The sequence below is a fragment of the Genypterus blacodes genome, unplaced genomic scaffold (assembly GCF_046128005.1).
Source record: "Genypterus blacodes isolate CSIRO-AG114 ecotype Tasmania unplaced genomic scaffold, CSIRO-AGI_Gbla_v1 ptg000022l_1, whole genome shotgun sequence".
Lineage (NCBI taxonomy): Eukaryota > Metazoa > Chordata > Actinopteri > Ophidiiformes > Ophidiidae > Genypterus > Genypterus blacodes.
The window spans coordinates 6635925-6848323 of record NW_027466835.1 but is presented as its reverse complement, the minus strand read 5'-3'; the positions used below and the strand labels follow the sequence as shown (position 1 = coordinate 6848323).

The 212399-nt window shown below is 46.1% G+C and overlaps 26 protein-coding genes and 7 non-coding genes across 46 annotated transcripts; 9 read left to right on the top strand and 24 right to left on the bottom strand.

Annotated features, from left to right (window-relative positions):
- Positions 1–12907: 12907 nt before the first annotated feature.
- kmt5c (lysine methyltransferase 5C) lies at positions 12908–26476 on the bottom strand. 4 transcript variants are annotated; one of them, XM_076142912.1, is made up of 9 exons: positions 26130–26476; positions 25571–25703; positions 24778–24943; positions 24463–24572; positions 24167–24330; positions 22617–22636; positions 22297–22433; positions 22039–22199; positions 12908–19533 (listed from the first exon to the last, which is right to left on the bottom strand). In XM_076142912.1, exons 2-9 carry the CDS (start codon positions 25681–25683, stop codon positions 13958–13960), a joined length of 6447 nt encoding a protein of 2148 aa, XP_075999027.1. In that variant the 5' UTR covers positions 25684–25703; positions 26130–26476; the 3' UTR covers positions 12908–13957. The 4 variants fall into 4 exon arrangements, with proteins under 4 accessions (XP_075999027.1, XP_075999028.1, XP_075999029.1 ...); XM_076142913.1 differs by having other exon boundaries at positions 24511–24572; XM_076142915.1 differs by lacking the exons at positions 12908–19533; positions 22039–22199 and adding an exon at positions 23832–23943 and having other exon boundaries at positions 22375–22433.
- Positions 26477–30862: 4386 nt separating this feature from the next.
- ppp1caa (protein phosphatase 1, catalytic subunit, alpha isozyme a) lies at positions 30863–38046 on the bottom strand. The gene is made up of 8 exons (XM_076142778.1): positions 37891–38046; positions 37520–37630; positions 33394–33525; positions 32956–33186; positions 32766–32870; positions 32443–32666; positions 32103–32237; positions 30863–31826 (listed from the first exon to the last, which is right to left on the bottom strand). Exons 2-8 carry the CDS (start codon positions 37572–37574, stop codon positions 31710–31712), a joined length of 999 nt encoding a protein of 332 aa, XP_075998893.1. The 5' UTR covers positions 37575–37630; positions 37891–38046; the 3' UTR covers positions 30863–31709.
- A 1409-nt stretch (positions 38047–39455) lies between these two features.
- On the top strand, positions 39456–42055 carry cldni (claudin i). The gene is made up of 3 exons (XM_076142782.1): positions 39456–39607; positions 40747–40879; positions 41004–42055. Exons 2-3 carry the CDS (start codon positions 40748–40750, stop codon positions 41502–41504), a joined length of 633 nt encoding a protein of 210 aa, XP_075998897.1. The 5' UTR covers positions 39456–39607; position 40747; the 3' UTR covers positions 41505–42055.
- On the bottom strand, positions 42036–46648 carry coro1a (coronin, actin binding protein, 1A). Its single transcript, XM_076142779.1, has 11 exons — positions 46505–46648; positions 45228–45431; positions 44360–44482; positions 44133–44262; positions 43627–43808; positions 43393–43512; positions 43184–43288; positions 42888–43033; positions 42743–42800; positions 42446–42661; positions 42036–42321 (listed from the first exon to the last, which is right to left on the bottom strand). The coding sequence occupies exons 2-11, from the start codon at positions 45423–45425 to the stop codon at positions 42229–42231; spliced, it is 1371 nt and encodes a 456-aa protein (XP_075998894.1). The 5' UTR covers positions 45426–45431; positions 46505–46648; the 3' UTR covers positions 42036–42228.
- Positions 46649–48775: 2127 nt separating this feature from the next.
- On the bottom strand, positions 48776–55371 carry paqr4a (progestin and adipoQ receptor family member IVa). The gene is made up of 3 exons (XM_076142781.1): positions 54285–55371; positions 51726–51944; positions 48776–51515 (listed from the first exon to the last, which is right to left on the bottom strand). Exons 1-3 carry the CDS (start codon positions 54556–54558, stop codon positions 51082–51084), a joined length of 927 nt encoding a protein of 308 aa, XP_075998896.1. The 5' UTR covers positions 54559–55371; the 3' UTR covers positions 48776–51081.
- Positions 55372–57438: 2067 nt separating this feature from the next.
- On the top strand, positions 57439–60567 carry LOC142992652 (perforin-1-like). The gene is made up of 5 exons (XM_076143154.1): positions 57439–57512; positions 57962–58535; positions 58629–58767; positions 58870–59084; positions 59352–60567. The coding sequence occupies exons 2-5, from the start codon at positions 58003–58005 to the stop codon at positions 60229–60231; spliced, it is 1767 nt and encodes a 588-aa protein (XP_075999269.1). The 5' UTR covers positions 57439–57512; positions 57962–58002; the 3' UTR covers positions 60232–60567.
- A 157-nt stretch (positions 60568–60724) lies between these two features.
- Positions 60725–82319, bottom strand: LOC142992585 (uncharacterized). 3 transcript variants are annotated; one of them, XM_076143069.1, is made up of 32 exons: positions 82235–82319; positions 76101–76383; positions 74533–74580; positions 74297–74326; positions 74152–74208; positions 74034–74066; positions 73679–73753; positions 73412–73543; positions 72952–72981; positions 72497–72541; positions 71931–71972; positions 68625–68678; positions 68420–68461; positions 68041–68073; positions 67895–67927; positions 67696–67740; positions 67335–67367; positions 66372–66434; positions 66206–66253; positions 66058–66078; positions 65392–65445; positions 65248–65286; positions 64349–64384; positions 64213–64272; positions 63862–63906; positions 63286–63327; positions 63061–63120; positions 62553–62627; positions 62312–62344; positions 62078–62116; positions 61635–61691; positions 60725–61075 (listed from the first exon to the last, which is right to left on the bottom strand). In XM_076143069.1, exons 2-32 carry the CDS (start codon positions 76165–76167, stop codon positions 61071–61073), a joined length of 1476 nt encoding a protein of 491 aa, XP_075999184.1. In that variant the 5' UTR covers positions 76168–76383; positions 82235–82319; the 3' UTR covers positions 60725–61070. The 3 variants fall into 3 exon arrangements, with proteins under 3 accessions (XP_075999184.1, XP_075999185.1, XP_075999186.1); XM_076143070.1 differs by having other exon boundaries at positions 66043–66078; positions 73727–73753; XM_076143071.1 differs by lacking the exons at positions 67335–67367; positions 67696–67740; positions 67895–67927; ... (1 more) ...; positions 68420–68461; positions 68625–68678 and having other exon boundaries at positions 66043–66078.
- On the top strand, positions 81674–83407 carry cox6a2 (cytochrome c oxidase subunit 6A2). The gene is made up of 4 exons (XM_076143075.1): positions 81674–81871; positions 82287–82356; positions 82956–83098; positions 83215–83407. The coding sequence occupies exons 2-4, from the start codon at positions 82287–82289 to the stop codon at positions 83302–83304; spliced, it is 303 nt and encodes a 100-aa protein (XP_075999190.1). The 5' UTR covers positions 81674–81871; the 3' UTR covers positions 83305–83407.
- On the bottom strand, positions 83232–90584 carry armc5 (armadillo repeat containing 5). Of its 2 annotated transcripts, none has more exons than XM_076143068.1 (8): positions 90166–90584; positions 89565–89974; positions 89451–89481; positions 89221–89331; positions 87056–87944; positions 86116–86966; positions 85897–86029; positions 83232–85755 (listed from the first exon to the last, which is right to left on the bottom strand). In XM_076143068.1, the coding sequence occupies exons 2-8, from the start codon at positions 89934–89936 to the stop codon at positions 84327–84329; spliced, it is 3816 nt and encodes a 1271-aa protein (XP_075999183.1). In that variant the 5' UTR covers positions 89937–89974; positions 90166–90584; the 3' UTR covers positions 83232–84326. The 2 variants fall into 2 exon arrangements, with proteins under 2 accessions (XP_075999183.1, XP_075999182.1); XM_076143067.1 differs by having other exon boundaries at positions 89565–89971.
- Positions 90585–90703: 119 nt separating this feature from the next.
- On the top strand, positions 90704–92577 carry LOC142992587 (uncharacterized). Its single transcript, XM_076143073.1, has 2 exons — positions 90704–90926; positions 91383–92577. The coding sequence occupies exons 1-2, from the start codon at positions 90833–90835 to the stop codon at positions 91982–91984; spliced, it is 696 nt and encodes a 231-aa protein (XP_075999188.1). The 5' UTR covers positions 90704–90832; the 3' UTR covers positions 91985–92577.
- LOC142992586 (putative nuclease HARBI1) lies at positions 92566–94787 on the bottom strand. The gene is made up of 4 exons (XM_076143072.1): positions 94535–94787; positions 93887–94287; positions 93422–93653; positions 92566–93341 (listed from the first exon to the last, which is right to left on the bottom strand). Exons 2-4 carry the CDS (start codon positions 94199–94201, stop codon positions 92617–92619), a joined length of 1272 nt encoding a protein of 423 aa, XP_075999187.1. The 5' UTR covers positions 94202–94287; positions 94535–94787; the 3' UTR covers positions 92566–92616.
- Positions 94788–94878: 91 nt separating this feature from the next.
- On the bottom strand, positions 94879–99450 carry elob (elongin B). The gene is made up of 4 exons (XM_076143074.1): positions 99361–99450; positions 97771–97905; positions 97140–97248; positions 94879–96418 (listed from the first exon to the last, which is right to left on the bottom strand). Exons 1-4 carry the CDS (start codon positions 99361–99363, stop codon positions 96306–96308), a joined length of 360 nt encoding a protein of 119 aa, XP_075999189.1. The 5' UTR covers positions 99364–99450; the 3' UTR covers positions 94879–96305.
- A 553-nt stretch (positions 99451–100003) lies between these two features.
- On the bottom strand, positions 100004–104012 carry LOC142992296 (uncharacterized). The gene is made up of 12 exons (XM_076142661.1): positions 103860–104012; positions 103056–103260; positions 102912–102944; positions 102658–102785; positions 102286–102388; positions 101998–102030; positions 101873–101905; positions 101444–101677; positions 101228–101331; positions 100922–101087; positions 100783–100845; positions 100004–100689 (listed from the first exon to the last, which is right to left on the bottom strand). Exons 1-11 carry the CDS (start codon positions 103922–103924, stop codon positions 100801–100803), a joined length of 1149 nt encoding a protein of 382 aa, XP_075998776.1. The 5' UTR covers positions 103925–104012; the 3' UTR covers positions 100004–100689; positions 100783–100800.
- A 564-nt stretch (positions 104013–104576) lies between these two features.
- rusf1 (RUS family member 1) lies at positions 104577–109024 on the bottom strand. 2 transcript variants are annotated; one of them, XM_076142847.1, is made up of 15 exons: positions 108940–109024; positions 107733–107879; positions 107237–107314; positions 107042–107156; positions 106896–106941; positions 106453–106485; positions 106246–106351; positions 106050–106151; positions 105856–105926; positions 105510–105694; positions 105363–105420; positions 105226–105290; positions 105001–105141; positions 104853–104918; positions 104577–104759 (listed from the first exon to the last, which is right to left on the bottom strand). In XM_076142847.1, exons 2-15 carry the CDS (start codon positions 107877–107879, stop codon positions 104674–104676), a joined length of 1299 nt encoding a protein of 432 aa, XP_075998962.1. In that variant the 5' UTR covers positions 108940–109024; the 3' UTR covers positions 104577–104673. The 2 variants fall into 2 exon arrangements, with proteins under 2 accessions (XP_075998962.1, XP_075998961.1); XM_076142846.1 differs by lacking the exon at positions 108940–109024 and having other exon boundaries at positions 107733–108018.
- Positions 108923–112249, top strand: LOC142992420 (transmembrane protein 265-like). Its single transcript, XM_076142848.1, has 3 exons — positions 108923–109549; positions 111128–111336; positions 111481–112249. Exons 2-3 carry the CDS (start codon positions 111130–111132, stop codon positions 111631–111633), a joined length of 360 nt encoding a protein of 119 aa, XP_075998963.1. The 5' UTR covers positions 108923–109549; positions 111128–111129; the 3' UTR covers positions 111634–112249.
- prr14 (proline rich 14) lies at positions 111836–119497 on the bottom strand. The gene is made up of 9 exons (XM_076142845.1): positions 119406–119497; positions 118115–118287; positions 117655–117787; positions 117103–117143; positions 114225–116873; positions 114005–114134; positions 113757–113866; positions 113576–113644; positions 111836–113085 (listed from the first exon to the last, which is right to left on the bottom strand). Exons 2-9 carry the CDS (start codon positions 118258–118260, stop codon positions 112752–112754), a joined length of 3612 nt encoding a protein of 1203 aa, XP_075998960.1. The 5' UTR covers positions 118261–118287; positions 119406–119497; the 3' UTR covers positions 111836–112751.
- Positions 119498–120162: 665 nt separating this feature from the next.
- Positions 120163–123705, bottom strand: cd2bp2 (CD2 (cytoplasmic tail) binding protein 2). 2 transcript variants are annotated; one of them, XM_076143223.1, is made up of 7 exons: positions 123625–123705; positions 123192–123270; positions 122657–122786; positions 122387–122544; positions 121724–122306; positions 121543–121628; positions 120163–121114 (listed from the first exon to the last, which is right to left on the bottom strand). In XM_076143223.1, the coding sequence occupies exons 2-7, from the start codon at positions 123264–123266 to the stop codon at positions 121004–121006; spliced, it is 1143 nt and encodes a 380-aa protein (XP_075999338.1). In that variant the 5' UTR covers positions 123267–123270; positions 123625–123705; the 3' UTR covers positions 120163–121003. The 2 variants fall into 2 exon arrangements, with proteins under 2 accessions (XP_075999338.1, XP_075999339.1); XM_076143224.1 differs by having other exon boundaries at positions 123192–123294; positions 123625–123689.
- Positions 123706–124277: 572 nt separating this feature from the next.
- Positions 124278–127608, top strand: pheta2 (PH domain containing endocytic trafficking adaptor 2). 2 transcript variants are annotated; one of them, XM_076142677.1, is made up of 5 exons: positions 124278–124346; positions 124562–124704; positions 125232–125320; positions 125406–125709; positions 126469–127608. In XM_076142677.1, the coding sequence occupies exons 3-5, from the start codon at positions 125240–125242 to the stop codon at positions 126903–126905; spliced, it is 822 nt and encodes a 273-aa protein (XP_075998792.1). In that variant the 5' UTR covers positions 124278–124346; positions 124562–124704; positions 125232–125239; the 3' UTR covers positions 126906–127608. The 2 variants fall into 2 exon arrangements, with proteins under 2 accessions (XP_075998792.1, XP_075998791.1); XM_076142676.1 differs by having other exon boundaries at positions 124284–124459.
- A 2939-nt stretch (positions 127609–130547) lies between these two features.
- mylpfa (myosin light chain, phosphorylatable, fast skeletal muscle a) lies at positions 130548–134529 on the top strand. Its single transcript, XM_076142935.1, has 7 exons — positions 130548–130604; positions 131268–131366; positions 132822–132897; positions 133076–133180; positions 133283–133361; positions 133454–133502; positions 133685–134529. The coding sequence occupies exons 1-7, from the start codon at positions 130602–130604 to the stop codon at positions 133784–133786; spliced, it is 513 nt and encodes a 170-aa protein (XP_075999050.1). The 5' UTR covers positions 130548–130601; the 3' UTR covers positions 133787–134529.
- An 849-nt stretch (positions 134530–135378) lies between these two features.
- On the bottom strand, positions 135379–144817 carry tbc1d10b (TBC1 domain family, member 10b). 3 transcript variants are annotated; one of them, XM_076142910.1, is made up of 10 exons: positions 144329–144817; positions 142272–143327; positions 141354–141453; positions 140805–140912; positions 140394–140500; positions 139875–139989; positions 139705–139770; positions 139302–139491; positions 139059–139213; positions 135379–138934 (listed from the first exon to the last, which is right to left on the bottom strand). In XM_076142910.1, exons 2-10 carry the CDS (start codon positions 143306–143308, stop codon positions 138014–138016), a joined length of 2799 nt encoding a protein of 932 aa, XP_075999025.1. In that variant the 5' UTR covers positions 143309–143327; positions 144329–144817; the 3' UTR covers positions 135379–138013. The 3 variants fall into 3 exon arrangements, with proteins under 3 accessions (XP_075999025.1, XP_075999026.1, XP_075999024.1); XM_076142911.1 differs by having other exon boundaries at positions 144641–144817; XM_076142909.1 differs by lacking the exon at positions 144329–144817 and adding an exon at positions 143968–144297.
- A 929-nt stretch (positions 144818–145746) lies between these two features.
- Positions 145747–153085, bottom strand: hsd3b7 (hydroxy-delta-5-steroid dehydrogenase, 3 beta- and steroid delta-isomerase). The gene is made up of 6 exons (XM_076142923.1): positions 152803–153085; positions 151209–151364; positions 149877–149985; positions 148083–148182; positions 147612–147774; positions 145747–147061 (listed from the first exon to the last, which is right to left on the bottom strand). Exons 1-6 carry the CDS (start codon positions 152960–152962, stop codon positions 146649–146651), a joined length of 1101 nt encoding a protein of 366 aa, XP_075999038.1. The 5' UTR covers positions 152963–153085; the 3' UTR covers positions 145747–146648.
- Positions 153086–154559: 1474 nt separating this feature from the next.
- On the bottom strand, positions 154560–169206 carry setd1a (SET domain containing 1A, histone lysine methyltransferase). 2 transcript variants are annotated; one of them, XM_076142797.1, is made up of 21 exons: positions 169174–169206; positions 168029–168173; positions 167841–167939; positions 167485–167755; positions 166831–166955; positions 166451–166707; positions 164556–166275; positions 163321–164301; positions 162848–163015; positions 162558–162642; positions 162338–162477; positions 162088–162121; positions 161831–161997; positions 161712–161745; positions 160295–161568; positions 159331–159679; positions 158961–159142; positions 157783–157893; positions 157369–157488; positions 156682–156819; positions 154560–156584 (listed from the first exon to the last, which is right to left on the bottom strand). In XM_076142797.1, exons 2-21 carry the CDS (start codon positions 168164–168166, stop codon positions 156411–156413), a joined length of 6567 nt encoding a protein of 2188 aa, XP_075998912.1. In that variant the 5' UTR covers positions 168167–168173; positions 169174–169206; the 3' UTR covers positions 154560–156410. The 2 variants fall into 2 exon arrangements, with proteins under 2 accessions (XP_075998912.1, XP_075998913.1); XM_076142798.1 differs by lacking the exon at positions 169174–169206 and adding an exon at positions 168765–169165.
- Positions 169207–170648: 1442 nt separating this feature from the next.
- On the bottom strand, positions 170649–175157 carry ccdc47 (coiled-coil domain containing 47). The gene is made up of 13 exons (XM_076143204.1): positions 175027–175157; positions 173708–174003; positions 173506–173595; positions 173193–173367; positions 172940–173061; positions 172781–172846; positions 172551–172652; positions 172312–172422; positions 172102–172187; positions 171926–171984; positions 171691–171800; positions 171399–171566; positions 170649–171277 (listed from the first exon to the last, which is right to left on the bottom strand). Exons 2-13 carry the CDS (start codon positions 173993–173995, stop codon positions 171197–171199), a joined length of 1458 nt encoding a protein of 485 aa, XP_075999319.1. The 5' UTR covers positions 173996–174003; positions 175027–175157; the 3' UTR covers positions 170649–171196.
- Positions 175158–176933: 1776 nt separating this feature from the next.
- On the top strand, positions 176934–180085 carry dcaf7 (ddb1 and cul4 associated factor 7). The gene is made up of 7 exons (XM_076142908.1): positions 176934–177307; positions 177752–177910; positions 178007–178118; positions 178215–178333; positions 178419–178628; positions 178721–178838; positions 178930–180085. The coding sequence occupies exons 1-7, from the start codon at positions 177170–177172 to the stop codon at positions 179100–179102; spliced, it is 1029 nt and encodes a 342-aa protein (XP_075999023.1). The 5' UTR covers positions 176934–177169; the 3' UTR covers positions 179103–180085.
- Positions 180086–180351: 266 nt separating this feature from the next.
- kcnh6a (potassium voltage-gated channel, subfamily H (eag-related), member 6a) lies at positions 180352–199008 on the bottom strand. 2 transcript variants are annotated; one of them, XM_076142906.1, is made up of 16 exons: positions 198446–199008; positions 195317–195547; positions 194043–194192; positions 193843–193946; positions 192960–193269; positions 192391–192593; positions 186466–186891; positions 185889–186306; positions 185598–185797; positions 184006–184258; positions 183602–183795; positions 183311–183407; positions 182915–183214; positions 182650–182830; positions 182022–182232; positions 180352–181900 (listed from the first exon to the last, which is right to left on the bottom strand). In XM_076142906.1, the coding sequence occupies exons 1-16, from the start codon at positions 198519–198521 to the stop codon at positions 181643–181645; spliced, it is 3612 nt and encodes a 1203-aa protein (XP_075999021.1). In that variant the 5' UTR covers positions 198522–199008; the 3' UTR covers positions 180352–181642. The 2 variants fall into 2 exon arrangements, with proteins under 2 accessions (XP_075999021.1, XP_075999022.1); XM_076142907.1 differs by lacking the exons at positions 180352–181900; positions 182022–182232; positions 182650–182830; positions 182915–183214 and having other exon boundaries at positions 183317–183403.
- Positions 182558–182629, top strand: trnac-gca (transfer RNA cysteine (anticodon GCA)). Its single transcript has one exon. It is a non-coding gene; the product is annotated as a tRNA-Cys (tRNA).
- Positions 184481–184552, bottom strand: trnac-gca (transfer RNA cysteine (anticodon GCA)). The gene has a single exon. It is a non-coding gene; the product is annotated as a tRNA-Cys (tRNA).
- On the bottom strand, positions 184934–185005 carry trnac-gca (transfer RNA cysteine (anticodon GCA)). Its single transcript has one exon. It is a non-coding gene; the product is annotated as a tRNA-Cys (tRNA).
- On the bottom strand, positions 185249–185320 carry trnac-gca (transfer RNA cysteine (anticodon GCA)). The gene has a single exon. It is a non-coding gene; the product is annotated as a tRNA-Cys (tRNA).
- Positions 185474–185545, bottom strand: trnac-gca (transfer RNA cysteine (anticodon GCA)). The gene has a single exon. It is a non-coding gene; the product is annotated as a tRNA-Cys (tRNA).
- trnac-gca (transfer RNA cysteine (anticodon GCA)) lies at positions 191994–192065 on the bottom strand. Its single transcript has one exon. It is a non-coding gene; the product is annotated as a tRNA-Cys (tRNA).
- Positions 194399–194470, bottom strand: trnac-gca (transfer RNA cysteine (anticodon GCA)). The gene has a single exon. It is a non-coding gene; the product is annotated as a tRNA-Cys (tRNA).
- A 5537-nt stretch (positions 199009–204545) lies between the features above and the next one.
- On the bottom strand, positions 204546–208578 carry gfap (glial fibrillary acidic protein). The gene is made up of 9 exons (XM_076143152.1): positions 208064–208578; positions 206628–206688; positions 206155–206250; positions 205899–206060; positions 205590–205715; positions 205223–205443; positions 205090–205133; positions 204745–204827; positions 204546–204587 (listed from the first exon to the last, which is right to left on the bottom strand). Exons 1-9 carry the CDS (start codon positions 208576–208578, stop codon positions 204546–204548), a joined length of 1350 nt encoding a protein of 449 aa, XP_075999267.1.
- Between the last annotated feature and the right edge of the window lie 3821 nt (positions 208579–212399).

The following is a 212399-nucleotide window of genomic DNA, read 5'->3' as shown; positions in this document are numbered from 1 at the left end:
TCTCTCTCTCTCTCTCTCTCTCTCTCTCTCTCTCTCTCTCTCTCTCTCTCTCTCTCTCTCTCTCTCTCTCTCTCTCTCTCTCTCTCTCTCTCTCTCTCTCTCTCTCTCTCTCTCTCTCTCCCTCTCTCTCATGTAGGACATAGTGTGTATATAGACGGATATTTTCAGTGTCTCGGTCCCCAGGAACTTTCACTGGGAAACTTCCAAAGAACAGATCGCCCCACTTTCCTCACGCTAAACTGGAGCGGACAATTTTTCCCTCCCTCCCTCCCCGTTTGACATCGACATCCAAGCGAGTCTCTGACGCTCTCAAACCCAAACCGTCTCCTACATTTGAGACCAGTTGGAGGGCGGCCAACAACGTGTGACCCTCTGGGTGCCACAGCAGTGAGGGTAATTGGGCACACATGTAACCATGCCCCCGGCACCCACGCCTCCATGTGGGATACGCAAGTACGTCACAGGCATACGTCACCCAGGGGAGACAGACACACTAACACACGCACACACACTCTGATGTAACTGTCCCTCATGCCATAAACGAGGGTGAGAGCGGGAATTAGAGTTTTAGATTGGGGGGGGGGGAACAACGTCACTGATGGTGTGGTGTCCCAGAATCCTCCATTCTCACTGTGTGCTCCACATCCACATGCAGCACAACTGTCACATCCCATAGCATGACGTACTTTACACACACACACACACACACACACACACAGAAATTGTCACGTAAAGACCAGGTAGTGGGTTGACAGCTGAACTACATCAAAGCCACAATCATGATCAGCAGCCAGCGAGCACATCGTCATCGTCATCGTCAGCGTCATCATCATCATCATCATCATCATCATCATCATCAGCATCATTGTCCGTCACGGCACTGTTTTTCTGTCTCATATTACAGTGTAGCAATAAAGCCTGAGGGGCCTTATCCCTGTGTGAGTGTGTGTGTGAGTGTGTGTCCCGGCCAACTCAAAATCACCCTCCGAGTGAAATCATTTGTAAATTTCCTTTTTGGATATCCCTGCCGAAAGCTGAGCCGTGTTTTTGCTGTTTAATAAATCTAATCTTTGGTCGTGCTTGGTTGGGGTGACGCTTGTGGGACAGCGTTTGATTTATGACCTTGGCGTCGGAAGTCGGAATCTGAATCTTGGACGCATATTTTTCAATGGATGGACTCGGAGGAACTGAGGGAGGAGCCAAAGCGCAACAACGATTACTCAGACAAACCGTCTCTCATACAACAGAGAAGAAGAAGGAAAATGACTTCACACTCATTATCATGTGAAACCAGAGCAAATACAAAACATTAGAGCCTCCCAGATATCAAATACATTTCACACCTACAACAAACAGGCTGGGGGAAGTCTACCCGAGTCTGCCACTCTGATTTGTGAGCATCAAAAGCACTGTAGTACAGGAAGAGGATTTGGAAACATGTTGGGGGGGGGGAAGCAATCAAAGAAGCCCCCCAGGGACTCTGACAAAGAGTCAAGAGCGCTTTATAGTGGAGATTTGAGTGGGTGGAAGGAAAAGAAGAGAGGAATCGAGCGTGTGAGTTCCACCTGAGGCGTAAGCGTGACCTCATAGCCTATTTCCCTGTGGTTCAAATGCTTTCTACCTCAGGCTACCAAAGCTCAGTGACTCAGTGGTGCTTTCCAGTCAAACTCCAGTCCTCCAGACGAGTGAGCGCCACGAGACGAAGGCCTGTGGACTGCATAGGTCAGCAGCTACGCTCCCATAGACACTAAAGTTCTCCTCCTATCAGCCTAGCGCTCGTTTGCTCTCTTATTGATCAAGGTTCGGTTTGTTTACAAGCGTCTGTCAAATCTTGACAGGTGATGAATGCCAGAACCCCCACCGCCCCCCACACACACACACACACCAACATTTCACAGAGAAGAAGGAAACCTGTGATGTTTCGCTCCAGCGTTCCCACAGCGCTCATCTATCATCTGCTGGATCAGGTGTGATGGATCCTGTCACAGTTAAACATGCGTCGCATCTATACACTCCTACAGACAAGAGTCTGCACCCAAAACCAAAGAGGAAGAAGAGGGAAAAGAGGTCATGACGGAGGAAGGACCATGTTGCGGTTGGTGACATTGGTTCCCGTCTGCTTGTGCACGTTGGACTCGCTCTTCCTCTGAAGGGATCGTACTGTAAATATTGAATCAAACTTAAATCTGTAGGTGGGGTTTTTTGCAGACGTTGTGAGCTTTGTTTATTAATGCTTCTCTATTCTCTGCAGAGGAGAGGAAGGCGGTCAATCAATTGGGAGGTCATAGAGCTGAGATCATAATCAAACAGAACGCCAATTAATTAGCTGCACTCATCAGCATGAATCTCTTCGGGACTGTTCAGAATCTGTAGGTGTTCTCTGCTCACGGCTTCACACTATCAATAACATTCTAAAGCACAGAAACAAAGGCCTCTGTTCTCTGTTCTGGAGCCGAGTGATGCTACCGCCCATATGCTGCTATCTGGGGCCACGCTGAGGGCCAAGTCCCGGCCTTTAGCTGGCACTGGCTGATGAATACATGAGCAACTACGGGAGTTGCCGCAGGGGAGGAAACCACCCGAACATACGACAGGCTGTGAAATATTAAAGATGGATGCTGCTCCATGGCCACGGGCGCAGACGCTGAGCAGATCCATGTGGCAACTTCCAGTCTGGCCCTTTTTTTAAATGAGAAAAGTCTCTGCCGGTCATATTTGAAGACCGTCCTGGATTTCGTCTTGGCACGTCTACTTCAGAACAATGTCTTTTGAAGTCACGTCACAAACCGGCAACCATCAGCAGAGTCGCCGTGGCGAGAGAAGTTTGATCTGGACCCGCTGGGAGTCGGCTGCGGCTCTGACAGGACTAACAAGCCGGCCTTTATTATGCTCCTTCATCCAGGAGCCGCGATGAGATTCATGCTCGGCGACACATTCAGTAAAGTAAGCAAGAAGGCGAGAGCTGGACGAGCTGTCACGGTCTGACAAAGCCTGGTTTGACCGCGTACAGACACTTTCTCAGCTCCCTGCTGTGCAGCGGCGGCTGAATCAGCGCTTCTTCTAGAAGGGTCGCTGGTTTCATATTAGAGGCTTTTGAGCGCCAAACCTTTTCCCTCGTAGCAGCTGACACTTATAGCATCTGAAATTGATGCATTATTCATACACATTCTTCACCTTTTTCCCGTTCTTAGCAGTTCTTGGTTTCTTTAAAAAGCTCCTTTCCAAAATCCAGCTCCCTCAGTCAGCAGTGAATAGAAAGTAAAGATTAACATAGAAAATGAGGCAGTATTGATTCTGTTGCAATGGAAAAAGCAAAATTAATGCAGGATATAATTGTACTTCTGTGTATCTGTGCTAATATTTGTTCGATTTAATGTTTATCAGAAGCCAAAGTAACCTCATCGGATAAACATCGGCCGGCAGCTTAGATCACTTGACAGACGCTGATCATTACGCCGTTACATATCTCACTGTCACTCAGGTGTCATGTGACCGCGCTGCATCTGTCCCAGTGCCTTGCGTAATACACGGCATCGCCTGGAAAGACGCCGCTTATCCACTTGGCCACGACAGCGTTTGACATGCGACCGTCATCTGCTGTTTCCCGCCTCGCCTCCACAGCCAGAGTGACACTGATGAGTAACCAGATACGCCGAGACGCCGCCGGATGACTGGCAGCCACGCGACCAACATCGCATCATAAACCCGTCATGGGATAAAGCAAGCGTGAGCTCGCAGCTTTAATCTGCGCAATGTAGGCCAATCAATACAGCTTCACATCAAAGGTCTCCTATAGGCTCCATCTCCTCCCCTCATCCCTCTGTTCCTCCTCCTATAGCACCAGAACCACAATCTCTACAACTTTCTAATCATCACTCTTCTCTCTTCCTCTTTTCTGCGCTCTTCCTCTGATGAAACACCTCAACTTCACACAGATCGCAGAGGGAAAAGTGTTGGGTTGTGTGCAAATCTAGTGTACAAGTGAGGGTGTGTGAGTGCGTAACTGACAATCTGTGTGTGTGTGTGTGTGTGTGTGTGTGTGTGTGTGTGTGTGTGTGTGTGTGTTTGTGTCTCCTCTGACTCCTCTCTGGACCCGTTTGATATCCTTCCTCTGATGTGAGGGCCGACGCCGTCCTGCCGCTTGGCCCGCGCCTCATCCATCACCTCCCTCTCACTCTTCCTCCCTCCACTGTTACTATAAATACAACCAGCTGTGCCTCCATTATTAATGCATCACAGCCTCAATATGACAAATTCATCTTCTGCCATAAACTTTAAAACACCCACTGCTGCCTACTGCCGGAGCAAACTGACACATAAACAAACGTGCGCACACGCACATGCGCGCGCACACACACACACACACACACACACACACACACACACACACACACACACACAGGCACGCACGCACGCACGCACACACACACACACGCGAGTTGTTGTTGGTGGAGGAGGAAGAGGAAGAGGAGGCGGGAAAACAAGAGAGAAAATAACATAATCAGTGATGAAGCTGGGTTTATACTTCTGTGAGGGTGAATGTAGACGACTGAGTGGATCTGTAGGGTGGATACCAACGCTTCGAAAGTGTGGAAGGAGAGGAAGCAGTTTAGCGTTTAGATTCAGTATGTGGCGGAATAGAGAACAATATGTTAAACGATATGTTAAATGTTAAACGATATCTTCAACTTCTGGCCCGACGCCATCCCAGCTTCCACAGAGCGTTTTTGTTGGATGACTGAATAAGTGAAGTCTCTCACAGATTCTTTCCCTCTGAATGCTGGGAGGTTCTCTAGAAGCTTGACCCACATACTGCTCCATCATGTTTCCTGCTCATGTGATGATATTCAACCGTTCATTGTTGTATTTACTTTGTGTGTATCGGTGGAGTTTATCGCCTGGAAGTGACGGAGGATGTGATCGGTGCTTTTAAGTAATAAGCTCATATCTCCTGTTCCCACAGGACATGAAAGCAGCATTAGATGATGCTGCTTGGGACCTTCAGCTATCGATTGCGCGCACACACACACACACACACACACACACACACACACACACACACACACACACACACACACACACACACACACACACACACACACACACACACACACACACACACACACACACACACACACACCGGGCCAGCAGCGCTTACGTTGCCGCGCATCTGCTGCTGCTAAATATAGCGGCACGCTTTGATGATGCAGCTGTGGCTGTTGGGAGGACTCACAACCCGACTCTTCCCCTCTCTACCGCCTCTCAATGGCTCAATTAACTGAGAGCACCGACGAGAGCAAATCCATGAAGCAGGGAGAAGTCTGGCCAATGCCCTCCCACCCAGTACTCCCTCCTCCTCCCCCCCACCCAGCCCTCTCACTGCCATGAATGGAGGCGATGGGCAACAGAAGTACGAGGAAACGAGGGAGAGATGGCAACATGGAATTAGGAAAAGAGAGAGTGGTAGTGGGGGGAGGATAGGAAACGGTTCCTCCCTGGGCATCTTTTCCAGCAGACACACACTCTCACACACACACACACGTACAGTATAGTGCATCTCTCGACCATTTTACAGCAATAACATGATTATCAAAAACCCTGCAGCAGTGAACGTGTCGCCTGCCAATAAATCCCTCTTCCAGCTTTTTGCACAGAACTGCAGCTGGTTTCTATTTTATCTCGGGATTTCCTCCAGGTATAAACCTATATGCATGGCGAATATTAAACATAAACGCTGAAGGACGATGCAAACAGAGACACACAAGTGCTGGACACACACATTCATCGCACCGCCAACACACAAACCCTCCTCACTCTAAACAAAAGCATCAATTTTCTACATCAAGCCAGATAAGAGACAATCTCCTCTCTGTATTCACGCCTCACCAACACCCCCTCACAGCCTATTAAGGTGAGAAAAGAGCCGTCGCCCAGGTATGATGGAACGGTCACGGGGATGATGAACAGAGGCAGACACCGATTGACTCCTAAAGCGAAAGATAGACGGAGGTGAGTGACGGTGGAAGAAAAGAAATGAGGAGAAAGGAGTGAGAGGACAACGCTTCAAGTAGGACAGAGCGCAGGGGAGGCCCGCCTGTCCCAGATCAGTAGTTTACCACCGCCGAAAGTGCCAAGGAGCGAGAGAGATTGGAGGAAGAACAAGAGAAAAGGAGTGGAGGAGTAATTGAGACAGCTAAATCTGGAGTCGGGAGCCACATTTACCCAGAGAGCAACAGCAAATATTAAAAAAAGGAATGACGGCTTCACACCCAGAGGAGGAGAGGAAGAAACAAATACAGATGCACGAGGTGAGACGGCTCTGACAGTCCAAACAACAGCATGAACACACTCACACACCCCTGAGGGAAAGGATTCAGAATGAACACGTCTAAAAATAATCCAGCTCAGTGACTAACAAAAATTTGGACAAATGGTGTTGGAGAGGAACAAGCGACCAAAAGAGTTCTGAAACCCTCTGAACCCTGGGGAGGCGTGTGGACAGGTAGGAAGTGAAAGTGTGGCGCTCACAATCACACGCTAATGGTGTTTCCCTGCGAGTGTGGGCTGGATATTAATTCGGTGACTCAGGCGTCAAATCCTAAAGCCCAAACTACACAGCGGCCCATTAATCAGCACTCAGCTGCAGCAGAGGCGCTGTGCTGCCGCTTCTCTGCTCAAGTGGCTCCACTCAACTTTCATGGGGCAAATTAAGAACAAGGGTGATCTGGATTCCACCTCAAACTGGGCTGAACCATCCTGAGCCATTTTTAAATGACACAAATAGGGGTGAAGGAGAGGATGTGAGTTCGCGAAAGATTAGATTAGATTAGAACAAGTTAGATTCTACAAGTTAGCTAAATTAGTCATAGCAAACAAAGCAGAGTGACAACATGGAGTTGCAGTCACCAGGAGCACAGAAACACTTACTGTAGTGGGTTGCTCATGTTGATCAGTGTCTGCCGATTGAATGAAAGTATCCAACTGTTTGTTAGCCAAACAGCCAGGCACCAGTGTGTTTGTAATCTTGCTTTGGAGGTCCTCTGCCTCCCTGTGGCCAATTAGGAATTAGCACGTCTAAAGTCAATCTGTCATGACCTCTGAACCCTGACAACTGAAAAAAATAAAAACAAATCCAGATGAATCCCAGAATCACCCGGTGTGTTTGGTTGAACCTGTAAACGTAAACGCTGATGCTGTGTATTAAGCATATTCGATTGTAAAGCATCACTCACACACACGCTGCTACTCACACACTGTCACACACTTGTCTAACTGCTTACCACCAGTTAGACATGCAGAGCAGTGGCTTTATGTTGACTAAAGCCCCGTCATGGCCTGTCAGCTTCTCTAAACACATCAATAATCCATCAATAATGCAACATGAAGCGTTTGACACAGACAAAGGGGAGATTTTGACGTTTTCAATGTTACAAATGTCTGGTCTGATGATCTGCTCTGCCAAACTCTTACCTCAATGTCCCCAAGGCGACACAACACACACAGAGCATGAATACCATGTGTGTGAGTGTGTGTGTGTGTTACTATGACCCAGTGTGTGTGATTTCCAAGTCCCAAACTGAACACGAAAACCATTTGTCACGCTTACACCACAGTATTAACTTCCATCTCTGCTTGGAATCGGTCAGGCAAGCGAAAGGACAGCAGTTGTGCCTACGTTTCTCAACTATTACACGCATGGAGGAACACCTAGCACGCCTGTGTCTGAGTGTGCTAATGGTCACCCCATGCACGCTCTACATCTGTGCATTGAAAGTCGGCCAATGTGCGATTTGCCGGGTGATTTAATGCGTTAGTTCTCCCTTTACCCTGAGCGCTGTGCAGACCCCTGAGCTCATACAGTACAGTATGTGCAAGTATAGGAAGAAGGGGGAGTCGGTCTGATCCTCTGCCACGTCTGCATACAGAATCTATACGATACTGTGGAAATCCTCTTATTTCTTTTCTCGTCTCCTTCAGTTTGCAGCATCTACAGATCTGCTCCTGCACTCCTCTCCTGCCACTTTCTCTCCTTGTCCTGTCTTCGTCGATTTACAATGCCGTGTTCCCCCCCGCTGGCGCCAAGGAGTAATCCGCCGCTAAAAGAGCTTCACATGCACGGCCGGCCCTCCCTCCTCTCTTATGCACCTTCAGCAGATCAGGTTGTTCCCTCGCCTCTCTCCTTTCATCTCCGTCTCTCTGCGCTCAGCTGTGCAACTGTATATGTATATATGTGCATTAAAAGTCATGATGTTGTTTGCACAGACAGTCGCATGAGGCACATCAATGCAGTAAACTTGAACATGCAACCCCTCCCACAGCACACACACACACACACACCCTGATGGACTCCACCACCACCACAGCCCGTCCACAGCCATGAAATCATACTATCCTCTGCTTCACTGAGAACCCACACACACACACACACACACACACACACATACACCCCCATGCACGCCCCCATCCCACACGCTCGACTCCCTCAGGTGTGTGAAGAAATAAAAAAGAGAAACATTCTTACTGTCTTCTTTAATCCCTGATGAAAGACAGAAATCCCTCCTCAGGAAAAGGGGGGTAGAGAGTGACAGAAGTGAAGAGAGAGAGAGAGAGAGAGAGAGAGAAGAGGGGGGTGGGGGGGTGGAGGAGACAGGGAGCCCAGCTGTGGTTGCCAGTTGCAGAGGAGCGAGGAGCGAAGAGGCAGATAACAAAGACGAAGAAGAAGAATAAGGAGGAATAGAAGAAGACTGTGGCGGAAAACAGAGAAGCGAGGAAAAATCAATTCAAAGCCGCCCCCCCTCCGCTGCTGACGGGAGGAATGGCGCGGCGTCCGGCGTGCTGCTGCACACTGAGGGATGGAGCGTGATCCTCGCCACTCAGCCCGTCCTCCTCCTCCTCCTCCAGCAGCAGCAGCAGCAGCAGCAGCAGCAGCTCTGTAGTAACACTTCTCTCCTCTCCGTCCAGCAATCTCCCCATCCCTCCTTCCCTCCTCCTTCTCCCTCCCCTCTGCATGTCCGCCTCTCTCTCTCTCTCTCTCTTTCTCTCTCTCTCTACTGGTTGGTTAGTTTCTCTCCCTCACCTTCTCTCCCTCTCCTCGCTTTTGTCCCTCCTCCTCCTCCGCACGCCCAACCATCCCCTCTCCTCCATCAGTACCCGGATACAGGACATCAGGTCTCTCTCTCTCTCTCTCTCTCTCTCTCTCTCTCTCTCTCTCGCTCTCGATTTGGAGTTAGACTCTAAGCTGTGAAAGGAATGTTGTTCTTTCCCATATCACAGAACTGAAAGCGCGGCAGCACACAGTGGGATCCACCCATCAATGCAGATGCAGAAACCCTTCCCCCTATGAACACACAGACACACACAGACACACACACACGATTATCCAGTTATTACCATGCAAAACACGCAAGTCAATTAGGGAAAGGGGGTTCCTCACTTTAGGAGAAATTCCTGCCATAATATCACAAATATATCTCAATCAAAAATGTGGAGCGGCTCGGTTTTGTGGCACTGCAGCCAAACTGTGTATTCAAACACACACGCAGAAATATGAATTGAGAATGAAAGCGGTGTGTGTGTGTGTGTATAAGATGAGGGAAGCCACTGCAGCAGTGCTTATTACCATACATAGAGGGAGTGAGGGAGGAGGAGTGTGGGTGGAGAGGAGAGGAGCTTTCTCCTCACTAGCTGAATTGAATAGCAAGTAGTAATCAAATCCATTATGCCAATCAGGAAGAGAAGCCTGTCAAACCTCTCTCAGTGGCTTTGATGAGATAATAGTTCCATACATTAGTGGCAGGGGAGCATGTACAGTATATGATCGCCACGGTGACAGAAATGTGATGTCACGTTCAGATATCAGATCTCCATTTTTGCCGTCGGTAATTGACGTCAGATCCAAGCTGGCTGCCGGCTCCACACTTGGATGATCAGACCTTCTAGAGAAGATCCCAGCGCCCCCCAGCACAACACAGAAGCCGACAGCCTGAGCGGTTCCCAAGCCCAGAAACCCACTGATGGTTCCATGAGTGAGGCACAGAATGACAAAATAGTGACAAATGTATCTCTGCCTCAAGAATCCCAGAGTGAAGAGCAGTGATACAAGCAAATCCCACGAGCCCACGTCATGGCTTCACATCCAAAATACTATAATGGTGGTTTGTGCGTCAACTCACAGGTCACTTCCATGGGCGAGTTTGACCTTTCTGACATGGACTCTTGAAAGCAACATAAATATCTGAAAAGATGACATCACCGTGCTTCTGAATGAAATTCTGTCCAAGCTGCTCATTTTTCCAAACTAATGTTAATCAAATTCAACCTGAGCCAGCGGGGGGGCTGTCCACCTCTTCATTCACAGTGAGTCATGCGGAGGTGATTTTCCCACACGATTATAAAAGCGTTGCAAAGTAAAGCACATTACTCTGTTTCATCTGTCAGATCCTCCAATTAGATTTGCATTGATGGGTCAGTCTGCACTTGCCAGTAAAACAATTTTGACAGAGCGGCTGTGTGTGTGTGTCTGGTTTTCTTCATCAAGCTCAAGCAGAACTGATATTATTATATAAGCGGCCAGATGCGGCGAGCTACGGGGAGCTCGTTGTGTCCTTTACAATAGCAAGACAGTCAGACGTAATTAAGACAGATGGTCACAATAATGACAAGAGCAATATCCCCGCTTGAGCTGCTCACCTTCAGCTCCCTCTATCAGACACTCTGGGTTGTTACAGTCATAATTTACACTAATGCATTGACGTCTCAGCCAGTGGCCGGTCATTTGGAGCCTCTGCCACCTGGGAAATATAGTGCAGTGTTAGTGCATCTTTCAAAAGCTCTCTCCTTTCCCTGCTGTGCATTTTTCCTCTCTGCTTGCCTCCCTCCCTCTTGCGGCTTTGCCCCCCCCCACCACCCCCTCGTCTCTCCCTCTCCTTGCAGCCTGAGCTCGTTTCAGATGGTTTGTGTTCACTCGCTGCTTCACTACCAACGACGAGGCGTCGACCACTGTAGTCTGGCACAAAAATCCAACAGCAAGTCAAAGGAGTCAGTCGGCCATTTCACAGGGCGACTGCTGCCATACACTCCTTATATCCTCACACTGATTCTAATTCTATAAATGACGAGGAACACGGTGGCTACATAACATGGAGTAAATATTTAGTAGACTAGTGATGTACACAAAAATAGGAGCACGGGAGATGCATCAATAAATAATGCAAAAGCGGGAAACTGCTGTGTTGAAATGGATGAATTCTCTGCACAGCACAAAGTGGAAGTATTCTACATTCCATGAAGTTAGGATATGGTTGTGATAACTAGTAATTTGCAGCAACCAGTTATACGAGTGATGTCATTTAGCGAATGAGAGGGTTTGCAGTGTCTCTTTCCAGGCAAACACCTGATGGAGTAACACATTTGACTGTACCACCAAGGCAGCTAATCTCTCACTGCAAACATCATTCTCCCTTTTCCATCCTCAAAACTGTTACACTTGGCATCAACATTAACCGCTCAGCTGCCACTGAGAGAATGGAGAAGGAAACAAAACCCACACAGAACTGGGTCATGTGCTGAAAGAGAGGCGGGGTGTGTGTGAGTGAACGGGGGGTAGATAAACACATAACAGGAGTGAGGAAGGGAAGACAGCAGACAGACAGGATGTTAAGCCTCTGCGCTGAATGAAGGATGAAGGTTTAGCCCAAATCCTTCATATTAATCAGAGGAAAACGTTACAGCCACAGGAGACCGAAAGTGAGGCTGAGCAGAACCTCAAAGGGGAATCATAACTTGATTTTGGCAGATTTTGACACTGATTTAAGGATCTAAACTTGTTGTAAACCCAACCAGGTCATTTCTGCAGGCCGCCACACTACACACAGGTACACATATATGTACATTTTAGGCCAATCTAGATTAAAATGACTTCCCTGGTGTTACCCGGATTGAAACCAATGCTTCCGCTTTTCTCTGTGGACCGTCATCATCAATGTACAAAATAACTGTCAGGATATTAAATAACATTTACAGCAAGTCGTAACTTCCACACAAATAACTTAACGATGAAGAGTCAGCGGAGCCGGTGAGATGAGGCGGTGATGTTTACGACGTGATGGTGGATTTCATCGCATGAATGTGTCTCCGCTGTAAGCTCTGGATTTACATCTGGCTACTCGTGACAGAGATCCCATCACAATGCGAGCCTGAGAGAAGTGGCACCACCATCCTCATCTTCGTGTGCCTTTAGGTGAGAAACAGAGAATATGTGGTGAAGAGGTACACGAAGACCAGGATTGAGAACTTTCGCTTTTAGAGTACTACAAGGAAACAACGCAAGGAGAGAAATTACAAAAGGAATTATGTCTTTAATGATATAGCCTACATTTTTACATTTCTACAGCAGACTTTCAGTAAGATTAACTGCCAATTAGAAGGAAAAAAAGGACTATGAAAGCATCACCTGTAACAACTAAAACGTGAACTGGATAAAATGCCCATGGATTTGAAATTAAATACTTATTGGATGTTGAGACCAATATTTTGTCCCATTAAATAATAAAAAAACATCTAATAGTCTGAACAATCAGTGTGAAATATAAATTACATTAAAGCACCATTTCAAGAATGAGGATATTAAAATAAATAATTGGCCTTTCCATATCAGGACACTATTAATTTCATGGTAGTGATGAAAGGCGATGAAGTAACACGTGACACTCCTGCTGCGTGATGTTAGATGGGGCAACTAACATCCTGACATGGGTGGAATGCTCGTGTGGCTTCCATGATTAACAGCAAGTAACTCTGGAGACGCTATGAAGGCCTGTGTGGGCCTCCACCAGGAACAACAACAGGACAGACAGCAACAATGTGGGCGATACACAAATGTATCTTACTGTCGTTTTTTCCAGGAAAATTCTCATAAACCCCTTGAAAAATACTAACTTAACCAAAACGAGTCACTTGATGATAGATTGTCACTTTTTTTGATGCAAAATAGTCATCATCAGTGGTACAATATTGAAATGTTGTTAACTTCCAACTGGGAACACTACCATAAGGGAGACCTGCTGTTTTTAGGGGAATAAGAACCACTGTCCTGCAAGAACACTTAGCAGGATTCATCCACCCACTCACCCTTATCGTTACCCAGGATTGTAGCTGTGAAAAGCTGCTGCGTGCATCACGCATGCCATCGCCCAGTGGCGCCGTCCAGGAATCGTTTTGCAGGTCTCGATATCATTTTACAGTACACTCCTCATGCACAAACCTTTCATTTATGGACTATTAACTACTCGTCTCATTTAATTTGGCATGGCAACAGTCTCCCGATCAGGTACGACAACACACAGTACCTAATGTTCCTGCCTACTAAATGCATGCACGCACGCACACACGCACACAAAATTACACAAAGTGAGAAGAGCATACTGTGGATAGAAAATGAGGGTAGACTTTTTCCAACCGGTGCTTCAAAAAGTCACGAGAAGATATCAAAGACCGAGGCACAAAACTGCCTTTTTTAACGAACCAATACAAGTACCAGCAACCAGTACAGGTTCTACTGTTTCTACTGCCATACATTGTATAGAAAAATTCATACAGCTATGTTACAGTACATTAAGAGGGCGTTATAGGGGCTGCAAGTTAAAACTACTGATCATAAATATATGAAATGTTTGTCTTATTTATGCATTTGTCATTTGGTACTGTCAGAAAATTGTAGTGGATATTTTCTATATAAAAAACAACGTACAGTAGCTAAAACATATAACCACTTTTCAAAAAACCCTGTACAATTCATGTAGGTTCCTTATCCATCAAAATCATTAATTTAGAAAAAGATCAATCAGTTAGTTGGCTTGAATAACTGGTAGACTATGAATTTCAATGTTTACAAAACCCTTTTGTGGCTTATATAACCCTCCCCCTTGAGCAACATAATGTAGATCCTGGTGCGTATTATTCAGTCCGAGTACTGGAGATCCAAGTCTACTGTGCCATCGGTCACCACCAACCTCACTCTCTTGGGTTTTGTGGCACCCATGGAGTGTGAGGACGTGTGCGAGGACGTGTGTGAGGACGTGTGTGGTCCGTGTGGTCCGTGATGCGGTGCTGCCGGGTGGTTGCCAGGCTGGCACTGTTGCTGCATGTCCTTCCTGCAGTGTTCATCCGGACCTTTGAGCCCTGAAAATCCCCCCAAAGAGAAAGCTGTTGGGTTTGAGATTTGGGGTCCACAGGGCTCAAGAACCAGCCTCCCCTGGGTCCCTGAAGGTTCCATCAGGCAATGGTAGGTATAGTTTGTTGGGCCTAAGCCCGGGTAAGACAGACCCTCAGCACCATCCCTGAGTCCCAGGGTCACTGAATGATCTCCGCTGAAGTTTAGTACATAAGGAGGACCTTGATAGCCATACGGGAAAGAGGCAGAAGAGGATGAGGACTGAGTCTTGTTTGTTGGTGCTGGTGTTACGGGTGGCGTATTGTGGGCCACTTGAGGACTGCTATGCTGAGACACAGGCGAAAGAGACGGGCCAAAGCTGAAGTCAAACGGGTCCTGCTGACCATAGCATGGGTGCTGTTTGTCTGAGGTCGCGGAGGTGGATTTATCCAGTTTCACATTTTTGTCTTGTAGTGATGAGTAACCCTCAGACGCTTTGCTAGGAAAGAAGAATGGCCTTGGCAGGGCGGAAAAGTTTTTGAATGTTAAATTAGTTTCATTGCTTTCAAGCTTGTCTGATGAAATTGTTTTACTGAAAGACGGCAAGAAAGAAGAGTTGACCTTGTTGTAATGAATGTTGGGCCGACTGTTGTTACTGGAGGAACTAAGATGGCCAACGTCCTTCCCAGAGGTAAACCCATAAATTAAATTGTTACTTTTTTCGTAGTCTGAACTCATACCTAATTTCTGGCTCTGCTGTGTCTTGTCAATGACACTTGATTTTAAACTGTGTGTTTTGGACATGACAGTAGGACTGCCAGCAGCCATGCTGTCCTTGCACGGTGCACTATACAAGTTCTGACTCTGGTTGCCACCTTGAAACTTGAGCACTCTGTGAATAACTGTGGAGGGCTTCTCGTGGAAGTTGAATGGATTGTCAGGAGGGTTGGGATTTTTTACAGTGAACAGTGGAGAAGAGGGGAATTTGTTGAGCATTTGAGATGAATGGACGGACTTAGCCTGGGAACTCTGGGGCATCGACCTGATTGCATTTGACTGAATCGTGGGAAAAGACTGAGATCTGTTGGGAAAGGACATGCGATGAAAGGGGCCATGGGTTTTAAGGCTCGACTGGGCTTTTGGTTGGCTGGTGCAAGCTCTGACGGACTGACTGGAGGGTTGGGCTGGAGAAATGTAAGACTGAGATGTAACAGCAGAAGAAGCTGCGCTGAACAGTCGCGGCTTATTTACTACAGAGATGGGCTGAGCTCTGTGGTCTTCTTTGGATGTCCTTATTCCTGAATATCTACTCATGAATCGATCCTTTGCGGTAACATCTGTGTTGTGTAGCACTGAAAAACTGAAGTTGCTGGAGTTTGTTGGGTTTCTTTCTTTGGAAGTGTCCTTCATTTCACATTCCAGAGGAACCGAATCGTTTTTGGAAGAAATGAGACTTGGGAAAAATGGCAGCTCCTCACCGGTGAAGTTATTTCCTGGACTGGGAGGGCCAAGGTATGGTGTTTCAGTGTTCCATGTATCAGAGGGACTGTGAGAGAGCGGACTGCTGAACGGGTCTGTGGGTGGGTCTAACGAACACAGATCTGAAGGTGAAGATGGAAGTATGTTCTGTGGTTGATAATACCCCTCAAAATTGAGACACTGAAAGTCCAGAATATCGTCGCAGCAATTTGCAAAGCTGGGCTCTGTTGAAAGCATGCTGTCTGCCGTGGTGAATGGAGGAGACTGGGACGGGGGCTGGATGACGGAGGTAGAAGCACCGGAAAAGGCTGCTGACTTTTCCAATGTCTGAGATGCACAAAGGCCCTCTGAGAGCCTGGAGAGACTGTTGTCGATCTGCTGAAGAGTGTGACTAAGACAAGTGGTGGGTATTTCTACTGTCCCACTTTTGCGTGCCCTCTCCATTTTGTGCCTCTGTTTCCTCCCTCCACAACTCATCATCTCCAAAGCTGTTTTCGCTGCTGTTCGATCTACAACAGATCCAACCACTTCAGTTTTGCTGTCACTAAGGGGGGAAGACAGAGACAACGGAGACAAAGACAAGGAAAAAGGCAAGGGCTCTCCTTTCAAAGGGGCCGAGTTGCTGTTGGGTTTCTGAAAAGACAGGCGCTCCTCTTTGAAAGTCTTAATATCCAAAAGTTCTTTCTGTTGTTTCACGAAAATCGGACACTTGATTTCAGTCTTAACCACGGTTTCTACCTTGGTCTCTGTCTCCATGAAGTCCCCATCTTTGCTGTCTACTTCCCAAATATCCTCTGCCTTTCTCTTAAGTTTAATTACCGGCAAAGGAAACCCATTAAAATCCAATTTGGGTTCCTCTTTGTGCTGTAACCCACCTCCAAAGAGGCAGCAGCTCTTTAAAAATCGATCTTCTGTTTTCGTCTCGTGCTCTAGAGTTGGCAGCACATCGCTGTCATTTTTATGATCCGTCTCTTCTGCCAGCTGCTGAACTCCTCCTCCCAGCAGCAGCAGCTTCCTATCACACTTCTCCTTGATTTCCAGTTTGTCGTTTGGAGATTTATCAGGTCCAACCTCTTGATCCTTGTCTAAATAAATGGCTGGGGGGGGATTCATCCCTTGCTTCTCCCTCAGCCTCAGCCCTCTCCTCTTCAAACGATGTAATCTGTTTTTTGACTTCATGCTAGCCTGCACATGAGCTTGAGCTGCCTCCATCTCCATATTCAAAACCGACACAGAATCCATGATGGCTTTAAAAGGATCACATGTCAGTAACTCCTCTTTTGTCTCCGTTTTCAATGATACATCCTCAGGGCTTCCGGGTTCCATCTCCCATTGCTTCCCTCTCCTCCTCTTGAAGCGAATCTTAAAATTGAGATTTGGGTTTGTCTCCTCCTTCAAACAAGTTTGTTGGAGAGGTAACATTTCCTCTTTGTCCTCCTTGACAGGCTGATTTATACTATGTTTTCCATTAGCCAGATCCTTAACTTGTATGGTCGGTGAAGGCGCCTCATTGGCTAGCGTCTGACCATTGCCAAGCTCTTCTCCATCTTGTTTTTCCAATTTACACTTTCGAGCTTTTCTTAAGAAATGGCTTCTCTGGGCTGCATTAGCTCTGGAACGAAGCACTCGGGTAAGAGAGCTTGATTTTGTGATCCTTTTGGGGATTAACCTCTGTATTTCTGATCTTCTAAATCTACATTTACTTTCCTTCTTGACCTTGCTACCCTCGCCTTGGCACGGAGTAAGGTCCTGCCTCGGCCCTTTGCATGAATCTAATTGAGTGGCTTGTTTAGAAGCTTGGTCGGTGACAGAAGTGTAACCCTGTTCAACATCTATGTCCACTGAATTTCGAAACATACGTTTCTTCAGAGGAATGTTGGACTGTATGTGTGTCTGTGCATTGCTCTCTGGATGTGGATTTGATATAGCTTTTGTTGTAATGACTGACTCTTGAGGTAGTGGGTTGAGGCAGGTGGTGGGTGGGATATCAAGCCTCTGTGGTGACTGAAGCTTTAAACTTTCCTGACTTAGCTCAGTTGTAAGTGTCGCTGTTATGTCTTTGCCTAAGTGCCCCTTAGTATCCTGCTTACATTCAGTATTACTTTTTGCTCCTCTGGACCTCCTCTTTCGTCTTATTTTCCTTTTCTGCACTGCATGGTGGCATTGGCCTCCGTTTATTTCAGTTGTCTTCTCTCCCTCCATGGTGCAGCTTTCAATCGTGCTGCCACTCTCCTTTTCTTTTTCAGCGGCGGTACAAAGCCTTCTTCTTGACACATATTCCTCTAAAGTTGTAGCTCTGCCGAGTTTATCTTTTCTTAAAATATCAGAGAGCAAAACTTTTGCCTGTTTTATGACAATGTCTTCCTTCTGCTTGCCTGCTGACTGTTCAATTACATTTCTAACCATTTCATTGCTTAATTGTTCTGATAGTTTACCAATTTCCTCCTGCTTACATACGTCCTTAACTGTATTTTTCACACCCTGCAGGTTATTTTGTGTTTCACTGGACACTACTTCAGACTCTGACCCTTTACTTTTTTTAAGGGTCTCTTTACTTTTTTTAAGGTTGTCTTTACCTTTACATTGTATGACTGGAGTTGTTAAAGCATTTATTTTTTCGGTTTGTTCTTCAATTTTTCCATTAATTATGTCTTTCTGCTCTTTTTGTATGTACACTTTCTTTTGTACACAATCTTTTTCTTCCCCTGACAGCTTTTGAATTTCAATGACCTTGTCATTTGCACATTTCTCGCTCTGAGATAAATCACCTACAGTTTCACTTGCATGTCGCTTCCTTAAATTTACTTTATCATTGGCTTTGAAATACATTTCCCTGACCCCTCTGTTACCTTCACTTGTGGCGCTCTCAAGGCTTCCTGCCTGCTTCTGCTGAGATCTGGACACCCTTCTCTCTGCCTGTGCTGGAAGAGTCTCTGGTCGAGTCCTTCGGCTCTGTCTGCACTTTCCTCTTACCACCACCTTTCCTTTCCTGCCTTCAGGGGCCTTTTCTGCTTCTACAATTTGTGGCACTGACAACCTTGTTAGGTTCACGGTAAGGTATTGCTTCAGCAATATTAGTGGATTGTCCCCAGCTTTCTTTGATCCGTCTGAGACACTGTGGCAAACTTCAGACAGGGATGGTGGTGCTTTCACAGTCTTGGATTCCGTTTGCTCAATAGCTGAATTTTGAGCTTTGCTAATGATGCAGGGGTCACTGCTGCTGCACTTGATGTCATCACTCACAGTTATGGACTCCTTGCTTTCCTTGTCTGTCATTGTTTCCACCTTGTCTTGTTTGAGGGAATTTGCAATAAAGGCCTTGTCTCGTTCAACAGCCTGAGCAACAGTTGTAGTATCAGCAGTGTTGCTGGACCTTGTGTGATTTCTACGCACAGGGTGAGCCATGCTCGTCGTTCTTGGCGTTTTCCTTAAGTTTAACGTCTGCCTTTCCACCACTTTGACAGACTTGCCTCCAAGGTCTGAGCCGCTAACTGCAAGTGTACTTTTCTCCTGCAATGACATGGAGGAGTTTAGAGTGAAAGGCTTCAGGTTTACTTCACCAGTTTCTTTACTGCTGTCGTTACCAGTTAAGTGCTGTTCTTTTGGCTTAACTCCTTCCAGTACTTGGAGCAAGGCCCTTTCTTTGCTTTTTGGATTTTTACAATTGAGTAGGAAATCCACTGTGTGGCGCCGTACTCTGACTGTAAGGTCCTTTAATATCAGTTGGGACAAGAGTGGAGCTGTCCAACACTGTTGGCCTGTGGTGGGTGTTTTCTTGATCTTGAATGGGTGCTTTCGTGATCTTTTGTGCTTCTCTTGCCTCCACTTCTTTGTCTGACTCAATTTCCTGTTCTTCAAGGCATTTCTCCTCATCTGCTGGGTGAAGGAATTCCTTGAGGGGATGGCTATGAATGAAAGACAAACAATACACACTTAGGAAATTTTGTAAAAAAAGCATGTTTGCTGATGTGGAGGCTTTTTCGATATAAGAAATGCATAAAATCGTTTTCATCTAAACTGTGACAACACTAAGTATTTCACTTCATTAGTGCAACACTATTATTACTTTGAACTAGATTCCTGCCGCATCCTGAATGACCCAAATCACACCCAAACCAGAATACTGTTATGCAAAACCAAAACAAACATACAGCAAATCGTTTTCTTATTGCTATGAGCCTGAGCAACTGGAACCAATTTAGAATATATGTGGTAGTTTGAACTATTATGATTTATTGTCACATTCAACGCACTGTTTACTGTTGTGTTTTGTACCGTTGCCATTGCTCTCGTTTTATTGCCTATGTTTGTTTTTGCACCACTGATCAAATTAATGTGCATGAACACTAACATTAGAAATGAAGTTAACAGCAGTAATAATAATCACTCTGGGCTTTTTGTGCTGATGAGTAAGTCAGAAATGATATCGGTGTGAAATAGGACTGTCATTTCTAATTCAATGCATTGATATTGCCGATTAGTGGGTGAGGAATACTGCACCAACTTCAACCTCGCTGTAAAAACAAAAAAGGTCAATAAAAATGTTTTGTCAAGTGACAGATTTACATAGTGAGTAATTAGTTATACAGTATATAGAAGACAGTTAATACGCTTGAAATGTTAACCATCCATTTTCACAATCACAGCTTTGGGAAAAATCATAGCAGGATTGACTGACATGGATAAATTGCATTTATCCATGTATTTTGGTGAAATTTTGTGAGGCAATCTGTTTTTGTACTTCAAGAAAATTAGGAAGTGAAAATTCTGAACAGGGGAGAGGCGTTACAGAATCAACCGTATCATAGACGTGCAAAGACCTCCAGATGTTCCTGTGCTGCGTATACAAGCGGCTCGTCTAATCACATCAGATCCTGCAATATACATATGTACCGTCTAAGCTTGAATACGTCAGACCTGCTACTGGGATTGTGACACATCTCAGGCAAATGAAGGAGTGTTTCAATATTGATTTATGTGCTTTGTAGCACTGATTGAGTTTAGGTTTTCATTGTCACTGACGTTTATGATTTATCTCTCACGTTATGACTCATACAGACCTTTCTTCGGCTTTACTTGAGATTAGACTTGAAAGCTCTCTGTGAAAACAGGCTAAATGATTCCATTCTCAGAGATTCATTCTAAACACCTTATCGGCTGCACTGGATGATCTGCTTTCACTTCCAATACCACAAAGCACAGACAAGTTAAATTGTCCTTTCAGCAGCAGATGCTATTCTGTCCTGGTTCACTTCACCGCGACCTTACTGCTGGCTTTAACACTGTGGATTACAACATAATGTTTTGATGAGGGTCCTGCATATCAGGCACTGCATTTCATTTATTTACATTGATAATCTTTTTCATTTTTGGATGAATACTTCCATCCTCAGCACAATTTAATTCTAAACCCTGATATTTGCTGTTTTACTTCATCTGTTTGGAGAAGCATCTGCTACTTAATATATAAGAAATGCTGTCTAACCAACAATAAACTAGAATTTTCTTACTATTATCTTACTTAAACTTAATTTTAAACCTAGTTATGTTTATACTTAGGTAGTTATGAGCTCTGGGTGTGCCTGTATGAATATAATATTTGTGCTGTTTGGGTAATACCCATCTTTCTAGCCTGCACACATGATTTATATTGATCTCCATGTTGCGAATGAAATCAAATTGCCGTATAATGAGCATTAAGAGCAATAAACCCACTTTAAGTACTTCACTCAGACTTACATTTCAAGATACTTTTTCACCATTTATTTTATAGTATTTAACATTTGGAAGATTTTCAGACTGAATCCTGTCATTGTAATGTGCGGAGAGCATCCTCCTCCTCCTCACTGTATTCTGTGTCTCAAGAGCCCACCTCCCACCCCGTCTCTCTGCTGTCCCCAGTTGATGTGATCATCACCTGGCACACAGCAGAGGTTTGGCTTCAACTACAGTTAGTAATTCCTCAGAGAAGGCTGCGGGCTCCCCCAAAAAATAAAAATGGAGGCAACTGAGACATCTGTCTGCCATCCTGTTGACTCGCTGCTACAGACCCTGATGCACATTAGCATTGCCTGCCACCGTTCAAATGTGAAGGAAAATGAACCAATAATGTATCCGACAGGGAGAACAGGCACTCCAGGACAACTCAGCAAACACAGCTGACATCCTGCCCTAGTTCACGGTTTGTCTCTGTCAGACATAGAATTAACAATAAAACATTTTGAAAAGGCCCACTTTGCTAACTGGATCTAAATGTAGTGGCACTATTCATTATCCTTTGAGCTTCCAACTTGATTTTGTGTTCAAACAAACATCATTTTAACTGAATTGTGTAATTCTGGCAGGTTTGTAATTACTTTTATGATTCAAACTAAAGCCTAAAATCCTACACCTGTAACATTTGAAAGTACCTGAGTGTATTCCTGGTATGGTAGGTCGTGCAGGACAGTGGCTCTTGTCTCTGTTCTGACGCAGATATCGCTCTCTCAGGCGGTACACCTGGCCCACAGGCTCCTTTGTCTCGTCACATTCGGGCTTCTTCCCTCTGTGTTTGAAGTGGCCCTCTCCTCTCCTAAAGCAAACGGACAAAAAACTGATTTACAAACACATTCCCTGTGTCGGGTGAACAAAAGTCTCACAAGAGGATTGTGACCTGATGTCATACACACCTCTCGCAGGTGCAGCATTCACACATTTCATTGCCTTCACCAAAAAAACTGGCACCATAGTAACACGTGATCTCCTCCCCAGGTGAGATGGGTCGGATCACTTCTACACAGGCGACATTCTTCTCACCAGGGACGAACTGGGCGGGTGAAAAGGGAAAAAAACAGCAAAAGACAAAGACAAAGGTTTGTAAAGCCTGTGGGACGTAGCAACTACAACACAGCATTGAGGAAGCAGACTGGAAAATGGAAATGATGGGGAGTTTAATTCTGGACGTCCCTTTAGAACAACAAGTGCATGTGAGAAGTGAAGATGTCTTTACCTTGCAGTTGGGTTTGCAGTCTTCAACCCAAAACAAGAAACAAAAGAGACAGTGTAAGACACACAAAGAAAAAAGGCATGAATTAAAGTCAGAGGAATTAATAAGGATACAACACTATTCATCTGGTTTAGGTTCCATTCATTCCACAAACACTCTGATGTTAACTGATTAAAACAGTTTTCAACGTTGCAGTCTGGCCTCTGTACACAAGCTGACAGATGAATGACCTCACATTTCACTGGACCACCCTTTGTACCTATTACAATTCAGCGCACACAGAGCAGTGACACACAGTTTGAGACAAGCAGGTGGCAAGGCATCAAATCTCTGTGTAACATTATGGGCCGCTTTTGATTATGTTTAAATCCCCCAGACAAATACTGCAGCTATAAAATATACGTGTCCATCCATTCGAATTACAATTCATATTCAACCTTAAAAGAGCCTTTGAACTTCATTGTTCTGTGGGCAGAAAAGTAAAAACACCTTCACAATCTAATCCACTCCAATCAATCAACCCTGTAATCTGCAATAAAAGCCTCCCTTTGTGAATTTCACAGTGCCAGAGCGGCGCCTCAATGCCACTGTAGCTCTGTGTAGTCCTGTACTGGATTGCATTCAATTGAGCTGAAAGATGTTTCTAATATTCTGCATGCGTGGACTAAAATTCAGAAATGACTTCTTATCCAATACATCACTGCCACAAACAACAGCCTACACACCCAAAAGCTGAATCGAAACCTCTCTGACACAGTGGCAACTAAATCGGACCATTTCAGTTTCACAAATGCAGGATTTAGTGGAGGCCTGTAGTATAAGATTACATTAGACTGCACATTTGTTTCAAATTTTCTGCCAGCAAAGTGTGAGGAGGAAATGATTTATGTCTCAAACTGTGTATCAAGTGACATATAGGTGATCCTAAAACCATCAGTGTGGAGTAGCAGCCAAACGTACAAACTAATATCAATCCAGCCCCCGAGTACTTATACAACAAACCACAAATAAAGCTTTGTGATACAGATTCTTGGAAACATGAGATCATGTAATGAGATGGTATTTACTCCAGATACACTGATATGTGTAATTAAGAGTGAACGGGAGATATTTGGCATTCAGTTGTCAGGTGTGTAGATCTGTGCTCAAAACATTGAAAGGTCTCTAAAAGCAGCTCTACGTCATATTATAAGTTTTGTTAAACACAAATATGTTCACCTTTGCTCCAGGAAAAGATTACTGAAGACAACAAACTATTTCAGTGACCGAGTTCAGATGTAAATGAGGTGTTTTTCCAAGTGAAAATGATATCACATAATCACAAATTTCTCTGGAAAGCAAAGACAGAACAGAAAGGTTGTGGTTGTCAGGTCGTAAGACTGTATCTAAAACCAAATCAGTTATAAAGTGGCAGCAGATTTTGTTTTGAGTTATCATTAAGATCACAGATAATAACTTTGTTGTGGGAATGAAATCTGTGCCAAAGAAGCTAAAAAATAATTATAATATTTAAAGTCTAATTAAGATTGAGAGGTGGAAGCAAACAAACTCACCGTGGTTAATGAACGCTGCCGGGCCAAGCCAGAGTTGAGCGCAGCGTTTGCGCGTGGAGTACATCACGCTGAAGTCGTTCACGCCGGCTCTCAGCACAGCGCTGTCAGCAGGGTTCAGCTCTGCAATGCAACCCAGCAGGACCTCCACTCGCTCGCCAGCAAACCTGCCGCACAACAATTGAAAAGTCACATGCAGCCCAGGATGCGTCACTGTCTTCATACTTCCCAAACACAGCAGCTCTTACACAACTGCACGCCGTGTTGCCAAAGGCAATGTTGAAAGTGTGAGCGATTACCAGTGTCTGGTTGAGGTTATTTTTGCTCCGTTGGTCTCTGAGGTGTACCTGTCACACGACTCTATCTTGACACCACTATCCAACAGGAAGGCACTGAGGTAGCGATACACCTACAGACATACAGTCGATGGTTCAGATTGTTTTCACACTCAAATTCAAATACAACAATGTTAATGTTAAACCAACACAGATATCACAAGAGGGACATGTCAGAACCTAAATGTGCTAAAGCATCAGCGTTAAATTACACTTTTTATCTGGTAATTATAAATTCATGCCATTGTCAAGTTTTTAAGAATGTAAACACAAGCTCACATGTTGCCTCAGCAGCTCCTGTCGGTGGTTTCCCAAAGCACTGAAGTAGTCGCCGGCCAGTTCGCCCACTGTCAGCGCTTCAAACGTCGCCTGGAAGTCATGCGTACGCTGGAAGCGCAGGAGAGTCTCTTTGAGGTTACCCCAACGCCGGACCTCTGGTGGGGGACTAAAGAACAGATAACACAAAAATAAGGGCGGAGAGTCAATCAAGAAACAAATTAAAAACAATGTGCAACAACCTTTTCCCACTTTATGACACTCATGTAATCACAGTTTTAATATTTCAGACTTCTCTGTTGTATGTAAAAAAGAGGACATCTAAATGGCAGTTTTTCCTCAATGATTAAAAAGTGTAACAAACAATAATCGTCAGTAATGATTGACTGATTTTTCTGACAGATCAAATACCAGAAACTGGTGGGAAAAGCAAACACACCTGAAGGTACAGAATATTGTTTTTAATTCCAGTTGGACAGATGTGTCACTGAGGACACTTTACGTCTTCAAATGGTTGTCAAACAAACAACAAGTCAAACAATGTCTTTTCCAAAGTTTGCTTTTGAGTGTCATACTATACAGTCACGTGTCACAAAGTCCAAGTTGTGCTTGTTTAAAGGCTAACTACATTACAGATATTGTTACCATGAGATTGACTTGCTGTGTTTCTGCCTTGCACACTCTTAGTTCCTGTTCCTGCTCTCAACACTCATAAGAAACTGTTGTGATTCACTAGAAAAGGCTGCCGGGTCGCATCATCATGTGACCCCCACACTTCCTGAGGCAGACACATTACCTGATGTCCATTTTATGGGTGCTGAAGCCCATAAGAGGGTCCAGCACCAGACTGGTGGCCAGGTCATCGGTCTCACACAGCTCCTTCACACTCATTCTAGTGCATCCGTCCATCGCCTCCCACCATCAGCATGCTGTAAACAGAAGCTTAACTTTAGTGACCTCATCACGACAACAAACCGTAATGAGGAGAGACGTTATCAGCTATTGACAGGACCTGCGTCTGAGAGCTGAGCGTTCCAGCAGGAGGGCCCGCAAAGGAAAGACAAACACTTGCTAGACCCGGCACGCATCCCCGTTATCCGCAGTGTTTATCTCTTTCTGCGTTATACACCGGCTAAATCCCCAGGCTATGATTAGGAGGGAATTTGAGCAGGCTAACGTTAGCCAGGATAGTGTATTAGCTTTGGGGGGAAACGTTAGCCTGCTTATCAGCTGAGGAGTGAAGAAGCTCAGGGTAATGTTACTTCACTCCAAGAGTGTGCTGCTATAACGCACGCACAGGCGGCTGAGCAGTGAAACAAGCCGCCGTCACAGTGTGGCATGCGAGCGAAGCGTACCTGGGAGTCTTTGTAGTCAGTCAGTGTATCCTCGGGTGGACAGTTAGACGGAAGCGGCTCGCTCGCGCTGGTCTCCGTCTGCCTGCCTGGACGGGGAGCGTTAGCTTAGCCACATACCCAGCTAGCTCCCCCCCCCTGTCTTGTTGTGTAGCCTCTCCTGCCGCGTAAAAATGCGGACTCCTCGTCAGCTTTGTTGGTTCTATACTGACCGCAAACGCCAGTGTGAATGTCACCGGGAAGTTACGCACCGGGAAGGGCGCGCACACTACAGGAATTATATGAAACGTCGCTCCCAAGCTAGCGTTACCCCAAAGGCTCGACTGGTAGCAAAAGTTGATGGGAGACGTCCCCGTGCAACCGAACTATCACTGGCCGCGCCTACGAGCTCAGCTATTCGCTCAGCTCAAGGGCAATTTTACAAACAAAGTCCTGTGTATCACGGGAACCGCTGTGATTGGCTGGTGTTTTTTGTGGGCGGGGTCACGGTGTGTATTATGCTTTACGTTGTTGATAGAGCGGAGGTGAGCATTGATCCTCCAGCGCCGCAGCCTCCCCTCGCCTGCGGGGACGCACGGCTATGATCCAGCGCTTAACACGTTACAAGAGAGGTAATAACACCAGGAGCGAAGTATGAAAGGGAAGATAAAAACTCAACTCTGTATTCTTGAGATCTATAGAGACGGCTTTTGAAGCGGTTATCTGAGTGGAGTTAATAGTTGGAGTCCTTACCGCTGTCCGAGTTGTGTTTCTTTAATTTCTCTATGTATGTAATGTAAAGTGCAGTGAGATAACCCTGTTGTGATTTGATAGTATAAAAATACAAAATAAATATGTAATGAGGTTGAATTGAATTGAATAACTGTACTTGTCAAAAGTTCAATTTAGGGTGAATTAAGCATGATGATATAAGAGGCAAAACTCAAGATACATAGCTGAAACTATTAAACAATTAAAGGAGCATCCAGTCATTTTAACCTGTTCATTTGATTCATTGATCTGGTTTATTCAAATATGCAAGAATTTGACACAAATATAGAAAACGCATTTAGCACAGCTCTCAGGGGATTATGATCTGTCCCGTGTTCACAAACACCACTGAGGTGAACCAACCTACAGGAGAACGCCAGAGAACATGGATAACCCAGATACAGCTGTGTGGGGACAGAAACCTATTGGAATTCTTTGATCATGATCACCAGTGTTTATCGCCGATTAACGTCGTACCCTTGGGATTATGACGTAATGTGCTCTGAAGTTCCATCCTTGAGCAAACTTTGTGGAAGTCAACAATCTGTCAACGAAGAGTTATTTGTTGCGAGATTATACAGTTAAAAGTCATGTTCAAATCTTATTTAAAATCAGCATTACCTGTCATTATCGTCACCTGATATTGTGACGTAATGCTCGCGCGTGTATGATACGTTTCAACTGCCAACCACAATAAGAGCAAAAAATTCAAGCTCCAAAGACTATGACCGGCAGAAGGGGAGGATGTTTTCATTGCCTATTGATTTATTGATTTTCCCCACTGTGTTTATCAAACTCCAGCAGACTATGCGGGGTAAGAATGTTATCACTTTGTCATGACTTAACAAACACTGACAGCTGGATTTGGATTTGGATTTCATTTCATTAGAGCTAACAGCATAGTTTGGCTTTGAATTTAGGTTGCCCTTATTTCAGCTTGCAGCAACGCCAGGCGGTAGACCAAAAGGCCCAAAATAGCGTCACCAGATGACAAGGTTATTCTACACATTAGTCAAGTTGTTTTGGCTCATTGCCCAGTGCAGCTCTCTCCCTGCATTCCTCACATTTTGGATCCCAGCCTGTGATAGAGCCCCATTAAACACAACCAAAGGGGGTGAAGGCGGTGGGACAGAGAGCATACACAGGAAGGAGGAGATGATGGAGTCTGTGCTGCCTGATCCAAGCATCTTCTCCTTTTCAAACAGAAGAGGGAAGGAAACAAGAGCAGGGGAAAAGACCATGATGCTTTTTTCCATTCTGGTTTTGCATTTGACACGTTTTGTTTTGGCAAAGTGGCTTTCTGTGCAGTCTGAGCCAGTTGACATCTGATAAATAAATGAGGGAATATACACACACACGCAGACACACACACACGTATGTAGAGAGAGGCCACCCACGCCACTGACTCATGCTGAAAGCTTTGACAGACAGTGGCAGCCTCCGCAAATGAAGAGGAGCACAAACGTATCAGCCTTGAGGCAAGAGAGTTGTGTACATGTTACACTCCCACTGCCATTGTACTCGTCTTTCTCCTGAACTGTGGGTGCCTCCTTCAACTGGGGATGCTGGCGTTTCGTTTGATTCACTGCGTGTCACGATGACGAAGTGAACGCCGGAGAAAAGGACAAAAGACACAGATATATAAATTCTGTTTTATTTTTAACCTTATAACAGACAGTTTGTAATGGATGTGAAATGAGAGACAAATAAAAAATACTGTTAAATTTCAATTGCTTCTCGTGATTTTTTAATCATCATGTCTACAGCGTGACAGTGAATGGTGCAGAACATCCCTGATTGATTAAAAAAATCCTACACTAATAAGCTTGCAATATCTAGCAAAATGTTTTGTCAATAAAAACAAGAACAGAAAGTGAAACGAGAGCAGATGGAACAAATGGAACTATGACAGGAATGAAAAAGTAAAGAGTAAGCTGAGGTTTATACAGCTATGGAAGTGGCCTTTATTATTAGGCCTATTTGCACCATATGACAGATTACAAATTCTATAATGTTCAGCAATATATTAACTCTAACAGGAGCCATTTGATTGTTTTGCACGGTTGACATAAAGACAAAATGTCAAAGCTCTCAAGCCTTGTATTCACATCTTTAAAAATCCTATTAGACTTTGACTGCTCGTTTCTCTAAGAGTACATTCTCAAAAAGTTAGGTTTTTTTCCCCCCGTCGTGACAAAGGTGAGCCAAAGGAAATCACCTTCACAGAATTTCATGAATAACATTGTTCGCAGTTCAGCTGGCGTACCACCACAGGGCTAGGCTCCATTACCACTCCAGTCACATTCAAATCATTCCTTAAATGTTCTGCATATTACAGAACAAAAACATTACATTTTTCCGAGCTGGTCTGATTTGAGAGAGGATTGAAGTCAGCCCTGCAGCACGAGCACAGGAGACTTTGATGTTTTCACCCGCTCACCCCTCCACAACATCCATTAGCATTTGATAAGCTCACCCTTTGCTGCAAAACATATCAGACACCCAAGTGAGATACTGACAGAACTCTAAAGTCCTTATGTACCATGCTTTAGTTAGAAACAAAACATATTTATCTGCTGAGGTACTGAGGTTAAAGACTTGGTGGAAAACAGGTGGGTCAAAGGTCAGGTAGGCTGGATGAATTCCAGCGTCTCCACCCTGTGCTGACAGATCTGCCAACGTACCGCAGTCAACTCCCTTTGGTCAGTATGTATTTGCTTTGCGATGTCTGGAAAGCTCCGGTGTTTCATACGTGGACAATCGGGAGATGAAAGAACAAAAGCAGACACAGTTTAGCGACGGAGAAAGTGTGTCTGAGTTACTAGAAAAGGGGCAGTAAAACACCCTAATACACTGTAGAAAGACATCTTCTAGCAGCTTGTATTGAACTATGGACTGTTGTCAATTGGATCACCGCACATGTCAGCTCAACTGAATGCATGGTTAGAAGATGGAACACAGCCAGAGAGCAGAACTGTGACATTACCAAACAGAAAGGAAACTAACTAACATGGAGTGCAGGTTCAATCTGGCCTTGGTCTTTGGTCCAGTCTGCAGTCAGCTAAGACACACACTGATCATCTCCAGCGTGTTTGTGTGTGTGTATTTGTGTGAACCTTTTCCTCTATGGCTCCATGTGCATGTTCAACAACAAGCTCCAACAGCTGAGCATCACTATCCTAATAAGCAAATGTCAATATTTCTATATTCCTAATAATCTTATATTAGCTTATTAATCTAAGAAGCATAAAAATATTTACTGAATTGCGATACACTGGTAGCTATACACTCGGGAATTATCTCATGTAATCTAAAACTATACTTAATGGGGAAATTGCTGTACATATGATCAAACCCTTGTATATGTGTAATGTTACTGTATAAAAGCAAACATAGCAAACCACACACACACTCAATGCTCAGTAGGATTGTCCACTACAGCATGTCATAACCTTATTACAAAATATTTCCAGGTGAAATATCAGTATGCGAGTATTTGGAAGGGTTTCATTTTCTCAAGCATTTTGCAGAAAAGCTTCACTTAAAAGTTCTATTCAGTAGAAACGACTAAATCCAATAGAGCGCCACATACGTTGATTATGCATGTGGATGGTGTTCAATGTTTTGTTCCTACTGAGCAGAGCTTTTGCCATCAGCCACATACTGGGATGCTCATCAGACAAGCTGCAGTGAGAGAGACGGAGAGCCGAGCTGCAGACTCCCCCCTGATAGACACGGACGCATCAGCTTCAACTTTAGTATCACCCATCGACCGAATCGAGACCTCCAATCAAAGATCGATGGTGTGATTCTAACATGCGGCATCTGGATTTCACTGTGTGAACGCGTGAGACGTCACAGGAGTTCAGAATCGCCTTTTTTTTTTTCCTTAAACGTCTCTTCACAACCAGCTGAGCATGAGCGATGGCCGCTGACAAACATGACAAAGCAATGGCAAACACAAAGTGATCAGCGTGGTGAGATCATTCAAATAGATGGTTATTTTTTATTCTTCATTAACTTCCAGGTAAGACTAAAAACAGAAAAGTTAAAACAATTTCTCGTTTTTTATGCGACTATCCCCCCGCCCCCAAAAGAAAAAAAGTAAAACTATTTCACATCCATGATTGCGTTTTCAAATCATTGGTTTTCAAAAAGGGAAGAGAAAAATAAAATATATATTTCACTGTGAATCCGTTGTACTCGTGGATTCACCTGCACATGTCCGCTGGTGCACCCGGTGCCTGGTATGTGCCGTCACTGTTACTGTTACCGTGCAACATGATCCCCCCACCGCCCCACCCACCCACCCCTCCCTCCACACACATAGACAGACCTCTCAAACAGGATGTACAAAAGCTTGTGTTTAGCATTAAACAGCGCCAGACCTTAACATAAACAGCCATGGCTCCTCCTCCCCTGCCACCCCCCTCTTCCCCCCCAGCCCCTCATTCCCTGTACTCAGCGTTTGAAATTTACATTACTGATGGCGAAGAGACCATCCTGCGACTGACAGAATAATAGAGCAGACAGTACTTGAAGAAAAACAGCATACACACACAGCGTACAGCGGCCCCCTCTGTCTCATTCTCACGTTCCCCAAACACACACACACACGCACATACACGCAATCGCACGCAAACGTCCAAACCAACAGTTAAAAATTGTTGAATAGGGGGAAAAAAAAACAAAAAAACAGAATTGAACCCTGGACACTGTTTGCTTTGTTTGCCATTTGGTGAAGAAGGAGAAACAAGTTTGGGGGAGGTAGAGGAGAGGAGAGTGAGCCGACAGGGAGTGGCAGGTCGAGGGAGGACGAGGACCCGCTGGGGGTTATTTCTTGGCCTTGGGGGCCTTGGCTGAATTTCGCGGCGGGGTGACTGGCCTCCCTGATCCCATCCCAGCCACTCCACCGTAAGGATACAATTTCTTATCTGCTGGCTTCAGAATCTGTGTGTGAGAGAACAGAAGCTCTTGTTTAGAACAGCAGGCGTGCGGGAATTTAAAAAAAAAACAATGAGAGGGATTGGAATCAATATTCTATACAAGGCCAATAAGGCTACAAGGCACAAAGCTATATTAGCACTACATTTTCCCTTGTAGAGTCATTTCTGCGCCAATGTAGCTTTGAGGGGTTTGGGACAATAATTAGCAATGCAAACTATACACCAGCTGTTCACCTTCAAACGTTAGATATCTAACAACTCTCTTGACAAGGTCACGCACCTGGAAGGAGCACATGAGCGTCTCGTCCACACTCATCATGGCACCAGCATTGTCAAACTCTCCGCAGTAGTTGGGAGCTGAGAAAAGAGTCACAAGTTGCCTCTTTGCGAAAAACTCGTAGCCGTCTTCGACCACCTGAGGACAGAGAGGAGGCAGCGGTCAGGAGACAGCCATGAGGATAACACAGTTGTTTCTTTATGCGGTGAAAGACACTTTGGTACAGTTGGATTTGAGGAGGAACGAGGCCTACTGCACACGTACAACGTCTAATTTATCACTACTGAATACACAAAGAGTGAAGTCCTCCTTTAATCCAGACACAGCGGCGTGTCAGTAGTACCTGATGTGCCCTGCATATTAGGTCCATGTCGTGCTTGTGCAAAAACTTGGCCACCACGTCTGCCCCGAATGTGAAGGAGACGCCGCGGTCGTTCTCTCCCCAGCCGAGGACGTCTTTGTCCGGGTCGGCCCACAGCAGGTCGCACAGCAGACCCTGGTCAGGCACGTCTGTGGGTCGCATCACTCTTCGTATCTGCTCCATAGACTGCAGATCGGGAGACAGGCCTGGGAGGAGGACAGGCAGACGTCAACGTGTATGAATGTCACTTGGAGGTTCTTACACCTTATGTGGGAATAATAACACCTAAAATGAACGGGCCCCACCTCCGTGACAGCAGAAGATCTTCTCGTCTACGATGGCGGCCACAGGTAAACAGTTGAAGCAGTCTGTGAAGGTCTTCCACAGCTTAATGTTATACCGCCGCTTACCTGCCAATAAAGGCGGAGTCATGAGGACCGGATGCACCACTTTCAGAGTATGGATTGTATTTATGTTTGTAACTAAACCACTTACATTCGTCATAAAAGCCATAGATGCGGTTTATAGAGGCGCATTCATGGTTCCCGCGCAGGAGAAAGAAGTTCTCTGGATATTTGATCTTGTAAGCTAACAGCAGGCAGATGGTCTCCAGTGACTGCTTCCCTCTGTCGACATAATCGCCCAGGAACAAGTAGTTGCTTTCAGGGGGGAAGCCTCCATATTCAAACAGTCTCAGCAAGTCATAGTATTGACCATGGACATCACCTGCAGGGGGCAGCAAAGGGATGCAGTTTGAAAAACCACGGTATGACTCCAACAGAGTGTAAGCTGGTCCTGTGTGATAGAGCTGACAAACATACAGATGAACCAGTAATGACCACCTTCTCAGCCCCCCGCCCCCTCCATCTTGCTCCTGATGAGATTTCTAGGGCATCTCTGAAACAGGCTGATCCCACGTGCATTAGAACTCACCGCAGATCTTGAGGGGAGCCTCCAGCTCCAGCAGGATCGGTTGACTCAGGAAGATTTCACGAGACTTGAGGCAAAGGCCACGGATCTCGTTCTCCGTCAGCTGCACATTCTTCCCTGGCCGAGAGCCTTTCACTGGGAAACGGGAGAATACGGAATGAGGTTACGCGGGAGATGTACAGCCTGAGACCATACAGGCAAACTAACAACAACAACAAAAACTAGTCAAATGCTGGCTGAAGCTGGCAAAATGGAACTTCAGGTGGAGGCATTACTGCGTACTTCTTAAAACCTTGCTGGCCGGTTACATATACAGTACAGTGTGCGAACTAGAAAATATGTTATCAGCTTCTGACAGGAGACACACACACAAACCACACAAGGAGCAAGAAGTTCTTTGCACACGCGAGATGTAACCACGATAAGGGCGCTGTGAACACGACAGCCCTTCTTAATATGCACCGCTAACATCAAAACAAGAGCGGCACGTCATTGGCTGTAGTGCTGCCACATCCAACAGAGCAAACAGGGCTGTGAAAGACTCCGTTACATAAGACACAGCAGTGTAAAAAGGAAGGTAACACATTGTTCCTGTCATCCCGTTAGCTCCAGTGTGGCTATCTGAAGAATTCAGCGGGTTTGTCGAGTCTCCTCCGCGTGCTTTTCACACGTTTTCCCACACACACATCAAAGCGGCGCAATCATGACTGCAGTTGGAAAGAAAAGAACCGACGAGAGTGTTTGTCCAAAAGTTTAGACTCACATCTGTGTGTTGTGACGGCTGCAGCGCAGAACAAGTGCATGAGAATGAACACACTCACAACACTATCTAACTATCTATCGTCTGTCACAAACACACGGGTGGGTAAGACTGAACACTTGTCAGATACGCAACTGTTAATGTACAGATGGTTGCCACCTTTAAAATGCCACGGTGAATATTGGATAACTGAAGAGCTGTGAAAGCAAAACCACAGCGATAATCACATTTAAATGTCCAATCACATGAGAGTGACAGGATTGAGAAAAAGACATTTTGCTTTGCTGCGCTTGGACTGCAAACTGTGAGAAACTTTCATTTAAGGAGCAAACATAGAATCAATCCATGTCATGCGTACTAACCGTTACACTCTTAAGCAGTAACACAAGACACAACTAAATACAGTGCACACAGAGTCCCTTACACAATAATCATTGGTTGGTTTTAGCATCACAACATTAGCAGGTCAAACACCCAGACGCGGAACAAGTGAGGTTTCATCTCAACCACGTCAGTATCTTCACACGTCCCGTCTCCCCACTGACACACTGATTGTTTCCATCACCTAGTACCAGCTTAAAATAAATGATTGGAATCATCGTTTAAGGAGCTGACTCAGATCTCAGTCATTAAGTGTTTCGTCCTACATCACGGTTCACAGAAAAACTAATCCGTCTTATAAACGGCACACAGGGGCAGGCGGCCCTGACCAGAGAGAGAGAGATTAGAGGGAGAGCGGGACAAACCGGTCAATAAGGACAGAGCGAGGGGGCCGGTCCATCATTGTGCACTGGAGTAGAGCTGCCACCATCGCTTAGTTTGAAAATCGATTATAAGTTGAGTAGTGGTAGTGGATATTTTTATGTGTCTATACATCCTGAGGATCTATGTGTGCATCCATGTTTCTTACTGTAAGAAAGAGGAGGAGAAATTAAAAAAAAAACCTCAATCTCAGGTAATGCATTGACTAATAAATTAATAATGTATTCGATTATAAGCAATTAGCTGTGATCGCCCTGCTCTGGGATGGAGGGTGGAGGGAAATACATTCAAAGAGCAAAAGGATGTACGAGTAACAAAAAGCAGGAGCTTCTACAGCAGCCCATAAAAAGCCAACAGGCCCGGCCAAACTAATCCAGTTTCATAAGAGCGTATTGTTGGCGGGCTGAGAGTTTACTGTACATCAAAATAGAGCCATCAGGCTGATGTGACAAACTAAAAGCGTGACCCTAAACAGTGAAAGCAGGTATAAATACTGCAGTTCCGCTTGTCACACTAAACCTGGATTACAGCCGGCTAAGCCGTGACAACGCTCGCTCCAAAGTTAGCCGCGCAGCCGGCAGGCAACCGTGAGCTTAGTGAGCTCCAGACAAAAAAAGGACTCTCGCTGCACTGATCAGGGGGCAGAAAACAGTGGTGCCATCGCGACAGGAAAGCCATCAGGGTCCCAGGGGTGCTGGGATTAAAAGCACCGCCGACCCCGTGATGTGACGCTCCACAGACATGCTATTAGCAAAACACACTCCCACAGCTCACTTAGACTGAGAGACATGCAAGTAATCCAATTGAAACAGATCATTATCCAAATACATTTAATTGGTTTGGTCTGAAGACGCATTCAGCACCGGGGGGGTGAGGGGGGGTTAGTGTGTGTTCTCCCCGGAGCACGCTGAACTGGTGCAGGATCATTTATCATCTATCTTTTGACGTTACGCCCTGCAGCGGGCCAGATACTTGATGAGTCAAACCAATCTAGTTTTGGACGGATGAGATGAACACAACAGCAATATTTAGTGCTGATTAGTTATTCTCAGCAAATAAAACCACAAAAGCAGACAAAAAGGTCAGGGGGTGTGACGTCAGAGGATATAAATACTGCCATTATCAGGCTTGTTTGTTTTCTCCTGCACTTGGCACACAACCTCACCGTGGCCAAAGTAAAACAATCCACATACAAAACACACCAGCTGCCATCAGGGCGCACAGTCAAAGTCAAACTGGAAGGAGGCAGTCGGCTACACACAACAACGGTGAGAGCAAACAAATACAACTCGGAGACCAAATTGACAACCTGAGGCTCAGGAAACCACTGTGTGCTTAGCCCAGATTTGCAGGCAAAAGCAATTCAAACATGTCAGGGGAAACACACAGCTGTAAGTGTGGTACTGCACTCAAAAACATTAGAAACCTCATGTGCCACTATGTAACCTTGTGCTTTGTGCACCTCGGTGAACTCTTGGGCAAGCAGAGATTTGTTTGATGTCCTCAAGGCTCCTGTTACACAATCATCATGCGGACGTGAAGATAAAACAGCCCTGTTTCCCCCTCACACACACACTCACACACACACACAACGCCAGCCATAACAAATCCGTCTCCACACACTGTACGCAACGGGCATTCAGACATTTAAAGCCTACTACTCTGGAATGCTGTGCGTCGGCTTTGCAGAGCCGATACAGATTACAGATCATTCCATATCTGCCTGAAGAATGCCAAACAAGCTGCTTTCTCACAGGGTCTCATTATTTATGCACATGATGTTTCAAAGCCAAAACATGACATAGATTGCGTTCTTTTCTGTAGTAGTAGATTGCACACACACACCATAACACTCTGTGGCCACGAATAAAGAAAGAAACACACACACACAGGTACCTAATAACACAGTGAACGTGCTCATTCAGGCCTTTTTTGTTTGTCCATCTTGTTCCCAGTTCCCCCTCAGGGCAGCTTGCAAATTGTAATCGGATCCTACGGAGTGCAACTAACAAAACAGAGCGCACATAATAACACAGGACGCTCTCTCCATATTTGTAACTAAGAAGCTCCAGGGCCGAGGCTACACGGCACTGTGTGTGAATAAAGACACAACAGGCCTGTGAAAATGAATACGAAAGCATTTTTTTGGTCAAAACAGCAGAATCAAACCCTCAACTCCTTTACTGCAGTGATAGTTTGAAGTAGAAACCGCTGTGCCGGAAACAAACACTGTCCCGAGGCAACAACTGTGTACTTTACACAAAATGTCTGTGTTGGAGTGACGACTTCCCTGTTTAACATCACCGATTTACTTTCGATTCACATCCAGCACATAGGGGAAAATGCTATAAAAGGGTTTTTCAACAGCTTAGTAAGTCCAGACAGCGAACCCAAAGAGAGGAACGATGGATCGAAGCGCATTCTTTGGTCTAAATCCAACAACTGTGTGTTTGAGTGAAGCTATTTTAATGAGGCTACACTTGAACTTGGCTAACGTCAACTTCAGCCGTCCAGTCTCGTCCAGAAATAGAAATATAACCATCGTGAAGATAAATTCCATAATGCATTTGGCTACATAGTCCACAAAGCGGGTTTGTTCCTCCTCACCTTCCAACAGACGCTGAATTATAGAGTCGATGTTTAATTTGTCCGGCTCCGCCATTTTCTTTATTTTCTGACGTTCTCGGGCAGTCGAGTCCTCGGCTCTCCGTGCTGCACCTTCGGGTTTCAAGAGCAGAAATCGAAATGAAACTGACACAATCGGTCACCTCTACCTACAAATAATAACATACATATATTGTCTAAAGCGCATATCGTAGCAATCGAGCGATATTAGCGAGCAGGAACAATCAATGGGGTTTACGCGTTAGCCGAGCTAGCGAGCTAGTTGCTAGCCAAAGACCGTACACATTCACAGAAGCAGCCACTTCGCTAATGTCGACTATCGAATCGAATACAGCGATGAAAGGTCACCGAACCTTGTCTTCAGTTTAATAATTCCCTTCAAAGGCCGGGTAATGTAGAAATATGTGTCCCCTGCGCTCAGTGTGGCCCCCTCTCCCTCGGTGCGTCCAGCTCCCCTCACTCTTCCCCCAAGAACTTTAAAACAGGGCCGTCTAACACCAGCGTCTACGGTAACGTAAGGAGCTGGGTCAAAGCGAGTCCGTCACGTTAGCGCAGATATAATTGGTCCACCGTGGATTTGGCGACATAAACTCCCGCATCTGATTGGATAGACGTCGAGTCTGTCATGCGGCTGACCTCCTCCCCCCGCCCTCCCCTCGCCCCCCCCCTGCCCTCCCCCCGCCCTCCCCCCGCCGCGTTCACAACGACGGTGAAAACACGCAAAGGCATCAATGGAGATTTTGGTGATACTTCAAAACGCGCTACCCAGTGTTGGAATGTGGTATTGCATTGTAATCTAACCTACTATTAGGAGAGACAGACATGCAGACCGGCAGACCGGCAGACATAGAGACAGTCATTTCAAGTGAACTGGAAGATATTCTTCGTCTCACACACTGTTGTAGACCTTTTGGCCCCTTGAGTTCTGCTTATGAGGCTTTCTAAGACAAATTAGTTGAAACATTCCAATCCAGATAACCATATTGGACAGGCTGCTTGAATGGAAATACGAATGAAACTGAAATATTAAAGAAGTACTCCAGAAGTATGATCTAGTTCTCTTATGTATGTGACATTACAGCTGCTAAATAGCTCAATGTATGTGATGTATAATGTAAAAGAATGTGAAATGTGTGTGTGTAAATATATCCAACCGTGTAATATAGTAAATATATAGAAACAGCTACAAAATATTGTGTTTATCTCAGTATAAGAAGTGGTGTTGTTGTGTTATGCATGCCTCCTAAACATTTAATCATGTCCATTCAGGCCCAAACAAGTCATATCCAAAATTATCCACATTAGTATGTTACATTCCAACAATGTGTGTGTGTGTGTGTGTGTTTGTGTGTGTGTGTGTGTGTGTGTGTGTGTATGTATGTGTTTCACTGCATCTAATCTCACAAATAAGTCGCACAACACTCCTTTGTTGCCTAATTTTCTTTCCATTCCGTGACCCATCAAACCATCAAACCCCACTCATTACGCAAAACCTTGAACCAACCATGTCTGTGTTTTCGCGTACGTCACAATTTCGACAGAGGTAAGCGCGTGGGTGTGTGTGTGAGGTGGGGAGGTGTCTGCAATGCTCAGGTATTGGGAGCTGGGTGGTACTCATTTGTTAAGACTGAAAAAAATGGGAAATCTTCCAGATGACTCACGATTCTGCTTCTTTACAAGATTATTCACATAGTGTTATTATCACTATCTCCATCATCGCCCCTGCAAAGAAAACCATGATCCTGTGTTTGAGTTTTGATGAAAAACCTTTTGCTCTACGTCAAGAAAGTGTACATTTTGGACGCTGAAGAGGATTTTGTGAAAGCTTCTCCTGAACTCCAAGATACAAAAAGAGAGGGAAGCAAACGTCCAGGACAAGTCCAGTCAGGACCAGGTTCTTCCCTCCCTTTTCCATAACCCTCAACCCCACCCTATACCTCACATTCCTCTACAAAACCCCCCTCCTCCAGACACTGCACAACACTACTATATCAGCAACCAGCAGTGTTGATTTAATTTCTTTAAAAAGAGGAAGCAACTCGCTGAAGGACACAGGGAAACAACATTCAGGTAAATGAATCCACTTTTTACCCATTTCATTGGTAATTATTCATAAGAATGGTAGTTTCTGGATCTGATTCTGACAGAGGGTGATCAAGTTGGTTGGGGATTATCTGAATATTGTATAATTCCTCTTGTGAGCATCAGATAAACGTCATATAAAGTGGAGAGAAAAGCACCTGGAAGGTAAAAAAAGGGCACAGACGGCTTCAGCATCGCCTTTCATACATTTTAATTATGTGCATTTGTGCAGATACCTCCTTTTGGGCAGGTAAGACACTGCATACATTTTCATAAAAAATTTGATTGTGGTATTATTTAAGAATAATCTAACTTTAATACCAGCTGATGAGTTTGCGATGGGTTTTTGTTACATTTAAAAGCTGGATCTGAAGTGTACAACATGAGGCTGAATGGTGATTCCCTGCTGCATTCACAATATAGAATACAGTAACACATAAGGATCAAAGAGCAGGCGACATAAAAAGAAATCTACTTTACTTTTGAGCACAAACATCTGAGGAATAGAAAACATGAGGAGTAACTAAAAAATAACCAATAGATGTTTCCTAAAGTGACATAAAAACGTTTCATCATTGTGGATGGCGATCGAAGGTACTTTATGACTTCCCCTTCCTTTGTTCTTCATAGTTGCGTTGCCAAGTTTGGTTCTGTTTATTTCCATCATTTGTATGAAGCAAAGCAGGGGTCTCACATTGATAAGTGAGGCGGCAAATCCTAGTGAGGAGATGTGAAGGTTTACGCCCAGGAGTGGCTGATCCACAGGAGGAGGAGGAGGAAGAGGAGGAGGAGGAAGAGGAGAAGGCGGCAGGCCTGTCGGGACATGAGCTTCTTTTAAAACATAGCCCTGAGACCTGAAAAGGGGAATGGGTGTTTGTCTTAGTGTGTGTTTAGCTATGTGCTCATTAAAAAGACCCCATAGTGAAACAGTGTTACCCCGTCAACAACACCTACACAGATCTCCCACTTTGTACTGTTGTAAGATATAATAAGAATAAGAATATCCTCCTCTGTCATCAGGGCGAGTGAGTCGAGCTGAACGATGAAAGATGAAAGATGGAAACCAAAAAACTCAAATGTAACCACTTTCCTTACCCCGATGCTTGTTTGTCTGCGTTTCTTTCCAGAATGGCATCCTCTGGTATTCAGATCGTGTGTGTGGCCCTGGGCGTCCTGGGCCTGGTCGGAGCCATCGTGTGCCTCGCAGTCCCCAAGTGGAAAGTGTCTGCCTTCACTGGCAGCAGTATTGTGACTGCACAGGTACTTAAACCCTGAGATGCTTTGTGTGTTTGGTTGAAATTTGAAGTAGATTCGCATATTATTGTTGGAAATTGATGATGATTCATTGAATGACTCTTTCTCTCTCTCTTGTGTGTGGGTGTAGACTCAACAAGAGGGCCTGTGGATGAACTGTGTGGTGCAGAGTACAGGCCAGCAGCAGTGCAAAACCTACGACTCCCTGCTGGTGCTGCCCTCTGACATCCAGGCCGCCCGCGCCATGTTGATCATCAGCTGTCTGGTCACCTCGCTCAGCCTCCTCATGCTCTTCGCCGGGGCCGAATTCACCACCTGCGTAGAGAACGAAGACGCCAAACCCAAGATCAGCCTGGTGGCCGGGATCGGCCTGTTGCTGGCCGGCCTGCTGATGATCGTCCCCGTCAGCTGGTCTGCTCACAACGTCGTGAGAGACTTCAACAATCCCCTGGTGGCCGCGACCCTGAAGAAGGAGCTGGGAGCTTGCATCTTTGTGGGTTGGGCGGGTGGCGTTCTGCTGCTTCTGGCCGGAGGTCTGCTCTGCTGCTTCAGCAGGCCTAAATCAGGCGGATCAGGGGGAACCGCCAAGTACTACAGCAACAGTGCTTCAACTGGCAAAAATTACGTGTAATGTTTCAGTGAAGGGGACTGGAGAAACACGGGGAGCAGCAACACGGGTGATAGAGGGTCAGTTTGGATGAAATAGTCAGAAGTTACTGTAAATACTGAATGCTGGTGATAACCGGCTCATTTTTGTTATGGATGTCATAGTTAAAGTGCTGTCTTATCAGGTAAAGCTGTTTTATTATCAGGTGTCAGGTGGGTTGTGCATAAGCTACTAATGTATAAGAGTGAGAGAGTTTAGTGTGGCCAAGGCTGTACATCAACAACCATTACAGCTGAATTAAGTGTATGGGCTTCCAATTATAAACATGAAGCGTCAAACTCTGACATATTGAAGATGTATTCATATCGCAGCTGCAAATCAGTGTTTTAGGTTCAGATTCCCACACGGCCCCTTCAGGTGCTTCATGCTGTACATTATTGTCTGTATTTGTTTCCGTTACCGACGGTGAGACAAAGTAATCAAAGGAACCAAACTCACCTTTTTTTGGGGTGTAAATGATTAAAAGTTTGTGTGAAAGAAATTAAGTTTGTTGCATTTTTTAAACAGACAGTCAACTTTATTCCAAAAAGCATATATTAAAACATGACTTATAAAAATGTGATCAGACAAACCAAATAAACAAAATTCAAGCTTCCGGCAGAAACTTTTGATGTCTCCCTTTTTTCATTCACAATCACAATTCTTCTCTTCTGCTCTTGTCCTGTTTGGATGGTGGAGCTGCTCTAACTTAATGGTGGCTCTCCAGCTCGCTCACACGCTTGGTCAACGCCTCCACGGCTTGTTTGAGATCCCGCACCTCCTTGCTCAAGGACTGAACCTCCTAAGGGACGGACAGAGAACCACACGCGTCAGACAAACAGCCTTCAGCTTAAAATGAGGCAATTCTAATCGCTACAACCAATGAGCTGTCTTCTGACACATTCATGAGCTGAAGATGATCTCACCCCGCTGCTGGCCTCTGGATTCCCTGCAGAGGTAGTCGTGGTCTTCAGGAGACTTTTGTGCACTTTGAACACTTTGGCTTTGGTGGTTGTTGCAAAGCCGTCTTTCAAGGAGATCAGAGTCGGCGGAGCGTCTTTCCCGTCAAACCACTCGTCGGATTCCACCGAGGGTTCCGGCCCAATGGTCTCTGGGTACAGATCCTCCTGAAACAGATCAGACTGTGCAGGGCGGAGAGGGATTAGAGTTAGACCCACAAATTACACCTTAGCCTTGAGACTTAGCTTATGTTTGTTTTGTACCTTGCGGGGCACCGTCATGACAATAGGCTCACATTTCCTCTCATGCAGTTTGTAGAACCTAGAGGTGGAAAGATATTTTGTTCAGATTTTTACGTCGAGTTTGGTCGCGGCGAACCTTCTTCTACAAAACTATATATGTCACTACCTGGCAATTTCACATTTGTTGACCTCCAGGCCTCTCTTGGGCATGTAACCCATCCCCTTCTGACTCTCCTTGCTGCTGTACATGGAGAGGTAGTGGACATAAGGAGCTTCATCTGTCACCTCAAAGTAACGGATGCTGCTGTCCCCCTGTGACGAAGAAGCCAATAAAGACATCAGCTCAGTGAGTGAGTGAGTGACTGAGTGACTGAGTGAGTGAGTGAGTGAGAGAGAGAGAGAGTGTGTGTGTGTGAGAGAGAGAGAGAGGGACAGAGAGAGTTTTATTTATGAAGCTCTGACCTTGCCACAGAGGTAGACGACGCCGGTGTCTGGGTCATAAAATGGCAGCAGGACGCCGCTGCTGGTGTCCAGTTCCTGCAGGTTGAGCGGCTCGTCAAAGTTCTTCTGTAAAAGACAAAGATTGAAGAAGAATTGGTCAGGGACAGTCAGTCAAACAGCAGTGATTGTAAGTGTTTACAAGCTTGCACATACAGGACATTGACACTCACCATGTCCCACAGCGCCACCTGCCTCTCACTCATGCGACTGAAGCCGGTAGTGAGGATCTTCCCCTCGGACACAAACACGGCTCTGACCGGCCGGGAGCCCTCATGAGGCTTGTCCTTCTCCTGAGTCATGACATATGTGTGTTTGAGTGAAGGGGCGTTCAAGTCATCCATTTCAAATGAGCAAACAGGGTGATCGATCATTTTATTCTGATTAGGAAAAGATAGGGGGCCTACTTGGATGACGGTTCCCTTCCGCGGGTCCAGCACTCTCATTTTTTTGTCCTTGCAGGACGTGACGATCTTGGAGCCGTCCCTGTTCCAGCAGACGCTGTAGATCATGTCAGTGTGTACGCTGTCCATCCTCAGCATCGCCTCGCCGCGCGCCACATTCCACAGGATCACCACGTTATCGCAGCCTGTCAGGGTGCGGCAGAGAGAGAAAAGTGGTGAGAAATATCTTAGCAGAGATCATTTGAAGGAACTCCGACCTCAGAATGAATCCAAATCAAGACATTTCCCTAAAGATTTCCATCTGCAAATTCTTGCTCATCTTTATGATAGATGTGATTTATTTTAACAACACAATTAACAGTTGTAATTTTAATAATTCTCTGTATTTCTGCATTTCCTGTTGTCCTCTTATCTTTACCTTTTCACACGTTTTACCTTTGTTTTGTAAATGTGTCGTGTCATATTTTAATGTGACTTTCACCTTTTCTACGCTGGGTGGAGTGTGTTACCTGCACTCAACAGCACGTTATGGGCGGTGGGGTGCCAGCTCAGGATGCCCACACGTTTGGAGTGACCGTCCAGCTTGACCACGGGATCTGTGAGCGGCGTGATCAACCCACCGTCCGGGATCTCCCAGATCTGTCACACACCACAGATGATGTTTGGACACTGAATTTCATATCACAAAGAAGTCAGAAAGATTCATATTTTTGATTGTAATGTCGTCACGCGTTACCATGACGCTGCAGTCCTCAGAACTGCTGGCGATGATGTTGTCATTGTGAGGACAAAACTCGATGTCCAGGACGGGGCCTGTGTGGCCGCACACGGTGGGGTAGGACATGTCGATGCGTCCCGTCTGCACAGAGAGACCAGGTGAGTACAGTTATCAGCGTCAGAAACTCCAAGATGGAGGAAGGCAAGAAAGCATGAAGGTTAAGAAGCTGAGAGGCAGAAATGAATCGTCAGCTGATACCAATCCATACGTTGACTGAAGTCAACATTAAACAAATGACCTCCTGCACCATTTGTTTCCACAGCAGTTCTATGCTGAATGAGTTAATTCCCTCCACGATTTACAAGAAACAATCAACAATCCTGCATCCACTTTCCAACATCCAGATGATCTCAGTGATTCACATCTATCACATTCAAGTTCAGGTGTTAAATTCACATTCTGCTGGACCAACAGGACAGCAAATCACCACTTTTCACACCTTATGAAATCTATCTGTATATATTATGTATCTTAAAAAGATTATGTAAGCAACCTGATGTTCTGTGCACAGGCGAGTGCAAAGTAACAGGCAGAGGCCACATCCTGCTGCTGACAGCGTTGACACTCAAGCACTCCTAATATGGTGAAAAGCTCTGAACAGCAGAGTGAGTGACGTGCGGCAAGACTCAAAGTCGGCGGCGAACTTCCTATTTCAGCTGTATGTGCGATCAGACTTGGCTGTATTCAAATTCTGAAGTGTAAGCGCAGGGTTAAAAAAAGTGTCACTATGATCCACATACCCAAACATGGTATGACAGTAAGAGGCGGAAAGGCAAAGAGGAATGGTTTAAGTGTGAAACGGTGCAGTGCAGGTTTCTGGACTCACTTTGTTGAGGGGCAACACGAGGAAGGCTCCCCCGCCGCTGGCCTCCACAATCATGGCCACGAACTTGGGGTTCACGGTGCAGAAGTTGCTGTCCCATGTCATCTGCGAGATGCGGATGTCCTCGTAACACTGGTCGGCTTTCAAGGCCTGGCCGAAGACGTGACGGAACTTACTGGACCTTACAACCTTCCTGGACATTGTGATCTAGTTGTTGGGATGAAGAGGCGGGCGATTAATGAAGGAAACCTGGAGTGAATTAAGACTGAAATAATCTGGACGTGTCTCGTTTCTTTGTGCGAGATGGGACACAAACACAAAAACCTGACTGAATATACAGTATATGGCCTGTATAAATGTACACATGCACTCATGTAAATCACACCCATGTGCCTTTATGATTAGGAGTTTGAGATGGGTTTTTCATGTGGAAATACACCGAGAGACACAAAGCTGACGAAACAGCTGAAAGAGACGGCAGGAAAGCCAAGAAAAGAGGAAGCAAAGCCTTTCACAACTACTTCCTCTAGTCTAAGTCTGGTGCTTTGGCCTCTCTTTCTCTATCTCTATCTCTGGTTTGGGATTCTAGGTGCTGCTTTCTTCTCGTACATGCACGAGGCTCAACAGTGTAAAGTTCATCACCAATTACGGAGTCAAGCTTAAAAATGGAGGTGAGGTGCCGCGAGTAGCAGTTACACCACATCCTTTGGAGTGAGCAACTAAAAACCACAAAGCCTATTTTTCTCACATTCACAACCTATCCTGCACAGCTGCGTGTCCTCCCTGCACATCATACCCTCCCTAAGCCAGAGCAGGAGGCAAAGTACTGACTGATAAGAAAGCCTCAAAACCTTTACAAGTTCAGTCAAGTATCATCTGAGAGAAGTCCAAATGTGACCAAATACACAAAGTCTGGAACAAACATTTTGGTGTTTTCCTCCATTTCTGCATCTGACTTCCTGAAATCCAGCCGCGCCTCAGACTCCATCACTGTTTAGTTGCATCTGCATCACAAGACCACTGTGGCCGTTCTGCGCCTAATGTAATAATCCTTTATAGAGGCGGCCCTAAGTTTACCAAGCACCTCAATGCACAACAATAATCTCTCTCTCACTTCTCTTTCTAGTCATTGCAAACAAACCTATTACAATATGTAACAGAGGGAACTTTGCATCCGGTTACTTATCCTAGTTAACTTGCTGCTGCTTATTTGTGCTGCATATGTGTGCGAATGGACTGTGTGGAGTGCAGGAGTGTGATGGTGATGCTTGCAGGCCTACCTGGGGGTCGTGGGGTTCAGCTCGAGGAGTTTTCCGGTAGTGCACCTAAACACCCTGCGTGCAGAATGAGGACTCGGGGAACGGCGGCGCGTTAATGTACATCACTACACGACATGGAGGAAGTGAGAGTTTCAAATGAAGGTGGAAGTGGGAGGGGTCTCCTCTGACTGTGACATGTAACGGGCAGAGAGACTGCAGAGGGCAACGAGATGTAGGGAAGGAGAAATGCAGAACTTTCTAAAGGCGACGACCGGATAGAAATAGCACGGAAATGGACGCTGACTTTGTTGCTTTACACAGCGAATACAGTCCCAACGTTTATCTGAACATGTGCCGAGATGAAGCCAAATATCGACCTGCTGACCCCAAATTAACCTCTTTGAGAATCGAGATCAACCCTCACACGCATCACACACACACACACGCATCTCACACACACACGCAACACACACACACACGCAACACACACACACACACATACATACGCAACACACACACACACACACACACACGCAACACACACACACAAATCAAAAAACAAGACAAGAGATGAGGCCTGTGGGTGGTTTCAAAAAAATAGACTTCAGTTTATTGCACAATCGTTGCTGGAGACTGAGGAGCAGGAGAGTCTGTCTGTCTGTTACATGGGTCGCAAATGTTGGACAGATGTGGGACAAAACCGTGTCTGTCCGTGGGCACTTCAGCGAGGAGAACGAGGCTCGCCGGGGACGCAATGGCCCTGTTAGTGCAATGGGGCGGAGGGGACGGATTGGAGGGTAGTTGGTACCCGTGTGGGGAAACGTGTGTTTGACGGTTTGCCAATCGATGTGTTCAGGACTTCTCACCAGCGCTGACGGCGTTCCATCCCGTCAAGTCAGTCACGGCTGCAGTCGGCCCGCCGCCAGTGCCACGAACGGCCACTAGATGGAGCCATATTCACATTGTGTGTGTGTGTGTGTGTGTGTGTCATTGCAGTAGTGACGGAGAGGGGGGGACGATGACAGACAGACTCTCCAGGACGCTCCCTTCATTATCGTCATCTGTACACATAAACCAGTGTCACTATGAGGAGCAGTTTCCCACAGGATAACAGTAGTCTTAATAATCAGTAAATAACAGCTTGGACAGGTAAATCCATTATAAATAAGTCATTAACAGGCTATCCGGCACCTGTGTTATTAAAAAAACAGCGTTTGTTAGTAATGTTTCCATACATCAGGTCATTGTTATATTCAATGAACATACAGACAAAAGGACAAAGACCGATTAGAGGCCTAGTTCCACTCCTGTAACATGGTTCTCAGAGACATACTCCCTTCTCTGCCGAGCCTCTAACTTGCCTCTCTCCCTCCTCTCTCTCCCCCCCTCTCTCTCTCTCTCCTTTACGGCCGTTACTCCCATTCACGAGCGAGACAGAGAGGCCAAAGAGGGCAGGAGGAGGTTTAGGCTGGGAGTCTCGTCGACCGGCCGCCATGTTTCAGGCAGCGAAAGTCAGGCCTGGGATGTTACAGCTACTGTTATAGCACCCTGAGACTTGGTAAACCCAGGATGTTGGAGTGAAATCCCTCTGTTACAGTGGAGCAGAGACACCTGTTTGGAGAACACTAACCCACGTCGCTCTTTACGCCCTTCTCTCCGTCCGTTAATGCATAGATAGACCAGTGGTAGTCACGAGGTATTCACATGCCCACAGTATTTTCCCCCCACGATGGTCACAAATGTCTTTCCCGCATATTTAAAAACAAAACAAAACCAAACCGCTTACATCTCTAAATGATCAAAAGCATTCTTAATCAGGGTCTGAAAATAACAAACCATTCTACACTAGAGCTCAAACCACCGACGCAACCATTTCCTCCCCGTGTTTGCTCATATCCATATGGAAACAAATGGAGGCTTTGTGATATTAATCAGAGGCCTCCGCCCGCTTTCATGTTTCACTTTGGCTCTGAAAGAGAGCAGCATGTTCACACAGCTTAGCATTAAGCCCAAATCTGCTCAGAGTTCTTCCCTTTACTTACCATTTTGCGTATCAAAAATTAATTGGGTACATTGTTTGCTCTGTATGTTGATATAATCTACATACACGTATTTACATTATTTATATGGACTTCATTATTGTCATCTCCTTTGATCCAAAGCCCTTTTGAAAATCATTCAACAGTGCAGTTTTATCTGATAGTGTTGTATTGCCTCTGATCTCCTCCATCGTTTTCATGTAGTGTTATCACCCCCCCCCCCGCCCACGCTACCCCACCCCCACCCCCCCTCTCTACCCCCCATAGCCTGTAAGAACTCCTCCAGGAGTGGCATGCCGTGTGGTTGGTTACAGTGAACAAGCGTCTAGCGAGCACTAGGCTATGAGACATCAGTTTGTGATTTACAGCTACGATCATGCATACGTCAGCTCCACTCAGTGGCCAGCAATACATTATAATTCAGCTTGTACTCTGTACTCTGGTCATACAAGGGAAATGTTGCGGTGTCAGACTGAGGCGTGTCTGACTCTTCACCGAGGGAGGGGGGGCAGGGGAGAGTGGGGTCAGGGGGTCGGGGGGGCTGCAGTCTGAGGCTGGTGAACGCGAGAAAGACCGTCTTCCTCCGTGTGTGAGTCAGTGTCAGCACGGGAAGCAGAGGTGCTACGCCTCAGACGGGGCTAATTTGGCAAGATGAAGTGGAGGTGAGAGGATTGGCAACGAGTCGGCGGCTGTGACTGTCGGCGAGGGAAACAAGTGCAAAACATCGTCAGGAAACCAAACCTCCACAAAATAAAGAACACACACGAGCTCGACCTCGTTCGCCTCTCAGACGACTCTCCAGTCAAAATCACGGCACCTTAACTAATTCCTCAAGGGTAGCAACCCAAAATGCCACAGCAGGGCCCGGTGCCGACACGTTCAGGAGCACCGGAGCCCAGAAATCCCCAACATGCAACCCAACGCTGTGATTCCTACGTGACGAAAAGGTCTCGGGGGTTCATTCCTGTTTGATTCCGGAGAGCGTCTGACCTTCTCAGCGCGGGCTAGAAAAGTGCGAGTGAAGCTGAGAGGAGTGAGAGAACACGAGTCCTCTCTCTCACAAAGGGAGCCAAACAAACCGCTGATTATGTGTGTGTGCGAGTCGATGAGGGAGGAATCTGCTTCATTCAAGCTTCAGGTTATTGTAGTGAACGTCGGCGTGTATAAATATTAGGCTTTAAATGCAAAGTGCTCGTTTTAACGCCGCGCCGTCAGAGTGAAGCTTCTTCCTCTCTTAGTTCAAGTAAAACGTTAAAAATGGACGTAATGCTTTTTAAAAACCTCCAAAGAACTCCATTGATAATAGTTTAAAATGCTGAGCCTCCATCATATCACATTGATTTTCAGTTATATATGTGTATGAGTGAATCATAGAAACGGAGCAGAAGTACAATAAATAGAAGATCCTCATCGGAAAATGTTGTTTCCGAGTTGCCGAGTCAGCTTTCTGTGAGGTCGGTCTGTTCTAACGTGACAGTGGAGCTGCTGAACAGAACGTATTGGCATTGAACGCGACTTTAGTCCCTCCCACCTGGATGTGCGCGTGACATTTCAGTGTAAAAACAGAAACTTTATATCGGAACTGAAGCACCGTGTGGACGTTTGAAGCGAAGACTATAAATACATGATTACATTAACGAGCTAGAAAACCCTGTGTGATGAACGCACCGTGATAGTTTCATAAATACGCATGAATAAATAATTAGTACATAGCGACTAAAACATAAAATTGTAAACGAGTATGTGTACATTATTGTGTTTCCGATTCAAACTGCCTGCTTGTTATCGGCGTCGTGTTTCGAGTGCAAACGTGGCCGATGGCGCCGCGGCGTCACCGCTCCTGTGCGGGCCCGATCCACGCGATGGCGGCAGGCGCGCGCTCAGGAGTGAACCCCCTCGACCGCTTGGCTTCCTGCACTGACACGCGTGTAAAGCAAGAGAGGCGGCGGCGGCACGGAAACGCCTCAAAACAAGGAACAACAGAGGAACCCGTTCTTTGTCGTACACTGTGAAAACGCTGTACAGCACTAAGGGTACATGTAGTATAAAAATATAAGTGTTAGGGAGGATGTGTGTGTGTGTGTTGTGTCCATGAGGTGAGTTATGGATATGCTGCATAGGTAGCAACAATGACATCTGAGAGACCTTGAGCATTGCGATCGTTTTGTTTCTCAATCAGCCGCATCGTCAACTAAAGCACAACTCCTCTGTGAGGCCTTTAGTTGAGGTTGTACAGTGTTTGATACTTTATCAAGTTAATTTGAGTGTGTGAGAGTGTGAGTGTGTGTGTGTGTGTGTGTGTGTGTGTGTGTGTGTGTGTGTGTGTGTGGCCAGTGAGTCCTAATCTAATGCTTGTGCGTGTCGTCAGGATGGACAGAGATATGAACATTCAAGGTCTGAGCGCGCAGGTTGAATATGCACAACGACATACCTCACAACACATCAGGCCCCGCCCCTCCCCATGCCCCGCCCCCTGCCAGGTCCTTTACCCCTCCCCTCCCCACGGAGCTCCTTTGCGAGGAGCCGGGAGGGGGGGGAGGGGAGGCAGAGGGGGCGGGGTCAGTCCGTGGGACAGTTGTGGTTGTTGATCCACAGCAGATCGTCCAACACGCCCCAGTGCAGGTAGAGGATGGAGCCCACCACCAGCACGTGCATGATCTGGTGGCTGTTGCACCAGTAGTCAAAGAGTCCCGGGCGGAAGCGCTCTGGGATGCGGGTGATGTTGATGACCCCGCCCAGCACGGCCAGCGCGTCCATGGTGAGGAAGTGGCGTAGCGAGGTGGGGCTGCCGCCGCCCACGCCCGCCCAGCGGAGCAGGAAGAAGGAGAAGCGGAACAGCGCCTGCCAGGCGAAGGAGCGCAGCCGGCGAACGCTGCTCCGGGCCGTCACGGCGCAGTAGATGGCGTGGCTGGACAGCAGGATGTAGACTGACAGGGCCACGGTGCGGGTGAAGGGGTAGCACAGGAGGGTGCTGTAGACGATGGGCAGGGCCCCTGAGGCAAGGAAACACACACACACACGTTAACAGGAAACACTGGCATACAGGCGGGCACTGGTCTTATTTTCGGGGTACAGCTCGCTCGCTCGCTCGCGCTCTCTCTCTCTCTCTCTCTCTCTCTCTCTCTCTCTCTCTCTCTCTCTCTCTCTCTCTCTCTCATGAATGACATCACACAGGTCTAACTCCCGTGGCCCCCGGTGCTCACCCAGTGTGTTGATCATACAGATGCCGCACACGTCCAGCTTGAGGAGCGTGTGGTAGACGGGCTCCCCCCCCTCGTGGTTCATGAAGAGGTGATAGAGCACCGAGCCCAGCTGAGGCGACAGGCAGGCCAGGAAGTGAACCACGCCCAGCCACGTCACGCTGATCTGAGACCAGGGGATGTTCAGAGGCAGGAGGACCAGGAAGCACACCAGAGGGATACCTGGGGCAGAGGGGAGAGCGGAGGTTAATACAGAAGGTTTATCTCCTTAAAACACACAGGAGTTCAGCTCCTCCACTGGGCTGCTGCTCCTGTGACGACTCTGCGGTGCGTCATTAGTTCTCTTGACACTCAAGTGTGTGAAAGCCACATCTTCGTGGTCTTCTTCTTCCTGTGGCTGCTGGTTGACTGACGGGAAAGAAAACGTGAAGTCATGCGCAGGGCAACGCAAAAACTCTCAACACAAGCACAACGCAAGCGCACAGACGCGTCAACAAAACTGAATTAAGGTTTCATGTTAGCGTGATGGACGATCTACAGCCAGAACATTTCAAGCCTTTGAACACCTTTCAACTTTGCTGTGTATAAGTGTGTGTGTGTGTAGACACCGGCAGGAATAATGCAAAGTGGAGGCGAACTGTTAGTGTTATCCTTCAAGAGGAAGACAACGCCGGCGCTGAGCTCTTAGTTCAGGCAGCGGGGAGCCAAATAGCTGAGAGAGAGAGAGAGAGAGAGAGAGAGAGAGAGAGAGAGAGAGAGAGAGAGAGAGAGAGAGAGAGAGAGAGAGAGACACAGAGAGAGAGAGAGAGAGAGAGAGAGAGAGAGAGAGAGAGAGAGAGAGAGAGAGAGAGAGAGAGAGAGAGAGAGAGAGAGAGAGAGAGAGAGAGAGAGAGAGAGAGGGAGAGAGAGGCTCGCTGTGCGCTCTGTGCCAAACGTACCAGCAACCAGAAACCTGATTCCCACATCGTCATCGATCATGACACACACACACATCACCTGCCGTTCCCTCCCTTTGGTCCCTTCTGTCCTTCCCAATGTCCAGGCATTTGTCCCGGTCTAACACGTCTATTTTTAAGTGCGTTATCTCTACAAACACGCACACACACACACACTCAGGGGTGGACGGTGCGGAGGACCTCCCCCGACCCGAGCGTGACCCTCATCGGGGACTCGCACCGCTCGCTTCAGAGAGGCCGGGGTTGTGGTCAGGATGTTTGGGGTTAATATGCAAAAAAAAGAAAGAGCAGCTCAGGAAACAGCTGAAGTGTAAAGAAACACACAGACCAGCTTCACACACACCAGCTTCACACAGACCAGGTTCACACACACCAGCTTCACACAGACCAGGTTCACACAGACCAGGATCACACACACCAGCTTCACACAGACCAGCTTCACACAGACCAGCTTCACACGGCAGAGCGCCGCACAGAAAACTGCCACCACTGGGATAAACATGACATCATTACTGTAGGAAGGAAACCCAGGTGCGCTGCTCTGTGTGTGTGCCGGCAGTTGGGAGCGTCACAAACTGACGACCTTTAGACTGAGGAAGTTAAGAACCCGTTGTACCGGTCTCTCTGCCATGTGTTCTGATGCAAGAAGAAGAAGGATATCATCATCGATTAATCTGTACACTGCTTGTTTTTTTTCATAAATGGTATTAAATCAATGCCCATTAAAAGTTCTCAGAGCCCAGAGCGACATTTAATAATGCCTCACTGCGGCTGAGCAGCGGTCCAAACCTCAGTGAGCTTCGAATGAAACAAATCATAAAAATCACTCCTCACTTTGAAGAAGCTCCATCAGCAAGTTTAGCAGCCGCAGCGTCAGAGTCACAACAACGCACACTAACATCACAATGCAGGCAACTTAGGGTTCCAACACATTTATATGTGTTGTTGTTGTTGTTGTTGTTTACAGTTTTTGTGCAGGCAGTGGCTCAGTGGGTAGTGCTTCCGCTTGGGAACCGGAGGGTAGCCGGGTAGCCGGAGGGTAGCCGGGTAGCCGGTTCGAGCCCCTGCCGAGGTGCCCCTGAGCAAGGCTCCGAACCCTCAATTGCTCCCCCCTCTGCGAAGGGTGGTAATGTAATGTAAGTCGCTTTGGATAAAAGCGTCTGCCAAATGATCGTAATGTAATGTAATGTAATTTAAACGGTGACATATTGTATTACTAAAGACTCGGGGTCAGAGCAAAAGCTTCTTCCTGCCATCTTCTGTTCAGAGACACCTTCAGGAGGAAATCTGACCTTTGAAACGTTGACGCACGTGAGGCAAAACGTGATTGACGGCTGTTGATCAATAATTATGATTGACTCTTTAAGTTGACATAGATACGAGACAAGAACAACGCATCGACTGTGGAGGCGCTCTGGATGGTCTACGGCATGTGAGGTGAGGCTTGGCAGAGGAAGAGGCAGCACCAAAGTGACTTAATGTATTGGACGTGTTCCAAATGGAAGACGGAAACCCTATTGATTCCTAAGAGCATCCAGGTTTAAGTTCTGTGTCTTCATCATTGGCAGAGATAACAGCTCCATCATCATCATCATCATTGACTCACCGTGAGTGTAGATGTTGCCCAGCTCGTTGTGCAGGTAGAACAGGCTCCTGATGCAGTCCTGCACGGAGGAGATGGGTCGGTACCCGGTCAGGACGTATTTGTTGAACTGTAGATGAGGAGGTGAACTGGCCCAGTCCAGCAGCCTGGGTCCATTTAAGAATGCCATGGCAACCACGAGGGTTAACACCACGCCACCGAACAAGTAAAAAAGAGACTGTACACCTATATACACGTTTAGGAGGATTATTGCCACTAAAACCTTATGGGATACCATTGGTGTCTCTGTGAGGTGTTGTTCTTGTGCTGTAAGCCGCCTAGCTCGCCGTTAGCTAGCTCACCTCAGGTCTCCGTTAGCTATCCGGCCACGGGGCGTCCGGTACTCCCCGGTACCTGTGTGCGTGTCATCCGCAGGGCTGGAGACAGACGCGGCCAGCCACATACATGGTGCGAACCGGGGACGGTCATTCCATTCGGCATCGAAACGGCGTCTCCGCGGCGAGTGAACTCCGTGAGAGGCTGAGAGATGAAACGCTCCCGGTCATGTTCGAGCCACTTCCTCCTTAGTTAGCATTCCAGCGGACCAGCCGGGACTTGAACGCAGTGATGCTGTGCGTGTGCTCCCGTCTGCGCCGAGCATCCATCCGAGTCCGAGTGATGGAAGAAGCGGGCTCGGTGTTATCAGCAAACAATAACACTAGCGGGACACAATTCCAGTGAGACGAAAGCAAAGTGACATCACGTCAACAGATTCTCCATTTATATTCAAACGCTGGCGGAGATCCGTGACTGAGCGGCTGAGATTTGGTGACCGACTGCAGGCTAGCTAGCTGAGCCGAGCCAGTCGGCTACCGGTGCTGTCCCGTAAAGGTGGACGCTGATATCTGAGCCGTTTGACTCCGAAGACAAACGGTCCGCCCCGTCGAGCTTATTTTAATATTCCTCCATTTACATATTATCAAATCCTTTCCCACCATCATTCCTGGGTATATTCCCTGAAATGCGGAGTAGCGGAATGTCCCCGGCGGCCTCAAATCCTCCAAACACTAGCGTCAAAACATATAGGATAACGACAAGTTCTCTGGTCAGGTTTCAAAATAAAACTTTAGCGAGCGTTTTATGGTGCAGCCTCAGATGACATAAAGAAATCTGGTCAAGGGTTGAATCAGTAATAAACCCTAATCAGGCAAAAGTGTAATAAAACAGATAACAGAAATCAGGAAGCAAATAAACTGCAATTAACATAATTGGATAAATACGTCATACAAATAAAACGTACATCAACTTAAAGATAAACGGCACTGAGTTGAAAGCAGACATTCTAATATGGAAAATATTTATCTCACCTTTTATGGAAAAAGTATGCAAGGTGTTAATGAAAATAAATGTAAGAATCGGCTTCTTGACAATAATTCTGTGCAATGTCACAATTTAAGACAGTCAAAGAGTAGTCTATTCGCCTGGATTAAAAAATCAAATATCTGTAATGTCCACGTTTTTGTTCATGACATACTATGCAGTACTTTGAGTGCATTTTCTTGTTTATGTTACTGTATTATTTAGTTTTAAATATGGCCCAAATATTATATTTTGAAAGCCAACTCGCCGGATTTCCTGTAAGTGTCTGACTGATTGTTGGTGGTTTGATGCCGGTCGTTTATTCTAGGCACCGACTGTACATGCCGACAGTATACTGTAGCTGCATTCAGTGCGCTCAGAAATATTGTATTTATCAATTGTGCGCATACAGAAAGTGTAAACACTGACAAGTTACTGGTTAACACAAATGCAACACATTGAAACTCTCATAATTCATTAATATTACTCTGCGATTTTTATTGCAGAGAACATAACAATGCCAGCAGCAATACTGAAATGGTATAACACACCGGGTTGACATAAAATTGTCCAATACATTTGTAACATATTTGTGATCTATTGTGACCTGTTATGAGGGAGTTAAAAGAAGGTCTAAAACTGAAAGCTCCATGACTTAAAACCCTACATGGACGCAATAAGAAAGATTCCAATTCCTTGTGAAGGGTCATATCTAGTGGTGCTCAATACACTCGTGTTTAAATGACATTTGTTTTGAGTGGCATGTCGTCACAGGGCCCACCATTTAGTTGCACCCCTGCTGGAAATGATCGATTATTCACACTGAATAACACATGTGAGGAACTGGACAAGAGCCAGGACAGATAACCACATAGTCACTTTAAATTATTTACTATGAGAGTCTGCTCCCTGAGAGCTGCTTGGACATGCACAGATTGGTTGATAAAATTTCAGTGCTTTGCTCTAATCTTTGCTCTGTGCTGCAACACAAGATGACACCCATTGATTAAAGGGTCAATTTTGTAAATTATTGATGTCTGAAAGTGCTTGGATGCACTGGCAACACTTATTTAAGGCTGCCTGTGCTTGAGAGGGGAAGTTTACAAGGAGCACTTGAAAGCAGCAAGTGACGTGCTGTGCTCCTCTAATGGGAGAGGACTGATGGAGGAGGAGGAGGATGAATCACGCCAGCCCCACCTCTGCTCCTCCATGAGGCTCTGACCTCAGCCAAACCTGCGTGGGATGGTGCAATTAGATAGATAGATAGATAGATAGATAGATAGATAGATAGATAGATAGATAGATAGATAGATAGATGGATGGATGGATGGATGGATGGATGGATGGATGGATGGATGGATGGATGGATGGATGGATGGATGGATGGATGGATGATAGATAGATAGATAGATAGATAGATAGATAGATAGATAGATAGATAGATAGATAGATAGATAGATAGATAGATGTGAACCTATTCTGTAATTATTGATTTATCAACCACACCTGTATTTATTTGAAAGACATTCTGTAAACTTAGTAACATATCAATCTGCATATCTCTGTGCTGCAGCGTGGCCACATTTAACACCACCACTTCAGATAAATTGGTCTTGTGGTGTCTGGTTAGTATTTGACTGGAAATCCTCCCTCACAGAAACTTCGCTTTAACCTGTGAGTTACTCATGCAACACCCCCCCCCCCCCCCCCTCGCCACCAGTTCCTGAGTTTGAAACTGCCAAACCACTTTTTCCCCTGTTCTTGTGAAGACCACTGTCACCTCACCCACCCCCCACCCCCGCCCCCCCCACCACCACCTCCTCTCATCCACTGCTAAAAGCACCAACATATAAGCTCACACTCACACATGCTGCACGAACAGGCACGGTGAAGGTATGTAAGAATGATTTGCTTGTATTCAAATCGCCCTTTTGCTGCGTTTGAATGCGACTGCTTCCTTGTCACGCAACCTCCTGTGGGACATTTTCCATGGGGTTCACCTTTAATTATTCAGCATTTGGAAATAAAGGTTTGATTTATGTTACCTCGGGGAAGTGCACAGCTTATTACAGCCAAGTACTGGGCTATTGTATGGACTGTAATTTTGTGCCACAGGACATTATAAAGAGTCTGTGTGGCCCCCTCACCCTGTTCATATGTAAGTCAGGAACCACACGACTATATGCAGTGGATATTAGGGTTAATTACTAATCAAATGTTTTATAGAGTGTTTCAATTGAAATGCTTAATGTTTCATTTCACCTTTCACAACATTCTGTGAAGACCAGTTCTGTATTTGACCAGAGATTATGGTTGTTAAAGCTAAAATGTCTCTGTTTTAGGGATAAAGCATCAGTTTGGATCCATCCCGTCACACACCAACATGTTTCTACTGAACGCTTGCGTGTGTGTCGGCTTCGTGCTCTCCCTCCCTCCGCCTACGCATCAGTCGTGCACGGTCGGGACGCCAGGCCAGTGCAAAAGTGCTGAATTTGCTCCGGGCACCAACCTGGCAGGGGAGGGATTCGACATCACCCAGATGAAACGCAAAGGAGCCTATGTGATCGACATGAACCTGTGGAAAAACAAGGACAACACATGCAGGATGTGTGCCAACCCCTTTGCAGAGGGCAAAATGCAGAAGATCCCCCTGTCCGTGGTGGACTGGAGACCAAACCAGGCCTGCACCATGAAAGTGTCCAGTACACTCCACAGATCCAGCGAGTCTCTCGTCAGCTCCAGCAGCTCCTCGGTGGAAAACAACTGGAAGGTCGATCTGAATGTTGATTTGGTAAAAAGAGGCGGATCATTGATGCTTGCTGGCACTCATTCTAACCTGGCCGAATACTCAATGGAGAAAACAAAGAATGACAAGTTCAGCTTCACCAGCCAGAGCATGATCTGCCAGTTCTACAGGTAAGCAGATCATACTCGTGAAAATAAATGTAATAAAACTCTTGTTTCATCTTCCTCTCATCTTCTTCTCTGCCCCGTTCCTCACTGGAACAGCTACAGATTGTCCAGCAGTCCCAAGATACACAGGGAATTCAAGAAGGCATTGAGCAAACTTCCCAAAACCTACAGTCCTGAAAACAAACAACGATTTTACAAACTGATTGACAACTTTGGCACCCATTACATCACCAAGGTGAACAAAAAGTGCAGTGACGTGTGTGTGTGTGTGTGTGTGTGTGTGTAATGCTGTAGCAGCCATATGTGAGGTGTTACAACATGTCTTCTGTGTTTCCAGGTGAATTTAGGAGGAAGTGTTAAGTCTGTGACCAGCATCAAGCAGTGCCAGGCCAGTCTGCAGGGCCTCAGTGTAGAGGATGTGCAGATGTGCCTGGAGGTGGAGGCATCTGCCACCATCGGTGCCAGCAGCTTGAAGGCTGAAGTGAAACACTGCAACAAAGACATGAGCAAGACAGAGAGCAAGTTGTCCTTCTCCAGCCTCTTCAATGACAGGTAGAGGAGCCATCCTCCCTACACAGAGATCTGTAACATTTAGGTCCAAACAATGAGACTGACATTGTCTGTGCCATTCACGTATCAGCTCCATAAGCTTTTCAAGGGATTACTGTGGATCCATGTTGCTATTTATGCAACAACGAAATGCCAATTATCTCCAGAAAATTCATGAAATTGCCAGAGTCTCACTGTAACTTCCATTTGTTGGCTTGTTGTCTTACTGATTAACCCTCAAAACCACACTGCACCTTCTCTCCACTGCAGATTCACAGAAATAAAGGGAGGCCACACCACAGAGCCCGAGCTTCTCTTCTCAGCTGACAAAGACCCATCCGCCTACAAAGACTGGCTGAACTCTCTCTCACAGAGTCCAGACGTCGTCTCAAACTCCCTGATCGCCCTGCACGAGTTACTCCCCACCAACACGCCTGCGCGCAAAAACCTGCGCTCAGCCATCAGCCATTACATTCTGGAGAAAGCTTTGTGGAGGAACTGCAGCAACGCCTGCCAGGTAGGCGTCAAGAGCAAAGAAGGGGAATCCTGCGTTTGCCAGTGTCACAATGAACCCGGCGTTAATGCAGACTGCTGCCCCACCCAAAAGGGCATGGCCCGGGTCGTCATTATCGTGCAATGGGCAAAGGGCCTGTGGGGCGACCATACCACCGGCACGGACGGCTACGTGAAGGTCTTCTTCAACGGGCAGGTGCAGAGACGCACCCAGGTCATTTACAACAACAACGACCCGCACTGGGGCATGACTTTCGACCTGGGCCCCCAAAATCTGTCAGCGGGGAAAACAGTGAGATTTGAGGTATGGGATGAGGACAACAAGTGGGACGACGACCTGCTGGGGGAATGTAAGAGAGACCTGACAGCCGGGGTGAGAGAAGATATCTGCGCTCTCCAGCATGGCCAGCTTTACTTCAAATGGGAGGTGACGTGTGCACCCAGTCTGCGCGGAGTGGCGTGTATGGACTACAAACCGTCACCCATGAGTCAGAGCCTGAAGCAGGCGTTCACGTCCCGCCATTCACACCCGGTTCCAAAGGCCATCCTGGTGTCTATGGGCGTGTTTGTGGAGGAACCGAACTCGCCGAGCAACCAGAGTCTTACTGCTGAGAATCAGAAGTATGATGGGATGTGATGAAATCAGGCAACCAATCAGGAATCAGGCAACTGTAGGGAGGCTTAGTGATGGTTTATGCTGTACATGTTTGTTTGGTAATCAGGATTTCAGCAGCTTCTCAAGTGACAAATGCTTCTGTTAAACTGTCACATACGTATTAACGCTCGTTTACGACTGTGTTCATTAGGTACATGAGTGCTTTTTATAGTATTTTAAGTATTATTATTTACAAAGGCTTTATTTTAGTAGACTTTATTAACCACATGTATTAAACAGGTCATTCTCTCTGTGCTTCATAAATTATTTCCATGTGAATTTCAGATGTTGATGTTAATAAAACGTAGCATATTGTGACTCTTTTCACGCTTCGCCTCATTTTAGTTTTGCTTGTGGAGCGTGAAAGGAAGTGGTGCAACTTCCTGTGCACGGATGAGGTTGCTGATGATGTCATTAAAAAGAACAATGTGTCCAGGTAAACAGAAAGAGTTCTGAGTCGGAGGCTTTCGTTCAGCGTTATTTGACACTTCATTTATTGTCTTATTGTGACAAAACAGTAAGTTCAACCTTTTTAATAATATTTATTTCTCTACATAGAGCGTCGGCAGGATGAGACTGGCAGGTTTGTTGGAGGGGGTCAACACACACAGACAAACAGACAGGGGGAGGGGAACACATCTCCAGTAACAGACAGTAAAAGACAATGAGGTTAATAAAACACAAAGAGACAAACTGTGACACAACTGTGACAAAATGTGAGTGAAACACGACGACAAAACAAAGAAGAAGCTTCGAAGACACACTGAACACATTACGGAGAGACACAAGGGTCCTCTTGAGGTCGTCCGGGTTCTTCTGATTTAGCCTGGAGACACAGAGAGAGAGAGAGAGTGAGACAGAATGAGAGTGAGACAGAATGAGAGAGAGAGAGAGAGAGAGAGAGAGAGAGAGAGAGAGAGAGAAAGAGAGAGAGAGTGAGACAGAATGAGAGTGAGACAGAATGAGAGTGAGTGAGAGAGAGAGAGAGAGAGAGAGAGAGAGAGAATGACGTCAATTTTAACACATTTAGTCTGAAATTCAGCCTTGAGCTCTTGTTAAAGTCTTTAATTCAGATTTTCAGGTTAGTAATTTTCAAAGCCTTTGCCAAAATCCACTTTTGCACTCCCTTGGTGAGACTTTGCAGTGCAGCATGAGTGAAAACAGGCCATTTCTAAGCACAGTTTCTCAATAACAGACCAGAGCCTTGCAACTACAACCCACAGAGATGAAGAGATGAAAATGAACACACCAAACCTTCCCTCACTGGATCAGAGAAACACATTTGGCTTTATCATCAATCCTGACAGCGTGAAATTCCAATTCAAAGGTCCAAATATTAGGTTATCCAGTCCATTAACAAGCCATAAACCTTCCTCTGCTCTCACCTTTCAATCCGTTTCCAAGGGCACCGTTCACTCCGGTGTATTTACCCCCCTGCTCTCCTGTGAGAAAACATCAAACCACGTCCAGATTACAATCTGCTCGGGGCCGATGATGCTTTTTATCTGAAGATCTAGCTGCCCTACAGATGGTAAGGTTCTAATCTTCACCCATAACGTCTGCAGAGTTGCTACATTCTCAGTTAAAAAACACCACGACAATAAAAAACACTGCAGTCAGACTTTACTGAGGATACAATCTGCATGATGTGTGACAGCAGATAAAACGTTATTTTTAGACGCTGACATTGCGGCACAGCAGAATGTGCAGTACACTTTGTACAACAATGGTGATATTAGGCAAGCAGATGTGACAAATAGGCCAATAGAAAGAGCACAGTCAGTGGAAGTGGCTTGTGAAGGGGGAAGTCGGGCTGTTTGCTGCTTACCAAAGGCATCCTGAGCCGCGGCGAGCTGTGCATTATAACCTGAACAAACAAGGAGAGAGAGCTTCAGTTTCATCCTCCTTATGTTATTTACACTGCAGGAATGTCGTGTTCGGATCCCAAATGTGTGTTCACTCTTAAACAAAAAGAATTTAGGGGTGTATGGGCCTTCTGGATGACACAGGAGTCAAGAGTCTTGTGCATGGTGTGCAAAGGATTCCAATGTATGCAAATCACCTGTTTGCTGAGCTCCATATCCTGCTCCACCTGCTGAAACGAGACAAAACACACAGACGCTTAGACTGCAACAGAAGCTGTGATATGGGAGACGCACACTCAACACACCAAAACAGCCCTGTTGTTTTAAGCAGAACAGCCCAACGTGACCAAAGAGACAGGCGGCAGAGTGTGAAGTTTCCATCACACACACACACAGCTTTTCTCACATCTACACTCACACGCAGAGACTTATTCTCACCATATTTATCAGCGGTTTTGGCGCTATCAGCTGTGAGGCTGAGCTGCTGAGCGCCGTAGGGGAGGCCACCATCACCTGGGGGGACAAGAGGAGCACATCTGTATGAGTTTAACTGGTGTGATACCAGTGATGTGACACACACACACACACACACACACACACACACACACACACACACACACACACACACACACGCGCGCACACACACACAAACACAAAGCAAAGGATCATCTTTGTTTTCACTTCACAAATTATACAATCTGAACAAAGTGACTACTCTTCCATTAGGATGCAAATAAGTAATTTCGATGAATTACCCCACGATTGTAAACCACATTCATTCTAAACACAAAATCTTGTATTCATAGGTGCGCCACACACACACACACAGACACACGGACACACGGACACACACACATACACACACACACACACACACAGACACACACACACACACACACACACACACACACACACGGGGATGCAAAAACACAGGTGCATCTCTGACCTTCCAGTCCAGTCGGAATCACAGGGGCACCTGCGTAAGGAAGCTGTGCGGCTCCTCCAGCTGCAGGAGAAACATCACAGGTGTTCACTGAATCATCGCTCCTCTGGGCTCGTTTGTGCCTGATCAGCGACTGTTCGGCTGTGACTCATGCACGAGGAGCCGTGTCAACAGAGGCCCTGACTAACACTGTGACAGAGACTATGGGTTCGTATCAGAGACACTTACCAAATTTACCGCCAGCTGCGTCTAGCCCTGCGCCAAGTGGTCCTGAAACAAGACTGGTAGCTTTAATTAAAGAACTTGAAGGTACAATAGCAACCAGACTCCCTTCACCCTTGATTCTTGTTTCCCTTCCTGTCACAAAATCAAAACTATGAGATAATCTAAGAACAATTTAAACCATTATGGAGCCTGACGCCTTGCATGCTGGGAAATATTTCAGTCCAGCCATGTTTGATCTCTACTTTAACTCACTTGTGTGCTCTGTCTACCGGTTTGTGTTCTGTCTCTATAGTTTGACTTCATTTGGTCAAATTAGAGACAAGAACAGACTCATCATTGAAATAACACCGACCTATGTCAGATATGTTACTTTCTTTAAATGTAGCCATGGTAACAATGGTATTGATGGACCACAAAACGCAGCAGATTGTTGGTGTTGCTCGGGTGTCATCAGAAGCAGCTGAGAATAGCTCTGTCTATGGTTGAACTTGAGAACATTCGATCATTTTGCATAACAAAGCTTCCCCCGTGTTGGGTTCTGGTGTTGGGCAGAGAAAGGTGACTGTGCTCCGCTCTTACCATACGCTCCCTGGATCTGTCCCGCGTAGCCTCCTGCGCCGAGAGCTGTGCCGAGATCACATAAACACAAACCTGCAGGTCAGAACTGAACCACGGCAAACACATTTCAAGCTGAAATGGTGGGGAAAGAAGCTAGAGGAGGATGAAGCCATAAACCACCAGATGGTTTCTATGAACAAGAGACAATAGCTACACCCAGTGGATGAAGCGGCACACTGGACATGTTTGGCAGCGAGTGGACGTCCCTGTTTGCTCAGCTGTCAGAGATCGCAGGTTAAGCGTCTATGGGTTAGTGCTGTCACCTGTTACGGGGTTTTAGCAGGTTAAGCTGGAACTCCCCAAAATTGTTACCTTGACTCTTCCCTGCTTTGTTCGCAGCACCATCAGCTAACTCTGCAGGGTAACCAAGCCCTGAAACATAACTCTAATTAGCTTTATAATGATGTGTGTGTGTGAGGCGTGAACTCTAAGTGTGCTGAACACTCACCCGCTCCGTAGCCATCACTGTAACCGTTCCCATAACCTGTGGAGAGGAGGGTCTATGTGTTAAAATGGCAGAAGTACACCAAGTAACATGAGAGTGGGTTGCATGAGCTCAGTCAGTAGAAGAAGTCAGTAGATGGTTATGTTTATACCTTTTTCAAATGCCCACACTTTCCCTGTTTACATGAGCAACTCGCTGTTAATCGTATAAAAACGGGAAACCGGCACAGGAATTCTGTGCCTTCTGTGTGTTTTTAACTGGAAAACTTGCTTCTCACTCATCTCCATGGAGAGAAACCAAAGAGCTTGAGAGGGAAAATCTGCCCAAACTAACTTTGACACCTGAACGCGGTGGATGAGGCGGCCATGCCTGCTGAGGATGAGGTTTATAAATCATGCTGGAAGCAAGACTCCACCAAATGAATAGGCAGAGAGGGAATACTGCTGCCTTTAGAGTCTCACATTCCCCCAATAAACATGATATGTTGCATAATCAGAGGATGCAGCGAGATCGGCAGGTGAGGAAATGCACACAGAGGTAGAATCTCTCTGACCTCATCGATTCATAATTACATAATCTGTATCTGTTACTCAGTCAGCTCACATTGAGTCCAGTCTCATCCTGAAGTCTCAACATGACGTCTGGGGAAACAAACTATCAGATGTAATCAGAATAAATTATCAAACACTGATGCAGCGGAGCTAGAGATGTTAGGACAGTGTTGTAAGTGGGGGATAAGCGAGTCGCAGCCCTTTTTGAAACCGTATGAGTTCTCTGTCTCTTCAAACCGTCAGTCGCAAGTGTACGGAGTGTCTATGACACTAAACAGACATTTCAGCTGCCTTGAACTGCGGTTTGTGATGTGTGTGGTTGACAGGACAGGATGGACAGATGTCTCTTACCAGCAGCCAGTGCCTTTGCAGCAGCAGCAGCATCTCCACCTACAGTAACACGACAACAAAGACAGATACAAAGCATCGGCCCGTCACAACCGGATATTATTGCGGGCATTGAGTGTGTGTTCTTGCGAAAGTCCTCAACCTTACCATAGCCATTGCCTCCAATAGCACCCAGGTATCCAGTGACTCCATCACCATAACCTGGCAAAACCACAATTGAAACAAATAATTCAATGTTTTGCATTTGTTGACTAAGAGAGACAGAGGGAGACAAATATGAGTCACGACTGTAGAATAACAACAAGGATTTGATTTCCATGCAGAGTGAAGAAGGAGAAAGAGGAAGGAGGCAATGACTCACGTGTTTGTGACTGCTTTTTAGTTTACAATCTCTGAAGAATATAATCTATTATTTAGTTCAGAAAGGGAGATTTTGTTGCAGCTGTTTCTGTGACCTCAAAAGCAAAGAGAAGGTGAACTTCAATCTGCAACAGGCACAAGCAAATCATTGGTTTACAAGGCAAAGCAGGAGTAAAAGCTGAACCGGATGAGATTTGAATCCTTGCCTTAATTAACCTTCTGCACACAGTGTAAATTAACATGTCCTTTTTTTTTTTTTTGTCTGTGCTTCCATTTAAGTTTATATGTCTGCAGGGGGGGAACAGCAGGGAGCCATTGGGGAGCCATTAAGAAGCCAAAGCAGAAGCAGAAAGTGTTTTAGAAAAGGTCAAAGAAAGGCCACAATTAGCCTCAGGACAGATTATTCCAGAGCTTCACCAGCGGACTTGCCTATCGCACCTTGGGGATACCCACCCTGTCCAAGAGCGGCAGCAGCTGGAATTTATTTGGAGGAGAGAGTCAGAGAGTCAGAGAGTTGGGACATTGCTCAAAAGGAAAATTAAGTCATGAAACACTCAATAAAACAAAGTAATAATAATGGGAGGAAAATGTGCACGGTTACCACTGAGTTTGCCAGCAGCACCACCCAGGTACGCGCCATGTCCCAAAGCTGTGGGCGATGGAGGGGAGAAGGTTACCACAGACGGGTTAAAGCAACATCAACACCCTCCATCTTTGATGACAGCCTGCTTGTTTTCCTTTTGCAATCTGTCAGAGTGCTGTTTTACCTGCTCCGTAGCCCCCAGCGCCCAGGCCGGCTCCCAGATAGTTCCCTGCTCCGCCGAGGTAGCCTGGGAAGGAAAAGCAGCTGTGACTGGCTGCTGCCCACACACACGAGTCCTAAACTCAGTGTAATGTGATGTGCTGCTAACGTTTATGGAGGAAAGTAGTGCATTAAACAGAGAATCAGTATGATGAAAACGAGGAGTCGCTTATCAAATCAAACTCCTCCACCTTTAGAGGGTCAGTATTTAACACTTGTTAGCTGTCTGTCTGGAGTTAGAGAGTTAAAACAGGTTGGCAGATGTTGTGTTAAAGTTCTGATACATGGTGTGATCAGACAGTGTTGGTTTGTGATTGTGTTTGGCTGCTTTCATTCAAACAAAACAATGAGCTCATGGGTCATCACGAAGACCCAAGCTTTCAAACCAGACCATTATGCAAAGAAAACCACACCTGCTGAGGTTAACCAGCCAGCATTCATGTCTGCTCAGGTCAAGGTGTGTTCTTTCAAAAAGAAGCTATAAGCTCCCACAGATCAAGATCCATCATGTTAGCACACGTTACCACACAGCATAAACTACAGCGTGTACAACAACAGCAGCATAGGAGGGACCGCCTTTTGCTCCCATGTGTTCAGCAAAGGCATTAAACTAATGATTCTGTCAACATTAGGAGCACGATCAATTTGCTTGTAATTGATAATTAAGCTCCTGTGAGTCAACATAGACTACTTTCAGCTGCACCAGTCCGCTAAAAACAGACACTGATTCACCCGGTCATTCCTGCAGAATACAGAGAAGATCATACGTATGTGCAGATTTGAACATGCAGTACCGGTCAGTCTGACCCTCCAGGTGCTGGACAAGAACTCAAAGATCAGACTTGCTGATAATTCAACAAGTGAAGACCAGAATATGCAACCCTTGCTTGAGTATTAGAGGCTTGGTGGAAGACTAGCAGGTGCTTACCATTGCTGTTAGCAGCTGAGGGCCCTGTGACACCTGGACCATAACACAGAGACCAAGATTATTCAATGATAATAATGTCCTACATATTTAATAGTCAGGGAGACTCGTGAATGTGATTTTTTGTATCATGCTCAGTGATATTTGCAGCATGCCAAAATGCTTTGATCATTTGTATCATTTCTCATGCAAGAAGCAGTTTACAACTGATTCCTGGTGAATCCTACCACACACACCTGAACTCTGACTGTTACCCTCTTCAAGGATCTGTCAGATGCTTTATTCTCACAATAATAAAGCCTGACTGACTGCGGTGATACTCGATCCATGCAAAGATGAAGTCACACAAGGCAGGAGAATTTACCATTTCTACTTCCTCCACTGATCACTCCAGCTGCTGGAACATGACCTGGAGATCACAACTATCAAGAATCACCACAAAGCCTTAACTTCAACAGTTTCTCCCCAAATGATTACAAAATGTTAAGATTTACAGGGTAAGAATAATTTTGTGCTGACATAATCCCAAGAGACGAGCGATAGTTTACCGCTACCATCCTCACCATTGTTCTGAAGTTCAGCTCCATAACTATATCCTGGAGACAACAGTGATGGACTTTCTCAGATGACAATGCATCATTGATAATACAATAAAAGACATGCAGCCTGTTTGATTGGCTAGATAAGGAATAGAGCATAATTGATTTACCATTGATTCTAGGAGCCACGTACCCTGCTGCACCTGGACACGTACATAAGAACCAGAGTTAAGTACTGCAGACTATGAAGTAGATCAGAAGATGATGGGTAGCCATGTTCTCTCTTCCATACCTGAACTTTGTAGTGCTAAACTGATCCATAACATACATGCAGGACGCTGTTTACTACGACACACCTAGAATGTCCTGATCTGTCACAAAGGCTTCATCCTCACAGTGACTGAGGCCCAGTGATCACTTTAATTAAATGAGTAATACATTGTTAAATAATGATAATAATAATAATTATAATGAAACAGTCCAACAAGCATGCATGCAAAGGACACGACACAACATGCTGACAAACACACATCTAGGGAGATGATTTACCATTTCTAGTACCACTGGTCACTCCAGCTCCATTAGCAAATCCTGAAGACAACAGTAAACAGTCAGTAGATCGGTTCATATAATGTGTCTAAAGTCATTGCAAACATCTCCATCTGCACCGTAATGTGTGTTCTCCACTCACACATATTGTTACATTCTCTGTCGCATAGATTAAAGATGTAGATATAGTGAAATAGAGGTTTACCGTTGCCATTAACACCCTGTGCACCGAGAACATGACCAGCTCCCAGGACAAGTCCTGCAGACCACAACAGTGATTATTCACAAACAAGCTCAGACACGACTCACAGTGGTAAATGTCTCCCCATGCTCAACATATCAGCTATGTATCAGGAAGAGAGGCATTGAAACACCGAGAAACCATCAAAACTGCTGTCCAAGGTTGGTTAGAAACATGGAAAATACCACAATATTACAGAGGTGAACCAAACAACACGTTGCTAATTTAGCACATTATCACTTGATACAAATGTAAATACCATCAAACATTAACAAAGGATATAAATTAGGAAGCTAACTCACTTAACCCTTGCAGGATTAGCAAGAAATATCAGAGCGTTTTTGGGTTTTATAACTAAGATGGCTGCCATCTGCTAACCAGGCTAACTTTGCAGAAGAGAGCTGTTCCTCTTACGATGAACATTGGTGAGGGTGTCTTACTCAAAAACAGCAATTCTTAGAGCGTAATAATAAAGACTTAAACGAGATCACCTCCGGCATTAAAGAATTGGCCAAATAATCAGGGAATTCATAGTTTAACATTTGTATTTGTAGTTATCAACAGTTTGATTGAAAGGGAAGCCAATGAGACAAATACACACTCTGCCTGCAGAATTAGACACCATGTATGTGCAAAGAGATCACATACATCCAGAAAGACATTTAGATGGAGATAAAAGTCACATTTACCCGTATGTGCTGGCTGGGTTTTCCTCCCAGTCTGCAATGGAATATCGAGAGCTTTTGGCATTTTGACTTCAGGACTAATACCTGAAAGGTGTTTTGCGTCCTGGTGATTGGCAGCGTAACGCTGGGATTCCAGCCCAAGAGCTGACACAGAGTCTACATCTGGGCTCATTGGTCCATAGTTCACTATTCCTTTGACATAAAGAGTTGCAGGGCGGCTGGCACCTTGGCTTTGTGATAGAGACAGCTGATAGGCTTTCTCTGTCTGGGTTTGTGCTTTCACAGGCCCAAAATGTCTGTGTTCTTGAACAATGTGAAAATAAGGGCCTAGACTTTGGGTTCTATGTGCTCCAGAAGCCAATGCCTCATGGTGCCTCACTTCCAATCCATCCGTCATGTCACTGCCATGTCCATAGATCTGGGCTTGTTGCCTCTGATGAACAGATGCTAAGGCAGCACCCAGGGTTTTGCTCATGTCTTTCTCAACACCTTTCTGGTTTCTTAAACTTTCAGTTGCCAGCGCGGCTCCATAGGTACTTTGATGGACGGCAGGGCCATAGTGTTCAACTCCCTGTGGTTGTGAAACTGTGAAACTGTGTGTCTTACTCTGTTTATCAACAAGCATTGTAGGTCCAAGACTTGCTGCTCCCTGAGATGATGCAAGTACTGGGTTGAGGCTTTTGATTTGTACTGCAGGTGAGGTTTCAGCAGGTCTTAAACTTGTTTCTGCATGTCCCTGAGGAGCAACGGGACCCAGTATTCTGATTGGCATTACAGATCCAAGAGTTTGGATTCCATCTCCAACAGAGGGACCAAGTGGTCTTGTTTTCGGTCCCTTAAGATCCCGAACAGCTTGGGCAAGAGTGGCCCTGGCTGCAGCGGACAGACAGAGAAATATCATCATGCATTTAGGACTTCCAGGTGGCTCAGAGACGCAACTGCTCATCTGTATGCCAAAAACACACTTTGATGGCCAGTATAGCAGTAAATGCAATAGAACATCATCATCCACAGAAACAGTACTTACAAGTAAGTACTTTAAGACACAAAAGTGATGAGACAAACTCCATTATGGCCTGATATTATCCCTTTTACAAAGGACAGAATCATTGCCATAATTAGGGACTGAGACAACAAAAAGACACCAGATAAAGCCATGACAGCAAGACCAGTCACAATGGAAGAGCACGAGCATGAGAAATACTCCTCGTTGTGTAAGAGCACTGGCAATTACACAACAGCAAATGATGCCATAACGAATAGTTTGAATGGCATTGGTAAATCAGGAGACAAAGATGTCACCTGACAACATCAGTGGGTTTGTGAAGCCAACTGATGGAGAAATGACAGCCGTAAAAAAAAAACGACATAGACATCACAAACAAACACATAAACAAGAGATTGTCGGTGAAAAATTGACGCCACACATCAATAGTTCTTGCCAAATGTCATGGCAGCATGAAATTATCCACAAACGAGATCAATTCCATGAATCTCTACAGAGGACATAAAACTGAAGACCACAACGGTGACAACAGTTGTCCTTGACTCTAGCTTCATCAATAGATCAGAGGGAATAACATGTCACCTACTCGCCTGAAACAACGACAACAGTTGTTAGGCCAAGATGCTCACCTGAACATCCTCAGCACATCGTCCAATCTATGTCCAATATGCCCACCAGTCAAAATATTCCAATATAAACACAACAAATTCACATAATGTCATTCACAGTGGTTGTGTTATATGATTCATGCTTTGGAAGCTGTACATTGAAACAGACAGACGGCTCAGCGGGGAGGGATGCAGTCGCCTACAATGCAAAAAATATCCGTCCCAACAAAACACACAGCTGTTCATGATTTAGTACTGAAAGTGACTTCAGGAACTGCCTGAGGTCAGTGTGTATCGACTCTAAAAGCTGATTAATGTTAATGAGAAGACTGAATAGCTGTACTAATTAACACAAATAACCTCAATTTGTATTCACCTCATACGGTTTGTGGTATATAAAGCGAGAGATACATTTAGAAAAAAGACAAATTACCATTAAAAAAATACCAATTTGCTTTGAATCCTTTCAGTAGAATGGAGCAGAAAAGCAATTTAGGTGCCCAAATTATAAGAATAAGTGAGCAAATTCAAGACATGATTATGCAAAAGTTTGATGCAATTTGTGACATTTAGATTAGTTTTAACACTCAGCCGATTGATTTCAAGCTACAACACTTGTTCAGACAGATATTTTTTGCGCCCCTTATTTATGAGCCCATCACCTGCGGCACGACAACATCAATTACTCAATAGACATTAACACTCATTAACTCGGTCACCATGGTGATAAGGGCTAAGGTGCTCATGCCACATGCAACACAGACGAAACATTGACAGACACACAGACAGACAAAAGCACGTGGATCCCTCCTGTGCACACGAACACCTATGCAAAATATTAGAATGATGTGAATTCATGCAAGAACTCAACATCAGTGTATCAGAACACACACGTAGGACATGGACGAAGACACACACTGACAAACATGAACGCCACAAGATGCTGAGGTGGGGTTTTGTTTTTTTTTACCAGGCTTTGGTCCCTTTACTGCAGGATAGCGAAGTCCAAGTCCTAATGATGGCAGATAAGTGCACTGTCAGTGATATCATTCAACATGCTAATTGACAGAGAGACCCAAGCCAAGGTCACGGCCCAAACCAGGGTCACTGTGACCTTAAGAGACACGATAGAATTACAGGTCCGTGGTTAAATGCAGCTGAACAAATGATGAAATGAGAACAACTAAATTCTAAATGATCTCGGCAAATAGAAAGAAATAAGATGGATTTAAAGACTATATGAACAGATTTTCCACTGGGCAAATGTAAGGGATAGGAAGTGGGGGGGTTTACAGTCCTTACTCAGAGACTCTGCCTCAGACATGTGAAAGCCAGGACAGCCGTTTTACTGGGAATATGTTGAAAGTTTTGGTTTTTCACTATCACATTCTCTTCTGTGGAAACCATCCAGGTGAGATATTTGGACCTATTTGTTGTGAGAGCGATCGATTGAACATAAAGGAATTTCTCCTCCAGCATGTAAGATGAATGGAAGGAGTAATGGTTCCTGAAGGTAAGAGGTGATTGCTGACTTACCAGGTCGGACTGCAGGATAACCAAGTCCGGCCAAAGCTCCATATCCTGGTAACAAAACACAAAAGCCGTTTCAGAGGACATGAAGTGGATCTTAAATCAGACCAACACATTACAGCATTTCATGTGTTGAGCAGCAGTCTGCCTCATATATCACAGTCAGACACAGAGCACATTTATTACACACATACTGCACTGCCTCTTGTCTCCTATACCAGGTTGTGCGACTGTAACTCAGCTTCTTGGCATTTACTCTTGTTGTTCTCTCCAGACCAGATCTCTGCTTGTATTGTATGCAAATCTCATAGGTAAGTCGATTTGGATAAAAGCATCTGCCAAATGACTAAATGTGATGTAAATTGAAATGTAAATAAGCTGAGTGCTCTCAGAGGAGAGTCAATCATTGTCTGTATTCTCATTTGGGTAAACAGTGAGCAACAAACCAGGCAATCGCTTACCTGGCACGGTGCCAATGCCAGCTCCATACACTGGAACAACAACAAAAACATTTAAATTAAGATCAGATTGCTTTATTTCCGTTTATCTGTCAATATCTTTTGACATTGACCAAAATGTTTACAGTAAAGACTAAAACTAATCTAACATTCTTCCAGCAGCTCCTAGTGGTCACACCAAACAATACACAGCAATGGAATAATGGAACAACAGACTAACTGACTGTTTATCTCCTTTATAGCATTAAGACACTCTGAAAATTTCATGGAAATGTGGGGATTAGGTTTCAAATTCATTAATTGTCAAAGAAGAAGTGTTGGCCTTTGGTGCAGAACAAAGGTCAGAGGTCACAAAAACGCCCCCAGGACCAAAGTCAGGCATAAACAATCTGACCGGCCTACTGATGTCATCCTCCATCTGACACTTTCACTTCTCCAGTTCATCATGATGTTGCTGTCTTACCTCGCTTTCCTCCGTTACCCAGGCCCAGGCCCAGTCCATTGTTGAGTCCAGTTCCCATTGGCATTCCTGTTCCCATTCCTGTTCCCAGACCAGTGCCCAGACCAGTGCCCAGACCAGTGCCCAGACCAGTGCCTGAAATCACATTGCATATACAGTATTTAATCAAAAAGGTTTAATATTTTCCTTTCCTCCTCTTCATGTTGTCAACACATTTCAGTTGAGGCGATAAGAGGTCAAAGGAAGTCTTAGGAAGAGTGGGTTTGATACCATAGCCTGCCTGGGGTCCATATGCGCCTTGTTTCAGAACTGCTTTACCTCCTAATCCTAGAGATCTGTAGCCCCCTGTGGAAAGAAGTCATATAGTTATTACTGTGCACATACATTCAGTCAGAATTTAACAATGAGCCATATCATTATAAACATCTGAATGAATGTATAAAGTACTAGACGTTTCTATATTTGTATTCAGGCCAAAGCTCCTTATTTAGCTTTTCGGTTTTCCACGTTTGAGCCTTGATCATGCAGCGTAACCTGATCTTTATCTCTGAGACCTGCTTGTGTTACACAGGCTAAATAAAGCTGCAACATACTTTATATAAAGATTTGTCCTTAGGCGACTTACCAACACCAAGCTGAGCCCCTGGATAGCGTCCAACTGAGGGAGAGAAGAAGGAAACAAACAATCATGATTCATGTCCACTGAGGCTGACGTTCACTCTGTTCTCTCGAGGCTAACATACTTCCTGTCTTCATGGCTTTGCTGTACCGGTTCCCCAAAGCTCCAAGGGCGCCAACACCTGCAGACCATATTTCTAATTACACATACAGTACACAGCATTTCGATATTAGATTTAAGGGTTCATTCATGAAAATTGTGTCTCTGACCTGCAGGCTTCAACCCTCCGATCCCAACACCTGAGGAGGAGCCGACACATGAACACACACAGTATAAGGACATTTGCTGGTTGTTTCAAGGCCATAATATCACTAAAGCTTTATATGTAGTCTGATAAAATACTAGACTAGAATAAGTTAGTGTTCTTTGCCCGTAAGCTTTTATCCAGGCTCACATATGCATGCAGGAGGATGTTTAACGTGCTGAAACAAATGTTGGCTCATACCTCTGGCAGGCAGCACTCTGCCCCAGGAAACCCTCTGTGGTCTCACACCTGGAAAATCACCATGGAGAATGATGGTTATGAATGGATTGTACTGAGCTCTAACACTTGTAGTGAGTCAGTAGCTGGTAACAGAAGTCTGTTGAGGCTTTTTCAGTCGCCGCCTTTATTCGCTTCCATGTGAGCCTCACCGCACGTGTGCCACCCACCCTGCAGGCGGCGGCGGCACAGGCGAGGGGCTGCGGTTGCTGCTCTTGTGAATGTAAACTCAAATGTGACCGCGTCAAGCGGTTGGCGCTGGCTGCTGCACACAGAGTGGACCGCTGTGTTTGCCCCTGTGGGACTGGTGCAGGATCACTCTGGAGCCCGTCAGACTTCACTCTGGAGGGCGGGGAGAGAGTCTGGAGGCCTCATTCATTCTACTCCAAAGCCCCATCAGAATATAAACACTCGTTTGATGTATGTGGTATACATTTGTTGTTTAGGTTTAGGTTGAAATTGCTTTTTCTAAAACCCAACCTGAACTCTGTAATTGCTTCCTAAACAGCTTTATGAATTATACACATCGATGCTAAACTTTGCTTTCAAGCCTTAGCTACATATTTGTAATCCCTGCAAAGCAAATCCTGTGAGAAGCTGACAGGCGATAATCTGAGATGAATTCAATCTGGAAGTCCCGTTAGTGTTTGATGTGGTATTCAATCCTGAGTGGGCAGTGGGAGGAGAGACAAACAGATAACCATTGATGGAAATGAGACAAGGTGGAGCGACTGAGTGGAGCCTGATAGTTCTTCTCACGTCACCTCGTCAAATCTGGCCTCTATCTGCCACCTCCTTCATCCAGCGCTTTGATTCCTCCGTATTAGATCATATAAACGGCAGAGACTTGGCAGGGGCGGTGGCGCGGCGGCGAGCACCCACACCGTCCTCCCACTAAATCTCATACACACGGAATTTAACAAGTAGGCGAGAGCGAGTCAGTGAAGCTCATCCATCACTAGTTTGTCATGCGAGCACTTTGATCGCTGTGAAGTCGTCATCCAAAGTGACATAACATGAAGTCATGAGCGACAAGGATCATTTGGTTTAATACTATTAAGTCAAACATGTTACATAGTTTTATACTGGAATAAGATCATTAATTACAAAATAGAAACAATAAAGCAAAATGACCTGTTTAAGCTTAATGAACAAGACTGTACTTAACAATTGGATGAAAAGTAAAACAAATATTATTATAATTCATATTTTGTTGAATTTCACTTGATTTATTTATATTTATTATTTATCATTTTTCATCCTTATTGTTTCTTTTTCCCATCTCCTCTGTGGTAAACTGAAATTCTGATAATTTGCTAAAACAGATCATGTGATAAAAATAGATATAACAGAATACAATTTCATCAATCAATATCAATCAATAAATATTACAAAATAGCAACCTTGATTAAGTCATGAACTGAAGTAAATAAAGACTTTATACGACATCACTACAATGCTTTTTCTCGTTACTATCGGCCTTCGTCTCATTTTTCCTTCCTCATCATCTGTGTTGAACATGTTTCTCTTACCGCCTTGCAGAGTTTGCTCAGCCAACCACAGGACCAGCGAAGTCTGGAGAAGAACCCGAACCAGCATGTTGGAGCAGGCCGGACTCACGCAGCACAGCAGCACTGACAGGAAGCACAGAGACTGGATGGACGACTGGACAGACGGACAAATGGATGAACAGACTAGACACACACAGAAGAACAGCTGGACAGCCCTGTTGTGTGTGAGGATGTCTTATATATGGTTTTCTGTCTGATACACTCCCACCCCAACAGTCCTGCCCTCCGCACAGCAACTGGGCATCTGTACAAAACACACAAACGCACACACACACACAGACAGACACAAAATCAAATGTTTGTCCAGGAGGGGAATTAGAGATACAGTGACATAATGGGAGTCAGCAGGTTTTAGCAAGAATGAAGCACAGGACATAGAATGTGGGACTTCTGGCACATTGAACGGTGATGTCGTCCCACTGACACAGTATAGTCACCTAAAGTTAAAGGGTCCATCCATCCATACATACATACATAGTAATGCAATGTGATGCAATCTGATTTTAGTAGTAAAATCCATTACTATCTCACCAACATTTTCTCCTCAGTGACATCAATTCAAAAACTTAAAACACAGTACAAAGAAGATTTACCCTTATGTGCTGAAATCCAGACAAAAACAAGAGAGAAACAACATTCAGGTATTGTTTTTTAAATGAGGATACACACACACATACATGTTTAGTCTGCCAGGCTCACGCACACACGTACAACAGTGGAATTGACTTCTTGTTAGAGGAAAAAACTATTTAAGCAACTGGCACACACGCACACGCACACGCACACACACACACACACACACACACACACACACACACACACACACACAACTCAACACACTGCGTCCGTGTTAAACACAGACGCAGCCTCCTGAGGACAAACATTACAATTCCTAAAAAACAAGAGGAGGAAACTAATCAAGCAAAACACATAAACGTGTGTGAGGAATAACAGCTTTTAGTCAATTAGAACGCCATTTATGAGGCGTTCCAGTGGTTTCCTTATTAAACGGGCTGCTTGTCATTGTGTTCACACAGTGTTGAGACTGTGAACAAGAAGCATGAGGCTGTGGCACGAGCAGCACCGGAGTCTTCTTCACTTCTATAGTGTGGGAGGTCGGATAACAGACGTTTGCATTGAGCAACATTACGTTGGATTGTCTGACTGCAGGAGCACCAGTTAACATCCTGTTTTCAAAAATTCAAGTTGTTTTCGCCACCTTAGGAAAACTCAAGTCAGCGAGCAGACCACCACATCGTCTTCCATGGTGGTACTGAGCAGAAGACAATAACATAACCCACGTCTGACTCATGAACGGTGAGAGTCCGCTCCATCACCCACGATTCATCTGTAAACATTTACCTCTCTGCATGTTTAAGAAAGCAGGAATCTAACCTACATGGAGTGTGTCGCATTTTCACGACAAGATGTGAGTCAAATCTTGGAGAGCGGAGGGGTTGTGAGAGGTAAAGGGAAGGAGACAAAGGTGTTACGGACAGCGCTGTCTCATTTCCTCAAGAGAGCAGTGAGGAGAACAGGGCCTGTAGTGTCTGTGCCGACACATCTGGACACATGTTTCACTGCGGTCTGTCCTACTCGGGACACCGTGGGCCTCAACGTACACATGCAAACTGGTGTGCTTCTGTGTGCGACTGCACAGCACTGATGAAGACCCTGTGTCCTCCGCAGGGTGTTTGGGGGTTGGGTCATGTGGAGGTCAGGCTGAACATGTTTTTAGCCTGATGGATTAAGGATTAAGGTCACCACATCACCTCATCCCAGCCATCCTGACCCTCTGCTGAGAAGACGTAACGACAGAATTTGGATCAAGTGGAAAATTCATTCATCAAATTCATTCATCATTTAGCTTTAGAATAAAAAAAAATGGCTCTGGCAGTTCTTGTCACTGCATAGCCGCCACCTCTGCGATATCGCCACCTGCCTTTTTCTCCTCCAGGTTTCCCTGCAGGTGCCCCGACTGACCAGTAGAAGTCACTGGTGCGGGGAAAAAATCCATTCCGTCAGCTTCCCTCCCATGGACAAACACGGTCAGTTGTGCAGGAACACAAAGCGGGAGCGGGCCACCAAGTGTCCTCATGGAGGACTGGGGCCAGTGTGTGTGTGTGGACCCATCAACACTTCATCACAGCAGGTCAGAAGTTCAACACCCTATTCTTCAGGAATTGGTGGAGAGCACACCAGGCAACACAATGTGACGTGAATGCATCCGGCTCAAACATGCAGCTTCATTTAGGTCAAAAAGAACAAAACTACAGACTTTTCTAGAATTCCACAAGGTGATGAGTGGACTTGTGGTGTTTATTAATGGTTCTATGCACCACACTGCTTCCAGCTTGTAAGGTGCTGTGGGGCCACCTCTAAGGGGGGAGGGGGGCTCAGCGTTAGTATCAAGCTCTGTGTAGCGTATTTAAAATGGGGAGAGAACACAAAGAGCTACAGAGAGACCTGGCTGGCACACATCCTCATGCAGGTGTTTCTGCAGTGTGAGTCTGGCTGAGCAGCCACAATGGTCGCAGTCTGACGTGAAATATGCTTATAATAAATCAGCCCACCGGTCTGAAGTGTACATTGTGTTTGCTACGGCACCTCTGACACCAAATGAATCAAACTTCAAATCCAATCAGACTTCACCGTAACTCAACTTCACCTCTGGGCAGGAAGTGTAGAGAGGCTTTGTGGATTCAACTGGAGCAGTGAGGAGCAGAGATGATAGATGGCAGGAAGTGTGTGAGGAGACAAAAGATTGAAGTCAAATACTCAAGAGAAATGAGCAAACATTTGGATAACTCTGTCACACCTGGCACGGCTTAATTATCACCCGTTTCCAGGGAAGCAGGATGGTAAGCAGAGCGTGGCTTGGGGCTGGGGACTGACCCGAGCAATCCAGGCTCTCTGGACTGCGATTACAAACCGGTCACACACAGATGAAGAGCCTGCAAACTCCCAACAGAAGGTGGACAGGTCCTGTAAGGTTACAGCTCTAACTGCTGTGCATTTCCACCTGCATGTCGAGTTGAACACGTCACATCCAGCAGGCTGCTTCTGGAAGTTTCCACTGCAAACTGAGATCCACTTCTGCATCGCTGCGCCGATCCTCCTCCTTCAATTCCCCGCCTGTCTCTTGTCACTCAATATTGACAGCGGATTCTGAATCTTTAAAGGTTTGCTCGAGTGTCTGCAAGCCAGAGTTTCACCCCAAATGTACCCAGACACTCTCCCTGTTTCATTCACTCTCACTCTCTGTTGTTCCGCTGCAGCTTGAGTGGATAATTCACTCCAGAAGCATCTCAGGCTGCTATAATTGCCCTCATTCAGTGGTTAATTATAATTGTTTAACACATTCAAGAAACTCCTTGTACTAATTAAATCAATTTGCATTTAAATGACGCGATTAAAAAACATAATAAAGTGATAGAAATATGAATCGTGTATTAATCAAGAAGCCTATTTCATATTTCTGTATTTAATCAATCGGCTTTTTTGTAACGTGACCTTGCGTCTCCGTTCGCAGTGTTTATGAGAACGCACAAGTCAAGGACGCACAGGTACGGGCGGCTCATGTTGGTGTTAGAAGCACCATAAAAATAGTCTATTCTTGATCTCACATGAATATACACGTCTATAGTGAGCCACGGGTCAAGATGGTGCAGGTTAGAGACCGGAGTCAGAATGGAATGTAAATTGAAATTGTGTCCGTCTATAAACACAGCTGCAACACTCAAACACTGCTTCAGAGGCCACCTGGCAGAGAGGGAATGGAAACGGAATGAAGCTGGGATACAGGTGTGGGGGGAGGGGGGGGTGGTGAAGGTGATGAAGGTCGGAGCAGCTGGAGGTCAGGAGAGAAAGATGTTAAAGATATTTATACATAATGAATAGTAATCATAACAAGTGACATTGTGACCGATTGAGAGGATCTTAGGCGTCGGCTGACCACAGGTATCACCTCAAGTCTGTGCTCGGCAGGAATGCGTCCAGCGGCCAGAAACGTTGTAAAAGTGTTCAGAAGGAGCGAAGCAGACAGATTTACAGGGGAAGACGGGACAGTCTGCTACACCTGGCACGGGACGCCACATAACACACACTTTCTGCAACTGCCACACAGGCCGCACTTCGCTCTCTGCTGGCATTAGATGAACACGCCGGTGTGTGTGTGTGTGTGTGTGTGTGTGTGTGTGTGTGTGTGTGTGTGTGTGTGTGTGTGTGTTCCCACCTGAACCCAGTTTACACTAGTTAAGAGTTTTAATGAATGTACTTTATGCTGACGTTCGTCTCCAATTATGTAAATTCCCGATGTTTATTTGCGTCACACTGACACAAATTAAAGGAAGATGAGGTCATTTAAGGTGAGAAACATAAAATATTCCTTTTTTGTTGATTTTTATTTCCCTCATTACAGTGAGGCTGGATCTCTCCTCAGCATCCTTCATCATCATCATCATCAAACTGTAGATTAGAAGAGAAGTGCTGTGTTCAGTGCCGGACAGATGCTGTGGACAACGCACACTGTTTAGCTTTATATTATGTTGTTACTAGTTGAGTTGAGGCGTGTCTGTCTATACCTGTGTGTACCTGTGTGTACATGTCAGTGAGTGTGTAGCTTCTCCCCTCATAACTCCAGCCCCAGACGTTCAGACTGGCTGCTTGCATGACTGAACACCGACCTGACTGACTGACTGACATCACTCCTGGCTCTGAGCGCTGTTCACACTGCAGCCTAAATCCACCAAGACGGAGACGACGACAACGGCACAACTAACAAGTACAATGTAGAGCAAGAGACAGAAGTTAAAGCTATTTAGGGGTTAAGTGCCAAACATTGCATTGCATTGTTCTCTTGTTTATACAGTATCACTCAGGAAAAGGGATGAAAACTGTATCAAATCCACATTCCTGCACTCTTAACAACCATAAAAGTCAAAATGGTGCCCTGAACTCACCAGTGACTCTATTTAAGAAAGAAGAACAAAATAAATGAATGAATAAATCAGAATCCTCCTGCTGAAGTGACCCTGTGTAACCCACACACCAGCACCGCACCGGGATCATCCTGAGCTCCACGGCTCCACCTAGTGGCCGATGGACAAACTGCGTAAAGTGAGAAAGACCTCCCGATATGTCAACAAGTGTAAAGTATGTCTGCTCAAGATGTTTCCACACAGTTTCCATATCACTCTCCAACATCATAAAGAGCAAACAGACGTATTTATTTACCTTTAAGATATCAGTGCTGAGTGTGTGTGTATTGTAGGTGAGGAATGAACTCGTATTAGCAAATAAAGTTGAGGTTAAAATGGGTCCCAGGTGTTTAAAGTGAAGTGAAGTGCTTATGGTTCCTTTATTACTCTCAGACTGATAAGTGAATATGTGACCACGCCTTCAACTCATCTTCCTGGTTATGTCGACACCTGCCAACATCCGCACAACAGCCCCCACACCTCACTTCCTGTCCCCTCTCCCTCCCCCTCCTCCTCCTCCTCCCTGATCCCTCTTTAACTCTTCGTCACGTACCGCCCTGCCTTTGCACTACCTCCAAATATAAACGAGTTTCTTGGCCCAGGGACAGATCTGATGGGGGAGGAGTCTGATCACAAGGGTTCAGTCCAGGACAGACTGAAGGGCGAACAAGCAGGAAGGAGGTGAAAACTAAGAATTCAACAGGAGATCAACAGGAAAATATTGCCTTTGGAATATTGCTCAGCTATAAAAAGGTACGTTATTATCCAATTTGTTGTCTTTTTACTCAGAGACGTGTTGCAGGGAGCTTTGAGAGTCATATTGTATCAAAACATGAGGAGGCCCTGTCTAAAGCCTTCAGTTGTTTATGTTATATTAGAAACTCTTTAGATTAGGCAAAACTGATTCTGACTGCAAATGAGGTTATCAATATATAAATATAGTGTTTATATGCCTGATTTAAAGATTGTGTACATTCAAACAGTGGTGTGGTTGTGTTGACTGAAGGTTATAGAAGGTAACCTGACAGGAGAGGCAGGAGCATAAACGTTTAGCATTCTCATTTGAAAGAATATGTTCTGGGGTATGACATTAAAAATGCTTTGTCGTTGTCTTACCAACATGTTTACATGCGTGTGAAGTGATCCACTACTCTCTTCCTCTCTACAGATGTCTGTTGCTGCCTTGGCTGCCCGTCGAGTGCTGGCTGCTGCGTCACACTCCAGTCATGAGGCAGGAGGTAATAAAGACGAGCCGTCTTTCTTATTCCCTTCAATATGAGGCAAAGTGAAACAAAGCAAAGAGAGGATTCAGAGCTGCTGTTTGCAAACGTACCTCAGAGTCACACACACACACACACAGCTGCAGTCTGTTGTTGTTGAACATTAACAAAATGTCTGCAGAGCTGGCAGGATGCCTCCACATGCCATGTTGATGCCCTGATGCATTGCTGCAGTCTGCTGTGGTAACGCAAGAAGGTCTTAATCTGTAGGAAACAGTAACTTGTAATGCTGCTATTATTACTGGGACCTTAAAGGGGCATCAGGGAGTCATTGTTGATTGTTATTGTCTTGTGGCTCTATTCTGTGAGCCACTAGGAACACATTAGGTTTAAATGAATGAACTAATAAAGGCTGCATGGTCATGGTCAGTGGAGGAGGAAGTGCCAAACAGTCCAATACAAGCAAAATACAACATTAAAGAAAACAATAACAGTAAGCAAAGCTGCAGGAGATCATCAAAGGTCATCAGGTGCTTCAGTAAAGACAGGATGTAAAGGTTTCTTTCTCACCTCTGCTTCCTGTGTACTTCTTTGTGTTTGTGGCTGCGTTTCTGCAGTGAGGACCTGGAAGATTCTGTCCTTTACGGTGGCTCTTCCCGGCGTGGGCATCTGCATGGCCAACACCTACATGAAGGGTCAGAAACACTCGCACGACCAGCCAGACTTTGTGGCTTACGATCACCTGCGCATCCGCACCAAGGTAGAGCTCAAGAACCTGCCTGGGCTCTAAACCCCAAAGTGTTTCTGTTTCTTCCTTCTCTTTGATGAGCTCTAAAGTTAACATGAAGTCTGAAAAGTTCTCATTTCCACTTTCAGAAATTCCCCTGGGGTGATGGGAACCACTCGCTGTTCCACAACTCTCACACCAACCCTCTGCCCGACGGCTACGAGAGCTCCCATCACTGAGCCCGTCCAGTCTGCTGGGCCATGACGCCCCCCCCCCCCCTCTACAGGAAGGCAACCGTGCACAGCAATCAGACAATAAAGCTACGCAATGTGCTGACTTACACTGAGTGGTGTGTGTTCCTTATTCAGAGGAGCAGCGTTCCAGTTATCCAGCTTTAAACCACTAAATGTTCTCAATGATAGTTAAACATGTAGTGTACGGGAGCTAGGGGTGATTGATTGATTTCATTAAGTATAAAGGTGACATCATTAAATGTACATTAAATGCAAATGTATTAATTGGATGTCATCACATTCTTAGTTTCATGGCATCATTATCGCTCATATTAGGTTTCTTAGTAGGCGACCACAGGAAGGAAGGCGTGCCTCTTGGGATTGCTTCTGCTTACAAGCAACCTGGTGATGGCACTCAGGGTTTGCATGAGCACATACACTCATTATACTTGTGTTGGTCACGTGTTGCTGGATTGCTTCATGGTATCAAAAGAGGAAGGACTGTTCTTTAAAATGCCTGACAGGAAGTCTGAAGTGGAAAGATGCAGCTGCACGCAAACAAGAGAATGAAAATGAAAGCGATGTTTCTAGTTTATTCGTGAACATGGAACATCCACGTGTGTCTTTGTCGTAAATCTGCTACTCCATAATTTCTATGTACAAAATAAACAACTGGCTGTGAGACCATCCTGATCCTCTGAGCTACAGATCTAAATCATTGCAGACGTTTGAACTTAATTCACTGAAATGTCTCGCCACACAAATGTCATCATTAGAAGTTTAACGACAGGAAATGATAATACAATGAATTCATGCTGGGACGGGCCACAATATATCCATTTACATTAAAGCTCTATAGAAATGTACGCAGCAAAATGAAACAATAACCAAGGATCAGTCTGATGGTGCTGAAAAACAAAAGACTCATCTGAAACTAAACAGGCCCTGCATGTCCTCCGGGTGATCGTGCCGTCATCCCGCACTCCTCTTCCTCCCCTCGTCTAGCGGCCTTCGTCCCGCTTCCTCCCTCAGCTCAGAGCGGCTGTGGCCAGGTTGAGCAGATCCTGTTTCAGAGTGTCCGCGCAGTCGGCCTCTCTGGCCATCCGGCGGAGGCAGTCCCCCGCCGAGGACGAGGACAGGGCGGGCCGGGGACGCTCCTGACAGCCCAGCAGCGCGGACAGACAGGCCCGACCCAGAGACGGGTAGCTGTACCGCTGGGAAAACCAGTAGACCTGCAGGAGGAGAGCGGCCAGAGCGTCGCCTCGGTCTCTGGGAGCTCCTGATGAGGCGAGCGAGACCTGAAGCTGTGCCGAGGTTTTTATCAAGTCCTTTGGTCTTAACCTCGACTCCTCTGAAGTGTCCGTGACCGAATCACAGCTGGATTTGGAACCCGGGGTGATATCTCTGATTGTCTTCTGGTCCACAGTAGTCCCGGGTCCTCTGCAGACCTTCTTACCCGCTCCTGTTCCAGCTGCTGCTTTACCGTGTGAGGAGCTGCTCTGCTTCTTCTTCAGCGCCTGACATTGTTCCGTTTGCGGCTCACAGCCTGTCAACTCTAACTCCGATGTACGGTTTGCCAGATTCTCCTCGGCGGACTCGTCCACGTTGTCCTCCGTCCAAGCCCACGCTGCTCCACTTGCAACCTTGGCAGAGACGGACAGGAGGAGAGACACGCAGAGGTCCTCTAACTGTCTCTGCAGCTCAGGCACCAAGAACCTGCTGGCTCCAATCATCATCTCTCCTAGAGGGGTTCTCTGGAAAGCTTGCTCCTCTACCCCCTGTTGGCAGAGGCCCAGTCCTTTAAGGAACAACGATTCCAAAACCTGACACTGTCCTCTTATCTGTCCTTCGTCCCTCTGGTTTGTCTCCGTGTCCGCAGGGAGACGGCAGCCATGCAGGTGATGCAGCACTGGCAGCAGCATTCCTGTGCTGACGTCTTTGATCTGGATGTGTTTCCCTGCTTGGTCCTGAGCTTCTCCAAATCCGCCCGTCAACAAGGCTCTGAAGTATTCAGAACCGGGCCCGTCCGTCCCCTCCGCCCCGGCCACGGACGCTCTGTTGGCCGGGACCTGAGTCCCGTCGTCCAACAGCAGGATGAGGTCAAAGTCGAAGGCGCAGTAAGGACAGCTGTCAGTCAGACGAGGCTTCTTGGACGGAGGTGGTGAACATCTGCCGGTCCGGTTGAGCGTCTGCGTTCTGAAGAGACTGAGGTGCTTCCTGTCCGGCTCCGTCTTCCTGCTGCCCGTCAGGGTGGACAGACAAGCAGCCAGGAGAGCAAAGTAGAGCGAGTGAAGCTGGGAGGTCTGAAGAAGATGCTGTGAATTAAACCAATCAGAAAGCAGCTTCCCGCTTTCTACGGGCTGATCTTCATCCAAGTCTTCCTCGCAACCCAGCGGTTGAAGAGCTAAGAGAAGCCCACCGCTGTCCAGAAGAAGCTTCTTCAACAGAGCCTTGTTGCTGTAGGAGAACACAAAGCCTTTATGTCATTTTGTTTCTTGATGACATTTAGAAATACAAACAGAAAAACAACAACAGACAGAAACAACCAGAACCTGTTTACTGCTTCACTCCAGATGAGACTGAAGCTGAGCGCCTCACCTGTTGATGAGGGGCAGTGACAGCGCACAGTTCAGCTTGTCTGCGTCCGATCCAGAGAGTATCACATGAGCCAGAACTCCAAAGCCAAAGCCAGACTCACACTGGACACGCAGGTTATTCAGCAGAGCGACACCTAGAGGCAAACACGGTCACTGCATGTACACAATCTGACTGATGATGAAACCTGAAGCGTCTTTAAACAACCAACAACAATCTTACCAAGCTGTTTGACTTTGGCTTTCACTCGCTCCGTCTGCCGCTCTTCTCCCTCCAGCTCGCCTCCTCTGTGGCAGAGCCGATGGCGAATCAACGCCACGGCGCCGGTTCGCACCAGCGCCTGCAGGCAGTTGGGGTTGCAGCTCAGTCGGCACAGCAGGCGGAAGCACCTGCTGCTGGGGTCCCGGTGCTGGGTGAGGTAGAGGAGCAGGCCGGAGATGACGTCGCCGTTGACCAGGGCGGCGCTGGGGTCGGAGGCGTGCGAGAAGCGGGAGAGCAGCAGCAGGATGGGAGACTCGGCCGTCCAGGGCTCGGGGTGGTAGGGGTGGTGGTACGCCGCCGGGCGGGGAGCGGAGGGAGGAGCGTCCAGAGTCACTTTAGTCAAGCTCACTGCTGAGTGAAGGCGCTGCCGCTTCCTGTGAGGGGAGGAGAACTTGGTGGGAGAGACTTGAGTCTGGGGCGTCTTGGTGGGAGAGGAGACGGTGGAGGAACTGTGTGGGAGCTGAGGGGGGAGCGGCGGATCGAGGCCTTTCACCGGCGATGCACGTTGGGGCTCGGCTGAAGAGAGAGCAGGGGGGGGTTGAGCAACTGTTTTAGAAGAAGAAGAAGAAGAAGAACTAGAAGAACTAGAAGAAGAGGAGGAAGAAGAGGAAGAAGAGGTGGAGGAAGAAGAGGTGGAGGGAGCAGAGCCTTTTAGAGAGGAGAGAGAGTCGGGGTTTGGTGAGGGGGTTTGTGGGGAGGAGGAGGAGGAGGAGGAAGGAATATGTAGACTAGCCCAGTCTCCTTCAGCGCCGCTCGAGCAGTCCAACAAGTCTCCCTCAGAGGAGATCAGGCCCTCCGACACCAACCAGGACCTAGAGAGAACAAACACGGCATGAGGCCACAGAACGGATCAAAGACAGGATTCCCTCTCTCGCCCCTGAAGAACAGTGAGAGCCGTTACCTGAGACTGAGGAAGCTGGGGGAGCCTTGCTCTCTGCTGGCCTCCTCCTTCTTGTACCCATCAGGAGGCGGGAAGTCGAAGGAATCGTAACACGCCGAGGACAGGAGCTCAGTGGGAGACATGCTGGGGTTCAGGCTCACGTCCATCTTCTCGGCCGACTGCTCCTCCCCTCTGGTGAGCTCCACCAGTCGGGCAACAAGCAGAGGGACCAGACCCAACTCCTGCAGCTGCTCCATGGCAGCCTCGTCGTACACAAAGTCCACGCAGGCCAAGATGGCGAGTCTGGAGATAGGGTGACTCTGATGCGAGACCAAAAAACTGATGAGAACTTCCAGTCCGCCGCTCTCCTTCACTTTGGCCCGGTTGACGGCTTCCTTGCAGCACAAGCACAGCGCCTTGAGGAACACCCCAGACTTTGCGGGGTCCTTCTTGACCTCCTCTGTAAACCTCTGGATGACCCCCAGAGAGCCCACCAGAGGCCTCAGGCAGCCTTGAGAGCACATGTTGGCCAGGGTCTTCAGTGCCAGCTCCTCAAACGGTTTGCCGGACTCGCCGGACGCCATGACGCCTAGCTGAGCGAGGACGCCAGAACGGGACACCTCTCTGGCACATTCGACGCCACAACCCCGGGTCAGCTCGTGAAGAGTCCTGAGAGCGGCCCGCCTCAGTCCCTGCGGGTATTCCGGAGCGATGAGAGGGGCGAGGGCGGATACGGTGCCCTGGGTGAGCAGCGACAGGCGGTTGGGGGCCGTGTCTGAGAGGTACAGGAGCGCCCGGGCAGCTGACTGGGCACACTCCACTTTGGGACAGGAGTCTTCGGTCGGGGCGGACGTGGGGGAGGACGGGGCGGAGGAGAGAGACACACAGAGGAGGAGCAGAGGAACGCCGCCTGTGATGGGAAAATGGGAACAGAAGTTAGAAATGTACACCAAACACAAATGTTTCTTTTAGGTCTGAGGTGCCAAACAACCTCTCCTTCCTGTTCTTGTTGCTGCTGTAAAACCTTTTTCCTGTTTGTTTGTTTGTTTGTTTGTTTACTGTACCAACAAACTGAGGGTCCTCGCAAGACCACAACACTGCCGGTGCACTTCAGTGTCTCCCTTAGAAACCAGCTGATAACCTTGTGAAGGGCCAAGACCTCAATGGCGGCAGTTATCTTAAATATAAGAGCCGAAGATGACTTAAAGATCAGTACTTCTTATTCGGTCCATGTTGTTATTAAATGTATAGCTCAGTATGGATTGTAAAGTGCGACATCATTGTTGTAACTTTGATAGATCAGGCGACGTTGTTGTAAGTCTGTTTAGTTTAGATGACATCATTGTCGTTTCTATGTGGCTACAACAGTGATGACTCCCGGTAATGTCACCCAAGTAAGTAATGATGTCATCTTTGGCTCAGCCCCTAACTCGCTAGGAGGGAAGACCAAGCAATTTTGTGTTCAGATGTGGCGGCGTTCATGTTGTTCTCTTCATGCCTCTTCCAGGTCGAGCCGAGTTTGATCAGAACCGTGAGTTCCACATGCTGACGAGGCTCATGATGCTGATGTGAGGCTCCTACTGCGCTCTATTTAACTGTGAGAGTTCTTTAATTTACTTTTCAAGAAGCCAATGAATCTCATTTCTCTTTCAGTGCCAGTTTGTCTGATCTGATCCTCGGTGACGAATCTGTACCTTCGCTTTTCTGTTGGTCAGCCATCTCTGTCTGTCTCCAGGGGATTATCAGCTGACTCCAGACTCACTTCAAGGTTTACGCCTCCAGGGAAGACTACACTGAGTGTTTTGACTAAATGTAGCAGCTCGTCGTCACCTTCATTAGCACAGATGTGTCATGTGTGGGAAACACTGGGTTTCTTACAAACTTACATCTGCTACAGTTAAGTATTAAGTGACATGATTCACAGGATGGCATCACTGTTATACCCTTGCTGGATGACATCACTTCTTAGTGTACTGAGAGTATTACATTAGGAGCCACGCGTATGTTTTCGACTTAAACATTGAAGAGAAAGTTACCTCGTCTTGTTGTTTATTTGTCACGCTGATCTAACAAAGTGACACATCTATGATGAAGAACACTTAATAAGAGCTCTACTAGGATCTAGCAGCCCTCCTATCCTCTCAGATACAATACAGCCAAAGATGACATCATAACTGATACATTACCAGCAGAGTGGATGAGTGCTGAGTTCTCTGGATCCATGGCCAGGTTCCCTAAAGCCCGAGCTGCTCGGTTCCGGACCGTCTCCACCGACGCGTTTCTCTTCATGACGTCCACTGAAAAAGTCCAGACATTGTTCAGAAAATGTTACCGTGACAACAATACAGCATACTGGTTTAGAAAATAACCAGCTTGTAATTCACAGAGCAAATGATCAACTTTTATTTACACTTACCGACAACGGTTATTCCATCAAGCTTGCACACCTGGAATTAAAACATCAACATGAGTCATTTTAAACACATTAAATTATTCAGCCTTCAGTTCTTCCTTGTTCCCTTTACTTCACCTCTACACGTGTCTCCTGTTCAGTGCAGCAGTTGGCCAGGATGCTGAGGGCCAGATCCAGGGTCTTCCTGGAGCACTCGGGGTGCTTGAGAACGTTCAGCAGGGGTCGTACTCCGCCCTGAGTCCTGAATCTGGCGATACCAGCCTTGCCTCCTTTGATGTGCTGAGTCCGGATGCCGACCAGAGCTCGCCACTGAGCCGCTCGGGACCTCTTGTCCATTTCTGGGCCCTGGTCCTCCGCCCCTGTTCCTGGTTTGTAAAGATGTGTCAAGCACCAGGTCAGCGAGGACTCTGGGGGTGACGGGTGCCCCTCTTTGTTGGGTGCTGGTCCTCGGGGCTGTTTCCAGTCTACTTTTCTTGGCGAAGCTGCCATGGCTTCTCACTTTTCCTTTTCCTTTTCTTTACTATCTGCTAAGAAAATACAGACACAGCTGAACATCACAGCTTCCAGTAAACTAACAATGTGCTTTAACTCGACATAAACAAATGTGCAATGTTGACTCAAAATATCATTCAGGCTGTTTTACAAATTTGAGAAAACATTTCATTAGCAATAAGCTAATAAAAACTACATATACCAGCATGAAAAAGGAAAGTCGTACCAGCTGACGTCGACCCCGCAGGTACTGCTGGGAGATGGAGTTCCAATAGCTGCGGTCCACTCCCTGAAAACAGGCCTACATCGTAACAATCACGATAAAGCGTTATTCTGCGTAATCGATGTGAATTTGATAAACGTAACACATTTTGCACATCACATCAGTAATTTAAGCTCGATTTTATCAATGTTTTGATACTACAGGCCGAATAATATTTGTGAAACAAAAAGCAATCGTCTGTGTTAGCCGCTAACGCCATCTTTAGCCAAACAGCAAAACAGGGAGGCGGCAGGGGGCGGGAGCAGCGTATGAAGAGGAGGACCCCCAGGTGCTTCATGGGAGTTGCAGTCTACTATTCGGATGTACTAATACAAGTTCTCACTAAAGAAACTGCATTTCCCTTGATATGGAAATATTCTTGCGTGTGTCTGATCAATCGCATCGTTTAGGGATTGTAGTTTATTCGGCCCGTGCAAAGAAGGAAACGCTGGTTTGTGGTGATGCGGAAAGGACAGCGATACCCATGATGCAGTGCGACGTTGTTATTGTCATCGTTTTTGCCGATGCGAGAAAATCCATCGGTGCCGCTCCGAAGTTGTTAAATTCCACGCTAGATTAATCGATAACTAAAATAAAACAATATTTTCTGTGATTGTCGTAGTTTAACAGCATGGAAGTCATCGAGACAATTGTGATAGAAAGTGCCGAAATGGAGGAAAAGGATACAGTGGTGTCTAATATGGACGCCGATAAAACAAAAGCAGGTTAGTAAAGGCAGCTGTAAATTATTACAGATTTCATCATAACCGTTGCAAAATGCGAGGAAGGCCTGATGATGAGACTATGATGTCATATATGCGGATGTCATATAGCTGTATGACATCCGGCATTGACTCAAACACGAATTTAAACATCAATAGCACTATAATGATAAATAATAAATCAATCCCCTGTTCAGAGCCAATATTGTGTTTTGTTTACATTACTGGGTAAGAGTATTTAGGCCACAAATTGATATAATAAATGCTCTATTTCAAGAAACAGCACTTCCTCTGATAGTCTTTTTGTTGTCTAAACCCAAAAGAATAAACTCTCCCTGCTCTCTTAGACCCTGATTATGAATTGATGACCTATGAATGAATAAGTTATAGGATGCTTGTGCTTCTGCATTAACATTGTGTCTGAGTTAAAGGAATTCATTGACCTCATTTTGTATCTAGAGTTTGTCTGGACTCTGCAGGCCACCTGGCACCTTGTTCACACCCGTCTGGAGATGGACCAGGCCTTCGACCAGCCGGTGTGTAAGAAAAAGAAACTTTGGGAGATGGTGGCAGAGAAGGTGAACGCTAAGCTGAAGGAGCAGGAGGTCACGGAGGTCTCGGTGAAGGCTTACGAGTGCGACCTCAAGTGGAGAAACATGCTGGCCACGTACAGGAAGAACGGCGAGCGGGCCAAGAGGCTGGGAGCGGGCAGCGTACACTGGGAGTTCTTCAAGGCCATGCACGAGGTCCTGGGCAAGAGCAGGGACGAGATCGAAGCCCAGCGCAGGGCCAAGCTCAGCGGGACCAAAGTGGGCCAGGCCATCGCCAGCAAGAAGTTCACCCCGATCCTCCCGACTCCCCCGGTGACGGCCACTCCCTGCTCCGCCCGGCCTCCTCAGGACGTCCTGCAGCTGTACATGGAGCTGCAGGAGAGGAAACTGAACATGTGGGCCCAGCAGAAGGCTCTGGAGGAGAGGAAGATAGAGGCCATCAACAACCTGGCACAGGCCATCTCCAGCCTGGCTCAGAGGAACACACAGCTGCCAAAGGACGGACATTAGACCAGAGCAAGAGGACAGACACTCTGGACTTTTATTGCAAAGACTTTTACACGCTGCACACTGAGAAATGTCACTTGTGACACAAATGAGGCTTTTAACTTATTTATAGATTTCAGATAGCAGCAGACAGTAGGACATAAATACGATAGGGACATTTGGCTCTAATAACCCTGAGCAGCTCTCATATCAGACCGTGTCTATGACTTTGTTTGAATTTTCAAAATTAAAGCTCCACATGGAAAGCAGGTGATACAATATAGAACACTAGAATTCAATATATGGAGCAGTTTAGGGACAAAGTGGCTGATATTAGCTGCGTTTACATGACGATGGGACCAACACTGGAACTTTATTTACAAATCTCTTCACAAATCGGAACATTTTACGAATGTCACCCAGTAACTTATTCACTCATAAACCCTAAACTGATTTGTTGTGGTCTGCATTTAGTTTTTAATGTGTAACACTTGATGGTGAAATCCTCTTTGACACACACACACACACATTACCACCCTCACGTCCATGTAAATACTGTTTATTTAATCCACGGGAGAGTCACGAGATTGCTTTTCAATAAAGAGTTTTATTTTTAAGCTGTGGATTTCTTTCTTTCTTTGGTAACATCATCGTCATCATGAAGCTCCAGAATGTAGCTTTTTATGCAACAGATCTGAAATGGCGTCCCGTCTCCTCACACCCGCCTCCTCCGTCTCTCCCTCCCCCTCTTGGGTCGCAGCTTCTTCCGTCTGTCCTTCTGGAGCGTTTTGTCCCATGTTCAGGAACACGTTGTGTAACACGCAGGCCGTCGACACCACGGCCGAGGCTCGCTCGTAGTTCCCGATATCCAGGTACCGGAGTCTTTGAAACCTGGCTTTCAGTTTGGCCACAGCTTGATCCAGGATGTCCAAATGTGTCTCCAGCGTCTGGTTGAAGAGTTCCTCTCGCTGTCCATGTCCGTCTGTGAACGGAGTTAGAATGTGAGCGGTCAGCGGGTAGCCGGCCCGGGCCACCAGGCACGAGCCGGGGGGCAAAAGGTCAGGATGTTGCTCGAGTCTGTCCCTCAGAGCGCCGGCCCTGTCCACGTCTGAGCCCTTACTGATTCTGCAGTGAAGGAAGCGGCCCGTACGGTCGCACACAAGCTCCAGGTTTAACCAGGAGTCAGGATGGGCCTCCTTCTTCATCCTCTTCACCTCATGCACCACGCTCTCCACATCGTGTTTTCCTATAGGCAGCCGGATTGGGATACGTGTGTGTCCCAGCACTCCCAGGACCTGTGGGAAACCAGGCTCCTCTCTCCCCTCCTTCTCATTTCCCAGCAAGCCGGAGAATGGAACAAGAACATCTACAGCTTCAGCGCCTGAAGGATGAAGGCAGAGTGCAGACATTAGTCACCGCTTTGTGCCACACGCTGTGAGCCCCGTCGTGACATCAACTCACCAGACGGCCATGTGACTTGCTCCTCCTGCAGTTTGATGACCCGCTCGCAGAAAGAGAAGAAGATCCTGTGGATGTTCCCTTTCTCCAGGCGGAACTGGCTGGAGACGGAACGATAGCTGATGCGCTTGGAGAGGAGAGTGAGAGACAGCAGGACGGTGTGGGACAAGGACAGGCGAGCGCGTCCTGCCAGGCGAGCCTTAGAGTTGGAGCTTTGAAGGAGCTCTGTGATATACTGACAGAGGAGTAAACAAACAGCCAACATCAAGTATCAGAGGGTGAAGATCCACACATTCTTCTCACAGTACTTCCACCTTTCTTTCCCGATTATAATCAATTTGTCACTTCACCTACAAAAAGGTCCAACTTTGTAGATGCTGAGACTTGCATTGTCAATCACCAGGTTGATATACATAATACACACACAGACAGACAGACAGAGACACTCATAAACACAGGAGTACTCACTTTGACTGCCGCGCTGTCCACGTCCTCCAGAGCTTCCTGTGTCTCCGCTGCGTCTCCCTGTGAGCTGTTTGTTGGTGTTTGTGTGGATAAACTCTCAGTCTCCATGCTGGCTTGAGTCTGCATGACGTGTAGGTAAACAGGAGCAGGAGGCTGAGGCTGAGCGGTGACTCGGGCTAACAGGTCCGCCTCCAGCAGCTCCTCCACCGCCTGGTCCAGCCGTAGCTCCAGCTCGTTCTGAGACAGAGGCTGCCATTCCTGCTCCACCATGTCCAGCACGGCTCTGCCGGCTGATATGACGCAGTCACCGGGCTCCATTTTAATCACACACGACGGCCATCCGTTACGACAGAGTTTGTGCGTGTGTGTGCGTGTTAGCTAAAGCACAGCAGTAAGCCATGCCACTGTGGAAGAATACAAGTTAAGTTGGCGCGTCTGCTGAGCTAGCGGGCTAGCTAATGTATGTGACTTTCAGGTGCTGTCGGAAATATTACACTAATTAATCGTTGTGTTGTTTACAAACTCAACCCCGAGTTTGTGTACCAGTTTTCCTCGACACAACTAGAATACAACCTTGCAGATGATTGCAAGTGTTTCCAACTTTTCTCTTGTTTTCTGAACAAGTTTGACTGAACCCGGGACTGGGGTTACCTGAATGTCCCATGATTAGAACGCGAGTGTTCCAGCCCGCCGTGGTCAAATCAGCCGCACCTACATTTACAGTGCGCAAGTATTCTGGTCTTTATGGTAAAATGGATTGAAACGGAACTTGGCGAAGTTAGCGCGAGGATACACAAGCGACTACGTCCGTTTATCAAAATAAACTGGTGACACACATTTACCTTGAAGTGGCTTGATATCTGATATTTGAGGGTCTATCAAATATTTTCCCATTGTTATTCACAATGACTGACATGCTTGTTCAGGAGCAAATCGCCAACACTGCTAGTTTATCAGTGCACAGTATTCTACACAAACACCACAGCTCACAGGTGTGAAAAACAAACGGCTGTTTTAATGTTAACTCAAATCAGTTACAAGTGCAACTTTGATCATGTCACACAGCCACATTTTGCAAATGTTTTAATATGCCTAAACGTCAACAATTTCATTCAGGACAGAAAACCCTTTCCCTGCTCGTACACATTCAAATGGAGGATTTGAGTTGTTGTAATAGTTCTGTTCAGTTCTGACGATCTGGCTAAATAAATCATTCAACATGTGATGTGCTGCTGATGAGGTTATTTCCAATTCACCTTTGGTTTTAGGTAAACAAAAAGCTGTGTGTGTGTGTGAAGCTACAGTATGAACAGAGGGTAAAAAACAACAAGGTTCAGCATGAAATCAAATCCATAATGATTCTGGGTCAGGAAAGGTTGAATGTTGAGCCCACTAATCACAGGCACGGTTCCACAACTCGTCACATCATAAACTACCCGTTTAACAGAAAACATGTTTTATCTCAGTATAAACAATCCAGCCGGTTTGAAGCCAATAAGACGACACGACCTGTCTGCAGTACGTCACAGGATCCACTCACACACTGGAAGGGGAAGTTTGAATGAACCATAATCGCTCCAAATCTTATTCCTCATTAGCGTCACGCCCATCTATCATGTTGTACTGTGTGTGTGTGTGTGTGTGTGTGTGTGTGTGTTACAGACCAACAGACATATTTAATAACCTCTGTGTGAGATCATGTTACTACGCTCATCATCAATATGAAAGGAAAAGTCCCCAACCATTACGCTCTTCTTGACGTCAGATATTAAGCAGTGTGCATTTACCACTTTAAATGATTCTTCAGCTAACGAGTGATTGGATTGTAATTCCTTCTCCATTTCATGCACGAGTTATTGGAACATTGAAAGAAACTTAAGAAATTCACAAAGTCCTAGCTATTGTCGCGACGTATAACCAGCAAAAGTCCATAACCGTGTTAAATCCTACTGATAGTTTAATAAGGAAAACACACACGAATGCCTCAAAATCTCTCCGTCCCGTCCCCCCGTGTCGGCCTGCAAAAGAATAAAAAAAGGACGAGCGAGGCGGCGAGGACCTCGACTCTAAAGAAAGACGAAAAGGAATTAAATACGAGGTACAATTATTTTATGATCAGCCGTTACCAATCCCATGGATGACTGACAGTGTCGTGACAAGTCCGTCGGGGATCCCCAAAGGGTCTTTTGTGAATTTATCAAATTAACTAGCATGCGGTCACCAATTTCAGGACGAGCGCCCCAGTTTGAACCACCAGCCCTCACATTTACAACAAGGGGGAATCCGTGTTTTGTAATGGTTTCTGCTCAGCTCGGGATCTGTCATCGGTGAGGTCAAACTCACCCGCTGAGGCATCGACTTCCCACAATCCCTCCCTCCCCCCGTACGTCCCTACGGTTACCCTCCCCCCCTGCCACGCCCCTCACTGTACAGCCTGTTCATTGGCTGTGCTGCCCGAATCCTGGGGCTTCATAACGTCGGGGAGCTCTGGGGGGGTGGAGAAGGCCTCGATCCTCAGCTGCTCGAATGAATCATCTGGGCAGACGGCACAAAGTGACAAACAGTTGTGAGGGGAGAGAGGGAGGGAGGGAGGGAGGAACAGAAAGTCAGTCAGAGCAGAATATCACACTCACAGAGCTCAGACTGATTTCACTTCACTATTTCTTCCCTAAATAATCCAATTTAGTGAAGCAAAGCCTATGACTGTGGTTTGAAATTAGATTTTGACGCTAAGCTAATAGTAGTACTGGCTGATGGAGGCATAGAGGAGCAGGTGTTGTGCAAGAACAACTGTCTGACAGCAAATGCACCCACATGTTAGAAGAGCACATATGCTCTCGATCCCCCATGAAGGAACCTTTAGAGTCCTCTAGAACTCTTCTTAACCAGGTTTGTTTACTCACAAACCTGGTTAAGAAGAGTTAACAGGGGAAGTTATTGTAAAGCCCGGCTGGAGAGGAAGTTGGGTATCATGACCAGCAGGGGAAGTTAATAACAAAGAAGGATCCTGTGTCACAGTATGAAGTTGCTGTGCTTAGCGCTGCTACACATCATTAAGTTAACAACTGCTGTAATGAGAAACGTCACTGGCAACAGCAGCAGGAAGGATGGAATCCTCCAAGCGTCTGCTCCTTGTTAATGTTTCCTTCTGGTTCTGACGGTTGACGTTGGATGCGAGGACAAAGTGAAGGAGGTTGCATGCTACAAACACTCATCTCAGACACAAAGGAAGATGATGCGTGTGAGGAACTCTTACCGCCCAGACGGAAAGCTAATCCCACTGTGGCTGGAGCCTGAGGCCGGGCCGTCTGGTTTGTGAAGCCGCAGTCTCCGAGTGTTTTACTGTCATTCAGCAGCAGGTCATCCTGGAGGAGGAAACGTTTAGGAAAAGGAACATTTAGACCATAGGCAAGCAGTCTTCCCACAATCAGAATCCGAGTCAGGTCTGGGTTTAGTGAGAGTGACATCACAAAGCACTCGGCTCTGAAGGGCATTCAAACCTCTGTGAGCCAGACGGCTTTAAAGTGGAATAAAAGTGAGTTCAAGTGTAAGACAGTTAATCATGTCAGCTTCCTGCTTTGCATTTTGGAAACATTTCAACAACACTGTGTGATATATCGACCCAATTTCATTTGATTATGCTTATTTAGGAAACCATTAGATGCATCAGATTCTTAAATTGAACATTTCAGACTGATGGAGATCAATTGTTGCCTTGAAACTCAACTCATCACAACACACCGCCTCATCTTTGCAGCTCTAATGAGGGAGCAAGAAGAGAGGTAGCTGTCACCTATCTGTACACAGTTCATCAACCGCTCATTTCACAATAGTAGATATTGTGATGTTTAGATGAGAGCTAAGATGTTGCAGGTCATGAAGTTCACCTTATAAAGCCTCTGGTCCTCAGGTGGCCTCTTCAGGATACCTTCAACGATGCGCTTCAGCTCATAGACTGTGGTGGACTCTTTGGCATCTGTGAAGATGGTCGTCTTATGACGTCTGATCATTAGAAACACATCCTGGAGTGGAGGAAGAGGAAGAGGCACAGAGTTAAAGTGAGATGTTGATGCTCTTATCACAAACCTTCACCATGTCCTTGGATTGTTTTTGGTTTTTTTCAAAATCATCAAGGATTTGCAGGCAGATTTCCCCCCCTGACTCAAACATGTAGCTGTGTCTGTTTCCATCACATCACAATTCATAACAACTAGAATGTAAACAATGTGTGAGTTGGCTGCTCTGAATCATCTGAACTGAACTAGCTGATGAAGAACCTGCTGCAGGATGTAAACAATCATCCTGTCAGCAGTTTGGTATGGTATACTGTAAACTGGGATGTCCTTTCTTGTCTTTGTGGTCGTGTGAGGGCAAAATTAAGCGTAGGAAACTGGACTGTTCAACTTAAGAGACCAAGTGCAATATCCTTTCATGCTGCAGATTGAGTCATGTCAGCCTTCAGGGGTCCCAGAGGGTCCAAACTTGTGTCCAGCCGCGGATAAAACGGAGATTAAATGCAGAATATGTGACGTCACCTCACAACGTGCTGATATTAAAGCAATCAAACGAGAAACATGAAACTTGAGCACTGCCTTGACCCGTTTCTACTCAATTCTGTTGATTGACACCAACACAGCTCTAAAGTACAGAGTGTAACGAGTCATCTGGTGTGTTACAGCGCAGAGTTACGACTTTAGATACGCAAAACCAGCAGAGTTAAGAACTTATAGCCACTGGGACTCTGATGTTACAGGTTACTAGCTGAGTTAACAGAAACTTTCACTCGTTCTCAGTCTTGGTTGTTGACTTAATCAACAAACCAGCTCCACATCGTCGCATTAGACTCTAACAGAAACATTATACCGACAATATGAACACACCAAGACTCTAGCTGCTAGCTTAGCCCCTAGATGGGCTAGTTAGCTTAGCTCCGCGGCTAGGATAATGCTAACTAGTCGTCTCAACAACAGCAGCAGCCCCGGTACTTCCACAATTTAAGTGAACAATAAAACGGGAATCGCACAAACTAACTGAGCGTTTATTAAAGATGACGCCACGACAACCGAGTCCGTTCTATACACGACACCGTTAGCCGAACTTGCTACTGAGAACTTCGGCTAGCTCGCTTATCATCTCGCGTTAGGCTGCAGATTTATCACAGCCAAATTGCAAATCCATGTCAGACACTTCACCGGATAAGAACAGTCCGTGGCTTCATTCTGGAACATTATGGTTTTAAACTGTCATATAGATAACGATTTTAACTCGAGCTTGTCTACTTTGTTGATGTTAACCAGCTAGCATTAGCTAAGGTTAGCTAAACAAAGACACCGTCGCTTTTTTGTGGAAAATCTCCGTTCGGCGGATGGCGGCGGATGTGAAAACACATTGGAACGTTAATCGACTCGTAACTAAAGTGTTATCCGAGAAGAATCTTCGCCATTACGACTCGAGCTGGTTGTGTTTGACTCGCTCACCATTTCTCTCGGTTGGTTGAACAGATAAACGCCTCAGCTGCGCAACGACAACAGCTGAGCTCACACACGCGCCGCCAGCACACACCGACAGGGGGCAGTGTCCGCGCTTCACTCTTTACCTTAGATGACTTAAAATGCTGTTTCGTAATAATGTAAAACCCTATACGACTAACTGCAGCCTCTGGGTGATTGGTTCTCAATTTGACATTCAAACTGGTTTACTGTGCTCCTGATTTATTTATGTTCTCATTTTATAGTTAATCTACAGTTGTAATCCCAAGTTTTTGCTGCAACAGACATGCAGCAAAACAGTGCAACACACAATCACAGGCACATATTTCTGCCTGAATGTTTTTGTAACTGTATTTTATTTCATTTAGATCAAACCTTAACAATTTATCTTAAACATAATTGAAGCAGGCTTACTAAAAGGGTTGATACTTCTTGTATATACAGTATGTTAGGGCCATATAATTTGATTGATCACATATAATGTCTCAAAGGGCTTTACAGGCCCACAACGGATCCCAGCCCAGCGCTTTGGAGCAAGACCAGGATAGTCCTTTGATTATAAGGAAAAGGAAAGAACCTTGGGAGAGGAGAAGTCCCAGTATTCATGATGTCATTAGCAACTGTGAAATGCTGGGGGGTGGGGGGGGGGGAGTTCTGTTTATGATGTCATCAACACCTGTTCTCCAGTCACAGTATAAAAGAGTACAGATGATAGAGTGATTGCATTGCAGTGTGCATATTACATCGTGATCAACAGAAGCAACTCTTATCTTCAATCAACTTTATTGACAATGCATTACATTTTCTCACCAAAAATTCATTTAGCAGTTTGCATGAAATACTTGGACTTGCCAGGGAAATAACACACAGGTGCATTTAGAGGCAAACTCATGGAAGAAATGAGAGACTAGACTAAATCTTGATGTAAAACATAACATGGATCCATTGATCAAAGCAGGTTTATATATATATACAGTAAAAAAAAGACCTGCATTTGGTTTAGTCTGGACTCGGCTGATGTGATCTTAAGTGGGCAAAGTCTTCCAATGCCCGGTGCTCTGGACGAATCACATTAATGCATCATTTGATTATCTGGGTGGTTGAAGCACGCTGCTGCAAAGTTCACTTCCTCACCTGTGATACAGGGAACAGACGCTCTGGTTGGATGAAACTATCCTGCTCAGGCTTCCTGCAGAAGATCTGAGCTCAAATCCCAGGTTTATTCCACGATGAGCAGAAATGAAGCTTGAGCGATTCAATGAAGATCCCTTCCTCTCAAGATTGTTACTGGTATCTGGCGTCATCTCCTCTTTTGGCCTTGAAAACAAATAAATGATATGATAAATGATCGTTTATTTTCAAGGTACCATCAGTATCACTGAAGGCCCCCCAATGTTAAACTTAACTTACCAAATGCATCTGAAATATCTATCTAACCACAAAAGCGCTCTCTTGGATCTTGGAAGAGGTAAACTGTGGGAAAGAGCAGAGGTTATTTTTAATTTGAAAACAAACTTGAAACTGAATTGATCTGTCTTTCTAAACTTACATGGAGTCCTCTGGGGGACTGGACAGGCTCTGTTCCTTTACAGCAGAGCAATGAGAAAGGCCTCTCCTTGGTCTTTGAATGCTCTTTGAAGCACAGACTGAAGACTTTGGCAGGCAGATAAACGTCCCAGTCGGCGGCATGCTGCTCTATTAGATCATTCACCATCCTGTTGTGAAGCAGACACTTTATTGCTCTGACGTGAAGGCTCCATGAAGCGTCTCTTTGTAACACTGCCCAGAACAGTTAGCAAGAAACAACTCTCCAAAAACCTGTCATGTTATTTCACAAAGGAGGAACATTGGAGACCTGTCAATCAGCTGCTGCGTGGTCAAATCTGCGGTGCCGGTCTGCCGATGATGAACCAGAAGAGCGAGACTGATCTTTAGCTGATCTTTCAGTTCTCTGTTGATCTATCATGAGACACACACAGAACACCCATGTGACAACGCTGTCAGCAGACTGGAAGACCATTCGTCATCACAACATGTCATTACGAGAAAGTGAAGTCAAACACTCGCTCACTTTGTGGACTATCTCATGAGGCAGCCTGGACAGGATTCGGAGCGGGAAGCCAAAGTGAGCCACGATGTCTATGATCTGCGTAGCCACGTGCGAGGCGAGACACGACTGCAGGGGCACGGCTTCCACCCACTTAGAGTAGTAGTCTGTCAACGTCAGAATGTATTTGTGTCCATTTGCTGTTTGAGGCAAAGGTCCTCTGACATCCAGACCCAGCCACTGCCACGGCTCGGCCACCTGACAGCAACACACACACAGAAACACAAAGGAAGCGCATCAAACATCAGAGAAACATTTGTCCGTACGCAAATATCAGCAGATATTGCCATATGTAAATGTTTTAGATTTTATTAAAAAGAAAATATATTAAAAAAGCCTCTTAACTCCAGGATCAGTCATGCTCTAATTGCAACATAATTAAAATGATATTACCTGTATGACATTCTCAGGATCTGGACTCTCTGTCTGTTGAAATGGTAGAGACTCATTTTATTAAAATGCAATATAGAGGTCAGAGTATAAAAGACACATTATTACAGTTCATACCAACTACTTACACTTAAGTTGTCATCTGGAGCCCACTGAACCACCTGTTGGTAGGAATAAACACAAAATGACTAGATTCAAGTTTGGTATGATGACAATTCATTAATTTAAAAGCAAGAAAGGGAGCTGATCTATAATGGAATGACATCATCTACTCTGGTGAAAGTATGCCGTTTCTGTTATAAACTATTCCGGTTCTGTGATTACAGCACAGTGACCCACGTGTTCCCCACAGGCAGGGCATTTAAATTTGTGTGGAACATTCACCACGAGAGACGACACACAGCGACGTCACGTACCTGTGGTAAACAGTAATCCCCATGGAAGAAAGATGGAAACGACTCAATCTTTGTCAGCCCCTCGTCTATTATAATCCTCCATCTGCCCGGCGACTTTGCTTCCCTGAGGAAAAAAACGGAAAATGACAAAACAATGAAGACGCAGAAACACACACATAACCATTGAAGGTTTCAGTTTTCCCTCTTTGGTTAAAATCTGCTGACTTCGATTATTGAGGAATAGAAGAGCCATAAAACTGCATAATATGTAGATATGTCAGCATATATCTGTAAAATGTCAAAAGAACAATTGTATTTATGACATAATGGCAGGCAGGCAACTATAACATCGAGCCACAGGGCGTGAGGCTCCTCTGTGAAGGCCTCACACACCCAGCAGACTCTTCCTCCGCGTGGTTTGTCTCCTGGATCTGGGCGTCGACAGGCTTTTCTGCAGCAGTTGTGTTTGTCGCTGGCGTCTGATCTGCTGAACTCGTCTGAGAGGCTTTACCTCTGTGTGACTGTGGGGAAAACAGGGAACAACCATTTTCCGGTGGTGTGTTACAGTACAATCACGAGTGTGCCTTTATGCTGACTGCATTTGGCAATAAATGATTTCCGACAGTTTTAACGTTGTTTCCTCTCACCTTGTATCTTTTACTTCTTGGGTTGATGGCAGTCTGAATGTGACAATTACAATGACGTTAGAAAAAAAGGGCCAGTTGAATCTAAAAAGACAATTTGATGATTCATTTTCAAAACCTCTGCAGATTCTGAATGACCACACGTACCTTCTTCTTCTTCTGCATGTGCTCAGGTGATGAGAATATGCTCGGGACTGCGTTGTCTCGAAGCTGCAGACTTCTGCCGCTTCTGTCGATGTACTGCTCCTCAAAGTGATTACTGCACAGCACAGAGAATCGAGACGGACTCCAGTCCTTCCACTTCATATTCACCAGCCATTTCTTCAGTTTTCGTTCATTGTACAGTGGAAACCTGTTGCATAGAAATGATTACACAAAGGCGTCCAAGCTATTCTCTCTTACTGATCAAAGTTAGAATCCAACTGTATCTGCTTCATTATTCTTCTCACTTTGTAGACACTGTGTCTAACCGTTCATGACACATTTATACAAGATGTTACACAAAAAATCTTCATTAAATACAAAACAGATATACTTTTTTTGTTTTAGATTCTGGGCTGTAATGTGCCAAATTAAATTAGAATGACGTCGGCATTGTCATGGAAACTGCATAAACAGAAGTAAGATCCAAAGTTGAAACGATGATTAACGGTTAGTCGACTCGAAGTAAATTAATTTGTTAAATCTGACTGGTAAGAAGTAAACATGAGCTGGTTTCAGAGGGCACGTCTGGGCTTTGGTAGCGTATGAAGTTAATGTTTATATTTGAGGGCTACATTGAGTTCTGAAGCCTCGTCCTTGAAAAGCATCTTATTTTCGTTATTTTGATGGAAGACCCCTGGTTCAACGAGTACAAATAAGTGAGTAATGTGCCTAATGTTGACATATTAGCTTGGGGCTACACAAATCTGCTAATCTCGTTTTTAAAAGTTTAAATGAGTAAGTACTCACTTGAAAAACGTCACATCAGACTCGTTGTCGCTTTCACAGTTGTAGGCGCACTTATATCGTCCCATTTTGAAAGCGTTTCGCTCACTTTGGGACCGAAATGATGGATATTGGTAGTGTTGTTGTTAGCACTATTGGAAAAGCTGTGGTTGATGAAAATTCAAGATCCGGTCGAACCCTTCAAATTAAAACTCCTGCAACGCATTGCAGGGTATAAATCATCTACAGAGAAACGCATAATTACTCCGCAGTTACGAATAGCGGTATTTTCCTTCATGGAGTGCAATTTATGTTTTTGAGTCGATTTCTATAACTCTTCGTTTACTTGTTTCCTACCTTTTGCTACTTATACTGTATGGCCACTGCGCAGACTGCATATCCGGTATCACTATTCACATTTAATCTAACTTGATGCTACTGTTTCCTCTCGTTTGTGCACTTATTGGCTGTGTAGGATCAATACTGCCCTCTTGAGGATGAATGGAAGAAGGAGGACAACGCCGTCCTGTTTCAGTTTTATTTTATTTGTTTGACACATTTATACAGAGGAATTAACAAGTCAATGTCTTTTACAAAAATTAAAAAACAAAATTAAGAGAAATGTAGCATTAGTGACATTTATCAAAGTTTTATTTATAAAAACACGATTATCCTATGAAAAAAATATACTTTTTTGATTTACTTATTTCACCTTACTAAATGTGTGACATGATAACATACATTTGAAAGTTTTATGACAATTGTATTAAAGGAATGTTCCAACATGAATCAATGTGACATGAAAAGTCAGCAAATGGCTCCTGATCTCAACCCTCCTTTAGATGCTCTTTGATTTCCACTGGACCCTCCACTCATCCCAGTCCAGCAGAGTTCGATTTATCTCCCATCCGCTTGCTTCCACTCCTGCAGGTTAGCAGCAGAATCATTTTTAATAGGTAAAAACACAAAATCTAAACCTCATTATTCAGAAGGTGAAGCAGTTTTGTGCGCGCTCACCCTTGAGGAACGGACTGAAAATGTTGTCCATCAGCTTATGACTCTCACACACCATTTCCCAGTGACCTTTCAAAAAGAATAACAGCCATGAAACTTTAACGACTTCTGTAAGAATGGAGAGTACACATGAATGGAGAGGAAGGCTTACTGTTTGGTATCAGAGGCTTTGTGGAGGCGTTTCCTTCTGCTGCTGAAGGGTTCAGTGAGCTGCTGAGACACAGAGCTTGGCACGCTGCTCTGATTTCATCACGCACTGATGCCTCCGGTCCCAAACACACACACACACAGCCTGACAGATTGACAGCACAGATAAAAAAATATGTAAGGTATTTCACATGGAACTCTGTGGAAATATCATCATACGTTTACATACCATTCCTCACTCCTACTAGGTAAGGCCTGTTGTTGTTCTTCAAGGCCAGATGAAGCTCATCCGGGCTAGAAAAGAGAGGAGTTACACCAAACTGGACTGGATGTTTTGCTGTGTTTACTTTATTTGCATTCCGTTACCTCTCCACAACGTCACGTAGACTCACTCCAAGTTTGATTGGCACCTTTTTCCTGAACTCTGTGACAAACACCAGCACAGTAATTCAGAGGACAGAGGAACGGAGCAGCAAAATCTACAACAGCAAAAAAAAAAACCTTCATTCGTACCAAAGAAAACTGGTTCTCTCTGATTGGCTGCTGGCGGGCTGAGGATCTGTCCGTCTCTCAGGTACTGCTGCAGCACAATCGAAAGCCGTGCCTCGCTTAAGGTTTCCATGACGACTGCACGCACTGCTTTGTAGTTGGCAAACAGGTGGAAGATGGTGAAGAGGAAGAAGAGGCTGAGGGTCAGTCTGAGGGAACAACAAAGACTAAGATGATCGCAATACTCAAATAAAACTGTGATTGTTTTCTTACATATATACCCTTGTACAATTACATATAACTGCTATTAATACTGCACTATATTCCTCATCATTTATCTGGCTTGTATTTCGTTTTTCTTCGTGCTTACGTTGGGTTGTCCGTGACGAGGGGAATGAGGATTAAACTGACTAGCAGTCCAGCAAGATTCACCAAAGTCTCCTGTGGGAATAAATAACATGAACTCAGAGTTGCTATGGTTACCAGGATGACTGTGTTAGACTTCACACTCCTGATCAGGCTTTCCAGCTCAGCTCATGTCATTAGTGATGGCGATATGAGTACCTGGCTCCCATCTTTGGCGGAGATGTCAGCCATGTTGTCTCTGCGAGCCTGATGAACAGTCAGAGCCGCTCTGGTCGCTCCGCCCGCAACTCCAACGACGGACTGTAGAAGAAACAACTCGCTTTACTCCACTGGGTATCATACAGTGAAATCAATCATCGCCTGACATAAGTTCATTCAATGATTCAGTTCTTACTTTAAATATTCCTGCAGTGCAAACGATCAAGGTGAAGAACACAGGAAAGTATGGAGCCAAGATTTCCATAAACATCGCAATGTCGTTAAGAACATCAGCAAAAAGCCTGCAAGGGAAAACAAAGACAAAGTTTGGTACCATTAATGGTTTTATGATCATAAACGGGTCAACAAGTCCAACATCTTCCTCTCCAAGAATCAAGCATACCTCCACTTTTTGGCTTCAGAGTCCAGTTTGTTCCTGGAAGAGAAACAGAGACGACATCAGGGATCATTAAAGGGTTAATCCAAAATATTTTCATTCGCATACATAAATGAAATATTTGACTCCAGATCAGAAGCAAGCATTTCATCCATTAAATCATAAATCTTCAGCAAATCCTCACTTTCTTAAAGACACAGCCTGCAAATATCTGTACTTTAAAAATGTATCTGATTAGCAAAATGACTGTCAATTATGTTCTTATAGATCAAATAAATCAGTGTCATTATAATAATCATTGTGTTTCAACCTGTGAATCAATTTGGGAGTAACAGCAGGTTCCAATCCTGTGGTTTGAATCCTGGCAGGAGGACTGCTCCTTTAGCTGATCGCGTACTGTCCCTTTAAGAAGCGACGCTCATTAATAAATGAATGAAACATGATTTTACCCTTTACGCCAGGCAAACAGGATTCTGCCCAACATGCCGGTGCCATCTATAGGTTATAAAAAGACATTTGCTTGAGTTAGTTACGCGTCTTCCTGCTGAGTAAGTGCTGCTAAATGAGAAGCTTGTAGCGACTTGAGAGGCCTCACCTCTCAGCAGCCAGGTCACCGTGGCAGCAGCGACCGTGGCCTCCTGGTTTCCCACGCCGACGCCTTTCAGGGACGCCTGGGTGGCCAAAGTCCCAGACAGAGAGCTGCAGAACGCCTGGGTGCAGAGTGAGGAGGAAGAGCTTCAGGCTGGTGCTGATGATGATGATGATGATGATGATGATGATTGTACTGTACCTGCACAGTGTCCCAGAACTGATAGTGCAGGTAGTCACTGCTGACGCTCTCTGGGTATCCTTGTGGCAGGAAAACGCTCTGAGGTAAAGTGACCAATACTTATTTATCAATGGATTTGTCATTTATTGTATAAAATGCATGTTGCAAGTTTACAAAGTTTACATTTCTTATATAAAAAGCCAAAGATATTAAATAACAGTGACATGAAACAGAAAAGCAGCAAAATCTCACAAAGGAATAAATGGAAACATGATGAATAATTGTGCCAGATTTACATTATTAGATTGACTGATCGTTGCTGCTGTTAGTGAGTAGTTACATTGAAGGTTCGGATTTTAGATTCAACATGATTTAAGCTTGTAATTTGGCATTTTAGACACGATATTACACATTTTAGAAAGATGCAGTGAATTAAAGTCTCCACACCTGGTACACACAGTATCTGTACTTACTACAGACATTCTACAAATACTGTAAAGGTTTAAAAAACACTTACTTTGAACACACCGAACACAGTGCTCTCTGTTGCTCCCCCTTCACTCCCTCTGCTCCTCTTCATCACTCCATCCTTCGCTTCATATTTCCAGGACTCTGCGCCGCCGTATCTCTCTGTGGCTAAAACCAGGGCCCCACCCTCCTCCATCTTGGAAGATTCAAAAGTTAATATAACATCTGTCATGCAACTATTTTAAGACAATTCTGCGAGTTGGAAGCAGCGAGTTGCCGAACAAAGTCGACGTGTCGTTGTACTTCCGTGTTTTGATTCCGCCTTTACAGTTTGGATCTTTCTCATTGGTGGATTCAGTGTGAGGGCGGGGCTCCGACAGGAAGAGGAAACATTGAATTCCATAAACGAGGAAATAGTATGTATATTGAGCATATTTCAATAATTTAGAAATATATTTATGTTGTGTCAATATATGTCAACATATAAATACACTACAATTTAAATGTTTGCTCTATAACTGCTGAGCCTGACACGTAGTAAGTGTAATGAGCAGAAACATTCATTTTACTCAAAGACAAAAGACAAAGAATCAATCAATCGACCCCTGAACAATGTTTTATCAATCCAGAAAAAAATATGAAGTGCAACAGCTTCTGCACGAGGACATCCTGTTTACAAATGACATTTACCAAGAGCCTTGAACGCCTCAACACTATTGCTGTGATATTCTCCAGAATCTTATCCATTTTCCAAACCTATTGGACAGAGCATCTGGGTATTTTTGTCTTTTGAGTGTGGCACTGGTGTGAGGCTGTCTACACACACCAGACTTTGGATTCAGGGTAGTAACAGGATAATAATGACCGACAGACAATAAAAGACGTCACTGCATGTTTCCTGTGGCGCCAGATGCGGAATGTAAGGCTGCAGCAACATCCCTTCCTGACTTGGCATCACTGCGGATTACACGGCCGTGTGTGTGTGTGTGTGTGTACAGTGTGTGGTGTCAGCTCTGGAAAAAGCTGTCAGTTTGTTATTAAGCAGCGAGGGAGGAATATACAGAGCAGAGGAGTAAACATCTGTAATCTGCAGGTCAGAGGGCAGCAGGGTGGCAGGAGTCTGACAGAACTGAAGACTTCAAGTAGAGAACGAGAGGCCTCCTCATCCCCCAGACAGAAGAGAACTCGCTGCTTATTCCTGTAAATCGGAATGTCAAGGAAAACTGGCTTTAAAACAACCATGACTGAGACTGTACATGGGGCGAGGCAGGTGTTGACACGCCTTTCCCCGCTACTCTGGAATGTGGCCTGGGACAGGAGGGAAGCTCAGGCTGTAAAACTATATGCAAGCATAGTGGAGAGAACGGAAGAAGGATCAGAGGGACAAAGTTGTGACCGGGTGGATCTAGGAAGGAAGAATGAGTGGGTGTGTGAGAGCTTGAGTGAGAGCGCCTGTGTGTGGGAGTGAAAGAAAGAAGGAGGAGAGGCTTGAGTGACCAGTAAATGGGCGTGGAGGTTTCACACCGAGTTTCAGTCCCTGCTCTCAATCCTGTCATTCAGCAACTTTTATGGACCCGAGAGAGCGGATCAGCCAGAGAAACAGATCCGTCTTCTTCTTCTAGGATCCCCTTCAGAATGATCGCAGCTGTTTGTGGACGTTTCTAACTCCAAATGTCACATTCAGAGGAAGGAGGCACCTGTGGCAGCTCTCATCTGTGAACAGAATCCCGTTTAGCAGTCGGGAAGACAAAACACCTGAGTATACTCAACAAAACATCACAACAGGGCTTTGATCCTTCTATCAATCCTGCACCGGACGGTCCCAGGAGCGACCTGCTTTGAGGCATACCAGGACATTCCCGTCAGGTCTGTACTTGTTAGGATTGAACATACATGGTTCACTGTATAGAACATGTTCACCACTGTCGTCAGGGGAATCAGCTGCTTTGTGGGTTTTTTGGTCTGACTTAGGAACAGAAACTTCCATCAAGTGGACTAAATCAAACTTCTCATTAGCACTTCATTTCTCCTCCATGATTAATGACAGCCTGCGGGACATTAGGTCATAAATCTGCCATTACTATAACTTCACCTCTGACACGGAATGTCTTTCTTTGATCGAATCAGAGATTGTACAAGATTCCACTTTATGTTGTTATTCTACAGTGAAAACGTGCTGCCGGCAGATTTCCACACTTTTAAAGGGCTAAACTTACAAGTTTTTCAGGATTTGGGGTTTTTTTACTGATAAGGAGGAGACTTGAAACAATCTGTCCCACGTTACAACACCCAAACAAAACACTGTGTGCTGTAAACAGGTTGGTGAGAATTCCCACGCTCCCTGCAGACAATGTAGACTGCATGTAGCTCAGAGCCTGTTTCAACATGTGGGCGACATTCTTTGATTGACTGCATACGCTGGGTAAACACCTCATATGCCAAGTGCTCTCAATAATAAGGCGCCTTTAAAGTAAACGGATCAGATTTATTATAAGAGCGGAAATATGACGGCACACTTGACATCCTTTTTTCCTGTTGTTGTTTCTGCCTTATTCCTGTTTTCTTTAACAGAAGGGGAATCCCTTTTTTGAGTCTTGAAGAATGAGTCACTAAGAATTTCCCATTGACACCAGCTCTGTGGGACTCTGAAGATTATGGTGATATGAAAATACATATACAGCTATAAACCTACTATTATGTGTAGAAATAGAAAATCATCCATTTGCTCTCTACCCTTTATTTTGATTGAAGAGCCCAAAATGGTCCAAACGTGAATTCAGCTGAAATTGACACTGACCAAGTAGTGAGAATCCTTTATTTTGGTGCCTTGGATTTTGTTGTTGTCATTTAATCTAATAGAGTCGTAAGGTTCCAGTCTAGCATTCTACCTGTGGTAGTAGAGGTATCATATTACATTGATCTAATATTAGAAAAAGACAAAGAAATCAGACGTGTGAAAACTCTTATTGTTGTTGTTGTCATGTTAACCTGTACCTTGCTGCACTTGAAGGCGTGGGCTATTTAACTGTAATTGTGTTACTCAGGTACACACCTTAACCAAACTATGACATCATTGGAATTTTTCCCAGAATTTCATTACACACACGACGCAGCAAGTGATACATTGTGTTTTACTTTCTCTATCTACTCCAACACGCATGTGAAAACAGACTTATTGTGAAGATCAATAACAAATTGTCTGTTCCATTCTGTCTGAACTTCATCTGAGGAGAGATGTAGAGGTTCCTTGTAAAATGAATGAATTATACATTCAGCTTGTCCCTGCATGAAAAAGTGAAACCAGTTCCTTAGAGGCCCTTTTGTCTTTGAAATCAAACAATCCTATCGTGTATTCAATCCATTAAGGAAGCACACGGGCAAAGCGTTAAACCGTTCTTTGCTTTTGAAACGCACTTAACTCATTCCTTTGTTGTGTTTCTGCAGAAATGTCTCACTCAGCGGAGACACGTGTGCAGATGGATGAAGACCCACTGAACATCGGTCCAGGTTCCGGTGAAGACACGGCCATCACCATGAGCAGACAGCCTGCTGCGTCCTGCTGCAAAGACCGGCACCACAGGAAGCTGGCCATCTGCAGCATCATCTGTGGAATCACCTGCATCGGGATTTTGGCTTTGATCAACTCAGTCAAGGTAATTTCAGCAGCTGTCATGTATCTCTTCCCCGAATGAGCTCATTCCTGCAGTCAGCAAAACAGATAATACATTAGGGGTTTTCCAGGAGACCTGCGGGGATAAATCTGGAACATTCAGTGTCTCTGCTTGACCTCTTTACAGGCCGGAGAGGCCAAGAATGGAACGTCAGCCAAATATTATTCCAGAAGAGCAAGAAAACTGGGCGTCATCTCTATCGTGGTGTGGCTGATCCTCCTGCTCTTCACGCCTGCGTTCTTGGTCCTGGTTTCATACATCCTGACTCTGAGGGAATGATGGACTGCGATCAAAGCAGCAGATGAACACAGAGTGGCTCAAACCTGGAGCTGCTGACCAAAGACTGTACAGTAACTGCTGGTTACAGAGGACACATGTGGACATCTCACCACTGCTCCGACGACGACGACTGCTGCTGGACTAGCTCGTGCTTTTCTACATCCTCAGGGTTCCACAGAACAAATGAGAGGAAACGTCAACGCCTTTTTATATACCGCAATATTTAATATATCAACATATGGACAGTACAAAAACTAAACCACCATATAAAATCTATCAATCTATACTTCGAGACCCAACTGACTCTACACAGACATTATATATTATGAGTATATACTCCACATTCATCAGTAAAGACTCCAAGCTTTATGTGCCTGTGAGACCTCAGCTAACTTCTGTTACATCCGACTATAAACTTTCATAAATTAGTTTATATTGAACCGCAAATGTATGAAAATAATGAATCCTTCATCATGGACTGGGTCTTTATTGGGGTTTAAGACAGCATGGCAGCTTTGGCCAAGATGCTTGCACCGATATTGCATCTTAACTTGATTCGTGTCCGTTGGGTCAATGTGCAGGATCTTTGTACACAAAATAAAACGAGTTAAACGGGTGTCGTCCAAGTTGCCTGAAGTGTTGATCTTGCCGATAACAAACACAGTATGTACAAAAACATCTATTCAAATAGCGCACACACACACACACACACACACACACACACACACACACACACACACACACACACACACACACACACACACACACACACACACACACACACACACACACACACACACACACACACACACACACACACACACACACACACACACACACACACACACACACACACACACACACACACACAAAAGAGCTGCCATTAGACAAAAACAAGCATAAGTGCAGAAGTAAGAGCAGATCTGTGAGGCGCTTAAACAAACATTCACGCATCTCCACCTTCTTTGCTTTCACACATTCCTGCTGCCATGTTGAGTTCATCTTCAAAACGCTACAAAATGACGATATAACCTTTCAATAAAAATGTCAACACGGGTTCAAAATGACATTGTGCTGAATAACGGCGGCCCTGAAGTGACCTGAAGTGTTTTTGTCCATCAGTTGTGCGTCTCAGCTCGTGTCGGGCTCGTCTGGGAGTGGTGGCCGTCGCTCTGGTCACACGCCAGCCACAGGGCCAGCTGCTCCAGCTTGGCACAGAGGAGCGAGTCTATGTCCTGCGGGCTGATGGACGGCTGCTCTTTAGGGTTCTGGTAGCCTCCCCGTCTTGGCCTGGAGGCGGACGCTTTCCCCGCGCCGGCGTGCGGCTTCTTTGGTTTTCTGGCGACACCGAGCTCCGGGAATTCCAAAACACGCCTCAGGCGCCTCTGTCCGAACCAGGACTCGGAGCCGTTTCGCCGACTGAGCGGCATCTCGAATATGGTCTCCAACCGACTGGAACAGGAGGCAACACACAGAGTTAATGTGCAGTCAGGAGTGAGAGGCAAGCGCAAGCACACACACGCTTAACGCCGGCCTTCATTACATAGCTCCACCTGATAACACTGCTGCGACTGTTCCAAAGTCTAAAAGCTGAGACGCAGCATGTGGGAGCCGGGCTGCTGATTGCCTCACTTTCACTTTAATGTTCCACCACCATCTTCCTGTCAATCATCCCCTCAGAATGACTTCATAGAGTAGAAACGGATTGATATTTTCCTCTACATGGAACTACATATGAATAATATGGAACTACACTGACATCATCATGACGTCATTTAAACAAAGTGCACACCGCCTTGTTTTACGAACTAACTGATACATTGTTGGCTTTTGTTGACGTGGTAACCTTAGATACCTTGAGTGACTCAGTCCTTCACCTGTACTACAGTACAAAGGCCTTTACTCGCATCGTATTCCATAAAGCAGTTGTGAGTGTTTTTACCTTTCAGGGGGTTTGTTGAAGTTCTTATTGGTGTAAATTTCTTCCAGACTAAACTCCTTCTTTTTCAATCTGTAGTAAAAACATGAAAAAAACATGAATCACAACACTAATCAGCGTGGAAATCAATCAGAAAGGAGGTGATGTCAGCACAAGCATGCTGGTGGTGAGACTGGTTTGGTACCTGACGGGTCTGGGCAGGCCCATGGGGGTGAGGTTGTTCTGAGGTTTGGGTAAAGTCTTGCGAATCCTGATGGACGACACCTTCCCTCGCTCCTGATGCTTTTGCACCACCTGCGACGTCGAAGCAGACGGTTAAGCGGGAGGAAGTACAGGAGAACATCAATCAGCCTGGAGTCACAAGCTGATTGATGCCTGAAGTTTAAATCTGTACAGGTGTGTCTTTTAGTAATTGATGTAATCGTGCGATACCTTGATCTCAGAGTCGGACAGAGCCTTTTCCTCCCTCAGCCTCACGTCTTCAAACTCCTGACTGGACAAGCTCGTGACCTCCTCTTCCTCCTCCTCCTCCTCCTCCACACTCCGTCGTCTTTCGGTCCTGCTGCAAAGAGGAGGCACAAGTCAGTAAGTGCGGCCGGATAGTCAGCGTCACCTGAGATGAAAAGACGCGAGATGACAAAATCTGAGTTACCTGCTGCTGGAGGCCAGAGGAGCACCGGCCTCCACTCTGGGAGGGAACCAGACGGCGCAGGAGCGGGACATGGGAGAGGACGCGGAGGTCGGAGAGGTGACGTGACCGCGGGCGACCGGGCTGCCAGCGGCCAAGCGGCTCTCTGGCTTCTTGGAGAGAAACGCCAGGGGGCTGGAGAGGAAGCAGGAGGCCAAGGCAGAGAGGGAGGGGCTAGGAGGGAAGGCCAGATTAGGAGAGAGGAGCGGGGCTGACCTCCTGGACGGGTAGACCTCCTTACGCAGGCAGAGAGGGGGGATCTCCCGCGCCACCTCCATGCTGCAGACGGTGTGTCGCCGGGCGCGTCGCAGGGATTTGATAGTGTGGGAGACGGGGGTGACGTAGAGAGCCTGGTTCTGGTGCCACATGTGGACCCTGCTGGGCTGCGGTGAGGGCAGAGGGGGCGGGCAGGCGTGAGGGTCGTGGGGGACGAGGGAGGGGATCTCTGGGCAGGAGTGGCTGCGTAACAAGCTCCTGGACAGACTGCTGATCCTGGACAGGCTGCTGCTCCCCGACAGGCTGCTGCTCCCGGACGAGCTTGTCTCCGCCGAGGACAAATCTGCGTCGTCTGCCATGGCGTCAGAGCTCGTCACGTCCACGCCAAAATCCGTCTGATGAAAGACCCGCCCGTTCCTCCTCCGCCTGTCCGCTCTCCTCGGCTTCTTTTTAACCTTTCTTGTGCCAGGACGGAGCTCAGAGGTGCCCACGCTGCTTTTATGAGACTCTTCTTCTTCATGTGCAGGATTGAGGAGGAAAACATCCTCAGCAAAGGAGACGGCGGCCGTCACCTCGGAGGGCGAGGGAGCCGCTTCCTGGACATTCACAAAAGGCGTCATTTCAAAATAAAGAGGATTGTGCGACGTCTTCACCTTCCCTTCAGACCGACTCTCTTTGGCTGAATGTGGATCATCAGTTCTTTCCTTTGTCTCCTGCGTCTCGGCTGAACTCAGCTGATTCCCAGCATCCACACAAACCTTCTTCTGCTTCTTGGTCGGCTGCGTCGACCTGGTGGTCCGAGCGTGCTGGGCGGGTTTCAGATGGCTGTGCGTGGATCCTAAAGGCTCCGCCGCCACGACTGATGAGGTAGAAATTAAAATGTTTTCCATTTCTGGAGTTGCCATGGCTCCTTTTTGCCGTTTTCGTTTCAGTGGTTTTGTGCTTAAAGTCTTTGTGCTCTGAGGCACTAAAGGTGCTTCTTTAGTCAAAGCCTCCTCCTTCGCGTCTTCATCCACACTTGCGTCAGGCGTGCGATGGGCCATTTTCGTCGTCACCCTTTTACGTGTACTACTGCCGCTCTTCTTCTGTGCGTCGACGTCGCCATGGTTCCTTTGTGACGCGTCGCTGTTTTTCTCTCGTGAGCTTCCAGACAGAGAAGTGGCAGAACTTTCAGTCCCTACGTGAGACGGCGCTCCATTCACCGGTTGCCGCCCACCTTTGCCTTTGGAAGCAGTGCGTCTTCCTCCAGCAGGATGTGGCACCGTTTCACTCTCCATGATGTCGTCGTCCCCCGGGGGTCTTAGGACTCTCAGACCCCCATCTGAAGCCACATTACACAGCTCTGCCTCCTCTGCGTCTGCCCGTAATCTTTTCTTCTTGGCCGGGTCTTGGGAGCGAGAGCCGAGCTGCAACCTCCTCTTTGCTTTCCCGAGACCTGCGGCCAAGTCGGCGTCTGCGTCGAGCTCCCACTCTGACTTCTGGGAATTCAAACTGGGATCCTTGACGCCGCCCAGCTTGGAACAATTCCGGCGGCTTTTCCGAACGAAGAGGCCGTTTTCATCTTTCTTGTCGTCGCAGTCGGGGAAGCAGACAAAGTCCCTCTGAGTGTAACTAATCACTGACGACGATAACAGTTCAGTCTTGACGTGCTGACCGCCAGACGCCATTTCAAGTCCAGAGTGAAACGGCTTGGAGGAAACTTTCTGCAGCGTGGATCTGTTAGCTGTGTGTTTTCGAGGCGGCGACTTTACTTTGGGGCACTCTGGCGTCCTTTCCTCCTCCTCCATCTCGATGGGCACCTGGGTGTTAGACGTGTGTGAGGCACTTGGGCTGACATAATGCTGAACCAGGAGAGAGGAGGACGCTTGCAGCTCCAGATCCGCCTCTGGAGCGCCACAGGGTGAGGAGCTGCGTCGCAAAGGCACAGAATCGTGGACGTCTGCTTGTTCGGAGTCACGTGACGGCGAATTTGCATTGTGCACTGACTTGGGAGAAGGTTTGATAGCGAGATCCTGCTCACAGTCGCCGAGTCTGGGTCGAGTCACAGAGCTCAGCCGATCCCATTCGGCCTTCTCGCTCATCTTCTCGCTTTGTCCTCCAAACGTCTCGCTCTGCTCCGGCTGTTTGCCGTTCACCGCCCCGGCGCGTTGCTGCTGCTCACACTGATCCCAACTGTCTGGATGCTCTGTGGACGGCGGCGGGCTGTTAGCTGTGAAGAGCTTAACGGGACTCATGACGATCTCTGTGAAACACGCCATCTTCGACCTGAACGACTGGAACAAGGGGCCGATCACCCAGCTCTTCGGCAGAGACGCATCTTCAGCAGCAGCAGGGGAGGCGTCGAACTCGCCTACACAGATGTTTGCTTCTTTTAACGGGCTGTTCCTGTCCTCATCACTACGGGCAACAAACGAGGGAAGCATTTAATGACGTCATTCCAGGCAAACAAGAGTCACAAGACAGAAAGCAGCAGCGATACTAAAGACAAACGTCAACACTTCCTGTGATAAGCATTGACACTTCAGGCTTCATCGCTCTAACACTGATTGTTTCTTTAATCATAAATAATAAAACCAACTGAATAATCATGAGCTGCTAGAACACACACACGAGCCGACACACTTACATCATCAGACCGTCGGCTCCACAGCTCACATCAAGTCCTTCCTGCAAACACAGACAAACGCATCACATTACAGATAGAGTTTGTTACCATTACATTCTGGGGTCTTGTTTATGACTGAACCAGGATATAAAACATCTCTGCAGTCGCTGGTTGAGGCTGTTGGCTGCTGGAAGTTCAGCCAGAATGTTCAAACTACAAATCAAACTCCTGCCACCGACACAGTGAACGTTCTTCCTGAATGAGTCCTGGCTGGATGTACGAGCGCCGACTACGCGCTGCGGTGCGGTCGAGAGTTTAGTGGGTCACGTTACGACACCCGACCGCCCGTGTGTGTCGGATGCGGCGGACCGTGAAGGAGGATTACATCGCGCAATTAACCCCCGACACCCTGAGCGCTGTACGGCGCGCCAGTGTTGACATACACAGCTACAACTACAGCAGGCGGATTAGACGGCGTGATAATCTACAGTACAGGGATCAAACCACCGAGGGCACAGAGACAGACCAGCGGAGACAGACAGAGACAGACTGAGACAGACAGATGACCCTCACCTGTGCATGTTCGCCTCTGGGCCACTTGGACTCTAGCACCTCCATTTCCATCTTGGTGGGCGTCGGCTCCTGTCCAGAGGGCGTCGGGGATGCGGCGCTCCTCCTGCTGCCAGACGGCTCATCGTTCCCGGTGCTGTTAAATGTGTTACATCAGTGGCGTGAGTCACAGTTTATGGTTTTTCGAATACTGGGTGCTGTGTTCAGGTTGGAAGAAAATGGTCAGCTTACTGGTTTCAGACAACCTGTATCAGAATAAGAGCTGGCACAATGGATTCATCTACAGATTCCCTCATTTATTAACAGAGTAATTGATATTTGTATAAGTATGTGCCGACATCAGAGTCAGTTTCTTACTGGAGGAGAGACAGGACGAGGCCCGCATGGTGAGGAGGGGGGGCACACACACACACACACACACTTCACAAGCCAAAGAAAGCAAAAGGTGAGAGGAGAACAGTACCTGGGGGTGATGGAGGGAGGGGGGAGGAGAGGTGCTGGGGGGTCACAGTGGGGGGGCGGGGCACTACAGAAAGGGTTGGGTGGGGGGGAGTCTCCATCCATGGGCCTAACCATGAGAGGGAGCGAGTCAGAGGAGTGAGTCAACATCCCTCCTCTCTTTCCTGCTGTCTGCTTCTGTAAACAACAACAACAACAAACATGGAGGGCGTCAGTTTACTGTAAAAGAGCGTTAGAACCAACAAACTGAGGCTACACTTACGGGCCAACTCTACGGGATAAACGCTGCAACGGAGAAGGAAACGGTAAAACACTGAAACGCTGTGGGAATTGTTTTGGTTTGTACAATTTGACTTTGTCATTAAAGCTAGAAATGCATTTCCTGGAGACAATGTGCTGTGATCGACTCTCAGCTTCACTCTAACAAGAGGCAATACACACACATGGTAAAGGCTGAAAAAAGGTTGAAATCTGAAGAATTTTAAAATGGCAAAACCTGAAAAAAAAACGACATTTTTGAAAACATAGACTAGCTGGCTGACAATGCTTTAAATGGTTTCTCTGCCTGAAAGAATGAAGAAGATAGAAAGGCCTGGAGGTTTTTCCAGCTGAAAATGCTGTATATTTTGGAAGATATGAAAGATATGAACACCAACAGTCATAGCAATAATGTCCTTAATATTCTGAACAGTTTGTTTATCTCAGTTGTGTCTGTAGGTTGTAGTGTGTAGATACTATGTACATACAGTTATCCAACACCAAAAGGCACATCGGTAGTGATTCACTGGTTCGTCATGGTGCGTTAAGTTGTGTTGAACTAACTTAATAAATGGATACAACGCTAAATATCAGAGTACTTTTTTGTTAAAAATCCGAACCACTTCAAACGATTTTTTTTTTACATTTAATGCCAACGGCGTTTGATCTAAATAGAGCGACGTCTATTTGCTGGAACGAACCCTGGTCTCAAATCCAAAGTTTTACATGTGAGCGATTGTATATTGTTGTTATTCTTTATTCATTTTATATTCTGCCTGGTTAGCCTGTAGAAAATGATCGTACTAATGAAAGATGCGACTTAGAAATCAAAGCCACATCTGCGCTGAGCGTCATTGTAACTCCGTCAACACTGCATGCTTTAGCTAACACGGATATTCAGTTTCTGAACCGGGGAATAGACGTAGCCGGGAACTGTCACATTAGCTAACCTTCTTACGCGATTTCTATGGGTTCAATGCATTTCCTGACGTCATGGTTAGGTTCAATTCTGGACAAATCGAGTCAAACAGTCTCACCTGGACCGCGTAGATGGACAGAATGTTAGAATCCGGGTCTCAACGTAAACAAGACATGCTGGACGGCGTCCGACCGCGACCCGCAAATTTGTCGGTTTATACGAAATGCACTGACGGACACGCGGATTGACCAATCAGAGCGCGACTTGACTTTCCGCCAGTGTAGATCTAGCCAATGAGAGGAGCTATCGAGGAGTAGTGGCCAGCAGGTAACCAATAGGAAGCCGCGAAATATGTGCCAGTCTTTCTGTCCTCGCCCGACCTGGAAACATTTTTTTAATGAGCCTAGACGTGAAATTTGTTAGTAAACACAGGGAATGACTCAACATGTTATTGCTCTGAGCACAGAACTGAACGTCTCTGATGAAATATTGTAATTTCACCACTGTCTCAAGGCGAAATGTAATGAGCTGACGGGAAGAAAATGAACAGTTAAACACATTTTATGCCTATTTAAGTGTTTTGCAGTTTTTGCTACCGAAACATTTAGTGTATTATAGAGCAAGAATATTCCAAAGTTGATTTTAGGTTCTGGTGGTCAATGCAGAGATCTGAGTGAGGACTTACTTCAGCTAGTTGTTTTTGTCTTTGTCTTCTGCAGAAGTTGGAGACGGTACAGTCTTCCGCTTAGAAACCTTCTCAAGTGAAATATTTGCGAAAGAGAGAGATTGACAATTCACATTTGGAATAGACATGTAATTATATTGTTTTTTTTAAAGTGTAAATTGAAGAATTACAACAAGCAAATGGCACCATATGGCAGAAATGCTCATTTATTGTCGTTTACAATCCATCTGATAGACACTCCCTCTGCTCACAGCAGATTGGCTCTTTTCACAAAGTTCTATTGATGGAGAACAATTCATGAGCAAATAAAAACAATCATCTTGACGTTTTGGATCGCAACACAGCACGTGTGCGATGAGTTCAGGGGGACTAAACTGTTACTTTGATGACAAGAAAGACAGCAAGTTTCATTAGAATGGCCTCAACATTCAGTACAACATTCTGAACATTCATTCAACAGTGATGCATTATGACCAGTAGAGCTGAAACTAACATAACTTTATATTTTAGTCCCTGAACAAATACCATTCTGTTTCATCTCCTCATAAATCTAGTCACTGCATTTAACTGTGAAGACAAAGAAGACTTCACCGTGGCCTCTGACATTAAAAGAGACTTAACCAATAAGTGAATAAAAGATGCATACTGGCAACACCAGCCAGTTGAAGCTCTATATGATAGAGCATCTTAATGCTAGAGGCCCAAAATCCCACATTGATAATTGAAACACAGTCTGGCTAACATGGTAGGAGCAGCTGCTTCTCCAGTCTAATGTTACCCTCTATTGAAAATCACAGCATGACTGTTAAGTGAAGGCAACACAGCAATAAAATCAGACATTAAACAAAATGCGTCAGGAAAAACAAAACAAATGTCTCCAAATGTCCCCACACAACGAGCCCTTTATTTAAAAAACATCAGGAAATCAAAGCCCCCGGGTTAAAAACAGGCCAAAGCGCCGGGTGGAGATGAGAAACATGAACACTGACGGTGATCGAGACGTTAACCATCCCTTAGATTCTGCACAGAAATCATACATAGAGCTCAAAGTCCAGTCTCTTGGAGCTGTAGAACTGAGAGCCCCCCTGGTCGACCCGCCGGCAGTACACTCCGTCGTTGAAGTAGCCTTCATCCACCCAACCCTGCACAACAGACAAGAAGGAGATTAGAAGCCCACCGGCCCTGATGGAGGTGAAAGGTGGAGCAGCATGGAGGAGCACATGAGAGGATTTAGATCTGAGGTTAAAGACACACAAGTCTGTCGGATTAACAACCACAAACGCTTCAGCTCAGACGCTGTTTAATGTCACAGTGTGTTCAGTTTATGTTAAGTTTCAAACTCAGTATGAATGCAGCTTTGACTGCTGGAGCAGCTGGTGGAAATCTTTCAACTCTCTTCAAATCTCATGTGATTGACTTGGATGACAATTACTTCATAATAACTGCATTTCCATCCAGTGAGAGACTTCATTCATCACTTTTGCTTCTGGGCTAAATGCTCTGGTCTCCTGTGCCCCCTAGAGGCCACGTTGAAGAACCGCAGCTGAATGTAAGAGTTTGAAGCAAATACCTGCATCTGCTGGCTGTTGAAGGGGCCGTACACCTCTGAAGCCTCCTTGTTCTCCCACTTGTACTCCCACATCACCTGGTCGCACACTGGGGAACACAGACAGAGCAGGATGAAACCAAACAGGACATTTCTCCATGTTGGAGGCAAACGTGGAGCCGGAGCGCAGGTCACAGCCAGTCACCTATTGCGTCGCCGTCGTCCTCTTTCTCATCTGATCTGCCAGTGCTCTTCTCGTCAAATTTATCGCCAAACATATCCAGTTCATCCTCTTCCTCGTCGTCGCCGCCACTCCTCACCGCCGGCTTCTTCTGGTTCATGCTCTTCATCAGATGGGCCAGTTTCTCATAAGACTGTTGATAGATCTCAAACATCCCAGAGGCCACCAGTCTGTCCGCTAACGACGTGAGTCTGTCCAGCTTTTCCGTGTCCCGCTTCTTCTCCTCCGTGGGTTCGCTCTCTTCCCTCAGCTTTCCCTTCTTGCGCCCTCCGAGGCCGCCGAGCCGCCGGAGGCCGGTGGCGACCGTCTCCCCAGGCAGCAACAGTTCCACCACGGCCTCTGTGAGCTGACGCTGCGTGTAGGACGCCAGCGGGTCCTCGGCGGGCTCCTTCTCCTCCTCGTCTTCCTCGTCTTCATTGTCGCTGTTCTTCCGCTGCTCCTCTCTCCGTTTCTCCTCCTCTGCCTCATCCTCGTCGCCTGGCCTGCGTCTCCGTTTGGCTGCCAGACCTTTCTTCTTCTGTTTGAAGGGCTGCTCTTTGATTCTCACCTGGAAAAAGGAAAACGTTTCACTGCAGATGTCCTGACAAATATTCAAAAGTGTAGCGACGGTATCAGAGCTGCAGTTACCCAGTCGATGTTGTCCAGCCAGTTGTCTCTAATCTGCTCTTCCTTTTTGACAAAATAGTTTCCCTCGGAGTCAAAGTGTCCCTCCTGCATCTCCTCATCCAGGTTGAAAGGCGTAATGGAAACTCCCTCGTCAAAGTCAATGGTCGCTCCTTCCTGACCTGAAAGAAAAGTGACATCGTCTGTTTCTAACACCAAGGAAAGCTAATTCATCCTTTACTTGCCAGACACGAAGCACCTCACGCTCTAAACAGTGAAATGGACACTACATACCCTCCACATCATCACTGGCCAGAATGTCATATTTGCTGCTCTTAGTCTCCTCTCCTTCATCCTCTTCATCGCTGTCTAGTGAATGTTTGCCCTTGAACCTGGAGCCTGGACCTTCCACAGCCTCACAAGTCTGAATCAGCAAGAAAAAAACAAAACAAAAAGCTTGACACTCAAAAACAAGAGACAACAACACAGGTTTACAAACACACACACTACGTCAGCCTAGTTTGATATCAGACAGGCAATGTTTTGATTAGATCGATTACATTTTTATAATCAATCTTAAAGTTTAAACGATTTCTCTTTAGTTTAAATTAAAGGTTTCTTCAGTTTACAGCTGAATTTAGGGTTTTAGAGAAACGGAATGTTCAGGCAAATAAAATAACTTTCCCGGGGTTGAAAGTTCGCCCTGCTTGGCACAAACTAAACTTATAATACAGATAAAAATGTCCTCCAAAAGGCAAAACAAACCCACTGGTGTTGTTTTTTACTTCAATCTCTAACTTTATAAACTTAGTTCGTGTCGCTTTCCCACCTTTTTGTTCGGCACTTCTTCGTCCACCTCCAGCTCCCCGTCACCGTCTTCAAACGTTACTTTCCTCTTAGACATGTTGCTGCAGAAGACAGGCACTCGTTTACTGACAGAACAAAGCGAGTTTAATCGTTAAAGTTGCTTCAATGTGAGCTAATCCGTCTGATTTAAAAATTAAATAAAAATCAGCTTAATTCCGCGCAGTTGTGAAGTTAATTTAGCGAAAACGTGTTAGCTTAGCCGCTAACGTGTTAGCAAACAGCAGCAGGCACAGCGCGTGCGGAGCAAAACAAAAGCGTTTAATTTAGTACAAACTCTGACTTAAGGCGGGATGTCGCGTCGTTTCGTGCTAAATGTAAATCAGACACATTGCTGATACAAAAACACACAAACATTGCAGCTAAACTCATGAAAAGCAGTAAAATGTGACAAATACCTGATCAAAATAATTTAAGCGCCGTTCCAAGTCGTCTCGAGTTCTTCTTCTTCTGTTCTATTGATCGCAGCTGAGTAATGTCGCCCCCTGCTGGGCCTCCATGTGAATTGTCAACGCAATGGCCGGCTTTTTCAGGAGGAATAGATCAAATGAAATATTTTACAAAGATAATTTCGTGTAATTTTGATATTTTTTTATGTTAAAATCCTCAAAATTCTGTCAAAAGTTGATGTGAGATTTTCTCTTGAAAATTCACTTCAATCTCAAACTTGTTTTATCCGATTTGAATCTGACATTTTCTCGGAATTAGGCAATGTCACCAAAGCTTTAGATATTTCACAACTACCATATTGACCTTATTTCGTAGTCAAACCGCACAATGTTGCATACTGCTGTAGCTGAATTTAATCATACTACCAACCACAATGCAACAAATCCCTGCACTAGAAATGCGTGAACACAGGAACCAGGAATGGGAACAAGATTTACCTAATAACGTCATACATCATGGTGGAAAGGAGGTTGGGAAAGAAGCTTTGTGCATTTGTGTCCCTGTGCACCCATCCAGCAGCAGGGGACATTTACCAGCTGCACCAAGCACCACCAGAGACTAAAATAAAACCCTCAAGTGGAAGGGAACTCACATCTTGCAGCCAATGTGGAAGTGAGAGAGCTAAGGGAAGCATCAGTACCTACTTCAGTATTCAGCATCTCATTTCCAGGTACAAAGTGCTGTGAGGAGACACGGTCTTGTGCAGTTTGGTCCGGCAGAGTGCGACCCAACTCAGGCACAGAGGAGAGAGAATATAATGTGTCAGGGTTTAGTTACCAGGAAGTGGGTCGAGTTATTTATATTTCAAGACTCGTCCTCTAGTACCCGAGAGAGAACCGGTCATAGTAACCTGAAACTTTATACTTCAACATTGTCTTGTTCTAGATGTATCTGACTGGGGGGAAACAACCGGCTGCATCTTTCGGAATGCTGAGAGGCAGAGGAATTGATCTACAAATGAAAAGAATGTAAAGGCTGAGAGTGTGGACGGGGACAAAGACCCTGTGAGGGACTCAGCCTTGGACAGGGTAAGACTGACTCTCTCCTTTCTATTCTCTGTGTTTTTCCTCTGCCACAGTAGAGAGAGATATGGTCAGTAAATCTATTGTATGGCTGCAAACAGCTTAAATATCCTGCTGTTATTGCCAGCATTACATGTAAACTGATGTAGTTTGGAGTACAGAAGTTGTTGTGTTGTTGTGTTTAGTTCTTGATGCATTTAATCAACAAGCAGCATTATTTCTGAACAGGTAATGAAATACAAATCAACACCTATCTCCAGTTTGAGAGGTTGAGAGATTCCCCTGCTTTCAGATGAGATGAAAGCCATGTTGAAGACAGAAATGAACTTGTAACTCCAGTTGTAAAATAGATGCAGTGGAGCATAAAGCATAATACGTTCTTCTGTAATGCTGTATGTCAACTGTGGGAGACACTGTACTCAATACCTCTGCAATGTGCTGTAACAGTGTTTGAGTAAAGTCACGCTCAACTGCTGATTTCTCTCCTCTGAAGAAGAAAACGTTCTTTGGTAAATACAAACTCTGCTCTTTAGGTGTTGTGATGAAGATCCATAAGAAGATCATGACCCATTTCTTATCCTGTACCTCTCCAGTAGATAAAGAAGGATATCTCTACAAAAAGGTTTTGACAAATCGGCGCACACACACACACACACACACACACACAAACAAACCGCTTACTCTTCTTTGACACCTTTCCATCACAGCGAAAGCGTAATGCCTCCTACAGACGGAGGTGGTTCGTCCTGAAGGCCAACCAGCTCTTCTACCAGAAGCGCCCGGCTGATCGTCACCTACTGGGCGTCATCGTTCTGGAGGGATGTGCGGTGCGGTGCTCCGAGTCTGAAGGCCTGTTCTCCTTCTCCCTGGTCTTTGAGGGGCCTGGACTGAGGACCTACAGGCTGGCCGCAGAGGACCGTCAGACTCAGGAGAGCTGGATGAAGACGTTACTGTCAGCCAGCCACTGTTACCTCTCGCTGCTGCTCAGAGACCTGAGGAGGCAGTATGAGGGTGAGCAAACAGATAACATACAGATGTGATGCATAGGAACCATCATCCAGACTTGCATTTTAGGGATTTTGTACGTTGTATAATTGAGCTAACAAAAGTACACAAACAGTACACACACAGAGCAGCACAGGGTCCATTCTGCAGTACACATGTGTGACTGTGTAGAATTGAATGAGAGAAGAAGAGGTTTCAGCTCTACTCAAACTGTTGCTGTAGCCCACGTATGGCAGAAACACAGACACACACACACACACACACACACACACACACACACACACTTAGTTAGGTGTGAAAGTTTTGCTCAAAACAGCAATTTCCCACAAGAGCCATAAATAACTCAACTGTCAATCATGTCTCATGTCTTTGGATGGGAGGAGCTGTGGGCTGTGTGGCAGCAGGCTCCGCCCACTCCCTGATATTACAGACTGCTGCTTTAATCAGAACAGATGAATACATCTTTAAACAAAATTATTTCTTAATGGATCTCACAGAGTTCCCATAGATTGAAGTTGCTTTGAGCCAGTTGTTTGGTTCTAGCGCCACAGTTTGAGAACCCTTTCTATGTAGCACTGAAGTGGGACAGTGCTCCAGTTTCCTCATGTCACTCCTGGACAGATGAGGGCGTCGTTTCACTCTAACTTCACAATGATTATTGCTCAGAGTTATTCCACTGAAGCAATGTGTGTGAAGTGATTCATAAACTTTGAAACGTTTCACTTCCGCACAGTTAAGATGTTTTTGTTCTCCATTCATCTGCAGAAGCCAAACGACAGCAAATCTGCGGTGAGTCTCATCAGAGCTTCTGTGTCAGTGGAGACCCTGGTAGGGTCCGCAAACTGTCCATGATCCAGATGTGCCCTGCAGGCGCCCTCAACCCCCCACAGGCCCAGGGAGCAGCGGTCAGGCAGGGGAGAAGCCTCAGTGCCTGCGCCGTCCTACAAGCAGCCTCCATACCTCCTGAAATAGTGAATAAAAAGTCTCCAAAGCTTTGGCCCAGGAGAAACGCTCATGTCACACCACTGAACGGACCGGCACCACTATACGGCGAATGGCCTCTGGTGGGTTTGGACTCGCTTAAAGACTTTAGTACACTTCACGACTATTATGGACTGGAAGTGAGGCGAGCCAGGGAGGACTGGCTGCAAAGTCGACGAGCAGAGGAGGAGCACGGGGAGGATCTGATCGACCTCTGCTGAGAGGAAAGAGGAAGTGAGACGGGTCGACTCATGTGTGTCAAAAAGGAACTGAACCATAAGAGCAGACACCTGTACATGTGCGCAATATGTTACATCCTGTTTATATCAAGGAGTGATTTCATCTGTATTATTGAGTTTCATTTGTCTGAGCCAACAAGGTTCCACGGTCTACAGATGCAGTATTAAATGTTGTAATGTTTATTTTCCATTGCCTAATAAATTGAACTTGGCCAGTTGACTGTAGAGTTTCATAATAACAGAGTTGACAGGTTATAACAGCACAGTATGGCACTTAGATAGTATTAAACGAGATCCTTAAAAATATTAATAAGCATCAGCGATAAGGTTTGTAAGACTTCAGATTTCTGCAGTTTGTCTGATAACCAGCAGGGGATGCTGCAGGCGAGGTCTGTCTGTTTTCTCTCCAGTGTCTGAAATAGCAGCGTGATTTATGTGACAATGTAAGAGCCTTAAGAGAGCAGCTGCACCCAGACAGACACGTTTATTCATATGGAAAATGTGTAAGTGCCTCTAATCGAGTTACACAAATGTTTGCTCAAATAATCACACCAAGTCTGACTCTAATCAATCAATCTGCAGGGATATTACAGCAATATAACAGGTATTACGTGTTCATGTAAGTGTGCTGAAATAAATTAATAAAATAATAAAATAAAAAGTATTCAATTGATAATGAATCATGGGAAGACAAAAGTTTTTATTTATTAATGAATTAGTATAGTATATGTAGTATATAAACATTATTAATTTATATATACTTTATTAATAAATTGTGTTTGTATATTTAATTATTTTATAATCTATCCCAAAATCAGCAACAGCTAGTATATATTTTACATACATTAAAATTGTCATTGAAATATCCCTCCAATGTAACCAAGCTCCAGGCATGAAAGGGAATAAACATGATAACGTCTATAAACCAGTGTATGAACTTTCTCTCACATTGCTCAACAGAAAAAGAAAAAGCTTTAACCTGATCAATTAGGAAACAGAACAACCTGATCATAGCAGGTAATCTCTCTGTCACACACACACTCATACACACACACACACACACAGGCACACACACACACACACGCATCACGGAGTAATGTAAGTGATGCTATGTCATGTGTGTTTTGCCCCAGAGGTCAAGCTGAGAGCTTCTCCACATACCGGAGCCTATACAGACAGACAGGCCCATGGTGTAAAAAGTGATAGATGGCTTCAGAAGAGTGTGGAGGGACGAGTCACGTTTCAGCAAATAGCGTTGGAATTTACACACACATCTGTACGGTGACATTTCCTCCCGGGTGCAGTGTGTAAACACGTCGTGAAGTGAGACCATTGTTGGTTTATAACAGATACAAACTGCAGCAGCTGACATGCCTGTGAATAGTTAAGACACCAGTCAAAGTGACAGCTTTCAATAACCCATAACACACCATCATACACTCAAACCATAAATAAATGTGATATATGACAGCAGAAAAACACACTTCAGAGTGAGTTTAAAGGCTAAATCTCTCTGATAAACTCAGCGTTCCATAAAGATTTACATTTGATACAGATTTTAATATGTTAACATGTCCCTTAATTTGCAACATTATAGACAAGGCGCTTTAAACCAACCAAAATCAGATTCCGTCAGTAGGAGGCGCTAGTGAAACATGAATTACAGTTGTTTCAAATTCTTTAAATTGTACAAAAAAATGATCGAAAAAAGTTACGTACTGCAACTTTAAAAGCAGAGCTGGGCTGCTGAAGGAAAAGAGGGTAAAAGGACTTTATATTTCCATAGGTATCCTTAATAGAACACATGTAGAAGCAGAAGGTTTGCATTGAAGTCACACAGACATAAAGATTTGGAAGATGTTCTAACCTTGAACTTATGCAACACCTCCACATCAAAGAAATCAAACTGAAAATCACACTCATGACTTCATTCCTGCCTCAAATAAAACGGGGTTAACGAAGAATGGCAGAGGTCAAAGGTCAGGATCGACAGCCCCAGTCAGGTTCAGGTCGTCCCGGAGGCCCGGACCAAAACACAAAGCCTCTCTAATCCAAATTACATCAGCGGTGGAAACCAGTGAAGATCAAACGTGAGACCATCAGAGAGAGAAGCAATAAAGTCATTAAAGAGAGGAGATTAACAAAGACGTCTGGCCAATGACAACAGATTATCCGGGAGGTAAATTTGGACATAAAACCCGACAAAACAAACGGAGGAAAATGCTTTTGCTTTGAAGGGCCGACACGCTGGCAGACGGTCAAGTTTATTTTGCTATTTTGGTCGCCCTCAGCTGTGCCTTTTATGTTCTCTGGGGAACGTCTGCTGCCATCAGCCCGTAATCCTTTTATACGCCGGGGGGGACCATGGCCAGGCGGTGTGTGTGTGTGTGTGTGTGTGTGTATGTGTGTGTGAGGGGAACTTGGTCGTAACCAAACAAACACCTTCACTGATGATGGGAAAGCAGGGAGGGTGCCAGGGAGTATACGGACCCTCGCACGTCTCCGGCGCGGTGCGGCTCATTTAAGAACTCAAACTCAAACCTCGGCCCCCGGCGGATGAAATATCACAATACCAAAACAAGAAATGTGTGTTTCCACGAGCCGACACTTTCCAATCAGTCATCAGCAGGCGGCTGGATTTAGAAACACCGCAGCTTTAACATAGGAGATCCTGTTTCAGACGTTTATCTTTACCCAGAGTGACTCCTTCATACAATCTGCTCCTATATAACTCACAGGAAACCGCCGCGTCATCATTATCACTATATCATACAATAAAGGAGATCTGTGTTTCCTACTTTCTCGATTCATATTTGTATTATTAGTGTGATTCAACAGTGAAGGACACACAATCACAAATGTATGATTGGTTAAATATATACCCAGAAAGTTGAGTTCATCAGACTGGGAGTGATATGATAATAATAACACAGTCGGTTTTGTCTTTATTGTGCTTCACTGTTTGACCCACAGCAACAGGAATGATGCTTTAATCCCATTTGGATATTTGGTATTCCTGGTATTCCAAACATCTGTCTCATTCTAAATGGATAAACACCAAATTTGACGTTCCCATCATTATTTTTACCGAGCATGCACATACAGGGTAAGAGGCCGATCAGCTGCTGAGCGTATAGAATCCTCGTATCTCGCTCTGTAATATGGTAATGGGACATCACAAACCAAAAATAAAATCGGCGAGCGGCTGATGCGTCTCTCCATGCGGACGGAGATGGAGAGAAGGAGGAGGGTGGAGAGACACTGTCCCCCGATCCACCGAGCATCTATGTCCCGAATGTCCTTATTAGTCCACGTGGGACTGCGAACCTATGGCCTGGTCCCAGAGCTATCAGGTTTGCTTAATTCCAAGACTTCTACGTCTATTTCTGATCTCCTGTAAGGTGATCTGCTGCATCGCCATCCCGTCTCCTTCACTCCAGATCATCCTTGATTGCGCCCTCTCTCTTTCTCTCTCTCTCTCTTTCTCTCTCTCTCTCTCTCCCCCCCTCTCTCGCTCTCTTTTTCTTATCCCAATCCAAACTTGAGGCTGTGGCTAAAGTTAGACATGGCCGGCGGCGGCGTTTGGGGTATATAAGCCCCCCGGGAAGGAGGTTTAATGCGGCTTCACTTCTCCCTCCCTTTCTTGATCAACCAAACCTCCACTCTCACCGTCTCAAGATGGTGAGTACCACCGGTCCCACACCACTGCACTCTGTCGACGGGGAAGCACTGCAGGGGGGAAACTGAATCACGGCCACCCGATGGATTAAAACTTTTTGGTGCATTCTAGTTTGAGATAATCGTAGAAGCTCGGAGCTTCGAATAGATCACGGACTTGTTTTTCCACATGGAGTCTTTGGATAACTGCACTTCTTGGTGGTACAGTTATAAGGATGCTTGTGCTCTCGTGTTTTTCAGATGACTTTAACATTCTTTATTCACTGCGGTGCAGAGGGATGTAGTTCTATTGAATGACATAGATGCACCTAACCAAGCCCTGTGAGAGCAGACGTGCACTGATTGCACTTTTTAACATAAGATTATTAAGATCCATTCAGAAAAGGTGCAAAATTACACCTGTGTGTGTCACCAAAGGCTGCTGCCACGGCAACAAGCGCTGGAGCCAAAGTGGCACAGTTCTACTCTTACTTTTATAAGTCTGGAGTGCCAGATAAGTGAAAAGTTAAAAAGAAATTGGAGATGTCAAAATACATTATTCTTAACCAACATATTGGTATACTGTATGTTTACAATTAAATATATATATACTTGATCAATTGTACCTTTGTATCTTGTGGCGTTTCTGTGAAAATCAAAAATTTTAACCAATTTTTTGTCTCTCAGGCACCAAAGAAGGCAAAGAGGAGGGCAGGAGGAGGAGACAGCGGTTCTTCCAACGTGTTCTCCATGTTTGAGCAGAGCCAGATCCAGGAGTACAAGGAGGTGAGGATGAGGACACCTAGAGACACTTTAACTCATGCCTGACCTAAGCTCTGGTCCATAAGTCAAGATAATGAAGGAAGGAATGTCAGATAAATTGACTTATTTCACAAGTAGATCAAGTAGAATCCAAATTAGAGCCGAGTGAAGCGGCTCTCAGTCTGTTTGGATCCATTTTCACAGCAGTTGCTATTCGGCATTCCCGCTTCTCCCTTGACGATTCAATAAGTGCGAGAACGTCATGAGGAGGAGCTGTGAAATTTCTGACACTATCTGAAGCTCCCCTATGTTGTGGTCACTTTCCACCTCCCAGCTGTCACTCGGTGAAGGCTGGAAGGCCGAGGAAGACAACTGGACATCGACAGACGTATTATGTTTTCAAAATATGAATTTAGCTTCCCTGAAATGTATGTTTGGGAGGATTAGATCTATAAACGTAAAGGTTAGGTAGAGGAGGAGGAATGGCAGCGATGCGTGCAGAGAGGCCAACAGAGGGCTCACAGAGACGGAGTTTATAAGGAAGCGGCGTGAAGAAATTGGATGATGATGAGTTCTGTGTTTTTGATACGTCGTCAAGGGATCTGAGCTCCTAATAGAGGAATAAACATTCCTCCTGCGATAAGTGATACGTGCTTCTTAAGTGGCACTCCGGGCATGTAAGACAGGATGATTAGGCCCATCTTAGCACTTCGCATAGATGGAGAGATGGTGGCCAGGGGGAATGCGTTTACGTTCTGCTGAGGCAAGGGGGGAGGGGGGCATATGTGTGTGTGCGGGTGGGTGACACAGAGGGAGGAAGGCAGGGTGAGAAGGCGAAGGGCAAATGTCAGTGACAGACCACCAAGTTCAAGTCCAAGAGGTTGTCTTGAGTTTCACGAGTGTCAGAGCTGCAGCTTAGCCAGACGTGGAGAGCGGATCAGACAGCTGTGTGCCCGATGATACTTTCCCAAATTAACATGTAAGAAAAGATCGAGTGGGGGAAGGGCTGGGGCCTCAAGTGCCCCCCTGCACACACACACACACACACACACATACACACACACACACACGCACATGCCTTCCCCACCCCACCGCCACCTCAAGGCCACTGACTCGAGGCCTCCTAAGCCTAACGAGGTTTACATAGCGAGGCGTGACAGATCCTCTCCAGCTGACACTTTAATGGAAGCCGTGTTGAGTGACGAGGCCGAAAACGTTAAGAGGTCTCACCCCAAACGTCAGCAAGCGCGTAAATGAACCAAGTACGCTCATTAAAGTACTGGATTTATCTACAGTATGTTAAATGATCTTGGATTGAACAAAGAATCATCAACACAAATGAAAATCACAGAAATGTTAGTAAGAAAGGAACCGTTGAACCGTAGGAACATGAATTTTACTTTGGTAACAGGATGTGTGTGTTTCTTCCATTGCTAAGAACTTTGTTAAGTTATAATCTTTTGTCTCTTCACTTTTCAGGCTTTCACAATCATTGACCAGAACAGAGACGGTATCATCAGCAAGGATGACCTCAGGGACGTCCTGGCCTCTATGGGTGAGTGTGTGAGTGTGTGTGTGAGAATCTGAGTGTGTGAGTGTGTGAGTGTGTGTGTGTGTGAGTATCTGAGTGTGTGAGTGTGTGAGTGTGTATGCAACAGTGGTGGAAGTAACAAAGTACTCGTGTAAAATTGTCTGTCACTGGAGTCCTGACCCTTGACCTCTATCCCATACAGGCCAGCTGAACACCAAGAACGAGGAGTTGGAGGCAATGATCAAGGAGGCTCCTGGCCCCATCAACTTCACCGTCTTCCTCACCATGTTTGGAGAGAAGCTGAAGGGTGAGGCGCTCGCTCTCTGTCACGCACACACTCGTTGATGATTTTAACTCCGAGTTTCCCCGTTTCCGTGACTCAACTAACCCAAACTCTCTCTGCCCTCAGGTGCCGACCCCGAGGACGTTATCGTGAGCGCCTTCAAGGTTCTGGACCCCGAGGGTACCGGAACCATCAAGAAGCAGTTGTGAGTATTTATGACCTTATTCTCCGTATCTAAAAAATAGATATTCCTTTCTGACACAAAAGTGAACTGTGATCTGTGTCTGTGTGTTTCAGTCTTGAGGAGCTTCTGACCACTCAGTGCGACAGGTTCACCAAGGAAGAGGTAAACTTAGAGGAGGATCCTTCAATCTGTCTTTTCTTCATCATGCTTTCTCTCTTTCCTTTCCCAATCCATCTGAAATCATCTCAATTATAAACCTTATCTACTTGCTGCATCCCTTCATCTAACTCTGCATCGTTCCGTCCAGAATTCTAACCTGCATCCTCCTCCTCTTCCTCCCTCAGATTAAGAACATGTGGGCCGCCTTCCCCCCAGATGTTGCCGGCAACGTAGACTACAAGAACATCTGCTATGTCATCACACACGGAGAGGAGAAGGAGGAGTAAAGAGAACGCCAGAAGACAAGAAAACAACAGCAACATCCCTTTTGTTATTCTGCCTCCCCCGCCCTTTCCTTTCCTTTTCTTCCTCCCTGCTTCCTCCTGTGTAAACCCCCATGTGCTCGGTCGCTCATGTTCAAACCAAAGACTCGTCACGCTGAAACATGAGCCGTTCGACGCTCATGGGATGTCTATGTTTGCTTATGGGGAATTGGGATTCGTTTCAATAAAATGATCCTGTAACATAACTTCCATCCGCCACCTTTTCTCAGCCACCTTTTCTTTCTTTGCATCCTCCATCTTCTCACCTGCCACATTTGTCTCCGGGGTGTGTTTGCGTGAGTGAAAAATGAGTCCCACCAAACCAAAAAATGTTTTAGGCCCGGGGATAAGAACACAACAACGGGGGAAGGGGGGGCCTCATTCCAAATTTCGAAGACGCCCCCCCCCCCCATCCCTCCTCCTCCTATCAGGTAGACGAGGGGAGGTGAGGTGAGGTGAGGGGGGAGCAATGGAGGGTCGCAGAGAGAGCGCTGCGTCTCCGTAACGCGACGACGCCCCTTGTCTCAGAGTAAAACACCGAGCGAGGGAGAGGAGAGAAAGGGCTGAAAGAAAACATTCAAATCTTCAGCTCCTTCCCTCAACTCCTTCCTGCCTCACTCAGAACTCCCTTTTTCCATAAGCTGTTTTTCATTTATGTGACCGGACTCTTCCTCATCTTCCTCTGTAACGAATAAAAGGGAAAAAAAACTGTGAATAAAATCTTTATAAAAATCAAATAAAAGCTTTCCTTTTGTACAATAGTGTCTCTGGTCAGTGGCTCTGTGGGAGAGAGGGACTGAGGGTCATGAGAGAGAGAATCCCCCCTCATGTGTCAATGCGCATCTAGCGACACCTAGTGGTGAGCGAGCCATGATTCATATGACGTCACGGAACAGGACTCAGATGTTTCACTCAAACAGCGCAGTAACAACACAACAACAACGACTCCAAGCAACAAACTGAAGAAAACACCAACACCAATTATTAGGAGTAAAAAAAAGTATTAAAAGTCTGATTTCTTCAATCAAAAACTTTAGGAGGGATATAGGAGGCAGGAAGGAAGAACAGAAACAAGGAGGAAGGAGGAAATTAATGAAGAAAGAAAGAAAGGAAGGAAGGAAGGAAGGAAGGAAGGACGGAAGGAACATTCCGAAATGACAAAAGGAAGTAACAGAGGACAAAATAAGAGGAAAAAGGGAAGCAAAACGTAACAAAAGGAAAATAAATTGGTCCCATTTTCAGATCTCAGGTTGTTTGAAATGTGAAGCTGCCAAGTATAAAGTGAGTACAGACATTAGACAATACAAAGTATAAACCTCTGAAATACAAACATACTCAAGTGACCTTTGACCTTCAACACAAGAGACGTAAAGTGTTCAGCAGAGCTACGATAAGCTGAGTCAGGACAGTTGAACACCAACAAACAGGACAAACACAGATGGATGATTTAATATATTATGGTTTATTATTCATCACAAATGTCATTATCATTGTCAATTAAATACATCAGTTGTAGATCTTCTGAAGGAATGAATTCAATTAGCTTTTAGATTAGATTTTACTTCACTTTCGCCAGACACGTTCATGTAAACTCAAAAACACACAAAAAAAGACAAAACTGTGCGTGGAGAAACTTGACGAATGAAGAAACGGACAGACGTTTACACACCAAATATTTGCATCAGCGGGTCTTTGATTAAAGATCAAGCGCTGCGTTTGCAGGGTGGATGCAGAAATGCACAAAGGACCCGACGGGACTTTAGTTTCTGGATTCGTCGTCGACATTGCAGAGCCGAGCGACGACTCTATGCGACGGATTTGATCGGTGGGACGTCTCGAGCCCTGTTCTCCGTTAACAAGATTGCTCACATCAATATTGTGATCCGTGTAAAACAGCTGCAGGAGCACAGAGTTCGTCTCTCATGGAAGCGACCCGATCACCGCTGCTGCTGCAACGGGGTCAGAGGTGAGATCGGTGCTGCAGCTACACACAGCAAGTCTCTAATGGAGTTTTGCATAGATGTGTTCAGGCTCTCTCGACTGGGCTGAACCTTGAATGCACCAGATTCTAAAACAGAGGGACGGGGGAGGGAGAAATGTTTGATTACACATTCATATTTTTAATTACAGAGATGTCAAGACCTGAAATAATATAGAAACGGATGAACATGGAGGACAACCAACCACATCACTCTCCCTCTGATCCTGGACTCCAACAGGAAACAGAAACACGGCGGCCGTTCGGGGGCCGTCGCACGCTATGACACTAAGGAGGTGGCGCTCTTCATCATAGACTGATGGCGTTGGGGGGGGGGGGGCGTTCTTTAACATATGCATCAATATGTTACAGTACAGAACACTGCAGCTCAACAGGTTAGGGAGTGAATTTGTAATATTTGTTATGAATGTTACAACACAGACAAAGGTAAGAATTGGTGAGTGACTCGTTATACAGTACGATTAAGACCTTCAGCTCCCAATAATTACACCTTCGTCACTCGTCTCAGCTCGTCTTCTGTCGGGAGGACATTCCCGCCTGACTGGGATTAATACTGTGCTTCAGTAAACTGGAAACCCGGGGCGCCTCAACTGTCCCAAAACCAACCAACGGCGGTAAACGTTTCAAAAAAAAACAAAAAAACATGCATCAACATGAGACCTTCATGTAGAATCGGAGGACGAAACGTGCAAAACAAACAAAAAGGAAGTTAAACAATAAACACATCATCCGACCCCCGCTGCAGCTGCAGTCGGCCTTCATTCCAGTCCACCAGGCGGCTACATAGAAAAATAGTCCAAATCCAAAATAACAATAATTCATAATATACTATATCTGATTAAATTAACCACTTTGTACATAAATACAGAACCCAAAAGGTCAAAGATCAGAGGTTAATGCTACATTGGCACACCTGGCACCTCCAGTCAAGTGGCTTCCTATGAGACCTCCAGGCAGAGTCGCAGGGAGAAAGCTGAGCGAGCTGCTGAGCGGGCGACTTCAGTGGAGCTCTGTGACCAAAATCTGAAGTGCAAAGTCGTCCTTCATGCTCCTTCATTCTCCTCCAATCTCTTAAGATTCCCAAAATAACATTCTGAGGGGCGCGTGAACCAAAGTCCATCGCCCATACTGAGGTTTGGCTGAATAAAAGGTGTTCATCAAAAAGTGAAATAATACTAATTTGACAGTTGGGACATGTTGGTGTGTCGACGTGTTTGCGTGTCTCTCTCCGCGTACGTCCACTTCAGCGGAATTTAAAAACGAGGAAATAAAAAACAATGAAACTCTCCCTACGTGTCGCTCTGTCAGAGACCCGTCAGAACACAGAATCCAACGCGGCGCCGTGTCCCCGTCCCGCTCGTCCTCCTCTCTCCCGGCGCCTCTGCGTGCCGTCCTTCCGTGTCGCCCGTAGGGTTCGGGACAGAGAAGCAAAGAAGCAGACAGAGGGAGACGGGGGAGGCAGCAACACGTTTCACTACACTGCTAAGGCGCGCGCGCACACACACAAACACACAACATTAACATGACAATAAATACAACCTGCTCAACACTCAGCGTTACTACTATCACCGTCTTCAGTGCCTGTCTGACAAGGATTTGCCTTCTGACACGTCCACATAGCTCTGAATGAGCTAACGGGCCGTCTGGAGTGATAAGCTGATCCTCTATAAGTACGGTTATTTATTTACACTACAGGTTCTATGGCACCACGACTACGACTACACACCTCCAATACTACGCCTTTCTCTCCCTGTGGTCATCGACCCCGGTTTTAAACCATAGAGGCAGAAATCAAAAACACTAAAAAGGTGAAACTGACTGAGGGTCCCGTTCAGACTCAGTCCTGCTCCAGTTGCAAACGGAAATTTGTCCCATTTCGCTCGAACGCGGCGAGAAACAAAGCGTGGGGTTGTGAGGAGGGGGGCGGGGTCAGGCGGCCCCCCCCTGAGGTGCTATTCATCCCATTATCCAGTTGTGTCTCCTTCTCAGTCCTGGGACCAGGTCAAGTCTTTAAAATGGTGCGTTGGACAGGAAGCCGTCCTCTTCTTTAAAATCATGATTCCTTCTGTTTTGTTTTGGTTTTTTTTTGGGGGGGGGGGGACGCTCACTCTGACCATGACCTCTTTTTCTTCTTCTTCTTTTCTTTTTTGTTCAGCGTCCCTTTTCATCATGGAGGAATGATGGATGAGTATCTAGGCCAAATCTCTGGCTGCTGCAGCTCCGTTTTTATCCTCCGCCTCTCCGCCCCCTTTGTCCTTCTTCTTCCCCCCCTTCTCTCTCCTCTTCTCTCGCTCTGACCGCTCCTTCTCCCTCTTCAGCCGCTCCTTCTCCGCCTTTTCCTTCTCCTTCTTTTCCTTCAGATTTTTCTTCTCGTCCTCTTTTTCCTTCTTCTTGTCGTCTTTGTTCTTCTTCTTCTTCTTCTTCCCCTCTTCCTCGCTGGAGGGCACGGCGGCCGTCGGCGCTGCTTCTTTCTTGGCGTCTGGGCAGAGCAGCAGGGGGGAGTTGTGGGCGGTGGGCGAGGGGAGAGTGGGGGTGATCTGCTCGGACACGACCATCGGGGTCAGAGTATTGGGGGGAGTGATGGTTTGGGGCGGAGTCGAGGGTCGGCCCCGTGCTGCGGCGCCTTCTGAGGCCTGGGCCGGCCCGTGTGACGAGGCCGCCGCATTCCCAACCAAGGGGCTCTGCACCTGGGGCGACTGAGGCCTCGGATTGGCCCCGGGTGGGATGGGTGGCTTCTGGCTGGAGGCGCGACTCGGGCTGGACGCTGCAAACGGCGACTGAGGGGGGAGGCCGTCCATCCCCGCCCCCCCGGAGAAGGAACCTTTCTTGGGGTTGGATTGGAAAGGAGTCTTGGACCTGCGGAAGCCTGGGAGGGATAGGAGGCTGGAGGAGGCCCTGAGGGGTCCTGGCGGAGGGATGGAACTTCCCAGGAAGGAGAAGCTGCCGCCCGAGCTGATGGCGGCGGCGCGGCGCTTGTACTCAAAGATAGCCCTGGTTCCGTGGAGGCGGCGGCCTGGCTGGTGTGTCAGATCCCCTCTGGACTCCTTCCACTTCTTGACCTGAACGTTGCACTCCCTTTCTATGAGCGCCTCCGTCACTGGGAGGATGACAATCTGGGCGAGGAGACAAACAGAGGAAGTGGACGTTAACCCACGACACAGACTGACTCACGACCTGCGTGACTCTCTGACTAAGAAAGGAAGAAGGTTTTGTTGATGTTGCTGGTTTGTGACCCACCTCCTGTACCAAAATGTCCTCTCTGATGGTGTCGGGCGAGATGTTCCTCAGGCGCTCCATGGTTTCGTACATGCCCTGCAGCTCCCGAAGTTTATCCACAGAGCCCAGCATCTGCTTCAGCAGCACCAGGCCCACGCGGAACACAATCTTCACCCCTGACCAACAAGAGACGTTAGTTATGTTAGGGTCAAAGCACTGAACTGAACTTACACACGTCTTTCACAAATCTCTTGTGTGTTGTACCTTCACAGAAGAACATGTCCCACACACGCAGCACAGAGGACCACGGTAAGGTGCGTGAGAAGATGCACATAAACCATTCAGTCATGTAGAGGATGGGGTCGATCTTAAACTTCTTGAGGTGACGGTACGCCATGGGACACGTGCGCCGCAGCAGGGAGAAGAAGATCTCACCGTCCAGCTGGATTGCTTCCTATCAACCAAGTTAAAGAGTTCAGGAAAGAACACACACACACACACACACACACACACACACACACACACACACACACACACACACACACACACACACACACACACACACACACACACACACACACACACACACACACACACACACACACACACACACACACACACACACACACACACACACACACACACACACACACACACTCCCCCTCACCAGTCCTGCGCTGTAGTAGCCGGGGACGTACTTCTCACATATCTGGACGAGGCACCAGAACGCTTGCTGCCAAACAGAACCACACCACAACAGAACCAATCAGAGCTGAGAACTACACCACATTTCATCCCCCCTCATTTCATCCCTGAACGCTAAGTCAGCACGCTCACCTCAGCAGGCATGTGCATGAGCAGCACGGCGGCCACGGGGGCCTGAGCCTGGCAGTAGCCTTCGTCGGGCCGATAGATGGTGTAAGCCTTCAGGATCCTGTACAGGTCCTGTTGCCTGCAGGGGGGGGAGGAGGAAATGGCTACGATCACACGAGGGGGAGAACACGCGGCGACAGAACCTGAGCGCTTCATGCACCAGAGTGGGAACACAGTGAAGTGAAACTGAGAGTGAGTGTGAGAAACTTTCACCAAAGTGTCCACGCTCTGATGATGGTGACAACTCTGACACATCATCCTTTCTTTCCTTTATTCTGTCACTCAAGCAGCCCAGTTTCCTGATGGGACTGCTGTTTATTTACTGGTAGAAGTTATGGCGCAAGACTGTCACACACAAACCTGAACATCCGCCGGGGTCCTACACATGGTCTAACAATGGTTAAAGGAACTGTGTGGTTTTGGTTGTGAAACGAGACTCATGTGTTGACTTTAATGTGACACGGTGTGAGGCTGTGTTGTTACCCATGTCCACCACGAGCAGCAAACATCTCATGGAAGGGAAACTGTCTGTGCAGGTCTTTCTCGATGATGTCCAGCCATTTAGCTTCTCCCGGCTCTCTCTCCAGCTCCTGCAGGTGAAACACAAACGCTGAAGTCTGCCGCCCCGTTCAGGAAGAGGCCGGACCCCCCCCCCCCAGGCTGCAGTCTGGGGGGCCGGGCCCTGACAGTCGGGATTAGCGGCCCAGATAAGAGGCTTACAGCCGGGCCGGCCTACGCCTGAGCCAGGTTAGCTACTTCCCCTTACAATGTCGCCCAATTAGAGACCAGCACAATAGCAGCCTGATAACAAGGAAGTCATCCATCTAATCTATCTGTGTGGTTAAAATGCGGCAATGTTTGGCTCCAATATGCACCAATAATTGATAAGGATACCTCAAATTTCCCAGGGTTTGCTTCCAGGAGGTCTTTGCTGTTGGACAGCAGCTGCCAGGCTCGAGCCCTGAGAGACGACGGGACCCCCTTCCTGCAGCGCAACTTCACCTGCACACACACACACACAGGATTTTCCTCTAGATATAATGTGCATTGTCCAGTTTTCAGAATGAGAAATATCACTGTGGTGTCGTTGATAATAAAGGGAAAATGGACAGAAATACCAAAAGAATGAGCCAATGATGAGCTCAGAATAAGTCACAAACACAAAGAGCTGAACGACCCGCTGCTTCCCACTGCAGATTGCATTTTCATGATTGATTTCCACACTGATTGATTTTTCCAGCAATTTCCCCCCCAGTTGTTAATCATCCTAAATAAGCCATAAATCAATCCGGTGTTCCCTAAAACACATCCAAACACTGGTGATGTGTGCGTGTGTGTGTGTGTACATGTAAGCAGTATCATCTCTCATGGTGTGTATAGTTCTCCTTCTTAATGTCAAACCTAACATGTGACTGTGTGGCGTGACAGGCCGGTGTCTGATACCTTCTGGAAGCGATGTTTGATCCACTTGTCCCAGTTGTTGAACATATCGAGCCACTTCATCTCCCTTTGCCGGGCCACTTCAACTCGGATGTCCTTTTCACTACAATATTGAGCAACAGTGTTAACAGAGACAAGAAAAACGATGACATCATCCACAGAACTGGGAAGTACGGGTTTTCAATTTCATAACTCCTCCACTTTAGACACGTTTACAGTATTTTAAGGTCGCAACTTTCATGAATACTCTACTACGTTTAGTTTAGTTTAGTTACTGGCAACAACTTTGTCATTATACGGCCCAGGATGCACTTGTGCTACCTACAGTAAATCAATAAATACTTTAATTATTAAAGGGGGGGGGGGGGGGGGGGGGGGGGGGGGAAGAGCAATCGGCTTGTCAGAGAAACTGGAAGCAAATCTGACCAAAAAGGAGTGGGCAGATGGGTGTGAGCTGGGCGACGCCACGGAAAGACACGCAGTCAGTACTTATTGAGTCACAACACTGTCCTCAGCACTATCTGAGTCAGACCAAGGGGAGCTACAGGACAGATATGTTTAGAGTAGCAGCAGGGAGTGGGGGGGGGGTCTCAGATGGGTGACAGAGTGAATCAGGCGACTGAGGGAGGCAAACTGACTGATTAAAAGGAAGATAAGTCACCAGGCAGGATTCATCCATCTGTGTAAAACTACACTCCAGCCATAATCTAATGCGGTCTCATATTACAGGCAGCGAGCCGTCTGCATGAAGCTGCCAGATACATTTCCTTTGTTCTACAGCCATACAGGAATGTGTGCTTTTACTTTGAGAATGTGCCTGATCCATTAATTAGACATAACAAAATAAAAGGGTGTCATGTGTGACAGGGATACCTTGATTTAGGTGTTTTAGAGTTTAGGCTTTGATGTCTTGACGCCTACCTGCTCTCGCTGTACTGGTTCCCACCGAGGAAGCCGTATTTGTCGGTGCGCCTGACAGTCAGGCCGTTGATCTCCGAGTCGGAGCCCACGGAGCTCCCATCGTCTCCGAGCCCAGAGAGGGACTCCAATGTCCCGGACATCAGGCTGGCAGACTCCAGGTAGCTGAGGGTGTCGGGGGCTGGCCTGGGTCTGGGGTTGGGTGGGGAGGGTGCAGACAGAGGTTCATGGATCACTGGGAGTGAGGGGCTGGGCGGGTCTGCTGTGGTGGGAGAGCCGGGTGTTTCTGCTTTCCTTGCTCCACTCGGGGTGTCGGGTTTTGGCGGCACAGGGGGAGGCTGAGGCTGAGGCTGAGGCGGAGGCTGAGGCTCAGACTCAGGCTGAGGCTGAACGGTTTGTGCTTGTTGTAGTGGCTGGGGTTTCTCCACTTCAGCCATTTCTGCTGCGGTTTCAGTGGCGCCTGTGGCAGCAGGTATGGGATGTGGATCTGCAGTGGTTTGGGGCTGGCTTGCAGTGAGCTGAGCAGCACCTGCAAAAGGATGAGGACTGAGAGTGACATGCACACTGGGGTAGAGATTAGGACCGGGATTAAGCTCAGGGGAGGGGGGTGCCTGGCTCTGGGCTGATGGCTCACTTGACTGTGCAGGGGTCTCTGCTGTGGCATTCAAGAGGTCACTAGTCATCATCTCCCTTTCCATGTCATCAATGGCCACTTTAGTCTCTGCAGCTTTTCCAGTCATGTCCACGCTCTGTGCAGCCGTCTCTTGTACCAATAGGGGGACAGCGTTCTCAGCGGGGATTTTAGGAGGACACAAGGATGGACCTTGTGTTTGGGGAGCTATGAGCGAATCCCCAAGCTGTGCAGCAGAAGCATTTCCAGTCAAATATTTGTAGCTGTAGAGAGACGACTTGGGTGTGGGCGGCTCCTTGATGGACTCCATGGCAGCAGGGAGGACTGCTGAGGGAGGAGGGATGGACGGAGCTGCATTAGGTTCACCCAGTGCTGGAGGTGATGGGGTTAGGGTGGAAAGTTCAGCCATAGTTCCACTCTGATCTCTCCTTTACAGATAAAGAGGGACAGAACAGCTTTGAGTTGAGATGATAAACATTCTTATCAACCAATCACTTTAACATCACTGGTGAATAAGGAAGAAATCTACTCAGCAGCCCATTTTACTGAAAACTTAAGGGTTAAAATTGACAAGAAGATGAGTAAAGACAAACAGCTCGGACTATCTTCTCTGAGGCCGAGTCAAGAGTTCCTCTTACTATAATTGGACCAACAGAGACGCAGGAAAAGAAGTTGGCCACATTTTGAAATGGTGGAAATTCTTTGGAGACAGTGCAGATGATTATACAGCACACATGAAAATAGTAACACAGTGTTGATATCACAGACAGACTTAGACAGACTTGTTTTAAAACGCATCATATCTCTGACATTATTTGTACGAAAATATATCAAACCGCTACCAGAAATTAACCTCTCTAAACACTTTTGTACACACCTGACAGCTCAGAGAACCACAGAGAGGTTGCGAAGTGTAAATGTTATAATAGTGGCTGTGATCAGACAGTTCATTCCCTCCTCCCCTAACAAGTAACAACTATTTACATCATGTGAAAGAATGTCCTTTTGCTGGACACATAAACTAATCGATGAGCTCATAACAGTAAACACTTTATCATTTTACTATACCGTAACCTCCCCTCCTCCGCAGACACTTCAGAGGGGCGACACCACGCTGCTGTGCTCATGTTTATCAGACTGTGGTTCGTTAGCATCTACGGCTGTACCGCTGATCGGGCATCCTGCAGATGGAGCAGATTAGCGGTTGTGTTGTCATCCCGCTAAGAGCTAACATCAGCCACTTTGTTGTCATATCCTCCCTACAGGCCTCCATCCAAGCGACACAACTTCCCGAATTCAGCACACAGAGGCTACACAGTAGTCAACACCCTCTCTCGCTCCCGCACAGGCCCTGACTGAGCTGCGGCCACGGCCTTGTCCACCCACTGCCCCCGGTCAACCGCAACTTCATCGACGCTAACCAACTCACCCGCGGCCGGTGTGTCACTGTGGTGCGTCCGCCTGGACAGCCAGGGGGCTCCTGTCCGCGCGTCCCCCCGCCACAGCTCCGGGCGAGGTGACCTTATCCGTTAAGGAAATCACGAAAGGGCGAGACCGGGCGGAGGGTGCAGTTGAGCGGGGAGAGAAGTTGTTGTAAGCGCGACCGTCCCGGAGCTGGCGTGCTAGCTAGCTGGCTAAGTTAGCAGCTAGCTAAGTTAGCTTAATTTAGCTGAATGTAACTGTGAGCAGCGCGAGGGTTCTGTTGTGATTAGCTTAGCTTGCTAGGTTGTGCCTCGGTTACCTCAGTTAAACATGTGGACTCGCTGCGGTCATTGTCACCAATATGTAACAACATTCAGAGCAATACTTTTTATTCTGGACCTTAATGTCTTTGTTGGTTGAGTTTATCTGAGCTAGCGGCGGGGCGCATCCACATCCAAACCCAGCCGCCTGCATTTCCTACTGACAGCTACGTGCGCGCTCCCGGCGATGTCGTCGGGCACGTGGACGCACCCGCACACGCCCGCACGTCCCCTCCACTGTACTGCAGGGACTCAGGGGTCCAGAGAGGAGATCAATGAGACTTTAGCTGGAGAACATACACACCCACACAAGGGGCTTTCGTATAAAAATCATCTATTGTTTAAACGGGATGTCGCTGTAAAATAAGAGTAATAACAATCAAAGTGTACAAAGGCCAAAACAAAACAGCAACAACAGAACAGCAATTAAGTCTACGAGACACCCTTGTTTATGCCGTGGGTCGACCAGTAGATGGCGTCATAAACTTTACTTCCATGCGTTTTAGAAACAGCTTCGTGTTTCTGATGTTGAGACGCTGATAGTAAACTCACCTTTACCTTACACTTTTATATTGTTTTGAATTATATACAGTATATTATAGTATTCTGTAATCCTCCACCAGGCAGCGGGACTGTCAATCACAGCATTTATTTAAAGTCTTTAAAGCGAACAAGAGTCAAGACAAATTCTTTGTTTGGAGACACTGAGTCATATGGTTGTTCTCATAACAGTGTGCATGTAAATATTGTGAGGATTTCCATGGAAAAGCCCAACTGTCCACACATGAATGCTGAAGTAACCTCAGATGCGATTTGAGGGAACTCCCATACTTTCATTCTTGTTCATAAGAGCTGATGTGAATGTGGTTTTAATGAAAGTATGATTTCGAGTTTCCACACAAGCTCAGAAGAGGGCTGAGCACGCTGCACTGAGGGTAAACAACTTCCCCGTCTCCATGGGAAACCACAGCCTGAAAACATCCAGTAACCCTGTGGAAAGAGTGAAGGCTTTGTTACTTCTTGTAAAACCTTCTCATTCTGGAAGCCTTTTCTGTCGTGATGTCAATGTAAAGATTCACACACAAAACCCCAGTTAACAATGCAATGTAAATTAAATTCTCTTTATTTATAATTTCATAAATACAAACATATATTGCATATACAATGTTATTAGAAAACATTGGACCAAAAGCTTATTGTTAAAGGCACTGAGGTGTTCACTCAGTGTCTTTAAGTGACATCATAGACACTTTTAACAGATAATTGTAGAGAACTTGATAACAAAGGTTTCTATTGATATAGCAGCTTATGGGTTTCCATGGGAATAATCATCCAACCAATCACCACCTTGTATTTATGAGTGGAATTCTAAAATAGATCTATTATTCCACTTAGTTATTGTTTATTAATGCAAGGTTCACATTTGTCATCTTTTAAAATCCTTCTCACAGAATCTCAGAGTACAAAAACACACCTCAAGTACAATCATCCCATTATCTCAGCATATCATTTCATCTTTTATTTGCATAAATATTAGAAAGGCTCTTCTCTACTTCAGAATGGAGCATTACCTGAAAAAGCGTTCCAGATGTTTTAAGATCATTTCTCAAATTCTTTGGCATGAAGAGACCTCGTCATCAGACTATAACTGCTTTCCTCCACATCGCATTCAGTGTGATGCTTTAGTTTATGACCATCTTTGGAACTTGTTAAGCAAAGTGCCTCATAAATAACTTTTGTTATTTCCAACGCCTGGAGAGTACAAGTTAAGCACATGAAGTAGAATAGATACTGCATTTGTTATTCTTCAGTTAATCCTCGGAAGGATCAGTATTGCTGGTAGAAATTACTCTAATAAAGATTCATTAATAAAGATTAAAGTTGTATTACTGTGTGTAATGTGGCGTTCCTCCATTCTGCTTACATATAGGCAGTACAGGATGGTGCACATATGGGATCCCTCCTCTCTAGACAGCAGAATGCATGATGCCCTTGCTGAGTTCAACATCAGGAGTCTTTGTTTGCGTCCAGAGGGAAGGTGTTGATCCATTCCTGCGTGCGAGCCCGACACTGGTCCCAGTCGTACAGAGGGCGGTACTGGAAGTGACGCAGGGCTTTGTCCGTGCTCACTGTGAAGGGGGTGCAGGCAACGGCATAGGTGTAACGGTTCAGCAGCGGCGTGTAGTTGTAGACGGGTCTCAACACCCACTGGAGAAAGTCGTTCATTAAAGCCATGAACCACAAAACCACGGTGGGCATCCGCATCCTCCGGAAGTTGAAGGTGGAAAGGAACTGCATGTTGAACTCCTCGTAGTTCTTGTAGGGTGAGTCGTCGTAACAGAAATACGCCTCGCCGCTGACCGTCTGCGGCTGCTCTCTCAGGGCTCGAGCTGCCAGCACATGCATCCAAGCCACGTTGCCTAGCAATAAAAACAAGCCGGTGACCATCAAATCACAGTGCTAGATGTCCTTATTTCAGTTAGGAGCATTCCACAGAGTTCTAGCGATAACTTAACATACATAATGGATCTGGGGACAAGGATGCTGTCAGATCAGAAATCAGTAATCATTCACCAAAACAGTTTCAGTTCCATTTTTTTTTTCACCAACCCAAGTACCGACAATGAGCTGTGAGGCCGTGAGACTGTGAGGTGTGTACCTGCTTCAAACAAACCTGTGAAATCCCTGATTCATGGTTTCTTCTTTAATAGTAGCTTTGGCCTTACTGAGGAAGACACCCTCTCATCTTCCTTACCTGTGTGGTGCGTGCTGGCAGCTAAATAAAGCTTCAGGGGCTTTTGAAGTCTCAGAAGTCGACTTCCTCTTTCAAAACCTGTTTGATCTAATCTGCGGCACCCACTGCTGCTTTCACCAGACGCTCAGTTTGCAGTGTGTATAATGAGCACTCTATTACTAACAAACATCAATCGAGCACAGTGGTTATGATTGAGTGTGTGACTCCTGGCTCACCTGCATAGACGCGTCCGTGCTCTGTGTCTTTGGGCACACCCTCCATCATCAGACCTCCCCTTTGGACGCAGAGGTTGTAGAATTCTTTCATTAACAGGTGGTCCTCGCCGTAGATCCCCGTCGGTCTCAGTGAGCATGTGTTTAAAGTCTTTCCGCTTTTCACCTGGACAGGAGAGGAGGGCAGAGGGGGAGGGATTAGGAAACCACGGAGAGATGAGGACACAAGGGAGTGAACAGTTTATGCAAGCAAAAATGGGTGAAAACTGGATTTTCATAATAAACAGCAGGAAGGGTGGAGTGAGGCCAGAGTTGGGCCTGGACATGCTGCTCCAGCATTCTGTGGCAGAGGGTTGCACAAGTACAGCCCCACAGTGTCCAATTATGAGATGGGAGTACATGTTGAGAACACAAACATTCTTCCAGCCTGACAAATTCGGGAAACGCATGACAAACAGAGGTACGTGTGTGTACCTGAGTGCCGTTCGCTTCCAGCACCAGCTTCTCTGCCTTGGCCTTGCTGTTAGGATAGGGCATAGAGTGGTGAACGTGGTAAGGGGTGTCTTCATTCCCCCTGTGGAGGACAAATCAAACAGTCAGAGCAAGAAATCAGAAGAAGACCATGGAGTGTTTTCCTGTCATGTGAATGTGTGGAATGTGTTTGAATACCAGCAGCTGGAATCACACTCACACACACAAGCACTCAAAGTTCTTTATAAGGTTGTTTTCACAGCACACACGGGCTACTGGACATTGAAAACGGTTCTGGAAATAAACTGCAGTGAGAAACATTCCAGATAGAACAATGAGGAGAATTCCACAGAATGAGGGTGATTGTACCAAGAATCATCTTACAATTTCCCTGCATGTAGCTCAGGTTACAGTTTGTACGCAACTGTCAATCAAGTTATCCTGACTTGCACAAAGGTGTGCATGTCATGGTGTTATTACTTTCAGCATTACCACACCACACCTTAATTACCACATCACTGTAACGGATGATGCAACTCTAACTCGGAGATAAATAAAGCTATAATTGCACGAGCTGAACCCCCTGCAGCGTGTAAGACAGCCAGGTCTGGAATCATTCAAAGCATCTGGGTTTTGTAGCAAATGGGGTTGAAACTTTGGTACGATCCTTTCAGGAAAATGAACAAATATAGTCCCTAAGCACAGGGATACCCCCTCTAAGTTCAACCAACGCTGGATTGCTTCAGTTTGTACACACACACACTGAATGCTGCCACTTTGTCCCCAGGCTTCTCTGAGCTCAGTCCATTTCCAAGGAAAGGATTTTATGGTTTGCTTAGTGTGTCACGCTCTAAGTTAACCAAACCAGAACAACCACAGTCACAAGTTTGCTCCTGCAGTGACCAAAGCAACACAAGACCTTTTCTCAATAGAGTTCATACCAACGCCAAGGCCCGAACATCCCCCAAGTCTCAATAATCATATTTAACAGATTACAGGTTCCCTTTTCCCGTAATCCTGCATTCAAACACACAAAACAACCAACTGGGATGGAAACATCACCACCTTGGCCGAGGTCGTTAGTTCAATGTCTTATTGTAAAGAACTTCATCAACTTTTGTGTAACTGACAAATTTAGATGTCTGGGGCAGTGATCACAAACTTGGGAGCAGAAGTCTTCCTAAAAGGGATAAATAAAGGATTCTTCTACTACATCAACCCTAAACTAAGAGCAAAGGTTAAAGCACTTAGAACCTTCTGACTGCTTTGAGTGTTAACCTTTAGTTACAGTGGCACCATTGAGGCACAACACACAAGACAAGCAGGCCTGCGTTATGTAACAAAGCCCGTTCATTGGTTAATAATTGGCTCAGACCATTACGCACATGACAAGTACATGACAAGTACACGATGACATGATGAAAGCTTGTTTACATACATGCAGTTTGTGAAGCTGGAACGTCACACCTGAGAGAACATTCCACGACATGTGCTTGACATACAGACCAGACAGGCTACAGTTAAACACTGTTGTGTAATAGAAGAAAAACAGCAGGGTGGCTTGGGGCTCAAATGCACCAGCAGGTTACTAGGAAAGATGCTTTTAACACTTATCTTTCACTTGAGTCACTTCTCCTTTCTAGGTCCTATCAAAGTTCTCTTTTACAGAAAGAGTTTCTAAAGACGTTTACGAGAAGTTCAACAGAGGAGATAAGAGAGGAATGTGTAGCTGAGGATTTCTGTAATGATGCGTTTTGGTGTTCTCCTGATAATGTAATGATGCTTTCGGGTGTTCACCTGATAAATGGGTCTCCGTGGACGTTGGGGCCAATCACTTCCATGCTGCTGGTGTAGACCAGATGCTGGATGCTGTTCTCCACACAGGCATTGATCACATTCTGTGTTCCTAAGCAGGAAACAAACTAACACATTTTAGGAAAAGGATGTTGTGTTGGAAGGATTAGATAGTTTGTGATCCTCATCCTGTTGACAGTTGAATTTGGCAGTGAACAATCAGAGGTCACTGCCAAATTCTAACACTTGTTAAACCAATTTACAGGTCACATGAAAGTAAACACACCCAGCAAACTCAACCCATTTTCTCCTCAATGAAAAGTCCTGAAAAAGAAGCAACGGAAATGAAATCCAGCTGATTTCAGGCCACATGTTTTGTATATTCCTTAAAATGCCAGGATGAGAGCGTGCCAGGGTACTTAGCACAGACACAGTGGCTAAATTGAAGTTTGAGTAAACATCACAAAAGCAAACATGATCATCGAACAGAATCACTTAAAATTAGGCTCAATGCTGAAACGCGGTTCATGTGTTCAGGTCTTATCAGTTAGATGGCAACCTTTAGATGTTTTTGTCATTAAATGCAAAATACAAGTGATCGAACAGACTGGAAAATATAATCAATCAGTGAAATTAAAGACTTCATTACTGTATGCAAGCAGCAGTTACTACAAAGTCTTTAAATAGAACTTTAAAAGGATCAAATGAATGTTGCTGCTGAGTCTGTTCAGTAAATCCTTTATCTTATCACTGGAAGGCCTCAAAGGGCTCTTAATGTTCTTAAGTTAGGACGGCTTAATGTTTCACAAGGGGGCTGATATAGTACGTCCACTTGGATTGGTTGATGGAGGACCAGCAGAGTTATTCATAAACATCATATAGACGCAGGAATAAATGTAATATTAACTATTATGGTCATGTTCCAATAATTGAACTGTGCAGGCTGCAGGGACAGACAGACAGACAAACAGTTTTATGTCCTACTGTGACTGAGGAGTCCAACATTGAGGACTGACGCACATGCTGCTTTTAGGAGTTGTTCACATGACTGGCCGATATCCAGGATTTGATCAAAGGCCAATGAGGTTTGAGTGTTCAACAGCACATATGTCAGGCTCACGTCATCGCCGCTGCATTTAAAAGGTCAGAGATGGAGGAAAACACAAGCAGCTTCTACAGAAGGTCACAGCACAGCAGGCCTGAGTTTCCTCTACTCTGTGTTTCCATGGTTTCCTCCAGGAAAACATTTTCACAGCTGAACTGCCCTTGGTTTGGTGCCACCCTGCATCCCGTTTCCTTCCTGTACGGAATACTGCCCCCCTCATGCTGGCTCACCTGCGACGTTGATAGAGTAGATGAGGGCCTCTGGGATTCTGCGCCAAACGTCCACTATGCTGGCTGTGTGGATGATGACGTCGGCCCCTCTGCTGAGCTCCACCACACTGTTGTAGTCTGTGACGTCCCCCTGAATGACCTTCACCTTTGTCCGTTCTGAGGGTGGGACAGGAAGATATAAACATGATTAAAGGGCCTGGACCACATGGATCAAGGTCTCACGCTCTCACAAGATCTCTACAATAGCATTCAAGGTTTACAGCTCTTGGGAAAGAGAAACAGATACATCTCGGCAAGAAATCATGTTGACTATGTGCACTATCAAGGACATATTGGTAAGATAGAGGAGTTCAGTAAAACTACAAGACTTTTACTTTCATCACTGCTTCATATCACTGATAAAGCATCACTGATAAAGCAAAGAGAGCAAAGTTGAGTACTTGCTGTATTGGACTTGATTTGCAGGCTCTTTTCTGTTGGGACTGTTATACTGAAGGCTCTTAATTCTTTCAGACTAATCAAAGCTGTTGCAATTTGGAGCTCACTTTTGTAGTTTCCATTCCTGTCTGTAATTTTAAATAATTGGGTCTTTGCGGTGTGCCATTGCATTTAAAGTAGCGGGAAACTCGGGAAGCTGATTAAAAGACACCAAGGCGTTGTCTCATTTTGTGTGGTGTACAATGTCTGTTACAGAGATGACAAAGGTCTCCAATTACTGTTTCCTGATCTCTCTGGGGCCCAAACAGCTCTGAATCTAACAGAGGGTCTCAGTGCAGAGTAGAATGGCGACTGACTGAACAAAGCAGTTTACACTGTGGGCCTCGCTTACATGAGTGAGCACATTCCTCACCCTGTTGAGGGAAAAGGCGTTCTGTTGTTGAGCCTTATTAAATTTGCATGACTTCTTCTCACCCAGACTTTCTCACCACACCCTTCAGGTCTTACAGCAGAGTAAACCATCTTCTACAATTTACAAGTAACGTCCTTAGAGCTGCATCTGATCCAAACAGTCCATTAAGAGTGAAAAAGTTAACGAAACATATGTGAAACACGTGTAATAACCGGAGGTACAGGGGCCCCACCCAGCTGCAGGACCCTGAATCAGTCCCCTGCAATCCTTTCAGTGAGGTGACGAGTGTTAGAGAGAAGTCTCAAGCCTCAATCAACCACAAATCCATAAAAGGCAATTCTATAACACAGCTGCTGTACACTAGGGTATCATATAGAACAAGAGGGTGCAGCAGAACACAGACCAGCCTGTCAATGGTTTGGTTCGCTCAAGTTTTATTTCTATTCATAACCTGTGAAAGTTGACAACACGTTTCCTCTGAACAAACTACTCGACAATTCGGCATTTAAATGATAATAAAAAGCGTCACTTTTCCGCCTGATCTCCGTTATTGTATTATTCAATCCACCGTTAAGTCTCATAATGTGAACGAGATATAAATACATAAAGCAGGCTGCGTGAGTCGTAACATTGACGCCGAACTGAAGACAAATCCGCGTAGCATCAGAAACAAATACACTGTTTTTTATATCACAGCAGAAATAAAGTAATGCATCGTTTTGAAATGAGCGCCGTCTCACTCACCTGTGCTGCGTCCGCACAAACTGACGTCTACGTGTTTGTCCACCAGTCTGATCTCCGTCACTCGGTCCTCCATCTCCAGCAGGACCCTCAGCAGGTGGCGGCCCAGGAAGCCGCATCCCCCGGTGATGAAGTAGACCAGGCCGGCGCGCCGCTCACACATGCTGCTACCCGGGGCGGTGAAGGCGGAGGTGCTCGGTGTTCTTTCCGTCCGTTCCAGTTATGATCAGCTGAGAGCTCAGAGCTGGACAGCTTAAGATCAGAGGAGGAGTTTAACTACTTCCCTGCCCCTTTTACCAAAATAAAAGCCCGCCTAGAGGTGACACTTTGTGGCGTATGACACGTTCAAGTTCTTTCCTTTACAGAGTTTAGGGATGTGAAATGATGTCAAAGCTTTGGATGGGATTTCCCCCCTGTCTGTTTGTCCTTTTTTGTCGATGCTTTCCAGAACTCGCTGCATGGTTCTATGATGTCATAGTGTAAGAACTGTACCTATGTGATCATCGAACTAACAACACCAATGTCATCTAAAATTCTGCGATAACGCTTTTGAATAATGTCAACAAAACCTTTGCTGGCTGTGGCTTTCTGCTTAGGCTCCCTTTATCTAAATTTAGATAAACAGTTAGATAAACTGTTGTTTCTACACGTTTAACTTTACAGCTCAATTTCTTATAGATACACCTGTAGATTATTTATTGTCCTTGAATCAAATCCAGGGCCACCAACAAACTAACCTGGGGAGGACAAACTGCATTATGTAATACACACACACACACACACACACACAGAGGGAGAGAGAGAGACACACACAAGCTCCTCCAGCATCTTTAAACAAAATATTGTCAAAATAAAATGCCAACCCTTGTACCTCATTCTCTCACAAAGATTTTCCCTCCACTGCAAAATTCCAGGCAGCCTGTTTGTGACTCAGAGGGAAATAACAACTTAGTCCCAAAACAACCACAAGAATGAGACTTCCACCTTATGTTTTTGTTTTTCTCTCTGTTACGGACAAACACAGTGCCTCACCCTGATTTCTGTTATCTGGCTTTGACGTAAACAATGACCCGAGTTCCAGATTTGAGTGATTGTGCATTTGCAGGCCATTTACTTTAGTTTCCGTTCCACATGAGACAGATGAAGGGTAGAAGACAAAATATTTGGCACAATGTAAACCGTGAGCTCCACTCCTCAGTATGAACCCAGCAAAAAGGCCACAAAGCTCAGATTTCCCACGTGCTCAGTCAGTGAACTTTGAGTTATTTTCCTTTGCTTTGTCGTCGTGTGATGACGTGTGATGATGTTGTGTCGGTTGAGTCTCCGTGGGTCAGACTTCCCTCACTCTGTACAGGAAATATCGAAAGTGCAGGTGCACAGTCAAAGATCCTGCCTGATCGGTTTCCTGTAAGCAACTTCCTGTTGCATGTGCAGCACTGCACGCACTCAATGGATTTGTTTAGTATGTGAGCACGTAGATACTTTAGTAGCAGTCAGAATGTTTGGGAGAGAACAGGACACTGACGAGAGAGTAGGTTTACTGGAATAGATCCTGGGTAATTAGTGCTCCAGATTCAGGTTAGGTTACACTGATCATTTAGCATGAAATAACTATGACAGATTACTTTCCATTGAGATAAGTATTGAAGAATTGGCTTTGCATATTATGTGAAGATATCAATTGAGAACAAACTGGTGGTAGCCTTGATGTGGATCAGCAGCACCTGTGACTTTGAGACAAACAAACCCACTACAAACTCCACCCTTTAAAAACAACATGAGGGTGTCATTTATTTAAAAAATATTTTAATGCACCATTAATAAAGGATCCAACGCATTAATACAAGAAAAATATTGCAAATAATATTAAAATAATCATCAAATTAAAAGGAAAAACAATAAAAAATAAACGAATGGAAGGTATGTACATGTTTCCACCTCATGGAGAGAGGACAAGGAACAACTTATTTACAGCTTGGAATCAGTGTGTTTCTACGAGAAACAAACACCTCTACAATATTTACATGAATTTTTTTCCTTTCATCATTCTATCTTGTTGTCAAGAGGGTTGGTTTGTACTGAAAGGCTTTCATCGCAACAAGAAATATCTTACACAGTTGCCTTTTTGGGAAGGAAGAAAATTAGAAGGGACTTTTCCGCTGCTTAAAAACTACAAATTGACGCTAAACTCGGGACGGCCACAGCCAAATAAAAAAGCAGAGACGGGAGCGCGGGGCCGGACACACTGCTTCGTCTCCAGCCAATGACCAAGCAGCTTCTAAGCTGCTGTGCACATAGTTTACACCTACAGACACTGCAAACAAACTGTGCAGGACGTTTACTTACCCTAAGCTGGTATGTTATTCAAGAGGGGGTGGACGTTTAGTACTGGGCAGACTTCTCTACTAAAGCGTTCCCAGGAGGCCCACAAATGTTCATAGAGAGATAGAAAACAAACGTAGAAAGAGATGTGACCAACTCAGTTAAATGTGCCTTTTAAAAACATTTGCAGCACAGAGGGATGAACACCGACCGCACATTTGTACCAGGGTCTGCTTGCGTAACAAACGACACAAAGGAACGACTCCAGAAATGATTTGAACGGACAATCTGATGTTTGCTGGTCGAAGCGGAACACGAAGGTACCGCAGAAGGACAGAAAACCAATTGTGTTCCCGTCAGGAGATCTTTGGGGGGACGAGGCGGGGGCGAATTCTCTGTTGTGCTGATCCTGCAGACAAAAACTCAGCAGCTGTGTAAAAACCAAACGCAATTTCGAGTTGAGAGAGCAATATTCGTCGCTATAAACTACAGCTTGAAGCACTTTACTCTCACCCACACACCAGACTGTGGCAAAATCATGAGAGTATCGGCGAGTGGAGGAGGGAAACGCTTCTACAGGGCTGGTGAGGACAGTGTGGGGGGGGGGGGGGGGGGCTCACCGGAAGTAACTGTACTTACAGCTAACGTAACTAAAGAACAATACGACCACAGTAATAGCAATATCAATACATAATACTATGAAATGAAAAAAGAGATCCAAAAACAATCTTCACACTTGGAAATTTTGCATAACTGAAGACCAAATTAATTCAATCTTAAAACTGCGCCGTGAACAAGCGCGTTTAAAAACCCTGAATTTGTCGAATGTCGGTGTGTGTGTGTGTGTGTGTGTGTGTGTGTGTGGTTTGACATGAAGATTGCGTCGGCTGAGGCGGACACGTGATACCAGTGTTTTCGCTGTATTCCTTCAAATTGACTTTGGCGTTGGAAATAGAAGAACTGCGTGGAGTGAACCCAAAGTTTGAGCCGATGCGGTCCGGCTGTACTGCCGCAGAGAAAAGCCCGACGGCGACGGCCCGGCTCCCCCCCCCCCCCTTCATAGTGTCCGCACAGCGAGCTGCGCAAACACCTCCAGTACTGCCGTGAGAAACTGCCGCGTGAGTGAAAAAAATGTGCGTGAAAAGTGCAAGTGTGTGCGTCTCTGTTTCCAGGGTACTGAGAGGACGGCTGCGTTGCGGTCGGCTCGAGCGGGTTCGGGGGAAGGGCGGCTTTGTTTGGGAGGTTTCGCTCTGAGGCCGGTGTAGGAAGAGAAGAGAGAAGAGCAGCCGCTAGTTGAGCGTCCCGCGGCAGTTCTCTGTTCCGCACAGGCACGGGATCTTGTTGTCCTCCAGCGGGAACTTGTAGTCGTAGGTGATCTCTTCGTTGATGGCGATGGGCTGCTTTGAGTAGATCACAATCTTCTTCTGGGACTCTATGGTGATGACCTTTGCGTAGCAGTTTGGCTGGGAGAGGAGAAGAGCAGGTGGGAGACCGGTGAGTAAAAACAAATCACACAAATCACACGGGCGAAGCGCTTTGATCCGGGACGTTCAGACTCACAGTGCAACAGTGGTTGATGAAGCGTGCCAGGTTTCCACACTTAGTAGCGTCTATGATGGTGTCGTGGTCCACTCGGAACAGGTAGCTGCTGCCGATGCCCTGCTGTGCGTATCGCTTCTCTCGATTGTCGGCCACCATCTAGATGTCAAACACACACACACACACATACTGTAGGCTCGCCGTTTTACACTAAACCAAGAACGATCAGTCAAGCGCGCTCCAAGTGCTTCATCAGGAGACGTGAGGACTATTCTTAGAATTTTTTAAAGGCCTAAACAGATCCTACTCACACCGTTCTCTCTCTCTATTTAAATATAAAGTTAATTGTTAATTCATGCATTATAAAAGCTGAAACAATGCACTCCTGACAATATGCAGATTCAAGATGTGTCCCGGACAGGAGAGGGACTGATAAAGGGACTGATAGAGTGACTTCTGCAGAAGTGGAGCTGAACCATAATGGCTGAAGTCTGGCTGAATTATGATAGGCTGAAGGAATGTCAACACTTCCTCAGCTTGGCTTCCAAGGCAGTGAAATCTATGATCTGTATTTAGAAAGTGCCGCTGTTCCAAGGAATGTTAGAAATGTTCCTGATCCCATCGCCTCGTCCTTCACAAAGGCAAAAATATTGACTGCATTCAGTGCTGATGCCCACTGCTGTGAGAGCAGGGATGAGGGAGCAGTACCTGTCTGATGTTCTGACCCACGTACTCGATCACCATCTCGTCAGCGGCGATGGTCTCCATGGCGAACAGGCCCCACTCGTGGATCCTACTGCGTCCAAAACGAAGCCTCTTCTTGCGGAACTGCGTTGGGGACAAAAACGCAGTCGTCTCGATTAAAACGTGGCCGTCATGAGGAATATGTGACAAGTTGTTGTGTATCAAACAAATGCTGCTTCAAAAGTGTGGAGAAGAAGAGTCAAGTTGCTGTCTGATGTTACACAACCTCATGTGACTAATGTATCGTTATCGGGTCAGTGATTGCACAAGGAGAGGTTTCAGCATCTTTCAGTTGGGTAGTTGTGTGTGTGTGTGTGTGTGTGTGCGTGTGTGTGTGTGTGTGTGTGTGCGTGTGTGCGTGGGTTCAGCATGTTGTACCTTGAGCTGGTTGAGTTTCAGCAGGTCAGAGTCCATGACAGCTGGAGTTCCAATAACAGTGAGGAGGCGTCGCTGCTCTGAGCGTCTCTCCGAGAGCAACCGGTTTGATGCCTGGTGGGGACAAAGGGCTAGGAGTTTGCTTTGATACAACATATCAGCTCTTATGGCCTTGACCTGGATGAGAGTGGGACACAGTCTGGCCTTGATGTGTGAGAGAGGGGAGATAAACAAGAGGGAGGAGACGTGGTCCCATTTCCACTGTGTCGGCAAAACTAAATTTGGTATCAACCTCCTCACTTAGTCACAAACCAACTACGTACTAACTAAGTGCTAAATGAGGACAATGACCGAACTTCTGTCATGTGATACATACATAAGCTCAACCAATGACAAATCATACTTGTACAATTTAAGAGAGCAATATAATATCTGTCAAAAAGACTCAACAGATAAAGAAAGTTAAAAGTCAAAAGACTTGCATCAAATAAAACCCAACATTATCTTTCAGGTAAATTACCCTTAACTGCTGACCTGCACAATTCTATCAACAACAAATACTGTAGGGGAAGACTGCATGTTAAACGTTAGCCGTGTTTCCAGTACATGTGTGCAGTCAGTGTGTGTACTTCACTTCAACAGCTGTGCTTTAAAAAAGACTGCATGCCTGAACCCCGTACGTCACCTGCTCCTCATGTTTGAAACCCTATCAAACTTCAGTTCCCTGTGAGCTCACACACACACACACACACACACACACACACACACACACACACACACACACACACACACACACACACACACCTCCTGTGGGACGTGCTTGGACATTGTCTATGTCCTACAATAGCAGATGTTTGAGTCCATTTACACACTATTTCATGCTGCCCCTTTAATCTGCAAGGAAAACCTAATCAACATCAAACATTACTGCCAAAGAGAGCAGACAACATCCCCACTGTTTCCATCCTCTAGGTTACAACATGGAAACGCGTGCGAAGATAGGAGGGAACACCCATCACTTGGCTCTGCATAGCAACATAATGACTGATTTTCCCCTTGAAGCCGCATTCAAAACTCCTGAATGACCTCAATTCTTCCACCTGGTCGGCCAGATAGTAGAGAACATGTGGACGAGGTATGTAGGTCTGCACAGTGTCAAGGAGAACGTGGAGTGTGTTTACCAATGAGTCGACGTTCTCCACTTCCCGTATGACCTGCTCGGGCAGGTCCAGGTCCAAGTAGACGTCCTTCTCCTTGCGGCTGATGGCGTAGTAGCCTTCGCTCCTGGCGCAGCCCGTCACGTGCTGGCGGAGTTGCCCGTCCACGCTCTTCTTCTTACGCCGGGGGTTCGGCAAATTGGTGAGTGCAGCGCAAAGGTCAAGTGCAATAACAGGAAATCACATAATAGCAATCATCATCTGTTCGAAACATGTACATGGCCTACTTCACTGAAAATAGCAACAAGTCATTTGGCTGTTGGTAAACACTGGACACCATTGAACATTCAGTGCACCCCGGGGGAAGACACAAGGAAGTGAGGGCAAAGGATATTGGTGTGGTTGACCCAGTGGGTGTCATTGAGCCAGTCGGAGCTGTGGTTGTCCTGCAGCAGCTTCTCATAAGTGCTCTTCAGCAACTGCAGGTCTTCACCATCCAGACCAGAGTTCCAGATGTCGTAGAGGATGGTCATCTGCTCAAACTCAGAGCGGTGGTCAAACTTCACGAGCGGCGTCTCCGGTGCCGGGATAGGTTTGGGCCAGCGCTGGGACGACGTCACCCCCGCCTCCTGCAGAAAGAGGCGCTCGCTCTTCCTCACTTCATCCATCGCCTCATCCTCCGTGTCCGAGCTCGTCAGCTCCCCGGACTCCAGCTCCTCCACGTCCACATCTTCCTCCGAGTCCTGGGCAGAGCAACAGAGCATTACAACTACAGAAAGGTGCACCAACACAACTATGATCAGGTCGTGAAGCTGCGCTCACACATGTAGGTTGCTTCTTGGTCGGGACAAAGATTTGATTATCTGTTTAGGGTTCAACCTGACCACAAACAAAGAGCTGAGAACTCAATACAACATGGACTAACAGGTCACATGTTAACTGGACAACGTTAGAGACCAGACTGTGCTGTACTTCACAGGTCTTCTTAATGCAGTTTGGTCCAGACTGGAAGTCAAACATCATTTACATGAGTGTTAACAAAAACCCATCCAAAGGGCAAAAGAGCCTGATTTTCCAAACCCAATTAAGCCCAGAAGGAAATATACGTTCACAGAGTCTGCATATTGATCGTTCTATGGAGCAGTATCGACTCTGGATGATTGACAGTATGTCTTTTTAATGTCTCTATTTAGACATACAGCACATCAGGTGGGAGGACAGACACTGTGGTGACAAAAGCGTGTTTGTAAGGTGTCATCACAGAAACTTGTGAAAGTGTCTGGTTATGACTCAACCTCATTGTTGAAACCGACACTGATTTTTTCATTTGACACACAGCTTCTGATTAGCTTACAAACCTCAAGTTTCCTCTTTCTCTGTTTCTTGACCAGTGGCTCCTTTTGTTTATTCGTGTGAGCGACCTCCAGGTTTTCTTTGTCTTTTCTTCTCCTCTTTTTGCTCTTGTCTTTTTCAAGTTCAAGACCCTTGCCAACCGCACCCTTCCGCTTAGCCGATGGAGATATAACCTTGGCATGGGCGGCGTCCTCAGGTTCACACAGAGCACCCATGGCAGACATGTAGTCCCCTGCATCTCCCCTGGATTGTAGCGGCTCCCCAATGACCTCCTCCGGGGCTTCAAGCACCCCGGAGATGGCATTGAGGTCTGTTGGGAGCAGGACAGAAGAGTCTTGTTTGGAGGAAGTCCTTTTTGGAGTGGGTGCCGCGAGAACAGGGGGTTTGGTGTAGTTGTGTTCCATCAGGACTATGACAGCCTCTGGGCCCATAACCAGGGCCAGAGCTTCTGGGGAGAACAGACCCTCCTCCATCTTCTGTTCCTCTGCCTCATCTGACGTCTCCGTCTCCTCCGAGTCCCCGGCTTCAGGGTCCATCTTCAGGGCTACATCTGCCAACACAGACAGGTCTGCAGTTGGGGCCGATGCCAGTTGCAGGAGACTGGATGCCCCCAACTGCTCTCTCAGTCTCAGCCTCTGCTCACTGCCCTCCTCATCCTCCTCTTCCTCCTTGAAGGACTGGTAAGACAGGCTGGATGTCCGAGGCCTTCCTCTGGACCGTTTGTTGAAGGCAGGTGGAGGGGGGGCCTCCTCGTAGGCCATCCTGCACATGGAAGCGTGGTCCAAAGGAAGGTTCTGCACTGTACGACACACCATAACATGAGGGACGGGAGATTTGGGGGAATCCTTGCCTGCACCCCTTTTGCCGGGTGACTTGATGGGGGAGGCGTGCGACACACCAGTGGTCTTTTTGGACTCCTCCAGGTCCTGGGCACGTCCTGGCGGGGGCACAATGAGGGCATTTCCTTCCCCTGGTTTGGATGCAAATGGAAGTAGCTGGATGCCCTGGGTGGGGCGAGCTGAGGAAGTGGGGGCAGTGCTGTGGGGGTCTGCAGGCCTGCCGGGGGACAGGAGGGGAGACTCACCCGCCATACACGAGGGAGAAAGAGAATGTGGCACAGTCGGCAGTGGCATTTTGTTGTCGTTCTCCTCTGTGGAGAATGAAACTGTTTTCCTGCGTTTCTTGAGAGGAGGAACAAGAACGACGGGGGAAGAGGGCCGTGGGTAGGGGGGCGATGGAGGGCGCTTGGAGGATCCTGTTGTTGTATCGGCCTTGACTTCTGCAAAATGGAGAAAGTTATCCAAAGTGAACACATTTCACTTTCAGTTAAAATACCAGTTTTCATTGTTTGTAAAGTTTTCGTGTATCGTAAAAGAAAGTGCTGTGTGTGGAAAAGATGCTTGTGATTGACTTCTGACCAACCTGCATTGACGCCTGCCTTGGGAACAGAAGTTTTCTCTCTGGAATGAAAGGAACAAGATCTTTGAGACGACCAGGAAACAAAACCAAAACCCCCAGAGAGATAAATCCATTAACACAACATGCCTGTTAAGCGTGCTGTCCATGGTTGAGTCGTCCATCGTGTCCAGCCCTTCGCTCTCAGCCCTCTCTCCTTCCTCATCTTCAGAGGAAGACGAAGACTCCGATGAGGAAGAACCGTCAGAGGACGAGGACAGACTCTCATCGTCACTGTCAGCACTGAGGCCATCTTGTAGGAGGCAAAGAAATTAGATTAGCACCAAAAGAAAACAAGCAAATGGAAATATTGTTGCCATTAAGATGTAGTGTTGGAATTTACCAGAGTCCTTCTCACTCTCCTCTTCTCCATCCTCCTGCACATACAAGTGATGCAATTACACAACTAAATTGAACAAACTTGAAAAAGCTAATTTGAATGAAATGCTGCCATCTAGCCAACAATAAGTGAAAACACAGGGCAACATGAGGTCGAGCAAACTTATCAGCTTTTAGTTGCTGCATATTGTTTCAGTTTTCCGTCTGTTGAGCCCATTTATGCTGTTGTTGTCCATCATCTAATACAAACTTACCTTTTCAGTGGAGGAGCCATCTGATGTTTCCTCTCCCTCGCTGTCGAGCTCCCAGGGTTTACGGGTTCTTGGCTTCTTTCTCCTCCTCTTGTTGTCCCTTTCTGCCCCGCGTTTGTCTGCCTCTGGATGTCCCCCAGCAGCTGGAAATGAGACGATAATTTGTTGAGTTACATATCAATCTAACCCTTCTTCTAGAATATGAACAGAGGGCAGGACGAACCATCATCCTCCCCGTCTGGAGGGGTTGAAGGCCGCGGCCTTTTCACGTCTCCCTCGTCGAGCTCCAGAGGGTCTCTCCTCTTTACCTGCTCAATTTCACAGAAATATAGATTTTGAGTTAACATTTAATATCAAATCATCGTTTATGTTAGAGAGCACTTAAACCTTGTGTGTACGTTAAAAGCACACACACACACGTTCATAGAGGTGTAGATGGTGTTTATGTAATGAGTGTGAGCACCCATAGATGCTGATACAGTCCAGTGTTCTGTGCAGCATGGTGCTTTTTACCTTGAAGGAAGGCAGCCGCAGAGCCCCTCGGAGAGAAAGACCCTCCACGCCGCCGCTCTTCGCCCAGTCCACAAGAGACATGAGAGGCTCCCGGGGGCGGTTGACCTTTTCCTCTTTCTTCTCGTCATCCCGTAAGGCAGACACGCCCCTCACCATTGTCTGGAAAGGCTGGACAAACATCGACAATGATCAATTCTTCTGCTCCTTTATCGTCATTAATTAATTTTTTTTCCATACTGCAGTATAACAAGGATCACTGTTCCATATGGTTGCCTATTAGCTCTGAAGTAACTGATGAAGGTACAGTGAGTCCTCTTTAACATTTAACAGAAGTGGCAGCTGTGCAGAATGAAATTTCCAATTGCTACTTGTAATGCAGTGAGCTCAGGTATCATTTTAAAAATACACAACCACAGCAATAAGTACTATGAATAGTAAGCGTTTATATGGCTGTTGTGGTTAGTCATCCTCACCTTGGCCTTCGTCTCTTTCCTCTCCCACCACTCATCGAATGTAGCAAAGGCAACATTCTCTACCATCTTGCGGTTCAAATCTCTCTGCATAATGTTCTTCATCTCCTGGATCAGAGCAGCCAGGGCCATCTGCACCGTGGCCTCGTGTGGATTGTCAGCCACCAGGGGGATTTCCTCCCCCGGAGCCCGGTATTCCTCTCCCTCTGCCGGCAGGATGGCGCTGTAGCCGGGCACAGGCATGTACGAAGGGTAGTGCGGAGGCAAGACGTGCGGCGGCCAGGCCGAGTGGGGAGGCGGGATGCTGTGGTGCGGATGGGGGGGGATCTGAGTGCTGTGGGGGTCGGGGTACGTGTAGGGCATATGGGGGGGCATGTAGCGGTGGTCCTGGTCGTAGTGCGCGCCTGCCCCGCTCCCCTCTTGGTCCATGTACGGGTGGTGTGTGTGGGGCGGTGGCATGGAGTGGAGATGGTAGGAGCTGTAGTCCGCTGTGGCCGCCTCACCCGGGCCAGCAGTGCCGTTGGTGGACGACACGCGGAGCTGGTGCAGGCGACTCAGCATGTGGGTCTGCATCTGGAAGGACATGGGGGCGCCGCCGCTGTACTGGTTCATCAGCTCCATGGACGTGGCGTAGTCATACATGTGGTGGGGCATGGGAGGGGGGTACTCAGGATGCAGCTCCATGTGAGGAAGGGGAGGGATGCCCGGGGGAGGCGGGGGCTGCAGGGAGTAACCGGGGGGCGGAGGAGGCGGCAGGTGAGGAGGGTAGGACGGGTGCATGGAGGCACCAAAGTGCTGTGCAGAGTCAGAGATGGGCGGGGGGGAAGACGAGGGGTCTGCTGTTTGTGAGGGCAGGTTAGCCTGGGAAGAAGAGGGGGAGGAATCTGATATGGCCAGGGGCTGGTGGGTGGTCACGGTGGTTATGGTGGTCTCCTCATCCTCGTCTGAGATCTCCATGTCTTCCCCTGAGGAATGAGGGGAGGACTGAAAGAAAGGACAGACAGTAGAGTGTTTTGAGAGGTGAGCACACTTGGGGGCACCCCGGCAGAAAAATATCATTTTTGTATTTCTGTACTTTTTTGTGCTTCTTTTCCTTCAAAAGTCACATTCGCACAGACATACAGACATTCACACCACAATTGCAGCAAAATGAGACTCATTTGTCAGCACAAAAATACAGTTGCACCTCTATTCAACCATTAACATGACATCAAGTGCTGAAGACGTGAAGACGTTACCTGACTCTGGCCATTGTAAGGAGGAGTGTGTGCCCCCGTTCTGCTCCGTGTCTCAGCAGATTCAGCCTGTGAAGGCTCGTCCGTAGCAGCCACAGGCCCAGCAACACTACCCTGGGCCTGTGGCTCCTCTGACGGTGGGATGTGTGGAGAATAGGTGGAAGAGGATGGTGTGGTTGTGGTATTTACAGTGGGACTCTTCCTCCCCTCTCCAGCCTTCCCTTGCTTCCGTCCTCTGTGGCCTTCTCTGTCTCGTTCCCCTTTCCGCCGGTGGTCTTTATCCCCTTCATTTCCTACCTTATTACCACTCGCGTGTTCCCCCTTTACATCACCTGACCCACCTCTTCGCTCCCCATCACCCCGTTTGCCCCTGAGCCTCTGCTCTTTCCTGTCTTCTTCCTCTTCCTCATCAGAGGCAAGGAAGGAGAACTTAGCCTTCTGTTCCTTTAGAAGCATCTCGATACGAGAGTCGAGGCTGCTGCTGTGGTAGGCGAAGGGCAAACTTTCATTGGTGGAATCCGGCTCTGGGGAAGACGAGTCACGCTGGAGAGGTGGTGGGGGGCTGGAGGAGGAGGGGAGGTGGTGGGGGAGAGAGGTAGAGGACGGGGAGGCAGATGAGGAGGTGATGGAGGAATGGGGCGGGGAGGAGGGTGGGGGGGTCTTTGGGGGGGCAGGTGGGGTGCTGGGACGCCGTTTGGGCTTGGTCCACTGCTCCTCACAGGCTGGGCTGTCCTGGCCGAAGTCAAGTGTCCCGAGTGTCTCGGCTACAGCCGCTGCCATGACTGAGGCTGGTGGTAGGGGAGGCGGAGGTGGGGGAGGAGGTGGCAGAGCACTGTGGTGAGCCGCGTGGTAGTCTTTCTCACCACCTGCTCCAGACAGGGAGCCCCTCTCCCCGAGGCCGGGTCCCCCTTGGCGAGAAGAAGCGGGTGGTTCATGAGGCGGCGTGGGGGCAGGTTCTTTGGAGGAAGAGTACCCGGCGTAAGACGATGGGGGAGGAGACATGCTATTTGAGGAAGAGCGATAGGAGTTGGAATTGTATCTGGGGTCAGAGCTGTTGGAGAAGTCCCCGTCCCTCTCCCTGTCTCTATCGCGGTCTCTGTCTCTGTCCCGATCGTGGCTGCTTCTCCTGCGGCTGCTGCTGCTGTGGTGGTTGTGTGAGTGGTGGTGGTTGCGGTGTCTCTGGTGACCGTGTTCACCGGAGCGCGAGCCCAGGCTGTCCCGCCGATAACCCCTCTCATCCCTGCGATCTGAGTGATGGTGGGAATGATGGGAATGGTACTTGGAGGAAGAATTGGTTTCTTGCTGGTGGTGGTAGGATGACCTCCTGGAGCTAATGCCCCCAGCCCCGAACCGCCCCGCTGGGTCTCTGTCGCGCTCCCGCTCCCTGTCAGACATTGGGGGCTGATTAAATTGGGCAGTGAGGGGTGGGGGTGGCATTGATGAGTGGTGTGCCATGTGTGGCCCTGGCCCTGGCCCTGGCCCTGGCCCTCCAGTGTTGGGATAGGAGGGGTAGCATGGTGGCTCATTGGGACGGTAGGAAGCAGCAGGAGGGTAGATTGGGCGACCTCTGTGGTACGCCGAAGAGTCCTGTGCATCCTCAGGATAGTGAGACACCTTGTATCCTCCGGCAGAGGACGAGACAGCAGAAGATGAGGAGGAGGAAGGAAGCATGTCCTGAGGAGGGTAGCCACTGCCCAAACTGCCAGTGTTGAAGCCAGGATGCCTTTAAGACAGAAAGACAAGGCAGAGTTCCGTCAATACAGATAATCTGTTTTTACAAAACTCTCCTTCACGCCACAGGACAAGAATAAAACTCATCTCAGGACAGTAAGTGGTGTGGGGGTGCAGCATGGACAAAACTGTATTTAGAATATCCTAGTTGAATGGAAACAACTAACCTGCTGCTGGTGAATCCAGCGTCTTGTGAGAACGGAGTCCCAGATCTGGAGCTGTATGGTGTACCTCCTCCACCCTGGGATGAAGCAGAGGAGCCTGGGGTAAAAGGGCCTGTCATGGAGGAGGGGGGCGTGTCCAGACGTTGTTCACTGAAGCCCGTATCCACAGAGCAAGGTGTGATGCCTCCTGAGCCGAGAACCTGCACCCCTGCTGCCAAAACTGCAAGCTCACTGGAGAGCCTCCGCCTCACATCTGATGACTGCAAACAGAGAGAAGTGCAACTTCACATAAATTGCATTCATGTGTAGCTGTTCACTTTCTGCTCAGCAGTTTGTCAGGATCCTGGTGAGAAATTACAAAGAAGACAACACTGTAGCCATACCGTGTCTGGCTGTGCTGGGGCCTGAGGCTGGACCCGCTCTGTCAAAGCCTTTCCTCCAAGGGGGACCGTCTGAGGAGTGTAAGACCCGTTCACTATCAGGTCATAATACTTCTGCCTCTGTTGGCCTGGAAAAAAACAAGCGCCAGAGAAACTTAATGCAAACACATGTTATAATACAGTGATCAGCACAATTATGCATTTTCATCAGTATCACATCAAAATGTATTGGGTTTATAGAGTTTTTGTATTTGCCTTTGAAAGTGCATTATTTGGAATATCTTCTTTCATATGTTGATGGTGCTTGATCGTGTATTATCACAGTATTTTGGTTGAAATCGCAGGACTACAATGTTATGGTTGGAATAATAAGTTACAGTGGGGTTTTGTCTCCACATGTAGCAGACTAAATGCACGAGTTAGCCTCTGCCCTGAGTGCTCATATACAAGTACTGCGAGCAAAGAGAGTGTTTTGTCTACTTAACAATAGCATGATAATTAGCTCAGCATTATCATTGGGCTTGTGTTTCTGCCACAGACTGAAACATTTCAGTGTTTCTCAACAACAAAATAATAATAATATAAATACAATATGTTTTTATTTATGTATGAACTCAGATGTTCCTTCCAAGAAGCCAATAAAGTGTTGAGTATTACCTTTGATGTCCAGTTGAGCCTGAATGATGTTGCCCATGACAGAAGTGTTGTGCAGATGCTTGACGGTGTCCTTGGCGCCCCTGGTGCTAGTGAACAACACCCTGGCCAGGCCCAAATGCTTCCTGGTCTTTGGATGAAACAGGATCTCCATCTCCTCCACCTCTCCAAACTTGGCGCACATTTCCGCCAGGAAGGGCTCCTTGATGTTGTCATTGAGTCTTGCAAAGGTCACCTCTTTGAGAGGTATGGGGCCCACAAAGAATTCATCAAGCTGCAAAGAAGAACGCTTCAACGTAAGCAGAAGTCACTTCAAGAGATGGGCGTGTGCCAATTAAGAGTACACCAGCTGTTCTCACCTTGAACTTGGGCACAGGCAGTGACAGCTCTGTGTATCTGGACCAGAGTCTCCGTGGTCGAGGGTCCTGTGGATCTCCCACAGGAAGAAACCCAGAGTCCTGGAAAAATCAAACCGGTTGGAACTCAATAACAGAGTAATAACACACACAAAATTAAGATTTCTTATGAAAAGGCAGCATAAACTTACTGGCACACTGAAATGAATGCCATCATATCGATAGATCTTTTGTGTAACTCGCCGGATGGCCGGGTCCTGGACAAGCTTGTAGCTCTTCCACTGCAAACTGACAGCTCTTTGTGTTTCTGCCCCACTGTCTGGATCCATCCTACAGCTGGACAGGAGAGGACATGCATGATGGGACAGTGCGGTAGATATTATTAAAGGGGGGTGGACACAAGGTCTGCATGCCAACATCACAACATTCAAAGCTTTAACCCATGAATTACTACACTGTGGACGGTAAGTTTAAGAAATACAATCCACCTGTCTGCTCTCAGTAGGTGCATGACAGCATAACAGGCTGCGTCATAGCATTTAGTCAATGTGCACTTTCGTGGACCGACTGTGACTAAAAAAGGGCCAATCAGAGCAACATCTGGAGTCATTACCAAGGCGTTTTCAGTGGCGGGTAAGACGCTGCCTGCTGTCAAAACAATGACCAGCGTTACGTCACTGGACTTGTTAGTTCAGCTAGCCTCCCGGTGTTAGCCAAAGCTAATATACGCTGACAAAAATACAACCAAATTGCGCATTATAACTTCATAACGCGGTTTGCCTAACGCACACGGGCTCTAAATAATTCCTTCCGATAACATTACTGAACGCTCAGGTGATAATTAGCTGCCATTAAATCAGTTATGGCTTAACGCTTTAGCTAGGACAAGTACAGCTAACGTCGGCTAATGCTAACAAGCAAGCATACCGAGTTAGTAGTTAAACTCTGATCTTTTTCATACTCCGCCTGCGTCGGTAACGTTTTGTCGGCAACAAACAATGTTTACGTTTCTCCGCGGGGTTCCTCGGGCATGCCTGGGCTCGGGGTAAGCTTGAATTCAGCCCTGAGCTCACTGCCCGCTCAGCCGAAGTAGCAGCCCGCCGCTACGGTGTAGGCAGCCGCGGCCAGGCCCGGGATACGAACAAGAAAAATACACAGTCCCGAACAGAAAGGGGACATCTAAGAGTCTGCACCAGGACAAAATGGACGAGCTAAAACGATACCGCTTTCATTCCGGTACTGAGTTGCGACAACAAAACGCCTCTCCAGCCGACGAAGCCATTGTTTTCGCGTAAAATCCAGATATTGTTGAGAGAGCGGCCATCGCGTAACTAACCTGAAAGCCTCGCCTGTTCTCCATCAGTGTGTGTGTGTGAATGCAGTGTGGGGTTTCTCACCAGCACTTTCTGCATAATACGGCTACTGTCCAAATATTGCGAACAATTACAGTGGCATTTTCCTCGAATATGGTGTGAAATTATAACAACAATATTTTTGGGGGACATATCTATACATGATACGCGATTTAATTTCTATATTTGAGGAAGAAGAGTCGAATCTGTCAATGAGAAACACAAAGCTAGGGCAAAGGCAAAGCATGCAAAGCGCGCCCTCCTAAAGCTTCTATATGGAAACACTGTACCCCCCACTGTGGCAACGGCAACATACTTACATTGATTATGGATAATTGTTTATGTATCAATTTTATATACATTTATATTTATTTATTTTTTAATTTAAATATACAGAATTGTATAGTTCTGCACTTCTGAGAAATCTAATTAAAAATGTAATAATTAAAATTGCAAACATTTCTACCAGGCGTTGTTGGTGTTTCAGTTCGTATTGAAACGTATACATTTTGGTATCAAATATGGAAATATAAGCAAATTAATAACATATTTCTACTTGGGCTGCTACATTATAAAAATAAACACAAAAACGTTCTTAACGTGTTATTAAGTTATGTACTATGAAGTACTCTGTCAGAAAAGAGAAACCTTTGTGTTAAACACAAGAAGGGAAACTACTGTTGCTGATCGAATATTAATTTATCGCTGCCAGTTTTGCCGCGATTCTTCTCTCCACGGGAGGGCGCTGTTCCTCACAGTATGTCATTTAGTCTCAATTTATTAACTCACTAAAATAGCACGTGTAAAATCCTCATAGTTGTGATCATATCTCAAATAATCCCAAGGAGAAACTTTGTTTTCAGCAAAAGGATGGTGTGTACGTAATTATAGATGATTTTCTAACAAACTGACTAAGTAAGCCGTTTAAGATTATTTGTCTATTGACTGAGGTCAATATGAATGAATGGATAAATATGAATTCTACATTCACAATCCACACCTGTGGAAATATTAAATGCCCCCCCCCCCCCTACAATCAATACAGTGTTGAAGGATTTTGCTGTTCTTTTTTAGTCCCGTCAACTAAATGAGGAATGAGAATTAAATTTTTGTGCTAATGGATACAATCACTAAATCTTAAAGCGAGTTAAATGCAATAAATATAATAAAGCTATACAAGTGTCTGACTAGACAGGGTCCATGTGTCTCTTTCAGCGGGTTAGAGCATGGACGCTATTGATGAAACCAAATCTAATCCAGAGACTGCTGACACAATCTGAAGTTAAATTTAGCGTCCATGTCTCCCACTTTGGTTTCTGTTAAAGACCCTCAGCTTTTCATCTTCAGATGCCAAAATATTTCCACATAACTGTGTACCAGCCTGAATCCTAATCACTTTGGGACATTAACTAAAAACAATATTACCTGGATTGTACAAATAACACCACTGTTAACAGTATTCCAATAATCTCCAGTGCACTTTATTAAGTTAGCTCAGACATTCATTACAAACAGACACAGCTTGCAAGAAACCATTCATAGCAGATATAAATTAAAATTATTTTTTTATTTGATCTAAGATTAATTTAATGCTCATATATTTCTAGTGAAAACTCAGAATATGCCTTCATTTCATTTAAAATGTGGTTTATCATTAGTGTATTCCTTCCCTGTATGTTGAATTTAAAAAGCTCAGCGAGCTTTGCATGTTACAGAGGAGAAGAGGGAAACAAAAGAAAAGAACTGAACTCTTCTGAAACAGATTTGAAGCTGGAAAATCCTCAATCCTTCTAACAGTTAATTCAGTCATTCATTAACAATTGAGCCACACCGAATGGAGCAGGTGGAGACAGAAACAGATGAGCTGGACACACTCAGTGTGTCTGTTAGTGCTGCAAAGACTGAGCTGCGTACTGAGGCCAGAGAAGCTGGAAATAAACTGTCTGAGCTTAGCACTGCTTCCAATTGTGCTTGTATAGTGTGTATCCAAGTGATGAGCCTTCCTCTTCACATGGCTTTCACTTTGATTTGCTTCATCTTCATCTGCTTCTTCTCAATCTTCTTCTGCTCACGTCGCTGAGCTGCTTCCTGAAAAAAAGAACGCACACAGGACAGAGGAAATGAAATAGCTTCATATTAACCACATTTTGCCTGTTCTTTTCATGTTTAATGTTTCTGGGACTTCTGGGTTGCACGTTGGAATCCTGACCTCCAGACGGCGTTGCCTCTCGGGGTCCTCCTCGTTCATGATCCTCTCCTTCTCTGCTCTCTTCTTCTCCTCCCTCCGTGTCTGGGCTGCCTCCTGGCGCTGAGCGTGAGTCTGCTTCAGGAAGTTCTCCTCCACTCGAGCTCGGTTTCTATCAGCTTTCACTTTGCCCTGAACACACAGCAAGGACAGATGGAGTAATATATTCTCTCCATAGGAAAACTTGAGAGTAAATGAGTTGTGTGATCTGCATTAGGCTGCTTATGATGTGTGAGTGCATGAAGATCAGGCTCACCTCTCTGTTGAGGCGAAGCTTCTTGACTTTGTCAATGCTGTAGATAACCATGTTCATGAGAGAAAACAGAGATTCCATGTCTTTGGGAGAAGTGTTGCCCATACCTGGCACTGTACACACACACACACACACATACACACAACAAATAATACTCATTAAGCACATGGATACATTCATTCAAACAGGGTAACAATGATTGTAATCTAATTCCGTAAGAGAACAGAAAGCTGTTCACCATTAAATGTAAACAGCAGCGTTTTCTTTGTCTCGGGCAGCTTTAAGGGCTGACCCTCCCTGAAACACAACAGAGAGAGACTCAGTACGACAACTAAGCTAATGAAGACAACTCAAGAAAGGAATGGCTGCATTAGTTGCATGTTACAGAAAAGCACAGATTTCACCAATACTTACTCTTGCATAACTTTTGGACCAGAAAATTGGTCCGAGAAATGGATGGACTCGATCTTGTCAGCATGGCTGGTAATAAAATGTACCATCTACAAAATACCAAAAACAGTTCCAAGTCTAATGTTAGGACATGATTTATTGTAGTGAGAATAAGGAAAATACTGTACAAGATGTCTGTCAGGAAACTAGATGTGAATAGAATTCCAGACTGACCTTGTTGTCCATCACGCCATCAGTGACCTCTCCCATCTCACTTAGGATGGATAGAGAGTCAGGCAGGCCGTACTTGGCTCCAGACTTAGGCTTGTCACCACAAAACTCACTCTGTGGAAGAACAAATACAGAGGAATACAGCCACGTCATGTATTAGTGAAGAGCAAGAGAAGGAATAAGAGAAAGAGTTTGTGAAATAATGCTTGCAACACGTCGTAATCACAGTAATGTATAGTTACCAAGTCCTGCATCTCCTTCTGGAGCCTGGCCATCGCCTTCTTGGTACCAACAGCAAACACAAATGTGTCCATGTCGTCCTCATTCAGAGTCACTTTGATTTGCTGCAGACAAATGCACGCAAGTTACACAATGACTGTGACCGCACATCCACTTTGAGATGGATTCAGCAGAGTCGGTGCTCTGAATTCCACTTCAATCACATCTGAATTGCCGCCTCATTGGTCCTTACCACTTGATCACACGCTGGCCTCATCATCCTGGCCAGAACATTGAGCAGGTCCTGCCTCTTCAAGAACTGGAGAAGACAACAAGATACACGTTCATCTAACGTAATGTCCTCACAACAACTCAAAGTTACTCACTGTATCCCATAATGCAGCACTCCTACCTTGAGTTGGATCAACATGCCTTCACAGCAAACACGTCCAGAGCACCACAGATTGTAGATGTGCTCATTTTCCTGGTTCAGTTTTCCCGTGCTGACCGCATCCTTACTGGTGCCATCATCACCTATAATGAGAGAGACAGAGAGACAATTGAATCTCATAACATGAAGAAGTCACAGAAGATCTACCGATTGCTGAATATTGGAATTTCATCACAGCAACATGCAGTATGATCTCTTAACACTAACGACTCACCCACGAGTGCAAAGTTGCTCTCTAGCAGTTCCCTGTGCGAGTTGAACCAGGCTTGAGCCAGACGGCTGTTCTTGTTTTTGCCGATGATGTAGTTCATGATGTAGGCCAGCAGACCGGTCACCATCAGGATCTCCATGTAGTAGCTCTCCCAGCTGTTTTGCAGATGTGCAGGAACCTCCACAGAAAAAGCACACAGTCATCAATGTGAAAGTGATAGAATCCATTTAGCAGGCAGCAGATTCGGCGGCTCCGTAGTTCACAGAGAGTATTAGACAGATAACAGCTGCAGAGAAGATTTGAACACTAAGCTTACTGTGTGGATTATGAGGGGGTCCTTCATCGAGTGGCCCGTCTTGTCCATATCGATTCCCTCAAACTCCTCCTGGTCATATTTGTCTTGGTCCTACAGAAACATTATTTCTCAAATGAGCGTTGCTACATAGAAATTATGTTGAGATATGTTTTCAACAATGCTCAGAAACTGGGACGCAGGCAGAACTACAACGCAACACTACCTGTGTCTCTGAGTCCTCAAAGCCATCTTGTCCATCCTCCAGCTCCACAGTAGCTTCATCTTCATCCTCGTCCTCCTCAGGCTGCGGGGCAGAGGCCCGTGGCGGAGGGACAGTTTCCGCCTCAGCCACGGGATCTTCGTTCATGTCCTCAAACTCAGCAAAGTCGTTGTCGTCAAAGTCAGCTATGTCCTCCCCGTCGTCAAAGTCATCGTTGTAGCGCCCCTTGGCCACAGGAAGGGCCAGGAGGAGCAGGAGTGTGGGGATGAAGTGGAAGTACGAAGGCCGCATGCTGACACCTACAACAGGGGGGCAGCAGAGAGACAGTTGAAGCAATGGAATGTAAATAAGGGCAGTTTATAAGTAACTAAAAATGTCAAACATGAAGGTCAACAAGCTACGTTTATACTAACACTAGGCCCACAATAAAGCAAGACCTTACAACTGAAGATGTTTGAATTATAGGCACAACTCCAACAGTACGGAAATCGTGATATTTCCCAGACAAACACATGTGGACAAAACCTGTTTATCGTGTTTTTAAACTAAATCTTAAAAATCCCTTATTTCACACCACTGCTGGCTCTGAACCCAACAGTTAACAACAAACCGGGCCAGCATCAAGTCCCACCTGACCCAGGTCCTCAGGTGACTGGACCCCTAGAGAAAAGGATTCCTGCTGATCCAGAGAGACAAGAAAACAAACACAATAGGTGGGACTAACTGATACTAATGATTAACTCATTACACCCGAGTACTCAAACCTAATCACCTCTCATTTCCATGTCACTATGATTAGATTATGCTCAAATAAAACACTTGTGGTCTTACTAAAGTAATAATTGTCAAGGAAAAGCCATATTTCTACTCAATGGTGTAGAAATATAAACAACTTAAAGACTTGTAAACGAGATGTGTGCGACTGAACCAGACTGACTTCAAACCACTACACTGTGGTCGCTGGCACAACTAACTTTAGCCAATGAGCCGAAATGAACCACATGCGAGCCAGCTGCCTAAACTCACCGGTCAAGTCAGACGGACTACACAGACAGTTTGGCATTCAGATCGAAATGGATACGTGTAGGATTACAGCTCAAGCCTGAGTACGCGTCCCCTTCCCCCAACTCGGGGATCCCGTTCGTTAGCTACTGGCAAATCTGGCTTTAGCATGCTAACCACGGCTAATTAGCTTAGCACCATGTTGCTAGCAAACTAAACGGCGTCCCTGAACTGAAACCAGCCCGTGTTTTGGGGGTTTTAACGACTTATTCAACGAGAGCTTAAGAGAATAAATTAAATATGACCTGTTGGTAACTTACTTGAACAATTATAATGGTAATAAAGGGAAGGTTTGCGGGCCCTGGGTCCGAGCAGAGCCGAGTCGTGTAGAAGCTTTGACAGGCTCCTACCCAGAAATCAGTGCGGCATCCTCGCTGTTTGGTTTCACTCTCCACAGTCAGTCACCGAAACAAGCAGCACAGCCACCTGATTCGACTTTACTACGAATACACCACACAAATATGCATAAACTAGACATCAAATGTTGAATGTGTAAATACTGTATTGTGGAGTTAAAGCAGAAGACAACGTTACAGTGGGATCCATTTGGAGAGGAGAACATATGAGGAAGAGAAATGACAAAACTTGAATTTGAAAGCCTTCATTAAAGTGTTGGGCAAATCCATTCAAAACGCACTAGTTAATTAATTCACTTAAAAACAATAATGAAGTGGAATTATGCATTTTGACTCGTTTATTTAAATATACGTTCATGTACATGTACATATTGACTTGTGTATGCATGCATTCTTGTGCACTCGAGGTGAATCTTTGGTTTAATTCTCCACTGTACTGCGACTGTTGCACAGCAATTTCTCTCGGGATAAATACAGTTTTATCTTATCTTGTATTATTCAGTGCAATCTCTCCGTCGTGTGTTAAATTTGAGAGCTCGTATGCTGAATAAGTGCAACGCATCTGAATTAGAGAGACTGTTTTGAGATGTTCTTCTGTTGACATATTTCTCCAGGTCGCTGTCAATGTAGGCCACAAGCATGGCAGCACCACAGATAATGTGTGAAGGACGAGCCGGGCAGGGAGAATCCTTAGTGTCACCACGAATCCCAACAGACTGCAGAATGAGGAAATGGTAAAGATGTAAATGCCTACTTTGTTTACACTGGACAAACTACGATACATTTGAAAAACTCATTTGGGTGTGAGTCAGTCAGTCAGTCTATGACTTTTGACCTGGAGTTGGCCCACTTTTTATATGGGTTAAACATAGAGAAGACTGTTTTGTTGCGTGACTGTTAAGACTGTTAAGACAACTTAGACGTCAAGGAAAATTGTACAAACAAAATGGTAATGCACTTTTTTTGGGGAACGAATATAAGAGGGGAATTTTAATTGTATGTTTTTGTCAGCTGGTTCTCATTCCAACTTCAGAGGGGGAAAAACACCAATTTAGCCACCCGTAAGTCTATCAAACTCTGGCTGAAACTGCCAATCAATCATACAAACTTTTTCCCCCCGCACATTTCCCACAAAGATCAAAGCAACTCAAAGTGCATTCCATTCCTGATTTACAAGAGAGTAAGTAAGGCAGAACATAGGTTTCAAAACCGAAAAAGTTTAACTATGGAGACCACAACACTAATGAAAGTGAAGATGAACCCATGCAATTTGCAAACAATACAAAGACAGAAAATTAGAGACGATAAAACATCAAACACTAATAAAACTAAAAAGGCAGAACCTCGAGTGTGAATTTACTGATTCTGCATATACACACTTCCCTCGTCTGGACACCAGGGGTCACTGCTGTTCCCTCACCACACAAAAATCACACAAACAACATTCAAGACTAGATGAACCATGTGAAACATAAAAGCATTAAACATAAAGTTCACGGATTCGCATTAATATCACCAGGCTGTTTTCAAGTTTTCTTATCAGCTCCACAAACTAGACAAGTAGCTTTGAACTGCGCATGCGCCACAATAGTAGTTGAAGTTGATTTTACTTTCACAATAAAACCATACATTAATTTCACACCTTTTATTTAACGGAATCATCTGTAATTAGGTGTAACAAAACTTTGCAATTCAATGAAACATGTCACTCATCAAATAATTTAATATTTGACACCTTTCAAAAATCATTTGCCCTTGTGCACATTTGTTGACAATTTTGTTTTGAATGAATCGTAACCGGAAGTGTCTCCTCCGTTCTTTCGCGATTGACGCCTCTCTCCGCGAGCAATGCTGTGCTTTGTTAAGTAAAGTGGTGAGAAATCTTGCCTCGATGCAAGATTTCCTTTACTAAATTTATATTCTCACCATATCTGTTGCTTTTTGATTTTGCAACCGACAAAGTGAGCATAGTTTCCTTTCAAACCGACTTATTTCGTTGTTAGCTCGCTACTTGCTCATACAACAACTGCAGCTTTGATCGGAGAGGATGTCGCTCCACGGAAAACGAAAAGAAATCTACAAATACGAGGCGCCATGGACGGTGTACGCCATGAACTGGAGCGTCCGCCCGGACAAACGCTTTCGTTTGGCACTCGGGAGCTTTGTGGAGGAATACAACAACAAGGTACATGGGGTGGACTCGGCCATTTAGCAGTTAAAATGGTAGATATGCTAACGTGCCTGCGCGATGCTAGCTCTCCTGCGTAGCGGCTAGCGCTCTAAGCTATCCACGTCGTTTGTTATCATCCGGTAAAAGTAGCGGCTGACGCTCCAATGTCAACAACACGACCACCTTCAAATAATGTATCCTGTTTCTAAAGCCATATTGTGTATAATCGGGTGTTAGAAGTAACATTTGACCTTTGTTTTGTGTTGACTATGTGCACGAAAACATCAGCAATAACCCAGTTCAACTGCTATCAAACTAAATTGTAGCGGATCATCACAAACAAATGTTGTATTTGAAACTTTGCTTTGTTTGTGTATTAAAAGTCAACATGTATTGTCGAGGGCTCATGATTCAAACAGGGTCACAGGTCAACATGTAATGTAGTTCGCCCCTGTGCAGGTTCAGCTGGTGGGCCTGGAGGAGGAGAGCTCCGAGTTCGTCTGCAGGAACACGTTTGACCACCCGTACCCCACCACCAAGATCATGTGGATCCCTGACACCAAGGGGGTCTACCCAGACCTGCTGGCCACCAGTGGAGACTACCTGCGCATCTGGAGGGTAGGAGACTCTTTCCCTGAACGTTGTTTTATGGTTAAGATCTTACCTGTATGATACTTTCTCACTGCCATATTTATTTTTGCCATTCTCTCTTAGGTCAGCGACACTGAAACACGCCTTGAATGTTTGCTGAATAACAACAAGAACTCTGATTTCTGTGCCCCCCTCACTTCCTTTGACTGGAATGAAGTGGATCCAAATCTGCTGGGTGAGGGAATAACTGTTTGATGTGTGTGTGTGTGTGTGTGTCTCAAGTGTGTCTCTTCTTCTCCTTTCTAACCTTGGTTGTTGGTGTATCTGACAGGTACTTCCAGCATTGACACCACCTGCACCATCTGGGGGCTGGAGACAGGTCAGGTGTTGGGTCGGGTCAACCTTGTTTCTGGACACGTGAAGACTCAGCTTATTGCTCACGACAAAGAGGTGTGTGTGTCTTTCTTTGCACGGTGATATTAATGCCTTCATGAGTTAAGTCAAACCGAATGAACACCCCTGGATCTCCGTGTAGGTGTATGACATCGCCTTCAGCCGCGCAGGAGGAGGCCGAGACATGTTCGCCTCTGTTGGAGCTGACGGCTCCGTCCGCATGTTTGACCTTCGGCACCTGGAGCACAGCACCATCATCTATGAAGACCCGCAGCACCACCCGCTGCTCCGCCTCTGCTGGAACAAGCAAGACCCCAACTATCTGGCCACAATGGCTATGGACGGCATGGAGGTCAGTTTATAAGGAGCTTCTTTGGCCGCAGTCACTTTCATATTTACTTATTTCATTTTGTTCGATCGTTCATTTTTATTTCTGTTATTCAGGTGGTGATCCTGGACGTACGTGTGCCTTGCACGCCAGTCGCGCGGCTCAACAACCATCGCGCCTGCGTTAACGGCATCGCCTGGGCCCCTCACTCCTCATGTCACATCTGTACTGCAGGTGAGAGGCCAAACCCTCCCCTTATATTCAGGTGAATTCTCTCTCTGCCCTTCTGCTTTCTTAATGTTCCGCACTGCGTGTCTCCCCACAGCCGACGACCACCAGGCCCTTATCTGGGACATCCAGCAGATGCCCCGGGCCATCGAGGATCCCATCCTGGCCTACACCGCTGAAGGGGAGATCAACAACGTCCAGTGGGCGTCCACACAGCCGGACTGGATCGCCATCTGCTACAACAACTGCCTGGAAATCTTACGTGTCTGAAGCCAGAGGCACTAAGACGGAGAAGAGAGAGGCGTCATTTCACAGACGGACTTAATTTTTAGCCCTCATTCCACAGAATTGAAGATGTGGTCATGAGTGAACTGTCTGGACTAATTTGGAGTTCCCCAAACCCTCCTGCACCATATTATGGTTTACATTTTCTTCCATGTGTTTACTCCATCCTACTTCTATTAAATGTGTTGAAGCTCTTATTTATTTTGCTCATGAGGTAATGTTCTGCGTCCACATAGCAGCTGGGCTTTGAACTCAAAGGGGTTTTGTTTTTGTTGGCTGTGTTTGAGTTGTAAGGTAACAAACTAACAAGAACATTTCCATAACTTCCTTGCGGTCTCATACCATATTAATGTCCATTAAAGGATTTCAGTCTTGTTTACTCCTGTTGCATTTCGAAACGGATGAGTCCATCAACACTATCCTGTCTCCAAACGATTGTATCCGGACGCAAACTTGTGACCTGGGCAACGTTGAACATTGTAAAATATCTTGAGGGAGGGGAAACCTGAGGGATTTGTATCGTCACTGCAGTGGTGTCTGTCATCGTATGGTGTGTTGTGACATTCTGTTGTAGCTCGGCTGTGCGTATAGCAACACTCAGACCCTACCAAGAGCGACGTTGTTCAGCCTTTAGCTCCCTAGTTATTCTCTTCTCCTTTTGATTTTTGATAGATTGTGCTTGGGAAAAACTGCATTTCCTTTTGTGGAGACTGTTACGATGAGTTGTGATGTGGGAGGAGTCAGACGCCCGTGCGATCTCGTCTGCGCCTGCCTCTCTTTTTATTGTTTTCAATACTTAAAGGTCAAGACCTTGTAGCATGCCATTACAAGGTGAACTGTACATACATATAAATATATCAACTAAGATATTGGTAAGCCAAGTGTTCATGTTGTAGCTTTTTTCATAAAGTTTATTATTGAATTTACTCTAATAAATTGTATTCCTCCACGTCTTAGGAAGAAACCTGTCATTGTATTGGCATAATTTTGTTAGATTTAAAGTTTAATTTTGGAGTTAGAGGAGCCCGGTGTTACAAAGAGGAAACGTAAGGAGTTTGTTTTCCTGTGTAGCTGTGTGACAAGACAGACCACCTGCCCATCACAGTGACTCCCATCTGCCCAAATACAGGCTTCACATTTATTAATTCTAAGATAAAATGTCTGAAAGTTGAAGTAGAAACACGAGGCGGTGCAAAGCTGAACCCCACACTCACGCACAGGTAGAGGGCACGACCTACCGGGACGAAGAACACATGTTTACACCAGGACTTAACCCTGAAACTCCCTAAAGAACTACAGTGATGATCAAACTGCTCAGAGATTTGTTTTGCTATTGACCCAGATGTTATGAAGTCAAAAAATGAAATCCAAACCCACTCTCAGCATCTGTGGTGTCTTTAATTAAAAAAAAACATAAATAACAGGGATTTGTTATTCTTCACAAACAATTACACAGAATTTGAAATGCTCTGAAGCTCATTCCATCCACCTTGTGTTTGGAACTGTGGGATCGCGTTGGCAGAGGAGGCGACGTCCCTGCGCCAGCGAGAGCCGCATTCACAGCTGCAGTCCACTTCACATTGGATCACATCACTCAAAACAGACGCATGACAACCTGGGCAGTGTTTCCTTTCGTGTCCCTCTCGGGTGAGCGTGTGGTGACGTTAACAGTTAAGGACGACAGGCTGGACAAGCCCTCTAAAGGCAGCTGTACTTTTTAGACAGTATTCAGTCTAAAACAATACGCCTACACCTCTTTGTTAAGACATCACCCGCACGTGTGTGAAGAGGAACAGCGCAGATAAATGCAGAAACCAGACAAAACAGTGTTTGTAAGAGGTACACCTCCGTTTCATGGCTTATCTTGATCAAATGACGCGTCAAAAACAAATGTCATGACGCGAAATATGAGATGAAAATGATACCTCACTGGTCATAATCATTCACAGTGTGCCACAAAGCTGTGGTGCGCCCTCCTGTTCTGATATCCTCTCCACATTCACACCAAAACAATGACAGTGTTCATCAATATATAATTTGTACACACATAACCAGTTACATTTACTAGACGTATGGTTGTTTATGTGACCGTTACGTCTCTAATATTGGGAAAACTATTTCAGTTCGAGATAAATGTTACAGTACTCTACGTTGGGAGTCTAAATGTGCAAGTTTGTATACAAGGTGAATGCAGACAATACGTCACACATGAAACATACTAGAGTCGTCCCTGACCTTTGACCTCTGGGGTGCGACTTGTCTAGTTTCGACTTTGTGACACGTTTCCACCCAGTTCGGCGGGATTCTCTTCTTTGACCTGGAAAGCAAAGGAACGCTGAAGCTCCGATCTACGTCGGCCTGTGAGGGCGCTGTGAGTCTGTACCTTGAGAAAACCGGAGGCTCTCTGAACCCTCAGTTCCTCTTAAGAGTATATTATTGGAAGGGAGAATGGAACAAATTGTGGAACATATGGCCGTCCCACCCGAAGGACAGAGCCTTTGGGTATTAAGGGGGTTTGGGGGGTTCTAGCTGCCTGACAGGACGGGGTCAGAGACGTGCCTCTGGATCCCCTGCACCTCTGTGGAAGTCTCCAGATGCTCCGGGAGGGAGGGGAAGCGCTGGCTGCCACATATTAGTCCAGGAGACACGTGAGCCCCTGAGCTCAGCTGAGGAGAGGGGTCATCCACAAGGGGAGGATGAGGTGGGTCAGCCTCTGGGGACACGGAGTCATCACAGGCCAGAGCGAGGTGGAGGCCTCTGGAGAGAGGGTCCTTAGATTCGTGCTTGAATTGAAAAGACAGAAGAGGAATATAAGCCTCATACATACAGGAGGAGTTTTACACATATTAGACGTAAATACTGTGGTAAGTGTGTGTGTGCGTGTGTGTGATCTCAAGCACCCACCTGTCGTGACGGGGAGGCACTGTTGATCTGTTCTTGTGGGATTGGAGGGACAGTGTGGATTGTGGGTGTTCCCGAGCTGAACAGGGTGGCAGGGTGGGATGGGTGAGCGCTGGGTGACACAGAGGCGCTGTAGGCTGGAGGGACCGGCACCATCTGCCTCTGCAGGAGCTGCAGGATCACACTGATGTCCGTTGTCATTCGGGTTTCCAGCCTGGATTGATAAAAGACCTTTGGATTAACAGCTTTTATAGTTCAGCAGGCTGCTTTCAGGCTGACTTCCTGCTTTCTCTTCAGCAGTTAAAAGGCAGTTAAACCACAAGGTCAAACAAAACAAATATCGCTTTTATCATTCATTCTTCCCAGTATTATCTTTGTATTTCTCCTTGCCATCCTGTCACAACACACACTCTGTCAACACCCTCTGGGAATTGAAAGGCAAACAATAGGGAGGAGCTCCCAGAGGGAGGGGCTGTTGATTCACAGATGACTGTTAAAGCAAGCAAACAAGAAGCCGGGCTTCACATGAGATATCAACAGGGGGTATAGCTCAGTGGTAGAGCATTTGACTGCAGATCAAGAGGTCCCCGGTTCAAATCCGGGTGCCCCCTCTTTTCTACATTTAACTGACCGGTTTAACTGGGACTGCAGCAGCTCCAGTCGGGTTTCCAGCTCGCTCGGCCGGCCCTCTGCACAGGTTGGGGCCTGGAAGCTGACCCTGGCTGCGTGACTCTGGCTCTCAGAGAACTGACTGGCTCTGCCATCTGGCCAGTAGCCATACAGGCCTGACATGCTGATGGACGCTGCTGCTGCTGTGTACAAAAGAACCCAAAGGTGTCATCACATAATGAACAATACAAGTAATTTACTCTCTTTAAAGTATTATCATGCCATACATAAGTCTTTAGAGAATGGGGGTCCTCCTTGGTCTACAGGTGGCCCTCTGGCTGCTGAGGTTCCACTGGGAGACAACAGTTGATCCACTGCTGGGGGATATTCTCTGTTATCGCTCCCAGGGGAGTACAGCTCCCCCCTGCTGTGTCCCGCCAGCTTAGTCTCCTCATCACTAGTCGGGACGGAACAGACGCTGCCACTGCTGCAGCCATTCCCCCAATGAGACCGTGACGTCGAGCCACGGTGGTGATTTGCCATCGGGCAGGTCTGGTCTGGGTAACCATCCTCGCGGTCCGTACCATCTGGGGACAGCCGGGGCACAGCAATGTAGAGATCAGACATTGAACAGAAATGCGTAGAAATGTGTTCACACCTGAGCCCCTGGCCCGCTCGGTTACCTGGTCTGTTTCTGCGATGCAGGAAGCTTCTCCGGTGCCGTCGGCGGAAACCGCGCTCAGAGTCCCTGCTCAGGGTTGGCTGGTTTATTCTATCTGCCTGATACACACAAGCTTCAGTAATTCAACAATATACAACTGATGTCATGCTTAAGAAAACATCCATCCCTGTATCTATCTTACATGTCATAAGTCCATGATGTTTATTGTGACTATTATTTGCCAAATATTGGCTGATATCTGAACCGTAGAGACTTGTGTGTTGGTAGTTTGTCGCCCTCTGGTGGCACTCACATCTCTGAGGTTGAAGGTGATCTCTATGCTGTTCCAGAACGTGTCAGCGAAGTCCGGATACATGTCCAGCACCTCCAGCAGGTCATCTCTGAGGATTTTGTGAAGGTCACAGTAGGTCAGAGCCCGGACATCAGCACTGGATTTCCCAGGCCGCCCGTACAGACTGATGGCTTCACCAAAGATGTCATTTTTTCCTACGGAAACCGCAGCAGAGAGAACATGAAACACACAGGAAGGAGCATCCCAGGGACACTAATACTCCTGAGCACACACCCAGGATGTGGAGATCAATGCCTGTGTGAAATAGATGTGGAGCTGCGCATAACACACACAACAAGACTAGCGTGTGTTTTGTGGCTGAGGATTTGCATAAACGAAAAGATTAGTACTGGTTTCCCTCTCACCCAGTATGGCCACCACCACGTCGTCCCTGAGGATCTCTATGGATCCTCTGGAGATGAAGTAGAGGGCGGTGAGAATGTCCCCGCTGTGGACCAGCGTGTCCCCAGGTGGTGCGTGGGTGGTCTTGAAGCACATGGCCAGGGCCCGCAGGCAGCCCTTGTTGGCCCCCCGGAAGGCTTTGCAGTTCTGCAGCAGGGTGCGGTTCAGATGCAGGCAGATGTCAGCCTGCAGACACTCTGGGAAACCCTTCAGCACCTGCGGAGCAACAGAGGACAACATGTTAAATTCAGAAGATCATCCGTACATAACCGTTCATCTGCTCATCCAGGTTCAGGGTGTAAAGGGGGCAGTGTCATCACTTTCCCAGGACAGATGACATATCCAGTGAGTTCTGCTGACTGTGAAGGAGTCATGTGTTTGCAAATAAATGCAGTGAAATAAACATGTTCTGCCATTAGAGTAAGAAGAACACATGAGAGGGGGCACCCAGATTTGAACTGGGGACCTCTTGATCTGCAGTCAAATGCTCTGCCGCTGAGCTATACCCCCGAGCTGGCAGCAATAGAGTCAGATTTCCGACAGCAGGTCACACAGGAATGAGTGAAACAAGATAAATTGTAAATACAATACTTTACCATTTAGGTTTCTGGTAAGCACGTCTACGTTTCACAAGCCTCTGAGTTCAAAAAGTATTGTACAGGTGAGGGGGCACCCAGATTTAAACTGGGGACCTCTTGATCTGCAGTCAAATGCTCTGCCCCTGAGCTATACACCCAAGCTGAGAGACCTCGAGCCATAATTCTGACAGGAGGTTACACAGGAATTACAAGGAACGAATAAATTCTGGACAGAATGCTTTAACCTCTATGTTTCTGATAAGCACATCTACATTTCACAAGCCTCTGAGTTCAAAAGTGTGTTGTACACATGAGGGGGCACCCAGATTTGAACTGGGGACCTCTTGATCTGCAGTCAAATGCTCTGCCACTGAGCTATACCCCCACCTGTCAGAGCCAGAGTCATGACACAAGCATTACATTCCACAAGCCTCCGAGTTCCATTGTTCTCAGCGTGTGTGTGAAATGTGCATTGATGCATCTAGGCTTCATTGGAATTCCATAGTCCTCTTATATATTTGCAAATAAATGCAGTCAAATAAAGACTTCAACTTCCTTCCTGCTATTCAAATAACTAGAACTTGGTTGTGATATGGGATTGAATGAGCTAAAATCTTCTCTAAAGGAGAGGGGGCACCCAGATTTGAACTGGGGACCTCTTGATCTGCAGTCAAATGCTCTGCCCCTGAGCTATACCCCCAACTGTGAGGGATGAAGCCAGATTTCTGACAGAAGTTCACACAAAAATGAGTGAACGAAGTCAAATTATAAATACAATCCTTTACCATCTACGTTTCCAATAAGCACGATACATTTTACAAGCCTCTGAGTTCAAAAATGGATTGTAAAGGAGAGGGGGCACCCAGAGTTGAACTGGGGACCTCTTGATCTGCAGTCAAATGCTCTGCCACTGAGCTATACCCCCTGACAATACAAATACAATACACAGTGTCTGTGTCTGAGTTAGAGCGACTCACAGCGTTCATGTCGATGCCGTTGGTGTAGGACCAGGCGTGCTGGAAGTATTCCTCCAGCCGCTGCCTCAGGCCTCCTGGGATCTGGTGGAAACGGATGAACTCTTTGACCCGCAGCATCTGTGTGTGGTACCGGGCTGTGCCTGAGTACAATCTCTGAATGATGGCGGACACGTTCCCAAAGATGCTGGCGTACATCAGAGCTGCACGAGACAAAGTGTACATGTCAGACTAAACATGATTGAATCCAAACTTTGATCATTTGCTATTTCACAGCGTTGAATCTTTACTCACAGCCTATGAGCATGACACAGATGGAGAAAATCTTCTCCGGGTTGGTGTTGGGTGAGACGTTCCCAAAGCCCACGCTGGTCAGGCTGCTGAAGGTGAAGTACAGCGCTGTGACATACTTGTCGTTGATGGAGGGGCCCGATGCTGCGTCGCTGTCGTTGTAGTGTTTTCCAATCTGGTCGGCCAAATTGTCCAACCAGCCGATCTTCAGGACTCCAATGCGGGCGGTGCTTGTGCGCTCCATGTTGCCAATGGCGTACCAGATGCAGGCCAGCCAATGAGCGATGAGGGCAAAGGTGCACATGAGGAGCAGCAGGACAGCAGCTCCGTATTCTGAGTAACGGTCCAACTTCCTCGCCACTCGAACCAACCTCAGCAGCCTCGCCGTCTTCAGTAATCCAATCAGAGTGGTGGTCTGAGGCTGGAGGGAGATAAGCTTCATGTTAGTGACAATGACAAGCAAGTAGGGCTGCAACCAACCATCAGATTCATTATTGATTTGGATGTTTATATGTGTTCCCTAACCCAAATGTAACTCACAAACCCAAACAAATCCCACTTGTCTCTCTTTCTCTCTCACCTCCTCAGACCTGGAGCGGAAGATGAGCAGGTCGAAGGGGATGGCAGCCACGATGTCGATGAGGAACCAGCCCTTGAAGTAGTGCTGTGCGATGCGTCCCGGGTGGCTGACCACCTCGTCGTTGTGGTTGACATAGGTGGTCCTGAAGTTTATCAGGATGTCCACGATGAACATGACGTCCACCACCAGGTCCACCACGTTCAGGGGGTTGCAGGTGTAGCCGCAGGTGCGCCGCCGTTCCTCCTCCACCTCGTTGAGAAGGAAGGCGGCTGAATACGGCGTGAAGATGGCGGTGTAGATGACCAGCAGCAGGATGAGCCAATCCCAAACTGCCTTGAAGGGGCTGTAGTGCAGGATGGTCCATTTGTGGATACGAGGGGCCTGGAGCTTGTACTCAGGTAGTACATCTGCTCCCAGGGACAGCACCTGAGGACAGGGGTCAGGATTGTAAGTATTACAAGAAGAAGGAGAGTAGCGTTGAGCAGTTGTATGCCATGTTGCAACCTAATCACCAGCTCCAACTAAGAGCCTTCCTGTTGTTGTTTGGTTCCCAGAACAGCTCCTCGTCCACCTCGCCCCTGCCACAGCTAATTGGTTCTTTAATGTCTAAGAACCTGAGGTCAAAGGTTATCAGCAGCTTTCTCACAGCGATCACACCAAGTTCAGCATCAGAAAGAGCCACAACACGCTGGATACATCGTCCTTCAAATGCCAGATCTTCAACTGGTGTCAGCCGTGTCTCAGCCTGAGACACACAGAGTTTAAACTGCCTCTTCAGTCACCACTGACGTTCAGATAACAGATAACAGGCTTGGTTTGGATAATTGTGCCTTTGCTTCAAATAAACACACAAGCCTGTGTGGTCTCCCACTTTGTCCAACCAGACTGAGCTAAATCAATACATTGCTACATAAACGTGTGTGTGTGTGTCTGTGTGATGCACTGAAGAGTCTGTTCATATCCATGAATAGATAAATTACATTTACATCACTACAAAATAAGACAATGTATTAAATGATGGTGTTTAATGCTGCAGCCAAAATTAGTTCGGCATAAACAAGACCAATTATCACAATAGCACCAAACGCTGCCATCAGTCAATCAGCTTATTGGATCAACACAAGAGAAACAGCAACACTCACAAACATGGACAGTAAACAGTCTGTGAAGGGTTTTCCCACTGACCGGCACGACAATCAGAGTCTCCATGTTCAGGCTGTCATCCTGCTGACCAGAGCGACAGAAGACAAAGCTCCTCCAAACCCTCAGCAGGCCGCCCTGCCTCCTGTGCAGCCCCATCCTCCTCCAGTGCATCACTACCACAGAAATATCAGAATTCTACCGATAGAAGAGCTCAAACCCAAGCTGTGGGACACTGACAGAGAGAGAGAGAGACCCCGCCTGGCCCTATCCTCTCTCCACAGGCACTAAATGCTTTTAAAGCGTCCACAGCAGCCTCACCTGCCTCTGCTGCACCATGTGACCCCTTTGCCAGCACTCAGGTCAATGGTGGAGTGCCTGCATTGATCGGCCGCTGTGCACAGTAGAGAGATTCCTGCTCATTTTCACTACAACTGGAGTTTTCTGAGGTCAGAGCTCTGAGTTCTGCTGTGTTCAGTGTTGACTCTGTCGCATTTCAATTTCACTTTTTGAAATATGCTGCTGACGCTTTTCCACCAGCCTCATCCTCATTTGTATATTTTGTTTGCATAACTGTGATAAAAGCCTCCCTAGCAGAAAGCGAGAGCGAGTTGGCCTCTCCACACTGGAAGAAAAGGCTAAAAGTCCTGAAAACAATTCCTAAAAAGGTGTTGAAGTTGCCTTTCAGTGTTTCCTTGCTGATCTCAGACTGGATGGACCGTCACCTTCCTCTTCCTGCAGCCAAACTCTGTAGTAAACGTACCCAGCACCCACAGGTGAGTCCTCAGGGTGCAGTATATCAAGAGCCTGAAACATTATTCACTGGGGAAAAAACGTTCCCAAACGCAGAACCGTTCCACTTTCCCAGCTCGGATGAGAACAGTGACCAGAAATAGTCGAAGTGAAACACTACAAGTGAAGGACAGAGAAGTGAACAGTAACCTCAATGTGAATTCAGCCATATTTGGTAAAAAAGCAAAGCACAGGGGAGAGAAACACTGGAGTTAGATCTTAATCGGGAATAAACAAGGCTGGGATATTTTTCCGTTATGGAGTGCAGTGACCTTTAATGGCAAAAAAAGAAGTTGGCTCCTGATCCTAAATCGTTCCTGCCTCTAGGAGATTTATCTGCGGAGGATGTATTGATTTTATTTATCACCTCCGTATCGATCTGTGAGATTCCTCTACGTCACATTCATGCTGCAACGGTTCACTCGTCCAAAAAATGTTCAGTTATTGACGTCTGCAGCTCTGTTTCGTAACCACAACCACACACACACACACGAGCAACATGACGGAACATCAGACTGTGTGTGTTTATCTATGACACTTACTGAATGTTAAATGAAGCATATTTGATGTAAACAGGGAGTGCAAACATGAAGTATACAGCAGCTTTCCTTTGCTTATTTCTTCTTATTTTGTGTGTTTTCCCATGATTCTTTCCTCACTCACTGAGCTACTCATGCTAAAGGAGAATTGACAATAAACAGCTTGTATGAAACTGAAGCAGTCATCAAAAGTCTAAAGCAACAGCAAAAAACGATTGCTCATATTGGAGCTGTAGTTGGTGAGCGAGGCATTAAAAGAGAGACGGAGAGAGAGAGACAGAGAGAAAAAGAGTTTGTGGAGCACGACAGCTGTGTACTCACAGGCTGGAGTTTCTGCTTGAAGCTCATGTTGAAAACGCCGCAGGAAACTAAGAGAGCGAGGGAGCGCAAGAGTGAGAGAGAGAGTGAGGGGGACAGACGAGGCGGCCTCTGTCCCTCTGTCCCTCTGTCCCATCAGTCTGGATGTCCCTCTCTTTCCTGCTGCCGCCGCCTCGCTCGTCCGCCCTGCCTCAAGCCCAGCCCTCATAAACAGCAAACAGCATCTGTCTGTAGTGTGATTATGAATATTGTGACAAAGCTCCACTTCCTTTAACTCTTAATACCTTTTGTTTCGTTTGAGGCTCAATATTGGATTCTTGATTTGACTAGATTTACAGTCAAATACTTCACAATAATAATGTAAATATTCACCTTTATGTTTTCCTCCTCATCTGTTGTGTACATTTAAATACATCAGATCTGGGTCCAGGAAATTGTAAATTGAGAAATATATACATTCAAACTTTATTATAGTCATTTCTTTCTCCTTTGGCCAATATTACTGATTATCTCAAGTGTTCCATCAGTCTTAATGAATTTCCTTCGTATTTTCAGGGAGGTAAATAACTCTGCTGTTACCATGGTTACCCCACAGCAGGATGGTTCTGGGTTCAAACGCTGAGACAAACCTGCACAAACTATAACACCTGCCAGCTTTACAACCTGACTGTTGAGCTCATTCAAAGCCAGGGGGCGCCACAGAAACACATGTCTGCATTCCCTGATTACACACACACAGACACACGCACAGGCGCCACCAGACACTGCGCTGGGGTTACAGCCATTATTGAGCTTCCTCCCGTCTGTTCGGTCACACTGGCTGTTATGTGGACAAATCAATATGAGCGCCGATCAATGACAGCCTTCATTTCCTTTTTTTTGGTTGCATGTTAACAATGAAAATCCAATTTGAAAGATGCCAAGCAAAGGAGACATCGTAAACACACAACATAATCATTCTTTACAAAGCCTGTGACAGCAATGAGTTTGACCTTTAACCCGAGCAGAGGGCCTGACAGGAATCAAGTCAGAAACGGACAAAAACCCCAAACCGGAGACCGTAAGCAGCAGTTTTGGGGGCTTTGCTGTCATTTTGGGGTGAGGCTGGAGCTTTGCCAGAGGCAGACAGAGCGTGCTCGACCCTCTGCTGCCCTCCACTTCCATTAACCTCACAGGACAAGGTCAAACGGCAGCGTCGGGCCCCAGAGTGCTGCTCGATAGCCTCCCCGCCGCTTCCCCTCTGCCAGCTGCACTCCGGCTTTGGCTTTCATAACATCTCACCAAGAACCCCGTCCACTCCCACAGACAGCCTGCCATCCTGCCACTCGCCAACACACTTCTCCACATACGTCCTCACACACTGAGCACCTATCAGCTGTCCCGTACCCACGTCGCGTTTTGATATACATGCACATTAAAAGTTTGATATTGCTGCGATGAAGGAAGTAAATCCATTTTGATCAAATGTCACATATTCACATTAATGTCAGCCAACGTGCCAGACAGAGAGAGGGAGAGAGAGTGTGTGTGTGTGTGTCATACATGTATGTCATAGAGGTCGGATGAGTTCCCAGCACAGCCTCTATGCTGTCTAGTCTTTTGTTTCCACATGCTGAATATGGCTCCACATGACAATTAAAGTGATAGTGATGTGTGTGTGTGTGTGTGTGTGTGTGTTATCTTTATTCAAAGTCAGGTATCGCAGTGGCACCATCCCTCTGTTTATACTGCCCGTTCAAATATTTGATCACAAACAAAAGCAGATTAAGCTCAGATTTAGACTTTGCTAAAATCATCTGGTCAGTGCGATGCGGCCGCAGATCTCTGTCCTCAACCGATCAAACCGATATCCATGACGTTGCGGCAGTGAGTGTGTGAGTGTGTGGCACGACGACAGGTGGCTGAGGATTATTTTGGGTGGATGTCACACCCCAGGTGAGATTATTCTTTCACACTTTCACCATGTGACTGCAGATGTCTGTTAACATCTTCAGTGAGCCAGAATCAAAAGCCATTTATAGACACCATTGTCTGTGTGTGTGTGTGTGTGTGTGTGTGTGTGTGTGTGTGTGTGTGTGTGAGAGACAGCAGCCTAAACTCATCACACATGACAACAAGTGTGTGAAGGAAAGAAATGTTGATGATCGTTAACACCACTTCTGATAATGAGACTTAAATGATCTGGATTTTGGGGATGAAGTGTTCGCTACATTACATCAGTGATCTGGTGACATACATGTGCGTTTGAGGCTACGATGAATGACATATCCACCGTGATAAAATGGAACTGCAGATGAGACATTTTTCCATCTTGATTATAGTAAATTTACAAGAATCTTCTCCTCCCTCCTGGTTTCGCTCGGCGCTCTGTAGAGATTCCGGCAGAGCTCCACACTTAAGGGACCATCTGTGAACATTGTTTACTGATTAGATCCCTTTGCAAAGTAGGTCTGCGAATCTGTTTACGTGTTCCTTCGCAGAATTATAAATCCAGCTTGAATCTATCAGGTTTCAAGCTACTGACACTTCCTGCTTCCTCACCAACAGCTCTTTCATTTATTTAGATTGGACTCATCTTGTGCAGCCGACAGAAATGACCCAACACGCCACCAGGTGGAATTAGTTTGAGACCAGAAGAAGAAAATCCCCAAAAAGGATACAGAGCCTAATTCAGATTAGGTAATGTAGTGGATTTCCTTCTTAATTACCACAGAGGTTTACATATGTTGACAAATAAAGAGGGGGCACTCGGATTTGAACCGGGGACCTCTTGATCTGCAGTCAAATGCTCTACCACTGAGCTATACCCCCAGTGAAAGAGTTCACATGATCTCCATACCGTGTATTTATGTTTTCAGGAGAGGACATACAAAAACCAGAAGCAAGGACGATGCTGACAGCTTCGTTCTGTTTGGTCTAACTTCACACCACAATCAGCCGGGTCTAAAGATAGTAACGGGGGATAGCGGCGATCACTCACACACTGACTCTAGAAATCTAGAACATTTCCTACAACCAGCGAAACTGCAATGAGATCAAGTGGAATTCCTGTTCCTGTTCTTACACAGCTCTCCTTTGCTGTAAACATGAAATAAGAAGTGAGGGAAGCCTTCCTCTGTCACACGTCATCACTTACCTGTGTGACCTGAGTGACTTTCTCTGTGACGTTCTGGGTTCGATCTTTGATCTTGCTCGGCGCGATGATCTCGATCTCGGTGGGGGAAGGAGGTCTCATCCGGTCTGAGCTGAAGGTGAGGGTGACCTGAGGAATGCGGCTGACGGTCCGATGTCTCATTAAGTCCGAGTCAGACGTGGTGTTCAGAGTACTGGGCTTCAGACCTGCGGCACAGAGTGAGAGATTCGTCATGATTTGGAAATATGATGTGAAAAAAAACAAGAATGGAACAAGAATGACTAAAAATGAGCAAAATGAAAGTCTGCTCATTATTTCCTGTAATGCTGTTAACCCTATGATGGATCAATGTTATATACCAAGCCTGATTCTGGTTTGTGTGGCTGCAGAGAAATCAATAAATAGCATCAAATGTCTTTTTAAAGGGCAACCGCCTCCAAACCCCATGTTAAACTCAGGTAATGTCTGATTGCATGCTGGCAGGTCAAAAGGTCACATTACCGAGGTTGAAGTGGAGGATTTAAGTATGACGCGTATCTATGGTAACTCCTATTGACTCTCTTAACACTAACTGGTGTTGGCTCGGGGGTCTCCAGATCGACTGTTCCATTCAACCCTCATGCCATCGATGTCATCCAGTGACGAGGCCCGGCGCAGGCTGCGGACGCTGTCACGAGAGCCGCTCCGAGGTATCGACCCCCGGGGGTAGGCCGTGCTGGGGTCCAGGCGGTCCGTCAGCAGGGAGCGGCGCTTGGCGGAGGGCTGAGCGGCGGGCGAAGGAGGATCGAGGTCCTGTTCGATCAGGGCCTCGGTCTCCGACTGCATGCAGCTCTCTTTGGACGGGATCCGAAACTCCTTCAGGGGAACTTCCTCGCTGTTTGGCTGCCAAGGCGAAATCAGAAAAGGAAAGAGGAAGTGTAAAAGAAATCACACCCAATTTTTATTTCTTCATGAAACAATACCGGTGCCTGAGTGATTCATCGAAGTATGAATGACCTCCAAACTGGTTATTGAGCTGAAAAATATAAACGCAACTCAGCAGTGCTTCATTATCTTCTTCTCTTTTTGTAATTTCATGCAAACAATCAGACTCGATTTCTCATTGCCTCGATTTGTGTGTGTGTGTGTGTGTGTGTGTGTGCTGTTGTGTGGCTGCAAAACTAGACACAACTCAAATCAGCAGAGGTTTAAGCATTTTTGTGGAGAGATGACTATAGGACTTTTTGGCTTATCAACTTTTAAAACTTCACTTTTAAGGCCACAGAAAACCATTTAGATCGCTCGTCCTGTGTTAACACTCTCTTACCACTAGATGGTAGCAGAGTCCAGCCAGGCATCGGATCTGAATCTTATTTAAGTTTAAAGAATCATTTAGAGTTGGTCACGGTCGGGCCAAAACTACAAGTAAAGGCGACTCCGGCTCAGGTGTGTGAATGTGCCCGTTCCCCATCTCACCTGCAGGTAGTCCACCACCACCCCTTCAAACTGATCTTTGGAGAGCGAAGGTCGGCGTATGGATCGCAGCGCCGGCATCCTCACCTTCAGCCTGCGATTCTGACCTGAGGGGGAAACTCACATTTAGCAGCTGCGTCCACCAGGTAGCTTCATACACAACAGTTTCACACGTATGATCTAATAGTAAACACGGGCTTTACAGTATATCCATCCTTCGGCCACTCTCTGCTTGAGTCCTGTTTTCTTGACGGAAGGATCGATGAGCTCCTGGAAGTCGAGGATGAACATGATGACGAGCCCTTCTTCGTTCTTCACGGGGACGATGTCCACTAGGCAAGGTAGGCATGTGCCTTAAAGAGAGAGAGAAAGGACTTTACAAGAGTGTTTGATGTACACTTTCACACATTTGTCTAATCGAGTAAGAGAGGCTTGTCTTCTTCATTATCCAAAGTAAATTCGTGACAATGTTTGGTTTATTGATGACCTGAGAATAGGTCAAGGACCCTATGTTGAGTCTCATGCGATTGTATCCTATGTAATTATAAAAGAATGAGATAGGGGGCACTCGGATTTGAACCGGGGACCTCTTGATCTGCAGTCAAATGCTCTACCACTGAGCTATACCCCCACTGGACAATTTACCTTCATGGTACAGACATGTTTTTCTAGAGGAGACAGAAAGTAAACCGAGAGAAAAGGCGAGAGAGGGACGATCTACATTTCCGTCAGGTCTAACTTCACATGCAATCAGCTCGGTCTAAAAATAGACACAGGGGACAGGGCAGATCACTCACACACTCACACACACACACATACATTCAGTGTGTGGCCGCATTTGTTCCATTGAGGCCACCTACGCATCAAAAACAAGATGGATTTTAACAAGAATTCATGTAGCGGCTGACGTCTGATCCACTCGCTCGCAGCTTTCCCGAGCAGCAGGGGACAAAACAAATACAGGCCGAGTGGATGTGATCTGGAGAGACGGCCGCATTTCCATGACAACGGCGGTCCAGCCTGTGCGCCTCATGCCCAAATGTCCAAAGTAACAAAGGACATGTGTGTGTGTGTGTGCTTTGGGTGTGTTAGTGTGTGTTGACGGCTGTAATTCGCTTCAGCCTGTCTGTATTTGCTCGCCTCATTTGCCTGGATGCTTTTTGTGTCACTTACAGATTACGTGACACGATGTCGCTGTCAAACAAACAAACAAATATAAAAGTTAACATGATGAGAGGAGTTCAGAGTTTTGAGACACTTTCACCCTCCATACAGTTTCTGGTTGTTTGTTTTGTTTCCTCATTAAACTTGTGAAGTGATGAGAACATACAGATGGTGTTGGTGTCTATGTTCTCACTGAAGGCAATCTGCCAAAACAGACTGTGAGGGCCAGCAGAAGGTTCCTGCCTCCTTCCTGAGGGTACAAACGTCTCTCTGCCAAATCCTCCCTCATGGCCCCTCTAGCCTGTCCTCTCACCTTCCTTGGAGTAGTAGAGGATCTCCACTTTGCGTTCCTCAGACCCCAGCAGGGCCTGCGCCAGCTGGGCCAGGGCGCTCTTCATGGTGCCGGGGCCGACCAGGAACTGGCAGGTGCAGGGCTGCTGCATGATCTCCGCCCTGGTGAAGCCGAACATCTGACAGAAGCCCTCGTTGCAGTAGATGATGCCGCAGTTCTTCATCTGGGCGTTGGCGATCAGAAACTTGCGATCTGACAGAAGGTAAGGACAGGTAAGGATGATTCCACTCATTAAAAAGTGTGTGTTTGAAACATCTCTAGGATAAACTGTTTTGACTTTTCCACTGCAGTCACATTTAATAGAGCAGTAATTCCATTCGGGCCTGTGAGGTCACTATATGGTCAATCAATAACAAAAGACTCTGAGTGGTCATCAAGGGGGCAAAGGTCATCTTCAGAAAATTTTTTATCAATATTATCAATAACTTGTTAAATGTATAGTTTCGGTTTAAACTGATTTCAGCAAAAATGTTTCAGTCTAATGTTTCAAAATCTTTCCTGACGTCCGCCGTTGAACAAGGATGTCTTTGATTGAATGAGCCCTCACAGTGGAGTTGTTGCTCCAACAGCTGAGCCTTGATGTTCCTCCGTCGCTCCTCTCAGCAATCAGCACAAGTGGAACTAATGAAGTCCACTAATGGTATTAGTGTCAGGATTTCCCCCCAAGAGACTGAGGAGAGCAGCTGGGCACTTTAACACAAAGGCCTCTGTGGGCATTGACAGAGTGAGGCTCTACCTGTTTGTCATCAACGATGGAGTTAACAACGTATTTAGAGTTCAGCCAATCATTTCAAAATAACAGACTTCTAACCAAAAGCATGAATCAAACTTTGATGAGCTCGATGCATGAACAAGGCAAGCAAGCGCAGGCCAATCAGTGTGAACCAAAGCGCATTAATATGAGCCATAAACAGGCAGGAAAATAGCTGGATGGAAACGTTGCTGATAAGACTGTGGAGGGGGGAGGAGGGAGAGATATTTTCCATCCCTCCTGCCCCCTCCTACCTGCTGCGCTCTCGTCCTGCTCCCACACGTCCTCTTCACACCAGACATGATGAACAGTTGAGGTATTGTTGGGGGGGCTCAAAGGTTTTACCCCAAATCAGTAGGAGGCGCTACAGAGGCGTGATGTTTTGTGATTGTGTCACTAAATTGATGGAATATGGATTCTTATCATACAAAAACACTGTAAAAACTTAAACACTGAATTTTTAAGCCTAATTCAACAGATTTGAGCTGATTGACCCACTTTTTTTCAGTACGCACCTCCTTTGTGTACTTATTTACATGGACAACACATTATTGATTTAAATGTCATACACCATCCTGTTCCTGTTATTGATCCCTGTAATGTACTTGACACTGGCATGAAAGCGAGCGAGGGCGGCTCCATCTGAAGGTGAAAGCTGTTAGTGTAAGAGTTGAGTGAGGTGAATCAACAGCACATACATAACCCGGGCCTGTGACTGTTAATGTTATCTGGTGTTGGATCTGGGTTAAACATTTCTCTCCGCTCTCTAAACAGACGACAGGAGCGGACTGACGCTCGCCTCTGCCGCTCGCTCTCTCTAAACTAAATGAGAGAGCTCCTGTGTTGGAGAGAACATCCTTTCCAAAGTCGTTATCTGGGGCTCAGAGTGGAAACACCGATCGTCACACTGTTGCTAAGCAGCGCCACGGTGGCACATGCTTCACCTGGTTGTGCACGTGCACACACGTACACACTTACGCGCGCGCGGCGGGGGGGGGGGGGGAATTGCATAATAGAGGTTGTTTCAAAAGAGGCTCAAGCGTTATCGGGACGGATCTAAAATAGGCCGAGAGCTGTCAGAGATAGTGAATTGGTCCAAAACAGAGCTGGGAGAATCGTCATTGCGTATCTGACGGCACAGCAGGGGTTACGATCACTCAATCCCCATCTTAAGTATAGGGGTCCGAGCGTGTTAAGACAGGAGGGCAGGCACAGGGCCGGGGAGACTGCTGTGGACTAAAAAAAGCAGCTTTGCCTTGAATAGATGCTCTATTTCTCATGCAAATACTGGGGTGTTTGCAGCAAATGAAGCCGACTCAAACAAAAGGCCACACATGAAGGAAGTGAATATGAGCTTTTGAGCCACAAGGGGATAGAACTGAACCCAGAATAAAACATGACATTATTATTGTTACTGCGTTCAACCATCAGAGTAGGTTTGAGGTTCGACTTCTTGCCCGTGACGGAATGGAACATAAAGGAGGCCGTCATGTGATGCAGGTGCAATAGAACTGAAGACACAGGGAATGAAACATATGAACGCTCCTAATTTGCTCATTTATTTTCTTTTGCTGTGTTGCCACTTTGTCCCTGTGACCTTCGCTTGTTGCCAGATTGGTTTTGCTCGCCGTGTTTATGAGAACTTTTAACTATAAGAGCTATGAACCTTTTCACTGTTTTGCTGCACATTTTGCTTACGTTTACAGGAAACGTTTGTATTTCCTGTCTTCAGTTGTCATTTGATCCTCCCTGCCATTCATCTAACAGTGTGTGTGTGTGTGTGTTCATTTGAGCGTTCTCATCTTTTATGCCATTTTTAACCAGGCTGCTGTGATTGAACTAAGCCGGCTGTGTCTGAAATACAAGCAACTGAAAGCAACATCAAACCAACATGAAACGATGAATTCAACAGGAAGTGAGCAGCATGTGTACAGACTTGTTATCGGGCCCAAAGAAAATGACACTTTTATACCAAAGTAACAGGATTTTACCCACATTGCTCCTTCAGGAAAACACACTATAAACATCTGTCTACTACGGGGCCTCTGTCCCTGCAGATGAGCACCAGAACATCCGTCACAAACCCTCACATCAAGAGCTGAGCCCATTATTACACCTCTTCAAATGTAGACTGTAGGTCACGGTGGGTTAATTATCCTGAATTCCCTTTAACACACTGTTTAATCAACCACTTTACCCACCTGTTTGATGCATTAACTCCCTTTATGCAAATTAAAAATCTAATTTACACTCTAAATGATTGACGTGTGGGCTCTGCGGGGGGATTTCGACCCTCACACGTTCACAACTCAATGCAATCTTGCTTCTTCTGCACTTACTTTGCTCGTCGAATTTCCTGATGATGGTGTCCAGGTAGGTGTTCTGGAGCGCAACGTGACCGCGTCTCACAGGCATTTTGGTGCTGATAGAGGAGACTTCCCCGACACATCAACCTGTTTAGAGTTTGAGAAACAAGAAGGAGCTTTTTTTTCCGCGGGGGAGACGCGTTAACTAAGCTTTCCGGCGGAGATGTTCTGCTCCTGTCACCGGCTGCTGGCTTGGGATGGGGGAGAGATGGAGCAGGAGGGAGCCAGTTGCCAGGGCGGTGGCAGATGCAGGATGCTGATGGCGTTGATTATGTGTTAACAAAAAAAAAAAGTAGACGAGGATGCAGGAAAAAGGCGCGTTAACACCGAGTAAAGGTTTAAGGATAAACGCTGCGTCCTACAAGTCAGCGTGAGTAAGATGCTCAGGAGCGAGAAGTTCACGTGGGAAACGGCGGATTCCTGTGACTAGTTTGTTTTATAATCCCTCCATTGTGCCACAAGTTTGGGGTGAAACGCGACACGGACGCAGAAGAAGAAGCTCCGCTCCTCCTCCTCTTCCTCCTCTTCCTCCTCTCTCTCTCCTCACTTTGACAGCTGAACCTGTTGGCGGACTGAAGACCGCCGGAGGAAACCATCTTCATTGGTGCCTTCAAAATAAAAGCCCCGAATTTTAGTGGCGCAGAGGATTTTTATACTTTTACAGCAAAGTTTAGGAAATACAGAACATAAAAAAAACACCACGGCGCTGATTCAATTCTCATTTGTTTTTCCAAGATAATGGGATAATGCCATTGCTCATGGATACTAATTTGAGCAATGGAAACAACTGCCTGCTGTTATAATTGGTTAACATGACTTTTTAAGTAATGATATTGCAATTCCTCTCAGCTTCTGTATGATTGTGTGCGCATTTTCCACAAACTGAAAAATCTGGAAAAGTACCAGTGCCAACAGTGAAGACACTTTTTGCAGTTATATTTTGATACATAGAGTGACTGGTTCATATTGATATTGAGTTTTTGGAGATCTTGGCCTTTAACTGATATTCTGTAAGGGGGATTTTGGTGCTTTATCCACTAATCAGCTTTACATATTTTACGTATAAAATATTGTAACTTTGCATTAGTTCAATTACTTTCTTTCTTAATCAGCTACTTTTATTTTGGAATCCCAGTCCTGAAACCGTGTTTTTGTCATTATGGGTGACTTGACCGTGTTCTGACCCTGACACAGTGCAGACCCTCATCAGTCTGCTCCGCTTCACTCCACATCACAAGTCTGTGCGCTCAAAATAGCAGCATCCTCCCTCTGTGGCAGCTATCGCACTTCTAGATTATAATAGCAATCTATAGTCATGATAAGTTTCAAAGTGACTTTCATGTATGGATGTGTGTGTTTGTGTGTGTGTGTGTTGTCAGCCTCCTTTCAGATGTAAATGGAAAATTTGCCAAACACTACGGTTTAAACTCCCCTTTAAACTTGCTCACTCAGCAGTAAAATCCCACGTAAAGCCTACAGTAAATAAACTAATATATACTCACACTCAAATGACATCATGATGATGTCAGGCGCAGTTTTTACAGGATGACATCATTCCACTGTACCAGCTGTCGGAAAACGCATCATGGGCTGTGGCAAAAGAAGAAAGGGGGGAGACACACGCGGAGAAAAAAACAAAACATAAACTAAACAATTGACATGTCACTTGTGACTTCTCTCTGTGAAGTTTGATTTTGCCTCACTGATTCATTGTCTGACACACTTCTTTGGATGGGAGATACTCAAGCACAATTATAATTACATCTGAAGTACTTCATATCAAACAAGAATCCAGGTCAAATGAAAATTGGCTCTGCTTCAGAGTCCTACTGCCATTTAAGGCAACAGGAGCAACATAACAATAAAATCACAACAATAAAATCATAACATTATGTTTGACTCAAACACAAGTCCATCTTATCATTCAACACCAAACACAGACAGAGACTGAACTTAATGACACAAACACAAGGTGCTGGCCTGATTGTCTGTGTGTGTATGTGTGTGTGTGTATGTGGTGTGATTTAGCTATAAATCTGTGGTAGAATAAACACGTCGGTTTGTGTTAAGCAGCTGCTCCCTAGGGGACCACTGAGACTGCAGATGCACCACGGGCAAAAGTTATGAATCACGCCATAATGTTGAAGTGGTTGAGTGGAAGTGGAAACAGGGCATTGTGCTGGTTACGGAGCATAACTGTGGTTTGGGAAAGTTCCATCTGAAACTGTAAGACTTTGATACTGCAGCGCACAAATCCACACGTGGGACTTGAATCGCATATCTGATGACTTCAGACTTAACCTGTGACTTCACTTTGGGTTTGATCAGCTCCGCTCACAAGCCCTGGCTGGCGTGAGCGGCACAGTCAGAGACAAAGCAGACTCTCAGGCCGCTGTTTAAATTCTCAGCCTACTTCAGCATCGGCAGGATTTGTTTTGATGTGCAGTTGAATAAAGGATTGTACTTTTATTTTTGGTATCTCGACTAGAGAGAGAGAGACTTTGTATTTAAATCAATTAAATTGAATAAGGAATTCCATCTCTGCTCTCCTGACTATATAAAGAGAAGAAACATTTTCACCAAGCAGCCTCAGTCACAGTTAACACAGCTGTGCAGAGGTGGGAGCATGTCACAGTGTCAAGTGTTTGAAAGTAAAGTCTGGTCTCAAACTGTACCTTTTGGAATTTCTTATTAATTTGCTGCACCTGTGTGATCCCCCCCCCCCATATTCCAACAAGGATGTGATTGGTCAATTGACATCACCTGACATGGAAACATTCTCTAAAACATTCTCAGTTCAGTGCAAATTCAATTGTATCAGTTCATTCGTTCTGTTGGTTTATTGTGTATCTCACAATTTTGAATTTATTTCAATATATCACTGCTGCCACTTGCGAGATTGGTGCAGCCACTTCCAAGCAGTGAGTAAGAGCAGCAGGTGTATGAGCATGTGTTCACCCACACACAAGGCTCAGAGTGTTCAGAGATGAGAGAGTGAACGGGACACGGGGGCTCAGGCAGGCTCAGGCGGGACGAGGTGGTTGCTTCTGTGTTTTGTCTCAATGGGCTCGATGAAACGACGGCTAAAATTAACCAAGAAGCACGCATGCCTTCCTGTGACCCTTTAGTGTGAGAGCCAAGCAGGACAGGCATGTGCACCAAAGAGGGCAGCAGACAAAGAGCCCGAATGACAAGAAGACAAACGTGTGTGTGTGTGTCTGTGTCTGCGTGTGTCTGTGTGTCTGTGTGTGTGAGCAGCAGCTATCGCGTACTATAAACCTCCTACTGATTGTTTTCAGTATGAAAGAACTGAATAATTGAGCGAAAATATAATCAATTATCAATATTGTGAGTTTCAGACTAAAGTGTAAACAGAATTGTCTGCACTACCTCAAGCTTGTTTATTCCCCAGAAATCTCGTTGTTTTCTGTGCAGGGCCAATTTCCGAGCAGTGTTTTCTCGATGTGTACATGTCAGCTGGCTGCTCACCCAGCGCAGACGGATAAAGAGCTTAAAAGTGTTCATCTCCACAAACTTGCCCCCCACCTTTCACCTCTTCCCGTCTCTGTGGAAAAGGGGCTGATGGGAAAGAGATTCCGAGGGAGACGTCAGGGCCAAACGCTGATCGCCTGAGGGTTTTATCTGCCTGAATTCCTGCAGCTGGGGGCCACCTTCAGCGCCGGCCTGAGACCCTCCATTCCTCTGATAAGAGTCGGGCAAAACAGATACATACTGTACTCCACACACACACGCCGTTACCGAGGCGCACATGAACGTCCCACACATCACCTCATGAAAACAAAGGGGATGTGATGAGAGGGGGCATGTTCTTATATTGGGTTCAATATGTGGAAGGATCAAGAATCTTTGTGACAAAATTTGTGGCAACTCAGGAAAATATTATCTAAAAGGAAAAAAAGGAAAATTTCATTTATAAAGCATTTGTAAATATGATGCATTCATGAGCGGGTAGAAAAGTACGTTTGGGAGCTGCAGTGCAAAATTGAACAATGTCAGAGACTCTGTGTTGAAGTTCGCTTTAGAGTGGTTGCGTAATCTTTCTCTCCTACGAGAACAATGATGGAGATTGACATTTTGGGACCCAGGGCCTTCGTTAACTTGAGGTCAAGTGTTTGACAATCCAGCGCAGGTGTTTATCTGTGCCTCTGCTAAAACTATTTTTAGAGGCTATTACTTCTCTCCCTGGATATACAGTAACACTCATAATGGGGCGCGATATTGCAGAAGGTGAACCCATCTGCTCACGTCTAAAACCTGGCTGCCACTTCTGATGAACAAGTTGGTGCCCTGCAATCAGCCATCGCACACTGTCATACATTAGAATGTGTGTTAGGAAAGAGTCTTGAGGCATCGTTACTAATAAACAAAAGGTTTTTATTGGTGTTAACATAAAATCAGAACGCAGATCATAGGTCATACTAGGGTTAAAGTCACATGTTCTCACAACAAAGCAGGCCTCAACTGTGTCACAACTCCTATCTAAGCCTGCCATTCAGAGAGCAAACCAAACTGAAGCAAGGAGGGAAGCAGGTGGGAACATGAAAACCACAGCGTGTCCTTGGCGACGCAGCAGCAGCAGCAGCAGCACTCTCATTAGCGGCAGGGTCCGTCAGCGGGGTTTCCATCAAGGCTGGGAGAGGGCGGGGGGGGGTAGGATTACAGCGTCTGAGCCCGGACAGCCGTCAATCAAGACCAACCGCTTTCTGCTAGAGTGTCGCTGTTATCTCCACAACACCCTCCTCTGTCTCTGTGTCTCTCTGCGCTATCAGCCCAACACTCCTGGAATTGGCCGGCGGGGTTGCGATGCGAGAGGTTGATGGATCAACAAGTCGGGAGGGCAAAGGTCAACGTCAGCTTCCCAGCACTCGCCCTCGACCAACTTCTGTGTCCCTGTCACCTCTGCTACTTTACAAGGTCGCGCCCAGACACACGTCCATAGTACAAAAGATGATGCAGTATTTTCACGTCGCTGCCAGAAGAGATGAGAGGCCAGCAGCCGAGCGTGGAGGAGACGGTGACGGAGGCGGACAGTAACTAGAACCACTTACTGAGCAGAACTATGGGAAGTTTGGCTACAGCTACAAGTTAGATTGCAGAGTAAAACATTCAATTCAACACGAGAACACACGATTATTGATGTTGTCAGGTCAAAAACCTCTTATCTCAGCAAGATACAATTTCACATTAGAGTTAAGAAAAAAAAGGTCAATTCTTCAAATGATATAAAGAGGATTTGTGTTCAAATCCTGTTTGTCTATTTACAGTAAATACGAAATGTGGAGCTAAAAGGTTCAATTTTGGAGACTTTTTTTTCCTGTGACCTGAAAATATGACAATTCCCTAAAATGGACCCTTGCATCTCCATTTTTTCAACATTTTAATCCAAACTTCCAGAAATGGAGATGCAAGGTTGGACTCACTCCTTTTTAAAAGAATATTACTAAATTTGGGAGAATTTCAGTACGCAGTTTGTGTAATTCAGTATTTCGTCTTTTACTTAAGCAGATAATTTGACAACTTCCTCCACTGGACAAAGGTAAGAGTTAAAACAAATAAAAAATAGCACCACACGAAGGTAAAAACCAGCATAGAACCACCGCTCACTCTGCTACATGACCTACCATCACATACACCCATCAGCTTTCCCGTATGAATCCCGTCCTAGTACAGTTCAAACCTCATCTACCTCCTGTACTTCCCGCAACACATTTCACGTACGCCACATCCACACACACACGCGTCAGACTCCACCCCGTCACACATATGAGCCAAACACCGTCGCTACATTTCAAGGCCTCTTCTATGGCACCTAACCTGAAACAATGCTAACAATCTGTCACACAAAGTTAATGTAAAAACGGGTTACCACAATTTTTCAAACACTACTTTCCCACATACCAGCTACAGAAAACATGGAATATTTGATGGTTTTGTATGGTGTTGTTGGATAGTTTGGCCTGTTGGTGATGATGAAGAAGATGAAGAGAAGGTAAAAGAAGCTTTGGGGTGTTGCAGAGTAGAAGTTCGGCCAGTCGTGTGCCATGCGTGGACTTTAAGGGAGATCTTTGTGCTCGGTGGTCGACTCTTTAATGATCTGGAAAGAGAAGACAAGAAAGAGTTAAAACAGAGAGCCAGGTCTCTGAGACAGTGTGGTACATCGCCCTCCAGAGGGGATTACTGGGATGTACAGCCAGTATGTATGTGTGTGTGTTTGTGTGTGTGTCTGTGTGTGTTTCTATTGTTTTGTTTACCTCCCCATCTCTGGTCTCCACAGTTCTAACCAGAATGCTTCTCTTCACATGAGGCTCTGGGATTTTAGACTCCAAATTGGTTTCTGAGGGACAACAAGAGGGAGCAGGAACATTCAGAGGCATCCATCTGTACCTGCTATGTATGAAGCAATTAATAGCACACACACTTAAGTCAACTTTGATGTTCTTTGTTGGGTCTGAGCACAAGAACCTAAATATAACAAATGTGGGACTTCTAATAACTGATAGATGATGGAAGTTATATGAGAACTGTATTTCAGTCTTCAGGATGAGGGAATGTTCACACTGCTTATCAACACATATGTTAGAAAATGTGTAACTGACCTCTGAACTGCAGGTTGGCGAAGCTCTGGACTGGAATGGTGATCCTGGAGGACAATCAACAATAATGACTGATAGCTGATTGTTTACATTTAATCACACTGAGCTCCGTCCAGCCTGATACACTACAGCTCACCTGCTCTCCTCCCCCTCCAGCAGCTTCCTGTAGGTGGCGATCTCGATGTCCAGGGCCAGCTTGACGTTGAGGAGGTCCTGGTACTCCTGCAGGTGTCTGGCCATTTCCTCCTTCAGCGCATGGATCTCCTCCTCCAGGCGGCACACCGTATCCTGGTAACCGGCCGACTCCATAGCCAAGCGGTCCTCCATCTCCCGGAGCTGCCGTTCCAGAGACTCATTCTGAAGGACACACACACTCAGTCAATAAATACTGCTACTACTACTATCACTAATTTGACCACATGACCACATTCAAATAAAAAGCCAATAGTGGTCCAACATATCGTCACTAATCCCCCCGATCTGTGGTGGTTTGCTGGACTCACAGTCCCACGCAGAGCCTCCAGGTCACAGGTCATCACTTGGAGCTGACGCCTGTAGTCATTGGCCTCCTGCTTGGCCTGACGCAGAGCTTCTGCGTTCCGATTGGCTGCATCCGTCAAATCAACAAACTGTGACCACACACAAACAAGCAGGCAGGTTGTATGAATGTGCACTGGGCTTCCTCATGTGTCATATGTTGCATTCCATCTGCGTAGCAATGATTAAATAATTTTTTTTTTAATACATCCAATGTATCGCTTTACTTTTCAGGACTTAAACGCCACATTGAAGGCACATGTGTTTTTTTTCACCTTGGATCGGTACCACTCCTCTGTCTCCTGCATGTTGGATGCGGCCATGGTGTCATACTGGACCCTGATGTCTCTCAAGGCAGTGGTCAGGTCTGGTTTGGACACGTCCATGTCTACGTGAACTTGCTGGGCCATAATCTGATCCTGCAACTCACGCAGCTCCTGAGAGGAGGAGAGGGAAGGAGTCACAGAAAGGGCGGGGGGGTTAAAGATCAACCTCCATCTCCATCAACTTTCCTGATTTTGTGCCTCTCACCTCGTCGTGAATCTTCTTCAGGAAGTTTATCTCATCCTGCAGGGCATCGATCTTCCTTTCCAGCTGCACCCGACTCAGAGATGCTTCATCCACATCCTACGCAAAGATCGAGAAACACTGGAACATGAGTGTGTGCTGTGTTGAAAGGAGACTCATTGCACTGATTTCCATGTCCTTAGTCTGGACAAATACACATTGATTCCTTTATATACTCTCCTGTTGCAGCACCACTGTGCACACTGAGTGACAATGGGTAATTTTTTCAAGTACTGCCTCTTTAAAATGCCCCTCCTGCTGCATCAGGCCTGGAACATGGACTGTGGAAACATGGATACTGGCCAAACACTCACTCACTAGCCTGTGTGTGTGTGTGAGAGCGGGTAAATCCAAAATGTCTTACACATTTATATAAACAATAAAAGAAAATAACCCTAAACTTAATAAGAAAGTGAGGCATATGTCCGGATCATTACCTGTCTGAATGCATTCAGATTGTTCTCATTTTCTTGACGAAGGCCGATCTCATCCTGCAATCTGATGAAGACACAAGAAGCACACAGGTGATCACTAAATATCAATCAAAGAGAGCCTACGTAACCAATTTATAGCTTAGTTATCTGGCCAACCACATCCATGCCTCTATGCTATAACATCGGATAGATAGGTATATTTTTTTTATTCTTTATTGCTTTATGATGATGATATGCAAAAAAAGCGCACACAACTAACTGCCTACTTCCTGTCTGCTCCTCTATGGGTCATCATGGCTCAGAGAGAACACTTCTGATTCAATGAAAGGAGACGTTCCTGTATCATAGGAGGCAAACTGTGGTGCTATGAAAACATATTTGTAGAGTTTGTGTGGTGTTTTCACGGCGAGCTACAGTGCTGCGCTGCACGCTGCAGGGGGAAGCTGGGCTCAGCTGGGCTCATCTGGGCTCATCTGAATGGACGGCTTACGCATCATTACACATTCAGCCCCATCGAGCAGCCAGAGGCCTTTCCCACGGGATGGAGTTCACGCACACACAAAGGGAGCCACGTTCACAGTGCAGAGTCAAATGCAGACACATGCACACACGCATACACACCACCCTGCAATCCATCTGCCACACACACATACACACACGCAGACGTAGGAACACACACATCTGTATGGCTTCATGCTGTGTTAGCTGAAGGGAGCAAAAGCAATCACAAATTTGTGACCTTTGACCCTCTTAGCCACAACCATCGCTATGCGCTTCGTGGGCTTTGAGGGGACCAGGAGCTGTGTGGTAATCACCGTGTAGCCAGTCTGGAACTTTTCCACCCTCAGTATGTTCAATCACCGTGATTTTCCAAAAGAAAAATGATTATTAGGTCATTATCAAGCCCATTTTGAATGCATGTATGAATTTGCAACAGTCTAGCAAATGCGGCTTGAGCAGAAACAGGCAACAAGACAACATCTGCCTCCCTCTCTGCTCTTTGTGGAGGGCTGACATTGTGCACTGCTCATTCCTCCACACTCATTCAATGGCGATTGGGGGTTTAGTGCCACTCAGTCAATCGGGGACAGACAAACGTGCATAAATGCATTTGTAATCAAGGAAGAGAAGAAAAGAAGAGACGAGAAACCACAAATCTGATAGTAAACAATTGAAAATGGGTTCATATTCATTGATAATATATAATATTTACATAACAAAACACATTTGCAATATTTGTTATTTTAATCAAAATGTTTGTGTTTATCTGTATAATATAAGCAGATATTGTTAAATCAAATTTGATATCATCAAAAAGTGAGCAGAATAGGGAATTGAAAGATCAAGCCTGTGAGAAAGAAGCTGAAGATAGAGTGATGCTTCTTCACCATCCCACCATGAACCACCCGTGGGAGTCCCACCCGTCTTCCTCCTCCTACCTCTGCTTGAGGGTGGTCAGATCTGAAGCCAGGTTGTCCCTCTCTATCTCCAGCCTTGCTTTGCCAGAGGTGAGGCCGTCCACCTGCTTGCGGAGCTCCCTCAGCTCCTCATGGTAGATTTCTCCCAGGTGGCTGGGCTCCTTCCCTTTCAGCTGGTTCAGCTCTGCCACCAGCACCTTATTCTGCTGCTCCAGTAAGCGAACCTTCTCTATGTAGCTGGCAAAGCGGTCATTCAGGCCCATCATCTCCACCTTCTCGTTGGTGCGCGTCTCCTTGTACTGGGCCTTCATCAGGGTGTCTGCTGAGAAGTCCAGGCGGTCCACGGGGCTCCCGAAAAGCAGGGCTGTGGAGCCCAGGGAGAGGCGAGACCCCGGGCTGGAGTGGCTGAAGTGGCGAGGGGTGCCATGCCAGGAGAGACGGCTGGAGGAAAGGCTGCTGACTCTGGGCCCTGAACTGCTGGAGCCCTGTGGGCCGAAACGCTTTCTGTAAGAGGACTGGACTCTCTGAGTATCCATGATGAGCAGTGAAGCTGGTCTAGGGCACAAACTGAGCTTTTATACAGGCAGGCAGCAAACCCAAGTGTAAAGCTGGGAGGCCACAGGGTGGAGCAGAGCGGAGGGAGGGTGGCAGGCAGTGAATGGGACAAAAAGGGAGAGCGAAGGGGCGGCTTACACCACACTCAAAAAGCTGGGAGCCAGGGATTGTCTGTGCTCGTCCACTCAACTCCAAATGTCTCCTGGCCTGCTTGCTGGTCTCACTCTCTCCTTCTTTCTCCCTTGCCCCTGACTCACTCTCCCTCTCCCTCTCCCTCTCTTGCACACACAGTCTCCCCCTTTTGTGTTTCTTTCTGTTTCAAAGGAATTTGTGTGACAGGCTCTGGTCACCAATTCAACCTGACCACACATGCTCCCTCACAAGAACAGAAAGTGAGCCGGACGGAACAAAGGGCAGCGAGCTGGGTGAAAGAGAGATCCGTCCTCGCCCGTACAGGAGAAGGCAACCACGACGGATTGAGAGATGAAGCAGATAAATAAAAGTAAAATAAATTATAACGTGTTAAGTCCATTGATGTCACTCCAAAACATGCAAAATGTTGCACTAAGCTCGCAGAATTTAATGGAATTACATTACCGGGTCCCCTATGAAGGAAAACAACTATGTGTGTGTCTCTGCTCTCTGGATTTCAGTCACACGATTACATAACAAAGGAAACAGAGAGGATCAGCTGCGATGCCTCCACACCTCCCAGCAATAAGTCACTACACACACTGGCTCTAATGGCCACAATTCATCATGAAATCAGATAACCACTAAACTACTAAACTTCTGTATTGGAGTAACTGCTTTATTCTGTTGTTGCCCTTTTGTTTTGGCCCAATTAAATCCCTCTCTCTCTTAAGTGGACATTCAAGCTTTTAGAGACTTTCTCTATTACTCTGTCACTCAATTAACTGGGTTTAAGCAGTTCAAACAGTACTTCTAAACAACAGTAAACAAACAGTAATTTTCGAGGACAGAATATAATAAAAGTAGTGGCAAAGTTTTGATTATTTTGAATGGTGTCACCTGTTGCCTCTGTCAAATTGTATAATTCAAACAATGTACTTGATGCTTGTCATAAAACACACTTTATGATTCAGTTTCTTGTCACAATAGGATTTTAGTTTCACCATAAAATAAGAAGCTGGGAAACTAATTACACTAAATAGAAGGTAAATTGGCAAAAATGTTTACATATTTGCCTTTTGAGCAGCATTCTGTGCACAAATATTAATTATTAACCCTAGTTTTCTTTTTTACTAGATACACTGACACTGTCTGAAAAGGGATTGAGATGTTATTCAAGCGTCCAAGTAAAACAGAATCTACGTTTACATTTATTTCCCCATCCTACAGCAGCAACACACACTCTGGTATTAAAGCCCAGGCTCCAGTCGGACTGCTGGACCTCAGGGGTGTTCACTCTGTTAAGGTTATTAGATGTCTTTCTGGCTCCAAAAACGATGGATGGTGGAGTGCAGGGGGTTTGTGTGAGGAGGGAGGAACGTGTCCGCAGACCTGATCTGGACCCCCGCAGGACTAACAGAGGCCCAGTTACAGAACCATTTCCATCCTTTACCTTGAACACTGCAGGGCCCTCTACAGATTTGTGGAGATGAGATGTTGAGATCTCCAAACATAAAATAAACTCGGTCACTGGCATCCTTTATTTTTGACACTTTTACAATCAGTATCAAATCTGTATAAAAATTTTTTAAATAAACCATCCGTGCTCTGTTAAATCCCCGACTTAACTGTGCTGCCATAACAGTTAGTAAAACCGCAGCACAATAGGGGGGAAAATAAAGGGGTCTTTGTTACTGGTTAATAAAATTACAGGGAGTGGAAACCAGTGGTACTAGGAGACAGTGAATAAAGCTCCATATGACTCTACTATCCTGGCTCTGAGTGTGTTTGCCTTTATAGAAGAAAAACAACAACCCAGTGACTTGAATCCCAATTGGTCTCTTGTTAATGGAGGTTAAACGGCATGGCACACTGTAAGTCTGGCAGAGGTTTGTTGATGCAAAAGGGCTCCGTCGTGCAGGATTAACGGCGCGCTTGCATCATTAAGCTGACAGTTATTGCGTCGACTCACTGGATTTTTGAGACAATCGGCTCCGTTGCCTGAGATTTGGTCTCTGAGGTAAAACGTGGTGAAGATTAAGCATTCACACACACTGGGAGAGAGAGAGAGAGAGTTGGAAGCTCTTCCCTCCCTGCTGTTGGAGTCATTTGAGGGCCAAGTCAAACAGCTGATTCATGTGTCCAACATGAGGAGACAAAGAAAAGGGGATCAGGGCGGAATCTTAATGCTCTCGGGCCCAGACTGATCTCAGGCCAAGACAACATGGCTGCCACGTCAACGTTTGCTTTGTAGGGCTACTCTGGCATTTTACGCCCAGACTCCGCCAGTGTGAACTTCTCAGCGACCATCCCTCAACCACCGCCGGGGCCTGAATGTAAATGACCACATACCAAAACTGAATCCTGACCAACTAGCCGGAAATTCATCACTACATCAAGTAGTGATGAAGGCACTACTCCTCCACATGAGAGAACACCCAGTACGTAGTCAGTCTGAATGGTTTCTGAAATGTGAATGTGAATGATGAAGTGAACAAGCAGGTGCAGCCAATTAAGCAGAGACACAGAGCTGAGTCAGTGTGAAGGCAGGAAATGACTGAAAACCACATGTCCAACAACTGGCTCTCACACAAAAACTGTAACTGGAGAAGCAGGAGAACTTCCTGGACGTAGGGATGTATTAAGATCCAAAAAGGCCCGGAAACAAAGAGGAACCGGTGGGTTGAAAAAGACATACATGAAAACTGAGTGCAAGTACCAACTCCTGTGTGGTACTGAAGCAGCAAGGCCTCATGGGAATGGACTGGGATGGAGACCAGGGGGCTTAACTGGTACAGACAGGCTGACGTTATGACTCAGCACCACTGGGTCCAAACAGAGCCCAGCCACAAAGAGGAGCAGTGGAGAGGCTGCTGCAGTCTGCCTGTCAGCAGTAATGCCAGGGGGGCAGATACACCACTCAGACAGACAGACAGGAAAATCACACAAACACATCACATACCAAACATAGCCCGCACACACACAAACACACACACACACACACACACACACTGTAAACAGTCCAATAATGAAGCTTTTCGGTTGCTGACATTTTGTCTTGGCTGATTTTTTTGGCTAAAAGATTGGAGAACATTCCAAACTGAGATAAATCATCTCTATATACAGGCCCAGTGACATATCCCGGTAAAAATAAACAAGAATATAAAAATAAAACTGACAAGTAAAGCAATTCTAAGGGCTGGATGAGCAAAAACAAGACTATTGTAAGACTGCGAAGTGAAGGGAGACAATTACCGAATAAAATGGCATCACAGACTACAAAGCCTCCATCTTCCTCTGTTGCAGGTCATTGTAAAGGGAGCAGGAGACTACAGATGCATAATTAAAAGTCCTTTGCTTAATTTAAGCTTTCATCTGAAAACCTTTACAATACATCAATGAACTGAACACGTTGATGTACTTCTATTCTCTTTCTGACATCCTTAGCTTTAACATAATGACTCCTACATGTGTCCCAGTAGTTTATACTTTGATGGAGCATGAACACAGTTATTGATGCCTTAGAATTACTCTGCTACTTATATTTGTTGTATTGCTCCTTCAGCTACCATCACCTGTCACATGTGAACATTTACTCACTCCTGCACCTGACTGGTGGTCTGTTATTACTACATTTAATCCAACACTGATTTTGTCACTACTGCCTAAT

Coding starts and splice junctions, on each gene's coding strand:
- LOC142992586 (XM_076143072.1), bottom strand. CDS start 94,201: ATGGAGCCCGGTGACTGCGTCATATCAGCCGGCAGAGCCGTGCTGGAC. Junction 93,654..93,886: donor TGGACAGCGCGGCAGTCAAA/GTGAGTACTCCT, acceptor CTCCTCTGTCAG/TATATCACAGAGCTCCTTCA. Junction 93,342..93,421: donor GCAAGTCACATGGCCGTCTG/GTGAGTTGATGT, acceptor TTCATCCTTCAG/GCGCTGAAGCTGTAGATGTT.
- mylpfa (XM_076142935.1), top strand. Junction 131,367..132,821: donor AGATCCAGGAGTACAAGGAG/GTGAGGATGAGG, acceptor TTCACTTTTCAG/GCTTTCACAATCATTGACCA. Junction 133,503..133,684: donor ACAGGTTCACCAAGGAAGAG/GTAAACTTAGAG, acceptor TTCCTCCCTCAG/ATTAAGAACATGTGGGCCGC.
- cldni (XM_076142782.1), top strand. CDS start 40,748: ATGGCATCCTCTGGTATTCAGATCGTGTGTGTGGCCCTGGGCGTCCTG. Junction 40,880..41,003: donor GCAGTATTGTGACTGCACAG/GTACTTAAACCC, acceptor GTGTGGGTGTAG/ACTCAACAAGAGGGCCTGTG.
- kcnh6a (XM_076142906.1), bottom strand. CDS start 198,521: ATGCCTGTGAGACGCGGTCACGTTGCGCTCCAGAACACCTACCTGGAC. Junction 195,548..198,445: donor CAGGAAATTCGACGAGCAAA/GTAAGTGCAGAA, acceptor ACCTTCTGTCAG/ATCGCAAGTTTCTGATCGCC. Junction 193,270..193,842: donor TGGTGGTGGACTACCTGCAG/GTGAGATGGGGA, acceptor TCGCCTTGGCAG/CCAAACAGCGAGGAAGTTCC.
- cox6a2 (XM_076143075.1), top strand. CDS start 82,287: ATGTCTGTTGCTGCCTTGGCTGCCCGTCGAGTGCTGGCTGCTGCGTCA. Junction 82,357..82,955: donor CTCCAGTCATGAGGCAGGAG/GTAATAAAGACG, acceptor GCGTTTCTGCAG/TGAGGACCTGGAAGATTCTG. Junction 83,099..83,214: donor ACCTGCGCATCCGCACCAAG/GTAGAGCTCAAG, acceptor TTCCACTTTCAG/AAATTCCCCTGGGGTGATGG.
- ccdc47 (XM_076143204.1), bottom strand. CDS start 173,995: ATGCGGCCTTCGTACTTCCACTTCATCCCCACACTCCTGCTCCTCCTG. Junction 172,188..172,311: donor ATGGCGTGATGGACAACAAG/GTCAGTCTGGAA, acceptor GGTATTTTGTAG/ATGGTACATTTTATTACCAG. Junction 171,278..171,398: donor AGAGGCAACGCCGTCTGGAG/GTCAGGATTCCA, acceptor TCTTTTTTTCAG/GAAGCAGCTCAGCGACGTGA.
- rusf1 (XM_076142846.1), bottom strand. CDS start 107,915: ATGACAGATGTTATATTAACTTTTGAATCTTCCAAGATGGAGGAGGGT. Junction 105,421..105,509: donor GAGAGAACCAGTTTTCTTTG/GTACGAATGAAG, acceptor TGTTTGTCACAG/AGTTCAGGAAAAAGGTGCCA. Junction 105,142..105,225: donor CCTAGTAGGAGTGAGGAATG/GTATGTAAACGT, acceptor TCAATCTGTCAG/GCTGTGTGTGTGTGTGTTTG.
- tbc1d10b (XM_076142909.1), bottom strand. CDS start 144,053: ATGCTAACGAACCACAGTCTGATAAACATGAGCACAGCAGCGTGGTGT. Junction 141,454..142,271: donor AACCAGTACAGCGAGAGCAG/GTAGGCGTCAAG, acceptor TCAATATTGTAG/TGAAAAGGACATCCGAGTTG. Junction 138,935..139,058: donor AGGACATTTTGGTACAGGAG/GTGGGTCACAAA, acceptor CTCCTCGCCCAG/ATTGTCATCCTCCCAGTGAC.
- LOC142992296 (XM_076142661.1), bottom strand. CDS start 103,924: ATGGGACGATATAAGTGCGCCTACAACTGTGAAAGCGACAACGAGTCT. Junction 102,786..102,911: donor CAAGAAGTAAAAGATACAAG/GTGAGAGGAAAC, acceptor TTTTCCCCACAG/TCACACAGAGGTAAAGCCTC. Junction 100,846..100,921: donor AGTCCCCCAGAGGACTCCAT/GTAAGTTTAGAA, acceptor TCTTTCCCACAG/TTTACCTCTTCCAAGATCCA.
- paqr4a (XM_076142781.1), bottom strand. CDS start 54,558: ATGGTATCCCATAAGGTTTTAGTGGCAATAATCCTCCTAAACGTGTAT. Junction 51,945..54,284: donor GGGCAACATCTACACTCACG/GTGAGTCAATGA, acceptor CCTCTGCCCCAG/GTATCCCTCTGGTGTGCTTC. Junction 51,516..51,725: donor CTGTATGATCAACACACTGG/GTGAGCACCGGG, acceptor TCCTTGCCTCAG/GGGCCCTGCCCATCGTCTAC.
- armc5 (XM_076143068.1), bottom strand. CDS start 89,936: ATGGCAGCTTCGCCAAGAAAAGTAGACTGGAAACAGCCCCGAGGACCA. Junction 87,945..89,220: donor AGCACTCATCCACTCTGCTG/GTAATGTATCAG, acceptor TTCCCATCACAG/GCGGCGTTCCTCTGCTCCTC. Junction 86,967..87,055: donor CCCAGCTTCCTCAGTCTCAG/GTAACGGCTCTC, acceptor TGTTCTCTCTAG/GTCCTGGTTGGTGTCGGAGG.
- LOC142992420 (XM_076142848.1), top strand. CDS start 111,130: ATGTCTCACTCAGCGGAGACACGTGTGCAGATGGATGAAGACCCACTG. Junction 111,337..111,480: donor CTTTGATCAACTCAGTCAAG/GTAATTTCAGCA, acceptor ACCTCTTTACAG/GCCGGAGAGGCCAAGAATGG.
- elob (XM_076143074.1), bottom strand. Junction 97,249..97,770: donor AGGACCAGAGGCTTTATAAG/GTGAACTTCATG, acceptor TTCCTCCTCCAG/GATGACCTGCTGCTGAATGA. Junction 96,419..97,139: donor ATTAGCTTTCCGTCTGGGCG/GTAAGAGTTCCT, acceptor CCGTCTGCCCAG/ATGATTCATTCGAGCAGCTG.
- coro1a (XM_076142779.1), bottom strand. CDS start 45,425: ATGTCCAGGAAGGTTGTAAGGTCCAGTAAGTTCCGTCACGTCTTCGGC. Junction 42,801..42,887: donor AACAAATGTGAAATTGCCAG/GTAGTGACATAT, acceptor TTCCACCTCTAG/GTTCTACAAACTGCATGAGA. Junction 42,322..42,445: donor ATCCAGAGGCCAGCAGCGGG/GTGAGATCATCT, acceptor TCCGTCCCTTAG/GAGGTTCAGTCCTTGAGCAA.
- LOC142992585 (XM_076143069.1), bottom strand. CDS start 76,167: ATGCTGGTTCGGGTTCTTCTCCAGACTTCGCTGGTCCTGTGGTTGGCT. Junction 73,544..73,678: donor TGGACCCCAGGCAGGCTATG/GTATCAAACCCA, acceptor ATGTGATTTCAG/GCACTGGTCTGGGCACTGGT. Junction 64,385..65,247: donor TGCAAAGGCACTGGCTGCTG/GTAAGAGACATC, acceptor TCCTCTCCACAG/GTTATGGGAACGGTTACAGT.
- setd1a (XM_076142797.1), bottom strand. CDS start 168,166: ATGGATCCAGACAGTGGGGCAGAAACACAAAGAGCTGTCAGTTTGCAG. Junction 166,956..167,484: donor GGCTCAACTGGACATCAAAG/GTAATACTCAAC, acceptor GTTTTTTTCCAG/GCCAACAGAGGCAGAAGTAT. Junction 157,489..157,782: donor TGAAACTCAACCAGCTCAAG/GTACAACATGCT, acceptor TCCCCAACGCAG/TTCCGCAAGAAGAGGCTTCG.
- dcaf7 (XM_076142908.1), top strand. CDS start 177,170: ATGTCGCTCCACGGAAAACGAAAAGAAATCTACAAATACGAGGCGCCA. Junction 178,119..178,214: donor AGTGGATCCAAATCTGCTGG/GTGAGGGAATAA, acceptor TGTATCTGACAG/GTACTTCCAGCATTGACACC. Junction 178,629..178,720: donor TGGCTATGGACGGCATGGAG/GTCAGTTTATAA, acceptor TCTGTTATTCAG/GTGGTGATCCTGGACGTACG.
- gfap (XM_076143152.1), bottom strand. CDS start 208,578: ATGGATACTCAGAGAGTCCAGTCCTCTTACAGAAAGCGTTTCGGCCCA. Junction 206,061..206,154: donor TGAAGAAGATTCACGACGAG/GTGAGAGGCACA, acceptor TCCTCCTCTCAG/GAGCTGCGTGAGTTGCAGGA. Junction 204,588..204,744: donor TGGAGACCAGAGATGGGGAG/GTAAACAAAACA, acceptor TTCTCTTTCCAG/ATCATTAAAGAGTCGACCAC.
- pheta2 (XM_076142677.1), top strand. CDS start 125,240: ATGAAGATCCATAAGAAGATCATGACCCATTTCTTATCCTGTACCTCT. Junction 125,321..125,405: donor AAGGATATCTCTACAAAAAG/GTTTTGACAAAT, acceptor TTTCCATCACAG/CGAAAGCGTAATGCCTCCTA. Junction 125,710..126,468: donor CCTGAGGAGGCAGTATGAGG/GTGAGCAAACAG, acceptor ATTCATCTGCAG/AAGCCAAACGACAGCAAATC.
- kmt5c (XM_076142912.1), bottom strand. CDS start 25,683: ATGGACGGATGCACTAGAATGAGTGTGAAGGAGCTGTGTGAGACCGAT. Junction 24,944..25,570: donor ACCCATAAAATGGACATCAG/GTAATGTGTCTG, acceptor TCTGTTCTTTAG/TCCCCCACCAGAGGTCCGGC. Junction 24,573..24,777: donor AGGAGCTGCTGAGGCAACAT/GTGAGCTTGTGT, acceptor GTATGTCTGTAG/GTGTATCGCTACCTCAGTGC.
- cd2bp2 (XM_076143223.1), bottom strand. CDS start 123,266: ATGTCTAAGAGGAAAGTAACGTTTGAAGACGGTGACGGGGAGCTGGAG. Junction 122,307..122,386: donor GGCTGGACAACATCGACTGG/GTAACTGCAGCT, acceptor TCCTTTTTCCAG/GTGAGAATCAAAGAGCAGCC. Junction 121,629..121,723: donor GGACGACGGCGACGCAATAG/GTGACTGGCTGT, acceptor TGTGTTCCCCAG/TGTGCGACCAGGTGATGTGG.
- prr14 (XM_076142845.1), bottom strand. CDS start 118,260: ATGTTGACTCACTCCTCTGACTCGCTCCCTCTCATGGTTAGGCCCATG. Junction 116,874..117,102: donor GGAGCCGACGGTCTGATGAT/GTAAGTGTGTCG, acceptor TGTTGCCCGTAG/TGATGAGGACAGGAACAGCC. Junction 113,867..114,004: donor TGTCCGACTCTGAGATCAAG/GTATCGCACGAT, acceptor TCGACGTCGCAG/GTGGTGCAAAAGCATCAGGA.
- LOC142992652 (XM_076143154.1), top strand. CDS start 58,003: ATGTTTCTACTGAACGCTTGCGTGTGTGTCGGCTTCGTGCTCTCCCTC. Junction 58,536..58,628: donor ATGATCTGCCAGTTCTACAG/GTAAGCAGATCA, acceptor TCACTGGAACAG/CTACAGATTGTCCAGCAGTC. Junction 58,768..58,869: donor GCACCCATTACATCACCAAG/GTGAACAAAAAG, acceptor CTGTGTTTCCAG/GTGAATTTAGGAGGAAGTGT.
- LOC142992587 (XM_076143073.1), top strand. CDS start 90,833: ATGGAAGTCATCGAGACAATTGTGATAGAAAGTGCCGAAATGGAGGAA. Junction 90,927..91,382: donor CGCCGATAAAACAAAAGCAG/GTTAGTAAAGGC, acceptor TTTTGTATCTAG/AGTTTGTCTGGACTCTGCAG.
- hsd3b7 (XM_076142923.1), bottom strand. CDS start 152,962: ATGTGTGAGCGGCGCGCCGGCCTGGTCTACTTCATCACCGGGGGATGC. Junction 149,986..151,208: donor CTACTCTATCAACGTCGCAG/GTGAGCCAGCAT, acceptor TTTCCTGCTTAG/GAACACAGAATGTGATCAAT. Junction 148,183..149,876: donor CACGGAGACCCATTTATCAG/GTGAACACCCGA, acceptor TGTCCTCCACAG/GGGGAATGAAGACACCCCTT.
- ppp1caa (XM_076142778.1), bottom strand. CDS start 37,574: ATGGCGGAGCCGGACAAATTAAACATCGACTCTATAATTCAGCGTCTG. Junction 32,871..32,955: donor CTATGGCTTTTATGACGAAT/GTAAGTGGTTTA, acceptor CTTTATTGGCAG/GTAAGCGGCGGTATAACATT. Junction 32,667..32,765: donor GATCTTCTGCTGTCACGGAG/GTGGGGCCCGTT, acceptor TCCTCCTCCCAG/GCCTGTCTCCCGATCTGCAG.